The 222706-nt window shown below is 49.4% G+C and overlaps 2 protein-coding genes across 5 annotated transcripts; both read right to left on the reverse strand.

Annotated features, from left to right (window-relative positions):
- Positions 1–4969: 4969 nt before the first annotated feature.
- ULK1 (unc-51 like autophagy activating kinase 1) lies at positions 4970–91471 on the reverse strand. 4 transcript variants are annotated; one of them, XM_075434520.1, is made up of 29 exons: positions 91063–91471; positions 90707–90857; positions 89833–89925; positions 89705–89746; positions 74602–74634; positions 73769–73805; positions 66440–66613; positions 64596–64669; positions 61806–61907; positions 53844–53902; positions 49878–49960; positions 45072–45122; positions 36721–36809; positions 34410–34575; positions 31248–31308; positions 30830–30919; positions 26639–26764; positions 22955–23106; positions 22045–22128; positions 21186–21448; positions 20361–20545; positions 19483–19598; positions 18753–18896; positions 15999–16186; positions 13096–13274; positions 12833–12951; positions 10439–10596; positions 10089–10224; positions 4970–8129 (listed from the first exon to the last, which is right to left on the reverse strand). In XM_075434520.1, exons 2-29 carry the CDS (start codon positions 90794–90796, stop codon positions 8074–8076), a joined length of 3150 nt encoding a protein of 1049 aa, XP_075290635.1. In that variant the 5' UTR covers positions 90797–90857; positions 91063–91471; the 3' UTR covers positions 4970–8073. The 4 variants fall into 4 exon arrangements, with proteins under 4 accessions (XP_075290635.1, XP_075290638.1, XP_075290636.1 ...); XM_075434523.1 differs by having other exon boundaries at positions 90707–90901; XM_075434521.1 differs by lacking the exon at positions 18753–18896.
- Positions 91472–113640: 22169 nt separating this feature from the next.
- Positions 113641–183326, reverse strand: MMP17 (matrix metallopeptidase 17). The gene is made up of 11 exons (XM_075434661.1): positions 183180–183326; positions 140257–140389; positions 138244–138370; positions 130482–130765; positions 127322–127498; positions 127093–127192; positions 124807–124889; positions 120766–120918; positions 118197–118454; positions 115756–116943; positions 113641–114596 (listed from the first exon to the last, which is right to left on the reverse strand). Exons 1-10 carry the CDS (start codon positions 183306–183308, stop codon positions 116615–116617), a joined length of 1773 nt encoding a protein of 590 aa, XP_075290776.1. The 5' UTR covers positions 183309–183326; the 3' UTR covers positions 113641–114596; positions 115756–116614.
- Between the last annotated feature and the right edge of the window lie 39380 nt (positions 183327–222706).

The following is a 222706-nucleotide window of genomic DNA, read 5'->3' on the forward strand; positions in this document are numbered from 1 at the left end:
TGAATGGATATCCCCAGGAAGGAAAAGCTTTGCTGCCCCAGCCCCTTACCCATTCCAAGAGCAGCAAGGGAGCTTCAAAACAGGCAGCACAAGCTCTGCTCTCAATCTGCCACGGCACGTGCTGCCTCTTTCTTCTTAATTTGTCTATTTTATTTTTAAACAGGTAGCTACGGAAGGCAAGGAGAAATTAAAGTGACTGTCAGTTCTGTGGGAGTCGGCACCGAGGAGGCAGACCCTCAGGGATGTGTAACAAGGGGAAAGACAGCAGAGACACGGCTGCTGTTCCTGGCGTGGAGCAGAAGGTCCAATTGCAGATCGCCGTGTGGGGTCTGCGAAGCCATCGCGCTTGCTTGGATTTGATTTGCAATTCACAGCAAGCACCCAGCATCTTCAGGAACTGAATTAACAAGAGGTTTCATTCATTTCACACACATACCCAGGGCTAAATTGGAATCAGTGCAAACAATTCGCAAAGTTCCCTGCTGTTTGTGTGAGGAGCAGAACGTTTCATGTGTGTTTAATAGGACTGATAAAATGAAAGTACATTGAGTGGTACATCTGCTTGGCCTTAAGTGAGAGTGCTGCCATCAAGTTTACTCAGCAGTGAAATCAGCCTCGTAAAAGCTTTCTAGGTACGAGTGCATCTGGGGACTCGCGGGCGATTACGCCTTTGTCAAGCAGCTGGCCAGCACAGGGAGCAAAGAGCTGCAGGACAGGGCGTCGAGGACAGTCAGGTCTTGAGGCGTATCAGTTTTGTTTCCATAATGACATAGGTACCAACTCTCACTCAAAATCAGAAGAGAGCTCACAGGGGGTCCTTCAAAGCATCTCTGGGGCAGTTCCTCGCGGCATCCCTCCCTGTCAGGGTCACACTGCTCACCAGGGCCGCAAACCTGCCACTGCCCCGGGGCTGGGGTGGGCTCCGCAGGGCGAGGAGCCGGCCCTGCCACCGGCCCTGGCCCCGGCCCGGCTGCCTCGGTCCTTCCACCTCCGGCTGGCAGGGCGATGGCAGCCCCGTGGCAGCTGGCCTTCCCCTCCCCGAGCGGCCTGCTCCTCTTCGCTGTGGCAGTGTGACCCCAGTGACTTGCTCATCTCCCTTCCCATGGCCCGCTTTGAAAAATGACAAATTTGTTTCAAGAGGATTTGCTTTAACTTTTCAGAGAAGTATAATTTCTTTTAAATCAATAAAAAAAAAGCTCTGAAGAAACATTGTGTCTCGAAGGACATTGTCTTCAAATTGTTTTGTTAAAGGGAAGATGAAAACCTGCTCAACTGACCCCTGATGAGTTTGAGGGCTGCGGGGTGCAGCGTACCCAGCGATCAGCTGCAGCAGCCAGCTCCAGTGGAGGATGAAAACCCACAGCCCATCGGTCCCCCGGAAATGAGGTCGGGGTGAGGGTTAGGGTGTATCCTGAGGCTGCAGCGGAAAGATCGTCATTGCAGAGCTGGGAAAGCAAATCCAAAGCATGTTTGGGGAGACAAATTTTTGTCATTTGGAGAAACATTCTTTGCTGCATGGGACTAGAAGCTCAGGAGGTACTGAACGTTGCAGCGAAAAGCCATTCACTTCCACGCTGGGAGCTGGAGACATGCTGCCCTGCAAGGGACAAGGAGTACCACAGCCGGCAGCTCCCCAGCAGTTGTGTTATCAGGGCATTAGCTGGAAACAAGCACGCAGTTGAATATGAGGGAAAAGAGCTGGGAACTCTTTCCGCTGTGAAGAATACTCCCTGCTGAGACCAAGTCAAGTGTTCTCCACCAGGTGCTCCTGGTGTAACACGGAGCAGTCCTTCCTCACTTGGAAGTGACTCAGCTGCCTAAAACAAGATCTGAATTGGGAGAATTCCAGCAACAATTCACTCGTGTTTGAAGACCACCTGCAGCAGGAACCCTAGCAGAGTTGTAATTCCCTGCCACAGAGTATGAACGACCCCTCTGCCCATGGAAGCAAATACGCATAGCTAATGCTGAGAAGTAGCTGAAGCCACAAACCCCACGTGCCATAGGTCTGCGGTGCGTTGCCTCGTGCACTGCAGACTCGGGAATGACTTTTTTGGGAGCTGACTCTTCTTGCACCAGGACTTTGGGTCTGAGCCGTGCTGTGGACGCAGCCAGGCATGTTTAACAACGCGAGAGGTGGCTGGGTCCAGCTCCCAGGGATCTCTAACAGTAGTGTCTGGGTCTCAGTGAGGGCTCACGAGGGACAACTGTGAACATTTGGAAACTCGGTTACCCTCTGTCCACAGTAAGGGCAGAAACCTGTGTTTGACATTATTTGCTTAAGCTCTTTCTTAGAAATGTGATATTTAACATGTTTTCTGAAAGCATCCAAATCCCCTGCCAGGTTTCAGCTCCCAGGAGGGGGAGTGGTTCTGACTCTATTGTCCCTAAAAATGCTGTTTTTAGAACAGAAACGTCCCAGGGAAGTTTGTATCCCTGCACTACGTGCCATTCCTCATCCAGGGAGCGGCACCCATCATCAGTGCTACATTTATGGTAATAAATTCAAATAAATGCTGGAGAGCACCAGCTCCTGCCCTGCAGAGCTCTGGCAGTGCATTGCCTCCCCGCTGCGCAGCCCTTCCCCTCCTCCGGCAGAACCCCTCTGCCATTACAGCTCCCTGGACCACTCACCCCGCTCCAGCGAGCGGGACCACCAGCCAGCACAGGGGAGCGCGCTGCAGCCCGGCACGGCCTGCGCAGGGCGGAGGAGAACACCGCACCAAGCTGAACACCACAGAGCTACACTATGCTGTGAAGGAGTTACACTGTGTTATGACAGGCTGTGAAGGAGTTAACTCCCCGTCAAAGCTTTAAGAGAGCTGGTAACCAGAAGCTGAACGCTTGATCTTTGTATTGCCTTGATTCAACACACACCCACCCACTTCTGCTTCCTTGATGTCACTACGCCAGCTCTGATCTTTCAGAGTTGAATGAGCATGTTTTTGCTGACGTACTTACCAACAACTAAATATAAAATGCGGGAATGAAGCCAAATGCCCTGGAAGAATTGCTTGGGTTTGTTTTCTCCAACAGCAGTGTAACGTCATAGTCAACATCTAGAAAGTTGTGCAATTTCCACTGGTGCTTATGAACTGTTCAGGCCCCACTGTTTAGTGCCTTTCGAAGGGACTATTTATTTCTGTTGTTTATACCTTCCCAGCTAGCACTTTCCCCCTCTGCTCTGCCCCCTGTGAAAGCTTCCCATGGATTCAGCAGAGTATTCTCTATCTGCACGGGCATGTGACACACAGTTCTCTGTCTCTCATTTGGCCACAGGTTTTCCACCCGAACCTTTAAACTTCTTCACACACAGCTTCAGAAGAAACTTCCTCCCTTACCCTCAGCATCAGAAACTTGGATGTATGTGTTCTTTACCTCAATCCCGTGCTGCAGGGAACACACACACAAAGTTTTTCCACAAAAGGGGGCTTTATACATGAAAAAAGACAAACAAAACAACCTGCAAAACCCCCACTAAAACCCCAAAAAGCAAAGACCCAAGTGTGCTGAGCTGCCAGCCTCTAAGCAACCCCAGCAGTTATATTTATTGAGCTCTGACCAGCTTTCCAAGGGCTGCCACAGGATCTGGGCCGGGTTGGACCACCACGATGCTTCCACCACACCAAAGAGCAGCTTCCCAGAGCTGCCCCAGCACTGCTGCAGCCGCAGCGTGGCGTGACTCTGCAGGGACACGGAATCGACTGTCCCCACACACGAGTCTGCGCAAATGACGACAGCCCGGAGCCCGGCGCTTCCAGGCAGGACCGTTCTCACGGAGCGAACAAGCAGCGTCCAGTTCCCTGCGGTGGGAAAGGCAGGGGCAGGAAACAGGAGTTATAAATAGGGCTGGGGAAGAAAAAACAATTCCAGCTCATGGTAAATTTAAGATTTTGAAACAGGGTCTTTTCTTACAAAAACACAATACAGTCCAGTAACTGCACGGGGTGATGCTGAGTCACGCAGGGGCTGGTGGGCAGGACTCTCCCCAGGGATGCTCATGGCCAACAATAACGTGCACGATCCAGCAAGCAGCGCTTTGGGAAACGTTTGGTGGAATTATGGAATCTGGCTCCTGAAAGTCAACACCTCTGTTGCTTAAGTTTCTGCAAGAGTGGAAGGACTGGACAAATTAATTCAGGACCTCTCTCACGCCCCAGATGTAGAGCTCAGCTTTTCATCATAGAATATTCTGATTCAGACAGAGCAGGGATTACAACTACCTGTCTTGCACCCAAAGTCACAACCAATGCTCACAGTATCCTTGTTGTACTTTTTGCCATGTTCAGTGACTTTTTGCATAGCTACGTGGGCAACAGAAAACTACACCATGTGGCATTCCGTTCAAATAACAAACTGCAATGAGTATAAACACAGCAGGAAAGTATTTAATCTTAATTAAAACTACCTAAATGTTATCACTATACTCACACTTCAAGTACCTCTCTTGCACAGCAACAAGCTAGAGTTTAAAATAGTGCGTAACTATTAGGTCTCCTACAAACACCGCCACGAACCTACCGCCAGCCCTGCCCCTTCCGCGTGGCCATCAGACACCCCTGCTCCAGCGGGCTTCGTGCTGCAGTGCCAAGCAATCGACAGCTCCGAGCGGCTGATCCTGCAAACCCTGCGACTTGGGCGGAATTCCAGCACCTACCCGGAGGGGCAGGGCCCTGCGACCAACTCGTGAGACAGCTTCGACCCGCAGCAGCGGAGAGCACAGCCCGGTAAGGACAGGGGAAGCGGTCGTTACAGCTCCCGCCCAGAAGCTGGCTTCAACTGTCCCAAAGCCAGCGGCTCCATGTGTGGCTTCAGCAACGCAGCTTTTCCATCCCAAGCTTTGCTCTCTGCGAGAAGGGGGTAACGGCACTCTTCCACCTGAAAGTTACGGCTGGTAGAACCAAACACATTAAATCCCGCCCTCAGATACTGCACTAACTGGAATTATAAAGTACTGAAAACTGCCCGCTAACAATTTCAAATCAATTTTATTTTCTTAAATTGGTGTTGTACAATTTAAAGCCAAAAAAAAGTCACACAAAACACAAATAAAAAAAATGTTGACAAAGTATCAAGCATTACCTTATACAGAACATCATCATACGCTCTCACAAACCTGAAGGTACATCTTTATTAGACTGAGGTTTCTTGAAATCTATTAAAGACGTTAGACACAAACGCTGCAACAGTAACAAAGCCATGACAATAGCAGGTGGACTACACTAGCAACTTCAACAATGGTTGGGGGTTGGTTTTGGGGGTTTGGTTTTTTTTTTTTTTTGCATACCTTATTGTCTACAAAGCAATAAATATCTTTCACCAAAAAAGTTGGTTTCACGCTACATGCAGTTAGATAAAAAAGAAAGTCACTGAAGTGATGGCAAAATAAATCACCTGTCTGATTTGTTTTTTCTTTTTTCCTTTTTTTTTGTCCCATTTTTGGGTTTTTTTTGTGTTTTGTTTTTTTTTTTAATTCAAGCACAGTGGCTAAGTTTCAAGTATTGAGAGAAAACATATATATACACGTTTGTGTTTGCATGTGTATCTGTACATACACACACACACACACATCTTTGTATGTATATACACAAACACGTACATATATATATATATTGGTTGTAGGTCTGTAAACCACAATTTTTTGGAGCGATATATACTTGTATACATTGAGCGTGGGCAATTTTGATACATTCAAGTAATGAAGTACAGCCGGAAGGTTAGTGCTGAGCTTGCCACACACACGGCCGATCCCACCCGCGGCAGAGCTGTGGACCCCGGGCTGCCTTCCCCTGGGGGGGGCTGCCGGGGCGGTTCGGGGTGTGCACGGCAGGGTCACTGCTGGCTTAGTGCTGGCGTGCTGCCTCCCGGCACGCCGCTCTGGCCTGCAGCACAGCCCTTCGCAGAACTGGGAGAAGCCTTTCGGAAGCAGTCTGGGTCTCCGCGGCATTTCTGTCCACAGGCTGGGGGGCGGCTGGTCGGTTGTTTTTGCCTCTTTTTTGTTCTTTCTTTTCCTTTTTTCCTCAGGCACAAGCATAAACGGCCACAGAAGCAGCAGGCTGTGAACGTACGATGCAGCAGCAGCCCAATACTGAAGCATTTATGAAAGCTACACTTCAACTTCCCTGGTGGGGGTAATCAGAAATATTTTTACATCTCTTTATTGGCATTTCTGCTCTGTGATCAGAAACGCCCATGTCGCCAAAGATGATGCCAGCTCCAAAGTCAATTAAGTTGCTCCTGAAACCCTTGTAAAGTATCACACTGAACGTGCCAATATTGAGAGAAAAAAAAAGCAATGAGGACTTAACCACCACGTGCAAAATATTTTCAGATCCCCAAAAACAAAGCCTGAGGTTTCGAGTTGCTTTCAAAGATACTTCTCTGCCCAGCGCTACCAAAATACTGCCACGACTCTGATAAATTAAGACACACACGCGCACGCAGACAGACGGAAAGGCAGCCAGCTATCCTCTCACGCACATGCTCACAGCATCCGAAGCCTCAACCAGAACTCGAGCCACTCGCACCTGCAGTCTCATTTGGCTACAGTCTCCTTAAAAGAAATGCTGAACATAAAAGTGAACACTACAAGAATTCTTTATAAAAAAATGAAGCAGCAAATAAAACTTCTTAAAAAATGCATTTCCAATTCCAAGTGTGTAGGATCTTAACACCTGTTCTCGAGCTCTTAAAAAGCACGGAGCTTTATACTGACTGTCCTTAAAAGAACATTTAAATAAAACAAAACAAAACAAATCGTGATACTGCCAGACTGCAAGTCAGCTTTGCCTGGTGTGGAGGAGGAACAGCAAAGACACTGCAGTGCTTCTTGCCTCGCCCTCCCAAGATACAGTACAGTTAAATACGTACAGTTACACACAAACCATATATATATATCAATATATATTCGCCCTTAGGAATACATATTAATATACGCACACACGTAGTGCAATAAAACAACCAGGAAGCAAGGAAAGGAATAAAAGGAACAGCATTCCTAACAGTCGCGATGTTCCTGGGTTGTTGTGTGATGCAAAGTCAACTTCTCAAAGTTCCCATAGTGTGTAAAGTGCTCCTTTGATTCACAAAGCTAGTGTTTTCAGTCCGGGGTGGGGTGAGGGCTCCAGGAGAGGGGTGATCGAGCCACAAGCTGACAGCAGGACAGCGCCCGTGCTGCCTCCCGGTTGATGCGGAACGACAGCCCGAGCTGGACAGCCAGGAGTCTTCCATGTTGATCCCACCGAGTGTGGGGACCAAGGGAGGAACGGATCCATTTTGGCATCTGTCAAACGCAGGAGCGTTGCACTTTCTGGCGTCCTCCCGCTTCCCGCAGAGTCCCTCCCCATGCCGCTCGCCCTGCCGGGCAGAGGCAGCCCACACAGCAGCCACCGGAGTTGCCAACGTCCCCAGCAGCGGCATGTCCTCTGCCTCGCTCGGCAAGTCTGTGAGGTGGGAGCCGCTTCAGCATCGCTCAGGCAAAAGCGAGCTGACTCCCTCCTCCGCCCCTCCGAGAGCACTCCAAGGCATAAACGCGCGTGAGAAGGCGACGAAGGAGAGAAAGCAGGGGAGCCTCGGGGTGCCGGGAGGCTCGAAGATGCCTGGCTATCAGCTGGGCGGGGGAAAGTACACAAACTGGCCTTGACTTCTGAACCACACCCTCCAACATGAACTGAAGCCAGCAGTTTCAGTACATCCATCGCCTGCAATGGACACAGCACTGGAATACCCTGTTCTTAAGCAAGAGGGATAGGCAGCAGTCTTATCCTTCAAAGTGCTGGGAAGAAGCAGACTTCCATCCTTCGTCCCCTCTGCCAACAAGGGAAACCCTTCCACATCAGCTACGTCTTCACCCAGGCCTTTGGGCAGGGAAGTATTTGTGCTTGCTGCAGTCGCACATTCCCACGAAGGAATCCGAGTCTGTGGAACAACTTCCCAAAACGTCAAAATACGAAACGTTGAGCAGTTCATCCTCCAGGTCTCCCACTGCCAAAATCGTTTCTCACCACAGCAGCAGGCCCTCGGAAACAAAGTGATCAGCTGGGGCGAAGTGCGTGAGGAACAAGAACAGTGAAATCAGGCGCAGAACCCCGACAGCAGAGCTGACAGCCTGCGCTCGATGCACAGTTTACCTGCAATGGAAAAAAAACAACAAATGAAATCAGCTTCTCATTTTCCCAGCAATATAAAGACTACCAAAACATGCTGGAGATTCAAAAAAAAGGCAGAACTTCAGCAAATCTAAGCAGCCCTTCGAGAATCATTACCACGTACTGATTTAGACTGGGCGAGGACCTGACTGCAGACGCCACGCTGGGAAGGGACAGGTTGAAAGGTTGAATTACTGGAGATCCAACAACGAAAGCCAGGAGGCAGCAGTTCTGACACAAGCATCAAGATGTTATAAAGAACCACCGTCCGCTGGGAACAATTTATTCAACTTTTAGTTATTGGCGCAGCTTTTGCCAGCAGGCAAGATGATGCAAGGTCTCCAATGCCATTTGTCACGGCTTACAACTGAGAGACCGAGCCCAGTCCAGCCTGGTCAGCGCCAGGGCCTCATTGCCTGAGCCCAAGACTCTCTCAAAAGCTAAACGTCTGGTGGAATTCATTCCTCTCACAGGAAGACTTGCTGTATTTCTAAGTTAATCATTTTACTTTTCAGAAATAACCAATCATACACCTGAGATCTAAAATGAAATGCATGCCCACTACAGCCTACCAGAGAACAGCTCAGTCAGGGAGGTGGAACATAGGGTAAAACAGGGAATGCCAGGATATCAACTGGGAAAAAAAATCTCTTAAATGCATTAACTGTATCTTTGGACAAAAGATGTGATTCAGGTTTGGTAAGCAACGGTACAATAGAAACTACTTAGTATTCCCCGTTCACTCAGCCCTCCACACACCACCTGCCAATCTCCCTTTGCTCTCCTTCAGTGAGCCTCGTGTCAACTGTGAAAGTTGGTGATAATTAACTGACTGACTGCCTGTGAGCCAGAAATCTCTTCTCTCATTACCTGTCGGAGAGCTCTGTCTGCACGGACGATCAGAGCAGCCCGGCAGCACCCCAGACACTGGCCCAGGACAGGCCAGGGGAGAGGAGAGGCCCCCTCCCTCCAGCCGCACCGACGCCGTCGGGGACTGCTGCCGAGGGGCTGGTTCAGCGGAGCAGAGCCAAGGCCAAGCCAGGCTGCTCTAACAGACAGCAGCCATCGCCTGTCCCCTCCACAGAATCACAGAATGGAAGGGACCTCTGTGGGTCATCTAGTCCAACCCCCCTGCCGAAGCAGGGTCGCCTCCATCTGCCTCTCGTAGAGAGAGATGACAGAAGTGATTAAACCCCAGCCAGAAGGGCAGGGAAAGTGCGCTCGCAGCAGGTCAGTCCTCTCCCCTCCACATGTGCTCGCTGCGGAGAGTAACGCCCCTTACGACAAAGGGAGAGAGCGGGAGAGGTGACAGCTCGGAGCAGCAGACAGAGGGGTCCGTCTGTCCCCAGGAAAGGAAGCCAAATGATAGCAAGTAGGGAAGAGTTCAGCTTTCACTGCTACAGCAGGCGCTTGCTGATGAGAAAAACATTTTTCTGCTGCCTTCTCAGCCACGCCTGGGACTGGGGAACCAGACAGGCGAGCAGTCCTGGTTCAAAAGATGTGTTGGAAGGAGCCCTCCCTGTGCTGATCGGCCACCTCTGCCCAACAGCCACTGCTGTTTCACGTTCCCAAGTGCCCTATGCAATCAGAGGGATGGTTCCCACTGGAAACCAAAACCAGGACCCTGCTGTTGCCAAACCACTTCCTTCAGCAAGCTCTTTCACATGTCAAACGCTCCAGCAAAGCCCTGGCAATCACTCTGCATGGGAAGCTCTCAAAATATGTCTCTGAACAGGGACCTGCATTTCTAACAGTCTTCCTGCTGGGAAAGCAGGAGGCCAGGCTGCGAGGAGCTGTAAAAAGCCAAGAGATCTCCGCGATGTCCACCAAGATGTACCCAAAGGAAAAAAGGATGCTGGGTACTGAAATTTCTGCTCCATGCAGCTAGAAAAACAATACGTTCTAGTGGGAGGAAAAAAACAAAAGTCACTGAACACTCACATTTATTGATGTTTTCTATGTCCCCCTGTTCAGTGATGATGTTCAGGAGCCCCTCCATCAGCAGCAGAGCCTTGTGGTACCTCTGTGCGCAGTCCTCTCTGTGATGGAACATCTCATCCAGGGCTGCAGACTGCACCTGCAGGCAACAACCCCATGCCAAGAGGTTACTCCCAGGCCAGGCCCAGCTTTCGCAGCATGGCCCCTCAGCTGCGCAAACACCTCCCTCGCCCAGGCTCCAGAAGCTGCAGTAAAGCCACCTGCTGAGGCCACCAGCAGGACCCGCTGATGCCTGGCGCTGGCTCTGGGCCAACCCTGCTCCCAGGCACTCTATGGTTATTCATGGTTGTTACCATTTGCACAGCATAGCTGAAGATGAGCTTCTCTGCGGTGATGCTGTTGATCCGATCCATGAGTTTCTGCTTGTCCAAGAAGAACCTCTGGAGCCTCATGTTAAGGCAGTGGCAGGATGATACGCTGGATTTATAAAGCTCATTCAGCTTCTTCACAACTACAGTAAAGGAAAGAAATGCTTTAGGTGTTACTTCCAGTTCTCCCTGTGCCTCCCAATCTCCATGCACAGGACCCCAAATGAGTAACTTCAAGACAATGGGGTTATCTTAAAGCCAAAAGACTGGCAGGAAAGTACTTGCTGCACCAACAGCGTCTTTTTCCTTCCCTCTGTCACCTTCACCAGTTATAAGCCTGCACGTGGCAACACCTACACCTGTGCCCAGTTCACCTGAGGCCAGGTGTATTTTTGTTTCCTTCAGCTGCCACAAGGCAGAGAGCAGTCTGCACCACGCAAGGTGTCTCACGCACCACCAGAAGCAACCGACGTGCCAGATACAAAGCTTCTGCTACTTGACGGGTGATGACGTGCTGTGAAGAAGTACGTGACTTGCATGTGGTAGCTGCTGGAGCTAAGTGTGGATGAGCAGCACTGACTAAGCAAGGAAGACTCTCTCGGGACTCTCCTGTCCCAGAAAAGACAAGACACTGACGCCTGTGAAAAGCCACCTCCTTTCCTGAACCACAGCAGCTCCAACAGTGAGGTTACAGGACAGAGAACCAGGAATCAAATATGATTCTTAGGGATTAAATAACAATCCAAAACAGCAAGCGATGCCACCAGCTTGAGTCTCCCTAGCTGCCTGGCACAATCTACACAAAGTACTGAATACAAACTCCCACCAACATCTGATGAGTATTACTGCTACGTGCACATTTGAAAATACCCACGCTGCATAATTTGCTCCTGGGGGAGGCAAATTAACCCATCCCATGAGTCAGCCTCTCTCAGCTACGATGCAGAGGGGCAAGCTCACATGACAGCCAGGCCCTGCGACTAAATCTAGCCTTTCCAGGCAGAGGTAAGAGAGCAGAGCGCCAGAGCAGAGACTGCCTCCAGGAAGAAAGGCTGCTGTCACTTCATCAGGGAAAAGGACCAAGGCACAAAACCGTAACCCTGCCAGGGGTCACCCTTGTCAGATCACCCTTGCTCAGAAGGAACTTGAGAGGGAGTGGGAACCCCAAAGCTCATGGGTGACATCAGGAGGGTGAAATGAAAAACTCCATGAGAAGCGAGTCAACAGAGACTATTTAAAAACCAAAACAACACACCAATACAGCAATATCCTCTTCCACGGAATCCAATCAGCGCTCCGAGCTGCGCCCAAATTATCAGGAAAAAGAGGATGGCTGTGGGTAGGGACCCTGCCAGGCACACACTGCTGAAGGACACTCCAGAGCAGTGTCTTGTTGTGCTTCTCTGCTTTTTCCATAGACATGGGACACGAGTACCTTGAAAGCCCTCATGGCCTCACTGTGCCCTGAAAACCCTCAACGGAGCAGCATTTTGTGGGGAAAGAAACAAGACAAGACAGCCTTGCCCAACTGCCACACACTGAATGGCAAATTACACTGCGAATCTAGAAGCTGCAATCTGCCCTGAAAAGGAGTGATTTATTGGGGTTATGGCAACTTTCCTGGTAGACTGCGCACGCGGAAGACGTGCATCTTGTTCCATGCTGCCTGCTACAACGTGCGTGTGCTCACTGTATTTAACTTCTCTTTTCTCACACCCCATCCCAAGGCAGCACGCATACTTTCAAAGACTAAGCTCTTGGGGAAGGTGGCTGATGGGTTAAGTACTTCAAGTGCTTCAAAAAGCTCCCTCAGTAATATTACAAGGGTAGTTTTAAAATTATTTTTTCTAATCACTGAATCATAGCCAGCTCACAGCACAAGCCAGCCAGTCCGATGCAAATGTAAGGCCGTAACACTAGCGAAGAAGTGACTCTGGCATTACCAGTATTTTACTTCCTGTGTTTTTGTTTCACTTGAAAAACCATCACTGCCAAAACAGGTCTCCATCTGCCAAGTAAGCGCTTCCTAGGACATACACTGTGTAATTAAGTTGGACTTACGTCAAGTACAAATAAGCACCTGAGACAGAGATGTACAAGGAATCAGATAAGACACATTCCCCTCTCAGTAATTAATGCTGAAGATTCTCACAGGGGCACGAGCAAGAGCTTTGAGACCTGAAGTCAACGGGAAGAGAGGAACACTTCCCTCAGTGTGCATAAAAAAGACCCAGCTGTGCACGGGGACAGCAAGAAATACGCCTGCGGGCATAGCAGTGGGGGTTCACGCGCACTCAACCCCCTCCATACCCTTTGCGATACTTTTCATATTCCCATTCCAGGCGAGTCCTTCGTGCCACGTGCCCAGTGGCCTCTTACCTTGCTTGACGGTGGAGGACAGGCACAGCTTGCCAGCTTTGATCTGCTCTATGGCCATCTGCAGCCCCGAGGACAGAAGCTCCGCTACCTTCAGGTACAGCACGAGCTGCTCTGCATAGCTGCAAAGAAAGCACATTGCAAGGCAAAGAGATCAATGGGACCAGGATACACGTCCCGAAGGACTTCTGGTACATCAGGATGCGGGGGGTGGGAGGGAGTGACAGCAGACATGGGAGCTGGGAGGCTCTCTGCCCAGTCCTTACCTCCACTCCCGGCTCAGGAGGCTGATCTGGTCGGCCACCACGCTCTCCTGGAGCTGGTACTCAGAGGTGACTGAACTGCTCATCTCGCTGGAGCTGCCTTTCAGGGCGGCAATTTCCATCACGTAGTGGACAAAGGCCAGCGTGAAGCGGAGGCTGCGCAGGATGTCAGTGTGCTCTTGCTGTTGAAGGGACGCCGAGGCGGGGGTTACGGAGGGAAAGCTGGCACGCCGGGGAGAGCTGCTCGCTGAGAGCTGTGCCAGCAACTCATCCCGGCTTACAGAAATCACACCCGGGCCCCCCAAATCCCTACACCTCTGCCTTGGGCAGGGACAGCCAAACTCAGCTCCAAGCCCCCACACCACTCCAGCTCCTCCTCCACAGTAACAGCAGCAAACGACAGTCCCAGGCCAGGAGTTTGCAGGCAGCTCCCTGGAGGAGCTGGGGAGACTTGCTCCAGTTACATGCCCCCTTGCCAAGGAGGATCCCAGCTCTGTGGGACTCCTTCAGAGTCAGCCAGGAAGGGGCAGAGACGATCTGTACCACGGCCCCAGCCCTGGTCCCCACCACAGTACAAACTGAAAGCGGGTGTGCATTTCCTGAGAGTGACAACCTCCTACACCAGAGAAAACTGCAAACACAGTGTGTCCCATCCCACAGCCCAGCCCTCGGTGCTTACAGCCTCCCAGTCAGGCGCAGGGAGCCCTGGCTGAGGTCCTCTGAAGGGACAGCCAGGACAACCTTTTATCTGCAACTCCTCGCCACTGAGCGAGGGGCATACACACCAAGCGCTGTGTTTGTTTCAACACCGCAGTTTTTCCTCTGCTATTACAGATCAAAGGGGATTATCCCAATTCTGGGCAGCTGCATTGCTCAAGTCACTGAGAACACTTTTGGGAAGTTAGTATTTGTGGAAAAACTGAATGCTTGTGGGTCCTAGAAAATGAATTGCTGCCTGGATCAGATGCAACTCCATTGTTCATGCTCCCTGCGGAGAAGTGGCTAACCTGCTTGATCTTCAAATATTCAGTGGCTCAGATCTCTCAAAGGGGGCTGGTAAGGATGCTTCCCACATGAATTTATCAAAAACCACCCCCATGCTCAAGTTCTGCAAGCTTTTGGTTTTCGTTCACTGGCTCAGACACTTGGCCGCTGAGGCAGCTTTGACTATCTGAAATACAAATCTCTCCTCCCACTGTCTCACTACCTGGACAGTCCAGTAAGGTAAGAAAGTGTTATCTCCCTCTTCCTCTACTTTCTTTAAAAGCACAGGAGGAACTTGGAGATTAAGTAATTGCCAAGTCATACAAGAAGTTTGTGGCAGAGCAGGAAACTGCTGAGGTCTTGCTGGTCTCAGCCTGGCATCTCTAACCAAGGCACAGTCCTTCCTCTCTGCTTATACAGTTGGCTTCTATCAATTATGCTGGCATTCATGGCCTCACTTGGCATAACAAGAGTCTTTCCTTCCGTAACCACCTCTGTGTTGTGTTTTTAAAGCACCACAAAAGAAACTAAAAGCTAGCCTTCAATTTGCCTTGTCTGCACCTAAAGAAACTCTTAAAAAGATTGAAGAAACTACCCACCTGAATGCGGCAGCTTTGCTCAAGATAAACAAGGGTGCTTAAACATAAGATTTCAATGTCCTGAAAGTAGCAGCAGACATCAGAAAATCTGCCAGGTTTGCATTCTGGCCAACTCCACAGAGCACAAAGCGATCTCGAAATACGCTGTCAAGGTTTTGTGACATGCAATGGATCACTGAGTTCAGCAGAAATGATGACCGAACCCAACTGACTCATTACAGACACAGAAGCTGGGCTGAGTGCCATTAAGAAGATCACGTTGACACTTCCTTAGGATATCTCTCTTCAGACCAGCATCCGAAGTGGCAGCTGGCAGGGCCCCATACTTCTGGGACCTCGCACAGGTAGGATGCTCAGTTAAACTCACTACTATTTTGATCATATCAAGGCTGAAAGTCCTAGCCTTGTGGCTCTGCAGGTGATTAAGCAAACGAATGCAATTCAATGCATAATTGACAAAAAAATTGAGCTAAATTAAATCTGAAGTAAAAGAGTAAACCCACATCCTTAAAACAATGTGTGCATATCTCTGTGGGTATCTAGGGGTTTTTAGCAACACCAGCAAAACTCAGACACACAGAGCCTTCCTCGGTCCCAGACAGCCCGAGGAGGTCTCATGAGCAGAGCTGAAACCGTGACTGAACCTGCCTCCCACCTCTACTGCAAATGGGCAGCCTGACCTACATTTCAAATATATCTCAGCTTCAAAAGCGTTTGCTCTGCTTCAGCCCGCCTTCAGCCTGCAGAGAGGGGAGTCTGGCAGCCTTTCAGCTCGACAATCTGGTTCAGCTGTTCTGGTGCAGAACGTGGTGTCCCCCCGCCCCCATTAGTAACAGAAGCATCGGGTTTATTTTTTCAGATCCTTTCAGCAGAGGCCGTATCGCTGCCTGACTCCCCAAGTGCCGGCAGCCAGCTGATACACCAAGCCACTCACGCTCCCGAGTCAGCTATTACTGATGTTGAACCTTTTAAAAGGGAAAAGGCCCAAAGGAGCCAGGTTTTCTGCAGAAGCTGTTAATACAGAATGCATCAGATAACTGATGTTTCCAACCTGCAATTTCAGCTTTGGAAATGGTGAATTTTAACCCCGGTCATGGGCTGTCTTATGGACTAAACAGTGTGGTAGCAGGCTCAGAAGTCACTGTGCTAAACATGCCCTGGGCTTTCTGAGCACTGCACTGGCCTAGGTGTCTTAAAGCCAGTTTGCCCCATCTTCAGAAGCAAGCCCCGTGGCTGCAGACACGGAGCCGCCTGACCTCTGGATTTGCTTTCCTTGCACTCCCCCCGTCGTTTGCCCCTAACAAGTCCCCGGGATGTACCCACCTCCATGAGCGTCTCCTCGGGCAGCTCTGGGGCCTCAAATGTAACAGCACCTTCCAGGTTGGCGGTGATCGGATCAGCAAAAGCATACCGGAGACTCGAGGGGCCTTCCACAGCATCACCACCAGTTCCCACCGCCAAGTGCCTGCCAGTGAACGAGCCTCCAGAACTGAGAGAGCTGGAAGACCCCACTGAAAACAAAAATAGGCAAAGGAATTACTGAAGATATTACTATTAGGCCAGGTATTCCTCACCCAGCAAGGGGACAATCCTGTAGGATCCAGGATCCTGGATCTGACAGGAGCCAGTAACAGGGACTTCAGAGGAAGACGCAAGGAGTCTTGATGCAGAACAACCACTCCCCAACATCAGCTCCTTAGCGACTCAGGTAGACCAGCTTACAAGCTCAAGCACATTTAATGCACCTTCCAGAATGTCTGTCAGTTACGGAGACAATTCAGAAGCATTCTTTTTTTCTGTTTGTCCAAACCCTTTCTGAATCCTGCCACAATATCTTGGGCTGATTTTTATCATACGCCGCCATAGCCAACTTTCCCATCACAGCTCAGCATGGTTTGAACCCTGGTTCCCTAACTTTTACACTGTCACTGGATGAGCACCTCTGGTAAGTGAGGCTTTTATCAGGGTTTTAAAACATCGACCACTTCCATGCAAACCAGGAGAGCTTTCCAACACACGCCCTGCACTTCTGCTTCCCCCTTCCCCCTCTTTACAAATAGGAGGCTGGGCAGAGAGTAAGTGACTTCAGCTGAGCCAAGACCCTAACCTCAGGATCCAGGAAACCCTGTAAGTACGGTGTCCACCAGACAATTCCCTCACCATCATCTTTTCCCCTTCTTGACCACTGAATCCATCCTGAGAGCACACTGGATAGAAAAGATGGACACCTCAAAAGGCGTTTCTGCCTCAGGGTATTCGTAATACGTTTGCCACTTCCAGAGGGCTTCGCATCCCCTCACACGCTGCCACAGAGGAATATATTCTGTCTGACGGGGGGATGCCAATACCAGCTACAATACTCTGCTAATCCTACCGAGGCGATACTCTCCACTGTCACTGAGCCTCTGCAGGGAGATGTTTCTCTTCTACCCATGTATTTCATTTGCTGCCCTACCCTGCCTTCAGAAGGTTCAGCAACATCATGCACAACTGATCTGCAGAGAGGCACAGTCTCCTCTGCTCCCAAAGCTCTCTCCCTGTTGGCAGCTATGCTTCAAATCTAAGCGGATCAAAGATTGGCCGAGTATTTCCAGATCTTTCTGACAGAGGGAAGGACCAACAATATCACATTCTGGATAACTTATAGTTCCAAGAGGCTGTTTGCAAAAATTGTTACAATGACTCACAAAAAGGCTCTGCCTTTGTATCTGTCAAGTGATCTTACTCATCGCTTGTGCAAGCACTTGGGGTGCAGAGTTCCAGCTTGCAAGGCTCCCTTTTTCACCATTCACTCTGTGCATTAACCAAAGGAGTTGCTGCACAGACCTAATACACAAAGCTTTTCAAGCAGCGTTGCTTTGACTGCCTTGACCCAACACTGTGTACGTGTTGTGGGTTCATTATTCAACAGCCTTCTCTTCCAGGCATCCCATCTGAGATCTGGACTGTTCGGCAGATTCTTAAGCATCCAAGTTTCAACCTACTAAAAACTGGTGCTTGGATCTGCTTCCAAATTGCTCTTATCCACGCAAAAGCAACACAGGCAGTCTGAATTCTCTATTCATAACAGTTCAGTAGTAGCTAGAGGCTGTAGCCAGGACAGTAACCCCACTGTGCTACAGGCCCGTCAGACACTTCGTAAGAGTCCCTGCCCTACAGAGCTCACCCTCTACACAGATGAGACAAAGAAAGGATTATGGTCCCAACTTTCCAGACAATCAAGGATGTGAGCGGCTTCAGTTACGATGGAAATCCAAGCCATACCCAGGAACTGAGCCCATGTGTCCCCCCATCCCAGCCAAGCAGCTTATTCAAGGTTACATCCAAACCTTCCCTGCAGTAATTAAGAACAACAGAGTTGACTACGTTCAGATGACGAACAGCCAAGACAAGAACCCAAACAAGCCAAAAATGCAAATAAGTGTGTCCAAATACTTTCTTAAACTGAACATAGAGTCCAGCTCCCAGACACACTATCCCAAAAGGGGCAATTACCACAGCCTCAACTGTTGGCTGACGAGGCCACAGCACTAGTGTCAAAAGAAGTATCTGTCAAGTGGGAGTGCACTGCCCCATTTCCTACTTCAGCGGCTCAGAGTACAGGTAACACCACGAACAATTTTGCATACAGAGCCATCCTGGCCCTTTCCTAATGGTACTTCTGCACTGAAATTGGTGGGCACGGATGGTCATGCTCCCCTTTTATAGCTCATCCAAAACCCACAGGGAAAACAATCAGAACACAACAAAATCTTTATGTTTGTTGACTTATCAACAGTGGGTCTATGAACAGCTGCAGCATTATTCCTGAAGCAAAGAGAAATGAAGTAAAAGAGCAGTTTGGCTCTCTCTTCCAGTACTGGAAAAGCACTATATGGCATCAATCCTTGTGCCAGTGCAAGCAGTTATCAGCAATTAACGGGCTGGCAGTAGCCAGCGTGAGAACCTCAAAGGCATTTAGACCAGCTGAGCTCTCCGGACTGTGCTCTGAGCAGCCCTCTGCCAGCACCAAGGAATTCAACACACCGCTCTGCCCCGAGGCATTCCCACTGGAACAGGCAGGTATCAGCCCTTTACCTGAAAACATCCTGGTCCTCGTGGTCTGTGGGGGGGTTGTTCCACTGGGAGGGGATCCGACAGTAAAAATCACTGGGGATGGGCTGGCAGAGCCCCCAGCCCGGGCACCAGAGTGCAGGGTCCCTCCGTAAGCACCTGAGGGAGCTGGGGAGACAGTTGAAAGGTGCAGACTGGCATTACAGGAAAGTTACTCCGAGCACAGGGTGCCTCGCCCAGCAGTTGTATGTTCCTGCAGACTCCCTCGGGAGACAGTGGCTACCAGCACAGGCCAGCGCGCCCTTCGGAGGCATCCCCCGGCAACGCGAGTGGGCCAGGCTGGCTTGGACTACAGGACACGAGCCTGGGCAGCCTTACGCACTGCTGCAGCTGTTCTCCCCTCCTCGCTTCCCAGCCTGCAAGCCCAGGAAGACCCACCCTTGCAGAGCCATTCATACTCGAACCGCCTGGCAGAAAGTCCCCACTTCCACGTGTTATCACATTCAGAAGGGGCCAAAAGAGGAAGCCCTGCCTACAAAAATCACACCACTAGCCAGCAACTGCACAGCAAGCGTAGCCCACAGACCTTCGAGCGCTCCACAACAGAAAGCAAACATCCTTACTCTCCTCACACACGACAGTCACTCCCTTTGCCAAAAGCCACCAGAAAAGCAGCCTCCCATGGCTGCATGCAGGAAAACTGTTCGCCCCAGCCCAGGACATCCTGCCAGATCTGCCTGGCCTCCTCACTTACCTGCAATTTCCATCGGCTTCTCGTTGTTCAGGCTGTCGTTGCTGCCAGCTTCGGAGATCTGCGCTCCAAAGGCTGCCTTCAGAAGCAGGTCAGTGAGCCTGCCTGTGCTCAGAGATCTAAAAAGAGGACATACGACATGATGCAGAAAGTCAACAGGCACAAGGTTTCAGCTGCTTCCACTCCGGTGTGTGCCATTCCTGGTCCGCAACCACTTCACACTACACAGCAAACAGCCTGGAGCTGAAATAACCACTCTTCCTCTTTCAACAGGGCATCTGAAGCACCTCCTGCATACAACTACTGTGACTAACTGCAGCAACGCGAGTACTGACTACAGCATTATTGTAACACCATTCTTCTTTGGTAGAAGATATGGAAACTAATATCAGAGGAGGACTCTACAGTTTTAGGAGAAAGCTGCAGTCTGCAGAGGCACGTAAGAAAAACTTAACACTAACATCTGAGTGACTTTGTATACCGCAACGCTCATGACAGTCAGCATGTGGCTTTCAAACAGGTCTCTGGTCTGAAGACCGGTGCCAAGGAACACCCACAACGCCCTCTCATCCACGACAGGCACAGGCTCCACAAAGAGCAAGGGACGCCATCTGCATAATTGCAAGGAGTCTGGTCTAATAACGAAATCCTTGATCCCCACTTGATGAAACCCCGGACACTAAATGCAGTGTGAAGCTGCAGACAATCTTTCATTTTCTAAAATCTAGGCCATGGCCTGCCACTGCAGAAGACATTACACATCTGCTAGCAGTTTGCAGATGCTATACTACAGTTTAAATGTTGGCTGAGGTTTGGAATTTGCCCCATCCATCCCATATTAGGGAACAAAGCACCACCGTATAAAGCAGACTATAGCTCACCTGCCCTTGATCTCTTCCACAGGCCTCAGTCCCAAGCCAGTTTGCTGGCAGTGGAAATGACCCATCTCCTTCAGATCTGGCAAGGTCTTGTTCCGTGTTGGAGTCATCATGACCCCCTGATGGGCCAAGAGGGTGAGGAGATTCTGCGAACTTGGCGTTTTGGGAAACTCAAATGGGGACACAGCCTAAGAAGAACAGAAAAAACAGAGATCTGTCTTTAAAACAAAGGAGGAAGGTTCCCCTTGCTGCCCCATTTGTTAATCAAAATTAAATTTTTAACAAGCTGCCTGAAATAAAGAGGTAAAAATCCCAACCCATGCAGTTACTCACCCCCATTCCCACAAAGACTAAAATGAAAGAACAAACTCTGCTGAAAATTTGTAGCAGCCTAACATAAGCAGAGAAAACACTGTCACAGTGCCAGCTTCGCATGAGACACCAGGGCTGTCACCTGCTTAACCGTCTGCCGTCTCCACTGGGGATTCCTGCTGGGGACACGCTCGTGTCACAAGCAGAGCTGCTGTGTGCAAACAGCCCGGCACCGCAGTTCACTAATGCGCTGCTGCCTAATCTGGGCAGCTCCTCTCCATTGTCTGTTTAAAACCCTGGACTCTGCTCAGATGGGGAACGCTGCTGCCAAGTGAGATCCATCCACTAAGAACTAGGACACTACCCCGCTTCACACAGATCACTAAATAGCCCTTGAAGAAAAGCGAACAAGCGGGGTAACTCCAGGTCAGAGTTATCTGATCGGGCAGCAGTTCACCCTCAAACAACCCAAAGGATCGAGCCGCGAGAAACCCAGAAGCCGACTCCTTGCCATACCTTTGTAGGGGAGCCCACTATAGTTGGCAAAGGGCTTCTCTGCATGAACTCGGACAGCTTCGGTGAGGATCTGAGCTGCCGGCAGTGCTGCAAGCCGTGAACCTGCAGCGGCTGGCTGCCTGGGGCATGACCAAACTGCACAACAAGAGGATCAGAGTGCTGCTTCGTTATCTTCTGCCTGCAGGAATGCAAATCTGACAGGTTGGGAGCACTGTGGAGCCGGGAGCCCATCCCTCGAGGAGAGTGTTCGGGCACTGAGGAACCTGCAGGGCCCAAACACAGTGACAAACCGAGTCATTTTCTGGTTCTAACACAAAGAGCCAGCCGGATCCTGGGATCCACTGCTAGAACATCTACAGATCAAAACCTTCAGTGGATGGCTAAGGATGGCACTCTGATCAGTGCCGCCACACTGCTAGGCCTGATCAGGTTTTGACTTTACACAGGAGGAAGAGATATGAACAACAGGGAAATAAAAGTGTGGCTTCTTTCCTTCACTTGCAGCCCTTACAGAGAAAGGGACCCTGACTGTCACAGTTCAGCAGCAAGGAAATTGCACATCAAGCAGGCCACTTGGCAGAGGAGGTGTTCAGGGTTTTGAGATGCTTTTCTTTCACTCAATCCACTGACTTCAAAGTCACAAATTTGAGTTTCTGTTTCACAGGGTCTGTCAGCACTGGAGGAGGCTGCCTGATGGGATGTGAAGGGCTCAACACTGACTCCTACCAGTGCACAGAAATCCTGGCTGGCCAAGCATCAAGAGAAGCTGCAGAAGAACCACATCCAACCTTGAATGCCCTGAAACTATGGTTCTGGCTTTGTCCATAGGAATAATGAAGGAAGGTAAGGACCAACGCACCAGTGACAGGCATCCGGCTTCTCACTTCTGCTCCAAGAGAGGATGGGATAACAGTCTGGCTGGGCTGCTCTGGGATTGTTCCAACTTTGAGGGAACACAATAAAAAAAAAAGTTTATTCAGTTTCCACAGGCAATAACGCCACTACGCACCACCTGTTTTACAGAAAGATGTTAGTTATCTCTTCCATCTGCTCAGCCCTAGCTGTGTTGTGAGAAGACCAACAACTCCTGTAAAAGGAGGGGAAAAAACCTCCGTCTGGTATTACTTTAGCCAGTTTCAGTCTTATTTGGCAGTGATATTAATTCAGAGGAATAGAATACGACTGTGCTGCATTTCCCCACCAGCAGAGACTAATAAACATAGGATTGGAGACACCGGGGATATAGAACAGCTAGTTACATCAGAGTCTGTTCCTTTACAGAAAACAGCAAACTGCATCAGTTGCACGCTGGTGTTTTTCTTCTCCCTTTCCACTGGAATTGCTTGTTAGCATATGGATCAGGCTACCAGATATCCAGACAGCTACTTCTCAGCTTGAACAGGGAAGTTCAAGCCCTTCCAAAGCTGGTCAGAATTTTGCCCTGACAACAATTGGCTTATGTTTTTTCTCACCCCAGCCCAAGCCAGTAAAAAGATACTTTGCACTTACAGCAGCCCTCTTCAGAGGGCAGCAAATGTTTGATGCAGATACCAAAACAAAGCTTGTCTCTCCCGGGGCTAATAAGTATTTCCTCTCCATTTTACTGAGGCCAAAACACTTGTCAAATAACCTATTGAGAAGAGCCATGGGAGAACACAATAATCTGAATTCCCTATTACCTGGCAGCTACAGCTGGTCATAACCTCCCTCTTCAGAGGAAAGAGGGATATGCTTTTATCAGGGCAGCAATACGCCAGCTGACATCTTACCTTGTGGTGATGGCATAAATGGCTTGGCACCGCCAAACGAGAGCTTTCTAGAGCTGGGCACAGATCCATGCTCTCCAGGGTAAGGAGGGGAAGCACCAGTTTTCGGAAAACCAAGAGGACTTGTACTGCTAGACCTCCGGACCGTACCAGACCTTATAGGAAACAACAGCAGCACACACGTTACTCCAGATGTCAGTACAGATGGGTAAGCAGAACAGTATCACCAGGCTCACACAGGCACACAGCTACTTCCACAGAAGCGGAGCTTCATGGCTGTTTATCCCGGATCATAATCCCACCGTTCTAGGACTACATCAATACAGATTAAGATGATAATCCTTGTTTTGAAGAGTTGCAATCCAAACAAAGTTTTGCAAGACAAATTAAAAGAGAGAACGAGATTAGCTTAGCTGCAAGCAGGAAAGCCTGCCCGTTTTCAGAAGTCGCTTTTAGATGCTTTCAGGTATCTACATCAATCCTGAACAAGACAGAGCTTCATATCTTGCCACATCCAGGGTGTTTGTTTTAGGTGGTGTCTTCAGAATGCCCTGAGAGGGTTTTATTCAAGCGTTCCTCCCGCGCTGAGCCACTCGCTTATTGTCAGAGCGGCCATTTTGGTGGAAAGCTCCGCGAGCGCAGGTTGTACGATGCGGAGGCAGGCTGTCCCAGAGGCACCGCTCGGCAACAGGGCTTTGACTCAGATCAAAAGCTAGAGAGCAAACCAGAGCAGCGCTGGGCTGGACAGTCAGAATTGCCTGGGCTCCAAGCTCCTTTAACTCATCGTGAAACCTCACCTCAGGGGGTTAAAATTCATTTGTACAGCCCACAAATGTGGGAACCTCGGGTATTACCCAGCTGCTAAAATGAAACAAAAGTGGAAACCAGACTAGTGGGAAAGTGAGTACAGCCACACCATCACTCTGGAGAGAGACAGGATTATTGTATATTGACTAATTATTTCTCAGTATTTCAATGTTTTCACCACTTGATAAGAACACACAACCTGAACGCTATTTATTGAAACGTCATTCTGCCTCTGCAGACTCCTTCACCAAGATTCCCATTACATTCCTCTACAGGAAAAAAGTCTTTTCATCAAATCTTTCGTTCTACTCTCAATTTGGAAACACTTTTTCCCTTGTTCAAACAACATTAGTTTCAGCCGGTAGGTGGTTTTCTGGACAGGAATCAATGAATATGCTGAAAAAACCCCTCTGTGCTCAAGCCACTGAAAGACGCTGTCACCGAGGTATCCTGCCTCCCCTCCCAGTGACGCTGCATGAAGCCGTCCACACGTATCCAAGCAGAAGGAACAAAGCCAGACGGGTGCAAGCAGGGCTGGCTACAGTACCCAGCAATGGCAAAAGTCACCCTGATGACGTGTCAGTACATCTACTCAACAACACTACTAGGTGTATGTTTTACTTCATGCCAAATTTCAGGGGGGGAACCCAAAAACCCCCCAAACCAAACACAAATCTATTTCAGTAGCTGAGATATAAGAGTTTGATTCACCGCTCCCCCATCTTCCCCCTTTTCAATGTGTTACTACATTTCTCAGCCAAATGAATCCAAGCTATATTCACATGCTTGGAAAAAAGGAAATCCTTTAAAATTTTAACCTAAAAATCACTTCTCTTCAGGTTGCTCCAGATTCAGAGGCCTAATGCTCATCAAGTGCCTGGCCCTGAATTAAAATGAATACACAACAAGGAGATGGACACCTGACAAGGAGAAGATACCTAGATGTTCAGTGGCAAAAAGTATTGCTCTCCCATGTTTTTAACTCTCCAGATTATGAGCCATGTGGAAGGCTGAATATTATCTATTGGGAACTTGCAGAAAAAAACCACCAGCTGACTGCCTCTGCTGAAAGATGTGGAATGTCAAATGCCACCCTACGAGATGTGGGATAAGCAAGCAAGCAGACGAGCAGGACAGGTGATGTGGCCAAAAGGACGCACACGTAATTACCACCTCAGCAAGCAGCGTATCAGTCCACAAACAAGCTACGTTACACCGGCATGCACCAGCCAGTCAGATGACAGCGGTCGATTTTTCAGAAACAAGAGTGTACATCCAGGTTCGTAATCAAACGAGCTGGCGAACATGACGAGGCACTCGGCTCTAATGGCCTATTTGGTACATCTGATGGAAAAGTGGAATCACATACTAAACGCCTGATGAAGATTTCTCCTTCCATTCCTGAAGGGTGTCTACTCAATTTGCTGATTAGAGGAAGTGACGGTGAGAGATAGATATGGCTTCCTGCGGCAGAAAAAGCCATGACGCCAGAGACTTTGAGCAGATGCTAAAAGCAGACTGTGAATCATCCTGATTGCGTCCATTCCTCGAGTTCCTCTGCAGCGACGATGCTAATCTCAACATTACACAGTGGTGACTAAAAGGAGCAAAACACGGCAGTTTGATCCCTGACTGGTAGCTGCGGGCTGTGAACCTGAACTCAGCAGCCATCAGCAGGCCTGGCTAGGTACAGTGTGCCTAGGGGCATCCTCTGCACCTTCTCCAGTGCTCTCACTTTACACATCACACGGATAACCAGGTGTGAGTTCCAACACCAACAGGGTCCACAAGTTTTGCCGTAAAAAATACCAGGCATGTAGTAAACAGGAAGGAGCTTACCACAAAACCTGCCACACGCTCAAAGACGTGAGCATAAAATAGTATTAAAGTAACCCTGGCACAAAACAATCTCTCTGCTGATCCCCAATTAGTATCAACATACTGTGTGTACTTCTGGGTCCACTTCAATACGACTTCTCCTGAATTCGGCTGGCTGAAGCCCAAACTTAGGCTGACACGGCTATTACCCTACTTCTGAAATCTAAACTTTAACTAATCCAGATCCTAAAGCAACTCCTCAAAAAAAAGACACGACACCTCACAGACACTTCTGTTTGAATGCCCCTGCATTCCAACTGTACCCCAGTCTACGAACTGGGCTGCCGCCATCAACCCAGATTTCAAACCTGTAAGAACCAGAAATTATACGTGAGGAGAGACAGAAACCCTATGTGTCTTAGAGATACAAGGCATTACCACTGAACTCAGAAGGTCAGCTGTGCGGCTGAAGGCTGGCATCCGGGTCTTCCTCACGGCCTTCAGAAAACGTGCTCTGCCTCACAGGCACAAATTGCTCATGATTTAACCAGTCCTGGCTGCATAACCACATTAATATGCAACTCGTGTAAGACACATCATCTATGGTGTGACGAGCTACAGGAACCAATTAAGGCAGTCAGGTAAGTTTTGTAGCCCCATCCACTTCAGTTGTTTATCTCAACTTTTTCCTTTCATAAAGGCATCTGCCAGACGGATGGTTCTCTCTGCTCGGACATCCAACCCACAGCTGGCATGGGAAAAGCTGTCAGCCTCAAAGGGGCCCTGCCTGTGCTGAAAGTCTCTCATACATGCACACAGACAAAATTTACAGTACACAGTAAACAAATGAATCTCAACACTGTTACAAAAATACCCCCAAACTATGTCACCACATAACACACACCACACTGGCTCCCCACGGCAAGGGGGAGAGCCCATCACACCGTGAAATTTTGAGACGTACAGAGCACAAGCTGTGAAGCAGTTTGTTTTACAACCCCCAAGCTGTCTTACAAGTGGCCCCGCACTGAGGTTACCCCTCGTCCCAGCCCCAGCACTCACCGTGGAGAGGCGTACTGGTGGGGAGACTGCAGGTTCTGCTCAATCCGCCGGTAGTTGTGAATCTGCGTTGGGACCGGAATGGGCACAGAGTGTCCGTACTTGCTGCTAGAGAACTGACCCGGCCGGCTGTTGGAAGGAGACAGACAAAGAAAGGCTCTTGTAAGGGGTGGGCCTTCACATGGGTAATTGGAGGTTTTATCTTCATAGAGCAACCATACACAGGGAGCGTCCCCTTGGCTGCTCTCGGCTTGTGGGTTTATACTGGGAGGTGGTTCAAAATCCTGCCAAGGGGAAGTGGCACCACACATCTCCTGAACACAGGGACCTTTCCTCCAGCACCATTCCCACCCACAGACTGAAGTCAAAACATACACCCGAGCACACCACTCCCTCCAGGAAAACGGGAGGCCTGCTATTTCAGGCCACAGCTGGCCTAGTTTCCCACAGCTTAGATCCACAGCCAAAGAGCACATCATTGAGCAGGGGCTAAACACTCCTGGCTCACAAAGGACACCAGCAGAGACTTCGCTGCCAAGAGCTACTTGCGATTCACGCAGAGGCACTGCTGCAGCAACAGCATCTCCATGAAAGTCTCAGCACGCCACAAAAAGAATACAACCTTGTGGTGTATATCAGGGTATTTGCAAGTTAACTATAGGGTGGAGAAGGCAACTCAGGAAAGAATAAATTTGGGGGCAGGCGCTGTTATCTATACACTCATTCAGATCAGCTAGAATACCACACACACAAAATGGGACAGGCCCGTTCTGCAAACGTCAGACTTCTTTCTAGTTCCACCCAAGCAGGTTAATCAGCTCACGTCTGGTATCTGTTCCCCTGGGTGACAGTTTCCCCTGTTACTCTTTGCCTGCACACCATGCTATATACAAATCACGCTACACAAAACCCATGCAAACATCACATTTAACTAAGTAGGCGCCTAAAGTCTTTTCCCAAAGGCTCCAGAATTCTAGGATTAATTGCCATGGCAATGCTATTTAGAACTGCCAACACCAATTGTTGCACAATTACAGAAAGATCTTCTTGGTAATGAAGGCTTCTGCAGCCTTCCTTGCTGTCAGTCAAGGACACAGGCCTGGGACTGCCCTGAGAAGCGGGAAGCATCACTTCTTTGGGTCTAACACTTGGAGTGGAAGTGTTTTACATAAGATGAAAGGAGATATAATAATTCAGCAAGAACGTACATGCGTGCACAGAGAAAGACAGAAGGGTTTGTGTCTTCTTTGGCAAAGCATCCCATTATCAGAATTTCTTTTTCGGGGAAGGTCAACAGTACTCTGTGGTTTACAGTGACAGTATTGAACAAAGCTGATCTGACGGAATGTGTCTGCAGATCTCCACCCTGTGCACATGAAACACTCCTCCATCATAAGAGAGCCAAATAACTGAAAGAGATCTTTCATCAAGGCCGAAAGAACAAAATGTGATTCCGATTTCTTCATTCCTCTCTCAGCATGTCTACCGATTTTTTAAGTTCTATATATCCCTCCTTATTTCTTCCACCAAGAGAGCAGACTTTTAATCTGATGCCTGTCTCCAAAACACAGCATGGAAGCCTTGATTCTTCATTGACACCCCATAAAATAAAGGCATTCAAGACTTCTGATTGCTCAGCGGAAGGATGAGGCTTTGGTCTCTCTGCCTTCCATCGGTGTAAGACATGGAGTCAGACAGACATAGAGTGAACAGAGCTTTAACCAAGAAACCTGAGGGTTCATATCAAACCTTATACATATCCCGATTTGCAGCATAACTTTCAAACACTGTCTCTTCAATCTGGCAAAATCACTTGGGGGAAAAGAAGTTCTCAGGTGAAATGATCCCCCTCTCTCCAAGAGCTACAAGAAGTCCTTAAAGGAGTCAGGTTTCTCCACAAAGCGCAAGTTGCAAAAGAAAGCATCCAAATGAGGTGACATATACTAAACCTGCTAACTGGCCTCAAGCCTTAAAGACTACGATTGACCATAAATTTGCAAAGATCAAGAGATAAAGCTGGGAGAGGAAGTTTAGTTCCTTGGCAGTAATTAAAAGCTCTTTGAAAATGGTATTAAATCCATTGCTGTGGGATACATCCAAGGAAGCATGTTTTGTTATCAAGCATCTTCAACAAGGAAGTGTTTAAAAAAGAGAAAAAGCTCACCTGTCAGCATATTTTAGTTCTGCCTAGCCCTTACTCTCTTATTCAGTAAAGAACAAGGAAGGCCGCTCTAGAGTGTAGCGTGACTTCCTGAGGAAAACCCACTGCCGGCCACTCTAAAATAGCCTTTGCTTTCTGTCCTAGTTGGACTGCACCCAGTGCTGCTTGCTAGCCTCACACGAAAGGGAGAACTGCTGCTTCTGAGTGAGCAAAGACAGAGAGAAAATCAGGAGTCCTCTGCACCAGTGAAGCCAAATGCTGAACCAAGGGCCTCGTGACATCTACAGTGAAGGGCACTGAAGCCCATGTTCATAATTATTAAGGACATGGCTGGGTGGCACCTGCTTAAAGCCCTTTCAGGGGACAGATCAAAGCTCATGCTTTACACTCTAGATTCAGAGTGACTGCTCCCTTCTTTCATTACTTATGTCTTACTCCCCATCATGGACAGGGTAGCAAGTAACTTTTCTATCTGCTTTGAAGAAATACTGAAAAGTGGGAAGTAGCGCTACAGGGTTCGGCATCTGCTCCACACAAGCTGCTGGGAATGAGTAGGAGAGACAGTGAGAGCAGAAACATGTTTAGATGATAGCCACTGGCATTGACTTGCCACCTTGCGATCCAGTAAAATACGACGAGGCCAGTTTGGTAAAGACAGTAGTGAATAGTGAAAAGTGGGCAGCGTTTGTAGTCAACTTCCATGAATTACCACTCTCTGCTGTCCAGAAACAAGGCCAAATCCTTTAATACTGATCCCCAGAATGCAAAGGAATCAGTTAAGGAATAAGCTGTTACAAAGCTTAGCAGGCGATGGCATTAAGTAGCCTCACGTAATTAAACTCCACACTGTGGTATGCGCTTGCCAATTAATCTGCTCACGTCAGCAAGGCTTTCAGCTGTATTCTTTTACTTTAAATTTGTATGCTTTGAAGCTATGTTTTGTCATTTTCTGGGCTCTGCTTATGTGACGTGTGTTCAACACACAGCCTGGGACTACACTGCCTTCTTGAGAAAGATTTTAGGGTCATCCGTCTCTCCGTGTGAAATCTCCTTCAGTCCTCCTCCCCCAACACGTCCCCTGTTGACAGAAGAGAAGACGAAAGCTGTCCTGCTTCCCCAGCAGGCAGGAACGAGACGGGAAGCAACACCGCCAGCTCCCTGTACGCTAAGCACAGACCCTAACGCTTCAAGCTCTAAAGTCAATGGGATCGCCGTCCACAGACCATGAGTGGCTTCTGAACACAAACATGTCTGGAGGCACTGGTGCTGCTGGGCGGCTGGTGCTGTTGTGTGTGGGTGGCTGTCACCTACGACATTTCTAAAGGCTAAAGCTGAGTCGACAGCAACTGGTTTAGTTGGAACTGAACCTACGCCTCGTTGCACTTGTTACTCCTGCTCCTGCATCCTCCATTACCAAACAAGCCCCATGTTGCAGCATTGCTTTATACCAGCGTAGTGCAAGGAGATGTTCGGAGCTTCAAGCAAACTACAAACATCTAGGCAGGCCCACATCTGTCCTTCAACAGCAAGGGGAGAAGAGCAACACCCCTCCACATCTGCCCTCCTGCCCTTTGCCCAGTAATTCAAGCCCATAGTAGCTTCAGCCTTGGCTGAAGTGTTGTGCTCTAATTCACTGCATAAATTCAGAAGGAAAGGTCTTTAGCTGGAATACTGACTGCCTCTGCAGGCCAAGCACAGAGGGGATGAGTAGCACATACATGCCGGTGGAGAGCATTTAATTTCTTGCTTGAGAATAATCCCTGGCGCCCCAGGGAAGAGAGTTAATTCCGGCCCCACTGCATTCCCTCCTAGTGCCTCCTGAAGGCCTAAAGAGGGAGAGAGAGGCTCTGTGGTTGGGACTGACCAGTGCCTGAGGCTGAGGAGTTTCTCCTGGGTGTTTCTTATTACCCCTTAACTAAAGGGGAGATGTGGATCTTGCCCAGCACACCAACATCTGTAAAATCCCCTCCTGGAAGTCAATGGGTGTTTAATAGATCAATGTTGCATAGTCATGACTGAACAGTCTTTCTTACCTGGACGGGCTTGGAGAACTGCTATATGGGGGTGAAGGAGACGGTGTCCTTCCCTGGCTTTCCAAGCCTGCTGAAGTCACCAGAGAACTCCTGAAGAACGACAGAAAGGAAAGAACCCAGCTGTCAGAGGGGAACCAACCCCGCTCCCTGTCGCCTACAGGGCACAGTAGCAGAGCTGCGTCTGCCCAGCACGTCATGGGAGCCCTGGGGACTGTCACGTTGCCCCACAGACGCGGCTGTTCAGGTGCCACATGCTGATGGTCAAATGGAACATGATCAGAACCAGGCAGGTGACAGTCATCCTTGAAGCAACAGCTAACTCAGCAGCATCTTTCGTCCCATCCACCAGCACCCAAAAGTCCCTCGTGCACAGTACGCTCCAGTGGCTGAACAACTTCAGCTGCCTTGGTGCTCTTACCCGCTGTACATCAGACTGTCTTGGATCGGTTTCCCTCCTGCAGCCTCAACAGTCAAATCACCTGAGGAACAAGGAAGTACAGAAACATATTAATTCTAGATCATTTTCTTTAAAAATCTTTATATATTTAGAGCAACAGATTTTGGGTAGAATTTCCTACTCTTCCAGGACCCACCGAATTGCTTCTGAGGTCAACATTTTGCCAAATACGAGTGAGCTGAAGCTGATATGGATGCTGCTGATCCTTGTATCTTGAAGGTTTAAAAGATTCAGGCTGAAAGGGAGCCCTTTCGGCAGGGGGCTAAAACCTGGCAGTATCATTTGGGGCAACGGGTATATGCCCACTTGGTGCAAGCAATTAGCTACTTTGCAAAAAGACAGTGGTACACGCTGCACGCCGGGCTTTGAAACATCCACGTCCCAAGTGGCAAGAATCCAGGGCAGCTGGGTACACAACCCAGGGGAGTTTGTGCCTTTGCCAAAACATCTGAACACTGGAAATCTGACTACCACAAGACATGCATGTACTGGCCCCATCACTGTTCCCAGGAAAAATACCCATGCCACCAAGCTCTTTCTTATCTTAAGGACTGCACAAGAGAGACCTTTCACAGATTCCAGTGCTGCCCCTCTGAACTCCTGTTATCATAGAATCATAGGTTGGAAAAGACCTCTAAGATTATCAAGTCCAACCAACCACCCAACAGCACCATGCCCACTAAACCATATCCTGAAGTGCCATATCTACACGTTTTTTAAACACCTCCAGGGATGGGGACTCCACCACCTCCCTAGGCAGCCTGTTCCAATGTCTGACCACTCTTTCAGTAGAGGAATCTTTCCTAAAATCTAATCTAAACTTTCCCTGACTCAGCTTGAGGCCATTGCCTCTCGTCCTATCACTAGTTAGTTGGGAGTAGCGACCAACACCCACCTCACTACAACCTCCTTTCAGGTAGCTGTAGAGAGCAATAAGGTCCCCCCTCAGCCTCCTCTTCTCCAGGCTAAACAGCCCCAGTTCCCTCAGCTGCTCCTCATAAGACTTGTTCTCTAGACCCTTCACCAGCCTCACTGTCCTTCTCTGGACATGCTCCAGCAACTCAGTGTCCTTCTTGTAGTGAGGGGCCCAAAACTGAATACAGTACTCCAGGTGCAACCTCACCAGTGCCGAGTACAGGGGCACGATCACCTCCCTGCTCCTGCTTTTCCTGGTACAAGCCAGAATGCCATTGGCCTTCTTGGCCACCTGGGCACACTGCTGGCTCATGTTCAGCTGGCTGTTGATCAACACCCCAAGGTCCTTTTCCACCAGGCAGCTTTCCAGCCACTCCTCCCCAAGCCTGTAGCGTTGCATGGGGTTGGTGTGACCGAAGGGCAGGACCCGGCATTTGGCCTTGTTGAACCTCATACAGTTGACCTCAGCCCATTGACTCAGTCTGTCCAGATCCCTCTGCAGAGCCCTCCCACCCTCAAGCAGATCGACACTCCCGCCCAGCTTGGTGTCATCTGCAAACTTACTGAGGATGCCCTCAATCCCCTCATCCAGATCATTGATAAAGAAGTTAAACAAGACTGGATCCAAAACCGAGCCTGGGGACCACTACTTGTGACTGGCCACCAGCTGGATTTAACTCCATTCATGACCACTCTCTGTGCTCAGTCATTCAGCCAGTTCTTTATCCAGTGAAGAGTACACCCATCCAAACCACGGGCATCTAGTTTCTCTAGGTGGATGCTGTGGGGAACAGCGTCAAAGGCCTTACTAAAGTCCAGGTAGACAATATCCACAGCCTTTCCCTCATCCAGTAGGCGGGTCACCTGGTCATACAAGGAGATCAAGTTGGTCAAGCAGGACCAGCCTTTCATGAACCCATGCTGGCTGGGTCTGATCCTCTGGTTGTCCTTCACATGCCTGGTGAGCGCACTCAGGATGAATCGCTCCATAATCTTGCCTGGCACCGAGGTCAGGCTGACAGGCCTGTGGTTCCCAGGATTCTCCTTCCAGTCCTTCTTGTAGATGAGTGTCACACTGGTGATTCTCCAGTCATCTGGGACCTCCCCTGTTAGCCAGGACTGCTGACAGATGATGGACAGTGGCTTGGCCAGCTCCTCCGCCAGTTCCCTCAGCACTCTTGGGTGGATCCCATCTGGTCCCACAGACTTGTAAGTGTCCAGGTGGCATAGCAGGTCATTAACTGCTTCCTCCTGGATCATGGGAGGTTCATTCCACACTACTTCCCTATCTTCCAGCACTGGCGGCTGACTACCCTGGGAATAACCAGTCTGACTATTAAGGACTGAGGAGAAGAAGGCATTAAGTACCTCAGCCTTTTCCTCATCCTTGTTGGCAATATTCCCCCTCGCATCTAATAAGGGATGGAGACTCTCCTTGGCCCTCTTTTTGTTGTTGATGTATTTTTAAAAACATTTTTTGTTGTCCCTTACAACACAAGTAGTGCAACTTGGGCAGGAAGAATCAGTATTTATCAGCAAGTTCCAACCCAGCAAAGCATCAGATACACGGTCAATGTTGAACAATATCCTTCTGCTGGTTAAGTAAGGACTAGTGCATGGACACACTCAGGCACATGGCTGAAGTGGGCACCTGGCCTCTATATACATAGTTATTTTCAAGCAATTCCTATCGAAGCATAAACACATGGAGGTGCTAAAATTAAATTCAAGATGTTTGAAGAAAAAGCCAACATCTTTTATTTTTTCTCAGGGATTTTTTTCCAAGTATAAAACCCATCTTGCTAGCTGAAATCCTGTCTTGGATTGTGATGCTGAGTGAAACTGAAGACAGGATGACATGGAAACGGCTTCTGTGAGAGGAAGACTTCTCCTTGTAAGCCTATTTATCTTCTCTTCCAGTTGGATTTCGAAATTCAATCTCTTACTGAGATCCCCAAGTAATCTTCTCTCTCAAATCCTATATTTGAAGGTAATTACAAAATGTCCTACGAAACTAGCCAGGGAGACGTATGTCTCTTCCAGCTTGAGAACAAAATCATTCCTGTTTTCCATTTTTTGAATCCTGAGATTCAAAAGCATTCAGTCAATATAGACAGGTTTAATTACTCCTTCAACTTTCTAGTAACTATCCTTAACACCCACACCCCTCTCTGCTCAGAACGTCTGCGCCTCCAGAAACCAGCTTACTTGAGAGCTGTGCTGGGACCATAACGAAGTCATCTGTGTCGCAGGACGAATTCTTACTGCTGCTTCCAGCAGAGTCCTTCGATCCATGCAGAAAGCCGGGGGAATCCTGGGTAGGAGACGCCAGCGCCTTCTCCTGCAGCTGCTGCTGCATCTCTCCAAGGGACTGCTAATGCAAGAAGAAAACAAACACTGGCTTCAGCACAGCTACTTCATCATTCTGCTCGATCCCTCAAACTGAGCTGTACAAGGCTACAAGCAACATTTTGCTGACAAACCAGCGCTGATAGTTTGCCAGAAGCAGCTGTTTAGTTCACTGAAAAGGAACAGCCTTTTATGTCCATGTCAGAACAACACATCTCCTGTTACACAAAACATACGACCAGCGTGTCTGATGCTCCCCAGATAAGAAAAATTCACTTGAGGTATTACATCCTTCTGCTAAGGCTTTCTGGATCAACCACGCATTTTCTACCCACTCAATTCAGTACAGCCACAAAACAGAGCAGAGCCTTCAGAGGTGTTTTTGGTTGGTCTTTCAGCTTACCTTTTTTTAATCTGTTTTCAAACATTACACATCTGGTCTCTATTCACGCTTTTGCACTAAGCAGCACTCGGGAACATGTACATAAGTGTCCAGGCACTTTTGGGACAACCCTGTTTTGCTGTAGTGCTGATAAGGAGTTAAAGAATGGTCTGAAGGAGACGTAGCATTCAAGAGATGAACACCTCAGCCATCAGAAGCAGGACAGAACTTGAGAAGTCCCATTTTCCCTTTGCCTTCAGCCAAACGATAGATAGCCCCACAATCCTCACGTTTTACAAGGAAATGGAGGAGGCTGGATGGTTTAAGAAAGCTTTGAGACAGCTGAACTGCCCACTGAGCAGGTCACAGACAACCTTTATCCTAATGCATGTTTCAGCTGAGAAATACTTGAATTCCCTTTCACTTGGGCCCTATTTAGACCTTGTTCGCGCCCCAGAGACTCTCCTGCTGTCCCAGTGGGGGCTGATTCTCACCGTACACACAGTACATACAAGCAGAAGCAATCTTGCGCTATCAAAGTTGTCTCTTTTCCACCCAACCTGCTAGCTCTGCCCTGCAGACACGGGTTTTTTCACATGCCAAGCCAGCACACCTCCCTCGGCAAAACTGCAACAGGCAGAGCAGGACCGGTGCAGTACCCTTCTAAGGCGGGGTCCTCCCAAGTCTGGCAGTGAGTCTGCACCATCCCTGAGCTTCCCAAACCAGGAAAGCTCAGGGGAGAGAGTTTGCTTTTTGCACCACCTGCCCATTCCTGGAGCTTTATGGTCAGGAGAGCCTCAGCCAACAACCCTCTACCCAAGGCTGCAGGAGGGAAGGTGCTTTTGGAGATAAAGTTATGCAACCATCAGAGGAGAGCAGACCTCTCCCCTCTGTTCAGCCCACATCATAAGCAGCTGCACCACCTTCAGACAGTGCCTCTCAGCCTTTCCGAGACCAGGCCCTCACTGCAGATACAATCTCTTCCATGAACTTGGAAAGAAAGATTCAGCCATGGCACTCCTTGAAGGAGGATGAGAAGCCTTGGCCCAGTGAAACTCAGAGCAAAAAAGCAGCGGTTCCAGGGAGGAACAAATTCAGACCTTCTCCCTTCCCCTACGCGTGACACCACTGGCATTCCTGAGTTCAAAGTCAAAACGCAGTTTTCACCAAGAGCCTCCAAAAACAAGCTCTCAGTTTAGTGAGCTGGAGGAATGTCGCGTCACTGGTCAGTTAACACTCTGCCTTCCAGATAAGTTTTCATCATTTCAGGTAACCAAAGAGAAAACCCGTCAGTTCTGATCATCTCTCAAAAGACTAGTGGACCATGCAGGTCCGGTCTGAGCAAACAGCTTTGCTGAAGGTCCCTCTGTGGCACCTGGGGATGCTGGTCAGACAGGTGGAGGGTCACCTCACGCAGGACGGTGGACACGCTGTCAGGCTGCAGAGACTTTGCCTGAAAACAGAGAACTTGCAGCCAAGTAAGCAGCGCTACACCCTGCATTAGTGACTTGTTTTTGGTTCCATGGAGCTTTCCACCTCTGCCAAGACAAGCTAGTGTCTTATTTCATAAAAGCTTTTCAGATAACAGGCAAATTGAAATATTTCTTGTGGAGAGAAAGACAACCTTCAGGATCCAAACTAAACAGACTGGAGAAGACATTGAACAAAACCCAGGCAGAACTGTTCAGTGACTTGCACCAGAAGACAGCAAAAGCAGAGACCTTGTTTCAAAGCAAGCAAGCAAGGAGACCACGAACCCAAGCAGTGTATCCTCTGAGCTGTACTTACGGGAGGTGATGCCAGGTGGGAAGTAGAGGAGCTGCTGGAGGAACTACCGGAGCCTGAACTGGGGTAAGAAGGCATTGGCACAGAAGCAGCTAAAAACAGCCAAAGACAAAACCAAAACAAGTTGTCATATGAAAATTAATCAACAATAAAAGGTCTTTTTCATCTTTTCCCATGAGGTTTCTCTCATGTACCATCATGTATCTCATGTATCAGATGTGGCCAATTAAAGAAGGACAAAAGAAAAATAAGCAATCTGTTCAGTTACATGATTCACACCCATCCAGTCCTCCACATGCTATTTCACTGTTCTAGCTCTTGGGGTGGAAGGTCTCAGAAGATCTGACCAAGGTCAGATGTCCACTCAACAGCTGCCCTACACAGGTAGCTAGATGGTTTCTGCCCTAAAGAGCCTCCAAAGCATCTTTGCAAATGAAGGGAAAGATAAACAGAAAACTGGACTGAGTTACTCATGTTGGTGGCAGAGGTCAGAAGCTAGACCCGACCCTTACAGTTTCTTCTTTGTCAAACCTTGTGGCTTAGCACACATACATCACGTTAAACACATGCCTTATGCCTGCTGCCCAAACAGTCACCTGGGCACTCCAGGGCACATGCTAGAAAGACATCTACCCCTCCCTGAGAATTAATCATTCCACAAGGAAATAGTTCTTTGCTTCCTACACCTCAACACATTCTCCCTCAGTCACTTTGGCAAGTTAAAGAGGTTTTGCTTATTTAATCTCTTTGTACAGAACTTGTTCCACAGCACTGGCTGTTCTTGCATCCCTTCTTTTTCTGTTCTGTTGTTCAATATAAGAACTGCCCATTTATTAACTTCATTGCTGAAGTGGCTTTTGTAACCCTCACAGAGGCATAAAGCTCACACTGAAAGGACTAGTTAGCATTGACCTTCTGGCAGAAGAGATAATTAAGGTGTCACAGGAGAAAAGAATATTTAACTCCAATGACTCCAAGTGAGGTTCAGTAAATGACTTAGAAGAGCTCTGCTCAACGAGCCAAAGGTAACACTGGCTTTTTAACAGACTTTGAAGTATTTAGTGGTTCAAATTCCCCAGCCCACCTGCACAAGACTGAACGGTGCAGAAGTTGCAGAACCATCCCAGCACCCCCACTTCAAGGCAGTGTGAAGTCAGATTTTACTCTGCAAGTCATTCAAATACCAAAATGGCTAAGACAGAGATCAGAGGCAATGCTTAAGAGAGGAGAGGAACACGTCGCTTTGCTTCTCTTCCATTGTGCTGGCAGAGAATCAGCACCTCATATCAGATTTCTGCCTTTGCAGGATCTGTGCTAGTGACTCCATACTTAATACCAGGAGGGGTAATAACACCTAGAAGAAGAATACTTCTGTTTGAAGTAAAATGACGTCTGCCATTGACTGCATTAGACACCACAAAGTACTTACTCTGTTCAACCAGCTAGAAAACAAAAAGTACTTCTCTCTCAATTAACCGTTGAAACAGTGTTCTAATGATAAAAGAATGGGAAAATACGCCTTTTAATAAAAGGCTTTGAGAAGTCTTTCCATCTAGCCTTATCAAAGAAGGTTAAAGGATGACTAGACCAGTGTCTCCCAGCAGAAAGAGGGCAATCACTTAGATGCTGAATTCCTCCGTCTGACAGAGAGGTAACAAGATCCAACAACAGGAAAACGAAGCCAAAGAAATGTAGACTTAAAATATGTTTTAACATAAGTAATTAACTGCTGTAACTTTAACCAGGGTCACAGCGATCTCTTCCACCCTTTGCTAACATTAACAAAAACTGAATGTTTTTCTGAAGAGGTCAAGTTCTATTGCAAATAGAGGTGGATTCTGCTGACTGCTGGGGCCTGTGCAGTAGGAAGCCATCGTGGGACGGCCGCGTGGGGCCAGTGCGCAGCGCCACTCACACGCGCAGATGCCTTCCCCTCTTGTGTCAGACCGCACCGGCAGCGCTCAGTCCACCAGCATTTTGAGGGTTAGGTCCGTAACGAAAATAAACCTTTCCAAAGCTTTGTGAGAGGCTGCATTTCAGCTTCTGTATCTATTCTATGCTTGATCTTGTGCCCTCCATGGGCTGTGCTGTCAAAACACACTGCCCTGGCTCCCGTAAAGGAACTGGGACTGCAGTGCCCTGCATGTGGGTATTCTGGAAGATCGGTCAGGGCTTGGCATGGAGAGCTACACCACCTGCGTGCCACACGCTCTTCCAGCACAGCTGGTTCCCACTCCCCACACTCAGGGAACCCACACAGAGGGCCGAGAACTTGCCCGTGAAATGGAGAGCTCTGTCCTGCCTGCACCACACCGCTGCCGATCTCCGCAGCCTTCCCACTGAGCCTGCGGAGCAACACCTAGCACCTTCCCTAGGTATTTACCACCAGAAATCGGGGGGGCAGGGGGGGGCACCAAAAATTCTCCCCTTTTTTATCCTGCCAGCCGTTACAGAACAATTCACCCTTGTACAGACAGACCTTCCTCTAATGAAAAGGCACTTTTAAGAAAAGGTAACTGATTTCTTAACTGTATCCACAGATGCCTGCTGCAAGACTTGCATCACCATTCATTTTTCCTGGAATCCGTATTTTTGTTAAAGTCATTTCAGTTCTCTCTCAAGGTCCCCTCCACTCTGTTTTGGTTCTGTGTTTATTATTGATTTAAATCTGGCTGGAATTGAGACTTTTCTATTTTTGTCTGTTTACTTTGGACAGCTTATTATTAATCTAGGAAGGAAGATAAGCAGGCAGACCTTGCCACTATCATCTGAAACTCATGTTAAAACACTATCTGCATGAAGCACATCTTTAGATACAGCCTCTATTAATCATATTCTTATATATAACCCTGAAAACTCCCCACATTCACACTGTAATGCTGTGAGGTCTAACTCAGCAGGTCCTGACACTAAAATTGGACTTCTGCGCATGCAGAACCACGAGGTTTGGCTCTGACAAACCCTCCCTGACCCCCATGTCCCTGCTGGGGCATTTTTCAGCGTCAGCCACATAGGACAGCTGGAAAGCAAGATGCTTGCTTCCACCTCCTCCGCACACCCAGGCACTCCCAGTTAGAAATTAAAAAGGGTGCAAACACTTGGCTCATCATGTTTTCAGCTCAATGCGGGGAATGTTAACATGGTTTGTAGGCCCCCACCCAAATCCAAAAATTGCTGGATTGTAATTGTAATGTAAATAAGTCTGTTTTCATAATTGTCCTCTCCAACTTGTCCCAGCAACAAAACAGTCATCCTGTACATTGCGTAACCAACACCAACTGGTTTCAAATGGGAGAGCTGGGCTCTGTAAAGGCAAGCCTGTGCTCCAGCTGTGTGGATCTTGATACTGGATCCTACACCTGCAAAAATCACTTCTGACACATCATCCTACCAGGGGCTTGGTTGCCCTAAAAATAGCCAAGCCTCAAGCTCTATATAAAAGCTTTATTTGGAACCCAGTTTTACACACCCTGGAGAGATGCATTTTTGTGACTATCTGGATTCAATTAAAACCAGTCATCAAAAAGGTATTTAATTGCAGCCTCTGACGAGGCAATAGTTTGAGTGCAAAAACTGAAGTAACTTGCCCAAAGAATAAGCTGTTGTTTAGACTTCAAGTTTGCATCATTAAAGTCTTTCATATGCAGAAGTCAGATTTTTTTCTTAGTTTTTACTTGAGTATTTTATGTAGGGTAAGATTATAAAGATGGTAAAAGTCAAGTTAAACCTGACAGATATTCCAGACGCTGACCCTCCTGCACGCTTCTGAACCCTAACTGCTCAGGTTTCATGCTCTCCCAACTCAGCGTAAAGAAGGTACCAGCTTAGCATTCATTAGCGGCAAGCGCAAAAAGCCCTCCAAAATATCCTGCACGGGTACCAATCACAATGTGTTTACTGAGAGAAGACTTGCACAAGCGTCTAATTATGCCTTCGCATGCATTGTTACTGTAACACACTGCCCCATACCATATGCTGATCAGACCTGGCTGCAGACAGACGACAGTCTGACTAGACACAGTATTTTAAAGATTTTATTAATAAATTTTTCCACATCTAAAGTACATGCTTAGTCACAGGTACAAAACCCACAATATAAAGTAAAATACAAATAAACGAACTAAAAGAAAAGTGTATGGTTGAGTTAAAGCCCACGAGGCCCTAAAGCCACTCTCCAGGCAGTGGGGTACACCCTGGATGGCAGCAGACTCATGTCCTTGCGTCACTGAAGGCGGGAGATGAGAACAACCATCCCTTGAAACCTCAGAGGAGAGGATGAGCGGGTCAGAAATGCCGTCTTTAAAGATTTGACAGAAATGTTCACTCTGCTGAAGTGTCTCGAAAAACATGTGAATTTATTTTGATTAGTCCCCTCGCCAACTTGAAAATTATTCACTTCGAGAATTATCCACATCTGAGGATTCCCCAGTTTTTCATAATTCCAAAATTTCATTGTATTAATCCACACAGAATGAACAGCCGATGGCTCTCACTTTATTTTTAGGCATTGTGTTTTGACCAGCTCTGGCCCAGTCTTGATGAGGTTCCGGAGCCCAGTGATGTGCTCAGCTCCACACGCTGGTGGCAGCTCTCCCGTTCTGCCCCATCACCCAAGGGCAGATCTGCCTGCAGGGGTATGGAGCCCACCACATCCCCCCAGTCTGCAAAACACTCTCATACAGAAAGAAAGCTTAGAATCATAGAATGCTTTGGGTTGGAAGGGACCTTTAGAGGTCATCTAGCCCAACTCCCCTTCCATCAGCTGGGACATCTTCAACTAGACCAGGTTGCTCAGAGCCCCGTCCAACCTGGTCTTGAATGTTTCCAGGCATGGGGCCTCCACTACTTCTGGGCAACCCATTCCAGCATTTCACCACTCTTGCTGTAAAAAGCGTCTTCCTTATATCCAGTCTAAATCTACCCTCCCTCAGTTTAAAACCGTTACTCCTTGTCCTGTCACAACAGGCCTTGCTAAAAAGATTGTCCCCATCTTTCCTACAGGCCCCCCTTAAGTACTGAAAGGCTGCAATAAGGTCTCCCCACAGCCTTCTCTTCTCCAGGCTGAACAACCCCAACTCACTCAGCCTTTCCTAACAGCAGAGATGCTCCAGTCCTCATGATTTTTGTGGCCCTCCTCTGGCCCCGCTCCAACAGCTCCATCTCTTTCTTGTGCTGGGGGCTCCAGAGCTGGATGCAGGACTCCTGGGGGATCTCACCAGAGTGGAGTAGAGGGGCAGAATCACCTCCCTCGACCTGCTGGCCACGCTTCTCTTGATGCAGCCCAGGATACAGTTGGCTGCCTGGGCTGCGAGTGTACATTGGTGGCTCATGTCCAGCTTTTCATCCACCAGTACCCCCAAGTCTTCCTCAGCAGGGCTGCTCTCAATCCCTTCATGTCCCAGCCTGTATTGATATTGAGGGTTGCCACGACCCAGACGCAAGCCCTTGCACTTGACCTTGTTGAACCTCATGAAGTTCACATGGGCCCACCTCTCCAGCTTGTCCAGGTCTCTTCGGATGGCATCCAGTCCTTCTGGCACGTCAACTGCACCGCTCAGCTTGGTGTCATCTGAAAACTTGCTGAGGGTGCACTCCATCTTGCTATGTCATTGATGAAAACATTGAGCAGCACCATTCCCAACATGGACCCCTGAGGGACTCCACTTGTCTCCACCTGGACATCGAGCTGTTGATCACTACCCTCCGGCTGCGACCTTTCAACCAATTCCTTATCCACGGAACAGTCCACCCATCAAATCCGTATCTTCCCAATTTAGGGAGAAGGATGTTGTGGGCAACCATGTTGAAGGCTTTACAGAAGTCCAGACAGATGACATCTGTTGCTTTTCTTTGTCCACCGATGCAGTCACTCCATCTTAGCAAGCCACCAGGTTGGTCAGGTAGGACTTGCCCTTTGTGAAGCCATGCTGGCTGTCTCGAATCACCTCTCTGTCCTCCATGCACCTTAGCACAGCTTCTAGAAGGATCTGTTTGATGATCTTCCCAGACACAGAGGTGAGGCTGACAGGTCAGTAGTTCCCAGGGTCATCCTTCCTACCCTTTTGAAAAACAGGCACAATGTTTTCCTTCTTCCAGTCACCAGGGACTTCACCTGACTGCCACAACTTTTCAAGTATCATGGAGAGTGGCCTGGCAGCTACATCAGACAATTCCCTCAGGACTCCAGGATGCATCTCATCAGGTCCCATAGATTTACATACATTTAGGTTCTCTTCTCCTCTTTGATACCTCCTACACTCCTGATGCTGAGCCACGTGCTGAGGTGAAGTAGCACAATAAACTTCTGGACTCATCTTAGTTGTGCACGTGAAGCCAGGGGAGCTCGCCCCTGAGCAACTGCAACCTTGCTAAGTTATCTGCTCCAGCTAAAACTGTGCAAATACTAACCATGTGACCATGTTAAGCAGCATTCCATACATCCCGGGTGAGGTTTTCTTATCGGGAGCACCATAACCCAGACCTTTGCTGAGACACTGGCTCTTCTCACGCCTATTCACAAATCAAAAGGACCACCATTCCCACATGCAGCCTTTCTCTTCTAGGCTCTTCACCGCACTTCCCAAAGGCCTTCATCCATCGCTGCCATCTGGCAGTAGCAGAGACCTCCACAGTGGACTACAGAGAACCACCTTCTCTGCTAGCAGATTTCCGCATGCAACAACCTGAGGACCTCCAGCAATGATGACATATTTCTCACCTCATCTTTTCAAAGCCAGCAGCGGTCTCTCCTCTCTGGACAGGACTCCAGGCTGTTGATGTATGCCCGGAGGTGAGGACCAGCAGGGCAGCAGAGAGGTCTGGAGTTTGTGTAGTCCTTACCTGCCTGTAAAGGTGCTCTTTTTATTGGGCCTTGACCCCACACTATCAGCTTCGGTGCAGCCGGGGGCAAAGGCCAAGCTACAGTCCCCTGCTCATAACGGGGCCTCTGGTTTCTGCACAGCAAATGCGCAGAAGCTGGAAACTGAGGCCAGGCCAGGAGAACCCTCTCCTGTTTGCAGGAGGTTTTCTGCTCCCCTGTCCAACAAAGCAACGGAACTGCCGGAGGCAAGAGATGAGCCGGTGGGCATGCAAGAATGTCACGATGGAGGGGTCCTCTGCCCACAGGGCGATCAGACTCCAAAGGGCTTTCCCCACATGGCAGCGGTACAGCAGGTGCTGAGAGCTGAGCAGGCTTAGGAGCAGTCCTACCCGGGCAGAGTCCTTCCCTGCCCGCAGAGCACTCCTGTTTTACAGGACTCGCCCTGCATCTTGCTGGCGCGGATGGAGATAGGGGCCTGGCTGGCTTGCAAGCTCCCCTAAACCAGAAGCGTCGTTTCTTGCCCGCAGGACGGTCACCTAAGTACACAGTTAAAATCTGCGTCAGGAACAACTGCGAAGTCCTGCTCTGGACCCAGGAAAGCAAGAGACTGTCTAGAGTTGTGTGGACATCAGACAAGGGGCATTCACCCATGGCATATGTCCAAGAGGGGCTCTGTGCGCAGACGGCATTGGACATGCGTCCTTTGAGACTTCCAGCCCCCGCACTGGGCACCCCAGATCAGCCACTGATGAAAATTCTTGGCTCTATCATTTACTCAGGAGATTAAATGCCCAGGAAGATCCCTCCAGAAGACAACCATACACAATTCCACTAAACCAAGTCTCTTGGCCAGACGACTATTATATCCCATACACTAGAAGCAATTCTGAATCGTTTTCCACCAAAACCAAACCCCTGAATCATAGTACATGTGGTTGGAAAGTTTCACAAGTTTTGAATCAAAAGAGGAAAGAAAGAGCTTTCAACTGAAACCTGTCTTTGTTTTGGCCAGTTCTCACAGAGTACGCAAACTTCACCCTTCTAAAACAAGATTTATCAAGAGTTTGGAGGTAAATGCTGAAACAAGATTTGGTGACCAGAGCCTGTCATTTTGCACAGCCAACCTGAAGCTGCCACCTGGCAACCAGGGACAGGAGTGCCAGTTTCCACCATCCACTGCCCTGCATTGTCCTACAGATGCGGAACACCACCAAGATCATGCTGCCTAATCCTGTTTACCTACGAGCATCCCCGCTGGCCAAGCGCTTCATACAGAGAAGCTGAACACATTTCAAAGCTGCATTTACTGCTACTTTAGGTTTCTAAATAGCTCCCTAATCATCCCTTTGAAGATAACTCAGCAAAATCAAACACATTTCGATAGCAAAATCTGGACATGACACAGTAATAAATGCCAAATCCCTGCCTAAGCCACTAGGAAAACATAAAGCAGACTTTTTCTTTCCTTTTGGACTAGCAGCAAAGGAAGTCATGTTGTGGTTCAAAGAGTCGTAATCAAAAATGCAACACTTACATTTTTTCATAGAGGCACTTGCATCCAAGAACGGGTGATGGAAAAATTCATCTGGAAAAAAAAAAAAGAATAATGACTGAGTGAAAGGAAATAACTGTAAGGAGTTTACAAAGCAGTTAAAGCATAGCAAGTTACAGTATTTTATGCTGTTCTTCTATGTATTCCATTCAACCATGGAAGTCGACTGACTGCGGCTGCATACAGTAGTGGTCAAGAATGCAGACTGGGGACTGGATGCAGGACCTACTCATAAAAAAAAGGGTGGGAAATAATTTGGATCCAGGGATCGCTATGCAAGTATGAAGAAAAAAAGGTGTGTCCTCTGCTACCCAGTTATCTCTGCAAAATCAGCTGAGGGGGGGAGAGCAGAGAAGGGAAATCAGCTGGGGCAGTTACATGAATGAAGAAAGGGAGGAGAGGGAAAAAAAACACCAAAACTTTGCCAGAAGTATAGGCAAAGGGCATGAGGGTTTGTACCCTGGGACTCACCACGAGTACTAATGGGTTTTCCTTTCCCACAGGGCATTAAAGAACTTAGTAAGGTTTTGTTACGAGCTACAATCCTGGGCTGCTGGGGAGAATACTCTAATTGCTCATGCTCCTCTGTCTTGCAACAGCCCGTACACTTACAGGAACACGAATCAGTTCCTGAGGGACAGCTAGCGTGACTGTGGAGAGACCTGGCACGGCCACGTCTGCACACGTGCATCAAGAGCTCCCATCAGCAAGGAGAGAGCAATCCTCATGCGCAAAGTAGCACTAGAAGCCAAAGTCCCCAGCTGATAAGGAAGTCAAAGCAATTGTAGGGATCTAGGGGAGCTACATTTCTCACACTGCACTGCCACTCTTTCCACTGCAGAGGAATGATGAACAAAGAATTCTGCTGAGTGATCTTCCACCACACACAAACCCAAACCCATCTGAAGGCAGAAACGCTTTCTCTTCAAGACCACCAGAGAACCACAGCCCAGTATTCCCATCCTTTTACACTGGACACAACTGCTGCCTTCTCCACTCATTATGGGTGGATATTCTACAGATCCAGGCCAAGAAAAGCTTCTGTCCTGGCTTGCTGGAAGCCCTCTGCATGTTTGACTGTCCTTGCCAGCAGCCACCCCTCCCAACTCCTTTGTCTCTGACCCACCGCAGCTCTACGCCAGAGTCCTCTCCTCTCACAGCCAGGAACTCGGCCTTTCAGGAGCGTTAGTCATGGATCAGCACTGCCTGCTTGGCTAACTGCAGGCAGCTCAACTTGTTTGCCCAGCATGGATTTCCTGTTGCAACATCCAAGGTTTACAAACTTCTGCTTTCTGTAAACAGCTCCTCTTTGGCCAGAGAGCTTTCCACAAAGTAGCAACTGAGGTTTTTGATCGTCTGTTTTTTAAACTTCAACAATCTCTCTGTCCTCAGCTCCTCCTTGCCACTGCCGTGCCAGGGTGCTGCAGCCAAAGCACCCTGCTCTGGAGCTCAGCACAGCAGAAACGATGGAAGTTTCTGGCAGGGAAAGCTGGAATCCCACAGATTAGACCTGCTGGGGATGGAGAACATCCCTACACTGCCGGGAGCTGCTCAGCTGCTGGAGTTTCCTGCTGCTTCTTCAGCCTTCTCCTCCTGAGGGTAGCATCCCTCAGCTGAGCAGATTCAGCCCAGGGGGTGGAAATTACAATTTCTTTCACTTCTCCCCCTCCCCCCTCCAAACTGCCTATTAGTTATGCTTGCAAAGCAAAAATTAACAACTCTGCTTGTAATCGTCAGCAGGAAATGTGCAACTTGAAACCCTCCTGGCTTTCCTCTAGATAATCTTGAGATTGCAAGGACCACCAGTTCCTGGCAGAAGAGCAGCTGAGACACAACAAGTAACTGAAGTTTCAAGCTTATGTGTTGCTCTTGTGTGACTCAGCCGAGCTGGTGCAGCTCCGAGGTGAGCACTGTGCACATCTCCCAGCGCACTACAGAAGGCCTCAGGGAACAAGGAACAGCAGGACACCCGGCTCCTTGGGGAGGGGGGCTCAGGAGTCATCCCCCACCCAGCAGCATCCACAAAGCTTCACCTTACAGAGTGCAGGAGGGTGAAGGAACAGTGAACAAAGGCACCGACCATCAGCCAAAGCAGACCTTTAATACCAGTGCAGATGAAGAGAGCAGCCTATGGTTGGTTTGCCAGTAGCAGGATGAAGCACCTGTCTACCACGACCTATGGAAGGGAAGCAGGAGATCTGCTTCAGGCAGGACCTGGACCTGCAGGCACTGACAGGGTGTGTGCAGCTGACCAGACAGTAGCTGAAAACACGACAATAGAGAGCACTTCCCCGTGCCCAGCATTTCAGCATCGCTACTATTTTGGCAAAAGGCACAATCTCCAGGTCTGCTGAGCTGACACTCTTCAGAAAAGGAAGACTGGTCCAGCCAGCAAGTGTGGGTCAGTGTTTCCAAGCCCTCAGGAACACAGAGGAGCTGAAGACCCAGCACCAGCAGGGAAAAGCAAACAGTTGTGTCACAAGTGGGGAGGCAGCTCAGATGGTTCGGCAGATTTGTAAAGACTCAGAGGAGGGGAGGCAGGGGTGGATGAGACCAAGAACGCAACTGGACGCTGAAGCATACTGGTCTAATTAAATCACGGCTCTAGTGCTTGCTTTCCTCTCAACCACCACAAGATATTTTAACACAAGATAGGATGCCAGAAAACCACTGAGATCTGCCTTCTATAAAGCACAAGGAACATCTCAAAACAGGCTTCTGTATAGAATACATTCACTAACCCTCCCTGAGAAACAATTACATCTTGCAAGGACAGGCCAATTTGTAGAGAAAAGGATCCCACATGTGATTAAGGGCAGGCAACAATCTCGATGCAGCAAGATGTGGTGTAACTGTTGTCCTGAGTGAAATCAAAGTATATTATCTCAAATTTCCAAGTGTTAGACACTGACTCATGCAGTCTACTCCCAAGAGGTACAAAAACAGCTTATAGAGGGCTAAAAAGGTTTACCAGACTCAATTTCTGACAGCAGGGAAACAGGACCCTCAAATGTATTTTCTTTTGAAATGCACAGCAGCATAATAGAAGAGATAGAGATCCACAGCCCTGATAGAAGATCTGCAGAGAATAATACTGAGAGTTGCTTATACCCAAGTCAGTGTCAGCAGCTTCAACAACTCCCTTTTGAAAAGGCTTTTTTTTTTTTGCCCCTCACTTCTGCACCCTAGTAACACCAGTAGTCCTTACATTCAGTACTGGATAATTATGACCAGCCTCAGTTAATCTGCATATTTGCTCCGCCCAGGTTACACTGTCCCCAGAAAGGCTTTCCCAGTATCTCTAAGTCAAAGTAACAACACAGGCTGCAAAGCAATTTTCTCTTTATCAACTAGCATATGCTGCCCAGCAGGACGCAATCCACCTGAGCACATAAGCAACAAAAACCAGCAGAAAATAACCCCCAAAAGACAGAAATACAAAACCCTTTCACCCCAAGTCTGACAAAAAAGCAACACCCCGAAAACACATAGAAATAACACTTTATTCTCAGGAAAAAAGGTAATGCCTGTGCAAAAAGCAGAAAAATCATATGACTTGCTGTGACACTGTCCACCCGACACTTGACAGAAATCCGTGGGCTTTGGCCCTCACAGCCTTGTTTCAGAAAAAACACTTGAGCAGTCTTGCCCAGCACCAAACCTGACTCAAACGCAGAGGCTGAGGACAAACTTACCCCTTCCACCAGCAGCACTGGTCAGCAGAAGCAGAGCTGCTACCTTCTGTTCTCTGCACTCAGAGGAGACACACCACCAGGACCAACATCCGTGGTGAGAGAGACTATTCATGTCCTGATTTGTACTTGAGACAAAGACTTGAGTCTAGACTACCTTTGCCCAAGGGGAAGAGAGAGGTGGGGAGAAGTATGGAAGACCACATAGTTGTCTTTAGATGACCTGTGCAGGTCAAGGTCCTGTGCAGCCTGCTGTAGGTGACCCTGCTTCGGCAGGAGGGCTGGACTAGATGATCCACAGAGGTCCCTTCCAACCCCGAACATTATGTGATTCTGTGACCTGGTCCTTTCAAGGGCTCCAGGGAAGGTTCCACCTCCACTTGCTTTCCTCTAGGGCATGGCTTCACTAGAGGTTCTTCAGACCTTTTGGCTCAGCTAGATACATTGGGAAGCGGCTGCCAAACCCAGAACTGCCTGGCACGATCATTGCTCTTAGTTTAGAAGGATTTAAGACATAAAAAGAAGAACAAAGGAAATCTTCATGCCAGCCAAGTCAGGAGACTGAGACACAGCTCTACAGGGAGAGCCAAGAGACTACCAGCTTCAGCCCTGATGAGAACCAAGGCATCCTTCCACAGAAGCCTGGAGAAGGAGTGAAGGGTCTGCAAGCAGCTATGGCCTGCAGAGCCTGAGAAAGTGGGGGTATTGACTGAACTGTTCATTAAATGGATGCAGCTTTGGGAATAGAGTATGATAGAGAAAGAACACCAATGTACAAGTTACACGTTTCACCTGGTGAAAGCATACTTAACACAACAGAAGTTCAGAGAGATTATAAAAGCAGAAACCGGGAGGGGGAATGCAATTAAGAAACATTTGCCAGATCTCTTGGTTTACAAAATTGTACCGGAATCAGCACTGACCTTTCCAGCACATGTACTATAAAAAACCCCAAGATTATGCAATTCCAGGCACAGGTGAAGTCCAGGTGTCTGGATGCTTCTCCTAGCACCAGCCAAAAGCACGGAGGTTGGTGCAGTGCCATGGCACAAAATGCAACACAGCCAGCAGAACTAAAACTGGAACGAGGTCTTACCAAAGTCCATGCGGTCCTTATAATTACGCTGCAAAAGACCCAGCAGCAGCTGCCTCAGGTGGCTTGATGTCTCCCTGGGGATGCTAGGATTGAAAACAAAAACAAAGTAAGAGAGACTTGCAGTCTGCTTAAACTGCTTTTACATATTCAGGAAGGCAACCTGCAAATGCAAACTCACTTTGTGCCTGCTGGGCTAGGAACATAAGAGCAGCTCACTGCAGAGAGGCTGAAACATCTCTGTTTGCATCTCTGTTTGGCTTTTACTCCCCGTTATCGTTAAGGCTGCAGCTAATCTAGCTTTAGGGCCTCTGCCTCTCCTTTCCACCACAGTGCCAATGTCATCCCTCCAGTTCCCAGCTAAGTTCATTCAACGTGCAATATTTTGCACACAATAAATCAAATCTCTTCTACTTGCTCTAACGGGAATAAACAGCTCATTAAAATAAAGCAGTTACCATGGGGAAGCTTCCAGTTAAGACACTGGTGGTAAAATGTATCACCAGTTACTACCATTGTATTAAGGCATCTCTTCTTCAATGCAGCTTACGTCAGATGACAAGCAAGTAGCCTTTGTCGATTTGCTTCCTTGATATACAGCATTTATTAATTGAAGGCCACTAAGATGTGAGCGACTACCACCCAAGCAAGCTGAACTAGGACAGCTATTATGCCACTTTCCAGTACAGCTAGGAAGAAAATACCCTTTTCTATGGCCACTGCAGCACACAAGAGCCAGTAAATCACTGCGCTCTGCCTCACCCCACAAGCAGATGCAGGCAAGGCCAAGGCAGCTCTTCGCAAGCCCAGTAGATTGCAAGAAGCAGGGAATAAATGAACGGATTAAGGCAGGGAAAGCATAGTTCAGCTCTTGCGTAAGTGGATTCAGCTCTGCTGACTTTCCTCAGCAAAAAGCAGCGCTGTCGGGGGCTGCCGCGGCCAGGGCCTGCCCGCAGCCAGAGCAGAGCTCTCCAAATTCCGCGTAGGCAGCACCGGCTCCTTTCGCTATTGACTCTGTTTATCATGGCTGTGCCCAGCACGGCCCCACAGTCTGCCAGGCTTTTCCCTCTCCCCAGGCGCGGGTCAGCAGAGGCGATGGCACGCGTGCTCAGCACTCGTTTCACCGGCGCGGAGCCCCAGCCTGGCTCGGGACGTGGCTCGCGCGGGCAGGGCTCTGCTTGGCCGGGCTGGCATCTCTCACCGCCCCGCAGCCAAGCCCGACCGACACTGGGAGAAACCGTTCTTTCTACATCGCTCCCACCACAGACAGCGTGAAAAAAGCAGCTGGGACAAAACCAGTGTCTGTGTGTGTGTGGGAAGAGGTGCTAGCTAGCACTAACAGACTCCTGTTCAGTGAAACTGGAGATGCGAGGCACGGTGGGTAGTTGCAGGTTTCAGTACTACCCGGTTATTTCTCTGCAAAGTCCTAGGCCTTGCTGGCACAGGAACTTGAGCCCAGCGATTCCTAGAGCAGAGAATGATGGCAAGCATCCCTCGCCCTTGTTTGTACTGGAAGAGCTGCTTTTCCATTCCTGACAACGGGACGGTTCGTGTGCCTTCCCAGGCCAGCAAAGGAAGGGGCCTGCAGGACTCCAGAAGGGGTGCAGCTAAACCGAGACTCTGTTTGAGCCATGAAAAAAACCCACCCTCTTGTCAAAAAAGGTGTGCCTTAGAAGCACACTGCGTAACGGAGCAACTCAAGATACCACAGCTAGCAGAGTCTCCTTGAAAACACATTAGTGCTGGAGACCTGCAGTCCTCCAGTGCCATCGTCATAATTTATTTATCCATGACACATAAAGCTCTGATCCCAAATGAGTCCACTTCCCAGCAATGACTTCAGCTTTTGTATGGTTTTAAAGCCAAGAAACGGGAGGGTCAAGCAGCAGACCTCACACACCACAACCCTGACTGAAGACGGTGCAGATGAACGCCCTGTTTGCCGCCCATCTCTGACACCTAAAATGTCAAGCTTTGCTCCGCTACCCTACAGTATTGTTTTCCAAGGCCATCTTTTTAAACACAAGCAGCCAAACTGCCTCTCCTCCCTCATGCTCTAGAACACGCTTTGCCATGCAAATCAGCACAACGCATGTTAGCTATTTAGCTCAGCGCTATTAAAATCGTGAGGCCTTTGCGCTTTCTCCTACCGACGTGGGCTCCCCACCTCAAAATGGCATTTCACCTGTCAGCAACAGCACCGGCCCGGCAGGCAGGGACCGCTGGCGAGCATTTGATGAGCTTTTCTTCCCCACCCCGCTCCCAAGCCGAAACACAGCACTTTCCACGGTGATGCCGGGGCGGCGGGTGCCAGCCTGCCTAGCCCCAAGGAGAATGAAACCAAACCCTGGCACTGCTGCGGTCTGAGAAGGTCTCTGGAGTGGTTTAGCGTTTCAGCCTCTGTTGGCAGGGCTGGCAGAGGCAGTTTGTTCATGTTTACTCAGGAAATAGCACAGATTGCGGCTCACGTTAGAGACAAACTGACTTTGGAAAGCAGGGAATTGGCATTCACACAAAGGCCACTTTGGATCTGACTTCCATGGTGGAAAAGACAATGGGCTTGGGTGAAAAAGCAGTGGGCTTGGATCTAAATTTTGGCAGAATTTGGTAGTTAAAAAGTGGAGATAAGTGAAAAGGGTAAATACAGACTGTGTAAAGGAGTCACAACAAGCAAAAAGGACTAATCCTGACAAGAACAGACATGCTCTCCTCTTACAGCTGAGTTTCATTTCTCCCCTCACCTGCTGCCTCCTGCATGCACCACGAGCCAAAGCAGCAGCAGGGCAGCACGATCAACACAAGGAAGCTTATTAATTGTAGGCATTAATCTGTCTCTTAGTACGAGGGACTACCTCAAAGGTGAGCGGCCATGTTCTAGGCTGTGTAGGGGAAAGTCTGCTCACACAGACTATCTGGCTCCAACTGTGCAGTGGTGTTTTTGCTTTGATTTGCTCTGTTTGGGTGTTTTACTCCATCACACCCTCTGGTTCAATCCACAACAGTATGTAGATGCCCCACATTTAACCCTGGTAGAAATTTGTCCCTTCTCCCCAAATCAAAATAGGAAATACTTGAAGGAAAATGAAACACACAGTGCCAGTCATTGATAAGAGCTCTAACTTCTTGACAGTTCCTTCGCTATCTCTTAGAGCTGTCTAAACTGATAAGGAAAAAAATTAAAATTCCATATACAGGAACTCAATGAACTTCCCACACATGTGGCTGCATTAGCAGCTCTGCCACATGGAAGTAACTTTCTGGTTAAAAAAAGGTCTTCCAATTTTTGGATGTATAATCTGGAACTTCAGTCCTGACTCTACACCAGGCTGAGGTTTTCAGAGCAGGCATGAGGTTCTGCTTTAAGAGCCCAGAGATCAAAAGGAAAGACCACAGCAACAACACCAAAATACACCGACAAATCACAGCACTGAGCAGCGAGGTAACATATACCCCGGTGGGACGAAAGCAGCTATCTTCCCCTTGGAAACTGCTGCAGTGTCCGTTTCCATCGAGGTTATAGAATTTCCTCCCATTAGCAGGACGGACACCAGCAGTTGTTGCCCTGACACGTGAGAAATGGGAATGTGATCTGCAGTCAGGTATGGCAGGTTACAGGACAGACCGCAGTGTGGCTGCTCGCATGATTCAGGAATTGCCATGATTTCTTCCCAAGGCTCCCAGCCTCAGGGAAGCCATACGTGGGACAGGAGCACTAGCTGGCTCTCAAAATCACTAATGATCCTGAATTTTTGCAGTGTAGGAGAGAAGTAGTATCTGCGGAAAGACAGAACACCAACTCTGTCTGACTTTCTCTGGGCCACGTCACTGCTGGTTTAAGGAATGGGGGAAGGCAGGTGGCCAAATATTTTACAGGCACCTCCCTGAGTGACAAGCCGGCAGCATGCGAGGACAGGAGTAAATACAGAGTAAACAAGTGCATACAAACAGCGACACTGGAAAAATGCTTACTTCGGCATCAGCATCTTGTTTTTCTCATAGAAGAGGCGAAGATCCTGTGGGCTGCTGGCCTGTAGGGGAGAAAGAAAACTAGTGCATGAAGCAATTGACAATGAAGGAAAGGGATTGGCATTTCTATTTCACAGTTACCCCGAAGAGCAGAGAGACACTTTTCAATTGCTGAACCAGCACAGACAATGAGAGCCCGCAGCTCGCTTTAGATTGAAAAGCCAGCACTGTGCCAGAGTGAAAATATAGTATTTCAGCCTGCTATCTTTTTGTCCCTGACCTGGTTCCGTCCTGCTCTCCCCTTCCAAGGGCTGAGCTTCACCGCAGCGGGCTCTGATGCTCAGGTCTGAGCTGGCCTAACAGCCTCACCCAGGAGGCTAAATAATTACAGACGTGAGGAGTCCCCAATGATGAATGGCAGCTCCCGCTGAGAACATGGATTAGTGCTGCAGGGCGCTTAGAAAAGAAGCAGGGAGCCTGCTGACAGGCAAGGGATCTGTGAAGAGACCAGGAACATGGGGAAACAGCAACTAAATTAGGATTTTCTACTTTAATTCCAGGAAGCCAGAAGGTCTCCAGACACAGCTCCTATTTGTGCAGTAACATACACAACTGCTGGGAGTGTTGACGACAATACCCCAAATTCTGAGAGATGGGATTAAAAAAAAAAAAAGGGCTAGGCACAAGAGGTTTACTGCTGAGGTTAAAAATAAAGTCGCTAGTATAGAAGCACAGACACATAAAAATCTCTTAACGTCATTTCTCCATTTGTTTTTATACAATGAATAATACAGGCCAGTAAATTAACCCTAGTGTCTCAAGCTTTTCTGCTGCAGCAAAGTCTCTTTAATAAAAAGGCAGAGCAGACTAGCTGGCGTGACACAGACATGAAGACACGTATAAACAGGGAAGGAAGATCAGAGAGGTTCATCTGCAATCAATTATTGGTGCAGCAGAGCATGTAGGAAAGTGTGAATGAGGAGGCAACAGGCAGCTTCTCCTGATGTTCAGGGCAAGCTCAAAAAACCCTTGAGCCTTCCACCTACTTCCATTTCTAAATTAGAAGCATTTAAGGTCAATTAGGATGCTTAAAATGGCAAATCAGACAAGCCAATCTGCAGATGGCCATCAAAATACCACTAACACAGCATGGCTGGAAAAGCAGCCACTTAAGACGATGTTTCAACATCACCTACTCCCTCCGGTTGAAGATGAAAATTAAGGATAACCGAAAGCTCAATACAAAGCCTCAAGAGAAACCAAAGGGAGAGTCTCACAAGCTTCTAATATCAATAGACTCATCTAGCACTGATCAGGATGGTATTACTTGCATAGTCTTAAGCAACCCAAGCTTCACAGCTCTCCTATTAATTTGTACCAGTAAGAGCTACTCGATTCCTAAAAGGAGATAAGAAAGAGTTCCCAGTTCTCCTTTCTGCAAGAACGCAACCTTTGGTGTTCACAGACACAGCAGGAACCAAACAGGAGGTACAAAAATACTTTCTTCACAAACCATTACAATGACTGTTATCCACCAAAGCACCTTGCTGCACAAACGGCAAACTGCATCAAAATTCCCAATCATTGTCACTCACTTTGATTTGGTTCAGTAAAACCCCATTTTACACCTTTCCTCTTGCAGATATTGCCCTGTAATTAGATTCTTTGTATTTGGCAGACTGTAACGAGGTACATGCACACACTGCAGCAAATGGCTTGGCCACCAGGCTCTGTGTGGTGAAGAATACGCCCAGCAGACGCAGCGTACAAGGAGGAACAGCTCTCCGTCGCCGGGAAGCGAAGCGCTTGCTCACATCAGAGAGATACAAGCCTTGGCTGTTTGCTCCGCTCATTTCCTGTAGCAATGACTCAATTGTTTCACAAACACAATGAAGCTCTGATCTATTTCAAACACTGTTTTGCCAGAAATTTTCCTGGCAATAGAGGCAGAGTACATTAAAAGCAGCACACATGCAAAGCCCAGTTCATTAGAGAGGGTTTCTAAGCACCAGCTCAGACAGAAACAAAATCCTCAATAACGTTCCCCTCATCTTTGCACAAATTAAAGAGATATCCCTGTAGGGATGGTGTTTCTCCACATTCTGCTGTCTCAGTACAATTCCCACTTGTTCTACAAGGACCATAGCCAGGGTGTCAGGCTCCCATCCAGCCAGACCACGCTTCCTCACTAGGGCTGTCCCCAGGAGCCCACGATTCAGGGCTGCTCTCTGGTAAAGGTAGCTGTCTGCTGGGGAACAGAGTCATTTAGTGAGTGCCCAGCACAGACAACTGCTGATCACTGTTACTTTGGTAAAACCAACTGCATCTTCACGTAACTTCATTATTAATCATCTGAGTCATACAGTTCTGCTCCTAGCAGGAGGCTCCCAGTAACGTGCCCACCGCCCTCCTGCTGTTCGCGTCCATTTCATAACACCCCGGTACCTTCCGCCACTTTGCTCACCTCTTCTTTCAATAAATAGTGCTTCTCTGAACCATGGGAGAAAAACGCAGAAATGTTTCTAAGACACTAAAAATGCTACTTGAACTCCTTATAGGAAACTATGGACTTAATTTGAAATCTAATTCCCAGGCAGATACACCCTATCCAAGAAAAACACCAGAAAAAGCACATTTTAGGCACTTAACAACAAGGTACACAGAGGCAGCTGCTACCTGCAGGACAGCATCATCCATCTGTCAGAAACAGGGAGGCAGAACGGGCAGCTCAGTTCTCCCCCAGAACAGGAGACACAACAGCAGGCCAATTTTTTGCTCCCCTTCTCACCTTACGATGGAGCAGCTGCAATAGTGGAACTGGCTCCGGTTTTGTCTGTCCCTTCTATATATAATGACAATTGGACATATTCAGTCCTGCCACTCTGTTCGTTTGTCCCGAGCGGCAGTGGAAATGTTGAGCCCACAAAGGCATTCAGCGTAACCCTGCCAAATACCACTCGGCGCTGGCTGCCCGCGAGCGAATCGCACGCGAAAAGCACGCAGGGCGGCGTTTCCAAACGCGCCCAGCACTGGATTTGTTGCACTTGGGGAAAGGCTGGCTGCAGAAGCCCAGCGCTCGGTCAGAGAGGGCCAGAGACATTCACACCCTCCGTGAACAGCACCGGCCAGTCAACACTTCATAGCAGGTGTATGGCATCCAGTCTGCTCCTCGAACCCTCTTCCTCTGGGATTCCCAGGGGTTTGGAGGCGCAGAGGGGGGATTCAGATATGTTAGAGACAGAGGAAAATACGTAATGTTTCTAGCTTCATAGTTCTGGGGAAAAGCTTGAAAATCTGCTACAAATATCTCCTGCTCGTGTAGTCTTACAGTTGATATTTAAGACTCCCACAACCAAGTGTCTGGCTTTCAGGGGATCTTGAAATCACAATGACCCAGAAAATAAACCCACAAAACCAAAAAAATCCAAAGCCACAAAACCTTCTTCTTCAGCTGTCCATGAATATTTTGTGTTCTATTACCAACAGCTCAGGATCAGGCCCACAAACACAAGCCTAAAAGCCAGTGGCTCACTGTCACAGCAACAAGTCAACCGCTGTGCCCAATTTCAGAAGAGTAAGCTCCCACCACCAGGATACCTGTCCCCACCGACACAGGACAACCCAGAGGAACAGCTCCGGGAACAGAAGAACAGCCTGCCTAACAAATAAACCAGGAATTCAAATTCTGGGTATAAAATCCTCCCCTTCCCTAGTCTTCCTCCAGGCCTGTTTCACAACATAACAGTTGTTTTATGTGATACATAATCCTAGTACTTATGCAGGCAGAATTAACCCAGAAATAAAGGACCTGGTACACCAGGCTTAGAAATTAATTTTTCACCTAGCAGTGAGCTGGGATTGGAACACACTCAGGCAGGTTAACTCTTTCAGAGCTGCCACGCCAGCCAGCACAACTTGTCTTGCCTCTCTTGCCACGTCCCGGCTGACCGTCCTGCAGACACAGCGTGCCGCATCCATAAAGCAGCTAGGAGAATATTCATGCAAAGGCTCAGACAGCAGGCAACCAGGTCTCGTGGTCCTTCGCAGGATCTGATGTCCAAGTGGACCCATGCCACTGCCAGAGACAGCTCAGACACGAAGTGCGTGTGCGTGGCGGTGTGTCCGCTTACTGCGAGCTGCCCAGTTATTCAAGGGGTCACACAACAGAAATCACAGAACAGCAGTGTGACTCCCCCCTCACAAGAAAAAGATTGAGGTCATTTAACTCTAATCATATGTAGAACACCATCTGACACGGGCTAGATTGGTTCTGGAACATATTTTAGACCTTGTGTAAATCTTTCTGTTCTCTGCCTCTGGTTTTGCCTCTGGTTGTCACTTGTCTACGAAGCCTACATCACCTCATGGTGGGCACTGGGTCCCAGTGTTTTCTGCTCAGGTAAGGACTAGAGAAAACCACCACACTCTCGAGGCACTTCTCAGTACCAGTCAGCAAGGCCGGGAAACATGCTGTTCAAGCCCTGTTCTCAGCAACAGAAATGAAGAGATACAAGTGCAGACCACTTATTAGGCAAGGCAAATTAACAATTCCACATTAATACAGTGCTCAGCAAATCTGTTTATACGGATTATGAATCCCATTAATCTCATCCCTATTCCAGTCTCACTGTTTTGTTTCTGGGCATGTTTAATACAAAAAGCTCCTTAAGACAGCTTCACCAGCCATCCTACCAACTGTTCACATCTGAGCATCAGCAGTTTCTTTCCTGTCTGCGTGCAGGGAGGCAGGCAAGGGACAGGAATGGCTCTGGGAAGTTGCCTTGGGTGACCCAGCTAGTTAATTTTAACTTTGAGACAGCTAGAAATCACATTCATGCACACACACACACACATCTCCATCTTGACTTGCAAGCACTTTCTGGATTGACAGCTGCCTCAGCCTTTCCACAAATTTGATCTTTTCTCCATCTAACCCAGCCCCCCGAAGCCCTATTTTATTTTTAGGCAGCTCATTCCTCCCCGCTGCAGATAACACTGGAGTCCTTTTGGTTTGCGTCCCCGTGAAGGTGCCTAACTGGCTCACACAGCAAACAGCCAGAGCACCCAAACACAGCATGTTTTACACCACCCTGCTCCAGATTCCCATGGGAATCTCAGCTAGGCAGAGGTGAGGGGCTGTCCTCGCTGGTCTGGGAGGGGTGGCACAGTGAGGATTTAGCCTGAAGAGCTTTGTGTCAGAAATCCAGTTCCTGGCTGCCCAATGCAACTGGGTCTGCGGGTGGCACTGCATGGAATCAGCCTGCTATCTCCCCACCCATGTGTAGATGTCCCTCCCAGGAGCACTCATTCCTATTCACAGTCTCCCCATCACCTCTGTCCACTCCCCCTCTTTCCTCTGAAAAGCCCTATAAACAATAGCTTCTCATCTGCTCAGTGACCATTTGCAAATTCTAACGTTGCAGTCATGCCAACAAAGACATAAAGCTGGTTAACCTTTAACGAGCTTTCCAACATCTGCCCTAGACAGGTTTTTCACCTGAAACTCGCAGCTAGGAGAAGGCAATTTGTGACACACATGGTCAAAACAAATAGATGGTGCACAGAAAGCCATCTGGGCTGAGCTTGCTTTCTCCCTGATCAAACAAATCCACAGCTGCTACTGCTGTAGCAAGTGGGGCCTGGCATTCTGCTTCAAAATTCAAACCCCGTAAGAGGCAAGGGCACAGGGAAAAATTAACATAGAGAGTCACACCGTCCCCAGACCAACAGATGTTGGATGTATACGGAAAAGAGAAGTTATCCAGCCAGGCAAGCTCAAAGAAAGGACCAGGACCTGCCAGGCAGGGTCCGAAAGGCCCCCTCGTTGCCTGCAGCAGGGCAGGGTGCTGCCATGGCTCAGTCCGAGGGACCCAGGCGTGCAGGACCTCCCCTCCGTGCGAGCCTGCCGACACACACAGGCAGGGCGCTGATGGCTGTCTGACTACCTGCCCCTTCAAAGCCTTGGCTGGAGATACACATGAAGCTGACTCGTATTCAGTTTTATTTCCTGTGAAAAAAATATTCTCCATGAGAACAAATGTTTTCAGAACATTTCCGTGACATGCTTCAATGACCAGCGATAAAAGCCACCCAATTCTTTCCAAAGAAATCAGATGCCCCAAGGTTGTGTGTGAGCTACTAAGCTAAGAACACCTACGATAAAGTCAACACGTTAAGTAACTAAATCATTTGAATGAGTACAGTATCAACCTGCCTTTACAGACTACAAGGCACCACGTTACAAGACAGAACGAGTGCAAGGCTCTCCTATGCATGCAGAGTCAAAGTTTGCTTCTTCCACCTCCGCATGTTTTTTTCCTTACTGCACAAATACCTATTTTCTTTTATCTTAACAGCTATCTTCTCCTCTCAAACAAAGATACCAACACTGACAACAAGTGGATGCAGGCAGTAAACAGCAGCCATCCAGGAGTTGCAGTGTACTTTGTAGGGGTGTTTATAAAAAAAGAAACACGAAAAGGAAATGAAGTCTTGCTCCAAACACAGAGCAAGCTGGTAGACAGAATATAAACCACTGGAATGGAAGATTCCTACAGCAGCAGGGAAAAAATTACCCTGAAGGAGAAAAGTGTTCTTGGCTCTAGACAAAACCAAAACATACTGTTAGTTTACTTCTGTATTTGCCCACTCTTTCCTGCAACAGATTCATAATTCACTTTATCCTTCCTGATGACATAACTGCAAAAACATTCAAGGTCTTGCACGAAATTCTAGAGAGCTGTGGAGCTAAAGCTCAGAAAGTCCTGCAGTTCACGAAATCTGCCTTATTATATGAGCATAGATTTACCCCCCAACTGACTTTTTGTTTGGATTTGGGTTTTTTTGTTGGTTTTGGTTTTGCTTTTTTGTTAGGGAGCTAGAATAAGGGGGTGTCTGGACATGAGAAGAGGGCCACAGTTCACATTTGACCTGATCTAAGAAGCTGAAGAGTTGGCATCAGCTGATACATCAGCATGCAAATTCGAGGTTTGGTCTTTTTCCACAGAGTAGAGGCGAGGTGTACAGAGCTCACACATTAAAGAAGCAAAGAAGTATCAGCAGCTCAAGCATCTCTCTGCTATGCTGCAAGCCAGCAAAGAAAAAACCTGACAAGCACAGTACTTTAAAATAGTAGTTGCAAGGGAGAGTCTGCAGATCTCATTCAGCATGGAAGAAGAAAAGTAATACATAGTGTGGCACACTAATCATTGGGAACAAGAAAGATGCACTCAGTCTAGATGAATTCCAGCTATATATAAGGTTAAAAATACATGATGAATTCTCCATCATTCGGAAATTTTAAATCAGAGAATGCCTTTTATAAAAGACAGGCTCTAGCTCATTCAGAAGTTATGACATAAATTACAGGGTGGAGTTTTACTGGACTGTGTTATATTTAGAGGGGTTTGGACTTGATGAACATAAACATTTCAGGCTGGAAGGAACTGTTGTGAGATGACAGATAAGATCCTTTTGATAAGATCCTACTTAACTGCTCTAAAACCAAAGTCAATTTAGCTGCAATATACCAGTTACCACCAAATCATCCTGAACATTAACTTGCAATTACAATCTTCCTTATTGTCCGTCCACACCCGAGAGAATCATAATTATAAATTACACACGGAATACAGTTGTAAATAGAAACTGATTTTTTAAGTGTGAGCCTGGAAAAAATACTGCTTTAACTGATTCATGTTAATTTTCTGAAGAGATGACCCTTCCTAAGTATTTATAACCAGGAAATGCATTTCACTGAGATACAGCCCAGAGGAGAGTCATGTTACTAGAACATGCATTACAACATATCAAGCACCACATTGTCAAGGTGTTGGACAGCCTGACCTCCATGAAGCTGGATCTATGGGAGTTAATACTCTAGATGACAGAAGGCTTAGAGTAAGCAGATTAAAAGGAAAAAGAGAAAAAAGGAAGAGTCAGAAACATTAGATCTAAGCAACTCACCTGGAAAGGAGCCTTTCCTGTCAAACACTGATAAATGATGGTTCCTATACTCCAGAGGTCAGCTTTGGCATCGTAGTGTTGAGACATAATGACTTCTGGTGCCTTTTTGGAGAGAGAACAGAAATCCATTTTATAAAAGATGTAGCTTTTTTTTTTTTTTTGGCAGCTGCAAGAAACAGAAGTCACTATTATGCTTTAAAAACCCCGAGATAGACTCCCCCAAGGGCCATGAACAATTTGCTCCCAAGACGACGGTAACACTACCTTGCAAGGGCCAATTCCCTGTCACAGTGGGTGAAGCAGAGACTTTCACTCAGACAAAAAAACAACAAAAAACCAAAGACTAGATGCTGTTTTGCGACTTAGGGTAAATTCAGTACTTCCCCTTCTCAGAGCACCATTTTCTGCTGAACCCACCTGCGCTCAGGAGAATTCTCACTGAAATCGCACAGGCAGATCTTCTAAACCAAAGGGAGATACAGGTAAACGACCAAGAAAAGCAAAGGCTCACACTGCACAGGTGATGAGCTTCAGCCTCCACCCCTGTCGGCATCACTCACACACTTTCCTCATTTAGCTTGAGATGGAAGCATACGAATTATGCTCCGGAGCCTGCTGCCAAAGTCACAGTTTGGGTTCCAAGGCAGATCTGTGCATGTCAGGCCAACAGCTCGAGCCCTGCCATGGTTTCCAACCTCACACCATGCCCTCGGTTGCTCCCTCCCAGGCTCATTCCAGCCGCTGGAGACGGTGCAAGCCCACAGAGCCCCGTGCCTCGGGAGGCAGCAGCGGAGGGACAGCAGGGCAGGCCTGCTCATCCAACATGTTATAACAGATTCATCACAGCGCTGCCAGCGTCAAACAGAATCAATTTTCCAGCTCTGTTAGAGGCGAAGGCCACATGCAATGGACTAAAGAATGGCAGCAAACAAGCTGCGGACAGGAGCTTGGTCTGCCCCTCAGGGAAGCAGGCATAACACCAAACAAAGCCAAGGAAGCAGGACAAGAACTGCACAAGGAGGTCTGAAGTCTCACGTGACACGGATCATATCAGGGTTCAGACAGAAAGCTCATTCTGGTGGGGATAAAACGCAGAGAGCAGCCATGGGCTATGAGCTAAAGCAGGGAGTCGGGGCCTGCGTTGCCAGCAGATGCTCCCAGGGCTACCGCACAAGATCCACAACAGCAGTAGGGACAGATTTCCAGCATCCCCTAAATCCCAACCGAACCTCCCCTCCTCATCTTCCTCCAAACCTATCAGTAAACAGATAACAACATGAAACACTGAGATTCCTTGTAATGTCCAGCATTGTTTAAAATAAAAAAATGAAACAGAAAAAGTTCATCCCTAGCTTCCTCCAGCCCTTTCAAAAAATAAGCTGGGTGTTTTCATTTACTTTCACAAGAGACTCCAAAAGAAAAAGTATCACTAAAAATACACAATTCAGGAAACTTCACAGGAGACAAAGATTACATCATCTTCACATGTAACACAGTTCAAATAGCAAAACAGACTTCCTCTCTCTTTTTTTGAAGCCTGATGTTTGAGTCAGTATTACGGTACAGACTACCAAACATGCTACCCCTGCACAGTGCAGCACAGCCCAGCCTAACTCTGCCCAAAGAGTATAGACAAAAAATCACTTAAGAGTGGATTAGACCATGTTCAAAATCAGGTGCCTACTGCCCGCAGGGTACTTGTAAAAAAACTCAACCTAAATTGATCCACATGATGTTTTTACTCTGAGCTCAGACACCCACATCCCCAGGAACTATTACATGGCCGGCTTTGACATTTTTATTTCTGGCCTGGTTTTGTCATTTTTAATTTCACTGACTTGACATGACACCGAGATCTTCACTGCTACCATGACCACAAATGAGAGATCACATCCTCACATCCTGGTCCCAGAGTGGAAAGTACAAAGGGAGTGAAAGCGATCAGTTGTTTTGGTTTTTTTTGGGTCTTTTTTGGGTTTCAGAAGCTAAGAAGTCATCCTGGAAGCAGTTGGTTTGGTGAAACAATTAGTGGGGGGAGGAGGGTTAGAGAGTGGGAATGCACAAAGCATAAATTGCCAGTAGAAGCAGGTGAGCCCCATTCACACCCCTCTGCTGAGTTGTACAGCAAAGCACGCTTAGGAGTAAGTTAGGCAGAATGGCATCATCTCTGCCTGCACAGGTCCATAGATTTTGCAAGACCAAAGAGTTAAAAACAGTTAGAGATTTTACAGAACTGCTGTTAAACAGGGACCTTGCTCCCGACGCTGTGGCCTTAGCAAAAATGACTGCAAAGCCCGAGGTGAGAGCAGGTTTGCGGAACCACCCCGTCTCAAAAATGCCTGCTGAAGCAGTGATTTATGAGGTTCCTCTCCAAGGAAGCAACACATCAAATACAGCCAGATGTGTGAAATACCACCCCAGCCCTCAGTATCTTTTGCCATTTCTTTGCTCACAGCAGAAGAAATAGATTTCATTTCCCAATGCCTTCAGTGGAGAGGCCCTGCTCCCCCGTGGAAGATGCAGTTTCCGGGAGCAGACAGCAATCAATACTCTGATTTATTCAGTTTTATTTATCAACTGCTCACCTGAAAGTTAAATGACAACACAGGCACCTGTTATCCAACATTACCAGCAGCTGGAACTTTACGAATTTTCCCTGTGTAATAGCTAGTTTCTGACAGGTAAATAAAATTTCACCTTTGGGGGAAAGGCTAGCGAAAAGGCTAGGAAAGGCTTCTGGGGCGCAAAGCAAGAACAATACTAAAAAAGCCGTATGCAAAACACACTTACCATGTACATTGGTGAACCACACAACGTTGCTGCCATCATATTATTCTGCAGATACCGTGCAAACCCAAAGTCAGCTACAAAGAGAAACGGAGAGGTAGGTCAGGATCAGACACCAGTTCTAGCGAGCCTGCACCTTCCCCAGCTGATTCCCCCTACTTTCCTTCCATTCCCCACGAATCTTCGCAGCAAGTGTAGTACCTCACCTTAACAAAACTCTGACAGCTCTCTTCGAGCAGTGACATCCTTGTGCTAGTTATTAATACACACTACACGCAGTAGCAAAGGATAGACCAAGCCACAAAAAAAAAAAAAAAAAAAAGCATTCAGAAGAACAAACGCCCATCCATTTTCCAGAGATCAACAGTCACTTCTTCCTGCACCCATCTGCCCGCACTCTGAAATGTCAGCTGCTGGAAGCTGGTAAAGCTCTCCCGACTTCAGTGAGAGCATGCCAGTTCTTACTGGCTAGTTTATCTGCTGCTGTCTCAGCTTTTAGTATGGGGAACTGAAAGGTCCCCTCCATTGAAAAGGCTGCAATGTAACAGACATCCAAGAGCAGCCACTACTTGCCACCACCTACATTTCTAGACCGGCCCTACTGAGAACAGGCTTGCTCTGTTCCTTCAGAAGAGTTTCAACAGTTCTAACCCCAGCGTGAAGGCAGAAAGCTGAGCCATAGTTCACCTGGCGGCTTTTAGAAAAGCCAAGGACAAGAAATACCAAGATGAACTACTGCTCCAGGTTACTCAGCATCTGATCATACGATACTTGAGAGGTTCTCTCAAGGTTACCAGATATTTCAAGCTCAGACTGACACAGCTGTTCACACTGTCATCTGTCACTACAGAATTGGTGCAGCTAGCTATTCCCTGGGTCATGTACTCCTCAGGGAAGCAGGACAGAGGGACTGCAGGGTACCTCACACTCAAGAGCCACCGTGCCTGCAGCCCTCCTGCCTGTGTCTGCATCTTCCAGTCACTTCCACCTACCAGAAAACTCTGCACTTCACAAAAAAAAATCCCCACTGCTTCATCCAAACAGGCAGCAACAGTCCAACTTTTACACTAGACCTCATTTCTCAGCTGAATAAAGGCATTAACACCTTCTCCACAGCACAGGGTTCAGGCATGGAACAGTTCTATCTAATCGGTGTCAGCTCCAGCTCCTGAACCGTAACATAATCAAAAGTCCACGTGTTGAGGGTGATATCATCCAGCACGCGCTTCTGAGGGACCACAGAGGACACACATGCTCTGTAACTGGATTTCTGGAGCACCTGTCCCAACTACTGCTCCATCCGCGCCACTTGCCTCATGTGCACACAGTGAATTTCTCCAAGCGGCAGCCGAGCAGCCTGCCTCTAACTTGGAGTGTGGAGACGCCTGCTTTCAGCTCTGCCTGGCTCCCGCCGTGCTCTGTGGCCAGCCAGGAGAGCAGCTACTTTCAGGCCTTAAGACACCAACATTTACCTCCATACTACCAAAAGCTGAAGACAAAAGTCACAACGTGTGCTCATTTCTTGGTAACCCTGGAGATTACAAGCCAATTAGGGCAGGCTGGTATTTGTTCCTACGCAGGGAGGCACCGGGGAGCACGGCCTGCCCAGCTCTTGTGTGTCAGTGTGTCCTGGCAGGGCAGCAAGCTGCTGCTCCCACCGCTTGGAGCCACCAACGGTTACATCTAGCAGAGGAACTAAACGAGGAAGATGAAAAGCTGTAGGGTATTTCAGAAAGTGCAGCAATTTTTTGCCTTTGCTAGGCAGTCCCCCAAAGAAAGACTTGCCACTTATCCACATCACCAACCTCTCCTGGGAGCGCGTAGTGACGTTTCTAACGGGGTCTTACCGATCTTTATGCGAATGTTGTTGGGATTTGATTTCCGGCCTCCAGTATAGGAAAGGAGGATATTCTGTGGTTTCAGGTCCCGATGGATGATGCCTTTGCTGTGCAGCATTTTCATTGCACCCGCTATCTGCTGGAGAAAGAGCCTGATGGTGTCTTCGCTAAGTGTCCGCATGGCTAGAGAGGAGGAAAACAAATAACCAGATGAAAAAATTACAATGCCAGTTCTCTGCAGAGCCCAGAGGGCAGATTCACCACAGCAATTAGCCACAATTTGTCATTTTTATTTCATTTACAGTGTTTTTTCTCCACACACCATTTCTGAATGATTCCTACAGGCAACAAGGGAGAGTGTTTGCGTTCCCAGCTTACTCTGTGGTCAGGGCTCTTTTCAGCCCCGAGTGTCTCATGGCAACTTCATGTCAGTGGCCGGTGCTGCATTTGGGTTATCAACTGGGTCCAAAACTGACCTTTTGTCAGGCATAGGGCTCCCCTCAGCAGGAGCTGCCAGCCAGATCTAGGCAAGCACTAGGCAGGTCTGGTGGCCCAAGGAGTGGGAAGGTCGCTACCTTTGAGCTGTGGTCGGTGGTGGTTGGATACCTAAGGTCACAGCTTTATCACAAAGACTATGTCTAAAGGTGGAGGTAAGAGGAAGGCAGGCAGGATTAGGATCCTAAAGCCTGTAAGAATCATTAAGGCTCATGCTGGGCCTGGAAAGGGTTGGTGGGTTAAATTCAGACAGTCAGGGTACATGGCCAGCAGCGATCTGCAACTTCGGGCTACAAGCCCAAGCCTAGGACTAACCCTTGTGCATCATCACCCACTAGACCAAACCACAACTCTCATCCCAAACCCAGTGTCAGGCTGAACCACGGTCCAACACCTAACAACACACCCCTACCAACGGCACCTGCAAACTCATCTGACACCCTCCATCCTGCAATCACAGGTAGGAAAGAGCAGCGAGAACGTCTCAGAATACTTTCATGAGCAAATTTTTGTAAAAAAAAAAAATATTCATTATCAAAATCTGCAAATATGGAAGCTCTGAACAGCACTCTCCTGAGATATGGGCTTCCCAAGAACTGTGATGTGAAAATAAACATTGACGGGATCAAAATAATGTTCAACTTGCTCTTCTAATCAGAGCGATGCGACATTAGCGCTCGTTATTTTAAGAGCTACACGTACGAAACTCTTGCCAACGCTGGGAGCAGGCTGCTGAACAAACCCCACGATCAGCAGTGCGACCAGCCTGCCTCCTTGTCAGTCACCAAGCAAGCCAGGCTTAAAGCAAGCACCATTCCACTTGAATAAAATAATTTCTTTTGTAAAAGGTCCCTGTAAATTACTTGGGACTTCATTAGTGTTTTTCCAGCTGTTCTCTGGTAAAACATTAATACGAGCTGGCAGGAGCTTCAAAATGCTACTCTACCTCGTCAGCGAGGAGGGAGGAATCCTTCTGAAAACACAGATGCGGCTGCACACAGCTTTAACACAACACAGGAAATTAAAAGTCTAACTTTCAAAACATGTGCATGGGAAACAGCAAGGGACACAGATAAATCAAACTGCACTTGGAACAGAAAAATCAGCTCCCACCACTCTCAAACCTCACTGTTCTAGAAGGAGGCACCAGCAGAGCTGAAATGTCACCACGGCTCTCAGCTGGTCCTGGACTCCTACACGTGACACCAGCGCACATGTACACAGAGCTGTCCCCCCTCCCTGGGCCTTTTTCCTCATGAGCCGGCACTCAGCTGGAATTCAAGAGACTCCTCTGCGAGAAGGGGAGATTCTGTGAAGGTATTTTAAGGATGTTCAGAGGCAGCTCAGACACAAGTCTCCTAAACTCACTCGCATCTTCTGAAAACAGCGCTGCCTCGCCTTTAACGAGGCTTTCCCCAAACTCCTGCTGAAGTCTCCCAGCGTACTCAACCTTGTACCATGCTCTGCCTATTAGAAGTCCAGCATCTTAGCTGTGCTCAATGTCCTCTCCCCTAAAAGGTCTCCGCAATTCCTATTCAGGGAAATCTATCCAGGAATGGTTAAAACACCATCTTTAAACAACCCAGCAAGAATTCCAAAGTTTTTTGCCCAACTCAGCTCAGGCCCAGGAAAGGACAGACTCGTCTCATCTTTCCCCAAACATGAAGCAAGACTTGAAACTTGGCAGTTCTTAACATTATTAAGCTAGCAGGCAATTACAAACTCCTGGTTAAATACCCTCTGCTGCCAGCAATGAAACGGAGGTGTTGGGAGCCTTGTTCTGACCTGCAGTCCCACCAGCACGCCGCATCTCTAAGGCGTTGCCCTCTCCTTTGCATAATTTGGTGGCTCTAAGGCTAACACCGCACTAGCCACTACCCATCCCTCAGCGAACCAGCTAAGCCTCCCTAACGTGGATTCTAACTCTTTATACTGAAAACAACAACATTGCTACCAGGATCAGAAAAATCCATCCACCCAAAGAAAACAGGGCCTCTAAGCTACTAATTTCTACAGAATTTAAGCTTTTCCACTTCACAGCAGTCTGTACGAAGCTCTCAGCCCTGCGAAGATGCGGTTTTCCTGACACACGCAGAATCCAAGGTGGTGCCTTGCGCCTGCAGATTCCCCCAGTGCAGAGCTACCCTGTTGCAGGGCAGCAAAACGCGACAGAGGTCTGTCGGCTCCTCTGGCAGCGTTAAATCTCAGGAATCCAGGCAGTGCAGCAAGGCAGGATGGTAAAATTGAGATGCTGCCCTCAGTAACAGAGAAGGGACAGTCAGCTACTTCAGGAGAGCAGGGGCCATATCCTTTTGCCTCCCTCCATTAACGAACAGGCTGCAACACAGGAAAACAACAGTCCTTAGCTCTCGTACTCAGCCCATCACTATCCTGCGTGACAGCAGCAATCTTCACCTGAAGGACAGAGACATAAATACAACTGACACCTTCAGTGACTTCGGGATATTGGTCTACAAAAGATCTTCTAGACCAGCTACCATGGGCAGGAGGAGGGAGAAGATACAGAAGACTCTTTCAATTTAGATGCCACCAAAAACAAAAGAGGAAAAATAAAAGCACAGAGAACTAAGCAATTCCCTTTCTTTGCTACATCCCGAATACGGAACTTGCACTTCTGTCCCTGTGAAAAGGGGACATCTCTCCTCTTCACCAGAAAACTGCTCACAAAACACTAAGCTCACACTGAAGTCTGGGCATCCCCACGGAGGTCTGCGACCCGTGACACATTCTTGCAGAGAACGCTGTTTCCCAAGCCTTGCTTTGCCATTACTGAGAAGTAATACTATCCCCGTGTTTATTTTCATGGGCTCCACTTCAGCGACAAGGCACTCGGCTTACTGCCTTGGGAACGGCGGCCGCACAGGTCAGTAGATCAGAGCAAATATTTACTGTGGGTCAGTGCAGGACCCGCATGCCTTGTAACTCTTGAGGCGGAGAAAAGGATGAAACCACCCAAAAAGTGCCCTGGTCAGCCTGTGCCGAGATGTTCAAGCTGCCAAGAGGCTGCCAGGTAAGTTATAGTAAACAGCCCCTGTCAGCTGATCCCAGGGTAGACGCATTAGAGTACACCCGCCGATGTTACATGACAACACCATTTTGGAAAAGTTATTTAGGAAAAAGAACTTCTCCTCTTACCCACAGGTGCCACAAGTATCTCTAACATGGGCCCCATCCAAATCACACTGAAGTCTGAGAGATCAACCTGACTTATTTGGGGCCTGTCTTATAACTTCCCCAGCTCCGCCCGTGCAGAGCAGGGCCACTAAGACTCCTGAGAAGCCTTCTGTGCAAGTCTGAAGACTTATTCCAGATAGGTCTCGTCTTACCGTAGCTATTCTTCATCACCTAGCTGTAGAGGGTGAAAAGTTACACAGCAGCGCCTCACACCTCTTCTTTGCAAAGGGGTCCCCACACCACTCGGGATGAATTGGAAGATCACAGCTCCATGCATGAACAGTGGTCAAACCAAGGAATATCCTGCTCTGAGATGAAGTTTTCTTCACAGAGACGTGCTCCCCAAGAAGCAGCTTTAAGGAAGGTCACGAATATGCACTTATGAACTGCCTGTAACAGCCTGTGTCAATGCCAATGCACAGAACTTAAGAAGAAATTTCAGGTCAGCCTGCTCTGACCTCTGAGTACCCGAGATCACCGAATTCCAGTTATTCCCATACCAAGGATGGTCACTTCTGTAGCACTTCCCACAGTCCTACCACGAGCAGCAGCAACCCGCCACTTCAGCTCCAAACATACCCTACGATGGGCTCTAAATTAAAGCAACATCCACGGAGATCTAACAGAAGGGAGAGCGCACTGTACCACTAAAGAACACCACAGAAGTTGTGCTTAGCAGAACACACACAACCTTGGGCTGTATCAGAGAGATGGGGCTGACCTGCAGCGTAACCCAGCCAAAACGTGCACATACACACGTCCTCCAGTTACGAAGACACGCAGAATTAGAGTGCCTTTGGATTCAGCACAGAATTACCATATTGCCCAACGCCTGTAATTAGAGGGCAGAATGGATTGGGAAGCTTACAAGCATCTCGTTCAATGAGGAACGGGGGATTTGCATGCGCAGCTTGCATAAGTGTTACAGGAACGACCAGCAAAAACGTCCGAGGAGTCAGCGGGAAAGTAGACCTTGCAATTAAATACCATCACACAATTACTAAAATAACTGAAGCAGCACAATAACCGCTCAACAGAGATTAGCCTCCTGCGTACCAGTGAAATACCCTGGAAGAAATCTGAATTTTCCAAGATGAGGAAAAAAAAAAGATTGTTAAAAAAACCGCTATCGTCAAAAGCACCCCACGTGCCTGCAGAAGCTGGGAGAGAAGACACCGCAAAGGGGCGAGCATGTGGCAGAACGGGAAAAGCCACGCGACGCAAAAGCTCACGCTTGTATCTCGGATCTGGAAGACCCAGACCTCTGCCACCGTGACGGGAGTAATGAACTTCCTCGCTGCAGTCCCTTACTGGCTGCTGCCTCGGGAATCCTGTGCCTGCTGGGTTTTCTTTACTGGCAGCCAGCACACACATGTTAAGAATTAAAATACAAGCAAGCACCAATTTCCCAGTCACAACAGCTGCTCTTGACAGTTGTCAAGGTAGAATATTTTATTGGTAAAAACAGCGCTAAAGGTAACTTTTTCAAATTATCTCAGGGAAAAGAAGAATCAAACCTCACGCCCAGCAACACTCAAACCAAACTGGGGTAAAACTGAATTTTATTTGGAAAATAAAATCATCATCATTTGCTCAAACTAGCCACCGATTTCCCAAGCAGTCGCCTCTGATAAACATGTGAGTTAGCTGTATTAGTAGCCTAGCTAATTGCACAGTAGGCTTCACTGGTTTTTTTGGTGGGGTGGTGGGAGGGAGAAGATGACAATGGACACACGGAAGCAGCAGTATGAACAGGAAGATTTTCTATAAATTATTCAGCCAGAAGCTGTGTTCTTGTTTACTTACACAGCTTTGCCAACAAGAGTGCTTAGCTCAGTGCTTTAACATCAGGGTTCATTTCACATCCATAAAAGCCAAAAACTTTGGCTTTCAAAGCCCTCACACTGGTAAAACTGAAGTTTGACTATTTTTTAAAAGCATTTCAGTATTAAAACTTGCACTTGTATTCAAGGGGAAAATCTAGGTATCAAATACAAAAGCATTTTCACTTGGCAGTCATACCAGAATTTCATCTCCACCAAAGATGCTCCTTTTAAGGCACAGCAATACCCAATAGATGCAGAACACCATCACTTCGATAAAACAAAGCACACCAAACCTCGATTTCAAACTACAAATGCCTGTCACTTCTATCACACCCACATTTTAAACAAACATAACACATGAAAGGCAGAATATTCCTTTATTTTCATCGAAGTACGAAATCCTTCGCAAAAAAACTGAAGTCCACAAACGTAATTCATTACCATGTATGAACAGAGCGCAACATATTAGCACCAAGCCCCAAATAATCATCCTAGGGATACCAACACTAGCTGTAGGGCAAATGTAAATTTAGCTTTTAATCCTTCAATTTTTGCCATTTCCAGGCATCATTTACCTCAAATAAGGAGCCCGAAGTATTATCCAGCTGACTAGCTTTGAATCAGAACAACGCGAACAAACTCTGTTTAACCACGACCCAGAGCCACACAAGAAATGAGATTAAAGTTGTCTCTTCACATTTAGTAATCTAGTTAACATGCAAAATAACAAGAAAGCTACTTTAAAGAAAAAAAATAATACAGGCAGGCCAACAGAAGTTCAGGGCTGTGTCTGACTGCAGCTAAGCAACTCACAGAATCACAGATAGTAGGGGTTGGAAGGGACCTCTGTGGGTCATCTAGTGCAACCCTCCTGCCGAAGTAGGGTCACCTACAGCAGGCTGCACAGGACCTTGTCCAGGCGGGTCTTGAATATCTCCAGAGAAGGAGACTCCACAACCTCCCTGGGCAGCCTGTGCCATGGCTCCGTCACCCTCAGAGGGAAGAAGTTCTTCCTCATGTTCAGACGGAAAACTCGTTAAACATGTTATCCTCTTACCACTCAGGTGCAATGCGACTTCCACACAGGCCAGGATCCTGTACCTGTGCAGCGGGCTGCCCTGAAAAACAGCTTGGGAGGTGGAAGCCGGAGTCCCAGCAATACTGCTGGACAACATGCAAAGCACGTTTCATTCGGCTTGACGGCAAAGACACAGTCCAGTCTCACCAAAAGGTTCTCCAAGGCACAACAGTCGCAGATATCCGTGCTATACTCTCCAGAAGACCCTGGTAGTTTTGTAGCCAGTAGTGTTGAGGGTGACACTACAGTCACCCTTGATACACTGAAGTAGGAAACATGTTCTATCCTAGATATGGGGACACCCTTAGGGAAAAAGTTCAAGAAAGTGAAACATACTGTTGGGATCTTATTTTAATCCAACCCTACAGGACTTCAGTATAAATAGCTTTTTTCCAGTGACCAAGAAAGAGACAAACCTTGCCCCTAGCAGTGTTAAAACATGTTTAATCTACAAGGCCATTGTAACTAAAATACCTAACTACTGACAACAGCCACCACTGACCTACATAGGAAAGACTACAAGACTAGCTGCTATTGTCATGGAGTCTCAGTTTTCAAAAGGTTATCAAGGCTGAACCTCTTAGAAGAGATGCAGTGACATTCTGTTTATTTTGCAGGAATTAAAAAAATGATATACTATCCACTTACTCAGATCTTCCACAAACCCCAGCAACTTTAATGAGTTAAAACAGTCAAATACTTTCTTCTGAATACAGAGGATATTCTCCATATTGTTCTACTTACTGTGAAGATAGTCTGCCAGGTCACCCCCATTACAGTACTGCAAACAGAACAGAAAGCTCAGTAAATGCAAGGCAAATCCAAAATTAAAAAGAAAACCAGTATACTTCGCTAGGATGGCAGGCTTACCATAGCATTGAAACATAAATAATCATATGTCAAAACATGTACCCAGAAGTTGACAGGTAAACCCCATTCCAGCAGGTCTCTCTTCTGTCCCATTTCCCCTACACCTTACGTTGCATTGCGATACACCAGCATTAACTGGCTTTTGTGCGTGTGCACACCCATATAAACACACATCAGGGGGAAGATAAAACCAGAACAAAGCAGAAGGGTCACCACTGGAGACACCACCAGAAAGCTGGCTGAGGAAAGCCTGGGAGCAGCCACAGCTGAAAACTGAAATTCCCCACATCACGTTCCCTGTCATCAAGGAAAGTCAACAAGACCTCAGAAGGAAGACTACAGAGGAAATGAAACTGAAAAGCTTTGCAGCCAAGCTGTGCCAAGAAAATTTACTTTCCATGTATCTGAAGCAGATACTACCCAGTAACACCCATTTGACCCTTGAGATGAGAGGTCTGGCTGATTAAACCTCTGCCAGCACGACCTTCTGACAGCAGCAATGTGAAACCCCCCCCAGCCGCTGCCTTCACCCACGCTGCTCCAGTTGTCAAAGGCACCCAGCTGCAGATTGGATTCACAAAAGCATCACAGGTGAGACTGTGAGCAGAAAGCACTACTTGTGTAACAAGCCCATCATACCAAGTTAAAAAAAAAAAGAGAGAGAAAAAGGGGGAAAAAAGGAGGAAATAATAAAAAGACACACTCACCTCCATAACCAAGTAGACAGAGTTTGCCAGTTCCTGGGGAAAGAGAAAAATTGAGAAATGCATTGAAATATTTCACACGCGTTATAGCTACTGCATTTCTTTTTAAACAGGTAAACTGTGCTCTGTATGATTCAGACTGAAGAGAGGGGAAAAACTATTACAGATTAATTCCTGGAGGACTGCTTGCTTTGAAACTGCCAGGTATTTAACCATTTTATTCCTTTCTCTGTGTGCACCTATTTAACCAAGCAAATCTCCTGTATCGTGGCTTAGGCCTTCATGCTCCTTTCAGGCTGCCCGGATTAACTGCGGCAACACAGATGCTGGCACGTCGCTATCTTTGAGCCTTAATCATTTCCACATTTAACCTGGCCCTTTATAGCAGCTATGCCCACACGAGCAGCGCTGGTCCGAACAGAGAGATAAGGACATCACAACTCCGAGACCGGCAATTCAACCCCACGGCTGAGAAGTGCCCAAGAGATTCACCTCTGATTTGAGGGCAAAGGGAAGAGCTGGGGCCAAAAACGTGCTGTCGGCCACTCGATTTCCACACCTGCATTAACAGAGTGCTATTATCAGGTGGCTAAAGCTTGCCGGATTATCATGGGGGTCAACACCAGCAGAGTCCAGGCCAACTGCTCATCTTCCTGTTTGCTACAGCTGCTGCACTGTGATGCTCCTCAGAATCTTGAGAGGTTACCTCCAGCCTTAGCTGATCTTCTCCACTGGCTCCCTGGCCTTCAGAAGCCAGGACCAGGCTATCCATGGCACAAGCACAGGGTGCTGCGGAGGGGTGCCCCGCAAACACCCAGCTCCACGGAGCCGCATCGGCAGCTCCAGTGGCTGCCCGGCACTCGCCCAGCAGAGCCCGCAAGCCACCAGCACAGCCAGATGTTTCAGCCTTGGGGAGACCCATAATGGTGAGCGACGCTCAACCTCCTGTTGAAACAGAAGTCAGACAGCAGCAGACCTACCACATAAAAGCCTGTCTGCTAGAGGTCACTCCTGAACTCGAGGCCCCAGTCCTGGAGAAGCGCAGGCAGCAATTACCTGGGCAAGCGGAAAAGCAATGAGAGCAGCAGCAGAGTAGGAGACTTCACTCCATTTCTATAGCTCCAGGGCAGCACGCCTTCTCTTTTACAGGCTGTTTAGACACCTGCCTGCCCGATGCATCTTCCAAGCCTGACTACAATTTCAAAAAGCCCCAGCATCTACCCTACCAGCCTTTCAGTTTCCAAGCAGTCTCCACTGTCTGCTCTCAGCCCCTTTCATCTTGGGCTGCCCACAGGAGTCCACCTCCCATCAAGCCTGTACCAACCCGACTGCCTTTGCCAATGCTCCTCGGCACCTCCCATCATCTCTCTTGCACTCCTCTTTCAACCTCACAACATGAAATCTGAGTTTCCAGGTGCTTGCTGGAAGACTGGCTGGAGGGAGGAGGGGAGAGAGGAAGCTGCTGAACTTCCCATGGTTCGAGTGACTCCAGCTACTGCCGTGTGCAGCTGGGGCCACCTTCCCCGGCCGGGCACAAGGCTCCAGGCAGTCCCGCAGCCCCAGCTCATGTGGCTGCAGACCCTGGGGCTGGCCATCCCCGCCTCGTACAGCTGTGCCCACTGCCAAGCCCGGCTCAGATTTTTGAAAGTCTCCTTTATTGTCCAAAAAGCAAATTTTCTGTGACACTTCAAGCTGGCATTTGTTGCATTCCCTTGCATGATGAGTGCTGTTTTAAACAGGCCTTGTTTTCCAATCTCTGCACCTAAAAGCAGCACACATTAAGTCACCCACTTTCACACACGCTTCGGATGAAGTGGGAAAACAGTCTGCACCAGCCCAGAGAGGCAGCGGAAGAAGAAAGCCCCAGGCACTGTCACAAGCTTTGCACGCCACAAAGCGCTGGGGGAAAACTTTCAGAAGCGTTCGAAGCCCACTAGCTCCTGCTGTCCTTAGCAAGAACAGGGGAAAGTCAAGGTTTATGAAAGATGCCCCAGCGTTTCACCTCGAGAACTCCAGCCACCGATGCACCAGAGACAAGGACACGCCAGCAGCCTGGTGAGCAGCTCAGGGGATGATGCGGGGCTGCAGGCCACGGAGCTCACGGCAGGGCAACTGCCGGGCACGGAGGAAGCATCTGAAGCGGGTCTGCAGCCCACACCGAGTTTATCACTGCCACAGCAACATTTTTCACAGACATTCCATGTCTAAACATGCTGTGAACATTGCAGCTCAGTAACTCTACACATCAACACGTACAGTGCCAGCAGGGTTTGGGGAAGCTAACTATAACTATATAGAAAATGAAGAGGAAGGCTGGCTTACACAAACTAAGTCCAGAAGATACTTGAAATAAGTTCTTAGCCAATAGCTAGTGTACACTGTACAGTTTGGTTGTTTTTCCACTGTCTGTTATTTAAAGACTCTGCAAACAAACTTCATCAAGCAAGTCATCGATTTTTGGCAGCCAGTGTGTACCGTGGCTAGGGTTAAACACAGACCTCCGCAGGGAAGGGAGATGCTCTGCTTGACTTCCCCAGCAACAAAGTGACCGTGGTGGTTTTACCCCACCAACCCAGGGTGAAGAGATAAAGAGTGCAATGCCCGACAGGCTTCTAGGAGAGAAACCAGTGGCTTCCCCATCCACCCACTGCAACAGCACGCTCGGAACATCCGAGCCTTACTGGGAAGCACTCTCCATGCTGCTGCACGCTTACCCACCCCAGGAAAACGCTTGGCAAGCGTATGTTCAGGTCGCAGACGCCCGTAGCAGGGATGACAGCTTCCACATTTGCAACTTCACCATCTCAAGATCTACTTGCCAGAAAGAGATCTGTAGGAATTTTGCCAACAAAACTAAACATTTATTTCAGGAAGGGCCCCGGAAAGAAGCTCTTGTTTGGAAAAAGCCTTCAGCCAGCAGCTTACTGTGGTTACAACAGACACAACTGTCTAAAGAGACTTTTGGTTTCTCAAAGGGGCTGGTGGACTTTTCTCCAGCTGATTCAGCAGCAGAAACTATTTCTTTTCCATTTTTATCCTTCCACAGTATTTATGATTTTTTCAGTAACAAAACAAGGAAAAAACGCTGCAAGCCAAACTTTTCAGGCTGCCAGGCTCTCCAAAAAGAAACAGAATGCCCAACCCACTCATCTCCACATCAGTAACAAGAATATTATTACAGTTTGTTGTATTTCTGCAGAGGCTTATGTCCAAGAAGTGCGACAGGCAGTTTGCTCTGTACCTCTTACTCACATGTGCCAGTCTGTACAGCCAAGGCTAATCCTGTCACTAAACAAGCTCAACGAAGGGAACAGCACAGAGGCAAGCCCCTAACTTTTCCTCTCATCACAGAGTGCAGCAGTACCCTGACTGTGCTCCACAGCAACAGCAAAAGGCCTCTGCCAAAGACGTTAAGCTGATAATTAATCAGTCTGGATCACTGCCTGGCCCGTCGTTCTTGCAGCAGAGGCCCCAGCGATGAAGTTACAATTTAATTGAGTGTAAAAATAGGCAACAGCCTCTGCTGTCTACAAATAACACACATCTGCTGACAGAAGACAAAGAAATGAAGAAACTTCATTTAGCAGCACAGCATAAGTCACCCCAGAACAGTGCTGTGTTAAAATCCCTCACTGGGGCACTGGGAGGGATGGTGTTAGGGACACCAGGATCCAGCAGTCCTGTCTGCCTTTAAATTCTCTCTCCACCCATAGTGGAAGGTGGCATGATCCTCTTCTTGGAAAGTGTGTGTTTAGGTGTGTCCAAAGGGAAATGTCTGGGTTGTACCCACAGTTAGTCATCCTCCCACCACAGCTTAAAAAGTCTGCGAGAGGAAACTTCCTTAGAGAAACCCTCCCCTGCACTCTACCCCAGCGCTGAGCCTGCCACCAAGTTTAGAAAGATGTTTAGGAAGGGGAAGGAGTTGAAGTTTAATTACACAACCCTCCAAAACTCTCCTCACAACACAGTGTTCTCACCAATCTGTGCAGGACCAGCGCTGTAATCGACGCCGGGGTCAAAACCAGCAAAGAACAGCTTCCACCTCACACAAATCCTCTTTTCTAGAAGACTGGGGGACGCAGGAGGAACACTCGGGAGATGAACGTAGCTCCACTGTTAACACCCATGTGCTGAGCACCCGGGGCTGACAAGGCTCCTGCTGCCTACAGGAGAGGAGCCGTACAGACTCCAGTCCTCCAAACCAGTGTTGTCCCTCGCCTGAAGAGCAGCATACTGCTGCCTGCTTGCTGGCCTCCCTTCGATGGCAAAGGTTGCTGTTTGGTACCTCTCGGAAGATATCTGCTCAACTCTGCCTCCCAAATGGCACGTGGAGCAGCTGCCAGCAAAGATAATTGCTGCACACGGGTCTCTGTAAACGGGGCTGGGACACATCAATTGTACCAACACAGAGGCATAAAATAAAGCTGAGGGTCTGACAGCGCAAGATAAACTCGACACCAACTGAACGCTAAGCTTCTCCACTCTGCGGTTTGTTTTTGGTTCCCCCCCCCCGCGGCAGCAGAACCACAGCCCACCGCATCCTCCTGCTTTGCCAGCAGGATCCCACCGAGCCAGCGCCCTTTTCACCTATGGCCTCTGGTCATTGCTCCTCTGACAGTGGCACTGGAGTCACCAACATGGGCTGTAACAAACACAGCTTTGCTTTGCAGAAGCCAGCTCCGAGGCCAACGGCACCTGGAAAGCCTCTAGCTAAGGCAGGGGCTCCCAAGCCATCCAGGCTCGGAAACAGAACCCGCCGTTCTCAAGACAGGGAAGAAACTTTCCAAACAGTAAAATCTCTGGGGTTTATTACCCTCTGGCTTACAGCTTCGCTTGAGCAGGCTAACCTCTAAAGAGGGCAAGGAAAACCATCACGCTATGCAAGGATTATCTCCTGACGCAACTATTTGAACGGAAACGAGATAAAAGACAATAGTAACACCAATCTGAATTGTGGGAGCACCTGCTAATGTTCACCATTTGAAAAATAGATCTAAAGCAAATAGCTAGAAGATATTCACACGCCTTTTGACCTCACATGGAAAAAAAAAAAAACCACACACCATATCTCAGAGCCTACTGTGTTTCTCCATTCTCTGTCCCCGGTTGCCCTCTTCACTCCTGAACCTTACCAACAAGGAACTCGGGAACATTTCAAGCAGGTTTCCAATTTGAGACACAACAATTAACTCAGTTGAAGGAAGAAAAGGAGGAAAGAAGAGGAGAGTACCCATTCACTGCAGTATAATCTCCTCTCTGCACAGACACGCAATACCGCAGAATGCTTTTCAAACCCAGACACAGCTTCACAGCCAGAGAAAACCACATTTTAGGACAGACTTCTGGGATTCAAGTCATGCAGCCAGCAAGGTCCTGCACCAAGAGAGTTAGCACGTTAAAAGGAACCAGCAGGCACCTTCCTCTTGCGTATGGGCTACACTGGAAGTGATAAATCTTGGGCTATGGTAGCAGTTATACATAAGCACAGTCCAGGAGATGATACGCACACAACACACACCATCATCCAACAGTCTACTCAGTATCTTTGCCTGTTCTGGCACATTCAGGTCAAGCAATAAAACCTACTGCTACTGACTGGAAAGCGCTGTTACCACTGTCAGCAGGTCTTTGCCTTCCAAAAAAAATGAGGTCTCCTAATTTCTTTGTGTAGATCCCAAGGAATCAGCATAAGAATCACAGAATCACAGAATAGTAGGGGTTGGAAGGGACCACTGTGGGTCATCTAGTCCAACCCTCCTGCTGAAGCAGGGTCACCTACAGCAGGCTGCACAGGACCTTGTCCAGGCGGGTCTGGAATATCTCCAGAGAAGGAGACTCCACAACCTCCCTGGGCAGCCTGTTCCAGTGCTCCGTCACCCTCAGAGGGAAGAAGTTCTTCCTCATGTTCAGATGGAACTTCCTGTGCCTCAGTTTGTACCCATTGCCCCTTGTCCTGTCACTGGGCACCACTGAAAAGAGCTTGGCCCCATCCTCCAATCCTGAAAAGAGCTTGGCCCATTCAGAAGCAAGACCCAGAGATGCCACAGACTTCTGCACTGGCTCTCAACTGTGTTTGGCTTCCTACAGACCTGTCAGCTTGCTGAGGGCTGTGGAGCACCAGTGGAGGCACAGGGCAAGCAGAAGGGAGGCCCTGAGGCACAGAAGAGCTTCATGGCCAGCCTTGCAACAGGCAGACTTCTGTAGCACCAGGAGAACAATGATGCCAAGGGCCAGCATTACTCGCTTTCACTCGCGCACTACAGTATTCTCTGCTTATAAGACAGGCAAGTTGTTTCAGGACAGGTCGTACTTCAGGGCAGATGAAAAAGAGCAGGAAAGCGACCTTCTGGTTCTACATGGGCTTCAGGAAGGGAGGGAAAGAACTTCCCATTCCCCTGGCAACAGTCCTAAAGTCAGACTGCGTGACACTAAAAAACAAACCAGACAACGTCATGCCTACTGTTTGCCAGGCAGCTAATCCCACCACAAACAGCAGGAGAGCTGGTAAGACAGCTTGATCTTCAAGTGACCCGAAGAACCTTCACCATCCCTTCCAGTGGACGCTAGCTTTCTGCAGGTTCCGTCCAGCCAGCCCCAGCCCTCTTCTCGTCTCCACCTCTCCCTCCAGGCTGGATGACCGATGCCTACAGGGCTTGCAGAGAGCTCGGACAGGAAAACACGACTCTCCTTCAGAAGCAGACTGGGCATCTGCAGAGCAATGCGCTACAGCAAGTCAAAGCTGAGCGCTGCATCTGCGCCTACCACAGAAACCAAAATATAGGATTAATGTCATAATAGCAGTATGGAGTCAAAGTGGCAGGTTCCACAGGTCACAGAGCTTCAAGGTGAGACCAAAACCATGCATGAGAGCAAACTGAAGACTCGTGCTGCTGGGACACTGAATAGCAATCACTTCTTACAGCAGTCGTGTTGGTCTGGGGGTAATGCTGCACCTCCTACGCCAGTCCGTGCCCAAGCTGGGCACTGCTTCGGGAGGCATTACTGCCCGAGAGCACACAGCGCAGGGCACATCTGCAAGCAGCGGCTGCAGCCCAAAGAAAGCAGCAAAAAAATCTGCAGAATCCTGAAGTTTGGACTTTCTGACATGGAGCCGAAAGAAGTAGTTACCCCTTTGCCAGCAGGCAGAATAAGACCTAGAAGCTTCTTTAGACAAAAGCAAGCTCCTTTTTACAAGCGGCAATACATTATGTTAATGCTGTCCAGAAAGGAAACTTCAGAATTCTAAAAACAATGATAAAAATATTGAAGATCCCATTTGCTTTTCTGTATTTACTCCTCATCTCCTTTCTGTATCACAGTCGTATTACAACATGAACTATTAAGGTTGAATTCCCCATTACCTTAAGCTCAGTCACATGTACTGGAATAAAATCCTTGCATACCATAAAGCTGCATTTTATGAGCCCGCCCAAAGAGCAGGAGTCGGGGGGAGGGGAGTGCTGTGGGTCAAGGCAGACAATAAGGCAAGCTACAAGAGTGAACATTTCAGTTTTCATCACACACTTAAGAGACATATTCACTTACTGAGATATGCGCAAACACAGGCAAAGCGACTCAGTCTGCAAGCTTGATTATAGAACCAATTAACGTAGTTCTAATAAAGCTGGGAATGGCTTCATTTTTTAATGGCATATCCCAAACACAGTCTGATATCCTGCAGGAGATCTTCTTTATGCAACTCTGCAAATTAGAGGGCCAACCCCCATGGGGTTTTCTATGGCAGCTGCATGACTCACTGCCCTTTGCAAGTCCTTTCTTTCACATCCATTTATTTCGTACTTCATTTACTAGATTTAGGAACACGCACACACACATTGCCACAGCACAAAGGTATTACAACAAGGAGTTTAAAGAAACAAGCATAGGTTTTCAAATAAAGACTGTCTTAATTTAAGAGGGGGGGGAGGGGAGACCTATTACCAGAAGCCACAGTAACATGGGCTTGAATCCACAGTATTTAAAAAAATGAAGAGAACTGAGTATGTTTTAACATATTTAACAAGTTGGCTACAATTGCCAACTAGACAAAAAAACAACCCACCAAAAAACCAAACACAGATGAAAAAATTCTGCAAAGAGAAAGTAGCCCAGCTGTGTGCACAGTGGCCTTCAGCAGCACCGATGCATGGGAAACGCAGAACCCTGTGCTCCAAACCCACCAAGCAGCCCAGCCTGACACCACCTCACCCTCCGCTGCGATCCCTGGGGCTTCCCATCACCCACCAGCTCTCACACGCTGGGCCCCCAGGGCGTACCCAGTCAGCTGGGAGGCCCTCCCCTCCTGGAGTTGTAAAATGCTTTGCTAAATAGGGTCTCTAATAACTTTGAATTCTGCATCTTCCATTCCCCCCACCGGAACCACGCTGTCTGGCTGATCTCGTGTGCCAGCTCAGCTGACCTAATTCCTCCTGTTACTCTGATGCTAGGAGACAAGCCAGGTGCTCCTGCAGACAGAACATTATTGCCCTAAGCAACCAGTGATGCAGAATTTGACTCATTTTTATCACCCCCTCCTTGAAACAACCTTGCTTAACAGACAAGCGCAGCTTTGAGATCCTCACTTTGCGTTTTGAGAGCATGTCTATGTTTATGGTGGCATTTAATGGCTGTACACAGAGCAGGAGACATTGCACAGTTAAAGCACCTCCTTTGCTATACACCAAGCACAAAAGATGCTCTAAAGCTATCTGTTGGCAAAGCTCTTCCCTGGGTTCTGCTGTGGACATTTATTATTATATTTCTCAGAGTGGAACCATAACATCTGAAGACAATTACGATGGCTTCTCTTACGCAAAGTATGTTCAGGTCTGTACCTGAGAAACATTGTCTTGGAAGACCACATCACGCACATTCACCTTCCACCAAGTCTGCCATCTACTACTGCTGCATGAACATGAGTAACAGCAAAAAAACTCCCAACAAACCAAGAAAACACCCAACCAACAAAAACCAAGCAAACAAGTACATATTTCTTCTGAAAACAAAATGAAAAGCCTCCTCTCCTTGACTTTGCAGACCAAAGACCACCACCTCTGCTGAGCACCCCAGTGCTTGGCTTCTAATCTCCCACTGCATCTCGCTGCGTGCCCCGTGGCAAAGGCAGTCTGCCTTATGGAAGAGATACATCTGCTCCAGAGGACCAGAGCTTCTGTAGGGATTTCCCCAAAGCAAACCAGAGCCATCCAGCTCAGATTCCTACTACCAACACCATGTTTGCTACTCTGCCTGCTTGCAAAAGCTTTTCAGCTGGTATCAACAGGTGGAAGGCAGGGTTGCAGCAAAGGGAGAGGAAAAAGGAAGACACAAAGTGAACTGTATCCTCAATTCTCTACACCTGTTTGAACATTAAGATAAGCTTTTGAAACAAACAGTTTTACTCCAGTTTCACAGTTCGGGATCAAGTCCAGTCCGGCCACAAAATCAGACCTTTTAATTGGGCTTTGATTTGGACCTACAAACATTTGAGAGAAATTCAAACAGTGGTTCTCCATCTGAATTCTATCCCACCCAGCCACTGATTAGGAGACATCTCTTCCCATCCTTCTTCCAAATCTCCATCTCCTTGCTTTGCTTACTCCAGCCAAATGCATTCAGTCATCACAAGGATCTAAACAGTGGAAATTTTCATAATGGAAACCTTGATGGGGCTTCAAGAAGAGCAGCACGAATAGCACCTCAGCCGTTACCAGAGCTTTGCTGTCAAACTGTGAACACAACAGCCTACCAGTTTCCGATTGCTCCTGGGAAACATTCCTTAATCTGTCATTATAGTCTGAGTAATGCTACCTTCCACAGGAGCTTCAGAGGCTATTAACTTCCATGTCGCCGGCTCTTCCATGACACCTTAATCATGTGAGAGGAACACAGGTTGTGCTTCACACACAGGATGAGTAAAACAGTGATCATAATTTCAGAAATGCAGCAAGACCACTCCCTCTAAAAAAAGCCCATGACTCCTCTGATGTCTGTATTTAGCAGTCACCATTTGCTAGACATTTCTGTGACCAGCACAGTGGGGTACTCGCTAGTGAAGCCAACATTACATAGAAGTTCAAGACTATGAACTTCTCTGTTCCCCATAAATACAGCCATTTTGGTCCACTAAACTCTCAAGCCTCATCCTACAAAACTACTGGCAGAGGGTGGTTGGGATTTTGTCCTTTTCCCCTTCTAGTGCTAAATTAAGCCAGACCCAGTCTTCAGTAACAGAGTGAGTCCCCTCAACAGATGCAAGGATGCTAACGGAGCAGGACAGCAGGCACCCCATTCTTGTTCGCAGCGCAAGCAGAAAGAGGATTGCCTGGCAGTTCAGAGAAGTCTGCACTCTACACCCACTCACCGGGCAACCTGCCAGCTCCGCTCAGGGATGGAATTAAAGCAGAATTTAACCAGGCAGGCAGCCTGACCTCAGGAGCATGATCCCCCAGACACCGAGTGCCTCCTTAGTCATCCCAAGTGCCACGGAGGAGCCGTGTCTCCCAAGACGACAGAGCACCTGAAGAGCAGTGCCCCAGGAACAGAAGGCCTGCATTAGGTGGCACGGGAGGTGACACCGCAGCAGCACTGATTCACCCGGCATCGCGCTCATCAGCGCAGCGCTGCAGCAGACGCGTGGTGCTGGAGGGCATGCCGAAGGACACTGCCGCACGCCGAGCTCCGGAGGTCCCGGGGTCAGCAGGAGGCACGTACACAGGGCGAGGACCAGCAGCTAAAGGCTCCCTGTCAGGAAAGGGTGACAGTGCAGACAGTACAAGAGAACATCACAGCCCAGCCGCCACGGTCCTATTGATCACAAGGACTTTCTACGCAGCAACAACAGAACCAGCCTGTTATTACTTGGCTCTCGACACCAGCCCAGGGTGACTGATTATTAAACCGAGAAGTGTTTGTTCTGCCACCCAAGCCTTAATCCACGTGCAACAAGAAAAACTGCACTGCAAGGACTCCGTGTTCTTTGTCTCCAGCAGCTCCAGGTGTGATACAGTCACCCCAGCAGAAATACTTTTGGTCAGCCTGTACTGCACGAGTGAGTTAAGCATCACTCTCAGCTCATCCTGAGCTGGTGAGTACAATAAGCCAACCTGACACAAAATTATGGAAAGCAGACCCTCAGGCAACCTAGGCTGAACCAGAAACTCAGCAGCACAGTACGCTGCGTGACGTTACCAGCTACGTTTCCACAACCTGTCCATCCCATCCGTGCAAAAAATAGAACAAAACCAAACACCCCCCCAGTACCCCACAGGCACAGTCATAGCTAGGCTGCTTTAAGAAGCAAGCTCAGATCACAGCACACAACCAGGGAAAATGTGCCAGTAAAATAATCCTTCTCTCTTTAATGCAGGAAAATGGTTTCTAATATCCAAAGCATGATTTATGTCCAGGAATAGGAGATTTTCCACCCTAGCACCAACACAGCCACATGAGAGATCTTCAGCTGCCACGCATGCGATCAACCTTCCTGGGGCAGCTGGCACAGCACAGGGAAGAAAACATACCCAGAACCTCCCACTGCCCCAAAGATCTTCGTTACATGCAAGAACCTACTTCTTATTAGTGCTGGAAGAAGCTGTCCAGTGCAGAGTGCTCCCAGGATCTGACAAGTTCAAGAGTTACGTTCCTACCATTGAACCCCTCTAGATAATCAAGTGGTCTCTGGTCACAGATTCAATGTCCAGAGTCACAAAAGAAACCAAAGGAAGTCCCCTAGACCAGACCACATGCTGCTAAGCTTTCACTGTCAACATGTCTGAAAAGTTGAGCTGATCCTCAGCGTTCCGGAAATCCGTTTTTCCTGGAAAACCAGGATTTCCAGACCAAGCCCTCATCTGGTGGGAACCATCATTTGTATCCTTGTTGCTGCTAATTTCTACCTTAAGGAACAAGAGCTCATTTGGCTGTCTTCAAACAGGGCAAAAAGACTTCTGGTATCCAGATGTCCCTCTAGACTGCTGCACTGCCCTCGACTGCTGCAGCCCGGACACCCCAGCTCCAGCCCGCTGCAAGCCAGACGAGGAGCCAGGGATCGTTCAGTAGCAACTAATGCGCTCCACATACGGTGGAACACAGTTTTTACTTAATGCCAAACATCTCCTGTGCCTAGGAATGATTCGCAGCACACCTCCACACAGACACTAGATAGACAGTACCTTTAGAAACGCAATACAATATATGATTTATCCTTTTTGACTGTGGGTTCTTGCATCAGGCTCTTAGGCTATTCTGAGCACCTCTCATTAATACATGAGCACATAATAATGGCAACATGCATATTTCATTTTGTGAGCCATTCTCACGTAATGATGCTGCTCTTAGGACTCCAGTGAGGGCATCTATTAAAGTCCAGACTCTGTACTTCTATGCATTAAACTTTCACCAGCATCATTTATTCCTAGGAAGCTTCTTATTTTGTCATTCTTTATGAACCAATATCACGAAGATCTATGAAACAAGCAGGAACACAGCAATTTTCCTGGATTTGAAGGATAAAATGAGGATGCCAGGGCGAGCAATGCTGTATTAAGTATCAGCACTGCAAGTGTCTGTCTGGGGCAAACCTGGCATTACATGAAAAATCTTCGGTTGCATGAGGCCTGGTTAGCATTAGCTCTTAAGTAGGAAAAAGCAAACGAAAGCATCATTGGGTGTAATCACTTGCTTACAGCTGCTGTGGTTTTGGCAACCATTTCCTTGTGTGTAAGGAACAGGCGAGTAAAAGTTCAAGTCAGTGTTGACAGGAGGTGCAGAGGAAGGGACGACACAAAGTGCAACGACAGCCCGAGCTACAGAGCAACATTAAGATTCACAGGAAGTATTTTTTCCTTTTCAGTCTAAGATGTTGTAACTCCAGAATAAACCTCTTGAGTTTTAAAAAGCCTACAAAAGTAAGGGCTCAGCTAACTGCAACTATCACATTTTTGAGGGTAAGTAGATACATGAGCTATGAATGAAGCAATCTTGTATCAGAGGAAGAAGGCGAGTAATAAGTAGTCCTTTCCACAAAGTAAGGAAAGGTAGGCAGAAGCCAGCCTTCCACAGAACTGTACTTTTACCTTTGCAGATGATTTACTCTCACACAGAGAAAGGTAAAACGCCCTGACATATGACACACACAACCTGTGCGGGTGGGTCGCATCAGGCTTACACCAGAGGAGACTCCGCACCCTGGCAGCACTATGTAACACCCCACGCCACCCCTAAGTCATCTCATCTTGTCCAAGAAATCCAATTACCCAGGTCATACCAGGACTCTTTCACAAAGCTGGTAACTAAACATACACCTGGGCATGCCTTGAGCCCAGGACCATTCTCCAGTTCCCGCTTCGCAGTATCTTACACAGGTTCTTGCTAGTATCTCCCCAGGCTACGCTGCTTTACACAGAGCTTAACTAAAGCTCATTCGCCTTCACGTAAGGAGAAAAATGCACTGCTGCAGTTGTAACAGTGGTGAAATCAGCCCTTTTGCAGGAAATGTCTTTGTGCTGCTGCCCACCCGGCAGTTGTTTGAAGCAGGGCAAGGAACAGAACATGAACAAAGGTTTTGATAGAGGGGCAATAAGCAAATCCAGCAGCATTAACGCTATAAAAACGCAAACTCTAGAGGAAGCGCCGGAGTAGCCACTCACTCCCTCAACTGAAAAGTTAAGTAAACTTAGAAGGTAGGGAGGAGAATGAAAAAACACAGAGATCTGATGCCCCGAGTGGCCTGTGCCCAGGGGAAAACGTCCCTGGCTCCGTGTGATCCGCAGCACGCGTCAGGCCACACGCAGTCTCCACTTCGCAAGACCAGCTCTCAAGGGCGGTTCGGGAGCAACGCAGAGCCGGCCTTACCCACAGGATACTCCCGAGAAGCAGCCCTGCTCCCAGCAGCCTCGCCGCCCTCCCGGAGCAGCCTGAAATCCCCCACCTCCACCCCTCGCCAAAACAACGCCAGCATTAAACTCTTCCCAAGGACCTGGTCCCCACCAGCACCTTGCCACAACCCCTCGCCGCGGCGGAGAGGGACATGGTGGGCGACAGAGCCCCGGGGCCGGGGTGCCAGGCTGACTACAGCGCCCAGAAGGCGCCGCAAGCCGGCTGCGCCAGCTGGCTGGGACTCGTGCCGGGGCTGACGCAGGGCCACCGGAGCCAATCCACGGGAGACGGAGGAATGTCAACAAACACGGCGGCCGGCGGGACACGCGACGTCAGGGACGGGGCAGGCAGCTCCCGATAAGCCACCCCAGGGCCAGCGGTCACGCAGCCGGCACTCGCAAATACCCGAGCTCGGGGCGGCACGGGCCGTACCGACGCACCGCACGCCGGCCCCTCCACCCAGAACAGAAGGGCCCCATTTTATGCTCCTGGATCCCGCAGCGTGTTTTTTAATGTCAGAGAAAACTTGCTCCTGACCCAGTAGGATTTTAACTAAAAACTCAACGAGGTGGGGGGGGAGGGGGAAGTCATTGAATAATTTGGGTTTCAGAGCTGATCGGTTTTAGTCCCTTAGATTAGATCTTCAGAGCTGACTTGGAAGGAAAAAGCAACTGCGGGAAGCCACAATAATCTAAAAATGTCTGCTGCAATTTTTAACACTTAGCGATTGCCACAAGGACAACAGAAAAATGCAAATGAAAATCCTCTGCAACCAAAAACAATCATATGCTACAAAAGTCATGCTCACACTATTCTTACATTGCTTAGGAAAAAGACATTTTCTTCAGGAGTACATCCAGACCAGGGAAAGAAAATAAAAGGTAGGCATGCCAAGCACAACTACTGTGATTTTATTTCTAATGTTTTGAGAACTTAGGAGCTTCCAACACAGACATATTCTCCACATACTGCACTTCACTGCATAACATCCTGGGAGCAAGAGCTCCCACCTCAACTTCCCAACTGCATAAGAGTTCTGTGGTCCAGCCAGCAATTAATACATGATCTGCCCAGCCATGTTTGTTTGTCTTTACTCTGCTTATCAGAAGACTTTTTTCCCTCCCAGAATAAGGACATTTTATTCTAAACATCTGTTCACAACTGAAATTCCACAAACTCCATTCAACCTCTCCCAAAGTCAAAATGCTTTGCCATAATTGAAAGTATTTACCTGGAAGTCATACAAAGCAACGATGTTTTCATGTTTCAGTTCCTAGAAAAAGTAAAACAAGGACCGTAAGCTAGGAGCAAAGGACATACAGAACAAAGGCTGAAGAAAACAAGTCAGTCTACCTTTACCTTAAGTATTTTTATTTCCTTGCCCAGCAGAGTCTGAGATTTTGCAAGGTTTTTCTTGTTAATGCATTTCACAGCTACTTCCAGCTCAGGTTTCTGAAAGAGTGCATATGTATTTCAAAGATAAATGTAGATTTCACCATTAATTTACATTAGGATAAGTAGCCTCTTAACAGATTACAAATCCTACTGAAAGAAATGACTTGCAGCACTGGTAAAGGCCTCTCTATCTCCTAATGCCTACCCCTCACTTGTTCAGACTTGCCCTTTCCTGAATTATGCTTGTCAGCCCAAGGAGAAAAGCCCAAGGTTTGGGTTTTTGTCAGTACTTTATACAATGATTATCCTCTTATTTAATCACTACAAATAAACACGCTGTGGAAGCCATGGCTTATCCCAAGCCCTAACGATGGCAAATCCACTGCCGGATGGGTTTCCTTTTATTTACCAGCGAGCGATTTCCCCTCCTCTTGGCAAAATTAAGTGGAGAAGGACAAAACTTCCCAGCCACAACAAAAGACCCCGAAGCAAGAGCCCTCCACGCACTCCACAGACGGTGTGGGCAGACTTCTTTCCAAGGTAAGGGCGGCTCTGGGCGAGCAGGAGGAGGTCTCTGCGGACACCCCGGCGTTGGGCTGCCGGCCTCCAGCGCAGGGTGAAGGCACCTGCCCGGCTCCTGCCGGGACACACGCCTGCCTCCCACAGAAACTCCAGAATAACAGCAATAAATAATCATAAATGTGTCTGCCATCACCAGAGCTGCCCCGGAGCCCAGGCTGGGAATCGCTGCCGCGGCCCGGGAGATGGGGATGCGGTGCCCGGCTCGGCCCAGACCAAAAGAGAAATTAAAAAATAAAACAAAAAGAGCTTATTTCACCTCTTTGTGCCTGCCTTTGAAGACCACGGCGAAGGCTCCGTGCCCGATCAGGTCCTTTCTGCTGAACTCAAACTTTCCCACCGTCTCCATGGCGCTGGGCCGGGGGGGGCCCGGAGCCGGCGGGGAGACTGCGGCCGGGACGGCTTCAGAGCTGCAAGGGGACGAGGAGGAGGAGGGCGGTGATGAAGGAGCTCCCTTGAAAGAAAATTCAACCTCTCCCAAGCCAAACACAAGGGAGCGACACCCCCAACCCCCCCCCCCGCTCCCCCGAGAAGCTGCCAGGAGCCCCGCGGGCGGGGGGAGCCTCCCCTCTCCTGCCAACCCCCCCGGCTCAGCGCCGGGCTCCGCTCCCCCACCTCGCCCTCGTCCATGGGCTGCCTCTTCCCGCAGAACGGCCGGGGGCTGGTCATTGTCGGGGGCCGGGGAGAAGCTGGCTCCTCAGCAGCGGGCCTCCCCCATCGCTTCCTCGGGACGGACCGGCGCGGCTCTCCCGGCGGCCGCTTCAGGCGGGGCTCCCCATGCCGAGCCCCAGCCCTCCCCAAAGGCGGAGAGTCCACCTTAAGCGCGATCCACCTTAACGCCCGGTCCACCTTACGGGAGCGGTCCACCTTAAGCGCGAGTCCACCTTAAGGGCCGCCTGCGCCCCCCGACTGTTTGCACGCAGCGGGGCCGGGGCTGCCCCGGGGTCCCCCCGCACGCCCGGGCTCCGCCGCCCGCGCTGGCCTCGCCGCCCGAGCCGAGCCGAGACAAAGCTCTGCGGAGCGCAGTGGGGCCGAGCCGAGAGCGGCGGCCGCGGCGCAAGCGCGATGGCGGAGGCGGGCGGGAGGCGGCGGCACCTGAGGCGGGGGGGGCCGAGCCCGGCGGATTTAAAGGCGCCGCCACCGGGCGGCCCTGAGTCAGCGGCGCGGCCCCGCGTGCCCTCGGCTGCTCCCGCGGCGGGGGAGGGGCGGGGGCCTGCCAGCCCCTCCCGCCCCGGCCCTCGAGAAACGCTTCCGACAGCCACAGAGACGGGTCCGCTTGGGGGAACTGTTGGGAATTCACCTCGGGGTCTGTGACAGGGCCCGGCGGGACGTGGGGGGCACAGGTCACCCGCCCGCCGCAGCACCCCCGCTCCCACGGGACGGCCGCTCTCCTCCCCGCGCTCGGGGCCGGGCGCCCGGGGCTCCGCTGCCCCTCCGAGGGGAGCAGACCCGGCCTCCGGCAGCGCTGGGGCGGGATGGAGGGCTCCGCCATCAGCTCCCCTCCGAGGAACCTCGCTCGAGACCCCACTGCGGCGCTCGGGGTGCGACCATCGACCGTGGCCGCGATGAGGAGCCTTCCCCGGCCTGAGCCTGCCGCTCAGCCTGGCCGTCCTCAGCCTCTGGCCGCGGGGCAACCCACCAGCTCTGCCCTGTGGGTCTGGGCCCGCGGGTCATCCAGCCGCTGCGGGGATGTTTGGCCCATCCCCTGCTCCTGCCCAAACCCACCGCCGGCAGTGGTACCGACACCGCTGCCTGCATCCGCATCGCGATGTCCCGGGCAGAACATCACATTCGCAGCAGCCCTGCTCACGCCTTCTGGTCTGACGTTTGCTTTTCACACGACAGTGCCGCATCGACCCCGCAGGTCGAGGGAGGTTCTCCTTCCCCTCTGCTCTGCCCTAGTGAGGCCCCATCTGCAGTACTGTGTCCAGTTCTGGGCTCCCCAGCTCAAGAAAGATGAGGAACTACTGGAGAGAGTCCAGCGGAGGGCTATGAGGATGATGAGGGGACTGGAGCATCTCTCCTATGAGGAGAGGCTGAGGGAGCTGGGCTTGTTCAGCCTGAAGAAGAGCAGGCTGAGAGGGGACCTTAGAAATGCTTCTAAATATCTGCAGGGTAGGCGTCAGGAGGACGGGGCCAGACTCTTTTCAGTGGTGCCCAGTGACAGGACAAGGGGCAACGGGCACAGGAAGTTCTGTCTGAATATGAGGAAGAACTTCCTCCCTCTGAGGGTGACGGAGCACTGGCACAGGCTGCCCAGGGAGGTTGTGGATTCTCCCTCTCTGGAGATATTCAAGACCCGCCTGGACAAGGTCCTCTGCAGCCTGCTGTAGGAGACCCTGCTTCAGCAGGGGGGTTGGACTAGATGACCCACAGAGGTCCCTTCCAACCCCGAACATTCTGTGATTCTGTGACCCGGGTCGGCACTGTGGTACCAAATGCGCACTGCTCTTGCCGCGCCGGTGGCTCTACAGACAGGTGACGTGACGGGTGCTCGGTGTCGCGACGCTGAGTGTCTGCAGCTATCACCGTTCACAGCAAAAATTAGGAACGAGCAGCTGCTCACGGTGACAGGCCTTGTCTGCTACGCAAACGCGGTGGCTGGCTGATACAGCGCCTGGCCTGTGCCCTTGGCTGCTAGGTAACCCGTGGGCAGGTACCATCCTGCGCTTAAAACTTTGGTGGAAAAGTGACAGCGTATACCGCGCGCCGACACAGAAGTAGCAGTGCCTGACCAATGGTGATTTGCATCTCACATTCCAGCAGTTGCTATTTAGTCCGTAGCAGGAACTGTAAGACAATAAGGGTATTCCTTAATAGGAATTTGGTCACAGTGTCTGTTGAAGCAGCCTTCAGAGCAAAACAAGGCGCAAGTAGCTTTGTGATTGTTTTGGTTTGGCCTGGATAAATGGCAGATGCCCACCAAAACCGATCCTGCCAGCAAACCTGCTCCGGCACAGGCTCCTCTCTCCATGGGTCCGCAGGTCCTGGCAGGAGCCTGCTCCAGCACGGGCTCCCCATGGGGTCACAGCCTCCTTCAGGCATCCCCCTGCTCCTGCATGGGGTCCCTTCCACGGGCTACAGGTGGACATCTGCTCCACCGTGGACCTCCATGGGCTGCAGGGGGACAACCTGCCTCACCATGGTCTTCAGCACAAGTTGCAAGGGAAGACTCTCTGCTCCGGCACCTCAAGCACCTCCTCCCCCCTCCTTCTTCACTGACCTTGGTGTCTGCAGAGTTGTTGCTCTCACACCATCTCACTCCTCTCTCCTCACTGCCATCTCACCGCAGTTTTTTTTTCTTCCTCTTCTTAAATCTGTTATCAGAGGCGCTACCACCGTCGGTGATTGGCTTGGCCTTGGCCAGCGGCGGGTCCATGTTAGAGCTGGCTGGCACTGGCTGTATCGGACATGGGGGGAGCTTCTCATGGAAACCACCCATATAGCCCCCCCCCCCCCCCAAACCTTGCCACACAAACCCATAACAGTGATTTCAGCAGAAACTAATTTAAAAATTGCCTGTTTTAAAAACACAAGATACATAACTACCTGTTCTCTTTCTCACTTCTAGGCCTGTGCCATCCATGAAGTCTAAAATTTCAGGCTTTTGCCAATAATCCCAAGAGGTTAATTAAAAAACAGAAACTGGTAAAAATGGCAAACATCATCCAGCTTGCAAAAAAGTCAAGCTACTTGGCAAATGACAGACACGGGAATTTATTTTACCGGCTGTTAAAAGCCGCCGTCTCTAATGCAGAACGTAACCGTTACAAAAGTTTAAGGCAGGAAGTGAAGAAAATGTTTTGAAACACCTCAGATGATCTCTAGGCAGGCAGAATCTTGCATCCCCCTTCACTGGAAAACAGCCAGGGCACTATGGTTAGCAAGTGTGCTCTTGCGAGGGCTGCGGTAAAATCTCTAGTGACCACAGGTGCTTCTGCCTTTGCTTTCCCAGCCCGGCGAAGACACGCAGCCCTAGTGCTGGGCGAAGGAGGAAGCCGATACGAATGCTGTTCAGTTAGAGGCCAAAATATCAGAGTGATGAATGTGCTTTGTTCTGTACTGTGTGTGCTTATTTGTTCCTTCACGTGCTGATGGTTGTGAAAAAAATGTTTAACTTCGATTGGTTTTGATTAAATGTTGGGTTCTAAGATAGCTTTCTGCATGCAGCTACATACAGGGCCAGGCAGTAGAGTCAGCCTCCTCCCTGTTAGTATTTTATTTTTATTCTAAGCAAACAGAGTTTGTTTCTCAGCAGGATCACTGGCTGGCGTTCCAGTGAATAGGTGGAGCTTCAAAGTAGCGTACGAATTGTGAAGGTGCTCGGAGGTCTCCACGAGGATCAGGCCCAAGTGGTACTGCATGCCACGCGCACACACGAGGCACAACGCTTCCTGTGAGCTGACAGTTTAACGTTTGTAGCAGTTATATGTCCCTCAAATGTGTATCCCAAAAATTGGCTAGGGAAAAGATTTCAAACTTCTAAAGAGATTTAAAAACTGACCCCAGGACAACTAATAAGTGTAATGCCACCTGACAGCGAGTACAGTTTTGAGATATTTGGAGTGCGCTCTGCAAACACATGGTGTTAGCAAAACAATTGTTCGTTTTGGAACAAAGGCGGCTGAAAAGCTTTTTAATTAAAAGTAGGATTCCTCCCATTTTATTTTCTGTGGTTTGCTGATTAAATGCTTATGCTCTATCAATTCTTCTCTGATGTCCAGAATTCAGTGAGAGCATGTTTAGGCCAACATCCAACACATGCAAATTCTGTTCTCCTCCCACAGTCTCCCGTTTACTAATGATGAAAGTACTACCACCAGCACGTATTCAACTACTTCTTTAGATGGAGACATTAATCTTTGAGGGGACAGAGTATACAGTTCAATTTACTAATGCAAAACATGAGTGGGGGAAGATCTACTGCTGTGATTTACCATGGGTGAAGAAAATTATAAGCATACACCCATCTGTGGGAAACCCGTGAACATTTGCTTGAAGTTCTTTTTTTTAATTTAATGCAACTTTATTCTTTTTTCTAATTCACACGTGAAGGAAAGCAACAGACAACTGATATCCTGATGACTCAGGTGATACGCTTTTCCAGTACCATGTTTTAATCAGTAGTCATAAATATGGCTGTTTCTAACTGCCAGAATCCAAGAGTGCCATCCTGACCTGTCGGCTGCAGACATGTGACATAATTATCTCTGACACCACCTCTGTGCTGTGAAATTGGTGAAAGCTACAGAAGTATGAGGGAATTATGCAAGAACAAGCAAACTCAGGATGAAGATTTAGAATAAAGAGAGAATAAAGATTTCCATCTAGGACCAAACTGTTCTCAGCATAGCCCAGCCTATGGAATAAATTATGCGTGTACCTAACCAGTAGCTCAAGTTGTGACTGAAGCACATGTAGGTACAACCACACCAGTTTTAAACAAGTTAACTCTTTTGCCAGTAACCTGCAGCAACACAGACTTCATTCTGGACTGCAAAGCCTGCCTCGGAAGCTGGGCGGGTGCTGTGGAGGGCTGGTGCATGCTCAGCTGCTTGCTGCTCTGTGTACTTTGCTGTAGGTGCCAGAGATTCTATCAACACAAGAGATTTCAATCCCCACCTGATATACCCAAAGAGCAAGATGGATTCATTTGACTGTGTCTTCTAGGACAAGTGACATTTTACATTTGCTCCTATCCAGCAAAGACCTGCATTCACATGTCCCCAGGAACCTGCACCAGATGCGTGACGTGTTTCTCGTTGCTGTTCTAGACAGTTCTGACTACCACAAGCATCCTCTGTGGGCCAGACAGCTATCTTTCCCGAAATCCTCATGTTTTTGCTTTTCCAGTTTAGCAACTCCATCCCAGTGTTCCCCGCGCTGTCCCATGAGAGATGAGAAGCCTCACAGTGGCCACCCATGGAGCTGAACCACCGCATCTGGAAGGCGTGGGGGAATCCTTGCCCGGATACAATCGCACAGAACCAGTTCTTTCCCTGGCTACGTATCTCTGTTTTGAAATCAAAGTTCTGCTCAACGCAGAGGGAATCTCCAAGGCACTCCTGTGTAATCTTTTTATTACAGCAATTGCCTTACAGAGAGAGGCACTACGGGCTAGGAAAACAAATCACTGTTTCTGGAGGAAGGGAAATGCCAAACTGTGAGGCTTGGGCATATGAGCAAGACATGACTGAACAAGTTGCTGTACACGGACTGAGCCTGTTAATTTGCCATACATCTCCTCTTTGTGCGAAATGAAAACTTAAGCCTGAAGATGAGCTTTAATGTGAGCTGTAGCACAGTCATAGGTACATACAGAGGCAGTGCTGCTGCTGGGCAGTGCATTTTCCTCACGGAAATGGGTGCTTGAAACTTGTTCTGAGAATTTCACAGCCCAAAAAAGATGGACAGAGTAAGCACAAGAGGAATGATCGGGTATGGCTTGGATTCAGAGTACATCTGGATGAAAAGCAGACACTGTATTCATGCGGATTCAAAATCTGATTCCAGTTCAGACATGTTAAGACAGTTACACATCCGCTTTCCACACACATCCTAATAGCTGAGCAATCACCAGTATCCGGGCAGAGCCAACACTAACCTGAACGCTGCAGCTTTTGCCAGATTCACCAGGAAGGAGTGAAGGAACCGAATATGGAGTGCTTGGCTGAAAATCAGTCCGGTGGAAGAAGTATGTGGAAGGTCCACAAATATTTGTACATGTGAAAAGTAAAGATTAGCTTAGCATTAATGAAGACAAGAATTTAATAAATTTAATAGAAGACAAGCTGCAGGCTGAATTTAATGAAGAATTAAAATGACATCTTTTAATCGTACCCATTTCAGATGTCTGTTAGTAGATTAGATTCTGGCTCGATTAAAGCAAGGATAAGACACAGACTACAGTAGAATTGCACCAAAGTCACACCAGAATGAGTTTTGAACACAGCCGTGTTGTATTGCATTCCTGGAGAGGTCGAATGGGTAGATCAATTGGGAGCCCTGAAAACATCTGTAAATTTACAGTGGCAGTGTAAGTTATGTCAAGAGTATTTGTTCATACCTTGCCAGGGATCTGCAGAAACAGTGTTTTAATGCTGCTAAAATGCTTTTGTCTTGGAACGACAGTGATCCCCCACTGACAGCATCAGCTCTTGATCAGTGAAACTAGAGACACTCCATTAAGTGACAGAGTTTACAGTCTGCTCCCTACCTTTCACAGCCAACTTCTCTCCCCCCGTGGCACGCACAGCTGAAGTGAAGAGAGATGACATCTAAACATGGGAGAACACAGCTGGGAAGACTGGATGTTTGAATTATCGGAGCATTGAGGTTATTCAAATGCCAGTTGCTCGAGCAGTATGGCACTTAGCATTGTGCACAGGAGAGGAAGAATCGCTGTCCATGCACTTCCATAGCCCTGTCGTATTACGTTCTGGATTTATTTACGCTGCGGGCCCCTTTATTGATTAATACTGTTGAGAGATTTAACTAGCCACTCAATTATCCTGGCAGGCCAAGTCTGAGATGTTTTATTACCCCCCTCCCCACACATATACACCCTCTCACTGAACAGATTTTATGAATTATTGAAGGCAGCATTTTAATGTACTCAGCAAGGTGCTCTGGCAGGGGGCTTCCTAGGTTCCCCTTACATTTTAATATCAGATGCATTTCAGCTACTGGCAGAGGGCTCTGGGCACTAAAGGCTGCACTCGGTGTTCAAATCTGTTAATGCTCACATCAAGGACCATTACCTAATCTGCCTGTCAAGCAGCTGATTATATTAAAACGAGGTTTGCCAATAACTAAGAGAGAGTCTGCAAATCCTCCACCCAGAGCAGTCTGTTTTCAGCCTAATTGGAAGCTATTTCTTGCCAGAACACTGCTTGTCCATAAATCAGCAGCTATTGTCACACAGTTCTGTGCAAGACCTCATCTCTGTCCTGGATGAGAACAGATCCACCCTCAGCCTCTCTCTGCACACACAGTTTGGTCTGTGCCATCCATGGGGCCCCTCACATCAGTCCTGAGGAAGCCAGGTTTTGTTGGGAGGGTACACAGGCTGCTCTTCAGCTAGCACCCTGCTCCTCTGGAACCCCCTCCAACGCTTGTGCAGGTTAAGAGGCTCCTCTGCAGCAGCTCCAACAGGCTCCATCCCTAGCCCTTGCTTTGGTGACAGCTGCGTTTAAAATAACTGCTCACCTCATGGGGGAGGAGGCGCAGGAGTGTCACATCCCTTACCTGTCCCGTCTACGGAGTCATACATCTAGGAGGACAGAAGAAGGTCGCTCAGCCTTCAGCCTGGGCTTCTCTCCAGTTAGGGAAGGGCCAACGTGGGGTGAGGAGGGGGTATGACTTATATAGGGGAAGCCTCCAGGTGTAAGGACCACCTCCTTCTCCAGGAAAGAGCTGAAAATCAGGGCCAGGAAGAACCTCTCAGCTCAAGAAAGTCTTTCCAAAGCAGTCCAAGTGGACAGTGAAGTCACATTTATCACCTCAAGTGTCTTTGATTGTCTCAAAAGCAGCCTCAAGACAAAGATCACCTATAAAAGCTAAAATATTAGAAGCCAGCAGTGACTTCCCAGAGAAGCCTGTATCTGCCCTGTTATGAATCAGAGGCCTCCTTGTTTTTCCTGCTCCAAAACCTGCCCATCTGAGAGCGGGTTTAACACCCTTTCCCTGCTGCCTTATGGCAACGAGCTGCAGAAGCATGCAGACTTATAGAAACATCCACCTCTTCCTCTGCGTTGTGAATGTGGGAAGAGACCTGCAACAGCTTAAAAATGGGATTCTTGGCCATTTCTGGGGGGGAGCTGGGCGCTTTCTGGGTTTGATGCATTAGCACGGCTGCCCCTAGAGAAGGGAAGCACGGCCAGGAGAGCCCCGCGGCTGGGACCAGCTCGCTCAGGATGACTGACTGCTTCCAGCAAGCTTGCAGCTTCACCTTGGGAAGTTAATGAAACTTTCCTCTTTATGACTAACTGGCTTGGAGGTGCCTATATTTTCAAGTATACCAGTAGCATATACAATTTCAAGTAGGCATTGGTCCAGCCGAGACCTTACTCGTCCCACGTAAAACCAGGGCAGAAATGAGTTTTCTGTATTTACAGACACACATAAATAACAGCTGTAACAGTGAGGAACATCCACAGGAGATAGGACAGGACAAGGCTCAGCAGCAGTGAAGGAGATCTCTCCCCCTGCTGATGGGCTGGGGAGGGAGCGGGCTGCCCGGGCAGCAGAGCACTGTCGCTGCTGGAGCCTGTCGGGGACAGGTTGGGCAAACATCTGGCAGGAAGGACCCAGGCATGGTCAAACCGTGGCCTTGGGCAAGCAAGCTATGTCACACCCAGCTCTCTCCCCCTTTCTGCGCTTTATTTTCAGTGTTCTGCTTTTGGGCAGAGGCTGACCAGTTTCTCTCCCTAAAAGCCCAAGATGAGCAGCTCCTCTTAACTCAGGCCTTGGAAGTTATCATCCTAGTCCCACTCAGAGGTACAAAGAAAGATCACCTGGGAAAAAAAAAACAACCCAAAAACTCAAGCTCTTCCTCTGGACCTGTTATCAGCCAGCTTTTTCAACTGACAAGGACAGGCTGCCTCACAGAAATATAAAATTCAGCACAGATGGGCCCTGCAGCGAGTCTGGACACTGCTGTTTGCAGCAGCGAGCAGCTGGGCTCTGTCCCCGTGTTGCAACACTCCAAAGCAACGATCCCTTTCCCTTGCACATTTCTAGGAAACCAGAGGGACAATTCTCCAGCAAGGAAGCCTGAAGCAATGAGTGATGTGAAAGAAAAGTTTTCGGTGGAGCATCAGAAGAGTTTCTTAAGTGTTGAGCGCTTTCAAACACATTAAAAAAAAACAAACCACCACTGATGTGCTAAGATGTCAGACCTACCCATATCTGTACCCCTGCACTTATTGACTCACAGAGAAGAGGAAGACATAAGGGCAAGGAGGTAATGAAAGAAGAGCTATTTTTAATCTGATTTTTAAATTTCTTTCTTTCTTTTTTGATCATCTAAGCTTTCTGCTCCATGAATTCACATAGCAATTGCCCAATGCAGTTTAGGTGAAACACTTGGCTGGGACCGAAGATCTCTAGCTGCTGACTTCCTGCCTGGCAGATTTGAGATGCATTTCTGAGAGGTATCTAGGTACTTAGCTCCCCTAGCTTGCTGTCTCTTCCTTTCCCTCATCTGTGTAAATGGCAAGGTCCTTGAAGACCTAATTTCTTATAATTATTTCTGTACTACTTTGATTGTGGTAGTGACTGTAATGCAGTAATGATTGCATCCAATTAAAGATCAGAAGTGTACACACCTCAGCATTTGTCATTTGCCCTTTGTCAAATGCTACGAGGTACAATCACTAATAAAAACAAATATCTGAATGAAAGCAAGAGCAAAAGGGCTAACCCTGATTTAGGAATTCTCTGTCCATAGCTAATCCCCTCCCCAGGGCTAGGTAAGAGTTGTGAGAGTTGTTCTGCCAATAAGCCAGGTTAACTCTAGTGTTTCCCAGTAGAGGATTTTTTCTTCACTGACACTATAAAATGTTGCAGGATGCATTTGCAATGTATATCCAGGCGTTGGGAAGACATTTGGCCTGGCAGTACCAGACAGCAAGATCACCCAGAACTCTGAGGGCTATGGGGCTTTCTCATGACTCATGAAATTGTAGTCAAATATTCCAAGACTCATGGATTAACCTAACAAAACCCAGAGGGAAGAAAAGCTATTGGATTGTTGGTTGACAAGAGCCTTTTAAAATTAACATGGCATAATAAGCAGGACACCAACATCCTCTTTCTGACTCTTGAGAAACTCATAAGGAAAAGTTTTACCCATTCACTTATTAGCAAGGGACCTCAGCTGAGGTTGTGTAATTAGGATGGGACACTTTTTGCAGCTTTGAGGCTTGAACAGCAGTGTTAATATGATCCAGTTACGGAAACCATGACCACACGTAACAAGCTATTAATACTAGCTTATATTTAAATACAGTTCTCTTCCATTCTACTGCAAATAAACAAAATGTATCAAACAGAAACCAGAAGGGAGCCATAAACGAACCACAAGCTAAAATACAGTAAACAAGGTTACTGCCAAAATGTTTTGCACTTGTTTAACACTGTAACAAGAGTAGTCTGACCCCACGGACAGGGCACAGCAGGGGAGTCTGAACATACATTTCCGAAGTCCTGGGCATTCATGCTCCCTGCTTTGCAATGAATTTCCTGGGAAGCTCTGGGCATCTCTGCGACTACAAGATAACCATGCTGGTAAATTAAATAGTGCAGACAAACCTCTCTAACCCCACTATACCTCTGTTCTCTCTATAAAATATGGTGAGTGAAATTGCAGAGTAGAGAGGATGAAGTACATTAAATATTGTGGGGCCAGTGATCGACTGCGGTGACAGAGGCCATAGAAAGGCCTGGGATGCTGCCGGTCGAACAGATATAAATTCCAGAGGATCAAAGGGATTGGCAGTGGAAAGCTGGTCTGCTGTGGGACTTGCAGGGGATAGAAAGTGCCCCATTATTTTTAATTTGGCATTTAGTCTCGGCCTGACCCTTACTGTATCTGGGATCCTAATGGCCTGTTTGAATTCTCTTGTATGAGGCATAATACTACAGACCCAAGTCTAGGGAGTAATACATTTTGCATTTAAAACAGTCCGTTTGGTTTAAATAACCTATATTTTACCATTCCAACGATACTAATTATAAGTTAGAGATTTTCTCTTTTAGAACCTATATATGATGCATAAAGAGAAAAAATAGGTAGAAGACTAGAGTTTAAATGGTATCTAGGGGAAAGAGAGGAACACTGGAACTATTTGTTTAAGAGAACTTGTTTATTTTTTGATGACATCATCCTGTAGTTTATAAGACTAGGATTTGCTTAGCAGAAGTTCCTTCAGATCTCAGGGTTTGCACTGAGAATCAGATTTTTCTGTCAACAGTCTTAATCTTTTAAACTAATATAGTATCATTCATGAAAAACTCCAAGCACTTCATAGTACTTGGGTTGTGTGTTTTAAGACTATACTCAATCATTCTCAATTTAATGTCGCACTCGTCTAGGAGCTGAGAGCCTCAGCCAGATGAAACAATTTAATTGTATTGACTTGTGCCAGCAGAGGAGCTGGCTAATGCCAGCCAACATGATTAGGAAGAGAATCAGCTTGACAGACGTGTGTAACCGCTGTGGCATCAGTTTAATGTGTCACAGGACACCAAATTACAGCCATGATAAAAAAATCTGCTGATACCTGTACGGGTACAGACTGTTGCGTAAGGCACAGAAGGGCTATCCCTGTGACTCTGACACAGAAGAAGCCCTTGTACATGAGTAGGAAGAACAGCCATAACAAGATGCACACTCATTTTCTCACATGCGTGCATATTCATTCTGATCATTGCATGTGAGTGAGAGCTGGAAGGATTAGGTCTTTGTAGATGGGAGGTTTAGTTTTTCTTACAGTGAGCTTCAGAGGAAGGGTCCCCGTGTATCCAAGCAGAACAACCCAACATTGTTTAGAGAAATATAAAAAAAAAAATATATATACCAGAAACAAAACAAACGTCATCAAGCACTGTCACTGAGGATGGGAGTTGCCACCCCCATCAAACCAACCTGCCTAAGCTGATCAGAGAAATTCTTTTTGGTTGGATTCCGTTAGAAAGACCATGCACAGATGGGCCCTGGAGCAAATGATACCATTTTAACAATGTAAGTATGCTCTTATCTGAATCACAGAGGATCTGGTGTTACGCAATGAATCAAGCGTTCTCCTTACAACCGTTCAGCCAGCTCCCTCATGATACAGAGGAGGCACACACCGTCTGCATCACGCAGGAAACGTCCTGCCTGTCCCCAGCCATCAGCACAGCATCAGCCTGGTGAAGGCATCACTGTGCATCGCAGCAGCGAGTTGTCAGCTTCCCCGCCGACAGGTCCCGAATAGCACACTGCATTCTGCATTTAGTCTGGCCATTTGCTGCTTTTCTTCAGCAAAGCTCTCGTCAACTCTTTTGCTTTTAAGAACAAGCTATTTCAGTACAAGTGCCTCCTCACTGGAGCGCCGGACGTTGCAAGCAGGAATGGAGAACCACTGGGCTGCTAGCCTACAAGGCTGCCAGAATACCTGCCTGATTACTTCTAGTGAGTGCGAAGATGTGAATAATTTCAAGAGAACAGAAGTAAAGCAGCTGTTCCAGGTTCACAGTGTGCAAAGTTTAATGCTGGCTTTAATCGTGTTCTGTAACTACACAAAATGACTGGCTGATACATTGCTGACTTACATAATGTCTGCTTTTTTTCTTTCTTTTTCCTGTTATTCAAGAAATCAAGGCCTCTTCGCTTTTTACCCACTAGTTTCATTGAAGTGTAACACCTCTTATCATACAGCTCATTGTACCAGGCTTTCTGCGTACCTGGGTTTTCTAGGAAGTTTCCAAAGGTGGTCCTTGTGCTGATTGCAAGAACTGTCAGCTATCAACTGTTTTTAAACAGACAATGATGCATACATAGCCTCTGCAAAGGGTTTATTTTAAACCTGTATTTCATTTATCTTGAAAAAGAAATATATTTGGAAAAGCTATCTCCTTGTGCTCTTGAGTCTTTGACCTTTACCCACTGTCAGTGCTAAAGACCCAAAGGCAATAAAAGATTTAGCCTTCTGCTACCCACTCCTCAAAGGTGTCAATCAGTCTGTGAATGTTAGGGCCAGGTTATGCTAATAAATTCAATTTAAGCATTCCTAATGTGGACAACATGATGTCTACCCACCTTCTACTCTGCCTGCAATATCTACATTTTAATACATACTTCTACTACAGCCCCGACAGGCATGGCTGTCAAGTGTCAGGCTGCGCAGAACAGGAGAGAGCACTTAGAGTAGCAGGCTACTGGGAGATTCCTCAGCTCTTACGTGAGCTCAGATGTGACCTAAGTAAGAAGGAGGGAGCTTAAAGAGCCTGTCAGAATGGATCCTTTCTGGAAATACAGACAGCAGCTGAAGCAGACTCAAACAGTGCTTCTTGTCTCTGTTGTGTATAATCCATAGGACAAAAAAGGAAGCCAGAAAAAGCTTCACCTCTGACACTAGTTTTTTTTCCTGAAGCTCTTTAGATTTTTGATAGTTTTTCAGTTACCCGAAGCAGAGATGATTTAACTTCATGCTATAAAATTAGGGGAGTAGTGCCTGCTGTGTAAAATGAAACACTAGAGATATCGTCTAAAGTACAGTAGAAAGAAGGTAATTACAGAGGGTATTTAAGCCTGAAGAGTCGGTCCTCTATGTTTCAGGGCTAGTGAATTCCTGATAAGAAATTTCTGAGCCAGAAAACTCATGGTGGGACTAATCAAAAATACCAAATTAACTTGAGAAGGCAATCAGAATTTGTCAAGCACGAGTAGTTATCCAGTCCAGACTGATGCTAGGAAAGGCTGGCAGTACTGTCACTTTCTGGGCATGATGGAAGATCCAAAGTAGTACCAAGAAAAAGACCAAAGTGGAGGGTGAAAGAAAAAAAAAGAAGGTGGAATTCACAAAGACCACATGGATATCTCCAGGCCTGGGCTACTGAGAAATGCCATCTTGTTAGAGATCAAGTCTTGCCACAGATTACATCATTTTTTGCAAGAATTGGCAAAAACTGCTGGCATATCCTACCGAAAAAAACCCGGAGATATTCCTGGTTCATTTTACAGACAAAGTGCCATGAGCACGTCATGCCTGTCTCTCTGAACTGAGCTGGACGAAGAAGTGCCCCAGGGCAGAGACACCCGATGTCACTTCCTCTGTCTTGGAGCCCTGCTCTCGAGCTAATGCTGGAATTGCACAGAGCCAAGCAGACTCCACAAGACAGAGCAGCCTAGGCTTCCTTGGGATTTTTTTTTGAACTGCAGACCTTCAGCTCATGAGTACATTGTGCAACCTCTGTTTTAGCATGACAGGGGGAAAAATAAAAAATATCTCAGTCATTGCCCGGATGGCTGCTTACCTTACCCTTCTGTGTTAAGACAGAAGTTAATATACTGATTACATTTACAATACATTGCTGTAGCCAGAGCGTTGGATGCTTGCAAGCCCTGCAAGGCTTTGAATCATAGGTTGGAAAAGACCTCTAAGATTATCAGGTCCAACCAATCACCCAACACCACCATGCCCACTAAACCATATCCTGAAGTGCCATATCTACACTTTTTTAAACACCTCCAGGGATGGTGACTCCACCACCTCCCTGGGCAGCCTGTTCCAATGTCTGACCACTCTTTCAGTAGAGGAACCTTTCCTAATATCCAGTCTAAACCTCCCCTGACTCAGCTTGAGGCCATTGCCTCTCGTCCTGTTGCTAGTTACCTGGAGAAGAGACCAACACCCACCTCACTACAACCTCCTTTCAGGTAGCTGTAGAGAGCAATAAGGTCCCCCCTCAGCCTCCTCTTCTCCAGGCTAAACAGCCCCAGCTCCCTCAGCTGCTCCTCATCAGACTTGTTCTCTAGACCCTTCACCAGCCTCATTACCCTTCTCTGGACATGCTCCAGCAACTCAGTGTCCTTCTTGTCAGGAGGGTCCCAAAACTGAACACAGTACTCGAGGTGCATCCTCAACAGTGCCAAGTACAGGGGCACGATCACCTCCCTACTCCTGCTGGCCACACTATTCCTGGTACAAGCCAGGATGCCATTGGCCTTCTTGGCCACCTGGGCACACTGCTGGCTCATGTTCAGCTGGCTGTTGATCAACACCCCAAGGTCCTTTTCCACCAGGCAGCTTTCCAGCCACTCCTCCCCAAGCCTGTAGCGTTGCATGGGGTTGGTGCGACCCAAGGGCAGGACCCGGCATTTGGCCTTGTTGAACCTCATACAGTTGGCCTCGGCCCATCGATCCAGTCTGTCCAGATACCTCTGCAGAGCCTTCCCACCCTCAAGCAGATCGACACTCCCGCCCAGCTTGGTGTCCTTTGCTACTCATCTGGCCTGTGAAATCCCATAAGGCAGGATTATGCCTTGCCTTTCTTTATCCCCTGAGTTTTGAGCAGGCCCAGTAACACCAAACCAGCTTGTTTTCTAAGCTAGCTCATACCTGGGGCCGTTTCACCATTCTGTTCCTGGGTTCATCATGTGCTGAAGCACAGCAGCTTCCCAGACACCAAGAAGTAGACAACTGAAGTTCTTTAATTAATTTGTTAGCAAACATCTTTGGCTCCTCCATCAGCTCAGTCAAAGGGGAATAAGAGCTCCAGTCCCAGAGAAACTCAGACCTCTGCATGGCTTTGAGCTTGGGACTTTCCAAAGAAGGGCAGCGCTGAAATATTTGCACGCAGACTGAGAGCTCGCATCCCAGGCACTAGGACAGAAATCAGTAACAGAGCTCCAGAGTTCACAGTGAAAACGCTGCTCTGTGTGAAAGGGCACACAAAGACCAGACACTTCTCATCTGACACAGGGAAAGTCTGATGAGATTTTTTTTTAAAGACCATGTTTCAATCACCCTCAGTCATCCCCCCCTCCCCCAAGTTAAAACCCAGCTGTTAATTGTAGGTGTTTCATCTTGGTGGGGTTGTAAAGCTGGAGCCAGTACAGTGGAAATCCTGCACTCAGCACCAAAAGACTGCTGAAGCCTGTCATTTATCACCTGAATGGAAAGATTAACAACACAACGCAAATATTTGAACTTTTCTTTGTTCCTGGCAGGGCTCTTGCAGCATACACACGAGCAGATTGCACTTGTTTTTGCTAGGGCGGGAGAAGCGATAGAGACAGAGCTGGGTATGAGCCGAGTCCAGCACACAGGAGAGGCAGATGCTGTTCCCAGGGCTGCACCCACGTGCACAGGGCTGGAGCACCAACACAAATGGTTTTATCAAGGCAGGACAAGTTGGTTCCTGGAGCCTTATCAAGGCACAGAAGAGCAGCACAGTGCAGAAACTCCAGCAGGCACATTCTCTGCCTGTAGGGGTATGAGCAGGACTGAACCACCCACCAAAAGACTCCGGATCTGAGCAGAAGTCCAGGTAGTCTAAACCTGAACCTTCCTCAGAACTGCTCCAGCCTGGTCACACCCCACTTGATCAAAGCAAAGCATTAACCAGACAAATAGCATCTTTCTAAATAATGGCATTTTCCTGTCCTTATTTCAGAGCGAGGGCAGGATCACTGGAAAGCTCCGTGACCCAAGGTGCACAACCACACAATCCATCCCAGTTGTTCCCCTCATCCTCCCCATTTTTCCATCTGCTACAAGTCCAAATACATGGCACTGCTGTTGTAGGGCTAGTTTGTGTTTACAAGTAGTCATAGTGTGGTTGCCTTTTGTTTCATGCTATGGAAACTCATGCAACATGTTTCCCCACCCTCAAAATGCACCGGAGTGGGAGGTCAGAGGCTTCCACCACCTGCAGACCAAGCAGCCCAGACCAGGCTTGGTTTCACCAATAGCACCGGTGCAATTTAAACAACCTGTGGAAAAACAAAGAGCCCATCGGTTGATCGACCAGATTCCCTGGCTCACAGCCCAAGGAGGGAAGCTTGAGACAGCTGAGCAAAGGGTTCAGAAGAAAGCCCTCGAGTCAAATGCCCGCCTCATAAGTTAGGGACCAGTGACCTGCACTTGCAGAGGGGATGAGGACCTAGCTGAGGAGCACCAGTGAAGGCACCGTCTCCCCAGCTGGCTGCTGCTCTGCTTCCCTCCTGGCTCTGGATTTTACCAGCAATCACCAGGGTCTGCTAAGCTGGAGAGCATATGAGCGCTTGGGGACATAACTTGCAATCAATATAGAAGTTAACTGTAATCTTGCCTTTTAATAGCAGTAGTAGTTTTCCTACTGCTCGCCCTACCCTAATTCAGTGTGGTTTGCTAACTACTACATTTAGGCTTTCATTCTGGCATTAAAAAACCCCCCTCATCTGTTCTGCACTCGTGGCTTCAAAAGGAAAGAAGTGAACAACATCCCATAGCAACATTGTCTTTGCTGCTCTGTCCATTAAGATGGGCTGAACCAGACACAGCAGCTGCACAAACTGGTCTTCTACCGCAGCTCAGCTTCTTCTCCAGCACTGGCAACAGCAACCTAAAATATCAGTCTTCAAAAGTTGGGTGCTATGATGGATATTCACCCATATGCATTTGAATTATTTCTTAACATTTCTCATAGCTCTTCACATCCATCTATGCCAACATACTTCAGAAGCTGGGTTCAAGTGAGGTGACAGCCCGGACAGCAGGCAGAGAACAATACCACACTTTCTGCTATCGGCAGCATGATCACACCCCAGGAGCTCCACGGGGCACACCTGCCCGGTCCAAACAAAGCTGAGATAGGACGTGCATAAACACACGCACACCACGAAGCCAGGCAGGCCGTCACACAGCTATGCCTGCTGGTGGAGTCTGTTGGTAAGTATTTGTTTGCTCATCCTTAGTGACATGGACAAGCAAGTCGGAAGCAGAGCTGAATTAAAACTCAACACCTTAGTTGTGTTTGGAAGGCTCAGGATAGCATTAGAGTGCTTCCTGTGCTTTGGGAGCACAGCAGAGAGGGATGCCACTTAGGAGCTGGTCAAGCAGCCCCTGTGGGTATTTGTCAAGTACATTCCTCTTGGCAGCCTCCTGTTGGGACCCAAGGAGATGGGAATTTCTAAGGGATCAACATCTCCTGACAAGAACTTGCTGAGTCAGCCAATATCAGTCTTCAGACACTCGTGGAAGGAGAGACATTACCCCTGAACAGCTTTGCCTGGGATCTGTAGAGGTGCCAGCTCCCACAGCTACAGCCACCTCATCCTGCCCACACCAGGTAGGACAGGGCAAAGCAGAAAGCCCTGCGCTTGCAGGAATGGGGAAGGCAAGGAAGCCTGTGCTGGCTCCCAGCAGGGTGGACAACAGTAAATAAACAGATCACCTTCGGCAGCATAGAGAAGAGCTCTTTACTTTGCTAATGAGAAACTGCTTATGCCAGTGGCAGAGCAACACTGGGGCCATCCCCCTTTGAGCAACAAACAGAACAACACAAGTTTCGATGCAGATCACAGCGGGGCAGTTGATGGATGAGCCATAATAACTGCCGTGACAGAGCACACAGAGCAAAGTTCTTCCATTACGTCACTGCTACCTTGCTTGACCCAGGGTTGAGGATAACAATCAGGCTCCGCTGCCTCATGCAGCCAGAATGAGACTATTTAGAGACAGGCTTCCTAGGGCAGCCATGAGCTTGGTCCCCTGGCAGGCTCGCAGGGAGCGGAGCTGTGAAAGGCAGGGCCCATCAGTACCCCCGAAGGAGACAGAGGCCAGCAGGGACACGACTTCATGCCTATAAATGCAAGAGGTGCCAAGTGTTTGGCATGTGCTTTGCAGATTAGGATTAGCATGGGCCCTGCGAAGCTCTACTTGCCTGAGCATGGCTTCTGCTTAGGGGGTTTCTGATCTCACTTGTTTATCCTGGGTGTGCATGATCACGAAAGCCCTCCAGAGCCAACAGAGATGAAGGAAGTGCATTCCTGACAAGCTGCTCCCTCTCTTCCAGGGGAGAACTCAGCAGCCTACACAAGGTGTTGTGTTTCTCATGAGACTAGAGTAGGATCCATCTCCTGCTTCTGGACAAGACCTACTGCAAGCTGCACTCATATGACAAGGGACTTCAGTCCCCCTCTCACATCCCCCATGACAGAAAGGAGAATATGAAGGAGACTGGGCATGGGAGCACTGTGTAACCTCTTGCTGAGTACTAGAAATGTTCTCTCCTCCCCGGGAAGTCAAATATCTGCACGCCTCTGAGGCGCAGGGCTGGGAAGGGCATGAATTCACCTGCTTGCAGTAGTACCTCAGGAGAAAGAGCCCTTCGAGCATCCAGAGTTACAGGCAAATTGCTCCACTCTTCTTCACGCTTTTCTTACACACGTATTCACTGCAGCCTGGGAATTCTGCTTGTGCCCAGCAGGCACATCTGCACAGATGTTTCACATCTGTCAAATCTCATCATACACATCTCTGTTCCATAGATGTTCCCTGGTCACTCCAGTCCTTCTTTCTCCCAACTTCATATTCCCAGGTACACAGTTGGAGATTCACCAGATATGTGGTATTTCTGATCCTCATGACCCCAGGCTGAGGTCAGGCTATCCTTCTTCTCTTGGGTGGTGGTTTTCCCTTATACAGAGATCCGAGAAGCTCTCTGACCACTGGTACCTGCAGAGCTCCAGGATCTTTCGTAAGAGATCATCAACTCCAGCCTGACCTGTACCTTTTTGCAATGGGGAGGGAGAACTTCATGGCAGCAGATGAGGAAAAAAGGAAGATGAACATAACAGTGGAAAAAGGGAAGGTGAAAGGAGACCATTGCTGTAAAACACTGAGCCCTTTCCTTGTGCATGCTTAGGAAATTAAAGCAGTGAAGAGCCTGGGTTAAGCATTAGTGGTGACATTTCAGAGAAGTTCAAGTACAGCCATGCAAATAAGCAGGGCAAAGAGTTACCACGGCTTGGGTGGAAACCCATCTCTGTGGGCTCTGCTGAAAGGCAGGAGCACAGCTTCATCACAAGCCCTCACTGGCCACAGTTACTCCATCACCTGGCAGCTTCAGAAACAAGGAAACCCATCCCACATTGCTGCCTCCTCACTGACATGCAGGAGCTGATGCGTGCAGCGTGTAGCTCTCACCGAGTAAACATGGAGTAACAGGGCGAGTTCCCAGGAGTGGAGGAGCTGCAGAATATGAGACAGCTGTGGTGCTTTAAGACAGCTGACAATGGACAATCTCCACATGAACACCACCCAACGCCGTAACTTTTTATGCCCTGGACAAAACCAGCTTCAGATCCAGAATAACCATCAATTTCTCAGGCTGGGAAGAGGAAGGAGATATTGTCACCTAGTTGCCCTGTAACCACCAAGCTCCCTGCTCTGCTCCACAGGGAGAATATGCCATGGGCCATCCTGGCTTGGCTATTTCTGCAGTACTGCCAGAATGGGAAGAAAAATACAGCATTTCCATCCCTTAAAATTTAGCGAAGGGGCCCTGCACACAAACAGGCTTCTGCAGTCATCACCTGTGCTCCCCCCAAAACCCTCCTCCTGTTTCCATAGAGGAGGACAGACCAAATTCCTGATCCAGAGGAGGACCTCCTCTTGCTGCCGAGGTTTCCAGCTGCACAACACACTGGCTCAGTTCGGCTTGTCAGATGTGGGGTGGGAAGGCTGCTCTCCAGATGGGCATTTCCTCACATGAAGCCCAAAGACAAGTTGCCACAACGCAAGTGGCACAGCCCACAGATCTTGATGCAGTTCCTTGGGAAGCTTGTGAAGTCTTGTCCTCCCCACAACAAAGTGGCCCTGTTGTCAGTGCAGCTCGTCCCCTGCCAACCCCTGCTTGCTGAAAGCTGCTCAGGGCAGACGGATCACTGTCCGAGCGAAAGCCAGGCCTGGGTCTCATTTTATTTGACTGGTTTGGGTGTGCAGTCAAGCTCAAAGCCCTTTGGGGGGGGGGGGGGGGGGGGAGGAAATGGAAACTGCTATCCTTCCAGGCCCCTGAGAAATCAGACCACCAGAGCTGGCAACCTAGTGCGGAGTTCGGGTTTCACTGCTGACAGGATCATAAATCCCAGAAGTCTGGGATCTGTTTTTTTCAAACCCAGGAACAGAAATTTGGGTGGAGGACAGAGAACCGCTCTGGCAGCTCTTGTAGTAATTTCATTAGTGCCACAAGGTCAGTAATCACTTGCACTGCAGAAGATCCAGAGACAGCCCCTCTGCTTCCCCATTTACAGCCCTAGCGCATGCCTACAGAAATCCTTCACATACCATCTAGCTTTAATACCCTCTCCTATTCTTAGCCCAAGACAAGCTGCTCATAAACTAGTACTCAGCTATGCACTCCCTGGTTTTGGCTGTCCTACATCCCTCCCCTGGCCTCTGCCAGCCCCACGAGGCCAGCCAACTCCCCCTGTCTAGAAATTTCGGAGAAAAACAAGTAAGCGATCCACAGCACCGAGCTTACCAGGAACTGCTGGGACACGGAGAGCCAGGACAAGCCCCCTTCCCCTGGGCAAAATATCCCTTGGGCTTGTTTCTGCTGCTGACAGCAGCATCAGGCTCAGCCCCAGCTTGTACACCATGCTCACCTGGCAGAAGAGATGGAAAAAACAAGACAGCAGGGCTGGAGGCAGCTCTGGCATTTGTCCTTTCCCAAGAAAAAGCAGAAAACAGCTCCATCTCCAGGAACTGCTGCAAGGCAGGAAAGTTTTAGGAGCCTGTACCCACCTGCTGATATAAGGCATCATCCAGAGCAGCTCCACCTGAGCTGTGGGGCTGATGCCCACCACCTGCTCTCCTGGCCCACAGCTGTGCAGGGGCATTTTCTGGTTAAATTTGGGGTTGAAATGTTGTTCTTAATAAAGCAGAAAGTCCCACTTTAGGAAAGCCATTTGGTGTAAGGGCTGAGAGTCTTCCCCTCAGCTATAAGGGGGCTATAGGAGGCAGGGACATTTTGTAACACACACACCTACCTTATGATTTGAATCAGTGAGTAAAGATGAGTCTCTTCTCAATAACTTTGTGTTTCTGAAGCTGTTAAATAACAGGTCTTGTCTGATGTGAATTGTTGTTAAGTTTTTTAAATCCAGGCATTGCCACGGCTTTATCATTTGAAAACTGCTCCTGTTCACCTTACTCTTTTTTTTTCTTCTGCTTTTCTTTATGGTAGAAAAACAGAAAAGGACTTCAGGGCTGGCAGAGCCTGAGGATGGGTGGGAGTGAGAGCCAGGAAAAATCTTGACTGGGGGCCCTGGTGCCAGCCCCAGCGAGCATAGCTGCCACTAAACTCAGGTTTTTCAGCTTTAAATACTCATGGATTAGATGAGCAGTGCCCTCTCTTTAAATTGCCATCCCTCCTGTTACATAGGAGAAGTATTTCAACTCTGAAATGACCTCACAAAATCCCCTGAGAATTTAAATAGTCAGAAAATATCCAGACTGGGCAATACGCAACAGCAATATGATGCTCAGGTTATTTTTTCAGAGGGTGGAGGTGGCTTTTCCAGCAAAGACTAAGGATGTTGGTGTGAAGGAGAGATGGCCTGAGGACTCTGGGTAGGAGCAGTGGAATCCAGGCACAGGGACAGTGCCAGGGAGCAGCAGGGCATTAGCAACATTTTGGAGCACAGAGATTGCATTTATATTACATTTTTATTTTTAAGCTGCTAGGAAGCAGGGCTGTGCCCCTGCAGGCCGAGCTCTCGGGGCCGGGAGCGGTGCCAGCAGCTGTCTGTGCCATCGTCCCGTGGCCGTGCCTGTGGCCCTGGCCTCCTCTGTGCCTCGAGTTTGCCGTTCGTTGGCTGTGCACCCACTCAGCCCCTCTCAGAGACAGTGCCCAACCTCCCAGACCCCAAAAAGCATGCTGTGAGCCTGGCCTTAGAGGAAAATCCAAGAGAGCAAGTTCTCCAAGCACCAGGTTCAGGCTGTGATTTGCACCTATGGACTCTACCCTACGAGCAATCTGCAAACCCTCTCACTGATGGATCCAGACCGCTTCACCCCCACAGAACTGCTCTGTCCCCTTGGGAGAACGACGCAGCACCCTGAGCACCAGCACGCTCGCCGTAACGGTGTCTTTGTGCTGCAGACATCTGCTCCCGACGCCCCAGCCCAGCCGGCCCCACGCTGAACCGGTGACCTCGACGGGAAACACTCCGGCTCCCATTTCCATCCCAGGAGAGCTCGAGCCTCCTGCGGCTGCATCCAGAGCTGATGGCAACTGCAGGGCGGCTTTGCCAGCAGCTGTGGGAACGGCCAAGCAAGCCACATGCTGGGAGGAGACAGCGGCGCTTCTCCATCCTCCCCGAGGGCTGTCCGGCAGCAGCGGAGCCCCGATTGCTGCTTCATTTCTGATCCTCAAAATGCGTAGTTTGAAGTAGTGAAGGGTGTATTGAACGCCTTTCCACAGGCTTTGTTTAATTTAACTGGACATCCCATTAGTGTGGGTCCCAGCACCACAGCAACCACATCAGCACAGCTGCAGGGCCACCAGTCCTTGTCAGCACAACAGGCTCCTTCGTTGGGCTGGAGAAGCCGTGGAAGCAGTGGTAGCCACGTCCCTGTCTCCTCTGATCCTTCAGGTGCAGCTTCTGGATAGTTCTTTTGTGGAGGAAGACAAAAAAAGAAAAAGGGAGAAAAAAGAGAGAGGGAGTCTTCCCTGAGATGCTGTACCTGGCCTCACCTCCAAGAGGAGCCCATCACATACTGACATCCATGCAGCCTCACCCCAGCAATCGCTACAAGCCATGTCTTCTTGACTCCAGAGGGGAGAGGAAGAAAAGCAAAGTGAGCCAAGGGAAAAATCTCATCTCCCGTGATGGCAACCCACAGCGCCCTGCGCTCGCAGCCCCTGCTCGGCCTGGCAGGAGAGGTGGGACGGGGACCTGCTTTGCGCAGAGCAGGACCAATGCAGTGGGAAGACCAGAGGCAGCTTTACTCAGCAGAGGCAGCTGCTGTGCCGGAGTTTTTTTGTTTGTATTCTTTTTTTTGAAGGATACTAAACAGTGTAATGGGAGGTTGCCGTTGAATCATGCCCTGTAAAATCACACTGTAGCACATCGTCCTGAAAATAGCTGCACCCTGTGAATGACTGGGACGATTTAGAAATGCAGACAGCAGAGAGGGAAACTCAAGGTGAACCTTCTTTTCTACCAGGAGGCAACTGTGTGCTTCTCCTGCCTTTCCCGCTGTGCCACGGAGGGCATTGCATTATGCCTGGCCACACAGCAAACGCCCTGGCTGGCACCTGGGCCAGGGGAGCAGCCTTGGGTCTCCTGGTGACACTGCCTGCAGCTCCCTGCCTGCTGCTGCGTCTCCCCGGCCGCTGGCCCTGGCAGAAGCAGCAAGAGGTATTTCTGCAGGAGCTTTGCAGAGGCAAGGCAGAGAACAGTGTGTCCCAGTGGCTGCTGCCCATTTCTCTCCTTTAACACCCCGAGACAACACCAGACTGGAGGATCCTGGCCTCCCTGACATCTCTATTGCAGTTCCTAGCAGAGGTTCTCACTCACCATTTTCAAGGACTCTCAGATGCCCAAATTGTACTGTAGAAAATGGATTAGCAGTGAGAAAAAAACCCAAGAACATCCTCATGCTGCACTTGACCTTGCTTCTGTTTCTCCAAGCTCCCAGCAGAGGCATCAGGCGGAGGCTGACTGCAGCATCCCTCCTCCCTCCAGCCCCTTCTCCGCAGCACAGCCAGGTGTGACACAGTCACAAGTGAACGCGACACGTCTTGATCCCTCCCAAAACGCAAACCAACCTGAACCAGGAACTCCAAGCGCAGGAGTTCGCAGGCACGGCTTAGGCTGGGGTGATGGGTGCGACTGCATCTGGTTTGGCTGCACCCAGCCGGGCTGTTCCTTGCGTGGAGGTGCGGCTGCTGCCCGGCCTCAGCAGTGAGCACCTCGCTGCGGGTGGCAGGCTTGGTCTGGCGGAGGATGGGAGATCGCTGTGTAGGCAGCCAAGGTTTATTAGGGAATCGCTAAATTCAAATGACTCGGATACAAAGATAAGCTGCACTGCCTTCTGAAAGGCAAATGTGTTTCTGACCCGTAGAAACTGATAAAGGTTAGCGAGACATCAGTGACCATAGCAGGTTTAACAGTAAAATCATCACCTTGTAGTTAATCTTAGTGGAGTCAACATTTCTTTCTACCGAGTACATCCAATAGGATGTGTACATTGTGTCAGCATATAGCTACTGCCGCTCGCCTATAGCCTTGCTGCCTTTCCTCCGGGACGTTGCCGTCTGTCTCAGCGGCACCTCTTCTGCTCCCGTTCAATCACAGTAGCTCTCCCCTCCCTTGTCTGCCGTGTTTAAACATCCAAAGCAACATATCTCTATGGAACACTTCTAAATTCAATGTTAGGCTGCTCTCATCTTTCATTGGCTGGGGGAATAAAGAAGGTGCAGAACTCAAAATCTGTGATTAGACCTTTAAACTAGAATTAAAAAGAAAAGAAACAAAAACCACTGTTCATTTCTCATGGAGAATTCAAACTGTTCACCGGCATGTTCCCAGGAATGTTTTTCTGCTTGCAACAGTTGGCATCGCGGGGTTGTATCCAGCTCCCCTCGCTGCAGCACCACGGTGTTGTCTCATCTGTGGGATGAGATGTCATACGGCTGCACACACCAGTGCTGCTGTCCACACGCTCGCCAGCACCAGGCTGGCCAACAGTCTGAGCACAGGGCAAGGCCGGAGGGACGGTGAGGCCGAGGTGCAGGAGCAGACCTCGTAGCCGTTTTCTGAGCGGCTCTCGTCGTGCTGCCCTGGTTTGGAGCGTGCCCCAGTCCTGCTGCTCCCGGCTGCTTCCGGGGAGTCGGACTGCATGTCGCTGCACACCAGCCAGTCTCTAGCGACGGACTGGGGATAGCCAGGCTGGGCCTCCAGGTCACTGTCCAGCACTTTCCAGTACTCCTTGCCCCTGAAGAAGTAGCTTGCACCTGTGAAGAGATGAAAACCCAAGGGCAAGGTGAGCGGCGATGGGCGCTCTCCCAGTGGAAAGGGCACAGGAGAGCTCGGAGCAGCAGAGGAGCAGCCGAGCCCCAGCTGAGCCCCGAGGAGTGGAAGCAGACGTGATACTACTGCGTGTTGCCGATACCCTCTCTCACTGCAGGAGCCGTGCGATGAGGCTGCTGGTGGGATGCTCGAAAAGATGATGTTACGGCCGGGATCTCTCATACCAGCCAGGAGCCACCAGACAGATGGGAGGCAGGTGGTGAGATATCGCGTTTTCTGCGGTGGGTCCTAGCGCAGATGCATCCCCCTAGTACTGAGGGTGTGCAGGGTAAAAACCCTACTAAATCTGCAGCTGGACCCACCATAAACTTCTCTCTGGCTGTTGGTGGACAGTCTTGTAACAGGGCATGGTAAGGCTGAAGAAGACCTCACCTACCTGTTAATGACCTGCGTGCTGCTATCCCCTGGCTCAGATAAATAACCTGAGCTTGGCAGGGCCCCAGGAACCTTCTGTTCTCGGGTGCCTTTTTTCCACTCTGAACTGCGAGGCTGTGAATTCTCTCAGCAAGTCGCATGCTCACGGAGGACTCCTACCCATGTGGGCAGCCAGTTGCTGTCAACAGCTTCAGGAATTCAGTTTGAAAAGCCTCTGGAAATGTCCCTCCCTTCTGCCTGGTTTATTGGCTGCTATTACACCGTTAGTTCACTGGTAAATAAAGCCTTTGTTGTGAGCGAATGGCTGGGTTTAAACATCTCCTGTGAGAAAATTTTTGTGGTCTTTTCAGGGAGAAGAAACCAATGAGAAATCTCATCCCCAGAAAAGAAGCCGTAACTCTGGGGAAAAACTCTCCTTTAAAAATATTTTCTGTGTGCATCCTCATACATCTAGCTAAAAACCCAATGACAACAAAGTCAGTGAGGAGCAAATCAGCACACATTAGGATAAAAATCACTGCAAAACAACTTCAACGGTGCTCTTTTCATAAAATCAAATTATTAGGCCCCCGGGATATTTTTGTTGCCTGCTTGAAGTTACAAAGTCTTTCAGCGAGCAGTGCAGGGAGCTCTGGCTGGAAGCCTGACTCCCTCTGCAGCTCTCAGACACCGGGAACTGCCGTCCCATCTGAGGCTGAGCAGTTTATGTCGGCAGGCACGGCACAAGGGGCTGTAGCTCTAGTGCAAATGGAGCCCTGATTTTTTTTTTTCTTGCATTTTCTGAACTGGCATATGGACTCACCATCTGACCACCTCATGGCATCATCTAAAGGGCTTGGTATTCCCTTCCACGGGATGGTCTCTGAAGGGTACCCGGGATCCATCCTCCGCTCGTGGTCGTCGTAGCGCCAGTAGAGATTGTCCTTAAAGAAATAAGTCTTGTCATTGTGGGCCCAGGAGAAAGCGGCGTCGATTCCTCCCGGTGGCAGACCGAAGTCTGAGATGGGCCGCGGGTATCCTTCCTCCACGTTATTGTCTTTGAAGACCCAGTATCTGTCTCCTACGGAAAGGAAAGAAGCACAGAGCGAAATCACATTTGTTTCACAGCCGAAACCAGCATTCCGCAGCAGAGGAGCTGATGTTTCATTATCTGTTGCCGTGACAATCCTCAGGACTGAGCTCTTGACATTGAAGGATGGGGACGGGAAGGCAGCAGCCCAGTGGGGAACCTCCATCTTTGAATAGCTGCTTTTTTTGTGTCAAGTTCTCCGTGGAGCACAGCCCTGCTTCCCTCCTGAACAGCTGCAGGCGTGACGGTCCCAGGAGACGAACACGCTGGCAGCGTTCATGCAGTCATCGCTTTTATGCATTTGGTGGCAGCATTTGGTTTTCTGCCCCTTTGATTTCTGTCTGATATCCAGCTGCAAGAAATAGAAAGCTATGTGCAGCTTTTGTGGGCAAACTGAGCACCACCTGCTTGCTATTCAGCTCCCGAGAAGCAAAGCGTAGTCCCACTTTGGAAGAGAAACCGCCAAGCATTTTAGAGCCAGCCAGGCTGAAGGATTTAAAGGGATGTAAGGAGGATGTACAGGGGCCGGACAAATCCCACCTGAGCAGCTCACTGCTCTTCAGGTGCCCTACACAGCCACAGCCCTGGCCCTACCCTGGGCAGGAGAGAACTGTCAATACGGGGTATTTTTTCTGATAAAAAAGAAGTGTGACATGACTGTCCCATGGTCTGTGGCAGAACGAGAAGACGAGCCCAGACCTCTCAATTCCTACCTAATCATCTAACAGCTAGGACGGTCTTTCTGTTTGTACAATGTCTCTTTGGAAACCTGCAGTGTCGTTTTGGGTATCACACAACCAATTTTAAAGACCAGGCTTTTTCCTCGCTCGGTTTTCTAGAAAATCTGAAGAGGCACTTAAATACATGCCCGTGTATCAACAGCAGGACCTTTGAGGCCGGGGTAATTTGTGTGCTTTGGTTTCTGTCCAGGGATCAATGAAACAGCACTGGAGGGAGAGAACGAGACAGTATTTTATAGCTGGAAAGAAAATCTTGAGTTTAATCTTAGGAGCTAGGCAGGACTAACACACACATCACACGCGGTCACACAGCCTGTGTCTTGCAGGAGCGAGAGCCCAGCTGTGGCACAGCTGGAATTCTGCCCTTACAAACCAAATCTGGGCAGCAGGCAGGAGGAGCCCCTGGAGCTGAGCTGCGGGAGATCTGTCCGTCCCCAGCAGGGAGAGAAGGAAAGAAGGGGCAGAAGTGAGCCCGTGCCGCTTGGTCTGCGGGCCGGACTGGCAGGGTCTGGTGCTGGGCACGAGGGCTACCGCGCTCCAGCTGGCCCCGTTCCCTGCGGATCAGTGGAAAGGCAGAGCAGGGTGGCTGCCCGAGGCAGCTCTCACTGTCCTGTTCCGGGGGAGATGCAGGGCTTGGTGTGGCTCTGCTGTGCTCAGTGCCCGGGCAGACTGGAAGGGCTTCGGCTGCGCTTGGAAACGCTTCTGAAAGCGTGGAGGTTTGCATGGGATGGAGCCCATTCCTACAGCTTGGCTGGAGGAATCAAAACCAAATTACTGCTTCCAGAAGTACTTGGTTCAGCATTTCCAAAACCGATAATTGCACCGTGCTCGCAGCAGAACAGTCAGGAGACAAAAAGCAATTTCCAGCTGGGGAGCACGGAGAGCTGGGATGTATTTAGCTCTTCAAGCACACAGCCTTTCTGAAACACAAGAACCGGTGCCCACTGGGATCTTGGGTGACCTTCAATGCATGGGTAACACCTAACCAGCACAGATGGATGGTTTGGGGGGGACTTGGACATTTGTGTGGGAACCACAAGCTAATCTCTTTCCTCTAGCTCTTCTGAAAAAAAGAGAGTATTATAACACTATTTTAAGAAAAAAAAAAAGGAACAGATATAATTAGCAAACTCATGCTCTTCAGGTTTTCGGTTTTGTCCCCTCTGCAGCTTCTTCACTTCTCAACCACAAATAATAAAAAGAAAAAAGGCCAAACAAGGAACACAAAACCTGCAACGTGTGTGCGTGAGTGGTTCCTGCTTTTATTCCATTCTTGAAGAACAAAGATTTCAGTTAGGTTTGGCTGAAGTTCTTCTTCAATGACATTTCCCTTATTTTCTGGGGAACATGACTCCTACTTTTGGCCTGCCATCCCTACAAGATGGTTTCTCCTGGGCTCGTGCATGGATCACAGATCTTGGACCTGCCCTGGGAGATGCTCAATGGCTGACGCTGGTGTCTCCTGCCTGCAGAAGAGGTCAAAATGCTGCCAAGGTACCTCAGCACCAGGATCTACACTAGGGAGACACACGTGCACCCTCCAGCACCGTGTTCGCTCTCACCTTTGAAGAAGACAATCTTGTGATCGCTGATTCTCTCATAGACCGCGTCCAGGCTGTCCAGGTTGAGCGGCAAGCCCCGCCAGAAACGGTGGATCTGAGCCGGCTGGAGGGAGACCAAGTGCTTATTGCGAGTCAGTCTCCAGAAGTACTTGCCTGGAGGAACAGACTGGACATTACTGAACCACACTGCAACCCACCTTCGCCGGGGGAGATGAGCACCGGGCACGCGGCAGCAGCAGCAAGCAAAGCGCGTGAGATGGGAGCCATGAATTAGAGGCATCCTGCTTTCCAGCAGCAGCTGCTAGTGCTTTCTATTTCTGGCAGCCATCAGAAGAAATCCCCATTTTGGGATCAAAATAATCCTCCGGACACTGCACTGGAGTTGTTATACGCCCGGCCGTGGCGTGAAGCTGCACCGCTGAGCCGGAGCAGGTGAGAGGAGCCCTTCATCTCCTCGCTCGCTGCTCTGCGTGGGACCTCCTGGGAGGTGGTGGGACACCAGGCACCAGCAGCCTTCAGCAAGAGCCTCTGAAGAAACATCCCTATTTCTCCTCTCCCGGAGCACTCGCAGCTTCCTGCGCACGGGGTGCCCAGCTACTTTCAGATTTAGAAATGTGTGTGATGTTACAGTGAAACATGGAAATATCAAGAGGGGTTTTTTAAAATGAAGAAAGAGACTGAGAAAACAGAGGAGGAAGAAACTATATTAACAAAACAGGGAGGGCTGAGGGGAGGAAGGAGGCACAATCAAGGAGTTTGGTACCATCTAGAGACGCAGGGTAAGCAGAGGACCTTGGTCCTGTGCTGCTCCCAGGGGCCAACTGCACCAGCGGTGTAAGCAGACACACTGCCAGCACCTGGGAGTTTGGTTGGGGTGTTTCTGGAATGTTCTGGGTAGTGGAAAAGGAAACATGTTTGTCCTCTGCAGGAAGGATGCCAGACTTTCTCCTGCTGAAGGAGCCTGATGTGGGATTTCTGGAGGAGTCTTAATGATATTTAGGGACAACTCAAAACCTGATGCTCTGCACTGTCTCAGGGATCCTCAGCCCGAGTTTCTGCAGCATGCTTCGTGCTGCATTTCCCTCGGAGAGCTCCAGCAAGATCTGAGCCGGAGCAAGATGTCCAAGAGCCAGCTCTCAACTTTATCTCATATTCGTTATTGCCTGTTAGAAATTATTGCATGTTATTTACATCTGCTCTTGCACGGACTCCCAAGGGGGAATAGGCGACAGAAACCAAAGATGCGTCTTCAGATTTGTATTCACAACACTTAGTCCTTTCTCCAGAGCCAGCAGATTGTGACACCGTCTTTTAAAATTTTATGGAAATTGGATCTTAGCCTAATAATGCAGGAGGCCAAACTCGAACACTTAAACATCTGCAGAGAGGGGTTTTTATTCTAATTATAAGGATTTATATCATATTCTTGTTCTTCTGCTCCAGTTTGCATATTTGCTCTATCTGACTGAAACCCAAAAATGAATAATACATTCAAATGGAGTAGAAATTGCCATAATTACAGATTCTTTTTAAGAACATTAAAAAAAAATAGGATTCCAATTTGGTGGCCATTGTACATCGATGGAAACACATGTAATTAAATAAAGATGATCTCTGCATCTCTAATTAGCAAGACATTACACGAAGTCAGATTTTCACTTTTTTTAACAAGAAATATATCTCTACATAATTCCTTCTTTAGTAGATAAGTATCTGAACTTCAGAGTGCCCTGGGCTCATTTGAGACAAGGAGGGAAGCCCCAGTGCTTTTGACATTTCAACCCTTTGCCAGCGATGGGCTCAGCACAACTGCGGCAAGCAAGCTTTGAATCTACCCTCAAAGTCAGGCATATCCTGGGCTGTTGGTTAGCTTGGTGGGTTTTTTGATAAACTATCAGGAAAAAGCGAAAAAATATAACAATTAAGTAGCAAGGAGTTCTGAAAGCGACAGACCCAGTCTGCCCATGCTCATGCTTTGTCCTGGACAAGCCTGCTTGCCAAAGTGCTGTGGTCGCTTGGACGATCATCAGCCAAAGCTAAATCCATAGGGGAATTGCTGCCATTAGCATGCAGAAATAGAACTAAATAAAATAAAAAAATATCCTAACCCCGTGTTTGTTTAAAAAGCTTGATTTAAAACCACCCTCTGAGCCAGCAAGCTGAGCAGGATGAAAGGCAAGTGTAAAGTCCTGCTGTCCCGAGCGTCTCGTTTTATACGGATGATGGGTTGAAGCAATTTCTTTCTTTAATACTAGGTGATTTTGGTCCCAGCTGTGTACCACGCTCTCCGTACTTTGGCTGCCTCTGGCAAGATTGCTGCACGCGCTGTGCAGACACACACACAGGCCACAGTTGTTTTAAAAGTTCAGGAGTCTGTAGCGAGGCACCAAAATCAAAGCAAGCAGCATTTCCAGAATGCAGAGAGCCCACCGTTGCCTTCAATATGAGAAGCCTGGGAGTCCTGGGGAGCCTTGATCCTCGTGTCTTCGCGGTGGGGGAACCAGCCAGACCAGCTCAGAACAAAATGTCCATCGATGGAGGGACCTCACCACTGGAGGTCATTAAAATCCTGCCCCAGAGGTGACGTTCCCGGCTCCTTGGTGCCTGGGATGGTTTGGTGGCAGTGATGGGGGCTCTGAGGGAGGTGCTGGGCTCCGGAGGCAGCCATGCAGCTGGCACCCACTGACACTGCGCTCTTTACATTTGCATTTTGGCCCACAATAAATATATCCAAAAATAGACACCAAGATGGATTTCTTTTTAGTTTTCATCTTTTTATTTCCCCCCTCTGAAAGACAGACAGTCATTTATCCTGGGCATCAGTTCTTGTCTCTTCTTTTCCCTTCTTCTCTGTGTTTTTTTGGAGCCGGCATCTGAGCAAATACCGCAGGGGAACAGCCTCTGTATTGTGCTCCCCCAGGGGCACAGACAATGTCAAATTCTCTGGAGCCCGTTTGCCATTCTTGCCTGCGGCCCGAGGCTCGCACTGTGACACCCAGATGGGTCACACGCGCCCGGACACTGCTGCTGATCCCTGAGGGAGATTCTTCTCCTTCCCTGCTGGATGGCTTTGGGGTGGCCAAATAGTGGCCAGGCGTGGAAAGAAGTGCCCAGTGGGCATTTTTCCATGTTGGAAAGATGGGAAAGAAAGCCCACAGGGTCCAGCCTACAGGGGCTCTGTACAGCTGAGAAGGCACTGGTGGGATCCTCATTGACAGCCGGGCACCCCGGGGACACGCTGCCAGCAAGTGTTTGCTGACATGAAAGCAGATGGCTCTGCAATCGTGCACACGTTGTCTTTGAGCGGTGCACAGCAAGCAGCATTAGGGAAGGTGAAGCGTGGGAGGAAAGGAAAGTTGGAAGCATCCAGGGAAAAAGCAGTGGAGAGCTGCTGTTGCTCTGCTCACCCTCCGTTCGACTCAGATTTTGACTCAGATAGTGCAAATATCAGATTTTAGTTCTTCACTGCGGCAGTGCGGTGTGATGGATCAGAGCATGGTACAAAGCACCGCGCTGGATCGTCACCGGCCCAGCCGCTTCATAGGGAAACGTTAAACGTAAAATGTGGACATGGGCCTGGCCTGGTGTTAGGACACATGTCCCTTGCGGTCACAGCACCGGCCACGCACCGTGGTGATGGGGCCTGGTGGGTTTGCCTCCACCGGTCTCTGCTTCCTAACCACGTGCCAGACCCCAGCCTGCCATCGGCTGCGTGGGCATCTCCTCCGCTGCGCGGAGAGGGACCGGGCGCGAGCCGGGCGGTTTCCTTCTGCACCAGAGGCAGGGTTCACCCTGACATGAAAATTTCCTTATCTTCCATTCTCAGCCTCAGTGAGCTGATGAAGGTCTAAGCCCTCTGATTTGAGTCAAAAGGAGTCAGTGGCATGTGAGACACCTGCCCAGGTCTGTGGGCAAACCCCGAGCCAGCGTGCCCTCATTGCCCGCCCCAGCCTGTCCAGCACTGCTGCTGCAGCCTTGCACTGTCACGCCGATGTCACCGCAGGGTGACGCACACAAAGACCGCTGGCAGCGGGCACTTACCTTTGAAGAAGAAAGCCTCTCCCCTGATCTGGGCCACCGCATCAAAGTGAGTGTTGCATCTGTTCGGCACGTCCCGCCTGACCCTGCAGAGAGATGCCCAGGTGAGCATGACCCCAGTGGGCAGCAAGGGCCCATGTCCCCCTGGCTGGCCACCGTCCCAATGACCACATCCCCCCTGTCCCCAGGACCCCAGCAGAAGACCACAGGCTGCGTTCATCTGTCATTCCTCACACTCAAACCCAGCCATGTTGCACTGACATTTCCACAACGAGCTTGGGCAACCCTCAGCCTGAAGACAGCTTTGTGGCAGACATGCTCCTGGGTCACTGGAGACCACTGCTGGGAGTCAAGTGAGGACACGCTCTACATCTACGAGCTAGCGTAACTGGTGAAGGCAGAGCTGGCCTCCCACTCCCCGGTGGCACAGTGCGGCTCGGCCGGCTGCCCCCGGGCAGCAGGACACATCAGGGATAAAAGCCAAGCAGCATCTTCCTCCAGCGGCTGGGGACGTTGCTGCTTTGAAATGCCAGGGAGAGGTGATGGGGCTGCAAAGCATAAAGCAGAGGAGACCAAAGGCAGGGAGACCATGCCACATGCGAGACGGTGCCATGTGATATCTGATGACAGCCAAAGCCACCTGGCAAGTCACAGCTGAGACACTGAGCTGCTTTTAACAAGGTGGGTGGGAAAGGCACAGAATATGAGGGACCAACAGCGCTAAAAAGCCCATGTGAGAAATGATGATTGGTGGAGGACAAGGAGAGGATGCTGGGAACATGCACAGAAAAGTTGCTGTGGGTGACAGGGAAACGTAAATTTAATTTGCTGATAGAAGAGTTGTGCTGGGCTGTCAGAGCCAGCTTCACAGCCCTCTTCAGGCACAAACCAACAGACGTGGAGGTGAGCCCCATCCACCCTCCCAGTCACACATGGGGCAGAAAGAAGGGGTTGGCAAGAACAAGTGTCCTGCTCCTCCTACTGCCAGTACGAGACGACGGTCTCCTACAGCAGCAGGGAGAAATGCTCTCATGTTTCTAGGTCAAAACAGAGCCATACAGAGCCTTGTGGACAAGCTCCGTTAGAAGCTACATGAGAAGAAAGATAACTAACGGCATTCAGCATGTTTAAGGAAAAGGGTCCCTTGGGACCCTCATAGCCTGTCTGCAGCCCCTGGCAGTTGAGACACCTCCACCAAGAGCCAGTGCCCAGCACCTCTGTACTGTGGGCGTCACACCAAGCAGGGCAAAGTGCGGTGAAGAAGGTGCTGAAGTGGGAAAAATAACTGCAGACAGGGATATTTTTTCAAGATTAGATTCTTCTCTGTCCCATTACTGTAGGAATAATCCATTTATTCATGCTTCAATGCTGTTATCTCCTCTTTGCAAAAGGGGCATTGAGGCACAGAGATGAGGTGACTTCTTCAAGATCACACCCCAGATGGGGGCAGACCAGGAGGTGGAGGTGACCTGCTCCATCCCTGCTGCTCTCACTTGGGGGGCTCCTGGTATCTGGCAAAAAGAAGTGTGACCTTGAACTCCTGCCTTTTTTTCAGTGTCTCTTCCTCTTCTAACTGTCCTGCTGCCCTGGTAGTAAAACAATTTGGTAACTCCAACGTTTATTAATGAGCTAGATCCAGAACTTCCCTTAATGAGGGCACGCTGGTTGCTTGATGACACTCAGCGTAAGCAGTCCTTTGCTAACGCAAACCTGCGTTGGAGTCAGGCTATCGGTCCACTTGTTCCAATATTCACCCCCACAGGCACATTTGGGAGTTGCTCTGTGTGGAAAGATTTAGGTAAGTTATGCTTGCACAATTCAGTATACTGCAGAGGAAATTTGATTAAAATTTCAGCAAGGATGAGTTCACCTAAGGGTGATGGGGACAAATTTCCATTAACATGAGTAAAATTTTGAGTCTTAGGGAAATGCAAAGCATTCCAAGATGATACAGAAATTCTGGACATGCCTTGAGTAATAAAAATTAGCTAAGGATACATAGCACCTGTAACTTGCTCCTGCTCTTAACCACTTCAGTTGTGGGCTGGCTGGCACATCTCCTCACATACTGCTTGAAACAAGCAGCAGTGTATGCAGGAGATGGTCAGGAGAGGTGAGGAAGCAGGGACACTCTGTGTTTGTGTATGTTTTCCAGAAGACAAGAGGTCCAGAGGGAAAAGCCAAAGACAGCGTGAGTAGGCAAAATACTGATGCTGAAGTGGAGCTTCACTACTACATGGCCTTTGCAGGAATATTAGCAAAGGCCAAAAAGAGACAAACTTGACTTACGGGACAGTGGAGCGGTTCTCTGGCAGCTCTGGCAGGACAGGATGGTCATCAGTTTTGCTTACTTCAGGCTTGGCTGTAGGGGACACAGATTCCCTGACTCCTATGTGTAAAGACAAAGAAGCAGTAGTGAGGAACACCATCCTGTGCACCAGCTCCACTCACCCCAGAAAACAGCTGTTCCGGTGTGCCCCATGGCAGAAACATAGCTGGGTGAAGGACACAAACTTACCGTAGAGCTGCCAAATTCGGACTTTGTCCTCGTAAGGTAAGTCATACTTCAGAGGATCCCCCACTGGACCTTGGTAGTAGGGTCTCATGATAGACTCTATGGCAGAGATGTGGGTCAAGCCAATGGCATGGCCAAACTCATGGACAGCTACAGCAAACAGGTCCATTCCGTGAGCATCTGGACATAAAGACAAAACTGAAATATTAGTCATTACTTGCTGGTTGTATTTTGGGTGTTTGGGTGGGCTGTGAGGTCTATAAGAGAAGGTATAGGTGTATGTTGGATAAGCTGGAAAGAAGAGCTTTGCAATAGGTGGAGTTTGAGATGGAAATTTTTCTGCAGTTGGAAAAAAGAGACTGAAGTGTATTATATGAAAATGGAAAGCAAGCCAGACATTGGCCCTCAGTGCCAGTCCTCAGCCCCATACAAGCCTGGGGATCACCCTGCTTATTCCCAGATCGCTGATGGCACCCGAGCAAGAGCTGAGCAAATGGCTGAGTCAGCGACCTCGGCACAACCATCCGTCATCCCCGCTAACGGGCGCTGCAGGACTGTGCCGGAGCAGTCGTCTCCCGCATCTCACGCTGCCGACACAGTCTTTGTGATGCCCAGAATGCCAGACTTCCGCCACCAGCCAGAAGCTCGCCAACGCCTGCGATAATGAGCGAAGCCAAGTGCCAAGGAACGGGTGAGCACCGGGCAGTGCCCGCCTGCCCACGGTGCTCTGCTGCGCTGCTGGGCTTTCTCTGCCTGCACAATGCTGGCATCGCACGCTGCTGCCCTGCCCAAACGCACTGCGAAGGCCCTCCTGCATGCGTACAGACACGGAGCTGGTCGTCTGCTTACTGGCCAACAATGCTGCTCAGCTAACTGCTGTCCTGACATGGAATGGCAGAGGGGGCAAGGTGACCACGTCCAGCTTGGTTCCAGAGGACTTGCCCGTCTTCTCCCCTTTCACACCTTGTGCTTGTGGGGCTGCAGCTCCAGGGTCTCCTCCCTTTGGCAGACTCTTTTGTCCCTCACACACTGTGCTGGGCATCAGGGAGACTATTGAACATGGATACCTCCTCTGATGACTTTTTTTCCTCCATCTGGGCTCTCTCTACTCTATTCTCTTTCCCCAGATTTCCTTATTTGCTACCCAACCCCTGGTGCCTCAGACTGTACCCACACACAGACCCATCCCACACTCTCCAGAGCCTCAGATGCTCAGTCAGACCTCGACAGGGGTTAATGTCTGCTTCCAAATCTACACCACTGCTGCCAAGGCAAAGGAGGAGCTTTCCCCTGGAGACACACAGGACTGATCCTGCTTGGTGCATTCCCAACACCCATCTCCAGACCGGCTGGGCCAAGCACCCGTGCGATTGCTGCCCCTTGCTGCACAGCAGTGCCCTGCAGAGCAACACCAGAGGGCGGCAATGATTTTAAGTATAGTTCTTACAAAAATCATGATCGCAAGTCTTGCAATAAAAAGGTAGTGAGCTTGGAAAGCCGAGGTCTCTGTGGAGCTCAGGGCAGCCCCATGTTCCCTGAGCCACGGTTAGGGCCAAAGGAGACACTTGCAGAAGCAACCGTGGCTGATCCTGCACAGAGCTTTGCACTCCCCACCGGGCTTGGGGTGTTGGGGGATATTTTTGCCGAATTCTGCTTTTTCCTTGATGACTATTATTTACAGCTTCTGTAAACAGCCGGGATTTTTATAACCTGTGCTGTTTTCCCCAGCACCAGGAGAGAACAAGACATATGCTTTCTGACATTTTAATGCCAAACTGACAACCTTGGGGATATTTATATATCACCTACCAAGTTGTTATTTTTGAATCACTAGGGAGAACAACATAAATAAAAGATGAAGCTCGGATAGCTCCAAGACCTTCAAAAATAGAGGGCAGCTTTCTCGCTGTCAGGTTCATCCCCTCGCCCCTTGGTGATGCTTGGAGAGATCCTCCCTGTGGGGCTGCCGGCGCTGAGCTCGCTCCTCGACGCAAGCCTCTTTCACCACGAGCATTCCTAACCACCAGCTATGAAACAGGCACCACGCCTCACTTTGTCACAGAACACCTCTGCTACAGCAAGCCACCAGCCCTCAGCGCTTGCCTCTGCCCTCTATGGCTGCAGAGCGGAGCTGCTGCTTTTTTCTCTTCCACACAAGAGACATCGGTTAGTGTTACACAGCGGTGTGAACCAAGGAGCAGGTTGAATCCTGAAGAATCAGCTTGTCCAGACCTTCAGGCTTAACCCCAGAGCTCTTCCAGCACGTCTGGTGAATGCTCCTGCCCACGAATACTCAGCAGGGGATGGACGGAGGTCAGCCGGTGGGAAGGGCGGACAAGGGTGGGGAGAAGGAAAGTATTAGCTGGTTTCAGAGAAGATGATTAGGTCTAAGCGCAATCATTAAGCTGAGGCAGCAGGAGCCCACCGGGAGGCTGGCAGAGGAGGTGGTGTGACAAGTAAATTAGCAGCTGGCGACTGCAGGGGAGACACTCTGTCAAAACGCGAAGGCTGGGGACATGATCCCCACAGATGGCTCGCGCAGCTGAGGAACTCTCGCTCTCAAAGTCGCTTTGCTTATTAAAACTGCTGGAGCCAGATAAGATGAAACAAAAGAAAAAAAGAATAAAACTGTTACTTGTAACCATCCTGATGTCAGGTAATGGACATGAGATGGCAGAAAAGATCTAGCATTCACAGGGGCCTTTTTCCCTGCAGACCACAGAGACTCTTCCATGCAAGTCAGCTTATAAATATGCTTTAAAAATAGGAAACCAGGATATGTGACAATGAAGCCACCCAAAAAACACTGAAGTCAGAGAACGCAGTCACCATCCAAGAGCTCCAACAGCCACACACCCACTGTGTGACCTTCCAGATCCCAGGAGAGACAAGGACTGAGGGTGGGCAATGGGGAGCTCTACGACTACCGATACGACAGGGACAAACATGGAGGTGCCGTTGAGGCTTCCAGAAACATAGAAGGTCCTCAGTGCTGGCTGCTGTCATTTCACTAGCAAGGCTGGTAGGGGAATCAGAAGAAGATGTTGGGATCCCCAAGCCCGGGCTAAAGACGTAGCAGAGGCCAAACTACTCTAGCCACCAGCACAGAAGAGGGAAGTTGGGAGCACGTTCATTTAGGTGCATCTCTCCCACTCTGACATACCTGACGATCGGAAGGTCCAATATTCGTCATCATCAAAATGAGTGTCTCCTGCTGTGTGATGGTCTCCGGGGAAGAAAGCATGTGCCACTGTCCCACCTGGCCCATCAAAGGGATAGCCGTCGTTGTGATCTGCCTTGGAGAAATCTATCTGGATGTCAGCGTTGTTACCTGCCACTTCATGGAAATTCAGCGGGGTAATGTCGCTCCAGACCTTCAGGGCATAGTACATCAGGGCTCGGACTGTGTCGTGGCCCAGGTGAGACTCTTTCGGGAAGGTGCGAACTCTGAAACAAAGAGGGTAAACAAGAGGATAAGTCAGTAGCACAAAAGATCTTCTCTGAGGACCACCAAAAAGGACTGTGAAGGTGCCTGGTGCATTGCAGAGCCCGCTGAGTCCTTCAGAGCTCTTAGCACACCCCCAAAGTGTGCCTACATGCTTTTTAGATGTGTATTTAAGTCTCTGAATCACATCAGTTCCAGAGCTATGAGGATTTCAGAGACTGAGTTTGAGTCCTCTGCAAATACCGAGCCAATCTTGCCCTCCAGAGTGTGAAACATCCCCCAGGGGTGAAACACCACCAGGATTTGAATCCCGATACCTCCTGGTCCTGCTGCACCAGGTGCCAGCCAGCCTCAGAGCCACGCTTCACGCACAACCTGCTGTTCATGCCCAGGACTGCCACCCCTGCCCAGCTCTGGAAATGCCAGTCCCCTGAGTCCCTTTCCAGAGCTTGCCCGTTTCTTTTTTACAAGCTCTCCTTCAGGTCTATCAGCAATTGTTTTCTCACTGCTTGTTTGTTCCAAGTGCAACCCAAATATACAAAGATTATTGACTTCTGAAGCCTTTGCACCACACAGGACCATAAGTTTTCCTGCAACAAACAGCAGATCATTCCTCATTCTTATTACACACACAGAGAAAACCAGTACAGATTTGCTGCCTCTGTATATTTCCCAGCGTGTCTGCTGGAGGTGTAAAATACAGTCTGAAACCAGTACACTGCCAGCAGTCTCCAAGACTGCAATCCATCACATGGAGGAAGAGGAAAAGATGCATTTTATGTAAATCACATTCAAAATGCCTCCAGCCTAATGCCTGCAGGAGACAGGCTGTCTGATGGAGCACTGTAGTTGAGAAGCTCTTGCCTTGCTGCTTGGTAGAAAAAGCATTGGGGAGCGGGGCTTGCAACACTACTGCACACATCACAGGGCTGCGATGGTTGCTCTGGACCAGCACGGCATCCCTTGGTCCCCAGCTCTGGAAGAGAAGCCCGGTGGGACGAGCCGTGTGCTGGCATTCGCCCTGCAGCTGCGTGACTCAAACCTCCCTTTTGGTCTGAGCTGAGAATGAAAAAAAGTCAATGTTTCCTGTATAACCAAACCTTGAAAAAGAATTCCTAATATTGTTGATTTAATAGAGGAGGTGAAAAGACAAAGATGCAACAAGGCACCTTGGCTTCTAAAAGAGTATGTTTAGATAATCTGTCATTGACAATTTTGACAAAAATAAACACGCTCCAGGAGAACGTACTGTTGACGGAGTAATTATTGACAAAAAACAATTCTGCCGGAAAATTTCTGGCCAGCTCTACCCTGGTAATAACAGATAACTTTATTTCTTGTGTACCAGCACACCAACCAAAGCGTTCATGAAATATTCATGGCTTGACAGATTTTTAAAGGCTGAAACAACAATTATGGTCATCTCACATGCCCTGCCGCATACTATAGCTGGGAGAGCATCGCTCGGTGTCACACCATTCCCCAGCACCGATGTGAAGTAATGACCGGGCTAAACCTCTGGAGGCAATAACGTGTGTCAGAAAGGGATGTCACATCACTGGAGCTCTTCCTACAAGTAGTAATTTGGGTACTGGGAGACACCACGGATCAGTGAAGGAGTGCAGGAACAACTTGCTGACAGAGATCGGATGCTCTTGCTTTCCCAAATACTTGCATATATCCCATGCCCTCAGAGACATGAAGTCCAAGGTCGGTACCACCTCCTGCCCTGGGCGAAACTAGCAAGGGTTAAATCCTGGACAGAACAAAACCAGAAGCAGAACAAGCAGAAATCTCACCGACAGTTTCTCTGCAGAGCTTGGGAACCCCATCTTAGAGATGGTGGGAATGAGATGGGTGGATCAGGTAAAACACACTACAACCAGATGAGCACGTATCCCTCATATCTATACCTTTGCTATCCCTAAACTATTCTGGGCAAAGAAAGATCTTAACTACTAAACCAAATGAGTTAGCATACAGGTAGCATCAGATAAACATAGGACTTTGAACAAAATGCACTTGTAAAGAAGACAGCACAGAGGTACAAACAGTATGAGCACAGGATTAGAAAAGACAAATTTTGAGGCAATTTTTAGTTTATAGAAGAGACCGTGGCTGGATGTAAACCTCTACAGTACCAAAAAATGCCACCTGGTTTGCAGATATTCATTAACGAGATGCCTTCATCTTCCACAACACTCCTCTCGGTTTAGGTAAACCCTTTGCTGCTTTAATCTCTACTGAACAAGTCATGATGCACGTAAAACACATGCTTAGTCCAGGAATTATGACCTGTCTCTAAGATCCTGGTGCCTAGGGCATGGACTCAGATTCGGGGACATGATCTGCTCTAACCTCCTCAAGCCCTCTTGACAGCATTAGCTGCTTTGCTTTTCTTTCCCTCCCTTTCCAGCTGTAAAATGAGGATAATAAATCTGATCTCCCTTGTAAAAGGACGGTAGATGAAAAGCCCTGTCCAAAGAGACAAACATTATTAACATTCATCCCAACCCCTGACTCCAGAAACATTAGATTATGGCAGAAACACTATCAATACTTCTTTTGCTTCATATAAAAGGTCCTGCATCTCTGAGCTGACCCACATTTTATTAACATGCTGCAGGTGTAAGTGAAAAATCCCCCATCCTTCATTCATTACCACTGTTATTTTTGAAGAGAATCCCATCAGGGTGTTTCAATTCAGCATCTGATTGATTGCTGGAGCTCTGCTAATTGTTTTCAGTGAGATTAGGAGAAGCCTATTATGCCAATAGGATGTTCGTCAGTGTTGCGTTAGCCAGTTCCACTGAAAAGGAGGCACATTTCTAACATGAGGCAGATGCACACAGGACTAAATAAGCTTCCTCCCAACTTGATTATTATTATTATTTGTAGTAAATAGTGCTTAGGTACCCAGCAGACAGCATCACTCCTTCTTGGATGTTAATCCCTCCTGAGACTCCCCAAACAGAGCTCCAATTATGGGCAAAGGCCTGATGAGAGTAATTGGAGAGAAACCTCTCTCCTCCAGACAGCCCCTGCTAAGCCACCGGGAAGGTGATGAGGCCTGGGCTGCTCAGTCGCCCTCGGTCACCTCACCAGCATGGCCCCAAGCCCTCTGCAAAGCCCCGCGCGGGGACACCCCGAGGAGCATCTGTCCCCGTGGCGGATGGGCCTGCGCAATGCAACATCAGCCACGCCGCTTCAAACGGCGGCTGCCGAGCAGTTGGTGGTTGTAAGCACCGCAACTGGGTGCTGAGGAGAACATCTCTGCTCTGCTTGAAGGGGTCACCCAGGCGGCAGCACTGCCACGCAAGCAAATGAAAGCTGACTTTCACCCAGCTGCTGCCAGTCCTGCATGCGTCCCCTGGGTCCCCTCCTTTGCTTGTCCCACCCCAAAGAGATTTTGGGTCCAAGCTGGTTAATAGGTAGAGGCCAGAGAGGGCTGATCTGACTCTGTCCACTAAGGAGGGGCACCTGCACCAATGGTTATTTTGATTTCTGGGTACCTTTTCGGTTTTTGTCCTCCCAAAGACATAAGTGAAAGAGTATTAGTGATGTATGAGAAATCAATTTCTGGTTAATGAAAGCAGTCCTTCACCTTCTGCAGCCCTGAAACCACAGAGAAATAAAATAAATGCTGAGAACTACCAAACACAGCAGGCTAAGGATTGCCTGATAAACCCAAATTGATTTTTGTGTCAGGGGGAGGGGGGGGAAGAAGGGACAGTTGAAAGGGTGGGTGCTGGCTGCCGTGGCAAAAGGCGCTTTCCCAGCCACCCGCAGCCACCCGTGGCACGGCAGCCCCGATCCAGCACTCCCCCAGCACTGCCGCGACACCCCAACGCCGCGAGAGGAAAGCAGTGGGGCCGTTTGCACCCTCCATTGCATTTCTCCCAGCACTTTGCAAAAATTACTGAACATTTTGGGGTGACAATCCTTCTCCTGCCCTCTAGAGACACACAAGTCTCCGCAATGGGGGCCGGCACGGGAGGTAATCCATCGTGGGGAGAAGAGGTGGGGGAAAGCCAATTTCACAGCTGGTTTCTGGGGCTGCGAGAGGAGCAGCTGCTCCGGGGACTGCTCCCAGAGCGGGGCCGCCGCGCTCCACCGCCCGCCGCAGCCATCGTGCCCCTGCAGTGCTGCCTGCGCGGGCAGCAGATGCCAACGTGGCAGCTGCCTGTACTCTGCTCCAGCCGCGCGGGGCTGTTCCTGCAAGGGTCCCACAGGCCTGCGATGGGCGCGTTATGACAGCCCTAAAGCAGCTTCGCACTGGGGAGGGGGGAGACATGCCTGTACCCCCATGGGCATCCATCACCCCCAGGCAACCGGGGGCACAGCTGTCCGCAACCAGCTGGGCCTGGGCTGGGAGGTCCCCACAGTGGGATGCCACCGACCAGAGGAGGAAGGTGGGAGGATCAGGTCCATCATGGAGATGGGAGCGTGGTATGGGGGTTACCCCGGCTGCCCACCTTTACCCAGCGGTACCTGTGCACCCACCGCCCCTCCATGCCTCCACATCTCCGCTCCGGCGGTGGCACACCTCCGCTGCGGGTGGGCTCAGGAGGCTCGCAGCGATGGTGGGCAGCGACTGACACACTTCACCGCTCCCCTGCCGCTGGCGCTTGCTCCAGCTCCGGCACCCTGTGTCCTGAGCATCGCAGTTTCAAAGACTGCACCTTTGATGAAGTGGCACCAGGGACTCATCCTTAACTAAAGACGGATGGAAGTCAGCTCGGCTCGGCACTAGGCTGAGATTTCAGCAAGAAAAAAAATGGGAAATTTAGAAAGCTGAGCTTCAGCGGCTTCCCCCTGCCCCAGGGAGTGCAAAGCACCACGACTGCGAGGAGACAGCAGGCGCCCGGGAAGAGACAGAGACGCCAGCTGCGAACTCCCCTTCTGTGGGACAGAACCAGCAGCAATAAAGCAAAATAAGAAAACACAGAGCCAGGCTAGCAAGATGAGGGGCCCGGGGAGCTCCTGGCGCCGAGGCCGGCAGATGGCACCCACAGCCCAGCCTGGGCCCCTGCCTTCGCCCGGTCCCTGCGCACGGAAGGGCGGAATCCGGCAGAAAGGACGTCCCTGCCATGCGACAGCCTGGAAACTTTCCCTGGAGATCAGGCACAGAAGACTGTGTGCGGCTGAGGTCGTGCCAGGCTGCTCTGGGGCCATACTAGGATGCTCCAGGTACCGTACCGAACCAGGATGCTCTGAGGCAGTATCGGGATGCTGTACCGTACCGTACCGATGCAGCCTCTATTGTTTTGCTCTCTGAGCCCTCCAGTCCCACAGGCTGACCGTACTCAAGGGTAAAAAGAACCCTGAGCAACCTGCATGCCTATAAAATCTCATTTGCCAGACACTGCCTCCTCTACCAGCGCGGATGCCTATCCCGAGATCACCCTTTCACACAGCTTTCTTACCTGTTTATTCCAGCCTTGCACTTGCTCAGGTTTTTCTTCAATTTTTAAATGCATGCCATAATAGAATGGGGTTTTGTTTTCTTTTTTTAATATCTCCAATCAATGTGTAAAAGGTAAGAATATAAAACTTTATCGGCAGATTTTCACAGCAGTTTCAAAAAACCTCCTTTAATCTCAAGTGTTGGATGTAAATACATTGGAGTTCCTATAACGCTATAGCTTTCTGGCTGGCTTATGCAACCTCCAGTTATAAAATACAGCCCTTTCTTGAACAAAAGCCAAGATCTTGGAAAGGACCAAAGAATAAAAAGCAGAAATGAGTTTGTCAGGAGATGGAATTTTTATATCGTACGTATAACACCGCCTCAGACATAAACCCCTTTTTATGACAATCTTCGCCGCAGCATCACGGCTTCCGAGGGGGTGGGAGGCAGGGGGTACCCTAGAGCTGCATCCACCAGAGCAGCCCAACCCGGTTTCACAGAATCACAGAATGGTAGGGGTTGGAAGGGACTTCTGTGGGTCATCTAGTCCAACCCCCCTGCCGAAGCAGGGTCCAGCCTGGGACTGCAGACACTGGCGGCACGGTCAGAGTCCTGGTGGTACCCGCAGCACCGGGCTCCTGACCGCGACCGCCCGGCCACAGTGCCTACCCCACTGTGGGATGCAGATTGGGTTTGTGCAGCCCAGCTTTGCTTGGAGGAGCGGCCAAGGTTCAGGCTGTGAACAAGCCATGCCCCCTGCACTGGCTCTGGCAGCTTGTGGGACATCGGGACAGGTTTGTTTGGTTCACCCCAAGGGAATTTTTTTCTCTCTGAAAACTGAAGTTTATTCCTCTTAACCATGAGTTCAGGGCTGGTTGACAGGGGGACAGGCTGAGCTTTTATAACACTGGTCACTTCACTGCAACAAGCCATCTATGAGCCAAAATTGTTTCTTACTGAAGTTAATGGCTGAATTATCTTAATCTTTTCTGAAAATAAAAATAAAAGATGTGTTGGAACATGGACCAAATCCCTGGTAAGGCCAGAGTTTCAGCACATGTCAACAGTGACAGCCAAGTTGAGATTTGTTACTGCAGTGGGAGGTGGATTCACCCTAAGGACAACATCAGGATCACAGAGAAAGTTATTATTAATAAGGAGATCTCTCCATAGCATCCACATGCGTTTTCAGGATACTATGAACACCTCACGATGCTCACCTTCCTTGGAGGAACAATCACTGCAGCACATTGTCATAGAGGGAGAAAAAATGAGTCCCACAAACCACAAGTCTTGGTGGGACAGGGGTCAGCTTGTTTGCCAACCCTGACCTGCAGCATGACTGCAGGGTATCTGGAAGTTGGACCTGAACTTCTGCGTGTCACAGGTTCACAGTGACCCACATGTGTCGCTCCCTGACATTAAGAGACAAACACGTCCCTGTGGCACGGACTAGGAGAAAAATAGGTGACTCCGTTACCCAGAAAATGCTCCCAACCCTTGGGCTCAGGTGAGGCAAGAGAAGATGCCCTATCTGTGCCAAGCCAAGGTGGCAACTGCTCGAGAGAGTGCAAAGACCCAATGAACTCAAGAGAAATGATGCTCTAACCATTGCAACGCAGCAAAAAGCTCCCAGTGAATCCACCGGCCAAACCCGCACCATCACCTGCTGGCAGCCGAGCTCGTCTGAGAAGTCAAGGCTGGGATCGGAAGGAGAAGCGTTTAAATCAATAGCCTGTGGGTTCCTGGGAGCACGGAGGGACATATTTCAACACATCTCCCAGAAACTGATCACAAAGCCATATTTAGCCCAAGTCTGCTTGGGATCAGCCCTTCGCTGCAAGATTTCAGTAGTGGAGGGTGAATTCACAGAATCACAGAATGGTCGGGGTTGTAAGGGACCTCTGTGGGTCATCTAGTCCAACCCCCCTGCCGAATCAGGGTCACCTACAGCAGGCTGCACAGGACCTTGTCCAGGCGGGTCTTGAGTATCTCCAGAGCAGGAGACTCCACAACCTCCCTGAGCAGCCTGTTCCAGGGCTCCGTCACCCTCAGAGTGAAAATTCCTACCTCCAAGACAAATTCCTTTTGCTCCACTTGGTGACAGCCTGCGCGAATCGCTTCCTCCTGGTCTCTGCCGCAGCGAGGTCAGGCAGAGAGCAGCGAGGGGTCTTCATCAGCTCCAGCGTGGCTTCGTCTAGGGTTAGAAACAAAAGAATAGAAATCATGGGAATGGTGGGTTAAGAAATCCCAGGGGGTCAGGGAGACGGGCAGGGAAGTGCTGAGGATGCAGCAGCGGAGTGAAAGGCAGTGCCTGGGAGCTGTTGGGGCATAATCCCGGACCCAGCATCAACCGTGGTGCCACCCACGGGGTGCTGAGCTCCCTCCACACCACGGTTGCACCCACCAATGGCTGCAGTTACTGCTGAAAGCCAATTTCTTCAAAGCACCCACCAGCTGGGGCTGCCAGGAGGTCAGGGGAGATGACACCCCACGGCCGGGGGTTAGGCAAGAGTTCTGCTGTCAGCCTCCATGGACAGCTTCACTGATTTCAGGAGAAAATGCAGCGGGTTACCTCCTGCATGACTTTACAGATCTCAAAAGCTTCTGTGGCCAGCTTTGATTACATTTTAAAACATAAATTTTAAATTGTTCTGGTTTATTGTCTGTTGCTGAATTTCCCATTATTCCCCCAGCAAAGCAGAGAAACATTCGTATGTAAATAAACTCTATCTGTTCAGCTAGGAGCTCATTTGGAAAATGTTTATTTTGCTTCTTATTTATTTTTAAAACTGAATGAAAGCTTAAAGCTCCTATTCTCATCTGCTGAAAGGCAGACAAGTTGTTCATTCACCCATTTTCCATGCTGGCTTTACCTCTTTACTTAAAGATTTTGTTTTCAGATGCAAACCCATGTCCATGACCTGCCGAGGGCGGCCCCCCAGGCCTGTTTCAAACACCCCCTCCAAAAATGAAAATGCATTCGAAAGGGCATCCTTGCTCCCAGGCTTCCTGCAGCTTGTAGTAAGGTAGAAAAGAAATAATTGCACGTGCTTAAGTAAGAGTGGAGAGGGAAAGTCCCAACAATGGGACGCGGCCAGCGGCTGCTTTGGCGGCAGCTGCTCCAGGGGACTGGTGGAGGACTGCCTAGGGCACCGGCATGGATGGAGACTGGCCTGCTAATTAGCAACTTCTTGCTAATTCTGTCCGGAGCAGCGGAAGTGAGCTGGCCACGCGGCGGGAGGTCGTGGCCGTGCATCGGGGAGGGGAGGAGAGCAGACAGGCACCCTTCTGAGGGCTGGGATAATGCTGGCTTTCTCCTTCCCTCAATGAGGACATTGAGAGGAACAACCCCGGCCATGCCAGAGGACCTTGTGTGGCTTCGGCCTGGCCTTGGACTGCTCCCTCCCAAGCAGATGCGGCCGCCATGTCAGGCAGACACCCGCTGCCCTGTCCTGCCAGTCACCGGAGCCACTGGGGACGGGCTCTCAGCTGGCCGGGGGTGACTGGGAGGTGCCAAGGAGACCCCCACCAGCTCCACAGGCACCTCGTGGCTCCACGCGTCATGGGCGTGTGGCGTGACGCAGCACCATCCTCCTCCCTCCCCTTGCTGCACCCCGGTGGTGAAGAAAACAGAATATCCACATGCACACATTGGGAGGCTTTAATCAGGATTTTTGTTCAACTCAATGGGATGCTGCAATTAAGGCTCTGAACAGGACAACCTATCAGCCTTAGCTTCTCTGTCTTCTTTTTCTTGCCTTCCCCCCCCCCCCTTTTTTTTTGAACACAACAGGAATTATTTTAAGCTATTTTAAGCACGATGGGAACCCCAAGGGTGTGTGAGTCTGGTGAAATAATTGCTTGCCTCATGTTCCTGAAAGCACAAGGCAACAAAGCACCTGAGCCATGTAATTACTCTTGCAGCTGCAAACTGGGCCGTATGTTACGCCCGCGTGAGCTTTTCCTGGAGGTGATGCTACTCCACAACTCAGCGCCAAGTCCCTTCTCCTCCCCGGATCCACAGGGAGCCATCCCTGCATCCCTCGGCACCAGAAAGAGGAGGGATCGTGGGCCACTGACCTAGGACCCCCGTCGCCTCGAGCCCCCCAAACCGTTGCATGGCAGTGATGGCCTTGGTGAGCTCCTCCTGCGTCTGTAGTTGTCCTGTGATGGGGTCCGGAGGAGGCAGATACCCAAATTTCGTCAGCCAGTCCTGTGTAACAAGGAGAAGGGAGAGGAATGAGAAAAGGAAAGGAAGGAAAAATAATCGCTGGGAAAGATGGTCCGAAGGTCCCACCCGTTCCGCTTGGAAATCCTTTTCCCATTTATGTGTTTATACGCAATTTCCCCATCGAACTGCGTGGTCCCCGCTAACAAATGGGCGCGTCAGGACGGATCTGTACACATCACTTCAGTAATGGGATCCAGCGACCTTCACGCATTCCAAGGGTGACATCTAATTTTCCCACCCGGCTGCAGACCATCTTTGATGGCAGCAGCAGCAGCGGAGCCCCAGCCCGAGGTTCACACCAGTGCCTTTGGTTCTCCTCTCAGACACTGGGAGCTCTTACTGGAAAATTGTTGCAGGGCTGAACGCAGCGAGGGGAGGAAAATTGCCTGTTGCGAGGGCCAGGCAATGTCACCTCCCTTGGGACCTCACTTCCAGTGAGAGCCCATGGGGGGGTCTTGGGGAGGGTCCCTGAGTCCAACAGAGGGAGCTCGCTGACCTCCAGCCAAGGTTGCAGAGCAGCTGGGTTTTGCCCAACTTTCTCGTGGTCAGACCTTTCTGACCATATGTGCTGGGCTTTAAACTTTCTGCTGTCCCCCACAGGCACCACAGTAAGGTCACATCTTCCCAGGAGGGGTGAGAGGAGGGGACCTTTTCTCCTTCCTGCCAGCACGGGGAACACCTCCAAGGCCAAGTGCCTTTTGCAAGTCCCACCACATCTCCACACCAGTGCCAGGGCTGTACCCGCTCTCCCAGGTCCCTTCAGCCACTGCTGCAATGCCACCAACCTGCTGCAACATTAATTGTCCCACTGTGACCTCCTGCTGCTTTCCAGTCCATGCATGGCTGGGGTGGTCAAGCTTTGGGATGACAGTGCTTTAAGGACGCAGACAGCCTGGGAGAGGCTCCCTTCACCTGGTGGAGAAGAGCTGGGACACCAGGACATCCCTGTGGTCCAAGTCACCTCAATACATCCTGAAGGCGTGAAGGTGGCTTGTTTTGCCTTGACCTTCATGACTTCAGGATTTTGAATGGAAACAAACCCAACCATGAAGTCTCCAACCCCACCCCGAGCCATGCAGTCATTCAAGACCTGGGGTGGATGACTTCAGCGCTGACACAAACCTGAGCCCTACAGAGAAAAATGCCATGGAGACAGAACACGCCAAGCCGCTTCTGCAGAGGCCACAGCAGGACCTCATCTTGGTCCCTTCCCACCAGTTCCCAGGCAACACAAGTACTGCAGCTGTGTAGTCTCTGCTTCCACAAAGCAAAATGCCATCCCAGCGAGACCCGGTGATTTCCCAGTGGTGCCATTGCCCTCCAGCCATGACAGGGAGGGGTACGGGGACAAGGAACAGAAGAAAATCCTGTGACAGACTTCCTCTAAAATTTGCCCAATGCCAGAAAGTCATTCCTGGTGACTGACGGCCCTCATCAATTAGAAAAAAAACACGATATAAATGGATTTTTTAAAAAGCAGTCTAAGAAAATCCCATTGATAATGGTAACAAGTTTCTCAACTTCCGATTATTTGTTCAAGGTGAAAAATCAGCAGAGTCACGCTCATCCCAGCAGCAACAGAAATGCCAGGACTGGCTGAACGGTGGAGCCAAAACCTCAGTCACCTGCAGCCCCTGACAGGACTGACTGGTTTCTTTAACAGGAGAAATAAATGGCTTTTCTTTCTGTACCCTCCTCTCCAACATTTCCACATGCCCTGGTTTAACTATCACTCCACCAGTTGCCTTAAAACATTTAGAGCCAGGCGTGGTATCTCTTCCACCAGACCGCAGCAGAGACCTGTGAAACACCCGCACATCCCCCTTTGCCAAAGCCTAAGCACACACGGCCACGTGCCAGCGATCCCCCTGCCACGGGCGCCTTGTTAAAACCAAGAGAGCTGTTTGACAGGAATTTGTCTTTCAAAGGACAATGCATCTTTATGAAGATCTTCCTTTTTTCAGCCTAAAACTGATGAAAAAAATGTCATAAATCTCCTTCTTGCAACTGCTTTTTAAATGTCTGGGGAATTATCTTTCCAAATCCTTCTTACCTTCCTTCTTGCCCCTCTCCCCTGCCTCAGCAGAAGGATCAGCAAAGAATAATACCACCGCATGCAGGGAATGCCATAAACACCCACCCTCGATTTTCTTTATCGATATCAAAGGAATATTGATCTATTGAGCCTCTTGAAGACTGATGTTGATCTAGGCTCCCACCGCAGTCAATATGCCACAAATCTATTGCAATCAGATTAGTGCCAAAGGTCGGTATCTGCTTATTGCTACAACCTGAATGTCTCGGAGCTCAGTGGCACCTGCAGCAGCCACCCCAAATGCCACAGCATCCCCAGCCCTCCTCCAGCAAGCCCAATTAAACGATTTCATGCTTACAGAGCTTTACAACAGATCTCCCCACCCGTGGTGCGGCTCTCCACTGGGGAATGTGGTCCTTGTGCCGGGTTTCTCACCGGCAATTCACTTCCCTCCTCACCCTCCTGCGCAGTTGCCTTATTTTAGCAGGGTGATGTGTTATTACAGCCAGAGAAAGCAGCTTATTTGGTCATTTCTTGTTGCTTAATGCAACTCCACCAGCCACCAACTTGCTAGGAGCACCTTAGCATCGTCGCAGCCTTCCCTCGCCGTCAGGGTAAAGGAGGCAAGGCCAAGTGCTCTCTCCTCTTCTCCCTGCTGCTGTTTGTCCCTTTGCATAGCAAAACCACTTGTGACAGAAATTAGAGATACAATTCGCCCTTGATTGGTCATGAGAAATCAGCTGTGACACAGAGCTCGGCAGCCAGCCCATCAATTGCCGGGGATGGTGGGGTTTAATTTGGTTTCTTCCCTGGCCGTGGAGACAGTGTCATTTATCCTCTAACGACAGCAGAGCCGATGCTACGCCGGAGATGTACATAACTCGGCTTTGCTCAGGCCCTCCTGGAGATGGATGTGGCCACAAAGGCCAGGGAAAACAAAGGCACGGTGAGGTCCAGCACAGGTCCTGCTGCTCTGGCTGCAGCCAGGGCAAGATCTTCGCTCTTTCTTAACCCAAAGGGACAGAAAACACACAAACACAACTGGACACCCCAGAGCAAATGGGGGGCTCCCCAGAGAAAAGATGGAAAGCACGGGCAGATATCACAAGTCCTTCACCTGATCTACCTTTCAAGCACCAATTTTCCTGCATGGGATTTTTCATCTAGACCATCATGTTTATCCTGCCTTACTCAGGTTCTCCATAATTTTATAGACCTCTGTGATATCGCTCTCATTCATCTCTTTTCCAGCATACAGGTTCTGGCCGATTTCCTCTCTCCTTGTAAGCAAAGCTGATGCATAATATTGAACTTTCACATTCTGCCCTTGCTGTGGAAGAAAATTTCATTAGGGAAAATGCAACAGGACTAGTAGATGAGAAAGACCAGCAGGAATCGTCTGACTAATTATCTGTGTGCCCTGTGAAAGCTTTTCAGATATTTTCTTGTCCTTATTTAGGACAAAAGCTAAACTTCTAAACTTCCATAAATGAAAAATATGAAAACATTTTCCACTGAGATAACTTCAACATGTTCCCTTCTTATTTTCACTATTTTTTAAATAAAAAAATTTTTTTTCAAATTCTCGTTAGCTTAAAATACTTAAATGAAATAGTGACTTGGGCTGAATGCTAAAATTCTTTGAACATATTTTTTGCCTGAGTTGGCACGATAAAACCTTTTCCTTAAAAGTGTGCTGCACTAAATGAATTGACCTAATCCCTTGAGAAGATTCAACTTCAGCATCTCCTTATTTTAAAAGGAAAAAAACTGCTTCAACCAAAAAGTTCAGATTGAGATAATGTCTGACCATCTTCCAGCTCCGAGATAAGCTGGGAATGAGCGTGGCTGCACTACATGACTCAGGCTGTGGCCTGGATTATCTACCTTGGTCTGGGGCTCATGGGATCCCAGCTCAGTTTTTGTGGGAATCGTGTTTCTGGCCCCTAATTCCTCAGCTATATAATACTCATAATGGTATTTTCTGGTCTCCCATCTACTGGTCCTGTCTGCTCACACTGGGAACTCTGGGGGAGTGCATCCCCTGCTCTGCTTCACCCCAGCCGTGGGGGGCTGCTGGGCCGGATCAGCCAACGCGTTTCACTACCATCGCCAAAAGTGGACCTACACCATGGACTTCTCCTCTGGTGCTGGGAGCTGCCAAAGATGGGGCTGGGGGAAGATGGAGGAATTGAGCCAAGTCCACGCTGAATCTTCTGATCCAGCTCCACCACTGAGCAATACAGAATGAAAAGCTTCCCCTTGTGCTCAGGAGAGAAAGAAAAAAGAAAGAAGGAAGAACTGCATGTCTGATGAAAGTGTCCAAAGGCACCATCCGTCTGCATCTCCCCTCCTCCACACCAGATAAACACAGCTGCCAGCAAGAGCCCTCATGCTGCTCAGGGCTGAGCAGAAGCACATTGTACTGCTTAAAAACCACAGCTGGTATGTTTACTGTGAAAGCACTGTCCCTGCGTAGGGCTGGAGACCCACCCTGCCCCACGTGGGATGGTGGGATTTGTGCCACGTCTGAGGCAGTGGGGAAAAACCATCGCAACTCATTCACCTCTCAGGACCGAGGCGCCAGGAACGGAGGCTCCCTGGGTGCTGCCCGTGCCCCATCCCCTGCGGTCTCACGGGACCAGCCACCCTAGACAGCACAACTCAAGAAATGAAGAAAAAAAAAATTCCCTCCCATGTAGCCCTACAATCTTTAAATGGTTTGATTTTACCCTTCCCATTCTACCGCGGGTGGTACCAAATAAAAGATGTTTTAAAGCAGTTGCTTCCAAGCACGGTTCTCCTTTGAAAAGGGACTGCGTTAATGGTGACACAGCAGCGTTGTTCCTCCATGGAGCTGCTCCGTGTGCGTGTTTGGAGACAGATTGCTCACTTAGTTGGCTAAAAATAAGCTGTATTGTTTTTTCTTGTCTGGGTTCCTACATTGCTGTGGCATAGTATAATGGGGAAAAGCCTGCTTCTTGCCCTAAAAAATGGTTAACAATCTAAAACTGCAGAATTTTTTTGCATGTATTTCTTTTTTTTTACTTTTGGAGAAGGCACCAAGTTAAGAAAAATGCTAATTAAGTCCTCCTCTCCTCTGCCAACAAGCCCTGCTTCAATTTAATATTTTTTTCACTCCTTAACCCACTTGAATGGAATACCAGGGAGCGATGCCGCTGTGGCAGCAGCCAAGGACTGGGACTCTCCTGCGCCAAGCGATGACCCAGAGCAAAACACTGGCTTCAGCAGCAGTGAAGCCTCTGGTATCACTTATGCAGAGATAATTTTCAGCTAAAAGTAGCGATTTCATTTCTTTCATCTACCCACTTCCTTTGTATCAATACCCTTTTGTCCTAGAACCTACTTACCTTCTTCATTATAAAATAGATGTAGATATTGTCCCTCTTTTATGGAAGATTTATGAGCTCTGTAAGTTTGCTTTTACAAATATTAATATTATATAAGCTGATGGGCTTATTCAACTGCCAGAGGGAAAAAAGAAAAAGACTCCGTCAGCAAGTTTTCTCCCTGATGATTTTCTTTTAAGGGTCGTAGGTTGGCATTTACAAGAAGACAAACTAGTTCAGGGTAACAAGAAGAGGATAAACAGGATAAACAGCAAACCAGAAATCAGGATAAGCAGAAAAACTCTACTCGAGCCAGTTCCGTGCTGCTCCCTGCTCTTGTATTATTATGATGACCCATATTAAGCTTAGCCCCCCAGAAAATCAGGGTTGTTTTTTTTTTTTTTTCTTAAGGTTGCATAAACATACAGGGGAAAAACCAGCTGTAATCCTGCAGAGTTTGTAACACTCCCTCTGCTCAGGGATGTTGTTCTACCCGACACGTTGCCAAGTGGAGAGCAGAGCAGAGAACTACCCAGCTCCTCTGCAGACCCCCAGACCTGCCCCATCCCCATCTCATCAATGCTGGAGGCAGAAGCTGGGTTTAAACTCTCGCCCCTGTTGACAGGGGTGCGAGCAGCACCCACAGCGCTCTGCCTAAGGGCTGTTGGCTCTGACACCTGTGGGCACCGGCGCTGCTCCAGACGCCTCTTTGCAGCGAGAAGCCGCGCTCGCAGTGACTTACAACACATCTCCAGACACTCTTTGGACGTGCAACATGCATGGAGAGGATGCTGGTATATCCCAATTTCCGAATTTTCAGGGTAGTCCAAGGCTTGTGCAGAAGCATGTTTTTTCCACTCAAAAGATCCCTTTCATTAATATTCCTTGAAAAGCTTTGCCAAACTGCACCTTTGCTCATTAATCAAGCTACCAGTCGCTTTCATTCATTTAAAAAGGCTACTGTCACGGCTCAGAGGTGAAACCCTTACCCTGACCTGAATGTGGCCCTTGGCTTTCCGGCGGGGGCAGCCCCGATGAGGTCCCTCCCTGCTGTCCCCAATGGCCCCGGCTGCAGCAGGAGCATAAAACACCCCAGCGCTCATCTCCACCGCTCATCTCCTGCCGTCCACGCCAGATAACTGCAGAGAAACAGGCTTTGTTTTTGTAGGGTCACCCTGGGGAGAGAGGAATTTGAAAGTTCCCTCTCCTGCTGGAAGTCCCTTTATACCCCGGGTGCAGTCACGCTTTGCGCTTCGCACACGCAGGGGAAGAAAATCCAAACACGGTATTCAACAAAATTAATGACCCAGATTACTAAAATAAAGCTACAACTCAAACACCCGGAACTAATTTCCAAATTACACTTCACTTTATCTCTGTAGCTACCATTAAATAGGGTGGAAGCTTTTAAAATTAAAAAAAAAAAAAACAAAAATAAAACAAAAAAACACCTCCATCACAAACTAGATTAAAGGGAAATTGCTTTTGGCTGCTTGAGTTTTTCTTCCAAGTTTTCGCAGGTTTACAGTATTCAAATTTTTACAGTCATTTTCCTGAGATCAAAGAACCCCAGGAACAACACCCATTAATTAGAGCAATGCATATGGTGCTGCAATACTCCAAGGAGCGCGCTCCTGCGATGTAACAGCCTTCGGGCCACGCAAAGCCAATAATTTTCTTCCAAAGGTTGCCACGCACCTCTCTAATGAGCTATCGCATGCACACAATCAGCTGATTAATTCATTAGGAGAAAACACTGCAGTTTGGATAAGAACCAGGAGTTTGGTTGCCGCCACCACTGAACCGCGGGATGGGTTTCATTAGCTCACACCCGAGAAGTCGCTGGAATCCAAACAGCTATCTAATTTGAGTGAACGCTGCGCACAGAATCCAGGGTAGAAGTTAATGCAGCTGCTGATGACATCCTCTCCCTCCCCCTTGCCTTAAATGTTCAATTAGGTTAACAACAGTGGCATTGAGAGAGGCCACAGCCTTCAAGTCCTGAAGACAGAAGGTCCCTTGGCAAGGGACAGAGCACACCGCTTGATAACACTGGACCTAGGACTTCCAGGTCATTGAAGATCCAGCTGAGAGAGCACCTCTGCTCCGGCACGGCTCACTACCCATCCAGCAACTGGATGCCAACTTGGCTGCCTGCAGGTCTTGTTGGACATGATCAGCTCTTGCCTGTAGTCTCAAACGCTCGTTTGCAGGACTCTGCTGACATTACCGCTCTCCTGGGCGTCAGGGGATGACGTTCTCCACCAGGCGAGGTGGGCACAGAAGAAAGCTGTTGTGATTTGGAAGCAAACTTCATCCACTCTGCGGTAGATGTTACACAAAGTGTAAACATCTCTTTGGTTGGATGGATACCAAGAGCCTTCCCAGAAACACAGAGTTAATCAAGAGATGTTGTAGAAGCAGAAGGAAATTCTCTGCAGACCACAGAAACAGCGTTTTCAACCTCTTTGAACTGAAGATCAAAGAATCAATTCCCACCCATAGAAGGCAGGCAGAACAGCACAGCGCAGCACAATGTTTACTACAGCTAGTTTAGGGTTTTTTTCAGAGTAAGAAAAAGTGACAAAACATATAAACAAGGTACAGTTTATTCCATATTTTCAACATAAGTGTGTATTTTTCTTGGTGGAGATTTAATATACCAGGGCTTCAGGGAGGCCTTCAATCACTGGAGAGTTTCCAGCACATCCTGAAAATTTCCACTCGAAGGCAATGAACAATGCAAAAAATTTGTGTCTAATTGAAACGCCACATGACAATCAAAAAGGAGTTTCAATGGGAATAGTTTTTTGTTTTAAAATCAGCCCTAGTTTTGCATAATGCTGCCTGTCGCAGTGAAGCATCCTTTGTCATCAGTGAGTTATTTAGGAAGGAGAAGAAGAAAGTCCTGGCGTGTAATAGTCTGTTGAACTGTGACGGCGAGTTAGGTAAATGACTGAATTAGCATTCTTTTATACGGCTGCAAAAATAGCTGTAAACCACGTAACTCATCACTTAGCATGGTTTATGAAAATAACCCTGCTCCTTTCGTGCAGGCATATTTGGCAGCTGTTTGTGGCAGGCGGGGGAGGCTCTGCCCTGGCAGCACCGTGTCCCAGTGATGGATGCCACCGGTCGGATACCGTGCTGAACAGCAAACTTGGGACTTCGGCTCTCCCTGAATACACCCAACCCTGCTCACTACAAAGGAAAATGCCAGTGCTTGCATTGAAAATTAAAATGTGACAAGTTTTAGTCCTCTGGTGGGCCCAGAGGCCAAGAGCATCACCAGAGGATCTAAACAACCCCAATACTCTATCCCATTGAGAAGCATGATGAGTAATTGCCATTGCAACTTATGGCACAAATATCAGCAGCAGAGTTTGGATGTGCTTTAAAATCCACTTTGGAACATCTGTGCTGCTCGTCCCCGGGCTGTGCACAGCTTCGCCTGCGTCATGGAGCATGGTGGCTGTGGGGTTAATTCACAGGCTCGCTCCAGCTTCATTTACACAGGATGAACCAGACTACGGCCGCAAACGATGAGTCCGGGTAGGATGGACAGTGGCTAAGCAGGGTAGAGGAAAAAGTCCAGCTGCAGTGTGGGAGATAGAGCAACTGGAACCCATAAGACCTACCACCCACCGCTCTTGAAGTGGCTGCAGACGATGATCTGCAGCGTTCACAGCTCACACAAACCCCCAGGACAGACGTTCCTCCCGGATGCCAGCTCCCCTCCGTGCTGGAGCCTGGCAGTCAGCGGGCACCCAGAGCCAGGGAGCACATCCCCTCGGCACCTCCTTCCCCCCCAGCATCACCCACGGGTGTGCTCTGAGCACACCTGCAGGAACAGCTGCATCAAATCTAACCTCAGATCGGCTGTGACGGGGTTAAATTAAATGTCACCAGACACAGTTCTTACAGCATTTGTAAGCCCCGGAGAACTCTCCTCCCCATGTACCCGGCCACTGTCCACACGTAGCCAGGGAAGAGGTTTCCCTGCTCAATGCAGCGCAATAAATCATGGTGAGAGGTTGCCTCATCCCTGAAATTACATCCTCTCTGTATGAAGAAAAATCAGAGCCAAGCCTTCGCAAACTCAAGGTTTTCTGGGCGCAGGACATGGGAATGTCCATGGTTTCCTGGATGATTTTGCAAAAGGCTCGTTGGAGTCCAAAGCTGCCGGGGGGCTGCTGTGAGCAGAGCCAGCTGGACTGTGCTCCTCAGGAAACATCTGCTGGAGATGGACGGAGGGAACAGGGTGTGCCTTGACCCTCCTCTCCCCATGCTCCTCCACCTTGTCTCATCCACACAGGAGGAGGGTGAGCAGGGAGGGCAGCTGCTGTGTCCCTTGCCCAAGTGGAATCCCTCATCAGGAGGATCCCCGACTGCTCTCCACCATGGGAGCTGGGACGCCTGGCCCGCACGCTGTGAGGAGGCTCTGCAAGATGCACTCTCTGGGGGTCTGGTTCATCTCAGCACACAGATGTTCAGACATTAAAATCTCTGAGCCTCCCGAGTATCCAACATGAGGCTGTTGACATCACCCAAAGAGACTGTGCAGAGATCTTGCAAATGCTCCCGCCTTCCAGTTGGATTGGGACCAAGATGAGCAAGAAAATGATGAATTCTTTTAAAAGAAGTACAAATTGCTCTTTACCAAAGTGAGAATACACAGCAAGGTTCTCCTAGGGGGTGACTTCGGAGGTCCTGGTTTTGCTTAATGAGCCTGTCCATCTCATTGGACCCGAACGGCACGTTTGCTCACAGTACGTAGGGAAAGTCAATGACGCATCGAGAACACAACGGCGTTAATCTATATTCTCTCCTGGTCTCAGCGAGATGAGCTCCTGCTCTTTCGGTTTCAGTCATTAAACAAACCACGTCTGGTAGCTAACTGAACAGACCGCTATACATCAAAACAAATCTCTCGCTAACTCCATTTATTGAATCTTTTATTAGGACAGTGTCGTCTCCGTGATGGACTCCAGAGTTGACTTTCTCTCTGCAGCATGACCAGTAACACCACAGTTGCCTTGGCCCATCCATGTCTTCACTCACAGCTCTCAGTCTTCACCCCAGAGTCGAACCTCTGGTATGGCTTAACTGTTTCCCCATTTACAGCAGCCAACAACATTTTACCTTGATAAATCAGCTCAGCTGCAGTTCCCTCCTCCACTCATTAGCTCAGAGATCAGTGGCTTCCTTCCTCCCCCTTGTAGCATCATGCTTCCCTTCAGCTAGGTAGGCTTGGTTTGCAAGATAACCTCGGGACAGACTGCCTGTTTAAATATGCTCTCAGCGTGGCTCAATATCCTGTTCAGGAGACTGCAGAAATTCTCTAGTCCTCCGCAGACTGGGAATTCAAACGCTGTTATCACCGTGCTCTGTGCTAGGACTAGTCCAAGGGCTGCTAACAACAGTCGCAGTCCCTGTATTTACCTCAGCAGCGTTTATATCGGGTCTTAGCTGCATCTTCCCATTTAGTTTTTAGCAATGAAAATACTGTGACGTTAAGAAATCTGTAAATCAGAAGCTGTGCTGGGGTGTGAAATAGAGCATCCATTTGGGAGACAATTAAGCCCCACTTACGTCTCCTGTCACTGGATCTATGTGACTACAGGAACAACACAATTACTACCTGGTTGGCTTTGCTGCTTCCCCAAATCTTCTTAAAACAGCAGTATCACAATGAGCTTTTCTTGTTGACAGGCTGTTTCTATTAGCTGTACAAGCGTCTTGAACAATTATTGACGCTGTGGGCGACTGGCAAGCAGAAAAAAAGAAGCCTACTGTTCACGAGCAAAGCTATTAAATCAAAGGAAGCAATAATATCACAATTTTCAGGTGACCAGCCCTCAGGTGCAAACACGAGAAATTCTGCAGAAGTACTTCAAGAGCACCCCACAGGCTCCCCAAACTGGAAGAAATTACCCACTGAACAGCGGCAGGTAAAAAAAACTAAAGGAGCCCTGCATCACCGCAAGCCCTGCATCACCGCTAAGTGTTGGACAATTTGCAAAACATGACAAAATTTCTTTAATTATTGAAACAAACTGGCTAAAATGAATAATTTAACCTGCTCCGACTAGTCTAGGGCATTTTCCTGTGGCTACCAGGATGACTCCGCTTTCAGCGAGAGCTGGTTTGAATCACGACCTGGGACCAAAGCAGTTCTGCAGAAAACAACCAGAACAAAGCAGAAACCAGACAAAACCACAGATTATACTCCTCCCCAGAGGGATTCCAATTATACAGTACCTGACTTTGGCAAACGAGCTGAACCATGCAACGCAGAACTTGCTTTTACCAGCACTCCCCTTGCCCCAAATGCTAATTTAAATAATGATAAAACTGCACCTCAACGCACAATGTTATTTCTTCAGGCGTTACAAGCCATACCAGATTATGCAGCACTACTTGTGTATGTACCAGACCACCGCGGCTGGACTATCCATTCCCTCCTTTGCTGCTATCGGGAGCATTTTCATAGCTCAGGAACCTCACACAGGTCCTGTTATACCAGTGGGGAAACTGGGGCAGGGGCAGTAAAAGGAGGTGAGCGCTGGGTTGCTGGCAGCAGCACATAACCGTGCTTTGCGGACAGTGGCTGTTCCCACGCTGCCTGGCCCTGGGATGCGGGCACCCGGTGGATGGAAGGGCAAGAGGACTGTCATGTAGGTCCTGCCCAGGTAGTTCAGAGGAAAACGAGATCCAAACCCCGCATCCCACTTGCAGTAACAACAACTTCCATATCCCCAGCACTCATCACGGGGTGGCTTTGGAAACATCCCCAGAAGGTCCCACCAGCTTTGGAGTATTTCACAACAAGGGGTTGGCCAGTTGGCTCCAAACCTGGAAATGTCCCTGGCTGAAATTTTACCAACAATTTGCCCATTTGGAAAATCTTCCATTTTGCTTGAATCTTCCAGTTTTCCAGACCCCGCTGTGCTTGGGGCAGCTCAGGACTATGTACTGGAGGGAGAGGGAAGCCGCATGCCAGCTGCGGGCTGCTCAGCAGCCCGGCAGGCTGCAGCACTGGAGTTTCATTGAGAATAGGCATTTCGGGTGCTCAGGATCATCTCCAGGCTCCTGTAAGTGGGGTTGAAGCCAGGAGACTTCAGGGAAGCACCAAGGAAAGGGGCTCCTCATTCTGCACAGTGTCCCCCAAAACCAAGGCTTGGCATGGGGGACCGGGCTTGGCTGAGCATCGCCTGTGCACAACCATGTCCCTAATTAGGAGCCCTCATTCCCAGCTCTCACTGGAAGCAGCAAGAAGCCTCGGAGGTGCCTGCAGTGACTGATGGTACCGGCCGCGGCAGTCACTCAGTCAGAGGTGATGCTTTATGTGCTGGCTGCAGATAATAAATAATATCTGGGTGGCTTTCAACGTTCCCTTGAAGAACACGGTGCAAAGTGGAGGTGTTGTGACTCATGTCTGACGGGACAGGGGACTTGGTAGCCATGCACCGAAGGACGGACTGTCCTGACGTAGCCCCACGCAGCTTCAAACAACCCCTTCAGGAGCTGGGTCCCCCGGGGGCACCGGCATCCCTGGGACATCTGCCAGGCCCCCCAACCCCAGGTTTCTGCAGGGTGACTCGGTGCCATGTGCCCACGGCCACAGGGTCACCCTGCTGCTGCTGTCTTCTCCTCACCAGGCTGCAGACCTTGAAACCCTGCGTTATTTTTCACGTAGGCTTGGATGGGTCGGAGGGGAGCGGCACCCCAAAGCCGTTAGGCAGGGACCAGCCTTTCCCCTGCATGATGGCCATCCGTGCAACCACACAGATCCAACCCTGATCTTAATTACAGCAGCATGTCTTCACTCGCTGTGGTCCTGATCACACAACGTGGGATGTGCAAATTAAAGCCAGTGCCTGTGATTTTACACATCAAAAGCCACTCCGGGCTTGTGATAAGTGAGCCCGCTCTCCCCACCACCCTCCAGCCTGAGTCTCTGCACGTCCCTTCCCAGCGCGGCTGGGCACAGGCACATTTATGCACAGAGATCATCTCTCCCCCACTGGGCGGCAAATGATGAAATAAAAAGATTATAAAACTTACATATTTGAAAAAGCTCTAATGGGAAAAAATCCCCAATCTTCTGTGGCCTCTGCATGGCGTTGATACAGCTTGACACAGCTGGAGACATCCTTCACCTTTCTACACATAAACAGCCAGGCTTTGTATACCTATTAGATCTATTTGCAGTGCAGACAGATATTGAGATTAAGGGGTTTCAGCTTCCCAGCCACATACCCCATGCTGAGCGCCAGGTAAAAGGATCCCATATAACCACCCCAGCTACCATTGGGTTCCTCAACCCTCAGCCACGCTTTCCGGCCCTCGAGGTTGCTTTGCCTCTCACACCATAACCTTATAGCATAAGCAATAAAGGAAGACGGACATATTTATCTTGTGGAATCATCACTAAAGGTACGTTTACCCCCTGTGACAGCTGTGGGTGTTAGTGGCAATGGCAAGACGAGGCAGATGGCTCCTGTTACGGGCAGCCACTGCTCTGTGCTCACAAGATTTATGTAGAAATTCATCCCCTGGTCCCCCTTCCTGAGACCGATTCCAGCAGCAGTGACACAGACTAACTTTTGGTATCAATAAAACTCATTAAATGGAGAGGTCTCACATTCCTACATAAGCAGAATATGAAATGCAGAGAAACTCCTGGAACAGACCATCCTGCACAGCAGAGCATAAAATCCATCTGGTAAATTGGATACATTTAATCACACCAGGTTTGTTTTGTCCTTTTTTTTTTTTTGTTAAAGGCCCATATATTTTGACGGCTTCAGCTTCACGACACAAACTCTGTCAATGTATTTGATTGAAAATGTCAAAGTGACCATCTGTATCACATCATGAGCAGAGTTGCTCTCCTTGCAACACCAGGACGGCTCTTCATCAGGAGCAGGGACATGCCCCGGCATGCTGAGCGGGCTGCCGTTCTCTTCGGACGTATATATCAAGTACCATTTGTTAACTATATGGAAGCCAATCGTCCAGGCCTGCTGTCTCCTGCCCTAAATACCATGAGAACAATTTCATCTCCTGCTGAACCTTGCGCAGGAAGGTAATCGGCATCATCCTGCAACTGCAGAGTAGATATAGGTACTGCCAGCTGGATGAGACAGACTGCCCACAGTTTGCCGACACATCTATTTCCGAAGCTCACAAAGCTGGGCAATACCCCAGAAGGAGCCAAATGCCTTCCCACGGGGAGGAGGAGCTGTGCGCAGCCACATCTGCAGCACCCTGGACCTCAAGGACATGAAGCGGTGATGGCCAAAGGCCAACAAAACCTACCAGAAGATAGGACATATGTGTCCTTGGAGGGACTAAGGCAAAACACCAGGTTCTGCTGACTGCGGTGCTCAGGGTTTTGCCTTGACCACACAAGGAGCTTGCTCAGAAACACAGGTGATGAGTTTATTTTTCATAAAGAGCAGGGTGAATCCTTGTTCCTGCTTATCAACATGTCAATTCTTCCTGCTTTCCTTGGGAAAGAAAGAATGCTGCTATGCTCAAACAGCGAGCACAGGGGAGCTATAAAAATATCAGTAAATAAGTGTTATTCCCTTTTTAACACAGGGAACGAGTCAATTTGACCTTTCCAGACACCTGCAGCTTTCTACAGCTCCAGCGCTGCCTTTCACAAGATGTTTTGGGGTACATCTCGCCTGCAGAATGCAAAGGTAGCACAGAGGGCTTTCGAACAGCTTTAAGCAGGTTCAATGCTGAGACCTGCCTAGCTGCAATAATAAACTAGCTTTGTTCTGTTCGGGGGGGGGGGGGGTGGGGTGGGGTGGTGTCTTTTCTTTTTTCTACATGCCACAGCCACGAATGTAGACGTTCTCCTTTATCTTCTTGTGTAGCAAGGACGCAGACATCTCCGTGCACGCAGTTCTGCTGCTGGTGTGCAATTAGCCCGCCTCAGCGGACTGCTGTCCCCGAGCAAAACCACAGCAGCAGCCATGGAGGCAGGACACAGCCCTCCCTCAAAGGGATGAGACTTTCAACACGTAATTAGGCCAATTTCAGCAATCAAGCTATTAAACCGAGTTAAACTTGTTCTTAGTAAAATAACCAAAGAAATCAAAATGTAAACCTCGAAGCCAATGCAAATTTAAGCTTTCACATTGATTGCCCATCACATATTTATGTCATTGCTTAATCTAGCAGCACCAAAATTAACATTCTTCTAGCAACAGTACAAATAATAATCCTCAGCGCCTTTCAGTGAGCGATAGGATCTCTGGCTCCCAGGCTGCTGTCCTGCAGGGGTGTTCAGAGGCCACATGCAGACAGGCAGAGCCCGTCCTTCCCCCACAGAGATCTCGCCATGTCAGCAAGAGAAATGGCAAAAGGGAAATGGGGAGGAGGAGGTGTGGGCTGGAGGTCACACCGCGGGCAGCGCAACATGTCCCCCGCGTCCCGGGAGATGCCCCAGCCACCGAACCTCAACGCCTCTCCGCAATTATTCACAGCAGCGCTTTACATTATGCATTATTGTCTAGCCTTTTTTCCTGGTTAAAGCCTCAGGTTAAAAATAAAACAATGCTTTTGTTGAAAATCTGGTTTTTTAAAACACTTCTGTTTTTTTTTTATTCTTTATCTTTTGGGAGGCGCTTGCAACTGATGGAGCATTGCTGGGGAGGTGGCACGGCAGCGACGCTGTCAGCTGGCTCCCTGCCAGCGCGCATCAGGCCATAATGGTTAACGAACCCCTCGTAGCCTTTGTTTTGCTCCCTTTTCTGTATTTAATGCCACCATTTATAAGACCCTTGGGAAAAGCAATGGGTTTGCATGTGAGTGTCCTACGAATTTTCCGCAAGAAACCAGGTTTCTGTGAACAGCGATGCAGCTGAGTGCCTGTGTTTAATGAGGTTATGTCAGAGCTGGCTTCGTGGGAAGAGTGAGGGTTTGCAAGAGCCTTTCCCTTTTCTTTCTCTCTTTTATTTCCTTAAATGAATGCCTTTTGTCATCTTTTTTCTCTCCTTTCTGCTTTGCAAACAAGCCATTAGCGTGGCTCAGTGACCATGGCCTGGTGGAGTGGGTGGCGGTAAGAAGAGAAACTGAGGCACACCGGGCTCCCAGAGGATCCCCAAATAAAAGTATTTGTGATCCTGATCAATGCAGTGAGGCAAGTCGATTGGATTTTGCCATCGAGGGCTGCATTGCCTGATTTCTCGCAGACGTGGGGACATCACAGCCAGCGCAGGGGGACAAATGCCAGCCCAGCCTGACAAGGAAGGGAATGAAGCCAGCAGAAACCTTCATCCCATATCTCTTGGGGGTGCCTGAGCACTCCCAGCTGCTGTCTCCTATCTCCTCAATACCCCAGGCTCCATCACCCTCCAGCGAGGCGGAAAGCCCGACTGCTGGGCTGGGAGCCATCTGGGTCAGCGGCCAGCGTGCCCCAGGCATGCCCGAGCTGGAGCCAGGAATCCCTCAGAACCACTCCTGGCCCAACAAGGGAGCACTTGACCCACCGAGGGAACGCAAGGCAGGGTCCATGGAACTGTGCCATGGAGTGCAAATGAACTTAGCATCATCAGCCATGTTGCAATTAACACAGAGGGGTAGCAAGGTGCTTCGAAGTGGTAGGTGCTTGGCAGGATTTGCTGTCAGAAGGAAATTCAGGTGGTGTGTGGCTCCCCTTCCCCTGCACATACAATTAAAAATAAAAAGGGTATCTGCCCTAGCTTCAGCTTCTCTTTCTTCCCCTGGACTAGCCCTGCCACGGGCGGCATGAGGCTCCTCCGCTAATCAAGTACTGCAGGAGCAAAACAAACGCAGGAGAAGAAACAACTGACCTTCTGCAAGAGTGAAGTTACTCCACAGCAGCCAAAACCAGACCTCAGAGCCTCTTCCTCTGCTGCTGCTCTCAGACAGCCCGGAGATGGGCGGCTTCACCCAGGCCGTACTGACCCCAGTCATCCCAACACTTGATTTTGATCTGTCTCTTTTCGTGCTTTAATACAAAGACCTCGCTTGGCTTTGGACAATCTATCCATCAGGCTGAGCTTTCAAAGCAATAAAAGAAGATGTCCAAAGTCTATCTTGTAGACAGGGGAAGAAATCTTGCAGGCAGGACTCACCACAAGTCAGGACAGCATTGTTATGTACATATTCCGTGAATTAATGCCTTTTAGCTAAACTAGCAAGACTTGAATCTTTTCCAGCCCATAGGCTCATGGTTTTACTAAGTAGCAAGTATTGACTTTTAAAAAAGCCAAGATAATTTTATGACCATCAGGAATATTTCAAGCTATACAAAGTCAGATAATGGCATGGAGGGAAAAAAAGAAAGAAATCAAATCAGTGCATATATATCAGGCCTTAATTACTGACTGACAACAGCCAGGAAGGAAGTTTTCCTTTCAGAAGCAGCATTTCACAGGCTGTTAGAGACAGGGCTGGCAGCAGCCAAGAGCCCATTTGCCCTTCATAGGACGAGCTCAGAGAAGAAGCACCAAGCCTCGTGCTCCCACCAGCACACGGGGACCCTGCCCAGCCTGAGCCAGCATCCTTCGCTGTCAAGCCAACCCGTCTCTCGACCGCTGGCCTGATACATCGGATGCATGAGCCCAGACACATGCTGGATGGAAAGACAATTTTCCCTCCCCAAACCACCCAAAGAAAGAGGGAAAGTCACTGGCACGGAGCTTACGCCGGAGCTCCAGAGAGAAGCAGGGAGAAAACATGATGTGAAAACTTGCAGGAGACAGTTTCTTTGCAACTGACTTGGAAAAAAAAATATTGCTAGAGCGGAGAGGCTAAAGAATCAAACAGGAGCCAAAATACACCAGATTAATTGAGCTCGCTGGACGGGCGGGAAGGAGCACTGTACCCAGCGGGGACAGAGCCGGTGGCAGCAGCCGGCTCCCGCACTGGGTTCTCCTCCCTACCTGCCCCTGCAGATGGGCAGCTGAGAACCAAGTTCTTGCCACAGCGAAGATAGCTGTTAAAGTTAGAAGATAGTATTTTTCTCTCAATTCCATGGCAATAAACCGCCTTTCTCTGGAGGGACAGCACCGAGTGCAACCTGGCACTTCCACTGCCGCAAAATCTTTTCTCATTGTGCTCCCAGTTTGCCACCTCATGGGCTGGCAGGTTTTGGGAGGAATGGGGCAGGCAAAGTAGGAGCGAGATCTCAACTTCTTAGAAACCGGGGCAAGACTCCCACAGCTCAAAAGCAGCCAGGATTTCTCCCCTGCATCTGACTGCCCAGGCAAGGACGTCCGAGGATTCGCTTTCCTCCTCCGTTACCTGTCACCCCAGCGAGACGTAGCCCCAGCCCCAGCCACAGTTTGCACTGGGTGGGAGTACAAACATGTCAGCGAAAGGCATCCTCCGACGGATGGATGGAGAGGGAGGAACAGAAGAAAATCTATTCAGATTGCTCTGACACAATTTGATCTGATTAAAAGCTGCAACCACAAAGGCAGCAGCAGGCAGACGCCCATGGTAACCCCAGCCCACCAGGGCCCATTTTAATGGGCTTTTTCTTCGCTCTGTGTTTGAGCGAGTATATTGTACACCGTTGTGTTGTACTACAAAGAGCGTTAAAGCAGCTTTCCCAGCTCTCAGAGCGTGAACAACAGATAAGGTGGCTTGGGGACCCGCTCAGCGGGGTGCTGGGTTGGGCAGGCTCCACCGGGTCACCCCCCAAAGCCTGGCATGTGGAAAAGCAGCATGCAAGGTGGGTTGGGAAATGGAAGTAAGGACAAGAAGAAAGCATTGCACACTGATAAAGAACATCAGAGACTGCTTGGTAAGGGCAGGTAAGTGTCAGCCAAGAGCAGAAGACAGACAGACCCTGACGAAGATCCGGCCAAACAGAAAATTGCAGCGGTGAGCTGCATTATAAGAATTCCTAAAGCAAAGGCAGGTTTGAGGGGGAATCAGTACTGGGAGAAGTCTGATCCTCCAGGAATGCTGCCACGGCTGCGTATGCAGAGCCCACCACCTCCTGCTGCCCCCAGACCTCCCTGAGCCTTCGGCAGGCAGGCAGCAGGTGTGTTGCAAGGGGGGGGGGGGTGCTTCCCCACAGCACGCTGTGCCAGCCAGGAATGCCGCTGGTGCCGTTACTCCCCCCTCCAGCAATGCCCTACGTGCAGCATCAGCATCCTCCCATCTTGCCAGGCAGTCCCGAGTGATGCTGCCTACACCACCATCGCGATTCCTCGGGCCTTAGGTACCAATGAAGAGGCACGCGGCTCCCTGCCCAGCTGCCTTTGCGCCCACTGCACCTATCCTCCTGCCTGCACCCAAGGCACTGGGGATGAGCCCTGCCATCCTGAGCAGCCTGGCACAAGAGCATTTCCAACAACAAACCCACCACCACACAGCAAACTGAAACTGTTAGGAGAAAGCAAGCGAGCTCTTTGGGTAAGAAAGTTTTAGCTGAACAACTAGAAGCAGAATAAATTCAAGATGTACTTGACCTGGACAGCAAGGAAAATCATCTCAGCAAGCTGGTCCCGCCTGTCTTTGCTGCTGGAGTCTGCGCTGGCTCCCTGCACACAGCCCGGGTGGCTCCCAGCCATCTCGGCACCAGGGACCTCAGGACAGCAGAGGCAAAGCCAAAAATTCCCTGCTGCTTGGGCAGACGAAGGCAGGGGAATAAGAGGCAGTGGGTTAGCGGGGAGCAGCCAGGGACAGGAGCTTCCCTGGAGCCCGAACGTGTAAGTGCATTTTAATGCTACTTAAGGGTGGACATTACAGCAAGACTCCTTTTGAAATGGATCTTCTAAGGAAAGGTTAAAGAAGCTTAAATTATCCTCTCTGAACTCGGAGGCTCAGAAGTGACGTCTTTCATGTTGCTTAAGGTACTGGAAACTGGAAGCACAGCCCTGCATGGGGTCTGGCTGCTGCAGGGGCTTCAGCCTTCAAGGGAAAACAAAAACTTTGCAGGAGATGATGTTTTTCATTTGTGCACTTACCACAGTGCAGGCTCCAGCTGGGACTAACAGGAGAAGTGGTGAAAACCACTTTTTTTTAATTAAAGAGCTGGCTGAGTATCCTGTTATTCAAGCTCATTTTGTGGCTTTTTTGACCGGGAGTCTCCAGGACACCCCTGGGAAAACCAAAGCAGCACCCTCAGACGCTGCCCTTCCCTGTCCCCTCGGTTAGTTAGAGGGGCCGAGCAGGTCCAGCACAACCAGACACTGCCCAGGTCTCTCTGCCCAAGCAAGGCACCTGTGGGGCCGTGATCCCTCACCCAGCACCCCTCGCAGGAGACCTGCTCCACAGTAGCAGAACATTGCATTTTCCATCACAGAAGCAGGATGCTTCAGGACAGCGTTTAAGGAGGTTTTGGTCCAGCTTCTCCCAACAGCCAACTCCATCCCTGGCCACCAGTATGCCCGACGCTACGTGCCTGCAGGGAGAGCTTCGTATCCGAAGGAAGGGAAGCATTCCCAGTCTGGCCTACTGCAGTACCATGTCTGATCTCTACACCATACCAAGTAATAGCTTAGTTAATAGACAAGGAGGAAATATTTACTGCTTCTCATAAGGGGATGCATGAAACTCCCCCAGCACACCCTTAGGACGCTGCAAGCACCTTGAAGCCTGGAACCAGGAATACGCTGATGAAGGGATGCGATAAAAAAGATCATTAAGCAGTTTTAAGACTTTGCCTTTCTGCCTTGTGATATAATGTTCCACTCTCCAAGCCCAGAAATTAGGGAAGAAGGGGGAGGCAGGACCACAGTCCCCAAGGGACCAGCCAGGGCCCCATTCCAGGTGGCTCTGCGGCATCTTTAGCAAGAGCAGGAGGCAAACCAGGCCTGGGAGAGGCTTCAGGGGCTGATTACTCAGCCTAATAAGCTAATTGAGATTCTGAAGCAGCTACATTAAAATGATGCATAACTATATGTTCTTTATTATGCATATAATGGCTTTATCTTTTTGTTACCTTATTTCATTATTGAAAACCTTTATTTCACATATACATATAAATTCTCAACTCCAGCCACAAACAAAACTACTTGTAAATAACTGAATACACGAGGCACCAACTCCTCCAAAAGCAGCAATCCTGGAATCAGGCTAGTGAAAGCTCTCTCAGCATCTGACACTTTAATGTTGTACCAGAGCACCCAGAAGGTAGCAACATACGGCTCCTCCAAGCTACACGTGCTCATTCAGAAGCTGTAGCTGGGGAGCTTGCATGAGAAGAACATCTCTTGCTGATCATCAACATATAAGAGAGGTCTTTGGCATGCACCAAGGCAGGAGAGCCTGCCAGTGAGTTTGCAACACCAACTCGAGAGCTGCACAGACAGAAAGAAAAGAAACCTTCAGCTGCATGGTCCTCTCTGCCCTGGAGACCCATAGCTAGCTGTACAGATTGGCCTGGGCAAGAACATTCCCCTGCCAATGTCTTTTGGCACCGCATCTATGGTGGAGAAGAGTCGTTACAGCTCATCAGGCTACACAGAGCAAAGAAGAAGGTCTTGAGCATCAATTGCAGCTGCTAAGCACTAGCATCCCTGCAAAATAATCCCAGGAAAGCCAAAGTGAGATATTCACCTCCCAGCTATACCAGGAGGCAATACCACTGGTTCTCCTAGTCCACAATCAGCATTTGCTCAATAAATAGATTTTTCTAATGATGTTTGTCAGCTTTTCTAATTACACGAGGTATGCAGCACAACACTTTAATTTTTCATGTACATGCCTCCCTTTTTCCTTCCAATAAAATGAAATAAAAGATGAATCCACCCATGCAATGACTGCCCCCAACAGAAGAGAGAAGACTTTCACCACAGGCATCCACTCAGCCAGGCTTTTACCTTACATTTCTTCATTGTATTTATTCCCCCAGTAAAACTGTATTAAAAATGTATAGGTTAAAACAACAGATACCTGGAGATGGTAGTGGATTCTTTCTTTCTCTCTTTTGCTCTCCTCTGGTCCTGCTACAATGAGCATTTGTGTCTAAGACCCAATGAGGTCAGGGGGAATTAAGCAGGTGCTTGAGTTTTAGGCATGTGAATAAATTAGTCATTATTGAAGAGAGTACACATGTGCATATTTTACCGATTGCTGAATCAGTGCTTTTAAGCTAACTAATTGGATCGGCCTGATAGCCATCACAGAGTACCCTTCTGCTTCCTCACGACTGAGGCAAACCTCCTCAGCCAGATTATTTTTGCATTACTCAGTGGACGAGGAGAGATGCCGAGAGCTCACTCCAGCTCCCACCAACCCTTCCCCTGGGGCACCCTTGTTACGCCTTCAGCTCAAGCGGAGGACATGAGAGCAGCTGCGAAGGAGACAACTCTGTTGCACTGCAAAGGGGGCTGAGTGCATCCCCCTGCTGTGGGATTACGCTCCGAGTTCTCCAATTCTGCGCACGCTACGCGGAAGGCAGCCTGGGCACTGCACAAACCTTCTGCTCTATAGTAAGATGGGAAATGAAGACATATTCCAAGGTAATATCAGATTTTGCCAGTAATGCTAACAAACCCACACCTGGAAACCAATCGTGATTTTGGGTGCTGACAAGAGCCTGAATTGGTGCAACCGCACAGTGGCAAAATGTTTGCAGCTGACAGTGTCAAATGGAGTGCAGGCGGTGCTTCATCTGAATGATCACCTGGATGAGGGGTTTCCTCCAAATCCCTCCCACAGACAAACCCTGTGTGTTTGCTAATGTCGGTAAGGGGGGTGCTCTGGATCCCCCCCCAGCACTGCCTGCACCAGCCCGCTCTGTGAAGGGCCCAATCCAGCCTCATGCAGGCAGGCTCCTGCCTGCGGCTGGTGTTTCAAATTGCTGCGAGCAGGCTCTTCTCCTACCTGCTGGCTCCTTCCCACCTCCATCCCCAAACACCAAAGGGTTGCTCACTTGACACACATCCCAAATCATAGCCCCCATCCCTCCAGCCCCACAGCCCCATTACACATGGTGATGAGGTGTTGCTGCAGGGTGGATTAACTCCCATTTTTGAAGCGGAGATCGTCAGATGAAGGTGCCATGGCCACAGCACATGTCACCCTCTGTTCCTCCCCATGTTTTCGTCTGTTGTGGGAGCACCGGGACCCTCCCAGGAGCAAACAGCCTTTGCAAAGGGGCTTTATCTTTGCTGCCAGGAAACCCTGAAGCTTCAGAAGGCAGCAAGGCAAATTGGGGCTGTCAAAATCAAAGCTGTCATAATTACATAGGAGTTTCCTCTGTCCCAGAGAGGCGGGCGAGCAGAGGCAGTCAACAGAGCAGTGTTTCTGAGTGGGGACACAAGGTTACGTCCTACAAGAGCGGGTGTCCATGTTTCTGTGGGAGGCACTACATACGCAGAAGAAAACTCATCCCATTCCACGGCATGTTGCACCAACCCCATGGCTGCAGCTGCATCCGGCGGCAGGGTCACCACCGCTGCCACGTACCAGCGCATCCTGAGGACCCTCGCCCTGCTGTTCGAAGTTCATCCACAGCCCACAACTCAAAACTTATCCTTTCTTTGTTAAAAACTAAGAAAATCTTCCAGAAAGAAGGAAAGCAAAAAAAACCCACACAGGTTCTAATGCATTTCCCAGTCTGATGTACAAAAGTCAATTACCCAAAACCAAGGTGAATGGATGGAAAGGGCTCTTAGGTGTTGGGAAAGGCAGTGGCTGGTCTTTCCCACGGCCACGCACAGCCCGGATCGATGCTGCTTCGCAGCTGGCATCCGCTCTCCATATTTCCATTTCTTCCAGTGATGGGTTGCCAAGGTGTCAAAGTCAAATCATTTGAATTTCTCACCAAGTGAAAGATACTCAAAGTTCAGAATTAGACCTTGACCCAGTTGGGTCATTTTGCAGCAATTATTACCAATTTCTACGGTGAGAGACTGTAAGAGTTCAGAGGAGAAGAAAAAAAATTGCTTGTCCTTTCTTCACCTTGCATACAAATGAAAAACAAATGTGATCTTCTTGCTCTTGACATAACCATGCTTTAAAGAGCTTCACAAACACCTATTTCCTCGTTTGAGCTCACACAGAAGACATATTATCTCTTTCAAATATGCCTTCTCCTTGGCAGTGTACAACCTATCCCCCATCTTTAACATTTTAAGAAGCCGCCAAGTGGTTATTTGCAAACCTGACGTTAGGAGATGGATATAATCTATTTTAAACCTCAGCAAAATTGGCCAATTTCATGAGGTTTTAACATGCAGCCAAATTAATCAAGTCACACAGATTATGAAATGTGAAATGCAGCCCCCCCAGCCCTCCACCCGAGTAGGAGTGATTTGGAAAAAGACCAACCATCTCACGGCACAGCAAGGAGAGAAAAAAATAATAATAAAGAGAACGGTTTCCAACACACCCTGGCTTCCTGAGCAGCGATGCTCTCCTTGGCAGCGTGTCTCTGTCTTGCAAGACTTACGCCTCAACTCGCTTTTTGGGCATCGCCACGCTCTGCACCTTTGGCAGCGAAGCCCAGGGAAACTGGGAGCGATGCCTTTGGGCTCCGCACCCACCCGGCACTGCCCCTTCCGCAGCGGGGCCGCATCCAGCCCTTCCTTCCCTCTTCACGGATACTTTGGCTACCTCCTGCTTTTCCCTGCTGCCCTCTGCACAGGTACCTGCACCGCAGGGTCCCCTCCCCGGGAAAGGAGCCCCTGTGCTGGCAGGAAGCAGCTTCACCCTTTCACAGAGAAATAAACTCAGAAAAAGGCAATTCCTCTGGCATTAAAATTCCAGACTCCTCTGTCTTACTCGCTCTCGTTTGCGAGGTCTTGCTATTCGGTCGCTTGGAGACTTCTGTTTATTGCCTTGTTTTTCTTTTGTTTTAAACAGCTGAAGTTAGTGTTTTAAGTGAGAATGAGGGCAAAAATATCGATTCTTGGGCAAAAGTGCCTGGAGCTTGCCACGGTTTCCATCTTTTGCTAAAGACGTGTCCAAAGCGAAGCACGGTGCCCTGTGCAGGGACCAGTGGACACAACATCGCACGCTGAATGCTCCTTCAGTGCGGGTCGCTGGCTTGGCCCGGGGGACTTCAGCAGAGCGAAGTCGTGTCATGCTGGTGTTAGTGAGGGAATTGCTCACTAGATCTGGATTTTTGCGTCTGTGCGAATTCCTTCAGCTGCCACTCTCCATCAGGCTCCGTGTACAGGCAGATGGGCAGCAGCACGCCAGTGACGGTCACCAGGAATGCTTGGAAAGCTAATTCTCCTGCTGTGTGCCACTGTGCAGCAGCTCTGGATGCTTTACTCAAAGCTGAGGTTTGCTCAGGACAGGGGACCCATGCCAGGCTGCCAGGCCCAAGCCTGCGCCGGCAAAACCTCAGCAGTGCCAGCTCCTGCCTGGGCACCTCAGCTGCTCCCGGGAGCAGCAGCAGGTCCCAGCCCTGGCTCATGCACTCCGGGCACAGGGTGACTTTGACTTCCCGGTGCCGACCTGCCCAGGCTGCTGGTTCACTGCTTGTCCTCCCGCCCGACCATTGGCAGTGGGAGTAACCTTCCCAGCACGTGCCCTGCCCCACAGGACCCGACCAGCCAGCCCAGCACAGGCGCAGCGTTGTGGGCAGCAGCAGCTCCTTGAAGCCCAGCAGCTATTTTGTACATTATTCAGCACTACAGCGGCTGCCATGAGCGGAGGAAGCACGGGCGGGAGCGGGAACATGGCCCCATTAAAGCATGGAGAGTGCTTGACCAATGGCTACATCACCTATGGCACCTGCCAGATGCATTGCCCAGGCTGTTGGACCCATGGAGCAACTCTGGAAATAAAGTGGAGGTTTCCAGCAATGTCAAAAGGGCAGCAAGGGGAGGCAGGCATGCACCAAGGGGGGTTTCCTTTCATGCCCCACCATCCCCTGGGCTCTTCTCCCACACAGCGGGTTGTTTTTGAGGTTGCAGGCAGCAGCATCACTCCCACAGCCTCCTTCTCTCAGCTGCCTGCGCTCAGAGGGTATTTTGAACAGCACCAAACACGGCGCGCACAGAGCTGAATCCAACCCTCCCTTACCCCCGGCACCCTGGGACAGGCAGCATCTCCCAGGCACTGGCTGCTGTGCAAAGCGAGGCATGGCAGGACGCGGTCTGAATGCAAACATGCCGGGGACGAGAAGACAAATGGCTCGGGGGGAAATACGATGACCTCCCCGGCAGTGTCAGGAAACATTTGTCAAATGGCAGAAGTCATTAGCTATTTCACCGCTCACCTATGGGGAACAGCACGTCACTGGTGACGGCTGGTTAATGCAGACCTGACAGAGCTTTCGCTGCCAGAGCCGAGGTCAGCTCCCCGGTTCAGGTGGCAACAGCCAGGTTTGCCCGGTGCAGGCTTGGCTGCTGGTCCGGGCACCCCCGGCTCTGCCCTGCCTTGCTGATCAGCACAGCAAACCCAGCCATGCCAGGAAAACCTGCCCAGCTCCTGGCCTCCCTTCTGAAGGAACCACCAGCGCTCTTTTTTCTATAATATCAGAGGATTTCTAAGCCTTTTACTAAAGGAGGAAGACTACTGCAAGCCTGTTGCAATGGGCGGGAGGTCAAAGATCTGAGCAGGTAAAAGACTTCCTTAAAAGGCCAGAGCAAATTGCATCAAACCCTGTGGCTGATCTTTTTGGATGGCTTTAGGGAGCGTTACGCTGGACTGTATGGAGTCACGGGCAGACCCCAGATCTAAGCATCTTCCAGGGAAAGCCACTTGCCTCCTACACACAGCAGAGCAGGAGCAAGCCACCAGTCACCAGCCTTAGATTTGAAGGAAAGAAACCAGATTTAGTTTGTGCAAGGGTGAATTTTGCCTATCAGCAAATGCACCCAGCTGCTGAGACCCAGCAGCATGGAGCTGCCGCTGCCTCGCTGCATGGGCACCGTCGGGCCAGCCCACAACATTTGGTTTTACGAGGGTGAAGGTACGCTCAGCAAAAATGAAAACCGAGAAGCCATCAGGTGAAAGCCACGCTTCTCCCTTCGCAAGCACAGAGGTGGGATGGGGATATATGAGAGCTAATACTGAAGCATGCAGGTGGATTTATACAAATACTTAAATAAGAGCATATACTCAGGCACTTAACATAATTTAATGTATTGAAAATAACATCCCACCGTAACTCAACCACAGCAGCAATTATTTTCCAGTGCTGCCAGGAGCCCAGCAGCCCCCAAGCTCCCCAGTTAACACCTCAGGCAGCGGGAAGATGGCTCGGCGGCGTGCCGGAGCCTGGCCCACACTGCGGCCAAACACTCTCATGAGAGGCTTTACTTCTACAATTACCTTGGAATAAGGGGAAAGGAATTAAGTGCACCCATCGCCGGGCTATGAAATGTTACTGTCAAGAGTCCTTTTGGGGAAGTCAGCAAGGCATCCTCTTCTCTCTTAGGAAAAATGGCACGGAGATCCGGACCAGCCAACAAGGGTAGACCAAGAGATGAAGGAGGTTAATCCAAACCCAGGTGTGATCAAGGGATTCTCAGACACAAAATGAATGAGTGAACTCATAAGTTGGGCTGCCCTGCCAAGGTGAGCTTTAAATTTAGCATGATTGCACTAAGATCTGTTCAGGAGAAGATGCATTTTCTGCAGTCTGAAACACGGAGGGGAGGTGGTACCCCCAAGAAGGGCAGGGGGGACCAGAGGGGTTTGGCAGCATGAGGCCCCTACTGAACCTCCTCCTCTGGTGGGAGACAGTGTCTGGCACCTTGGCAGTGCATCAGACCCTGGATGCATTTGCAGTACACACACCCCTCACCTGTCTCAGGTCCAAACTCCTCCTCCTACATAAAACAGCAACGTGCACCTGAACACCCAGCACTGGCAGTCTCAGCCCTGCGACGTGGATAGGGCAGCGAAAATGAGCAAGAGATCGATTCCACAAAAGCCTCCACCACCCCCTCAGCAAAGAGGCCGCTTATCTGCAATGCTACCTGGAGCGGAGGGATAAAGAACTGCGACGAAGTGCAGATGCGATTTCTTTTTGTGCACCCTGAGCCTCCTTCTCCAGCCAAGACATCAACACAGGCATGTGTGGGTTGAGTCACCAAAGCAACTTTTGCAGGCTTGCCTTCCTGGAGGAACCTCTCGTGTGAAAGCGGCTTTAGGAGCAGAGTAGAAAGGGCTGCAAAATGCAGGAGTGAGCAAAGCCCCACGGCGTGGCCTCCGCAGCCTCCGCGGCAGGGCACTGCTGTCAGCCGCCTTGACGGAGTGCTGCTTTCGCACGGCGGCCCTCCTGCCAGACAACAATTTCTCTGGAATGGAGCTGCATGTTTAAAGTCAGTATATAAAAAATAATTAGGCCTTGCCTGATAGTAACACGCCTTTCCTCAAGCGCCGAGGAAATTCTCAGCCTGGCTTTCTTGCTGTTGAACCCACAGCAGAGCAGGGCAGGTTCGTGCAAAGCCTCCCCCCATCCCCCAGCCAGGGTCGCAGCACTCCCCCACCGCCTGAAACACTCGCACTGCTTTCAGCCTTGTCTGCTTTTCTTGTCCCAGACTCCGAAGGCATGGGGTTTTTGGGGTACCCAGCCCTTCACTGGGACACATGGGTGGTGATGCCCAGGATGCCTTGGGCGCCCGATGCTGGCCACAGGCATGGGTCACTGGCATGACAAGCACAGTGCACCAAAATCAAGAGTTAATGTTAAGAGTTAAATCCAAAACACAAGGAAATAGCATTAGCACCAGGCAGGAAATAGGAAAAGGCAGTCAGAGATGTGAGCGCCGGGACCGAGTGCCCCTGCGTGCTGTTTTGGTAGGGCAGGGGACAGAAACAGGATCACCAGAAGACCCTGAGTGGGTGGGAAGGGTCCTCCAGCCACCACTCCACCAGCCTGTGGCTGGTTTCGCTCCTCCCCGTGCTGCCCAGAGCTGTCCCCATGGGCAGGGACAGTGCCGGGGAAGCCCTGCAAGACGCCGTGGCTGCTGCATGCTTTCCTTCCCCCTCCCCGGCACAGGGCTGGCAGGACACCAGGGAAATTAAGCAGGAGATTTCTAAAGCCGAGCGAAAAGCAGCCATCTGGGCCCTAACAGACAGGTCGCTTAATGAACAAAGGGAATTTTCTAGAGAAGCCGGAGTAATGCAACAGTTTGCATAAAAGAAGCCGTAACCCCTCCGGCAACCCCTCCGCTCCGTCCAGAGGCTGCCGTAAGGGAAGCTTTCAGCGAGCGCTGAATACCGGGGTAACACCCCGTCCCGTCGAATTAAAGGATGAAGCAGGAGATGGGCTGAAGCGGTGGGAAGCAGGAAGGAGCAGGGTGGGCTGGGGGTGAAATTCAAGGTTTTCTGTGCCACAAAGAGCCGGGACAGCCACCCATGACGGTGGGAGCAGCCACCCTGGCAGCCCCCTCTGCCTAGGCACCCGCTTCTGCACCTTTGGGGATGGGATTTACATCATGAAGTCCCTATGAGACTTTATGCGCCCTCACCTTAACTCCCAGCATAATCCCCTGCAGAAAGCATGAGTACTGTTCACGTGACAGTCAGAAAACCCAGGCGACTTTCCCAGGTCACAGGTCCAAAGTTCAGGGTACACACCTGGTACCCTTGCCCCTCACCTTGCACATCCACCACTGCCTATGGAAACCTCCTCTCCCTTCTGCTCTTCTTCGTAGGAAAACCATCATCACTCAGAATTCCAAGTTTGAGCACTTTCTCACCCCATCATTTCGTGCTCTGCCACATTTCATAACCTTGTCTGGCATGCTCGCAGGCAGCTCTCCCCCTTCTCCTGGGGCTGGCAAGAAGGTCTCTTTTGAAGCTCTTCCAGGTTATTGAACTACTCTGTTAACGCAGCTTGTTTCCCATCAGTCGAGGGCAGAGTGCCGGGGACATCATTTATTTTCCGTGTTTATTTATGTCAGGAGAGTCCTTACAGGATTTGTTTGCAGCTGCTTCGGTTGCTGCTTTTGCCGAGGTTACCTCCAGCCCCGCCACGTGCCAGCAAGTCAGGCCTGGGGAGACTGGAGTCCACCAGCTTCCTTCAGCTGTTTTGATACCGTGGAAACCACTAATTTACTTCATGCTTCTTAATGAGGACCAGAATTGCCTGTTTTTCTGGCTGATAGACCCTTATGTGCCTTGAAGGTGAGGCAAGCTGGGAACAGGCAGCGATCCCTCAGTTGAACACCCCCATTTCTGTGCAGTCCCCAGAGCAGGGCTGGTTCTGGTCACCTCCTTTTCAGATGGCTTGGGCATGTCCCGTCTGGACTTCGATGATACGATCACAGCAGAAAGCAATGTTGCTCCCGCGGCGTGTGAGCCCCACCAGGAACGAGCTCCTCCTCCGGGATGATGTGGATGGAGACCTGTAAGTCCTTGAAAAACTGAGGTCTTGGGATTACAACTGAGCGATTCCCTCTGCCCCTCTCATCCTTGTGGAGAAACCAGCTGGGTGCATATTTTACTCTGGCTGCCACTGCCTTTATTATTATTATTTCTCCAGGCTCAGCCATGGCTGCCGGTGGTCATTTTTTTTTGCTATAAACAATATATGGCCAATTTGCAAACGGAGGTGACCTCCTCTGCGCCAGCCCCTGCTCAGGGCTCCACGCCAGCCCTGGTTCACCACCCACGAATGATGGCCAGATCCTATGGCCTTCCCCAGGTGGCCCAAGCCAGCACACGGCCCCGCTCCCAGCTGCTACCCAGCACCTTCCAGCTCTTTGGAGCATGCCGAGGTGATGTGCTGGGAGCTGGCTGCCAATTAGTTTTTTCTTTTGGGTTCCAGGCTACCTCAGAGGAGGAGAGCGTGCCATATCAATTTCCTCTGTTGTCCTCGCAACCGTCCGGGCAAAGAAATGTTTGTTATTTTGTGACAGATCCCTGTGGAGGCTGCTCAGACATCCTAGCCGCTTGCACAGTGGAGCTGGCAATTTTGCCAGAAACGCTGCTTTAAAGGGTTTTGCAACGTTAATTAAATTTCTGCAGTTGTATCTCTTGGCTCTGAAGAAGATCCAAGCCTCTCTGAGCACGCGAGGAAGGGCTCAGCTCCTCGTCCCCATTCAAACCTGGCTCTGAACGAGTCTGACTCCCAAGGCTGAAATCCCTGTATGCAACGTCAGAAATACAATATTGTCCCTCACCACAAGGAAATGAATTCAGGACTGTCAGGGTTCAGACACGGTATGGGTCTAGATAATCTAGAGGCTGAGAGATGATCCCAGAGCTACAAAAAAAACCAGATGTCCTTGCCTGGAGAACCCATTCGTCTAAACAGACAAGCAAAACTGAGTATCTGTGGTCGCCCAGACAGGCACGATACAGGGGACAGCGAGTCACCCCAAGGACTCGGGATGAATTGGACACAAAGCTTCCACAACTCCAGTTCCCTTTCACCTCGGACGACACACAGCCCCTGTCTCGGGTTGGCAGCGACGACCTCCACCACGACGGCTGGGCTGTTGTAGACACGGCTTTCCAGGAAAGTGCAGAAAGAAGAGCGGCTGCCAAGCGCCTGGGAAATGCCGGAGGAGACAGGTTGGTTTTAATAGTTAAAATTCTTTAGAAATTTAAAGCAGAAGCTGTTTTTTCAGGAAGAGGCTATTAATAAAAGAGAAGGGAGGGAAACATGGAGAAGATAAGGAGAACTTAAACTTGGGGAAGCTATGGGACTGGGGCTTCCCGAGCAGCAGCCCCTGAGGTGCAGTGGAGGTGGGAGACGGGAACAAGGCTCACCAGGGTCCCGCAGAGCTGGGAAACCAGACCAGAAGATGGAAAACAAACCGATGGTGCCAGGCTGGCGTTTCCTACACAGCATAGCATGATTTCTGCCAGCTATTACAAAAGGGCCTGGAAGCAAGGCAGCTGGCAGGGTCAGAAGAGGCTTGGCACCAGCGGGTTTGCTCCAGGGCAGATGTTCGTCATCGCCCTTTGTGGCCGGAGCTGCCCGAGTGCGACGGAGGGGAGGTGCTGGGCTGCGAAGGCAAGAGCCAGCACTCCGGCACTGCGGTCCCACGGGCGCGTTTTCCGGAGGCGGCCGAAGCAGCGTGCCGCCTTCCCGAGGAGAAGGGCAGGGCCACCGCAGATGGGTGACAGCGGGGCTGCGCCTCCTCTGTGGGCAACACCCGGCAGGCTCCGTGCTGCAGGATGCTGTTTCAAGAAGGAAGTCAAAGTTTGCGCAGTTGTCGATGGAGGTGTTTGCTCCAAGGCAAACGGCCACCACGGCGGGGTAAGAGCCAGGAGGCGCAGCAGACGCTTTGCAAGCTTCACCCCCTGCAAGCACGGACCACTGCTGCCACGCAGGGATTTAGCGACCAAAATTCTGCGCCAAGGGGCGAAATCTGAACGCTGGGAGCCCTTGCCTCCCACAGAATCACAGAACGGTCGAGGTTGGAAGGGACCTCTGTGCATCACCCAGTCCAACCCCCTGCCGAAGCAGGGTCACCCAGAGCAGGCTGCACAGCACCTCGTCCAGGTGGGTCTTGAATGTCTCCAGAGAAGGAGACTCCACAGCCTCCCTGGGCAGCCTGTGCCAGGGCTTCGGCTGAGTTCACACCGTTCCCCTCACCCTTTATTAATAACGGCAATGAAAAAGGCGCTCGGGCAGCAGTCCGGAGTGCTGGGCAGGGCGCAGAGCCGGGGGGAGAGCCCAGCCCCGTGCCCTGCTCCCACGGGTGGGTTTCAGACCTCCGCACCCAGCCCGGCACCAACCTGTTTTCTCGGATATTTTCCCGGTTTCCACAAGAGGGCACCGGCACGACAGCGACGGGGACGCCCGGGTGTCCCCGGCCCCTTCCCACCGGCCCCGGGAGCTCCCGCGGGGGTCCCGTCGGCAGCAGGGAAGGGGTCGGGGCACATCGACCAGGAGAGCTCCCTGCAAGAGAGCCCTTCTGCGCAGAAAGGCGATTTTCTGGAACAGCTCTGCCAACGCCGAGGGGCTGCAGGGAGGGGAATGGGCTTTGCCCGGTGGGTGCAGAGGGGCACCCACCGTCACCCATCTCCTCCAGCATCCCCGCGCGCAGCCCAGGCAGGGAGCATGAACCCTCAGGAGCTGCTGCGCTGTTGGGCTCCGGGCAAACCCTGATGCAGGGAGAGAGATAGACCCGTGTCCTGCTTTCGGCTGGGATAGGGTTAATTTTCCTCCCAGTAGCTGCTGTTTGGATTTAGTATGAGAAGAATGGTGATAACACTGATGTTCAGTTGTTGCTAAGAAATCAAGGACTTTCTCCAGTGTCTTATGTTCAGCTAATGAGGAGGTGTGCGGGAGCTGGAGGGAGCACAGCCAGGCAGCTACCCCAAGCTGGCCGGTGGAAATATTCCATAGCACGGCAGTCATGCTCAGTTTATGAATGGAGGTGGCCTGGGGGGCAGGAATCCTTTTTTCCCCCCTCTTCTCTTCTCCGTGAGTTCAAATCCTCTCTTGTCTGGGAGTTCAAACTTTTCCAGTTCGATCTTTTTCAGGAGTTTCACAAAATCCACACAACCCATGAATTCCAGGTTCTACAATCACTGCCCGAGGACTTGCTGCAAATTGGTCACTGGGTGGTGGGAAAAATTGTATTGTGTATAGCTTGCTTTGCATATTCATTATTATTGTTAGTACTGGTATTTCCTTTGTTGTCTTAGTAAACCATCTTTATCTCAACCCACGAGTTTCCCCTTTTGTCCTTTCCTCCTTCCCACCCTGCTGGAAGGGAAGGGGTGAGCGAGCGGCTGTCTAGTGCTTGGTTGCTGGCTGACAGGTTAAACCACACCAACCAGTGAAAGTAAACCCCCAGTAACAGAAGTGTGGATGAAAAGGGCTGGCCCAGCTCAGCAGAGGCACTTTGCAGAGCACACCCATGGGACACACACCTACCCCCACCTGGGGGTCAGCCAGCAGACCTGCAAGCGTCCAGAAGGCAGAAGCCACTCCAGGGCATCACCGGGGAGAGCTGCGTCCCGGCCGGGCCCAGGGCCCACAGATGGCCAACACCTCTGGCTCCCAGCAGCGTCACGAGCAGCGACAGGACTCAGCGCTGCCAGGACGCTGCTGAGGTGCAGCCTAATCACCCACACGCTGCCACCAGCACCTACGCAGCAGCATTCCCGTTCGTACTGCAACTCTGAGCAAATACATCAAGTGCTTCTTCCTCCACTACGCGACCCTCCGCACTGCCACGGTGTGATGGGGAGCAAAGCAGCTTTTAAGAGCCAAAATCTATAATGCTGCTAAGTGCTGACCCAGCCACTGCCTCTCACGCGGAGCCCCTTGAGCTGTACCCCAGGGAGCTGCAGCGGTGGTCAAAGGAGGGACCCCATGAAAGCCACCCAGTTCCAGGCTGGACTGGGTGCCCTTCACGAAGGGAAGCCTCTGACCATTACAGACCTGGTGCTCAGGTTACCTTTCAGCGAGCAAGGTGGTTGCTCAGTCAACAGCTACACCTCGTGCCTCAGAGCCTGGCAGATCAGGCGTTTGGTGCTCCGGGTTTTAGGCAGAGAAAGAGAATTTTAGTACCTTCTTGAGGAAGTTTTTTTAAGCCACGGAAGCTTGTAGAAGACTACTCAAATCACTGTTGCCCCATTCACTGCCCATATGGGACCCTGGACCATGACAGCTGATTTCCTCTAGATTATCTTGGTCTCACTGGACACTGCGTACCAAGCCACAAGGTGCATTAGAAATGCCAAAACAGCAACAGATTGTCTGATGGGGCTGTCATTCTGTCATGAAATACGACATGCATCCAGCCCGGGAGGAAGAACCAGATTGCCGTACACTTTAGTGCTGGCTGAGGCCATGCAAGAGTATTCCTCATTTTGGAGTCTCATTGATCAGGCGTGGCGGATACATTTCTGCAGCACAAACAAAATGTGGCAAAAGTCCCAAACCACCTACCTCTCTTCAGCTGCGCCTTTATACAAAGCACATTGCCATTTCACAAGCACATCTATGAAGGATTTCCCTTTTGTGAACCCATTTTCCTCTGGTTTTGAACAAAAATGCATCGCTGACATGAAAGATGCAAAGGTAGAGACAGCATGGCTTGGTACAGAGCAGCAGGGAATTTGCCGAGCAGCAACAAAATGGAGAACAAACAAGAAAAACAAAAGCCAATTTGATGCAGAGAATTTATCAAAAGCGCAGAGATGCTTCTTGAGCAGCATCGGTGACTGCCCCTCTGTAGGCAGATGTGCCAGAGGGACACTACAAGTGCGAAGAAGGAAAAACAAAGTAAACACAGATAACAAGCTGGGAACGAGCCCGTGGTGGGTAGGAGCTCCCCACGCTTCCTACCACGTGCCTTGTCAAAGGCACAGCCTCAGCCAAGCACCAGCTAGGACATAACTCATGTTGAGTGGATGTGGTATCTCCAGAGGAGATCCCACATGGTGGGCTCAAGAAAAACAGGAGAGACTGCTCTGTTTCTCTCTTGCTCAGTGATAAATGAGACCCGACACCCTTTGCCAAAGGCTGAATTCATCAGCTCCAGAGCTTACAGGTAATTAGATCTGGAGTCGTGGTGGGATTGTTTCTAGCAGTCATGGTACCTTTTTGCTCCTTGTGCTTTCCTTGGAATCCTATAACCAAAATTCCCAGGAGCTACAGGAAGGCAAAAGAAGCATTTTCGTGTGTTACACCCTTCAGCCAAGCAGACCTCCAGGTTTTTGATAATTATAGGCCTTTGAGAAGGCACTGCCTCTGGGGTGGCTGTGGAGGAGCCCAGCAGAGCCACTGAGCAGCTCAGGGCACCAGGAATCACAGCTTCGACTTTGAGGGAAACAGGAAAATCCATCTCCTGAGATGCACTTCAGCCACAGCATCAGCAGTAGTATTTCTGCACGTGACAACATCTCACTGAGAATAGCAAATCTTCCTGAAGGGTTGACTGATACGTAGACAGTCGAAGTCAGGCAGCATAGCCTATAACTTGCAGTGTTTTGGAAAGTCTACAGCTGCCAATCAAGCGCATGCTTCCTCAGGTGAGTGTTTCAGGCTTTCCTCTCAAAAGGCATCCCATGGGAACCTCTTCCTCGCACACCTGTCTTTTCCATCTTTTTATCCCTTTCAGGTCCCCTCCAGGGCTTGGCTGCTCACTTGGTCCCAACACAGCGCTCAGATCTGCTTCCTCAGCATCAAAAAAGCTCCCTGGACAACAAGGTCCCCAAAGTCTGGCAGCAGCTCGTGAAGTCCCCTTTTGATCTCTTGGTAATGTGCCATCTCCAGCAAGGGTCATTTGGTGGGAAGCAGAAAAATCCAGAGCCAGGTGGTTTAGGATGGAGGCCCTGGGGTTAAATGGCCCCACCATGGTGCAGGACAGGTAACCCCCACAAATCAAGACAGACCTGTGGATGAAGCAGTCCAGAGCTCATCTCCCACTTGTATTTTGGATGAGCAACCTTTTGTCCTGCATCCTTACGGAAGGACGTGTGTAGCAGACCGTGCAGGACACAATTGAATTGCAGAGCAAACCCGGGATGTAACGGCAGCTCCTGGGCTGTTGGGTGATCTTCAGCAGCTGGGAGCTGAACCACAGGAGATGCCAGTTGGGGTTTGTTAAATGACAAGAAGATATAATCCAAACATGTCCATCACCTTCAAGCAAGGCTCCCGTGACACAGGTAAAATTGCTTCTGTTCAGCCGAAAGATCAATATTGTCAGGATGAAATAATATGTCAGCTGGTGTGAAGAACTCGGCCTGACCACTGACAGTCAACAGGCAGAAACTCTCTCTTGAAAAGAATAATATTAAAAAAATCCTGAATATACTGCCACTTCCCAAACCACCGTCTTTGGATTGTTCTCGCCAGGAGCTGTAGATCATCTCCGGATTTCTTGGAAGAACGATTTTCTGTGCACATGGTTTATTCTGACGCAGGAAATTCCTCACATTTAATCGGGTTCTTTTCTATTAAATCATGGTGACTAACCAAACTGCCAGAGTCCCGTCTGAAGACCACACTCATCGGTGAACGTCGGCATTTACTCCACCTCAGTCACGGCAGGACTTCTCTCTGAACAAACCTGTTGTCAAAGGCCGTTTCTCACCACGCTCATCCAAAACTCTCCGGTCCTTCAGCAGCTTCTTCCCCTCGCCCCCACACGTCTGCTTTGTTTTGCACGGGATTTAACTTTGCATATGTGGTTTGGTGTGTTGTTTTTTTTTAATATAACATCAAATCTCTTAATTCTCTGACCCAGAAATCGGAGACAATCCTCATAAAAATCTGGGACAAAGAAGACACACACAGCTGCATGTGCACAGCAGCAAGAGCTTCCGAAACTCCCAAATCTACCCATTTAAAGTGTTTTTTGATTAAAGAAAGCTTTCTGAGAACTGTTGCTGTCAGATCTTGGGTTATTTTGAAAGCAAATCCTTGGCTTCAAGTGCAGCTCTACTCCGAACGAGACACTTTAAAGACCGACGACGCGGTGGCCCAGGTTTACCATCTGCTGGCGATCTGCACCCGAGAGGCGAGGGCTTTTCCCTCCCACGCTGTCACGTCCCCGAGGCCAGCTGGGACCCGAGACCCACGCAGGGTACACGCCTGCTCCCACAGCATCCAGAAATAAAGGATCCCTCAGCCGCAGCCTGACCTTTCCCGGAGCCGCACAGCCCTTTCCTGCAGCACTTTTGCCAATGAGTAAATAATGAGAAATTAGTGCGCGGCCCCGGCGATGAGTCAGAGCGAGCGGCCGCTGGCGCTAATGAACCGGCGGGGACAAAGCAGGGTGTCAGAGACATCCAGGCCCCCCACTTTCATGATGATGTCACGTGTGTCAGCCCCATGTCACCCCCGTGTCCTCGGCGGGGCCGATGTGTGTGGTCTCACCAGCGAGTCACAGCCAGGCACCGAACTGGGAGAGCCCAGTCCGATGCCAGGCAGGGGATGGGCACGCGCTGTGTTTCGCATTGCCTCTTTGCAGCCTCCCTTGTGAGAGTCCCAGGAGTTTCTAAGGGCAAAAGGAGGGTACAGAGGTACAGCTGCACCGCACGCTGCCACTGGGGATGGTGGGGTCTGGCTCTTGGTGTCCTGCCAGCCAGGAGCTTCTCCTACCCCCCACCACTTTGCTGCAGCTCCCAAGGATGAAGAGCGAGGCCAAGGGCGGAACGCACCCGCTGCATCCCCAGCACCAGCCATGGGGATGTCCCCAGTGACAGCAGGGTTTCACCCACCTGCTCTGAACCCTTCCTGAAGGCAGAGTCTCCTTACGGCGGGTAACGCAGCTGAACTGCCCTGGGTAACTCACCCGGCTGGGCCCACCACAGCCGCCAAGCACGGGAGGAAATTGCATTACTGTGTCTGGAGGTCTGGGGTGCTCAAATCTGAAGGGGAAGTAGCAGTTCAAACCAGCCAGGGCTTTAATACCAGATTAAATGCTTTCACAGGAGCCTGTCTATTTGGAAGCTTCCAGCCAGCCTTTTGTCAAGCCAATTCAGTTTGCATTGTATTTTGGCTTCAAGAGGTACCTGAAAAATGTAACCAGCAGCACTTCATTTTTTTTTTTTTTTTTTTTTTTTAACGTGGTAACTTAAGTTTCTTGGAGGGAATTCATGGGTCTGGGATGGCCGCTGCTCCGTACGGGAAGGGAATGAAGTGCTTTAATGGCAGAGGGGCCAAGCAAAGCTGCATTCTCCAACGCCACTGGCATGAATGCGTTATTGTTTAGGGAATCTATTGAGCAGTTTGTCCTGAAAGACTTGCCATTTTAGAAGGCTGAATGAAGCTCCAACTGGGATTATCAATTTTTAATTTCCCCATTAGCAGAAACAGAAGGTTATAAGCCTGGTAGTTTCTCCTGATAGAGGGAGCTGCCTACTTCCATGCAACGATTTTACTTGAAGAGGGCTAATTATCGCAAGCCTTGAACCAGGAGGCCCCAGGTGCTTAAGTGCAGCAATTCAGGAGAGTTCCTGGCTGATCCCGGGGCAGGCAGGCGTGCGACTGGACCGGGATGCGGGGCCGCAGGTGGACACCTGGCAGTGGGCAGGAGAAGCACTCCAGAAATAGCAAGAAGGAGCCCACTCCCCAGGCATGGGACAGCTTCTGCTTTGAAATTCAACACCTGGGAGATGCAGGGCTCACAGGAACCCGCTGCTCCTCCTGCCCCTCTGCTCCCTGACGTGGGGACACAGAAGAGCCTCTGTCTGTCCCCCCGGCCCACCCCACAGCGTTGTCGCAGGGCTCTGTGCCACCCCGGATCTCCCCACAAGCGCATCCTTGTCATTCAAATGAGAAGCTGCCACAAAGGCGAGGGCCCTGCCCTGAACAAAGAGCCGCTTGGGACCGCGGCGGAGGGGGACGGCAGAGGGGGACGTGGGTCCGTGGTCTCCACTGATGAATGCAAATGCCTCCATCCCCTGGGAGCAACTTCTCTGGGAACAACAGAGACGGGCTTTGTGAGCGGGAGGCATCGCTCATACGCAAGGCCCCAGGAATGCCCAGCAAACCCCAGCTGGAGAAACGCCTGGGGGGCACGCACAGACCTTCCCCACCACCCCTGACCACGCAGTCAAGAAAAAGAAGCTCACACTTGGTTTTTTGCACCCACACTCTTGCAACCAAACTAAAACTGTCCTGGCACTCCTGTGTCCCTTAGCTGCTGCCACCAGCACCCATGTCCACGAGGGATGATCTTGGCAATGCCACCACCACCACCACCTCCTGCCCTGCAACCCCAGCGCCAGGCCAAGCATCTCCTTTGGGGCCAGGCTTGCTCAGCTGTGGGCATCGGTCACTCCCCAAGCCACAGCTCGTGCCCGGTGTCCCACTGCACAACTGCTGTGCCACAGCGGGCAGGAACGCAGCCCAGCGGGCAGGAGCTGCCTGCTCAACAGCCAGCTCCTTTACGGACCAGCAGGTCTCCAGGTCAACACCTTCAGTGTACAAACTCCACTGTGCCAGCTCTTCTGGAAAATACAGCTTGAAGGTAGACCTCCCTTCAGACCTGGTTCAGAGCCCAGCGAAGTGAGAGCTCCTATTACCCGGTTACTACTAACATCTATAAAGTTTTTGCTGCTCGCGCCCCTGAGACGCTCCAGCCCAACAGCCATAAAAAGACACAATTTGTGAAGGCTGGGCACTGCGGTGGGGAGGGGTTGGGGGGTTTACTGTAAAGGCAGCAGTGCAAAATGCAAAGTAGTAAATCTCAAAAGCAGTGTACTAAAATTCAAGCGAAACACTCAAGTCAAGCTCCGTTCCATCTGCTATTTTATGCTCTCTTTGTTAGAGCAGCTAATGGAGAACAATAAAAACATTAATAATCAAGCTAGATTTATAAACTGGGCAGGATATTCCACTAGTAATGAAATCTGGAGAATCATTCAATATTATATTGCTTTGGGCAGCACTCTAACAAGAACTGCCTTTGAATTATAGCCCTCTTTCATTTTGCTGAACTTTAATTTGGCCCAGCATCACAGTTTCATTTAAAACAAACCTATGGCAGGACTGGAGCGGAGGACTCGGCTCGAAGGCGCAGTCCTGCTCGGTGCTGGAAGCCTCTCGGCTGCAAGGGGGGGTATTTGGGACGTAAAAGCTCTGTTGACATTGTGCTCTATTTACTGCAGAGAATTGCTGGATATAATTTTCAAAGGTTAGTGGAGCTTTCTATTGCCATGGTTTCATGCCTCCTAGTTTTCAAATATTTGGTTGAAATGCATCACAGATCTTTAATTTCTTAGTTGCTTCATAAAGTGGATGTCAAATAATTCTTCTTAAAGCTCTCACTTCCCACACAGTAGTATTTTCCTGATGAACACCTCTGAAAATACCTGGCCCTTTCTGCTCCCCGCTGCTCATTAGAGGGCAGAAGCACAAACCTGCTTTACAACCAACCCCTTCATAATCCCACCAGCATCGTCTCCAGCTGGAGAGACATTTGCCCCAGCAAGCACACTCACCGGAAGGGAGAAACCACACAGACACCCATCTGACACCGTCTGCTGCCTTAAGAGGAAGCCTAGGCAGGGCTTGGTCTTAACGTAGGGCTCAGTCTGTACCTAGGGCAGGGTAATCCCCACCTCCTGCAGTTCACTTCTGCACGGTTGCCCCCATCCCTGGCACCTTTTGCTTTGTGAGGCTGCCACAGCTCTTCAGCATGATTTTGAGCTACCACTCAAATCCAGTCCAGGACAAAAAAAGGTACCTTAAGGCCTGAAAGCTGTCAGCGATAACTAATAAGCCCCCCCCAGCATTAACACTTAACCTGCAGAAGCCGAGTGCAGCACGGATGGTCGCAGGGGTAACAGCAGGTCAAAGACGAAGTTTGAGTCAAATCGATTGGGGCAGAATACACCAATTTGCGTGCTGTTTGCATGAAATATTAATCCCAGCTTTAGCATTTAGTTACAGAGGGAAGAAAACGCACCACAATCATGCAGATGTGCCTTATTTCCCCTCATTTTGTATTCTGCCAGGAACCGATGGGGTACAACACGCTTTGTCCTTCCCGGAGCGCGGGCAGGTGTTTGAGCAGGAGCCTGCGAGCCGGAGCACGCTCTTGGCGGCCGAGCCTCGGCGGCGGCAGCGTCCTGGCGCGCTGCTCCGTGCGAGCCCCGCTCGTTAGATAACGCTGCCGCCCGGCAAATCCTCCCCTCCCGCCTTCACAAGAGCGCGCAGGCGGCGTTTTGAAATCCGCTGAATTTCAGGGGAATTTCTCCAAACCGGCGGGTCCAATCGCAAAACCGCTCGCCCACAGCCGGCTTTCCGACTCCCATGTCTGATGGAGTCGTGGGGTTTCTCCTCTCTGAGCTACGGCTGGCATCAGCTACAAGAAACTTTTCCTCCTCTGGGAGGAAAGCCTCCATCTCTCCCCTTGCAGAGGAGACGGCGTGGAGCTGGATGGACCTGCTGGCACTGTGACCTGGTGGGGGACACGACTAAAAACCATCACCTCCCCGCAAACCGAGCAGGCACCTGCGAGCGGAGAAGCGGGACCGTAAGGATGCCCGCGCTGTGCGGACCACCGCAACGGGGTCAACCTTCCGCCACCAGCACAGAGCAGCCCCCAGCGCGGCCCCCAGCGGGTCCCAGTCCCCAGGGATCGCTCCGGCTCCCAACGCGCCATTGCACCCCGCTCGCTGGCGGGAGTTGGTGGGGAGCCCTTGAGAGAGGCCAACCCTTTCCCAGCGCCCGAGAAACCCCCACCCGTGTGTGAACGCTGGTGGGGCCGTCACCCCGCGGGTGCTGGGGGGGGGACAGCGAGATGGGTGCAAGGGGGGGGGTGCAATGGTTGCAAGGGGACTCCGGGTGGAAGGGAGGGGGGACACCGCCTTCCGCAGGGCTCCGTGCGGTGGGTATGGGGTGGGGGGCACTGGGTGCGGGGGGGGGGTAGCAGACCCTTCCGTGAGGCGCGGGGGGGGGGGGGGGGGGGGAATCGGGTGCAAGCTGGGGGGCACCGAGACGCGGGGGGCTCCGGGGAGCGATGCCCGGAGGTTGGGGGGTGCGGGCAGAGAGGTGGGGGCCGGGTGGGAGCGGAGGGGAGCGGGGGAGGGGGGGGTAACTCACAACTCCCCGGGTGATGTCGTCCGCCGCGGGGGTCGGCGCCGCGGGGGCTTCTTGCCACGCCAGCCACAGGGCGACCACGAGGAGCATCTCCCGGCGGCGGGCGCGGTGCCGGGCGGCGGGGCTCAGCATCCCCCCGCCGCCCGCCCCCGCCCCCGGCCCCGCGCTGGGCTCCGCCGGGCTCCGCGCCGCATCCGCGCTCCCCGCCCCGGGCTGCGGGCTCCGCTCGGCCGGGGAGAGAGGCGGGGGGGGGGGGGCTCCGCTCCGCGCTGCCCTGGAGGGGGGGGGTGCGGGGGGCTCCCCGGTCACATCACCCCGCTCCCGCACCCCGCCGAGCGGGAAAGTTGCTTCGGGCGCTGCCGCGGAGCTGAGCGCGGCTCGGCTGAGGCTGCTGCTGCTGCCATGCACCCCTCTGCGCCCGGCCGGCGAGGAGGAGGAGGAGGAGGAGGAGGAAGGGATGCTAATGAGGGAGGCGGTGTCAGGGCTCCGGCGAGGGGGGGTTGCGCAGCGCAGAGCCCCTCTCCCGGCTGGTCGCAGGAGGGGGCTCGGGCCCTGGCAGCTGTGTCCCCGCTCGGCTCCGAGCCCCCCCCCGCCTTCCCCCCAGGCTGCTGGCTCAGCATCAGAATCCCTTCCAGCGCCAGCCCCGTCCTCCGAGGTTCTGAAGGTGGAAAACGCTGGGTGGTCGCTGCGTCTCGGACTGGTACCCAGTCTGGGCCAGGCGGATGTCTGGCTGGTCCCCATCAGCAGCATGACGGGACCCTAGGGGCTCCGCAGCGACCCCTCCCCCGAGAGGGGTGCATCGGTCCAGGTGGGAGGGGACACCCCGACACCTCCAGCTCCTGCCAGTCCGGGGTGAAAATGCACTTCATGCTCAGCACCTGCGCTCCCCACTTCCTATCAGCACATTAATATGCTCCACAGCTTTGGAAATCATCTTGAAAGTTGTGTTAAAATGGAAACTGTAAATGTAGTGTCTTTTTTTCAAAAAAAAAAAAAAAAAAAGAAGATAAATAAGAAATGGAAATAATGAAGAATTGGCAGAGATGAAAAATTGCTTCTGGGGCAAAATTGTAATGGATGTTGATATGACACCTTCTGCACAAATAGATTAATTCAGCAATGAACTGTAGCTGCTTCTGGAAATATTTAACATCAGACAGGACTAGAGCAAAGCAGTAGAGGAAGAACGAAGAAATCTTTTTCCAGGAGAAACTGGTCGAAGCGAATTGACAGGGAGACTTCGCTTCCCATGGGTGAGTTCACGCTACCCTGCGTCCCCGTGAGCTGGGGGAAATTACTGCTCCAGCACCACAGGAATTGTGGGGAAAACCCCTGGATTACCGGGCTCAGAGCCTCACCAGCCAGAGCTACCTGTTGTAGCCCAAGAGCTGTTATCTCGAGAGCTTTGCTCCTCAACACAACAAAGTTCAGCTTGTTATAAAGACCAGCAAAGCCCATCCTCTGGTTCCACAGGCACAGGAAGGGGAGCTCCCCTGCCCCGGGTGCTGAGCGATGAGGCTGGCGGCTCCCGGTCACCATTTAACTTCACTTTGGAAAGATGCCCACAGCCACCTTTCTCACAGCCCCTGTCTCCTGGAGGTGGTTCCCCCTCTCCGTACATCCCTCTCTCCTTTGTAGGATTCACTCCTCCTTTGTGCATCTCCCGCTGCTCCCGTCTCGTCCTGTCCGTCTGGCAGCTGCTGTTGCTGCTCTCGGGGGAGATCTCCTTCTCCCTTCCAGTAACTGCCACACCAGTCCCAATGAGACGAGGATTATTATTTGCCCTATTCCAGAATCCACTGCTCTGAGCAGAAAGCAGCAGCCACGCAACGCCCCTTTCCCAGCTTTTCCAGCAGAGAAGTGTTATCCCGGGCAGTCAGGCCAGCCTGACATTGCTTAGCAACATCACATGTAGTAATTTCCTGCTAAGCAGCTCCAGAATCTCTTCTTATTAGGGGTCATTTCTCTCAGCAGTTGACATGACTGCGGGCAGATCAAAGCGAACCTCGGGAGGACGGCAGAGGCAGCAGAGCTGCGCAGGGCTGGGAGGAGCGCACAGCACTGACTCCAAATCCCGGAGTTTAGGAAAAGCCCACGGCCCTCAGGGTGAGCAAATTCCGCGGTGACAGCCTTGACGGGGTGAAAACTGCCAGTGCAACTTCCCTGACCTCAGTAAGGGACACGAAATGGGTTTGGGGTCATCACTGACAAATACTTCAGCACTTGGAAATGCTATCTAGGGTTTCTGTGCTCTCTTACGACTGCTCAGCACAAAAATCCTCTGTCCCTCTACATGGCACAGTTTGCGTGCTAGCCTGGTCCCCTGCAGCTCCAGGGCTCAGTCCCACACCAGCTCCACAGTGCTGCCTCTCCTGCACTGGCCCCATCACCCTGCAGCAGCACGATTACCTCAGCTACCTTCCTCGTGTTTCTGGAAGATGTTGCACGCTCCACCCTGACCTTTAATCCCGTTTTGCAGATGAGGGTAACGAAGGAGAACGGTTCATCGTGGGCAGCCTGTCAGCTGTTGGACCAAAGATAAAGGCTGGGCCCACTCTAGCTGGATGAGTTTTGCTCTTAACTTCAAGGGGTCAAGATTTTAAGGCACATGTTACCATTTTATCTTCACCTCCCAGGTCATGCTTTCTCACAGCAGCACATCAGGGACAAAATCTTTACGGTTTCCATCAGACCGGGTGTTTTCAGCAGATTGACAGCAGGGTGAAAGGAAGATGCTGCTCCATGTCAAATATAGTTTAATCCTTTTAGATTCTTTCCTGTGGCACTAAATGTAAGACCATGCCTGTTTCTACCAAATCTAGAATATATTAAAACTTGCCTATTGTGAAAGAATACTTTTTCCACAGTTGTTTCTCACGTACATGTATTCTATATAGGCACGAGTTGTAATTGCAGAGTTTTGGGTGCTTGCAGAACATTTTGCTGCAGCAGACTCGACCCGAGCTGCCAGCTCCACCCTCCCACTGAGGAGCACCATGCAGAAGGCCAGCTTCCCACCAGCTCTCCTTTGCACAGCCTCCTGCCTCCAGCACACCAGTAACGAGTTTCACCCTGACAGGGGTGGGTCAGTTTTTGGTGGAGTAGATGGTCAGATGGCCCAAGCAATGACCAAAAAGAAAAAAAAAATAATCAATGTCTGATGCCTGGTAACAACCCTTGTTGGAGAGGACTATAACGTTAGGGTAGCTGCAGATACTATAATGAGAGCCAGGACTCACAAGCAGCACTGCCCTAACTGAGATTTTGAATCTCCTTCAGCACCAGTTGCTCCATGGCCGATGGGAACTGGAGATGGGCTTTGAACAGTGGGCTCATTTCGTGAGGGCTGGATGCACTCCCCCCCTTTCTTGGATGCGGGGTTGAATCATTTTGTCTGCATCTTTAATTGCCCAGGCTCTGCCTTGCCCCCTGCTACCTGCTGCAAAAGGAGAGCACCCATTGCTCTCCCCTGGGAAAACAGGGCCCTGAGCAATCGGCTTCAGGGGCCAAAGCTTCAACTGGCAGCAGCTGGGTGGGGTGGGCAGCATCCTTGTTCCTGCTCAGTGAAGCACCTCAGCTCTCGGCTCGGGATCCCCACTCGCATCCCAGCTGCTTGGGTGGGCTCGGGTCCAGGGCTGTGATCCGTGTGCTTTCCTCCAACGGGGACTGGAGCAGAGCCACACGCCGGGTAGGAGTTGAACAGTTTTGAAGATCTGGCTGAGATTTTCAAAGACGACAAAAACTGCCCCCCAACAACCTCAGCGTCTTTAGGTGGCCAAATCCCACTGAATTTTCCAGCTCCTTACTTCTGCGGTTGCCAGTACCTGCTCTGTGTCCCCATCTGCCCAGGTATTATCTCTGAGCATCTGTGTTGTGACAGCACCTCAGAACCTGTCTCGCACCACAAGAACCTGCGACGTGAATAATTATGTATGCTGGCTGAGCAGATGCTTTATCCATACCCTAAAGCTATTCGAAGTAATTCCCGACTTATTTATAAATATTTTTGGCAAGCACTTACAAAAGACAAGATGGCAGATTTCTACAGGTTAATCAAAAGCTATGTCACAAATTACAATGCCAAGTCTATAACCATGTCATGTACAAACAGCAGGGAGAGATTCTTTAACAGTTTAACTTTATTGCATGAGACTTCCTCCTCCAGCAAAACACTGCTCGATCATCAAGGCCCAAAGAATCCTCAGAGAAGATCTAAAGCCTCAGACTGTTGCAGGATATCTACTTCACTCTAAGCGTATGAGTAATCCTGCTGACATCACTCTACCCAAATGAATGTAATAAAAGTACGTCTCTTCCTGGGAAGGTGGAAGCTGTGCACGATGTAACGAGGCAGATCGTACGGATGCCATCAGCTCCTGGCAGCTACAGAGAGCTGAGTTAAGCAGTATGAAGCACCTAGTTAGAACAAACTGAGCTGGGAATATTTTTTCCTCTCTTTCCTTTCCAGTCAATAAAAACATCCACCTTGATGGCACTGGTTTAACTCCACACTCATGTCCTAAGAGCAATACGGGGCAGAGAGAGTTTTCATGCCATTCATTACACAGGGGAGTTGCCACATAGAACTTATTTAAGGAAGGAACAGCATGATGATTTTAATTCTGTTAAGTGTAGCTTCCAAAATGCGTTTTGTGTGCTTCATTTGTTGTAAATGTATGACTCAGTTAAAACAGCATTTCAACACATTTTAGCCAAAATATTTACTTTGCACAACAACAACGTACAGATAACTGCAATGATCTGTAAGTAAGAATAAACAAATTAACAGACCTAGCAGATAGCTGTTTATTCTGGTACCTATAGTCTTTTTTAACACAAAACTTTTATGCACAACAAGAAATGCTAGTAAAGCTGACGTGCAAGTTCGCATTCCCCTGATCTGCCTGGTATTGCCAGCGTTTGGAAAAAAACCTGGAAACCAGTGCACTACATTTGTTTGCTTTCCACATGCTTTCCAACCAAAATGCACATTCTTAAAATATTGTCACCTCTGTGCACCAAGACGCTGAGTATGAATTTGAAATGTCATTATCTTCGAAGTATATATACTACGTGCAAGGTGAAGCTTTTTCCTCTCGGTGTCTTCAGCATAATTTGCATGTACGACAACATTCAGACGATTTAATTTCCCAATTACACAGCTACACTGAAAATACCCTTTGCATTAAATACGCAGCAATTCTTATCAGTAGGTACTCTACAACTTCTCCTGCCCTGATCTATCGCTGCAGATGCTCATGTTTTGGCAAGTTGAGAAATGATCATTTTCTGCCCTGCCAAGCAGGAAGACAGAAACGGCATCGCTGCAGCGGAGCGGGGGCTCGGGCTGACGCGGTGCCCCCTCTCCGGGAGCAGCCGCTCCGACGGCACGTGCGCAGCCACGTAGCGCCGGCATCTTGCTGAGCCCAGCGGTGAATCGGTTTATGCTGTGAAGTGGGAGAACGGGGAGATCTGTGATATTATCCTGCTGTTCTCCTAGAAGCTCTGGTAGCCATGGGAAAATCAGTTACTGGAATCTAATTTGCTTGCTTGCAATTAATATCACCCAGAAGACTCTTATTTGCTTGCCTACTTTTAGGACTGATGGGTGACCAATGATAACAAAATAAAAGTAATTGTTTTTCCAAGACCAGTAGTAAACATGCAGTTGCATATGTTTTCAGTACTAATCATGGAAAATTTGGGAAGTTTTCTTTTCTGTGAGTAAAAATGAAGCCGAATGGGGCATTTATAGATGGACTGAGAGTATACAGCTTTTTTTTTCTTCCTTGTTCTTTGTCTGAAAAAAACAACTTACTGACATTTCTTCAATTGCTTACAGGAAAGGAAGCAAGCCAAAATTAGGAGGAGTGGAGAAACGATTATTTTCCTGCAGCCCAGGGCAGTGGAGTGGAGAGATGGTGCAGAGGTGCTTGAAGTGCTTTTGGCCACAGGAGTCTTCTTCTCTGCATAATCACACACTGGCACAAAGAATCTCCAGCACCTCACAGACGTTCGCCTGCCAGCTCCAGCTCAACAGGCCAAGGCAGCGCTAACCATCTCCCCTTGGAGCTCACCCCTCTTCAGCCCACCAGCAATATGGCTTAGACCTCTCTTAACTCACTTTAAGGTCTAAATCTCACAGCTTTCTCCCACGTAACACCTGAGAAATGCAGCCTCCCCTGGCTTCCCACGCAGCTCCCCCCAGCTCGCTTCTCTGCTGTGAAGCCCTTTTATCTCCCCCTGCCAGTCACGCTCCTACAGGTATCTGTATCAAATGCTGTTTCAGAGGTCTTTTTCCAAGCCTATCGCTTTGACCGTCTCTGTGCTTCTCTCCTAGTAGCTCTCTGCTGAATTGTGTCAGATCAAACATAAACTGCTTGTCTTCATTTCAAAGGCTTCACAGACAACCCTGCTTTGTCTTTTATTACTCATTTAGCACCAAGAAATCAGTTCCCTCCTCCAGCTGGCCATGAAACCAGCCTCTCTTCCTTTGCTGGGCTCTCAAATAATTTTGCTCACGCTTTCTTCCAAGCTGCCCCTTCTGCACAGGTTTTTTTTTTCCTTCTAAGCAAACCCAAGTGAGCCACACCATCCTCCCTTTGCCTACAAATGCACTCTATAAGATCAAGACCACCCACGGTGTATTCTTTCCAATGCAACTGTGCTCCAAGACGTTGAGCAATATCATTTTGTAGTTTCCTTTATCTCCCTTGCTTGTCATCATGCCTTGGTTTGTGTTGTCTCCCGGATAAGAGATCTTTTTTCCAAGTTGGTAAGTCACCTAATGCAAGGTCATCTTAATCTGCTGCTGGACTCCCTGGGCACTACAGTAGCATCAGTGGTGGCTACAACTTCCAATTACTCCACTCACAGCCATGTTGCCACCAAGCAGACACAAGCACACCACGTATCACACAACACTGGCCACTTCTGCCTCTCTGCTGCGTCGCATACGTCTCTCAGAACAGTGTTTAAGACATTAACACCCATGAATTATAAAACGGTACAAGAGAGGCACGTGTTCTCCAGCCTTAGCGATGCTGCAAGTTTCCCCAGTACAGCAAAGCCTCAATCAAGATCTTGTAGCAACGAGCCAGGCAGAAGGACGGGCCAGACTGCCATGTAAACTAAAGTGTAATTCTCTCTTCACTAGCAGCATTCCCATCCTTGTTCCCATTGCTTTTTAATAACATCAGCATCCTTTCATGCACTGTCTTGTTTAAGCAATGAAAAGAAGTCTAGAGGTTAATTAACGAGAAGTAGAACATAGTCACTTTACTCAAAAAAAACCCCAATAAAAAACAAAAAGCAAAAAGAAACCTATTAAAAGCTACAAACCAACATTTGATGGAGTTTTCCAGGGGAAAAAGTACTAATTGTAACACTATTTAAACACAGCAGACTGTCCTTTGTCTTAGGAAAATCATGAAACTTTTGACCTGCATTTATAATGCTTTAAAAAGTGTTTGTGCTTTCTGTCAGTCAGGAAGACAGCAAACAACGTGGCATACATCAAAAGCCAGCAATCTGTTACACGCACACCGTACCCTACAGAGGCAGCCTGGCCCTTTAGTAATGGCAGAACATCTCATCAGTTAAACCTAGCCACACATCTTCTTCCAAAGTATGAGATGTTGATTGGCAGCCTTTCTAGAGACCTGGCTCAGCCATCAGGGCGTTTTGCTGGCAAGGTCAGTAACGTAATTCTCTCCATCACAGAGTCTCGGGTGACACGCTCAGAGACCTCAGCCGCACGCTGAGCTGCGGTACCCCCCGCCGGCACGCAGAGTCCTGCATCGGGGATGCTTGCCCTGACCTCAGGTCCTCGCTCTGCTCTTTACACTGTTCCTCTTCCTGGCTTACCCCAAAATTCTTCCTCTGCCCAACCCTTCTTACACACCCTGCCAGCTCCTTCCCTTTCCCTCCTCTGAAGTCCCTAACAAATGGGGTTTGACTGCAGTGCTATTCCCCGCTCCCCACTGAGCTCAGTCTTCTCCTCTCTGCCTGGCTGCTTCTCTTGGAGGGCAGCAGCTATTTCAGGTGCTGAGAGTCCTGGGTTTGAGCTCTGGATAAATCCTGCTCTCCTTCACCTTCTAGTTCTGGGAACTTCCCTTCTAGAGAGATGGGGATTACTTGTTCAACAGAGAGCAACAAGCAGCATTCAGAAGTTTTACGGGAAAGGACTCAAGACTGACCATACCCATCTTTTCTAGGGAAAAAGTTACCAGAAAAGAAAAGGCAGGAAAGAAACCATTCATGAGGATGGGACAAGCAGAAAGGAGATTAAAACAGATGTTGCAAGATGGACATTATGGAAAGCTGTAAGAATAGTGAAATTTTAAAGCCCATGGCCTGCGAAGGCCAAGAGGCTCTCAGGACTAGCTCAGGCATGGCTGGCCACCTTGGTGCAGAAGGATGGAGAACAGTCTCCTGATGGTATTCCTAATGTTGTTTTACATTTTATTTCTTGTGCTCCTTATCTGACCTGGATCTTCTTGCCTTTAAGATCTTCATGAGGTTCAAGATCTGAGGAAAATCAGCCACTAGCCTAAGGACGTTGTTGCATTCATACAGATGCAGTCCCAGATGCTTAACATATATAATGTGATTTACAAGAATATTCAAATTCAACTTTTCTTCAGTAAGCAAAGAACCTTGAAGATGTGTTTGATCCACACGTTTGGATTCAGAGCTGAACACTTACCAAATCACATTCCCAGGAGTCTTCCCTGGCTTGGTTGATTACAAAACCCAGCTGGCAATCATGGAACCCATTTTGAAACGTCAGCAAAGCCCAAGGATATTTTGGAGCCAGTGTTGCAAATTCAGGGTTTTTTTCTTGCTATAAACAATTCACCTCCTGGAAAGATGTTGCCCACAAAGCTAACGTGGCCCTTAGCAGAGCTAAGCACATCCTAAGGACAGCTGCCAGTGCTGCTCAGCTTCCCTGCTAATGTGAACGGGAGAAACCTGCATCTCTCAAGCCAAGCTATGCCAGCGCATCCAAGCCAGACAAATCAATACTAGCATGGCTTCTTTCTCCTCAGCCTCCTCCAGATCTTCTCAGCAAAATTACGACCAAAGGAAAGTTTAACCCACTTGATCAGTCCTCCTTGCTTGAAGCCCACAGGGAGTGTCAGTTAAACAACGGAAGCGCTTACTATGAACCCTGTTCTTGGTGGCAAAGCTCATATTTTGCCTTTGTGGCTGTTCTCACCCAAGTAGTTTCCATCAAGGTCAAAAGTAAGTGCCTTCTGTTGGGAGAGGAAGACTTCATCACTGGAGACACAAGGCAAAAACCCAGGAGGAGCATCCTTCTCTTACGCTACTCTCCCCCGGATGGATGCAGGGTGAAGAAAGCAAGCCCCGTTCAGACCAGAAGGATTACACCTCTGTATGTCAGAGCCTTGTGAAAGAAACAGCAGCATAATTTGTGGAACAACTTTGGGACTTTATTATTTCTCAGGATTCAACTTTAATGACTCCTTTCTACTCACTGGATCCTAAGCAGCTAGTTATGTCACATTGCACTAGAAGCTGAAGAGGCAGCCGACAGAACAGTATCAGACTTGAAAAAAAACCCTGAATGGTTTTCCTTTACCAAGAACAAATATATGCAGTAGCACAGTGCTTTGGAAATAAATTGCTCATGAACCTTCTGGCTTGAAGCTACCAGTAAATCTTCCTGTTTGCAGTGATGCCCAGGTATATATGGCAAAAAATCTCACTGCTCTATTAAAGGTCTTACTGAAAAGTCTCCCTGCTTACAGAAAAGCTCTTATTTACCCCTTGTGTCCTTAGAATAACAGATTACCACAGCTCCTGGCAATAACAGCACAGCTCAGCTCTACGTCCACACTGCAGACTAAAGTGCATTACATAGATTGCAAGCTGTTACATAAAACAAACTTTTATTATGGTGGTTATAGCAGCAAGATGTCCAAAGGGATATTTTATATACAGCCTCTCTCTGTGCTTAATCAAAGCACAATCAAATGCCATTTTTTTTTAAGCTTCACTAGAGAAATGTTTTATTATTTTTAAATTGTCCAATACTTTACCACTAATTCCCTATGTTATTAAAGCTTGAACGAGGGGACTAGGGTCTAGCTCTTGCAAATCCTCAGTCAATTGAGTTTGGGGTTTCTAAAGCCTCAGTGTTGCACGATTCAGACCTGAACTCATTGCATCTGAACTGTTAAAAGACAGCTGTCAGTGGACAGGAGGCTCCAAACTGTCCAGTTCCGCTCATTGTTGTCCCTGTTTTGTCCCGAGAATGGGCAGATACATTGCTTGGGAGCAGGGCGGAGAAGGCGGGCAAGCAGGTGATGCTCTGGCCTGGAGATGCCGTGTGAGACTGGGCACAACAGGCAGCCCCCAGTCACCCGGATCCGACAGCACCATCGTGTTTCCCAGGGACTTCCTGAGGAAGACACAGGACAGAGCATGAGCTGTTCTGTTTATGTGGTAATGTGCCTGTGGAAAGAAATTAGGCTGCTACATCAAAGGTCTGGGGTCCCAGGTCCACTGGCTTCCAAGAAATACCCTGGTCCTGATCCACACCAGTGGCTGATCACGCTCTGCTCAGCTGCACCCCGTGCGTGGGAGCAGTCAGAAGGGCGTATGGACACGGGGAGGGGGTGGGGTGTCAGTGCTGGGTGCACTGCATCAGAGCACCTTCAATGCCCACCTCCCGCCCCACAGCCACGCACGTTGTCCCAAACACACCCCCCCATCAGGCCAGAGCCATCCCCGGGGAGTTCTTGGTGCACACAACTCCCTTCCCAGAGGACAGCAGCAACTTTCCCCTGCCCAGCACGAGCCGGCTGTCTCCTGCCAGTAAAGCCATACTAATTGCTGTCTGGTACAATTAGGCTATTCCTACTTGTAATTTAATTTGTGTGAGAACGCTAGTTCAGCACAGGAGTTTGCGTGCATTTGTGGCTCCCTCAATTAGCAGTGCTTTGTAGTCGCTCAGACGATGGCTGCGACGGGGCTTTGTCTGGTCCCGCCTGGAAGGATGCTCAGAGGGCAGCAGGCAGGCGCAGGGCTGGTAGGATTGGGGCAGGGACGTGCCCAGCCTTGCCGCTGCAGGGGACCTGCTCAGAGTGATGGGACAGGACAGGGCAGGACAGGACATCTGGGATGAGCCAACCCTGCCATGACCCTGCGTAGCAGCGGGGGAGCGGTCACCAGGCAGGAGCCCTCTTGTAGGAGTTAAGGGACCGGCAGAGATGGGTGGCAACAGAAACAGGAGAAAAGTAGGGGAAAAAAGGAAACAACTTCGCAGAGCTGCTGAAGGAAGCCCAATGCATACAACACCATGGCAATCAGCCCAGGGCCCCCAAGAGGCCCCTTCCCACAAGGCTGGCAGGCCCCTGGGACCTGGGTGTCTCCAGAAGGGCACATGCTTCACCAAGACCGCCAGCCAAAATTCTAGATGATGCCACGCTGAACTTCGGGGAAAGGAGGAGGGAGAACACTAAAGAAGCAGAAATAAGAATACAGCCAATGCAAATCAGTATTTGCTGGCACCCGTGACGTTTCACTGATGTTTATATATTTCTTGTGTGATTAGGAACATCTTGGGTACCGTGGGAGGATGAGAGTTCTTGACTAAATAAGCAGATCTCCTGACGTCTACCTTTTGCATCCTTTGCTCTGCACACAGATACTACATGTGGGAAAGCTACTGTATTCCTCTGACAAGATTTTCCTATAAAAAAAAAAAAGTATTTCCATAGCCTTCAAAAAAAAAAAAAAACCTGTTTGGAAAATAAGAAACCTTTGGAGGTCTGATTTGAAATTCATCACACCATCACACCTCCTGCTCCAGAGACATGCCTAAGGGCAGATACTTCTGAACATATAAAACTGTTTTCCAACTTAGCTATGTCCTGTCTGTCTGTTTTGCTCTGATATTTGCTTGAAGAGAAGAGCATCACAGGGGCTGCTGCAAAGACTTTAAAGGTAGAAAAGACCCCTTTAGTGCCAAGATGGGCAAGCTGTCCCTTAGAGGGAGAAAGGCACAACATCGTATCAACAGGGAATGTGACAGATAAAGTCTTCTATTTGTAGAAACTAGCAAAAAACCCCAAAACAACCTACTGTCTACAGTAATCTCAGAAATTCAGAGAATTTCTTGGGTGTGTGTGTCCCTTTAAATAATCTTGTCAAAACAAAGCACTTTGCCTTCATTCTGCTGCTTAAAGGAGGCCACGAAGATTTAACAGTCAAAAGAGAACCATTTATTTCGAAAGGTTGTAGTAAAAGATATACAATTTTAGCAGCAATTGCCTGTGGGCAGTGGAAAGAGAGCTGCTGAATGTGCCATTAGCAGAGAGATTGAAGAGAGGTTAAAGAGGAGAGCTGGGAGCCGGCATTCACCTTCTTGAATGGGCCATAAACTCAAATGACTGCAGCCAACTAAAAAGCAAGAATATTTCCATTGTGTATCAAAATAACAAGCAGGAGGCTTGCTGGAACCCTGAGAATGCTTTAGAGGAGCATCTAACCTGAAGTGCTGCTTCTTAGCGGGAGCAACGCAGTTATCGCCCACCACAGTCAAAGCGATCAGCCCAGGAGCTGAACACCAACTTCAGCGTTGGCCTCCTTAGGTAGCACTGCATTGGTAAATTGAGTTCTCTAACACAGGATACACTCAGAAACACTTGGAAAGGGCTCACGCTGGGTAACCACGAGCAGAGGCAGCGCTGCATCCTGGCATTAGTATTGTGCTGATCTGCTCGGAGGCAGCCTGGTGATTTGGTGTTAGTCCCGACACCAAATCCCCGTTGAGAGCTAGAAATTGTCTCTTCTCAAACCCTTGCGCCAAGGGGAAAGAGGTGCACATGACAGACCCGTCTGGGCAGGCTCCTTCAGCAGGGTAAGGTGAAAAACATGGCCCCATGGGTGCCCACCACTGTGTTGGAGAGGGGCTGCTGCTCTTCACAGCTGCTTCCAGGCAGGAAGGCACATTGTGTGGACCAAAGCACAAGGTGGTGAGAGCAGCTCTGGGGCTTCAGGTAACAGATTCACCTCACAAAAAACGAAATCCAAATAAAAAAACCAGTTGGGCGTATTTGCAGCGTTAATAAGTCATTTAAGAGCGAGGCAGATGCCCTATTTGACATGGTTCCCACACCAGTTCTCCCCATACTTAGCCCAAGTGAAAAGCATGTTTTATTTGTGCCAGGCTTTGTTGGATGCTCAGATGAATTTCTGGAACTCCGGTCTCTTCCCCAAACCTTCTCACATCCATGTTATACCCATCACAGGATAGCCGGGTCCCAAGAAATCCATGTGGGTGGGAAGGAAGGAAGCAGGACTTGGAGGTGTTGGTGTCCCAGAGGGGCGAGTGACAGCATGGGCCGATGCTGCTGGAGAAGCAGGAGGAGCGGCAGGGGAGGCTGAGCACGTGAAGGGCTTTGCCTGTGGCTGTGGGCATGGCTGTGGCAGGGGCTGTTCATGTGGGGGAGATGGAGCCAGAGGAAAACCAGAGCCTCTTCACAGGCAGCAACCAGCAGGAGAGGGAGATGCACCTCCAACCCTTGTGGAAGCCAGAAGAAGGAGACACTCTCTGAACCAGCTTGCCACAGTGCCTGCAGTGAGCCTGGCAGCCTTTGAGCTCAGTAAGTGTTGCCCCAAGTCAGCCACGTGCCCTTATGAGAGTCAGGAGCCAAACAGCAGCTCCTTACACCTTCTCACCCAGAAAGCCACGTTGGGATGTATCAGGGCACCGTTCTCCATCAGCCTCCTCAGCTCCACCGCGGCCAGAGCTGCCTGGCCAGGGGCACAGGAGCATCCCCCTTCCCTGGGTGGGCTCAGCGCTGTCGAGGTCCCGCTTTGCGCTGGTAACTGCGGTGCTTCTTTGCTGCTGCTCTTGGTGACTTTTTCCTCCATTTTCACCCCCACCCCAAGGCTTCTTGTTTTCCTCACAGCCCCCATCACCTTTACAGCCTCCATCAAGGGGACAGAAAAGTTTTGCCATTGTATAAGAGCTGGAAATTCTTTCAAAAGCAGAGAGAAATCTCCTTTTATCGACACCAATAACCGAGAGGAGGGAAGCAGACCCACCACTTTATAGAAGATACAAAGATATAGAAGAGGCAGAGTGAACTGGTAGAAAAGCTGTCCCAACAGGAATTTTCTAATTTATTGGAGCTGAACAAGGAGGTGGTGGTGAAACTTGTGGGTTTCTACAACTGCTTTGCATCCAGCTCACAGGCACGTCTTTGCTAGGGCAGAGCCATGGCCTCATCGCCCCAGCTCAGGGCACATTTATGCCCTGGTCACAACCAGAATCCATCTTGTCTGAAGCACCAGGAGGAGGAAGAGGCACCACAATGGAGTTCTCAAGGGACAGAGCAGAGGTCAGATCTCTCCCCAGCCAGGAGACCAAAGCCCAGAAAGAACTGAGTGGCAACAAATACAAGAAACACATCACTGAAACCCAGTGTGGACCACTTTCTGGTCCCTTAACTAACTGCACTCCAGATGACTGTTCCCCTTTCCTAGCTCACCCTCACACTTAATACACCTATAGAAATGATACAATACACATGTTTAGTTTTACCTGTGCCATTTCCCCTCAGCCATGCTCTCCTACATCTCCAGGTCACACTTGCTGCACGGGTCCCCTCTTCTGCTGTGCAGGACCCAGCCAGTCAAGGCAGGGATGGTGTAAGAGCATCACCCAGCCTGCTGTAAGCCACCAACTGCAGTCTCCCAGGGGCTTCTCCCTCTACCCCAGAGCAACTGAGCCCCACCACTCTCCCTGAGCTGCCTCCCACTCCCAGCTCCTCCCTATTAAGCAACCAGACCGACCAGACCCTACAAACCTGCAGCCCCCAGCTGTGCAAACTGGCAGATGTGCCTTAAGAAAAATCTTACTGTGGGGCCCAGGCCCCCACCGGCAGAGTGCTCAGAGACTGATGCTGTAGTTCAACAAAATTTTAGAAGCCTTTATGTAGAAGGGCACTGATTTCTTTCCTTCTGCTTTTTAACATGCCTTGAGCTGGCATTAAAAAAAAACAAAACATTTTAAACTATTTGGAGTTTTCTACCAAAAGCGTATAGCTTTATGGTTTATAAATATAGCAAGGTTCCTCCTGGTTTCGTGTTCAGTTGTGAACCTTGCACACATGGGGCTAAAACCTGATCCTTTCTGCGACATGTCCTCCCTGCATAGAGATCAGGGCTTTGCAGTGGATGGGAGGGTCAGGGGTGGTCGCTGTGTTTGATGGATGGAGAAACCCAGCCACAGCTTCACGCTGGGAGACTTGGCTGGGGCTGGAGGGCACAATCTCGGCACGCTCGCAGGCTCCCACGGGGGAAGATCTCACTGGAGCTGGGGCCGGCTTCTTCCCGGGGAAATGGCCCTCAGTGAGAGTCCTGGGCTGAGAGGAACCCTCTGGGCTGGATCCTGACACATTTAGTTAGATCTTGTGTTTCGAACCGAAATGTATAAAATGAGCTGAAGAAAATGAACTGGAGGAGTAAATGATACGGTGAGAAATCTACTCAGTAAAAACAACTGCCTTGGGGCCTCCTGCACATGAAAGGACTTGAAATGGTGCTGTAGTACTAGAGAAACAGTGGAATTCCAGAAGAAATCCCAGAAAAACTTTGTTTAAGCTTGGAGTACTTGAAAAGCAATAGGAAACTGGCACAGAAAGCTTCGTGCCCTGGGTCTGGTGCCACCCACGAGCATCCCTGTGCCCTCCCGGGGTCCTGCTGCTCCCACGGGATTTGTGTGTGTGCAGATGTGTGCACAGCCTGCGCCAGGACCAGGCTGCTGTGATCACCTCTACAACTGCTCAGTCGCTGCTCAAAGTCAGAGCAAAGCTCCTGCCTCCGGCCTGCACCGCGGCAGCGCGGTCGGTGCCCATCACCTGTGTGACGTGTAGGTTAAACGCACCCGTGGAAATCGCCCTTGATGGGTGTGTGCCGGCCTTGGTGCAGTTCTGCTAGAAGAGACGTCAATGCCTGTTCTTCCCATCGCTGTCCTCAGCATCCCCGTGCTGGTGGCAGGGCTGGGAGCTGGCCACCAGCGCTGACAGGACTGCGGGAAGCTGCGAGAAGGGGCCACCCCGGCTGGGCTCTCCTGGTTCTCCTGCCCGCTGAGCACAGGCTCTGTCATTCCCATGTGCACAGCCAGCGATGCTAATGCAGAGTCTGGGGATTCCCTTAGGATGCACAGTGCGTGTGCTCGGCACAGGGTTCACAGCCAGGGATAACACAATAATTTGAGCAAGAGGTGTCCAGGGCTCTCGGAAATGTCAGCCTTGTACAGCTCCAGTGCGCTGGGGCAGCATTTCCCTGTCCGCAGAGCAGGCAGGGAGTTAAATGTCAATACCTGTGCATCTCCTTCAGAAAGCATCCAGGGCTTTCACCGTGCAGATATCCACCCTGCTTCCCTTTGCCCAGGATACCCACCTGCCTGTCCCGAGAGCCAGACGCTGCAGCCAGTCCCCGTGGGTGGGCAGGAGGTGACTGGAGGGGACCTGAAGGCTTCCAGGATGCTGGAGGAGCCTGGACATTAAATCCAGACTACTTTGCTCCATAACCAGCCCAAACCAGCCAGAGCACATCTGAGCACCCAGTGAGGGTCCGTCCTGCAAGGGCTGTGCCTCTGATGTTGCAGAGCGAACTCCTGCCATGGGACAGCCGGTTTCAGGAAAGCTCATGGGCCCCGCGCAGCAAGAGGTGGCAGGGACTTCACGTCAGTGCTTGGCTCCTCACCTCCCACGCAGCTTCCCAGTGATGCCCCACCGAAAAAAAACCAAACCAGCAAGCCCAGTCTGACCATTGCTGTGGGTCTGGCCTTGCTGCCGAGGCTTGTCAGCATGGGAGCGACCCTACGCCGAGTGCAGGGTGCCAGAGCCCGGCGGGTCCCACTGCAGAGGACTCCAAGGAATGTCCCAACCCCCGGCTGATGGCAGCACCGCATCCCCCACGCAGGGGCTGTGCGGAGCTCAGCTTTTTCCAAGAAGCCTCGTGCATGGGTCAGATCCTGGGCTAGAGGTCTGAAAATCACATCTTCTGACAGCTCGTTCTCCTGCAGGTTGGAGAGCTGGTTCGAACACAAGGAATGGCACCTGATCCCCATTACAATGCTAATCTCCTACAGGCAGTGGTGTGGTGTCGCTCGGACTCCCTCCCCGTAGGAGCTGAGTAGCATCCTGTTAATGAAATTATAACCACGGCTCACACAGTGCATTTCTGCTGAACGCGTCTGAAATCTCTTTCCCTCAGAGGCTACATAACCAACACCTGGGAGTTATCTCACTGCTGTTATAAAAGCAACATGATTAGAGTGCTGAAACTAATTTAAATCCCGTTGAATGCTATTGTAAAGCAGCAAGAGACAAGCTGGTATATAATGTGTCGTTGAGCCATCCTCAGAGTGAGCACATCAGTGCGATACCCTAAAGTTGAAGGGCTAAATTCAGAGACTTTAACATAAATTACAAATCCTGCCTGAGAAGCTTCTGTTTGATGAGACTTTCAGGTACTTAAGGTGCAAGTCTTGTTTCATTGTGTGACCACTCGAGGACTTGTAGCTGGCCACAGACTGAAGTATTTTCTTGAATCCTCAGTTATCCTGAGCACCCCCTGGGTACTGCGGCATCTCTGCTCCCAGCGTGGAGCTGGGGGAAATGTCTGTGGTAAGTCTGAGCACTGGTAGTGAGGCCAAAGTAGAGTTTAATTGTCCAGGTCAGTTGTGTTGGAGGTTCTTCTAATCCCTTGCTCTACGGGCTTTGTAGGGATTTGGTGTAGGTGCGTGTTTTAAGAGCTGCATTTTGTAGCTCTTAAAGAAGCGTCTCAGCCTCTGCGCTGCTGAAAGGCAACGCCGCTCCCAAACACAGCCAGGGCATCACCCCGAGAGACAAAGTGGCCCCTGCGTTGCAGGACAGCCCCATCAGCCCACGTCGTGATGAGCAAACCGGGCGCTGAGCTAATAGGTTCTGCCTTGACCTTTACTAGCTGCATCAACACCCCAGAGCTCCAGCAACCACCACCTTGCAGAGCCTGAGCAAACAACTTGCCGATTCAGCGGGGAGCAGCGAGTCGGTCAGTACCCGAGCACGACAGCAGACTGCAGCATTCAACTGCTCTCCCGAGCCCTGGCGTCGCAGAGATGGGCTCCTAACGTCCGCATTTCATAATTGTTCCTGCAATACAAAGGAGGGTTGAGTCATGCCTTTTTCTCCCCTCCCTTTCCCAGCACACCTGAAGGCAGATCGCAGAGATGCAGCCGGGCTGGGTGGGTGGTTTTCCCCAGTGCTGAGCAGAGGACTCCCAGTTACCCTGCGGACCGTCACAGAGCATTTCGTCCCTTCTCAAGCCAGGCCCATCACCTGCTCTTGGCCGTGCCTGACATGGCTTTCATGCCCTGCTCCATTTCACCCCTCACCTGACATTATCAGGATGTCCTCAACGGGCTGGCAGGGAGCATTGCATGAGTTTCAGCCATTCATGGGAGCTTTGTCCTGGAGTCGCTGCCCCTGGTCCAGCGAGTTCCTGATTTCCTACTGTGTAATTCAACATCCTATGCCATAAAATTATAATGTAAGCATGGGGAGGGGAAGAGGAAGGAGAAATGGCTACAGTGAGCAGCAAGGAATGGATCCCAAAGTCTGGGAGGAGATCATCTGTCATCTGTCTTTATGTCACTAGAAGAACAAACTAGATCTTTACCAGGGTAAAGCAGCCCAGCTCTGCTCCATCGCAGGTGTCCCGTTCCCTCTGCAGCCCCAGACTCAGCTCGGCTGACTGCACAGCAGGGATGGCTGTGGGAGTCTCCGTGTTCCCCCGAGCCGGGTGCTCCCTGCCTGGGACCACTGCCTGCAGACTGCAAGGGTACGAAGGAAGGCTACCTGCCTTGCAGGAGACATAAACCTTACCCTGGGCATGTCCCTGCCCCATCAGGTGTTTCACGGGCTGTAAAAAACCTGTTTGGTGTTGAAAGGAGCAATAAGTAAGCAGAGCTTTAAAACGTGCTCAGCTTTAGGGAGCCCCTACAAAGGCAGAGGCCATCATCAAAGCAAAGAGGTGAGGGGGTCTGCCCGCTCGGCTTCCCACCCACGAAGCAGGGCTGATACCACCTCACCGAGGGAGGTTTGATGGATCTCCTCAGCATGAGCTGAATGAAGGTGAGCGGCCTCCCAGATTAACTCCACAGCTGGCTTCCTGGAATAATGCTGCTGTACCTCTGGCTTGTGCTTTCTGGGAAGCTCCCGTGGCTTCTTCTAGGAGACAATGTAGCTGCTTTTGCTCCATAAATGACTTCAAAATCAGTGCTGGAGTCCTGATCTGACAGAGCTAACAGACTTGAAGTGAGGTGAAGGTGGAAGACCAAAGGAGTGATGTGATCCAGGTGGTCTAATCTATGGTCAAAGGGAACAACAGCCACCAACCCAAGCTGAAGACATCTCTTTCAGACACCAACTGCTATAGTCTTCCTGCCTAGCCATGACCCATACCAGCATCACCTATCTTCTGGCTTCAGAGATGGGGATGACCTCTAACTCTGCATCTCCCAACACACAATGGCTGCCTCCCTTGAAGCAAGATTTCTCTCTCTGTTCCTGCTTGTATTCTCATCCAGAAATTTGTACTTCTTTCCAGAAATCCCCTTCTCCACTGAGACCTCTCACACAGCCATTTTACTCTCCTCCAGCACTTCTGCTTGCTAGGATCTCACCAACCCTTGGCCAGATTTTGTGCATCTCCTGAGGACCCTACAGCTCTTTCTTCTCTATAAGTCTCTTCTATTGTAATGAGGCTGAATTTTTAATTCTGTGACTCACTGCAGTGTCTAACCTTCCTCCAAAACCCCATTCAAGGCAGAGCTCTAGTCTCACAGTCTGCGCCCTGCTAACTAGCCCATGACTCTCCCATCAAGGTGGGTGGGACCATCCACATTTCACTTAGTGCAAGTGAGACTGTTTGCTCATCCTTTTCTTATTTTATATTTACAATCCATTTAAAATACTTGATTATCACGATATTTTCATCTTGGTGATGAAATAGGGCATCACTATGATCAGAACTCAGTTTGGCTGTTCTGGGGAAAGACTCCCCCAAACAGAGGTATCAGCCCAGGGTTCAACGGCAACTGGAAACAGGGTTCTCCTGAGCTTTAGAGTCCAACCAGCCATCAACATGTCCATTGCTCTTCATCTTGGTCACCAACATCACCCAGCTCTTTGAGAGCTGCTGGGGCCAGACATGTACCTGCTGTGACCAGAAACAGATAGCGAGGTATTTTAGGACGGGAGTTAACATTCTCAAAATTAACTCATCCTTTCAGTCCATGTGCTAGCAGCACGGGCTGTCACAGCTTTATTTTTAAATGGCTGTTACCTTTATCACCAGAAAAATTTCTTCCCATTGACCTGAATAGCACTAGCAAAGTCAAGTGGAATATATATATTCTTTCCTACTCACTGAACATAGTCATTGTTAATCTGAGCATGTTAAAACCAAAAGGGACAAGACATGGAAGGTGGTTAACGCTAACGTGATGGGAGCAAAGGGGAAGGGGTGAAGACCAATCTTGTTGAAGGCAGAATTAGATGTTTCAAATGGAAGTAATTGACTATCCGTTTTGGACTTGCAGTACCTACCTCCATCTCAGGGGACACGGCCGTGGCACAAAGACTCTTCACCGACATGAGACAAAGAACAAATAGTCTGGTGGAGTTAACTGCAGCATGAGAAACATGGGTGCGAGTTTACACGTATAAAACTGTGGGAGATCCAGAGCAAGAAACCAGTAAAAGCAGCTTGCACGGCCTTTGCAGAGCACACTGCTGTCAGGTCACTGGGATAAGATTTTGTAGCCACTTTGAAAACTGTGAGCCAAGACAACAGATACTCAGAGATTCTCTTTTTGTTTTTGAACATCCTTTGAAGTCATACCTTTGCATAAGGTCAAGGTTGGGGGACAAAATACATTTGTAATAAGCAATAAACAGCAACTAGCTATGCAAATAATTTGCACAACAGCGTTTGAGGGTCAGTACGTAGCAGGCCTGTCTCATGTGAAGATGAAGGCAGGACCAGCCCTGCATTCAGCAGATCTTAGTCTGGTGCCAATGCCCACAGTACTTCACAGAGCAAACTCACCTGGAGCCCACTCTGAAGTGTGCTGGAAACAATCCTACAAGCTTTAGTAGCTCTTCTGTGCCAAGGAGAAGGGAAAAAAAAGCCTGGAGGAAGAGTTTTAGCATGCAGCAAGCACGAACGGAATGTTTGACTAGCTGAGAGAGGACAAGAGTACCATTTTTTCCACCCTGAGAGTTTTATACGAGTAAAGTGTACCTGCATAATCCACCCAAGGCCTGACAGCACTTAAATCAGTCTGAAGGCATCTGTGGTAGCTATCGGAGAGGGTGGAAGATACAAAGCAGAAAGGATTGACCCCTTCTACAGCACCCAGAAAGCAGGCAAGTGTCCTCCCCAAAATCAGTCCCCACCAGCCACCTCCTCTCAGTGCTTGTGTGAGAAATTCAAAAGCAGGAGCTCAGCTTATGCATTGGAATGATTTTTCACAGAGCAAATTCCAATTTTAACAGTGAATTTCATCTGTGGGGGAAAAAAAAAAAAAAGGGAAGCGCCAAATCACACCAATCTATCAAGAACTGTCAAAATTGTCTTTGCTGGTACAAACGTCTGTCTGTCTCGTTCATACAGTGCTAGAGGTTTAGCACAGAGTAGAAAATCTCTTGCAGAGTTCTTTGGATGGTATTTAACTATACTACAAAATGTGAGTCTAATTAATACCTGAAATTGGTGACATTACACTTGAGGTGAGTCTGCCCACTAAGCCTGAGGAGGTGGGAAAGAAAAGATTAAAAATACAGATATGCTTCAATTTTATTTCAATGCAGCCAAAGACCTAGCAAACACAGTTGCTTATTAGAGATTAGTCTTCATTTAAAAGTTGATTAGAACCGTACTGAAAAAACGTAGGGGCTGCAGATGGTAAAGGTGAGCTTTAATGAGGGTTTAATCAGCAGAATGACCACGAGGTAGTCTGGTTTGCATGCCCTCTGCAGCAGCGTGGAGCTGCCGTGGCATCTCGGCTCTGGGTACCACCTGGGCCATCAGGAAGGAGTTGAACACCACAAGGAACATCTGAGTTCAGAAGTCCCCAGCAGACAAGGCTTTTGTACAAAGCCGTCAACAAGGCGGAATGGAGTCAGACCCTGCTTCACATACAGGATGATCATTACTCTCCCGCCAACGTTATTTTACCTTGGTAAGCCAAAGTGGCCTCATTTCTGAAAGTAATGAGCCGAGCTTCATTTTGCCTGTAATGGCAGTTCAGCGCATTAGTACCTACACCTCGTCTTTAAAAACATGTGTTACTGGCCTACAGCAAATTCCCATTAAGAAAAAAAAAATTATGAAAATGTCCTAACAAAGTGGTACAGAGCTATTTTAATGAAAATGGATGAAATTTCATTAATAACAAAAATATTTGCTTTTTCCTAGGCACATCACTGTAACAGCCACGGTGACTTTGTGACCCCTGCAGTAAGCAACACTTCTTAACTAGAAACAACAGAAGCAATGCCCAAAGCATCTGAAAAAAATAATTTATCTTCAAGGCATTGCTAATCACAGCAACGAAGGCCAGGGTCACAATGGGTAAGACCCATTCCATCAAGCTACAGCTTTAATTAATTGAATTAGTATGAACTTAGAGTTCAAATTAACATGAAAATGACAGATGTGACACTGTATTTTTTTAATGTTTTTTAAAAAATGATCAAAATAATAGTATCACTTATCTCCACCCAAGTCAAAACAAGACAGTCCATCTTCTGTTCTCCAAGATGCCCACTGAGCTTTCCGACAGAGACAGACCTGTCCCACTCCCGCTGATGCCCCAAGTGCAGCCGAGGCACTTGGGGCTCAGAACAACCCCAGCATCTCCTTTTTGGCAGTGAGTCTCTCTGCCCTCAGCTCAGTTCACTGAGCTTCATCCTCCTCCCCACCAGCAGACAGGCTCACACATATGCAGAGCTCTGGGGTCCCTGCTGGATGCTCCTACCCAAGCGCACGGTGTGCCAGAGGACTGCTGTCACTTCCCAGGCCCGTAGCTAACCTGCCATTTGACGGTGAATAAGTCTGACCTTGGGCCAGCCGTTGCCTAGCTCCTACTTCCAGAGATGGTTCCTTTCCCTTCGGGCGCTGCTCTCCCAGACGGCTGCTAGGTGTTTTAATGCCTTCTCCAGCTGTCGCACCAAAATGAAGCTCTCTCATGTTTCTTTCAGTGTCCATTTCTTCAAGGACTTCAGCTTCTCAATCACATGTGATGCAGCGCGCTGCAGCCAGCCGGGCACCTGCACCTCTGCGGTCCTCTGCCCGCAGATGCTGCCCAGCCCCATGGCTCCAGCCAGCTCGCAGGCAGAGCTGCAGCACCCAGCCAAGCCGTGGAGATACCTCCAACATCCCAACCGTCGCCAACTCGTGTGCTTTGCCAGATAAGTTGGCTTTGACAGTTGCTGCCTCTAATCAGATATCCCTAAAGATTTTAATAACGTGATTATATGATGGCAAGAAAAACCAATAACCCAAGCCCTGATGTAAGCTGTTTTTGTCACAATCTTGAGACTCCTGCTTGGAGCAGATGCCTTATTAGCCATCTAATTCTCAGCTTCACGGCAAGGCACTACAACGAGAGGAAATATAAAATCAACAAGGCAGCTGCAAACTATCTTCATGTTCTCTCTCAAATTTAATAGAGATTCATGAGGCTGTACGCTAATGTGCTGAGAGAAAAGGATTACAGGGTCTTGCACCTCACTTGGGTATAAGGGAGGTGAGCATCAGTAACCAGCATGCAGACGATACATGCCTGGCAGAATTCACACCAAAACCCGACCATGCTAATGTCAAACAAGGCACGTCAGCTAACCTGGTGTGTCCAGTTCAGGCCCAGCTGTCTCAGAAACACGAGCCCAGAGGTAAAGGAGCAGACCCATAACAGAGGACACATCAATGCTGTGTGCAAGCTGGACCATCTCCACTCTGGAGAGCACGTGCAGTATGAGCTGCAACAGAGCTGACTATTCTAGTGGATGGCAGAGGGGAGAGAAGTTGGGTGTTGCTGTTTCTCCCCCCACCACGCCAAAGAGCAGAGGAAGTCAGCAAATTTTTAAAAATGGAAGATGCTACTGCAAGGTTTTGTTTAACCAAATAATAATTAGTGGGTGGATCAGGGGGAGAGGGTGACAGTGCCCGGCAGCCCCCCAGGCAGCTCCGCTCCGATCTGCAGTGCCGAGGTGATGAAGGCTGGTGGTACCTGCCCTCCCCGAGACCATGTGGGAGCCAGGTCGGTTCGCTCCCTCTGCCACGAGGCTTTCTGCCACCGGGCAGTCGTGTCCCCACACTCCCGGCAGCCGCCCGTGCCAGCACACTGGGCTGGTGCCACCGGGTCCCGCAGCAGTGCCACCACCCCGCTCCCTCTCCCTGTGCCCATCAGCGCAGGGCTCCGGGCGGCATCTCGAGGGGCAGAACCAGACCCGCGTTTCTTCCCCTTCGCTGGCGCCTGGTTGACAGCTCCGGTCGTGCTCAGTCAAAAGCCACTGACACAGCTGACTTTGTGATGCCACTACTACATACTTACTTGTACAGTCACCGCTCTGTTCCTTCACTCCTCATGTCTTGGGTATTTCACACCAGACAAAAAGCAGCTGAGCATTAATCCTGTGGCACCCAGCCCTCCGCCTTCCCGTGCTTGCTTTCCCCTCTCACTCTAAATGCATTTTTCTGCAGGGGTGCCCGGCTCCCACCCGGGACCTGCCCCAGCATCGCTGCTGGGGAGACGAGCCAGGAGTGCCTCGGGGCAAGCTGGGCGCATTAGCAGGGTCTGGTTGCTGAACTGTGGATCCAAGTCAGTGAGTTGCCAGCCCTGTCAGCAAAGTTCACAGTAGCAGATGAGAAAGAGTCTCTCACACTAGAAAACACACCCTATGTGCTTTCCAGCACATAAGGAAAATGGATAACCTTTTCATTTTAAAATGCAGTGCACTCACATGAAAATGAATGTGCCCTAAGAAAGATTTTCCACCTTGCCTCTTGTGCCATACTCTCAGTAAGTCATAAAACTTGCCACTATATATTTTCTTTACCAAGCAGGGAACCTTGGCTGCCATTCAGGAATGCGACTGGGATAGAATGCTACCATCCAGCCCCAAGCCAACCTGCATATGATTGTACTTACCAGTACGAAAACAGCCCTGAAAGGGCTTGACTGAGACCGGACCATACAGTATCGTGTACAGGGCACAGTTGTTAAGAGACAATCCTGACCCTAAATACCTTAATCGGGCAGCAGGAAGGAGACAGGGGTTATTTTTACTTTGGCTTATTGGTGTGGAAGCTGTATGCCGAAGGATGACATCAATTGCACACCCCTTGGGCTGAGCCCACCAAGGACCCCGAGGAGTAACGCTGATTTAGTGCCCTCGCCGCAGTCCTCGAGCCGCAGCGTGAGCGGTTCAGGGCCACCAGCTTCGCTGCTATGGGGACACTTGCTCAACCCGGGGACGGTTGTTATACGAGTGCACACCCAGAGCCGCTGTAAATCAAGCAGGGCATTACACAGTAGTTAATCCAGCGCTGTTTTGCTGATCATGTTGAAGATACCAACCTGTTTATGCTCTGCACATCTCTTATTGAAAATAATGGAGCAGATTTCACCTCAGCGGCTGACTTCCACCGAGGCAGCCTCCGTGCCCCTAATGAATGATAATAGCTGCCATGCCGTTGTAATTCCCCTGCAGTAAAGCACGCTGAAACCTGCTACCTCCTGTTTGTTCTCAGCATGGATCATTGCTTCTTCCACCGCTGCGAGAGCCAGACCAGAAAAAAATAACAACCCCAGTGGTCTCCTAGCAGAGGTGTTTAATAAATTTGCCACACGTCTGCGAGGAGAGGCAGGCAACAGCCAGGCAGGGGAGGCTCTGACAGGCAGTGGGGCTCGCCGGCGCGGGTCAGAGCCCCGGCACCTGGCAGTGGCCGCCCTCATTAGTGGGATGGAAGCGCAAAACGTTGGGCGCTTTCAGTCCCAGCCGGCGGCCAGGGCCGAGTGCACAACCAAAGCTTGTCCTTGCTTATTGCTCCAATTTGCTTTATTAGAGAAAGGAAGGCTGCTTTGTCTTTTCTGTACCTCTGAGGTACTGTCAGCCTTAAGCCAGCGAACTATAATAAAAGAATTATTTTGAGCAATTCAGAGTTGTTTTTTGTTGTCTTTCTTTTAAAAAAAAAAAAAAAACTTTCCAGAAGCAATTCCATTTTTATTCTGCACATGGACACATTCAACATCACAGACACTGAGTGCACTTAGGCAAAGTGGAGGCAAGAATTCATGTAAAGCAAAAAAAAAAAAAATAATCCGGGTTTTTGTCCAGTCCTCCAATTAACTTTGCTGGCAATTTGTAACAAGGGATTCATAAAAATCCTGAGGCACTTTTTACTGGCAAGATGGAAAGCGTGGTGGTTTTTTTTTTTCATCTTGCAGGAAATTTCCTTTTCTTTCTCTGAAGCGAAAGAAAACACATCAATAAATAAAGAACGAATCACCAAAAACTTTCTCTGACTCAAAGGCAACCTGAAATTATACAGCCTAATTCACTTCAAGCGCTCCCGGCTCGGCCGGGTGAGTGCGTCATTCCCAGCGGCAAACACAGCGTTTCTAAAGGACAGTCCATTAAGCGGCACCAAAGCCCCCCCTCTGCCCTCCGCATATTGGGTTAGATCGCACACCGACGCAGCGTCCTCGTCCCCGCTCTGAGTCAAGTCCCTCAACTCACCTCTGCTCGCTGGCAGAAGCAGCAGAGCCCTCTGCAAGCGTCACCGGTCCTCGCCGAGGTCTCTCCTACACATCTGATATCTGATAATGCAAAAAGAAACCCTGGCTGTTCTGGCTGCAGAATAGCTGCAGAAAAGGAGCCTGGGTCTTTGCTCCCCCCCTGCCCTTGCTCAGGGTCTGTCTCTGGGGTTTGACGCTCGTTTTGTGATGGATGTTAGAGGGGAGCAACAACTCCCAGCCCGGTGAGGACCGTGGCCGTGCCGCTACCTGGCTTCTACCCTCCGAGCGTTTTGGTGCCCGAAGAAAGCTTGTTGGCAATTTCAGCAAATCCCTCGAGTTCTGGAGGGGGTTTTGTTACTGAGAAGAGAGTCAGATGTCATTTCCTTTGTAAAAAAAGCGAGTGTCATAATAAGGCACTCGAGCTGCTCTGGTTGCCTCCAGCAGCCAGGAATGTACCGGGTCTGTCAGGTCACGACAAGCACCGAGAGGGTCACCGACTCTGTCTTTCCACCTGTTCAGCCTCCGAAAAGCCGGGAGTCATTTGGAGAGGGCTGAAAACAGTGCAAATTGGCACTGAGACAGCAGTGGGATTTCTGGGGGGGAATGAAGAAAAAAAAAAAAAGAGCTAAATCAGTTCTCAGCTCTTGAATTCTGACCGAGCTCAGGGTTTCAGGGCACTTTGTAGAAAGGACTGTTAAAAAGTGGGTGCGCAGAAGGTTGTGTTGTTACCTCTCGAGACTACATCTGCAGCGCATATTTCTCCCCAAGCCTGAGCCCATGGCTTTGGACAGGACCAGCGCGCATCCCCGCAGGGAAACGGCAGCACCAGCAGCCACCGTCCCCGCGATGGGCGGCTCGGGGGTGCTCCGGGGTGAGCCCTGGCAGACCCGGGTTGGGGACAGCCGTCTCGGCCCCTCCGCTCCAGCTCCCGGGGTGCTTTGGAGTTGAACAACACGCAGCGCAGCGAGGGAAAGACCCAGGTTCAGGTTCAGATCTCAGCACACTGTGGACACATCGAAGAGGTTTCTGCAGCCCAGCAAGCGTTGCCCGAGACATTTTTGACAAAAATAAACCATTCTGCCTTGGCAGACTGTCCCTGGGGCGTTGCTGCGAGGAGGGATGGCAGTAAGGGAGGAGGTGGAGGTTTAGGGCCCTCTGCTCTGCTCCATTCCCGCTAGGTCAGATGAACACCTTTATCACTGAGACATCATCAGCCTTTCCCTGACCAAATGCATATTTAATTATGCCAAGCATCCCAAACCCCAGGACTTTGCAGAGCACAGCGCTCTGTCCCAGCACAGAGCCCGGCCCCGGTGCAGCCAGGACAGCACGGTGTGGGGCTGCCTCTACAGCGGTACAGAACAGAGGCTGCAAGAAAGGCTTTGGTTTTGCTCTATGGGAAAACAAGAACACATTTGGAAAACTCTGATTTTTGCATAAAAGAGCTTTTCAGCCACCCTGTTTCCTGCTCTCCCTCCCCAAGAGAAGGCAAACCCGCTCTCACAGCCAGCCATGCCAGCTCTCCTGCTCGAAAGCTGGTGGCCTTGGACCACTTCTCCAAATATCTTCACTCAAGTACAGTTTCCCACTTTTCCTCATCCATCAACAGGTACTTCATAGGCTTTGCTCTTCCCTCCTCTGCTAACATCTCTTTAATTATCCCATGCACCTCTCAAGTCAATGACTGCTCTCCACTTTCCCTTCTACCCTACATCTTGCAGTTTGGACACATTTTCAGATGCCTGTTTGAAGCCTGACTTAAAAGCTTAATCACAACTGTTTCTCCCAGTCTGAGATAATTGGGTGTTAGAGACTGCTTCTTTTATTTATTTTTAGCAGAAAGTAAGACACTTTTACAGGTGTTTCAGCACACAGGGGGAGGAGAAAGAAGTCAATTATATGATCAAAAACTTTCCATATTCCATCCCCAGCTCCCTTCCCTCCTGTGCAGACGCTGCCAGTGTGTTGAGACGAAATGACATGCCCCAGCAGCATAAAGGTCATGTCTTACCTGTCTCAGAGGTCCTCGTCTTCAGCCAACAGCCAGATCCCCACCATTTCCAGAGGATATCAGCAAAGGTAGAACAGAAAATGCTCCAATCCAGCTAATTTTAAATGAATGTAACAATTATTCAGCAACCTTGTGTAAATTAGGGTTCCTCGGGTACTTTTAGCTAATTATCTGGGATTTTAAAGTGCAAACATGACACACTGTTCAACAGTCAGCAACAAAAAGGATGTACTCTGTGTCCTGCCCCGCTGGTAATGTCTCTTGATCAAAAGGATTTAAATAATGAAGAATTGGTCAATGTATCTTTCTGCATGCAAAAAACCCCCCCAAAAAACACCCAAAAAACCAACCCCAAAAAACATAACCTCAGAAAACAGAAGAAAAAGGGGCTGATGGGGGCTTAGCTGCTGGCTGGGGTCACCCCACCACAGTCCTTCGAGCTGAGGCCATGGGACATGAGGCCCTACTGCCTGTGTTCCTGTTTGCAGACAGGGACCTGGCAACGAGATTGCTTTGCCCAGCGTACCTAGGAAATGTACTGGGGTTGAACCTCTGAAGTGAATTCAGATTTCCTGAATCCCCCCAGTTCTGTAGCAACAAGACCATCACCAACAGCACACGGGTTTAACTGGCTGCTGAAGAGTGGCTGAAATGCCGATGAAGGCAACAGAATGGCACCCACTGACTGCAAATTGAACTTGGTAGGGCTGGCTTCTGAAATAACACACATACACACAATCTATTTTTGAATTATATTGACAGTAAGAGTTGCATGAATGCCAGTAAACCTACCATTAACAGTGTAAATTAGTATGATTTTTAATAATAACCATCAGAAAAAGCTGATCTATATTTACCTGAGGAAAGAACATAATTATGTCAAGGAACCTCTTTGTTTTTCTGTGCTGCCTAAAAAGCAATGTGGGTATGTGAAAAGGACACAGGGAAAATAAACACAATAGAAATTTCTATGCATATAAGGCTCCTTCTGCAGGGGTGAAGGACATAGCATGCAGGATGGATCAGAGCTGCATGCGGTAGTGCAGATAAGGCATCCTGTTGGCTTTCCGTGTAAGGCAAGGATCACCGAGATGTCTGCAGTGATTTGAGGCAAGGATTTCACTTCCCTTTGACCACACTCAGAACTGCTTCCCGGGGAGTGCACAGTGTTGGGGGTGACTGAGGGTGGGGCAGAGAAAGGTGGAAGGATGGCACAGAGCCAGCAAACACGGGCGTGCACCGACAGCTCCGTCCTCGCAGTCCCCATCGCACACCCAGACACACAGACCCGTGGGAAGCCCTGGTTTACTGAAAATTTCAGTATCGGGCCCCTGTCCTGGCAAGCTGCTCTCGGCTCATTAGTGTACGTGAATTCACCAGCAGCTATAGAAATATTATTTGTCCAGGGTAGCCAAAGGAGTGGGTGGATTTCTCCATTAAGTCACCCGTCTGTTATTTCTCCCGGAAAAACTGTGTGAATCGCTTCAATTCTTCTGAGGCACATTTACAGAAAACGCGAGGGTCAACAAACCAGCTGTTAATGGTACACACATGTAGAGATGAAGGCGGCAGCCGTCTGTCACTCACGGCAAGCTGACAGGAATATGGCAGTACAACGGGGTCCCGTACACGTTCAGACTGTAACGCTGCTCTGAACACTGGCACCTACTCGTAGTTTTTTGTCGAGAAGGAGAGGGGAAAAACAAAGCTTTGCTTTGCGCCTGGTAAATGGATCTCCCTGGAGTACTCCAGGAAGATCTGCAAGGGGAAAAAAAGCACAGAATCCTGTATTTGCATGAATTATGTATCAGGAGCTTTTGTATGGCTGGGGCTTTGTCATGAAACAGTAATTTTCAGAAGAATAAGGAGAGGTAGGCAGTATGTTTTTGAAGGCTGTAACAATGGTATAATGTGTTACAGAGAAGGTCATAAATGCCTGTATTTCCACGTTTATATCTATCCACACTTGCATCTAGGCAAGTTTATACACGCTTCTCCCTAGCATGCACTTTACTTTGAATTCTCATTTCTCCCTGTTCCTGCCCACTGCTCCTGTATTCCTTCCTCATCCATGCACCCCTGTCCATGTTACCTGGGCTCCCCAGCTGTCCGGTTACAAATTCTTCCCTCCTCTCAATCTCTTTCCCAGCCTGTTCTGCTGCCCCTGGCCGACTTGGCAAGTGTAGGATTTTCCTTTCAGGAAGGCGATAGGGCTGGTCCCTTGCTAGTGCTATGTGACCAAGAAAAGCCAAACCCATCAGCCAAGAACAGGGCTGGGTCACTCAAATTCCTTGCTCAACAAGTGTGTCAAGCATAGCACCATCTCCTTATATCCCTGCTTAGGGCCAAGTACCTCCCAAGATGGGCTTTCTAGATGCTAACAGGCTTCTCATGACTCCAGAGCCTGAAAAACAGACCGTCGTTGCTCATGTTGACTTATCTGGTGGAGTTGCAGCTTTGGGGACAAGCAGAAAGTCTGTGCTGATGTCGGTACCACTGGCTAAACACAGTGCCAGATCCCAATGAGCTCCACCAGCACCAACCAGTTTCCTGCTAAGGAGTTGGAGATGCCTTCACACCACCCATATGCTGCTATTTCCACTCTGCCTCTGCGGAGAAAGCACTGGAAAAAGCTGTTGTGTTGCATGGTAATACTGCGTGAGTAGCTCTGAGTAAAAAGAAAACCATATGTTTAAAACCCACGCTGATTATCAAATTCGTTGCTGGTTTAAGAGAACACAGATTGAACAGAATTAATGAATTGTGCCAGCTGCAAAACTTCTGGCAGATGGCACTGAAAAAAAGCAGCCCTGGATGCTGGGAATGATCTTCACCTCTTTTGAGGGAGATATTTCTACAATGAATATATTTAAGTGATGAAAAAAACTCTTGTGCAAAGATGATCTTGTTTTTTCTTCGATCTTTCTTTGAAATAATTATTTCAAACACAACAGCTCTTCAGCAGATCAATAGCTAGGCTTATAAAAATATCCCAGCACAGACTGACTTCCGCTGAAGAAAGAATTATTACTAGGGTTCAGCTTCCCTTTTTCTGTATTAAATAGAGACTACTTACAGCCTAGAAAACTCCACGTTTCAAGATCTGAGACGTCATTTTTAGCTCTGCATTCATCTTTTTGGTTCACATCAACCACCACCATCCGTTAAGTCAATAGTTATCTTCCCTACCTACCTCTGAGATGTCCTGAATGAACTCATCAGTCAAGGAAGTCTTCAGTGCTCTTGCTGCTGGAAAGAAATAAAAGCACACACATCAGAAGGAACCAGGCAAGAAAGGTTTCTTCATACATCATCACTGAGCTTGTTTTCTTCAACAAAAGTACAAAGTATCGCCTTATCTATGTGAAGGTATTTAAGATGCAAAACCAAAGAAAATTGCTATGCTACCTTATCTGCATTTACTGTTAAGATTCTAATAGTCAAGAATTTAATCTATTTAAAATTAATTCCAAAGCCCCGATGTAGCTGAAAATCAAGTAAGCTCGAAGCTCTAGAAAAGGGGAAAAAAGCAGTTTAAAAAGCCAGAGAAGTCTTACACAGCGTCTCTGGCACCAGGAAGTCTTGGTTCATCTCTAGACTACTGGAAGTGCATTTCTTATCAAATGCCTGTGTACGCAGAACATCGTGTTGCAGAAGAGGGGTGCAGACATCTCGGTAAAGGATCACCACCCACTTTACAGTGAGGGCTCCAGAAGATTTGAGCCCCATTGCAACAAATGTACAGGGCTCACAGTCAAGAGCAGCAGTCTTCAACCACACGTTACAACCGCAGCATCGTACTTTGTTCTCCCTCTTGGGCTCAGTTTCAGCTTTTCTTTCTTGTCACCTCTAAGCTATGCTCAGAGGTCTCAGAAACAACACACTGCCCTTAAGCCTAGGTTTACGCACCACTGAACAAAGCAAAGAAGTGAAATTACCTCGATTTTTCTCGTGTAGAGCTGAAGTGATCTATATGAGATCACGTAAGGAGATGGCTGAAGAGCTGCAATCTGAACACACTGCACCAAGTGCCAGCTCAGTGCTCTGACCACGCTACGGTTCTGCCTTACTTCCGCAGAGTCAAAATTTTCAGTTCCATTTTCTCCCTTTTCAGATGCCCTGCTTGGCATGCTAATATGCTGCTATAGGGGATAACGCTTCAGCCTCCCAGTCTGGAAACCACGCAATCTGAGAGGATGGTGACAGGTGACAGGCACAATTCATGAATAGTTGTTAATTATCAAAGCCTTTTGATAATATTTATCCCAATAAATTAACAGGTAGAAAGCTCAGTGTAATTAGCAGCAGAGCCCAAGGCCTGATGTTGTGTACTTGGCCAGACTTTAATTAGTCAAATAGCAACATTTTTGTACAAATCCTGACAATTAAAGCCAGCAGCTATTAAGATTCACAATGCTAGGCTAAATAGTGCACAGATAAAAATTGTAATGAATATAAATTAAAACAGAAGCTCTAACACAGAATCTTAAAGGCACTTGCCGCTGATCTCTTTCACCAGCAGCGTCTGGGGACAGCGGAGCTGTGTGCTGCTGGGGTTCAGGTTATATTTCTGTTGTGGAAGAAATGCTTTTGCTTTAACTCAAAACCTGAAATAATTCTACATTGTGTAGCAGTCAACACAGGAGGGACAGAACACCTCCACAGGTCCCTTCTTCATGCCTTTAATCAGTGCACCCCTGTTGCTGCCTTCATCCTCCCGTCGCAAACACCCTCCAGGCAGGAGCAGCCTACGGCCCAACCGGGAGCAAGGCGAAGCGCTCACAGGGATCGCCAGTCCTCAGGCAGCAGCGACTGCCCTGAGCCCGCAGGCGTGAGCACCAGCTCCATTGCCCTGGGGTCCCCCCCCAGGAAAGCTCCTGCATTTTCGCTATGAACATGGGTTGATAAATAGGAGATTATGAAATTCAGAGCTCCTTTGTCTCACCACATATTGTTACTAAAACTCTAAGTAACATAATTTAAAATATTAAACAGAAAAGGCAAATTCCTCTGCTTTTTATGTGGCAGCAGAGAGCTTTTCCCTTCCCTTTGGTGAGGGTGAGCATTTTCACAGAACAACTTTCACTGCTGCTCCACGGGAACGAGATGATTATTTTCCCTGATAGCACCAGCCCCTCTCCCCATTTCCCACTCCGTGCAGCATGCCATTAGCTTCAGATGTACAAGTAACAAAGAACATTTTACAGTGAGGAATTAGCCTGCTATGATTTCTGCAGATACGGAGAATGGAAAGGGCAGACTGGTACCATGCTACAAATTCGCCACTTTAATATATTCCTTTTTTCCCTTCTGAGTTTTCATGGGTACTTCTAGACACTGCAAAGGCTCATCTTCCAGACAGTACAATTAAAAGAAAAGTTAGATTCGGTGATTCAGTGTTTCAATACAGCACTGTTTACAGCACTTTTCCTTGTTATTTGATGACATCAACAGCTGGCAGAATAAAAACCATTCAATTTGATTTGTTGTTCATGGGGCTGACTTCCTCCCCACTTACAGGGTGCTGATTTTTTTGAAAGGAATATTTTTACATCGCAATGACACTGTTTCATTTTCTTCATAAAAACAGGTTTCCAGATAGCTGTGGTTACAGTCACACATTTGAACCAGGCTTAAGTATTTTAAGATTTAACTCTTACCTCTCCCTCCCCCCTCAAGAGAATTAAAGTCTCCTGAACCTTTTGACTGTCAGCACTGTTTTCTCAAAACGGTCCTGAAGTTATTTGCCCCATCAGCCATGTCAGGGCTTAGCGGCAGCGTGAACCAGCAGACGTGCTCGAGCAGCAAGATCCCGTACAACGCACCTTGCTGGTGGGACAGCACTGCACCGCGTCCCGTCCTCCCCAGCCCTCTGCAGCACGGCCCCGTCCCAACCGGCACTTCTTAACTGTTATTTTCATACTGCTTTGGCTGTTAAATATGGAATACTTCTCTCTTTTCCCGCTATTGTCTGAAGCCATGCTTAATAAGCCCACATATGTAACTCGAATTACAGCTGCGTACCAGCAAATAGCCACCTATCTACATAATGCAGCATAATTTGACACAATGAGTGATCATCTGGAATGCTTTTCAGAGAGTTCAGCTACGCGCTGAGCGCTGAAATACCCCTCTAAGAAGGTGGAGAAAAGCAAGTGTGACTGACATGGCATTTTTATTTATTGGCAGATCATTCGCAGTCCTGGCCTCTGCGGTATGAACAACAGGAGGATTTGGAAGGCTTTTTACAGGCAGCCCATTCTGCAAAGATCATGCATTTTCGGGGAGGATCTGCAAAACCTCCCCACTGCTGATTTCTGTCTAGGCAATAGAAATGGTATCGAAAGATTTTTGTAACAGAGTGAACAAGACTTCAGCTGAACTCAAACTATATGACACAGATAGAAAAAGTCACTATATAAGAACAAGTAATGGGAAGCTGTTTCTTAAGGTAACAGTTCATTTATGGAAGACTGTTAAGAAGCTGCTTTTGTAGTGCTGACAACGCCTGAATGAAATCAGTGACTCTTCAGTGACTTTAAAGACATTGCAGACAGATCCTACTTTGCTGGAGCTTTTGAGGTGTAAAACTCATTACCAGCAACGGGCTAAAAGCTGCGAAACTTTGGTCTTAAAAATTCCAGTGTTCAGATGATGAAAGACCTTGAAAAAAATGGATTTTGAACAGGCTGTCCAGTTCAGACTTAGAGCTGAGCTTTGAGGTATTCACTACCAGAAACACAAAAACTCAGCACTGGGTACTACTTTAGGGTCACAGCTGTTTACTTTTTTCCTAAGAGAATGCTGTGACTTTTGGCACAAGATAGGGACTTTCAAGAGGCCCATGATGAAGCTGGACCAGTCCTAAGCGAGTCACTAAGCAGAAAGCATGTACAACAAGGACAAAAGTGCTTAAAATCATCTGGGAACCAGCCACTTTCCTCCAGCAGAGATCTACTCACAAACAGAACAGTAAGTTAGAGAGACTGCGTGGAGATACCTGGCCACCAGCCTTTTCAGGGGCCAAAAAAGTATTTCCCTAAGAGGATCAAATCAATTGATGGCTACCCAAACTTGCCATTATTTTCAGACTTCACAAGATGTTCTCCAGAACTCCAGCAAAGTGAAATGGGAAGAGACAACTTCGAAGCATGACAAACAGCAGCCAAGTGCATTACCTACAGCCACAGCTACAGAGCACTCTGACACGGTGGGCTTTGGCAATGGAGGTACAGCTCCCCAGGTGGGCTCTCACCCATGCACCTACCACTAGGTTTAGACGTACAGTGTACACAAATAAAGACTTGGTTTGACATTTCAATCTGTTGTGAATCACCTGTCACTGTTTAGATGCCATCTTAGCCAAGCTCTTAATTTCTTACAACTCAGTTTTTCACATCTCAGTTCTCAAATCTGGAAACACATTAAACCATAGTACTGTTCCCCTTCCCTCCCACATGAGAAAGAACATCAATAAGTCTGAGCCAAACACAACAAAACACAGAACTATGTCTTCCACTGTTAGATACTGACCTTGCTTTTACAATATTAAAAAACAAACAAACAAAAAAAAACCAACAACAAAATAAAGCACCCAGTAGAGGAATAATCTTCAATGGTAGTTGAAACTGGACATCATCCTACTTGGTTCAATTTCAACTCATTCCTGAATGATGCCAGCTGTGGGATCAAAGCTTTCTTTGCCTGAACCTGAACAAGTCTCTACATGCAATCTGTAACACCCATTTGAATCTATTCTTGTCATTTTAACTCTGGACACGGTTGTAATTGATATTTAGAATATATTCTATTCTCTCTTCCCACGCAGACAGGCCACGGACAGCAGATTTCCCACAACATAACTGTAATTTAAGGATAAATAGTAGTATTAACTGTACCAGCATATTCTTAAAGCATAAGGGAAAATAACGTTATTCTTTATAGAATAGTTGATATCTTGTGTTTGCTTGTGGCTTGAATAAGACCATCACATTCACGCTCTTCCGCACTGTCACAAGAAAATACTGAGAAGTTCACAAGATACAAGCCCTGACTTTCAGTGACGTTTCAGAGTGCCTCTGGCTGTGCAGACTCCAGCACAGCGTATGCAGCAAGACCGTGGCTCTCTGACCATGCAGCTGGGGAATCCGAGCCTGCCCCATCCTGAGCAGCCAGTCCACAGAGCAGAGGCGTCTCACCCATGCACCCCCTCAATAGCTGTTTCTATTTCTGTCTCCCTGCAAGATGTCACCCACTTACCCATATGAAGAGTAAACTGCTTATTGCTTCAAATGGAGACACAGACAATTAAACTAAACCCCTACTTACAAAATGGCATTCATTCCGCTTGCCCTCTACAAATAAGGACCTACCTCACTTAGATGTTAAAGAAAATATATTCCTCGCTTTCCTAAAACATAACTTCTGCCTTGGGTTTGGAGGACTGTCAAAAAGAGGAAGCAAGCTCAATGATTTTGAAGGCCAGTAGTTCAATCATTTCTGTAAAGCAAAAGCAGTCTGATTGCACGCTGCCTGCTACCCTCAGCTCCATGTAAAGTAGTCATTATCCTGGGAAGGAAACAGGGAATTGCTTCTGCCTCTAAAGGTTTGAGGCTTCATTCGTTGGCCAAGTTGCACTGGCCTTAAAATCCAGCAAGCTTTCACTGTCACAGTATGAGAACAAAAGCTTTTCAACACCACTTACTGTGTCCATGCTCAAAAAACTATCAGAATGTCATCAAAATCACTGGGTTGTCAGAACTGAGTGAATGTCTCTTTGCCAGTCCAGAAACACTGGACAAATGCCATCAGATTTGCCAGCATAGCTCACTCATTTTTACAGTATTCTCTTAAATTCAACATATAATATCACCCTCTGTCCACTCTGTCTCCTTATCTACAATGCCTTAAAATAGAAATAGCTTTAGGAAAGGATGAAAGATGTGTTTAATTTTTGCCAAGTGCGATACCATTAAAGTCATTAGCCAATATTGGTTCCAACGGGAGATTGCCAACAGCAGGAATTTCACGTGCCCCTTCTGCAGGATTAATAGATACACGTCTCGTAATGTTTCTGTGCGCAATGACAGCTTGAGGCTGTCAATTCCTACCACCTCCTGATTAAAAAACATGAAGCCAGCTTACGCCCATTCAAGAAGCACAAACAGAAGAAGCAACTGAAGACAAATTGTTATGGATACACAAAGGTTTAAAGCATAGGAAGTTTTTGGCAAGGGGATGTGTGGGTTCAGGGAGTCATTTAGCTGGGTCAGGAAGCTGCCAGTGCAGCTACGAGGGTTCCCAGATTTCATAGCATATTATCATATTTTTAAATGTATCTTTTATGAAGGGGAGGGAGTTCAATAAAGGCTACTTTAGTATACTGGCATTTTTCCATTTTTGGGACAATTTCTATTGCCTATCGTGGTAAGAGAGAGGGAATTCACCTTTGGACTTGATGTATCTCTGTAAAGCTGTTCCAGAAACACCGGGGACAGCTTTCTCTAGAATACGCACAGTGGAGGCAAACCCAGTTGCTTCCATCCTGGCTAAGACGGGCAGTCTTGGAGCGTTAGCAAACACAAACCACGGAATAGCTGAGATTGGCAGACACCTCTGGAGATCATCGCACCCAAGCCCTTGGCTCAAAGCAAGATGAGCTGGAGCAGGGTGCCCAGGTCTGTGTGCAGCCAGGTTTTGACTGTCTCCAGGGACGGAGGCTCCAAAACCCCTCTGGATACCAACAACAGCCAGCAAGTTAGACTTGAGCAGAGTGAGCCAGAGAGGAGCAAGGGCTGACTGCTCCCTGAACGATGGGAGCTGGGAGCTCAGCGCCATGACACGGGTGGCAGGGCAGGGACCTCACCAGCCCGGGCACAGCCCCACGGCACCCAGGTTAGCAGGGTAGGCCCAGAACAGCAGCTGCGATCTGCCCAGAGCCCAGATCGCCAGGCAGGTCTGTGGTGGCAAGGCAGCTCAGAGATTGCACTGGCAAGTCAGCCTGTGAGGTCCAGGTCCACAGGGTCCATAGCCAGGAACAGGCGTGGCTGCCATGGACCTGGAGAAGGAGGACATACCCTCAACTAGCTTAGCAGGGAGTAAAGGTGCTGAGCTGAAAGGTAGTCTCCAGTCACAGGCGGTGGGTGAAGGTCCCATGTGAGGCTGGTCAGGACCATTAAGGTCTATTACTGCATTCAGGGCCCTGACAGCGAGAACACAAATGAGATGGAAATATCTTCCCACTGATAAATTGCAGCACAACTCCCAGGGACAGCATGAACCCAAACAGATAAGGGACCCGCACAAAAGAATAATGATCATCTGTTCTCTCTTTGCAGTGGCATTTCTGAGAAAACTATTAACTTACAAACTCAAAGGCTTTCACAATTCGCGATTCAACTGAGTAAACTGGTGGATTCTTATTATGCAAATACACGAAATGTTTTGTTCTGGGAATATAAAACAATAGATTGGGGCATCTAAAGAACCTTTATTCCTCTGTCTGTCATTATTATACCATCACACTTCCATCCCACATATTTTACCATAAGAATCCAAGGGAATAAGAGGTTTCCCGCTAGAAATATAGCTCTGGAGTAGCTGCCTTTTCACTCTGTGTTGAGTATCTACTGGGAGAAGGTTTCTAGGTGAGGTCAAGGTCATAGAGCTTTCTAACTTCTCTTG

This window comes from Opisthocomus hoazin, chromosome 13, assembly GCF_030867145.1.
Source record: "Opisthocomus hoazin isolate bOpiHoa1 chromosome 13, bOpiHoa1.hap1, whole genome shotgun sequence".
NCBI classification, from domain to species: Eukaryota; Metazoa; Chordata; class Aves; order Opisthocomiformes; family Opisthocomidae; genus Opisthocomus; species Opisthocomus hoazin.

Bases quoted from the DNA above. Each gene is read 5' to 3' on its own strand.
- MMP17 (XM_075434661.1), bottom strand. From the start codon at position 183,308: ATGCTGAGCCCCGCCGCCCGGCACCGCGCCCGCCGCCGGGAGATGCTC. The intron at 127,193-127,321 runs GTAAGTTTGTGT...CTTTACACATAG, and splicing joins CCGAATTTGGCAGCTCTACG to GAGTCAGGGAATCTGTGTCC. The intron at 124,890-127,092 runs GTAAGTCAAGTT...ATCTCTCTGCAG, and splicing joins GAGAACCGCTCCACTGTCCC to GGTCAGGCGGGACGTGCCGA.
- ULK1 (XM_075434523.1), bottom strand. From the start codon at position 91,116: ATGACCAGCCCCCGGCCGTTCTGCGGGAAGAGGCAGCCCATGGACGAG. The intron at 73,806-74,601 runs GTGAGTGTGTCT...TTCTGTTTGCAG, and splicing joins CTGTCTACTTGGTTATGGAG to TACTGTAATGGGGGTGACCT. The intron at 30,920-31,247 runs GTAAGAGCACCA...GTCGTTCTTCAG, and splicing joins GACAGTCTGATGTACAGCGG to GAGTTCTCTGGTGACTTCAG.